Genomic DNA, 288,358 nt, shown 5'->3' with positions numbered 1-288,358 from the left:
TGTAACAAATGTTGGAGCTTTCCTTATTGTTCATGAGCTTTTCCTCTCCTACAGTTTATGGGTTCTTCAATCACTGCAGCTGTAAATTACCTTCTTAGTAAACCGCCCTAGATCTGGTTTGGGCAGAACCTCTGGGTCTGGCAGTAACTTTAGTTCAAACCATTCAGCAGTAGTATGACAGGCAAAGAAAAATAAAGAAATCATTACTGTGGCTTTGTTACAGTGATGGAAAGCTATGGATTTGGAGCATATCCCTCTGGTTTCTCCAGTGACATTAAGGGGTGTGTAAATAGGATACAACACTTCATGGTAGCTGCAGCTTAAAATCAAAGCATGAGCAGCTGGACAAACATGCCTTGTAGCCAGATAATTTACGGATAGCAGAGTGCTACATGAACATGTCCAACTTGGAGACATGGCAAGGTATTTTTATTTGAATTTAAAGTGTACATGAAGATACTCTTATATGCAAGCACTGGGACTACAGCCTCTATAGTCAAGCACCGGGATTGCAAATTATTAGAAGGTGGAAAAAACCCCAAAATTAATTCCTAGTAGAAATTCTCCAAACAGCTGCAGATAACATATAAAATAGGTGCTAGAGTAACTGTGTGATGCTGGTAGAGACCTTCAGGAAGATACTCTTTGTCTGTACCAAAATGAGAGAACAACGAAGCCCCTCTGTGACTAGATGAGAGAAAGTGTCTGAAGTGGGGTCTTGCCATTCATTCTACCTCATTACAGGTATCTGACTGATAGCAAGGCTGCATCTCAGTGCAGCAGCTCATTAGTAAGAGAAGACTCTGACATTAGTTCAGATGTTGATCGATGTGACTGGTAGTGTGAAGTCTGGATTGTGTTGTCAGATGGAGCTTTATCATCTGCATTGCAGCCTGGTGGTTTATAGTGGAGAATTAGTTTAGGAAGAGTGTGTTAAACTGTTTGCCAGGAGGTTTAATACCCACCAAGCCATTGTCTTATAGCATGTCATGGCTTCCTTTTCCTACTATGTCATAAAAGGCCAGGTGAAAAGATCATGAAAAGGCAAGGCACGTTTTCAGAGCTGCCTCCTAGAACCCAGGGCCTACTCAGTGACATGTGTTGTGTGACATGAGAGAGACTGGAAGTTAGATCATGGTAATGCGTGAGTAGGTGCCAAAACCATGCCCAGGTGTCGCTGTAGCATGTGTCAGCGCAGCTCTCTGGTGGGACTAATATTGCTGTTATTATCCACTCTTTTGACCTAATGCCACATGAGAGCAGGGAAAGGTCTTGTGTATCTCTGTTCTGTTGGAGCATTAATGGCAATTTGCAATTGTTCTGCATCAAAAGCTTATCAAGCACGATGTGGCCTTCTAGGGCTCTGTCCTTAGCATGCTCTGGATCACCCTGCCCACACACAGCTCTGCTTCCACCACTGCTAACAGGCTGCTGGGGGAACATACCATTTGACTTCATGCAATGTTTTCCTTGGTGAGATCTTCTTCCAGCTCGCCTGTTCTAAATAGTTGATGGCTTCCTGTAACCTTTTGGACCCACACTTCAGTTTCTTGTACGCTACAGTCGAGCTCCCTTGTCTTGCCTTGTTATGAGCCAGCACATGATGGGTAAGCCCCCAGCATGCCTTGAGGTACATCAAGATCAACAAAGAAGTAAAGACAGCAGATCTACTTCAGCAAATTAGCAGCAACAGCAGGCTCTGTTCAGGAAGTTCTTTGGTATGCCATCGTTTTAACTGTTCACTATGGAGTAGTTTCTAAAGGGCATTTATATTTAAGGCAGTTTATTATATTATTCCAGCCATATAAAAATGTACTACAAATTTACCAGCTCAGGCACAAAATCTACTCATCCACTCTTTTCCAAGGTGATGATAATGGACCTCCTCCCTTTTCCTGCCTTCTTCCCTCAAATTATTATATTCTGCTTGCCTATCAAAACAAATCACCCATCTTGGGTGAATAAAATTTTGCAAGGCTGCAGTATGCAGAATGACACAGTTGTAGGAGTTTTTTTACATTGTTTTGCCATTGCTCTTTGCAGAAGATTTCATGCTCCTTCCTTAATTTTTGTACGCAAACCATTTACCGAATTCTGACACATATCGCTTTGATGCAACTCTGACAATGCAACACCATTTTTCTTCTATGAAGAATACTTTTGACATTATTTTCTGATAATTTCTTTAATTAAATCAAAAAAGTAAACAGAAAAGGCATGGCTTAGATCAAGGGGTTTTTTTTGTGCCCCCAGTTTCAAAGTTCTTTCCCACATTCTTGCACTCAATGGAAATTTTAACCAAATAAAGCTGTTCCAAATGACATTTTATGGTGGTGTTTGTACACAGACCAGCATGTCCAGTACTGGGCACTGATGGGTGCCTGGTTTAAAAGGACCAAACTCTGCCTGATAAAAAAAGACTGATGGCAGCTGGACAGGATACCTCCTCTTCCTGTCCTCCTCTGGCCTTTAGGTACCTCAATCAACAAAAAGTACTTTACCATCACCCACTCATGCTGTGGCATGCGAGGGGATATGGATGTGGTCTCTTTCACTGATGTGTTTCAAAAGGAACAGCATGAAACGTGAGTTCCTGCCAACATTTCTGGGTGTCTTATGAGCCACCCACCCTACAGCTTTTCCTGCAGGAGGAATTTTTCTCCCCTTTGTGAAGCAGCTTATCGCAATAAACCTCCTTCCAACATTTGTCCCAAACCAAGGACTCAGTTATGCATTTTGCAAATGTGTTGTTTTGGGCACTTTACCTGCTTTCTTTTCTATTCAAAAGTCAATGTGACACTTGCAAAGCAGCTCTTTTCCCCACTTCCTTGCTACCTGCATTGTCAGAGATGCTAAAAATCAAAAATAAAGTAATCGGTTATTTTAAGCCAAAGCTTGAAAGAGTATTAATTCAACAGGATAAACTGCAGTTAAGTAACTTTTATCAAGCAAGCTGTGTTAGATGGTTAAAAGAAAGAAAAAAAACCCTCTAGAAAACATACAGTAGGTAGTAGCAGTTTATGTGTCAAGAAAACTGAGAGAAATTTTGACACTCTGATGTCTAGCAGATAGCACTTAAATCATTTTTCTCCAAACTTCAGTCATAAAACTTCAAAGAGTTTTAGCCATAATACAAATTTTTAGACTAAGAAGCGGTGTTTGAAGTTATTTTATAGGATTTTGCTGTAAGGGCTCCAATTGATTTGTAGTAAGATAAAAGAAGAAAACTTTATTTTCGAAGCTTTGTCGGAAAAAGCTTAGCTTCCATTGGCCGTTTTGCCAATATGCCTTGAGGGGATGATGATGTCGACACGGATATTATATGCCTATACGAACTGAACTGAGTTTACACCTCCTGCTGTTTGTGTTATGGTTAAAATCTGTCACAAAACTGGCAGTGATTTATTAAATGTTTAATGAAGTAAGACAAAAACTTCAAGAACTACAAACAGAAAAGTAGAACATCACATTAAAGTATAATAATATAGGTTACACTTCTGATTTTTTCATATTTCTTTTGCTAAAAATGTGAAAAACACAATTAGAAATCAAGGCAGTATCAAAAGATTATGGGGTGTCACAGATCAGTCTACCAAAGGTTGTGCTTCGCTTGTTCACTTTTTTCTTTCTAAACAGAGGAATGAAAAAAAGAATATGAAATAACAGTATGCTCACAAAACAAAACAACAAACCAACACAAAGCAAAACTCAAGCCAGCATTATAGAGTATCAAGTCTCAGCTGCAGAAAATTTTCCCTGTTAAGTTTTCAGACGAGCAATAACAAATGTGACTCAGTGCTATTTCACTATTGCTTCATGTCCCAGTTAGAAGAATATTCTGCTCCATGTTGCACATTTTAATGATGTTTTTCTAATAATTTTTAATATTATTTTTAATTACATTTTTAATTTTACCTAATGAACTCAATTGGAACTGTTATTTGTGTTAGAAAGTAATTTCTGAATGCAAATCTCAAATTTATCTTATTTTCCAATAGCTTCCAGAAATTCTCTTTACTCCTGATACAACTTTATGTTTTCCACATTATAATAAAAGACAATATTTGTATAAGTTTCCTGTATGTCAGTGCATGTGACTGTTAAAGCTTGGCAAGTGTACTCTTGCACTTTTTGGCAGAGGTTATTTACATTTCTTTGTATAACAGAGACTAAGTCTATATTTTAGGTTTAATTATTTTTCATTGTAAAATGTAATTCCTGTTGTTTGACTTGCCTGATTATTTATGTACATCCTGAACTAAAAATTCATTAAACACATTAGGAGGGGGTTTAAGATTATAAATTCATGTTTATTCTGTTATTTAACTCAAAGGACATCAGCCATCAATACATCCATACCAACACGCTAATGCACTCTGTGATTTATGGTGAACTTTGTGGTGCTGTTACGCCTCATGAGCCATTCTAACCCAGGTTGCTCCTCAGGTTCCTTCCTCCTGGTTCTCCCTTGTCCTCAGCAACATTTTCAAATCCAACATTTTCTGTCTCCAGGAAAGCCATCAGAGCAGCAAAAAGCAGAATTCCTATCCAAGTCCACGTCGTGCTCTGCCTTCCAGAAGTATTTGTCCTGGTCTGTTGTGATTTCATGCTTTCAGACTTCCAGGGTACCAGCGTAACCCCCAGCCAGCTGGCCCTGACCGAGCCAACCACCCAGCTCTGGGTCACTCGCTTTACATTTCTGTTCACCAAAGATGGGAAACATTAATTTGTTAAATAAAGAAGCTTTTCACACAGTGTAGATAAGCACAACAGCCAGTGTCATTGGCAGACCCCTCCTGCCATGAATGACTCGACCTTTTTTTCCCTTCCTGCCCTTTGTAGGGTTTGGCTCTGTTTGCAGGGGTTTTGGCTCTGCTGCTCTATTGAAGATCCCAGGTTTTAAACTGCTTTTTTTGTCTCTTTTGGTATATTGGTAAATCAAATTAACAGCAACAAACCCGTAAAGTTCCCCTTAAAAAAGTACTACTAATAAAAAACCCAAAATACAGTCCCCACTAGACAGTCCTTTAATTCTTCATCTGCTGCTGCTTGTTCCCTGCTCATCAGGTGAAGGGCTGGGTGGCAGTTTGCCTACAAGTGCTCAGCAGCCTGAGGGTGGTCACAGAGAAGAATTATGTTTTGAGCTACTTATCAGCGAAGTTTAGATGTGGGAAGAAAAGCTTTTGGTTGTTCATTTTTGCCCTCACTACAGGATGTCACTGCCTATGGCTAGGGCAGAAATATTCAAGGTTGCCATAACGGAGCACACCAAAAAAAGGCAAATGACATTGGAGATATCCTTAATCCCTGGCCTTATATAAACTAATCTGCTGGGGTTTTGAAACAGGTTTATTCTTTCAGCTAGTTTTTAATCAAGTGAGTCTCATATTCCCTGTAATATATAAATGATCACACAATAATTCATACCTCTTTTTTTTTTTTTGCTTAAAGAGCAAGACGTTAAGTACTAGATGAGTATTTTTACTGTCATGTCTCATTTTTTCAGCCAGATATGTATTGTCAGAGGTTTTCCTGCTCATAAAACAAGTTCATGGCAATTGGCTCCAGGTGACTATTCTCCTTTTTTTTTTTTTTTCACCCTTATGATGTGTGTTTGTGTAATATCAACTCGCTTGTTTCCCCAGTTTCAGTCCAGTATTTCTGGTAAGCAAGCTACCCCTGTCTCTCTGGGACTCTCCTTAAAGGGCCCTGGAAAAAAGTGCAGTGTTTCAGACTTTATTTTCATATTTTAAATGGATTTTAAAATATCCTTGTGAATTCTTCCTTTGCCTCCCCTGGTCTAAGCATTTAAAAAAAATATGTGTTTGTCAGTGTTAAAGAACATCACTATGAAAGAGGATTTCTGGACCCCTCATGTACCAGCAGAGATCTGCAGAAGCTAGTGCCAACTTCATGTTTTTTAACTATTGAACTGCCCCATTTTGTAACCCAGGACACCTGCAGACTACAACAGAAAATAAAAACTATCTTCAATTTGTTTTCAGTCTCTTAGAAATGAATACTGAGAGTTTTATATTCCTCTTGTAAAATAAAAATGTGACACCTGCTTCTATTAAAAACGTACGTCCTTAAAAAAAAAATAAAAGGACAAGCTTGGCCTCGGGGCAGGTAGTTCTGTGTGCTGGAGAGGTGGTGGAAACCTTAACCCCAGCCTGGTCTGACAGCAGGAGTGCTGTGTGTATGGCCGTGCCTTAAAATACGGGCTTGAAATTAAACTGAGCAGGATCTTTATAATTGTTTCTTTGCAAAGTGAAGGGTGCAGCGTGCTCCCGGCACAGCAGGCGTGATGCTGTGCTCCAGCCGTGGAGGTGACCCGCCTCCAGCCGTGGTTCCACACACTCAGTCGTTACTAAACTTGCAAACCCTCATGGTCAGGCTGTCGATGCAAATATAACGATCCTTCACTCCAGTTTAATCCATGGGACATCTAGTGGTGGGCTCCCAAATAGCACTGGGGGACCCGGCGCCTCCGGCCGCAGCGGGGCTGCCCGGCGGGGAGGCGCAGGATGGCCCCGGACCTGGGTGGGGCTCGATGGCCGCGCAGGGCAGGGGGGAATCAAGCCTCGGTATCTACCGGGCCGGATTCCTCGGCATTGCTCTCCTCCTCCTCACGCGTAAATGGAATTGGAGCTGGGATTCACAAGTGAGCCACCAAAAACAGGCATCTCGTCTACCCAGGCACTGATACAGCCTCTAAAATTACTGGGGATGAAGGCACACGAGTGTTGTTGGAAGTCTTGTTAGGCGGAAAATAACATCAGGAATATTTGAAAGAACATTAAAAATATATGTGATGTAAAAAACAAGGTCATTCGAGGATCTGGACTTTAACCTGAGCATATTCTTTAGGAGGATTTTTTTGGAGAGCAGTTATTTTACTGGGCTTGTTATGAAAAGCAAGCTCCACCACTAATGGGGGCAGCCACAGACATTCTGATAGTACCCTATCTGGCCTATTAATGACTTCAGTCCTGCTCTTTTATTCCATACTTCACATATTTATTTTTAAGGAACATAAATTCATAATGGGACGGGAGATATCATAGCCTTCCTATCCATGTAACCTTGCAGAAATTTCAAATAGGGGTATACTTTCCTAATCTATTCTGCAAGGGGGACCTCCACTGCTCTAGCCTACACTTCTTGTGTATCTCAAACTTCTAGTCACTCTGAGGTTTAGATATGCAAGGTGTTCAGTCCCAGCCTATCTTTATAAAATAAGAGCAAACTGACCCATCAGCATTCAGCTTTCCTCAAAATTTAGCTCCCCAAAAGAGCTCTTGCTTATTGGAAATGCATTTCAGAAATCTACAGAATTGCATTTCTCCCCTATAATTTTTGTATAATTACAGACATGAGTCCTGCAACATGTCCATTAGCAGGTTAATGAGGTAGCAACAATTAAAATTTCAAAGGTTATAATAGATTTGTTTCAGCATGAAATGAAGCTGAGTGTTAAAATGTGATCTCTCCATGACAGGATACTCGAGTGCACCATGTTAATTATTGCTAAAAGAGCTGGCCTGTGTCTCCTGATTAACAAACAGACAATTCCTCCAACAGAACAGCTTTCCTCTGGGAGGTGTTACTGCACGTGGCCACATGCAGCCCCAAAAACTGAGCTCAGTGGAGGCAGACCCAGCTCCGCGTGGGCTCCCAGAGCTCACTCCTCTGAAACGGGTGCTGATTTGGAAAGAGACACATCCCACATCATTTAAATTGAAATATTCAGAGCACTCTTTCCTTCAGGAGCTACATGATTTTACTTTGTAAGTGATTTTCATAGAAATCATCGTTTTGGCCCATTATAGTTACACTTCCTTGTGATATTATTCCACGACCTCAAGGGGACCTACTGAAAAAATCCCCCGAGGGTGCTACTGGAGCGGGCTTGAAAAAGACGGAACGTGGCTTCCCAGCCTCTACAGAAAGGGCACTAACACTGTGTGGAGGTTGTCATCTGCAGGATTGGCTTGTGAACCTTCTGCTGTTTCTCCTTGGCTGTCACTGCACCCTGTTCTACAGAGCACTCACCTCTGCACAGGTACCTGCGCCTCCTGTACTGGCATCACCCTTGAGGCCCCTCACTGCTGACTGTAGGTTAAAATGCTTCATAGAACTCCTTGCCTGAGCCACACGGGGAAAGGTGCCTCCCTTTTCCCCACATCAGTCCTGGCAAACTGTTTGCACCCAGAAAGATTTGGACTGGCACAAGAAAAACAGGATTTTTTAAGAATTAGCATCCACTACCAAAAAGATTGTCCCTACCTCAAATGTTCTTACTGCATATGCATACTGAAAATTACTGTTATAATGTAATTATAAGTACTTACATTCACATCCTTCTTTTCGCCCTTCCTGGAAAAGCCCCTCAAGCCTTCCATGAGCTGAGAGAGGACTGGCAAAGGTAGCCTCCAGCTTCAAAACTGTGCAAAAACTCTGTGTGTGTCAGATCTCTGAGACCTTCCTACCACTGCCCAGGCGGTACTCAGAGCCAGCACACTCCTTCTCGGACATGCTGGACCACAGCACCGCTCCACAGCTACCAAGGCACATACATACACCTCAAAATGTGTAATGGCGACTCCATCAGTTTCATTAAACTTTAGTTAATGCAATAACACAGAAGGGTTCATTTTTCTGCAGTTACAGATATTGATAAGAAGTTCTGAAACCTCAAATGCTTTCACAATGCACAACGTTCTTATTTCCAGCCAGCTGTAGTTACAATCCTGGTAACTATGTCAAAGCCACAGGCAGAGAGCATTGACTGATGATTTAAGTCAATATACATGACATTAATGAAGGTATTGTATAGGTTTTTCTCAGGGAAGCAGTGAATATTTCACATTTTGAATAGTTCTGATTAATCCTGTGCTTTCCCTGAATTCAGAGGCATCAGTTTGTAATGTCATAACTTGTAATAAACATATTCTACAGTGCCTCAAAAACTTACACAAGATGCATGTTTCTATGAAAAGTATTTTGTTCCTCCTGTAGGCTTTTATCTGGCTAAATCTGCTCAATATATTAATTAAATATAAACTTCAAAGCTGATCTTGCAGTGTTCATTGACTGATAATAGGTGATGCTCAAGTATCCTTCCTTAAATTCATTGTCCTGTTTCCTGTGTAGCATAATACATAACCAAAAGGGATTTGTAATCAATCTTCTTAGTATCATGCCTAATAACATTTGAGTTGAATTAATTTATCTGTTTATCATTTGTCTGTTTCAAACAAGTCATGCTTAAAATCACAACTTGTGTACAACTTACCCCCATGAAATCCAGATGGAAACATAGTCCTTTGGGGAGTTGCACAGTCCAAGACTGCATTTCTGCCTTCTTTTTGGGCAGCTCATTCATTGTTCACTGTCTCCATAAGCTGTTGTTCCTGCATTATGTTTCGGGGGTAAAGTTAATCTTGTATCAACAGCTCATTTACATCAGCCCAGAGAATCTGTGCAGCCAACTCTTGCTCCCACATCTTCGTGTTGGGACTGCCCCATTCAGTCATGGTTGTCTTTGATGTTCCTCCACTGTCAATAGGAAGAGACAGCTGCCTCAAGGCCGTTCCTTCAGGAGCTGGACAGGGGCTGTTGGGAAGAGGACATCAATAGCAGTGCACAAGAGGTTCAGTGCCGTGTCTTCCAGGTTAACCACAAAGCTGGGTATGTGCCTCAAAGGTGCCACCTCTGTGAAGGCACTGTGCATGTGATGGAGCATGTTAGGTTGACTGCATGCAGGCAGCTGGAATGCCCAGGACTTCCTAAAGACCTGTGATCAGAAGGGATAAAAATCCCACAAGGACAGGTCAGAGAAACCGGGAGGGGTATCTGTCTCCAGTGACTACTGAGGAAACCTTAATTGCTAATTTAGACCAAGTACCTGGTTGCAAGTGAGATGAATTCTCTCCCATATCATGAGCATGTGAGTGCTTTACAAGGCTGAGAGCTTGCAGAGAGTCAGCTCCTCTGCAGTAATTGCCTGCATCCATGCTTATACCCCTAGTAAATGCAAAGTACCTTACTCCTTTGTACACATGCAATTACTGCCACTGCACTGTAAAACTATCCCCTAGTTGTCTTGTGGTACCTTATTCAGGTACCTTTAATCTTACTCTCTCCTGGCTCCCAGTTTTGCTAATGCACTGCCTCTTTTGCCTGACGTAGTTCACTGAGGCTGTGTACAGGTGTTAGATCCACCTGCATGAACAGCCTGAGGCTTCGGTCTTATCAAGTACAGAAAAATCTGATCCCTGCCTGTGCAATTCTCCACTCTAAATTCCTGCTGGCAGTCACCTGGTCTCTTAACTTCCAGTTACAGGTCGAACTAAAGCCTGCTGAGGCTGTGGGAGCCCTTCCCTTGATTTTCACGAGCTTTGGATCACTATTTCCTGTCAACCCCATAAGTAGACAAATATCTGAACACCTTCACCTAAGTAGTTTAGATAATCAGAGTACTACTGCATTTATATATACATTAAAAAGAAAGACATTTAGAGAGATTATTTATTCTAATTCATGATTAAAAACAAACCAACCCTTCTATGTGATTGGAAAGGGCTCAGAAGACGTGTGTTTACCAATTTCCTCCTGGTAACATCACCTCCACAGAAATAACTAAATCACCTTCACATTCCTCCCGCTGAAGCCATTAAGCCTAGAAACATGCTGGTTTGGGCAATACAGAAATCAAAGTGGTAGCACAGCAGAGAAGATCTCTGTTAAAGAACAAAAATCCACAGGCTGCTTCAAATATCAACAAGGAACCCTGAAATTTTCTATCAATTTCTTTTCATGGCCTTGTGACATTTTCAACTAAAAACTATATTGCTTAACATCAAGGCACTTTGAGACAGCTTCAGTTGGAAAAGGTAATTTTTGAGTGAGACTCAGCAGAAAAAGGTAATTTTTCAGAGAGGTTCACTGGAAAAAGGTAATTTCAGAACCAATTGCTGCATTCTTTTGCTGTTATTTTGTCTCTTTTCTAAGTAGCCCTAATGTCATTCATGGGCACACTATGTCAATACATCAGTACCGGCTAAGTCGTTTGTGCAAAGTAAGTTTACAGAAACTGTAGCTTTAGGCTATGTTATTCCAGGACTGTGAAGATCAAACAATGCAATTTCACTTGGAAGTTTCATCAATTTTGCATCAATGTTGATGCCAGAGCAGGAGACCTGCTCACAGAATCATAATTTCATCCTGCTAAAACTTTTGTTTTTGATAGAGAATCTAATTTCATATGATAGGTTATGCAGTAATGCCATGTATCCGTAATACCAGTCTACCAGAGCCATATTGCTTTGCTATAAATTGAGGCGAAGCTAGAAAGGAATTTTTAATAGCTGATCTGAACCACATCAATTTATACTGTTTTGGGATATGAAGGGCAAAAACCCCCAGTTTTTGAATGCAGGTGCTATTATGTGTTATTTGTACAAGTGGAAGAACAAGAACAACAGAAAGCCCAGAGCTTTCATCTGCTTATTTTCTGAAAGCTTTGGAAAGGGAGTAATGTATTTCAGTTTTAATGGCTTGAAACAAAAATCTCTGAAAATTATTAGCCCCCTCATACATGTATCCTTTGATTGTAGCTCTACAGAGAAACGATGTAAGTCTTGCAATGAGAGACACAAAAGTTCAGGTGTGCATGAAGAAACATTACAAAGCCTCACATTTTTAAGTAAAATAGTAAGAATGATGGTCAAAGAGTTAATTCTACCCTTTCCATTATGCTTGCCTATATGTTGAATATCAGATTTTCATTCATTTCCTCTTTGCTATGTAAACACTCAGAAGAGAGTATCCAGTGTTCAGCAGTGGATTGGGCATTGTGCTGGGATCCTGCACACAGCACCCACCTTTGGCACCTCTGCAGTGAGATTTGCTGCAGCAGGAGCATGCTAACTTGAAGGACAGGAACTGTCTTTGGTTTTAAACTGCTGAGATTTCCAAAGCTCTGTATTGGCTTCCTGCAGAAACAGGCGCAGGTACATCCCTCAGCTCAAAAGCCTCACACAAGGCAGTAAACCACTCACTCATTGGTGAGGAGCTTTTCAGAACAGGGATGAGAGGGATAAATCCACTCCAAAGTCTCACACATCATTTAGAAATTACTGTTTCTATATCTCCTGCTATTTAGGTTCATATACAGCTGTCACAGCAGTTTCCTGGAAGCACACAAACAGGCTTCCTTACATGGGAAGCTGTCAGGATACAGTATTGTAGTGGTTCAAACCCATTTTTGGCAGTTCAGCCTAGCGAAAGGCCACATTCATGAAAAAGTTATGTAGCATTTATAGATTACTTTTTTTTTCTTAACTACCAGGAACATGTGGATGAACTTTTCAAAGTAAGTATACGCTTTTCCAATCCATTACACTCTTTTTTCCCCCGAGTGCAAGCAGCTACCTTTCTGCCATGCTCCCAAGGATGCACAGGGCAAAAAGGGGGCAGGAGTAATCTCAAAATCTATTCCCTCCTTCAAACACATAAGCTGTTTTACAATTATTAAAAGCAAACCTACTGAAAAGACAAGTCCATAGTGTAGCTGGTACAGGCCCGCTGCAGGTCATGCTCTGGGCACTTACAGTACCTAAGCACAGTGCAACTCTTCCCCTCTGCTGCTCTGGCAAGACAAATATATGCCCAACATGCCCCACATTGTCCCATTACCAAACACACACAGCAAAACTCAAGCCAGAAAGAAAGACAAGCACCTGAAACTCCACCCGTTGCTTAGGCAGAGATATGACTCTTCTGTGAGCATGCATAGAGGCTGTACATTAACTGGTTTTGGTGGCACTTTTCTGTTGTAGGGCTTGTTCCTTTCTGTGCAAACAGCTGTAATGCTGTGGTTCTCAGCACACAGTCTCTCCCTTCTACCCACACTTCTACTGTCCTCACATCAGAGCTTCAAGGGAAAGAATGGGATTGCTTAATTTTTCCAGGACTGTTGATATGTCAAAATAGGATGCACTCCAAGATGTTGGTTGATCCAGATTATGTACCTTTCTAATTTATTTTTAATTTGAAGGATGAGTATTCCTATCAGATCAGAAGGAAAAAAAAAATCAAACTAATAATTCCAAGGCAGAATTGAAAAATGCCCATTCAGAGTTCCAAATGGTCGTAATTTCACTTCAAAAAATTTGCTTTAAGATGCATGTCATAGGGCAGAATATTCACCCTTAAGATGTAGGAATGTCCTGTGACTTGTTGCTGCAACGCTGATGATCATGGCTGGTGACCACTCTGCCCAAGGTCCACTCTCAATAAATCCCATCAATAACATGAGTTTATTAAGAGAGCCTAACACAGCAGGGAGAGGTGCCACCAAATGTGGAGCATCCTCATGGCTCCTACTCTCCATCTCCACTCCCCTTGGAAAGGACAGGTTTTGTAGAGAAACATTTCACTGTAAAGAGAAACTTCCACTGAATGAAAGGAGAGGAAGGGTCTCTCTTAATGTTTGTCAGAGCTTAGGAAGACAAATCCTCTGTGCTGTAGGAGCAGCATTTCCTTGCTCTTTGGGTGGAAGAGCTGCACAACATCTTACTGCTGCTCTCACCCACATGGGCTGGGGCTATGCCGTGTATTGCTGGTCTCTCCACAGCCCATGCCCACACCAGTCGCTCGGTGGAGAGAACGAACACCAGGAGGACAATTGATTAGTGAGAGAGGGCAAAAGTCTGCTGCACAGACTTAAGGCATTTTATTTTTGCTTTCTGCCTTCTTCTTATCTCCTCTTTCTCATGTGGCTGGCTGGGCTCCCTTTATTCTGCAGCTGTGGTGCTGAATGCTGATGACAGTGTGGCATTCATTTTAGGGGCAGTACATGCAGGCTGTGAAAGTCTGACCTTTAGGAGAGAAAATGAGTGGAGACTGGGGTTTTATGGCTGAAAGATAATAATGCTTTACCTCTTGACGCTTATTTGGGTGAGGGATGTTGATATACATCTAGTCCTTATGTGTATATTTGAGTAGTACAAAGCAGGTGTCCAAAGGAGCGGTAGCAGTATCAGTCATTGATAGCTCCTTTGCGTTTTAATGTTGCCCTATTTTTAGGGGTTTTTCCTCAGATCCTCTTGCCAGTTCTAGGCTGCTGCTGACTTGATACTACTCAGTCTCAGATGTGATGCTATAAATATGATCCAAAGATGGGGTTGATCCCAGGATCAAAACTTTAGGTATTAGTGACAAGTGCCTATCAAGAGTATGTGCTGAAAATATCTCCAAGTGCCCAGTGCTGGAGGGCTCATCTCTTGGATCCCAGGGGTAGTCCCAGGCTTGGTTGTTCCTGAGGATATGTCATGTTGAATCATACAACAGGTTTCACACCATCTCAGCACAAAGCCAGCCTCTAGGGATGCCAGATATTAATATATTCCTGATCAACATGCATGCAAAAATGCAATGCAAGACTTTCAAGAATGGCAGTTCTGGGCCTGGGTCAGTATCTAGTCTTTGAGAGCCATTAACAGAGAGAACTTAGAGGAAGCCAACGTGCCAACATCAACGTGCCCAAAGAGGCTGATTTTGCAGAAGTGGTAAGCATGCAGACGTGGAACATCCAAACCTGCCTCACTTTTGAAATCTTAAAGATAAAAAGGTTGCAGTTTAGATCAAATTTAGAGGAAAATAATTTAATGGAATTTGAAATCTTATATTCTAATATTATGTGCAAATATATTTACTATAAATAATAGGTATATGTATGTGTACATTTACATATGTATGTATATGTGTGTGAATGTATACATATACATACATACATACATATATACATACACACACACACAGTCTCAATAAATCCCATCAATTACAGGGGTTTCTTAACAGAGCTGGATGCAGAGCAGGGAAAGATGCCTACAATATGTATATCTAATATACATATAAGATGCCTATAATTAAAAATATATATATATATATGTGGGGAGGGAGTGAGAGAGAGAAGGAGAGTGAGAGAGAGGTAATATTGGAAATGCAAACAGACCACCAGCCCAGGGGGTGAGAGATGCTCCCATTACTTATCCGAAATATGCTGATGGCCTCAGCCCAAGTCCTGACAGACATGTCTGCCACATCACTTCAGTGGCAAGGCTTGTCACAAATTGAGGGCACGTTTGCTTGCAGACAGCAAATAAAGCCAAAGATTGAATGGCTACAGAAGCATTCTTACCCTGGCTACTAATTTAGGGTTTCTGGTATGTCCTGAGTCCATTGGCAGTGAGGACTATCGAACTAGCATCTGTCAAACCACACACTAATTGCACTGAGACAAATGGAAAAATATAATTTGCAGGTTTTGTCACGTGGCAAAGTACAGTATGACAACCTGGCTGAGAAATACTTGCCTTTGGTCTCTGCTTCCCGTGGAAAGCACATTCTATTAACATTTATGTTTATAATTATCCTGCAATTTTATTTAGGTTCAGTTGAACAGAGGCAAAACATGGCAGTTTTCTCACAGATCCGAGCAGCTGATGGGCAAAGGTTAATTTGTCAGTACATGGACACATTAGCTTGTCACATCTGTTATTAATTGCAAACAGATATATTAGTCTAATTAAACATTGCAAAGGACTGACCTAAATTGTTCAATGGTCTGTAGCTACATATATTCTGCTATTAACACACTTCATGTTTCATGTTTAGCTTTTGCATACTGATGAGAAGTAGCATTCTTAATTGTAAAGCTAGTTATGTGTCTCGCAGTCACCACTTACTGCTGGTACAGTTAATGTGCTCCAAATGTAAAAATAAAACACATGTGACACAGCCATGTGAATTTTCTGTCAAATAGCAGCCATTCCTCCTCTCCCGTCTCCATTGCTCGCCTTTCTAAATGATTATTTTCCTTGGCAGCTGTCTAAGTGGCTTGTCGCAGTCTAATTTCAAACCTCATTATTAGGACAAACAGTTGCAGCGCATCAATAGCCCATCAGGATTAATTAAACTGGGAATCAGCAGCTGACTGTTAATCAGATCATTTGCAGTTGATCAGTGTAGGGACTATCATCAAGATATTACTGTAGTCATTTTTTATTATGTATCCGCAGCTTGTAACAAACCCAGTAATGGCTTGATACAAAATATTTGCCTTGCAAACAGCAGCTTCTTAGCAAGTGTTGGGCAGTGCAATTACTGCTTCAAACAAGATAAGCTCCAAACTGTACATTCATGACCTGATTCACTTTGTCCTGCTGGCTTTAGATGCTCCACTGCACAGGAATAAGCAAACCTCTCCTTTGGTGGAGGCACATCTGGTCTTAAAGTGCAGGATGCCCAGCACGTCATATCCTCTACTCTTGGTCTCACCTTTCTAAAGCACAGTTTCCTGAAAATATGTAGAAGGAATTTTTTTATTCTAACACTTATTTTTCTATCATAATTCTCCAGAAGAGAATAAATTTAAACTGCTGAAGGACTGTATCTGCACACATCATTTGTGGTCAATATAATCTGTTACAATGACATGCAAGACCTAGGGAATCTAAAAATCACTACTGAAAAAAGGCAACAGAGAGAAAGATGGTTCAAGTAATTTCCATAACACAGAATTTTGCTTCAAAAACAAAATTAGAAGATATGTTTCCTAAGTACATATTTTGCTTAAGTACTTTGCAGACAGGTAACTAACTTTTACCTTACTATGGCAATAATTTTTTAAAAGTTCATTTTTATATACAAACACTACAATCTGGCATGATTTGAAAGCTACCTTTAGCTTGTAGTGGCTTTTCACAAAGAGTGCTTCTGGGAATGGCTCCTTATTTACTCTCTGAAGCAAACTCAAACACAAATGGGAAGTTAGCAAAGGGCAGCCACACAGGGAAGTTTATTCCTGATGGAAATGTCAAAGTAGAGGGTTTCTATATTGTATTCTTCTGTTATGTGGACAGACAGAGAGGTGACCATAGCAGAAAGATATTCTGAAGGAGGAAAGAAAGAAAGAACATAATTCAAAGCAAGTCCCTATCTCAGAGGGTATAAAACAGAAGGAGGGAAACTTCATCATCACGTAGACAGAGTCAGAGTGGAAGTGATATATTTGCTCATCTTTGCACTCAGGGGAGGCAAGAAACAACTATATATTTATCTAATATATATATGGTTATTTATAATAAAAAAATAACAAAATGATGGTCTATGGGATTTGTGTGAGTCCATAGAAAAAGAAATTCAATCAAAGTGAATTTCCTGAACAAAGATAGTACCCCAGATACGGCAGGAGGAGGCATCATTTTTGATGCACGTCTACATGAAAACAAACAAGAAGGTACAAAAAGCTGCATGTCTATGTGCAGTATCCTCAGATGGTTTTCAAATAAGCAGTGTATCAATCAGCAAGCTTTCTTGTTCTTATCTCTGCAGCCCTCATGAAGTTGATGAGATATGCAAATTCCTCAGCACATTATTTTCAGTGACCAGTGGTTACTTTGAGGTGATGCCCTTGTGCCCTATAAATTCTCGAGGGCTCCAAAAAGGGACTTTGACTTTGCTTTTGGCCATGCTTACACTAATGTCAGTTGCCCAAGAAAAAGACAGAATGGCACAGAACAAACCTCTGTGGCTAACAAGTTTGCTAACAGTGAACACAGAGCCTGACAGGACCCTCAGGCCTCCTCCTCCCTGACAGCTGGTGGCTCACCATGTTTCCAGGGCTCCAGTGGCCCTTCTCAGCCTGTGCCCCATTGGGGTGGCCACCGACAGCACCTTATTGGGTTTCATTTCTTGTAGTAGCCAAGATGAGAGAACACCAAAAAATAATTATCAAAGTGCCCCCAGGGGCTTGAGGAAAGGGCAGCAGGGGCTTTCCCCAGAAAATGGTGCAATTTGAGCACGTTGTAGAGGCTCTGGCCATTTCCCATAAACTGTATTTCCGCACGTTAATGATAATTTTTCCAAACAAAGCCAGAGGAGAAGTCTACCCAGGACCCAAATGTCTACTCTGGGTAGTGATGCTAATTTTAATATGTGCCTGGTGGCTTCATTATCTGAGATTACAAAGATGGTTAAGTAAAATGACATACTTTATGTTGTTTAGCCAACATAAAATACCCCTTGGTGTGAGGAGTGTAAGGAACGTGTCATTCCTCAGTATATTATGGCAGAAAAAAGAAGCTGGTATTAGAAGAGGAAAAATCCCAGTTCTGTTGTTTCTTGCCACCCTATCAGCCTCGCTGCCCTAGGCAGGAGCCGTGTTTGCTCACACTGGAGGGCTGCCCCCAGACAAAGTACACGCAAGCAGTTGATAACACACACGCCCCAGGCACTGCGGTTTAGGTGACAATGAGGTCAACTCTTTACATTACAGATTTAAATAAGGCTCGATTTGTGACTTATCTTGCTGCACCAGAATTAGAGGTGTTTGCTATTAGGAAATATATCGGGAAATGTGTGTCTGCCTTTAAAGTATATGACATGCCTCTTCTCCTAGATGATAATCGCTGGAGGAGCTGTGGAGGCCATGGTGAGTAATGCTATGCCCATATGTTCTGGATGCAGCCAGTAGCACAATAATTTTTTTGTGGGCAATCTTTGATCAGCTTCTGACACTGATGAGATGGAAATTAAATTTTACATGCTCTAATGGCACTGTCTGGAGAGAGCATAGTGGAATTACAAAAAGAGACCCAGTGCAAGGAAACATACAGAATCTGCCTTTCTGCAGCCTGCTAGAGCTCACTGGCTGCTAAAATGCTTGTAAGGTGGAAAGGACAAACTTCTGCCCCTATTCCAGTCAACTACTCCAAATGTATTACAGACACTGACATATGAGAGAAATACGCAACAAAAAAGAGATATGGCCATATGGTTTACTTAATGATTGGCCATGTAAGTAATGTCCATCTGGATATAGAAAGCCATCAAATGCATGCTGGCTGTGTTGTTTCAGAAATAGCCATGTATTTTGCACTACTTCTGGATCTGCAGGTGTGCTTCAAGAATCTGTGTTGTCTCATACTGCTGCTATGAGACATGAACACCCATGTACAGCAACTCTTCTTCATGGAAAACTGTGTGGCATTGTGTTTCTTTGAGACAGAGGATGGTGTCTCAGTCAGCCAACTGGAGTCTGCTCTGAGAAGAAAACTTTGATCTGTGCAAACTTTCAGACTGTTTGCAGCATTTCTTCTGGATCTTACAGTTATTTGGTCTCTTTATCCCCTCCAGGCCTTAAGTGGACAGGATTCAGAAGACAACATCTTGATACTGCCATTGTACTGGTGTTCCTGCTTATGAGAACACCTGGCTGGCTACCAGAGCAACTAGCAGAAAACCACTTGCTCGTCAGCTATATGGCAGCTGTCTTCCTCACTCAGAAACACCCTGACTTGGTTATGTGATGCAGAGAAAATGATATTGAGTCCTAAAAATGTAAGGAAAGGAAAAATAGTAAGGAAATGTTAGGTCAGAAAATGTACAGAAAAGGAAAGTAGACCATCTTCTCTAACTTCTTGCATCAAGACAGGATCTCGTATATGTCTTTCTGTTTGGTGGTTATATTTAAGATATGCTTTGCCTTTAGTGAATGGCTTCATTTTGGAGAACAGCCAGGGATATCCAGGCCTCAGAGTAGGCCAATCATTCAGCATCTTCACCCTCCAAAACAAAGCAAATCCTGCCATACTCTGCTGTCATGTCTCGCCACGATGGAGTGTCATATTAGCCAGGTAATTCAGTTGGTGGTGGGTTTGAAAAATGGTGGTGGCTCCTCATGTACCAAGTCTTTTTAAATCAGCTTTATGAATAAAATCTACTTATTTAAACATACTGGCACACCAACATTAACAATGATACTTTACTGAAATCCAAAAGAATGCTAGCAAGCCAAATTTGAGGGAGATTGTGGGTGAGGCTATCATCTACTTCCCAGCCCGCAGGGACTGTTGGCAGTGTCCTGCAGAACAGACCACCCTGCCTGGGGTGTGGGACACCTGGTCCTGGTCTTCCATGTGCTGGAAGCAGATCACCTTGCAAATGCTCCTCCGTGCTGCCTCTCACCCTTCCACTCCCTTTTCCCAGAGGAGATCCATGTTCTGTGCAGAACATGATTTTTGTAATCCCACTGAGTTATGTCGTATAGGGAAACCTCTTCCCTTGCATCTAATCCAGCTGTACCAATTTCACCTCCCATGAGTGGCTAATAAAGATACCTTAGTAACAGTCACTTGTAAGAAACATGTAGGTTTTGACCTAAGCTCTATAATTGTAAGCATTTCCTAAAAGCAATTTTTGAAACTTCATTAAAGAGACCCAGCTTTTTAGGAGAAAATGCTTATGAGCACATAGTTGCAACCAAACAGGCTCTTCAAGAGAGGTACACACTCCTCTCTGGTGGTTGGCATCCCCTTGCAGCTTCTGGATTTCCTGGAGTTACCTGGTTTTCAGGCTCCTTGGGGGTCTCCACCAGATACCTGATATCACACTCATAAAGTCTTGCACAGTTATGGAGCCACAGCTGGATCCTCACCTGACACACAGTAACGTGCCACAGCAAAACCACGGGAGCAATGCCAGATGTCCTGGGTGAAGGTTTCCACACAATGCCTAACATCAAATGAAAACCTTAGGTGACTCTAAAATGGAAAAAAAATCTACTAAAAGTAATCACACTGCCAAACTCTTCCTTTTAGGCTATTTTCAGTCCGATTTTAAGTGTACTCCCACAATGTCTCCATTCCCAGCTGAAACAGTACCAAGGTGGGGATAGGGATTACTACAGATCCACAAACCAGAAAAGGATCATGGGCTGCAAAAATAAGACCCAGCCGACAGCCAAGAGAGAACACCATGGGTAGAGGACAGAGCAAATCAAACATCAAACATTCAGAGATCAATTGCGAGAGAAGCCAGACAGCTGGTAAATCTGCTCACCCCTGTGAGGCTATTGCTTCTGAATCAGTCGGGGAACTTGGCTTTAAATTATCAGGCAAGGTTTAACACTGGTGCTGTCTGCAGGGGGATGCCCTGTGCTGAGCTGCACTGGGGACTGAGGGGGAAAGCTCAGTGGCTGGTTGGCCAGTTGAATGGGTGCTCAGTGTGGCTGCTGCCAGCAATGCTTGGCCATGCTCTTGTGATTGCTTGGTAAGGCCTTGCCCAGATGATGGTACTGCCAAAGGGGAAGCTCAGAGAGGTGATGCCAAGCCAGATAAATGTTCTGCCTTGCCTGTGTGTGGGTAATGGAAGTTAAAGTGTAAAACCTGGTCTATTACCGACCTTTTTAAATGTCTCTCCTCTTCCAGCACAGCAGGTTGGTACCCCTCCACTGTGGAAGCCACATTTTTGTGACAGCTTTACAGTGTGGTTATGATCAGGCAAATAACTGAAAATTAAAAAAAAAAAAAAGCGGTACCTATTTACCTGTACATGTCCAACTCCTATGTACCTCAAATTATTCATTAATTGTGAGTGCTTAAGGAAAGATGATTGAGGACTTAATGCTCACACTGTGAGCCAATACAGCACAGTAACACAGTTGTGTTCTGCCTCATATGCTGTCGGTACAGGGCTGAGATGTTTCTGATTCTGAATATTTATAGCTGTTAATGAATAGTGTGCAAAGCTGAAAGAGCAGAGCATGATTTGCAGTTAACAGGGTGAGTAGGTGATGCTGGCACCCAGAAAAAACAAAGGTGAGACTTGCACACTGGACCGGCATGCTAGGGAAGGCAGAGATGCGCACCAATTATGTGAGCAAATGAAGTCATTTCTACAGAGGGGCTTCCCTAATTATACCTACGTTTTACGCCTGAATAGCCCTGCCAAAATGCAACTACACATCTTGGTCATCGTATTGTCCAAACAGAATTTTGGACTAGGTCACATTTTTAAAGAGGGAGAGAAATCTTTCTGTCATCACACATAAGGGAGTTACATTCATGGAAAGATTAAACTCTTGACTGTGAGTCCAAAAATACGCAAGATACAGTCCCTCTTTTATGCCCTCTCAAATGAAACGTGCTAATAACAGACATTAACAACTGAAGCCTTTTAAGATGAAAAGGACTCTATATTTGTTCTCTTCATGCTTGTTAAATGTTTTATGGTGACGCTTATTTACTGTCAAGAAAATATTTCCAGTGGAGGCAACGTACATAATGATAAAAATAAGCAAGCACTAAAACTATTTTTTTACTGACCAGAGCACCTTCCAGCACTTCCCCCTGGATTCTTTCACACAAAGAACATATTGTCATTGGGGCCATTATAGGGCTGTGCTGCTTTGCTAGACTCGGCAGGACTCAAGGGAAACGGCTATAGATTGCAGCAAAAAAGTCCATCAGACAGATCGCATCTGACCCCACTGTTTCTAGGAAAGAATGCACCAGAACACTCCGGCTGAATAGACAGATTTTCCAAATGTTTTAAATCAGTTTTGAGACAAAAAGAGAAGATGCTAAGGAATGGATTTGGCCTATAAACATTAAGCGATGTGATGCCCATTTCTCTAGAAAGCTGACATTAGGGGCTTTCTTGTTGATGGTGGACCTGAAGGAAAAAACCCACAACAATTAAGCAGCAATTGAAGAAAAGCAGGCAAGAAAAGATGGTTATGTATTAGTACAATAGCTTAGAGGCTTTTCATTTTAGGATACAAAGAGGGAGTAGAGAATGCTGTTTTCTTTTTAAAAACCTTTTAAAAATGGTAACTGCATCCTGCTCTTGTAGATGTATTACTTATGACATCCCAGTTTTCATCCGTTCATGATTTTACATTAGAGTTAAATCTCTGCAGCTTGAATCTCACGGCTGAGTTAGCCAGAGCCCATAAAATATTGAAACCTTTAGAGCCGCAGCCAGCCAGGTTGAGAGAAGTTCATGTCCAAAGCTGAGCTTTAGATTCTGAGACATCCCAATTGGAGTGTAGTACAGAAAAAAGCACTGATAAAATTTTCATAAAAATGAGCTAAGGATATTGCTAGCATGCTTCCCAGCATCTATATGAAAACTTAATCTGAGCTAATGGAAAGGATATGAAAGCCTTTCTCAATTCAAACACAGTCAGTGCATAATTCATAAATTATTGTCAGAGAAGTGATTCTGCTCTGAGATTTATTCTCTTTTGGATAGAAGCAACTGGAGGAAAAACTGGGTCTTTTTGACCTTTAATGCCAGGAAATTTTACAGTAGAGCTGTCAATATAACCAAGTAAACCGGTCATTTCTCCAAACAGCAACAAAGTGCCAGTATGCGCTCACTGCAGGCTAATATTAACACAGCCCTTTAGGTTACTTGCAAACCATTCAAAGCAACTGAACCTAAAACATTTAAGTGAAGATAGTTACAGAGAAGAGAATGAAATTTCCATGTTTTCCATGACAGACACAAAAAGGTTCATTATGTTAAGAAGAAAAATCACGCAAAAATATGCTTCACTTCCTAACTCTAGTCTTCAGCAATGATTACCTTTAAAAGCCTATTTTCCAATTAAAAACCTATGCAACATTCCAATAGAAAATGCATACTGACAGATTTTTTGTTCCTTATATATGCCTCACTTCTAAACAACATAGCATAAAGTATGAAAACATTTATCCACGGGTAGTGATTAAATATTTCAGCTCTGAGTGAGGTTGTTGCACAGTCAATGCACACAATCTGTAGTGAGTTAAAGGCAAATCTGACAGAAATAGTTGGAAATCTGAGGAAATTGTAAATGCAATTAAGTGCTATCAGTAGAAAAGGCAGAAGCTGGCTGATACATGGCAAGATTTCTCTTTCCTCTAGTTCTGAAATTGCTATTTCCTTTTCTCCAACGTAGCAGGCACTTAAAAGAAAATCAAGAATCAGAGACATTTACTAGTTGTGAATCCTGGCATGTTTTGAAGCTGTAAAAATATATTTCTGATTGGAGGCAAAGGCACTGCTAAAAATGACCGGCATAATCCCTCCAAAGAAAAACAAAAGCAACAAGCCAATAAATCAGTCTGATAGAGATATGAGGAACATTTCACCAGGAAAAAAGTGCACTGGAGTCTGAAAATGATAACATACGGGAAAACAGCCTGATACAGTGCCATGATCTATTTCTTTTTAAGTCTGTTTAAAAGTGATTACATGGTGTATGGTTGGGGGCAATTAATTACTTACAAGTGAGCGCTTTAAACACAAAGGTGACAACAGAGACTGACAGAAATAAAGGTTAGTTTGGGGCTTTTTTTTTTTTTTTTTAGATAATGGCATCAGAAAGCAAAGAGGCAGAGAGATGCACGGAAAAGCGGCTGGTAACATAAAGGTAAAGGGGAGAAAAAGAGATGAGAGCTGTGAGTGACTGAAGACAAATTCTTAGAACGTTACCTTGAATTCTCAGTATGGTTGTTGTCATTCTCCATGTGCAGCATCAGGTAGTACGTCATCATATCCCTCTCACTTCTTCCTCCTTACAGATCTCCAGATATGCTCGTTAATTGATAGGGCTTTAATGCTAGAGAGCTAATGAAACCAAACCCTACTGTAACAGATAGGCGCTCAGATTAAGGGGCTGATCTTGTGCCCTTTGCTTCAAACAAAGCTTATACTGGGCGATGTACTTACTGGCAGAGCACTCATCCTGCATCTATGAAGTGACAGACTGTATTGCCCTGGACCCAAAGTTACCATGTCCTTTGTATTGGTGTTTCACCTGTTGGGGGAGGACACTGCTGTGCCTCTTGCCACAGTAATTAGCTGCAGTTACATATCCTGCCTTCCGCCCAAGCAAACAGTGAATTGCTGTCCTTCAGCAGCTTCCTCCAACCTCTCACACAGCTGTGCTCCACACTGGTAATAAAGTCATATTTTTAAAAACCCTACATTGTCCTTCCCAAAACAAATTTTACTGAAATTCTGCTGAAGGAATGATGCTGGTACATGAATCTTGCAACTGATTTCCAGGCCACAATATTAGGTTTATAATGCTAATAGTTTTGAGCCAGTCATCTTCCTTGAGTGGTTTAGCTCACACTTGAAAGAAGAATCAATGATTCACAGTGCTGGAGAACACAGAAAATATTTCCTTTTCTCATATCTAACTAGTGTTATTTATGGTAGTTGAGTAAAATTGTGATTGCCTGGGAAAGTGCAACATTTAAATCTGAAATCTGAATTTTCCATGGACTCATCCACACCAGAGAAGAAAGCCAAAATAACAACTCCCAAGCTGTCTACAGGTACTGCTCCACTATACATATATATACATATAATCAGAATATTACCTTCTTCAATACTCACCACTGTCTTTACCAATGTCCCTCTTTTCACTTTATAGAAGGTGTTTTGTTTTGTTTTGTTTTTCTGGAGGAGAGATAAGGACAACATATGCGTTGCACATAAAAAATATAAAAGGTGGGAATTGTTGTTTCTCCAAAGCTAGCTTAGAACACAAGAATCACAATTAATCAAATTGATTACCGATAGATTGCAGACAAATAGGAGGTAAGAGGTCAATTTTTAAAATGGACTTTTTTTTTTTTAGTAAAGATGAACATCCAGAAGAGTCCAAAGTAATTAAGTACTACAATGCAGTAACTCCTCCAGTGTTTCAGCCTAAAGCTCTGGCAGGCTGGTGTCACCATACAGACACCAGTGTCTGTTCTGACAGATTTGGGTCCTATTGGTTCCCCAGCACTATATGGTGGATTGGGTCCTCCGTGCCGAGCAAAGTCTTGGGAGCAGGGCCGAGTCCTCAGTGTGGTAGGATCATGTTGTCTGCACTAAATCCCTTCTCACTCAAATATATACAGTTCATGTGTTTGTGCCTGTGCTAAAATATTTTCATCAAGACATGAGACTGGCATTGTAATTTTGCCTGTAAACCCTATATCCAAATTCTATTTGATTGATGAATACACATTACATGATCTCATACATCGAAGACATAAATGAAACTGCTTAAAAATAGAGTCTTTTTTTTCTTCCAGAGACTGATGATGTTCAGCCTCAGCCTGTATTAGTCACTGAGAACTACAAAGCACAACTGTAGTCAGATATCTTTGGAAGGCAAACTGATTTTCTTCTTTCCCCTACCAGTTTAGAGAAACAGAAATATCTAACTAACATATATTGGGTAGCACAGAGTTTTTTTAAGCTTCTTGTTCTTGCCTGTTGTTATTTAGCTTTCATGCAGCTGTAGCCCTGAGAATAATTCAAGTTTGATTTTATAAAACTTGATCTTCACCTCTTTCTTTGACTGCATTTAACTGTTGTGGAAATAAGGAGAGAAGGATGCCTACTGCAGCTGGAGAAGTTAACATACCTAAATGGCACTTCTTTTATAGAGGGAAGGTTGTAATAAGTCATGTGATTTAGAGTAAAGGCAGCAGTGTGCAATGGGAGCAATTTTCTGCCCCTCAAACAGCACTTCAGGTGATGTTGTTCATCTTTCTGTGACTCGCTGTGTCAAAGCATGCCCAGAGCAGAGGTGTTCAGGGACCTGACAAGCTGTAAGTGTCCAGCTGAAAAACCTGGGAGATATCCCAGGGCTCAAAGAATTCACTTTTTCAGTTGCTCTGATTTACTTCAGAATGCACCTTTAGGGAATTTATGTCTTCCATGCCTTTAGTTTCCCATTTCCTTTCTTGTCATCTTTAAAAATCCATTAAAGATCACAGAGACAGTTTCTCCAAGCTTCCATTTCTGAGGGGCTGTGGAGCTCCATAAAGCATGCAGTTCCAGAGGTGAACTGACTCTTTTACTCTCTGCACCTTGATGTTGTTAGGACGACATTTTAATTATAGGTGATGGTTACAGACTGAAAAAACATGCTGAATTCTCCAGGGAAACAAACAGTTTTCAGTCATAAGGACTTAATGACAACTAGCTAACCAGTCCCCTTCTGCTGAACAGGAGAACATTAAAATGCAAGATAAAATGGGGGGGGGGCTGGTTTCTCAGTGTTTGTTCAAGAGATTTAAAATTACAGTAGTCCTACATCTGCCAAAAGCAATCTTTAAGCTTTTCAGGTGTTGCTGAAATAAAATTAAGAAAAGTTAGATTTCTTAACAATAGGCAGCTGCAGTAGTTCAGCTTGCATTTGTATTTTTGAGACAAAACATTTTGTTAGCAACACATGATGACTCGTATTTCACCTAGTTTACAATATTCTTACAGGTTTCCCTACAGTAGAATAAGTTTACATTAAAATGCCACAAAAGCCTTGCTATGATTAATTTAGATTTGTCTATCACTGTGCATGCTTGCTGATTTGCCCTGGATATTATAATAACTATAGCCTGCTTGTCATTTCCCGCTAACATTGCCTCACCTGTAAAACTGAAGTAGCTCTATTTCAGCTTCCCCAGTTTCTGCCATCACCTTACTTATTACAGTACAATAAAAGAACATTTCTCAGGTGCATTCATAGATATTTTCATCATATTTCAAAAGCATTCAGAAAATTGCTGCATATTGGCACCAAAACAGATGAAATAATTCCCCACATCTCTTCATGTATGGAATGTTTCCTTCCACGTTCAAATGATGGCCAGTCTGTTATTTATGCAGAACTGGAAGGCAATGTTCCCACAGACATGCAGAGCTATTTGGTTTGTTGATATATATGCCATATCATATTCCTATGCATGACTATGTCTGTATTCATACATGTTTCTCTTTTTAAAAATATGAAGCACTATAATAGAAAACCTACAGTTTGAAGTGCAAAATTTAAAAAGAAATGACAGGTCAGGTCATTTGGATATAGGCTAATTTTAAGATCGCAGAAGCAGCATGTCATTAACACAAGACCTTAGTCACACACACTGTCCGTGACTGCAGCAATTACTCTAACTGGGCAAGAGTAGTCGGATCAACACGACTGCCAGTGAAAGTGGCTGCATGAATGGACCAGCCGTGGGGCACAATCTCTGCATGTTTTGGGGCTGTCAAGCTTTGCTGTTCTGTTACTTTGTAAGGAACAAAATCCTTCTGAAACATTTTTCTGTTGCTAGAAACCTGCAAGAGCAGATGCTGCAGTCAGAGCAATCTTATTCACATAAAAAAAGTCTGTTTCTAATAAATGTATCACTTGGTAGCAGGATGCTGAGAGGGGCTCACATCCTGCCCTGGCTCTGAGCAGAGCCTCATCAGTGGGTATCATGCCCGTTCCTACCAGAGAGAATTTGGCTCCCCTATAGCACTTGCAATCCAATCTAGGAGAAAATGCAATAAGTGAATTTATTAACCCATGAGAGGTGGGGAACAAGCAATGAAAACAATGAAAGACTATGTTTTAACCTATGTGCATACCTCGATGGCTCCAGGTTTAGTCGTATGTGCTAAATTAGACCATTAAACACTGTAAAGCAAATGGTGTACAGAAATGCTCTCACAGACTTGTAATTTATACTGTTACACAGAGTAGAGTAAGTTTCTTGTAGTAAATAGGGTCTCATTGGATGACTAGTCTCTAACAGCACATTTTCACATAATTAAAGTGGACACAGCTTAGAAAAATTAAAAGGCTAGAATATAAGGCTCAGCTGCAAATAATATTAAATGGCATTATCAATAACAGAGATCCCAGGGTTTGCATATTAATTGTAAGAAGGTGCTAATTTGAGTGTTTTAAGCTTGCATTCACAAGCTTGTTTACATGCTTTGTTCCACCTGGACCTGTTTGGAGGTTTGTCAAAAACCTAACAAGCAGAAAAAGATTGCATTTGAAAATACACATACATGTTTAATTAAGCCAGGGCCACCGAACATTCCTCAATATATTTAGCTGTTGAGATTTAAGCACCACCAGAGCATCAGGCATTATCACCTTTTGAAGTACTGCAGAATCTTTAATATTTAAAGCACAAAGCAGACTTTAATATAAAATTCTAGCAGACCACAGAAGATTAAAGACGCATTATAAATGTGACAGTTTGTAAATGGAACACCAGTATTAAAGGGAACCCCCCTGATATTTTATAGCATATTTTTCAGGTGTATACTAAATTATAAATACAATTAAATAGCAGTAATTATTCTCTGGAAGGGGATGGCAGTTTAACTATTCTAGAAAATAGTGATTAACTAGAATGTAGGAAAGTGGTAATATGTGTTTTACCACACTGTTCTTGCAGTCAAACTTCATGCAGGAGTCTTCAGCTAATTTAAAACCACCCTGGGGCCCTACATCCATGGGCACAATGTCTTTCCTTCCATGAGGCAGGGAGTGGGGAGGGCTGCTTTCTTGGTGTCCAAAACTCCTGGCTCTTGCTTAAACTATACAGCTGATCTCCATTACTGCAGATGCTGCTGCTGCGAATTGCAAGGGAGGGAGGGCAGCAGGGACACCACAGAGGACTTAAACTGATACCTCCCGAAGAATTTCAATCCTGAATTAAAATGGACCAATGCTGTCTCTTCAAGGTCATGTGGGAAATTTTGAAAGGAGCTACCAAATTAATTTGGCAATCATGTGTCTGCAGACCAACAAGACTCATTTAATAGGTTGTACCAATCCTTTAATTTGGTAAATAAACCCCATGGGACCAGAAATGCTCCATTCCTTTTACTCAGCTCTGTTTTTCCAGAGCTCCTGTGGGAGCGATGGCAACTATTAGAAGAGGGGAGGAACTCTTATGGACAAAATTTGGAGCAGACTTTCTGCTTGCCACCTCTTGTGGGGAGCTGAGTCAGGTCCCCGAAAATCAGAGCAAAGCTCTGCTGAAGGATGCAGGTTGATGGCAGTGGGCAGCATAGGGACCTGTATTCTCTATGGCTGCCAGGATTTTAGCACAGGCTGGACAGAAGGCCTCTCAAGGAATATGTCTTTCACAACTGAGAGCTGGGTCACATTTTTCTGTCCTTGTCTTTCTGCATTGCCCCTTGACCCCCTTCCCTTTAAGAAACAAACTGATGGAGGCAGCCCTTTTTATTTTCATCCCCAAAATATGTTGGGATTTTGTTTGAGGAGACTCTCAGACTATGATTAATAATATTTAGCAATTTGCATCTTTGAAGAGGAGTTTTCATTTTGAAGGCCCTATGCATCCAGACTCTTTCAGCCTCACTAGGGAGAAAATCCCTGAACACTGGACATTTTGGGAAGCTTTCTACAGCTTGAGATAAGGGCTCAAGACTACCAAGAGAGATACTTGCAGAAGCCATGGTTTTTGGATTGTGTTTGTCTGACCAGAAAATCTCTTACTCACCCCTTGCCCACCTGGGATTTTGCCTATTCCAGGCTGCAATAAGGTCCGTGCCCAGTAATCATTAAAACTGTCGGCAAAATGAGCGGCTCTGATGTTGGCAACAACAGCTTTAAGGGGGATAAAATCTGGATAGGATTGAAGAGGAGAAGAAATTTAAAACAAGATTTTGAAAGCACAGAAATCCAACAATTTAGCATGAATATTCAGGTCTTTGGTGTTGGGCCATACAACTCCAAGGTCTCAGTGCACAGCTAAAGCAGTTCTCAAATCTCTGGAGTGCCAGGCATATCACTGCATATAAGGGTGTTTTAATATGCATTCCAGTACAAAAGCTTAGCATATTGTTTTCACTTTTATTATCAAAAAAAGGAAAATATAGTGAATGTTATCCAACAGAGTGCTTTAAAACAGAATTTTCAAATAATAAGTATAAAGAGATCTTAGTTATATTATTCATTGCAGAAATAAAAAATAAATTATACATAGTCTCCTAATAGAGATTAAAATGGATAAATAATGAAAAGATTACAATAGCTATATTTCTCAGGGTCTAGTTTATATTGTTAACCTAAGTACTGTACACTATACATGATTAGGCACACTGCTTGTATGAAATATGCAGTGCATCTGCTATTCATAAAAGCAATACCCAGGTCATGTTTTCCATGAGACTTTGCAGAAGCTGGATTTCTCACATTCTGTGTTGGCACCAGACCATGCCTCATGTCTACAGGGGATTTTTTTTTATTCAAGGATGGCAAAGGAATTTTGGTTTTGCAAAAGTACTTATTTTTCTACTGTAGCAACACCTCCTCTTCACCACAGGTTGCAGCTTCTCTGAAAACAAGGATGCCTTTACCTGCTCCTGGAAGATTTTAAAGAATTAAAATAAAATAAATATTTTCATTTGGACTAAATACAAGATTTTTATGAGCTTAGCAAAATAAAGAAGCCCACAGGGCAAAAAACAGGCACACTGTCTATCAGGGATGCTGAGAGTCCCATTGGAATTCTCTCCCCTGGCATGTCTGCCATCTTTCACTTCAGCTCAGGAACTGCAACCTGGAAAAAAATGCAGCCTCACTCAAACCCAACAATTATTCCAAAGAATAATTAGCTTAAGCAAATCAGTGTTTTATAAATTCTCCATGTTTCCAGCGTTGCCTCCTGATTCCTGTTGTGGTGGAGCTAAGTGAGTGAGGAGCAGCCCTGTCTCCCAAGCCAGGGCAAGATTCCTGACTAGCCCAGCTAAGGAGCTCCCTTATCAGTCTCAGATCTGTGGATTCCCAGGGCAGTTTTGCTTATCCGAGCAATCGGCCCAGCTTCCCGCTGACCCAGCGCACCAATCTCATTTTGCCCCTCCATTAGCTTGTGCAGGGGTTTGAAACCATCGAACAAAACCAGCACCAGTGTAGATGTTACTGAGTGTATTCATGAACAAAAGTGAACATTATTGTCTTTAATGATGGAAATTATGATCTTAATCTGCTTGCTAAACCCATATTTAAATGGCTAGAATGTGTTTCATATTCTCCAGTGCAAGGGCCCAAATCTGTTGATATTACAAGTGTCATCAACATTCAGCAGCATGGCAGCTGTCACCAGGCAGTTCAGAAAGGCTGATTTAATTGATACTTTCCATTTCAAATACAATTTGCAGTCGGCATGTGGTGAGAAATGCATCTCACCATGCAGATTTTCCTGATGCTGGAGAAAAAAAAAAAAAAAAGGGTGCTGCTTTTCTTTTGCAAAAAAGCTTGAAATGTAGACTAGGAAGCAGAATATTCAACTCTATATGTGAAAGTTGCTTTCATTTAAATGAACTAAATCATATCAAATCCCAGATTATTTATTTCTATATATGAAACAGCACATGTGGCAAAATGTAAAAAGTAGCATACTATTTTTGGAAATGGGAAAGGAGGCCCTGTTCAGCTATAGGGTTTAAACTACAGTCTGCAATTGAAGCCTGAGCCCAGAATCTAATTCAGATTTGATGGCTCCAAAATTCTTCAAGCCTTTCTAAGAAGTTTGTTGGGGGTTTTTTTCTAAAATAACACAAGTCTCACAAAAATAGCTGATCTCACTCTTTCACCATTGAAGGTCAAGAGATTTTAGCAAACCCAACTCCTATGATTTTTTCTATATAGTTTAATTAATAGAACCTAAGGGTAGGCAGAACAATTTGACCATCTGAACTGACATCTGCATCACAGCCCATCACACCATACCCAGCTGCCCTGTACCAAGCCTAATAACTGGTGTTTGGCTAAGCCATAACACTTGTTTTCTTTCCTGTAAGAGACCTTTTCTCTGAACTGCACCTTTTTGTTTCTAAGGACTGTGCCTGCCTGCAGGGGCAAGTGCCACATTGCAAGACAGGGCTTTTCATAGAAACACACAGGCACAAGCACACAGTGCTCAGCTTACTGATGTGACTTTTTTTTTTTTGCTCTCCTTTTTTATCTATGCTAAAGAAAAAAAGCCTTTCAGATTTTAAAATATGAAGCTAATTTTTATGCCTGAGGAGGCATTACAGCCAGAGTTGGACCATTTCAGTGCTATTTCCCACCAGAACAGCTCATGGATCCCAGCAGTGCAGCCTTAGCTGTGGCTGCAGTGAGATCCCAAGCTGAACACAGCCTCCTCGGCCTCTGCTTGGATCCCCTCAGAGAGGGAATTTCTCCATAGCTCCAGCCTACTTAGCCTTGTGCCAGAGGGCAAGTAGCCCACCAAGGGCAGGACCTATCACGGGGCTGTGCCCATGGCACAGGAGTGCATTACCTGGGAGAATCAGTGGGACTTCCCACCTTTCAGCCTGGTTGTGAACCTACCCTTGCTTTACACCTCCATTTTCAGGAGGAGATTTAGAACAAGAGCTTAGACTGGAAACTCCTTACACATCTTTTCATGTATTTCATCGAACTGCTCAATCCAGCTGTTCTCATTCCTGTTTTAGCAGACAAAGCAGTGGCTGAAATCCTTTTTAATTCAAACATCGCTGAATGTTCTTCTCAAGACACATCAGAGTGCTCCTGGCCCCCTCCCCCTCCCCGTATCTTGGGTGAGCACATACTTAGATCCCCCAAGCACAGTGATAATTTCTCCTTACCAGCAGAGCCAGTCATTATTTATTATATCACTCTCTCACTTCTTCAGTCTCTCCTAGTGGGAACATTGCAGTGGCTGCTGGCTAGAAAATTAGCCAAGGGAACTTCTTCTGTTGGTCTCTTTCCTCATTATACTAGTAAAAAAAATTTAACTGTGACATTCTAGCTCTCTCTGTATATATATATCAATGCAGGTTGGAAGCACACTGTAGGGGCTAATAGTGAGTAATTTAACTGTGGCTTTCTCACACGTTTTACCTTCATTCTTTCTCCAGAGTAGCAGCAGCAGAACAGTATGTTCATGTATTGTTGCTCCACATTACAAGCAGACCTTGCAAGTTTATGTCTAATCTCACTGTTTTCACTACGTTGTGTTTTTTCATGGCAATGTGATGCAATTTCTTCCAGTGTCAAGGTGCTGCCATAAATTACACAGAGATTCAGGTAATCCTTAAAGAAAAGTTTACATTTTTCCATCTTAAAAACTACCTTTAAAAAAACATGTCTGACTGGAAAAAAGTTCTGCGTATGCACCCACTCTGTCTGTGGTATGCAGCTAAGGGCCATTATATTAATATGTGTCCAGAGAGGTAGTTCTCTTAATTTAGGTTTAGACTCATCTACACTGAGGGCAGAACTGGTGTTGTTCATTGCTCAAACAGGAGCCATGTGAAGCAAAAAGCACAGGAACACTTTTCGTCTCCACTCAGGTGTCCCACAGCATGGCTTAGGCCAATGATGGGATCTGGTTTCAGTTCAAGAAAATTAGTAGAAGGTGTGCTCAGCTGTTCAAAGAGCTCTGTGCATGTCCAGGTCACTGTTTTTATGTGTCGGGATATATCTGTGCCAAGTGCATGCATTCAGATCCATGGGGAGAACATTCACACTTTACCCAATGGATAAAGAAAAAGGATTGAGTAATTTTGTGTAATAATGATATATTTGGGAATGGTCACACTAAATCATATGACTCTTCCCCAGAATCCCTTCTTGAAACAAACACAAAGGGGAGCTGAACATGACAGCATCACAAATGTTCAAATGTCTTGAAAACTTTGGATTTTGATATCTCTGATTTTGACCCAGATCCATTACATATAAATACACATCCTTCTAGGAATATAGACAAAGTAAAATTTTGTGATTTACGGTAAGGTTTATAAAAATACAAATCTGCTTAAATATTTTGCAGAATGTGCAAAATGTTGAGGTTAGGGGTGAAAGAAGCTTGGAAACACATTCACTTTTTCTTTTCACCCCAACTAGTTTTCAGCAGTGAAGTGCTGCTGATTACAGGTGTGCAACTCTTCATCCAGAAGAGACGTATTCAAATCGTTATTTCCTCAATCAGTCTGCTGGTCCTGATGAGAGCTATCAGCAGCAGGAAGCAGTCCCTGCACCCTGCACTGCCCAGTGACTCTGAGTGTCCCCAGATGGCACTGGGGGCACCTCTTCTTTCCTGGCCCTCTCCTCCCCATTCCCTGTGCTCGCCTGGCGCGTGCAGCCGGCTCGCGTGTTGCAGCGGTGTGTAATTGGCTGGGTAACTCCATGCACCTAGCAACGCAGATGTCAGATGCTGGCTCTTGCCCAAAGGGAAGGAGGACGAGGACAGTAAACAAAGACCTTGGTGTCCTCCATTTTGGAGCGCCTGCTGTAAGTTTTACTCTCTTCACTTTGAATTATAGTGGCAGTGCTTTGAGCAACTACATCTGAAGTACTCCAGCAACATCACACTCTTTTTCCACCACCACTCTGATGACCACCAGTATAATTCAAAGAGAAAGAGTAAAAACTCACCTCTAGGTATAAAAAAAGAGAGAGAGTTTATTCCCTGCCAGAAGAAACAATACGACCAGAATTATAGCAGTTTCTACCCTGAACTGTAAAAGTAATGCTTTCTGTTAGCCAATGAATAAAACTGTCCTTTTTCAGGAAAACCATCTTTCACACTTATAATATTATCTTTTCACTAGATGCTGAATACAGTGGTTTATTATATCTAGCTATTTTTTTATCAAGGAAAAGGTAACAGAAGAGAAAAAGTAATGCTTTTTTTTTCTGCTTATGGAAAAGGAGGAAAGGAGAAGAATCTCTCTATATTTGCATTGCTAATTAGCAGAAAGCACACAGATAATACAGTGATCAGCACTGTACACACGTTTTGAGAGATGAACAAACATTGCGCTATATTTGAATATGCAAGTGTACCATTTGTGTAGTTTATGTTGCATCCAGGCTTTTCCACAGGGCTCCACAAAGGACACACTGAAAACCCCCGATGGCGGGCTGGGGGGGATGTTGGGGTATGATTTGTTTACCCTGGAAAGGGCAATGCAGGGGCACAGCTTGCTTTTCAATGTCATTTTGGTGTTTCTTCACCCCCAAACAAATTCACCAGCTGGGTTGACTGAGGAGAAGGAATTTAAGAGCCTTGTCCAAGGTCACCCTAAGGAATGAGCAAGTCAAGCCACTTACTCAAGGGCACTGAGTGCTTCAGTGGCCCAACGTACCTCCCACTAGCTTCAGGTTGTTTGTGCCAACCTCTGCCCCCCTCACTGCATAGCCTTCCCCACGCAAGCTGTACACTGTAAAGTTCACAGCAAAGCCAATGAAGCACCCTGCATCATCCATCCATATTCTCCATGAGATAAGAATAGTTCCTTAAACCTTTGTTCATGGCAGATGTTTTCCTGATCTGATGGTTTTTTTCTAAGTGTCAGCGTCTATCCACAAACTATATCTTGATGTACATCCCCATGCCTGGATATATGAATAGTTTTATGAGACGAACACAGTTTGAAAAACTGAGGTCAAACCTGAAGAAGGTTGAAGAAGCTGGGATAGCGCAAAACATATAGCTTGAAATAAACACTGGCTTATCTCATAGAGGTCATTTTATTAGGAAAATGCAGTAACTCTTGGAAAACACTAGCCGCATTATCAAGCTTGACAGAAACTTAGCTTCTGCCCATTCACATATGTGGCCTCAACAACAGCAAATACCTCATCCACAGGTATTCTTTCATTTAGGGTATGTCCATAAAACCAACTGCACAGCAATCTCTTTTCTGTCTAATTCCCTTAGCTTCTCTTACCCGAACACAAAGAGTGTACATTCAGCAATATTTTTTGAGAACTTAAACTAAAAAACCCACTGCTTATGCCCTAAACACCATTTCATTTGCCTGGCAAGTTGAGTATCTACATGAGAACAGAGTACTTATTTACATGGCATAATCTACAGGGGTTTGATCTCCAGGTTGACAAGTTCAAACTGTCAGGGACTCCCTCTCTACTCCTCCCTTTCCCTGGATAGGCAGGGTGTTTTACTGTAGGTCAAACCTACACAAAGTCATTTCCATGCAGGGAAAGCTCTTTGAGTACATGAGACCAGCTCTGGTGTCACCCGGGTTTAGCTTGATCTTCCACTGAGCTGACTCTGGTCTTCTGCTGGATTCAGTCATCAACATGGTAAGAGCTCCAGACACACGTGGGGGAAAACTCCCCAGCGCTTGTCTGGATCCATGTATTTGGAAAGTCATATCCCTAAGCACACCTCTAAATCCTTACCTACCAATTTCAGCTAGGATAGCTTACACATGATTTACCCATAAGAAGACGATTTTTATCGACTCCTGTTCTTCCCCCGAGTGTGGCTGTAAAGCTGTCTTTAAATCTGGACTCTGACATTTCACTGACAAAATGTTACTTACACTGGAGAGAGAAAATAACCAAGTTTTGCTGTTGGCAGGTCTGCTTGGATATTGTCACCTTGAACCCACATGTGCAATGAGCACTGTTTGGAGGCAGCTCACTGTACCTTGTAAGGTCCCAACAACTACCTCTATGCAAGTGAAGCACAGAGTGACAAACCCCCTCCAGCTACCCTGGCACCAGCGTGCAGATCTTGTCTGCATTCCAAGAGTTCAGTTGACAGCCCTGAGCCCTCTGCTGAGAGTCGGGGATGCTGTTTGTGTCCTTGCAGGTCTAGTGGTCAGCTTCAGTCAACTATCAGATTTTCATCCCAGTTATATTAATGGCCAGTGATGAACAGTATGAGCAGTAGTGCAATTTAAAGAACTAATTAATGTACTTTTAGAAAAGTGAAGGTATTATAAATACTGTCAGGTCCCGGTATGAAAAAGCAGTTTCAATATTTTCTTTTATAAATGTACTCTCTAATTCTAAGCAGATTCTTCTCACCAAAGCTCTCTATCTACTGAGGACAACAGAGGACAACTGTCATCTGAAGCCATTTCAAATATAGTCACAAACAAATACTTGTATTAATATTAAACATGTAGTTGTTTCAAGAGCATGTATTTTTTTTGTATAGAGATCACACTATTCTTTTGAAGAGCCAATAGGGCTTTTGTTTGCAGCTCCTTTTAAACAATCTGGATATTAACTTTTCTACTACTGCAAGCCTCTGAGCAACTTCCAGCAATATTCTCCAGACAGGTGTTTGCATGAAACGTGTCTTACAAAGACCTTGGGCAGACAGCTAAGGAGTTTTACCTTGTGCATATTAGCAGCCCAAGTGCTCGAATGCCACGAAGGGCCCTACAAGATCCTACGACTGGTTCCCTGGTGCTGCAGAGCCTGTTACTTTATTGGTAGTATGAACCAGAGAAATGTTATGTTTTTCAGAGAAAGAGTTATGAGCTTTGTGTGAGCGAACGTGAGAAGAATGGATAACAGCAAACCAGCCCATCCCAGCTCCCCACTTTCCCCTTGATGTCTCTGTGGTTGCAGACAAGTTTCTTCTGGTCCCCATGAGAATGGTGAGACAGTCTTTAGCAATTAGCCCAGGGAGGGAGAGGCTAATTGTACCAATTAGCAGTGGAGCACCAGGTGGGGAGACTTAGAGCCCAGTCAAGAGGGGACTAATAAAATGACTGCCGGGGTCAGTGAGGCAGCACAACTGGGGGGAGGAAGGAGAGATAGAACTGCTGATTGCATCTAATTGGACCTTTTGTTTCCACTTTGAAATAGCCTTTTCGAAGCACTTAAAAAGAATGGGAGGATCAGTCAGGTCTGTGGCTTGAGGAGTCCTTACAGGGGCAGCAGGGGAAGGAGAAGCCCAGGTACAGCCATCGACACCAGCCTTGCCAATTCCCTCACAGCTCATGTGGCTCAGAGCAGCCTTGTTCTTCCCCAGTACCCAGTGAAGCCTCTGTGGAGGCCCAGAGTTGTTGTGTAGCCACACTTTGCAATGTTCACCCACATTTTAAGCACTATAAGGTCCTCAAGGGGTCTCACTCAGAGAATAATATCTTGCCTTGCTCAGGTTTTCCTCCCTGTAGCTCAAGGTTCCTACATGGAAACAACTGTAAATGGAGGGCACCTCAATCCCCTTGTGCCCTGGATTCAAACTGTATTACAGTGACACGTGCTTAAGTGACAGAATAACACACCCGATCGCAGCAGATCACATTATAACAAGGTTGTTGCAAAACACTCATCAACGTCGTTTTTGCAACAGTCATTGGTCTCTCTGGGTTTCAGAGCAGTACTTAAACCAGTCTTGGGGATATTTTGAAGTGAGGCACACAGCTTCACACTTCAGGAGGACAAAGGCTGGCAGAGGCCCTCTCTATGAGCTACTCTTTCACTACTCCGCATCCATGGTCTTAATTTTCACTCCAAAACACACTGTAAGTACTTGCCAGTGTGCTCCAAAACCAGCCCAAAGCAACCACAGAAAAATCAAACAATTAAAACAATAAAAGCATTGAGTCATACAAACTACAAATACCCATAACGTCACAGCTTAACTACACAGCTACTTACTAAGACTTATTGGGTGGTGCTTTATACCAGATCATCTTGCTGAATGCTGGACTTGTGAGTCTGTCCCCTCTTCTGCCTGCAGTAACTTGAAGGCAGTTCAAGTTCAAGTTCTGCCGTTCTGCAGACCGTGGGCTATCCAGAGCAGGGCTGCATAAAGGCACATCTGAGTCTTTCCACCAAAGTCACTCCATTTTCTAGAAAATAAGACAAAGTTCAATTTACCAGATGCCAGGACCACGTACACTGCAGATGCTGTTTTACTTCCTTACCTAAAGGGAGGACACATCCTACAGTCCCAGCTCCATGGCTGCCACTGAACTAGTGCTTCACGTGAACAGCACAGACAGCGCCTGCAGCAGGAAGCAGAACTGAAGGGTAACACTGTTGGACATCCTCCAAAAGGGAAAAGTCATGCTACCCTTTCTCTTGGTGAGTGTTAGGGCTGTTCAAAGGCCTAACTGTTCACCTGTTGCATGGGGAGCACCAGCAAGAACCTCAGGGCTTTGAACTGTCAGGATGACGAAGGCATTACAATGGCAAGACACTTGTACCTAAGAGGTTGTCCTAGTTTTTGCATGAGACTGAGCCTTCTACCTGCATAACCAGGCAGTCAGTGGACTCAAGCAGTCTGGGCCACCCCCTCTCACAGAAACAGAAACTGGTCACTCGGCCAAACACTCACTTTCTGGAGCATAAACCTTTTGAAAACAAACAAAAAAACCCCTTGAGGCTCAGGAAAGACCAGCGAACCATACAGACCTAGTGAGATGGTCCAGGTCCAAATTAGCAGCACTGAACAGTGGTTCAACAGTGCAAAACCTTTCAGCTTTTTGCTATCAGTATCAGAAGAAAACCAGGGTGCATTTAAACTCCAGCACCTTGCCACAGTTTAACAGTAAATGGCCTATACTGAATAGCTGGCAACACATTCACTCTCCTTGTTTTCCTTCCTTGTTAAATGTTTCCTGGCATGGTGACAGGTAAAGCATAATACAGCTTGGCAATATGGCTTTTACATGGTGAAACAGCTCCTCCGTGCTACGCTAGAACACATATTACTGTGACAAGGGGCTTTATTCTGAATTATCTGCACATACTAAAAGCCAGTGGGAAATTGGAGGAGAGTTTAGTGAAAACTACATAAGATTTTGTTACTGCTGAGCGGAAAATTTTGGATGGAAATCACAGAGCGTGGGGCTTAATCACAGCTCCTTCTGCTCGGCACATTATGGAATGCAGCCCGAGCCATTAAAAATTCACTTGGGAAAGGTGGATGGTTATCCAGCATTAAGCATGTTTCTGTGGCACTGAATTCTTCAGATTGCTTACTGGACGTAAGTCATCCAGTTTTTAACCTGACAATGCTTGTTGATAAAAACAGTACTGAGAACTGGATGGAGCACTTACACAAAGCTGATAAATGAGATAGATGGAGAAGTTTTTTCCTGTGGCAGGGGAGCTGGTTAGGAATAAAGCTGTGCTGACTTCTAAGCATGGAGATGATCAGGTTATGCAATTATTTTTTAACATATATATGAGTGATAGAGAGCAGAAACCCATGCAAACCTGGCTCTGTGCTGCTCTTCCTTGGAAACAGTCTTCCCCAGAGCCACTGTTGTGCTGTTACAGAGGCATCTTCACTTGGCAGTTTTCTGAAATGTAGGAGCCATTTTGCATTTCAAATTCATGAGATATTTTGTATCAAGAAGCTGCTATTAAACAAAGCTCTTACTTGCTCTGTGGGCTGGGATAAAATGCTAAAGACATTCCGGCTGATACAAGTTGTTGAAAGTTTGAGCGGAAGAAAATGAGCAAGAGAAGAACAGAGACACTTCTGAGCCAGCAGGTTGTTCTATCTCATAGACTTATTTTTCATATTCAACATTTTCATATTGCTGCTTTGTTCAGCCTATGAGAGGTTTCATGCAATGGTCATAACTGGGGTGTTGGATGAGGTTTTTTCCCCTTGAAGATTGTTTCTATTTAATGTCAAAATGATGAGCTCACTTCGTATTTTCAGATTTTTTAAACTGGTTTGGAAAAATCAAGGCTCAGGCCATTTTCACCATCCCAGACCTACCAGAAGCCTCAGACAATGACCTGATAGCTTGAAGTTCAAGAGAATGTAAGTCAGACTGAATAGGGCCTAAAGCAAAAAAAGAGTCTGTGCTGGTATACCTCTTTTCATTAAATGAGAAGACTGGTATCTTTACTGTCTTGGTTATCTCAGCCATCAAGAACTCTCATAGGAAGACAGAAACCATCTCTCTGGTATCCTCTGTGTGGGAAGCACTATCAGAAATATCAAGTAAACAAGTGACTACAGTCTTCAGATGCTGCCTACCATTGGCCACACAGGGCATCCACCATGCAGGGCTGGATATCCACCAGGTAAGCTGGATAACCAGAAGTAAGTATTGGGGAGCAAGGATGAATAAAGGCAAAAATGTTCTTTGCCATTGTTGTTACAAGAACTCCTGGAGATTCACATTATATGGAGACATTCCAGAATAAATGTAACTGTGCAAAAAAAAAAAAAAAAAAGGGGGCAATGAGGGACCTAAGGTTACCTTGGCCATTTCTGTCAGATGTTTCTTATGACCTCCAAGTGACTAATGCAGTCCTCACCAGCTGAACAGCAGCCTTCATCTGTGCTCCATGCTACATGACAGGGAACTGACCATACTTTGAAGACAGGAGACAAGCCTCATAAGTAGTCTGTCAGCCGAATTATTTCTGAAGCCCTTGATTAATAATGTAGGAACTCAGTGATCTTGGAAAACTTTAACATCAGCACTGTTCTTGGCTGAACAGAACAGCTGTTGACATCCTTGTTGCTGTTTCTTGGCTGAAGACAGATGTTTGTGAGGTTAGATGGAAAAGGCAAGAGTGTATGAACAGTGGAAAACACTCACTGCTTCCTTATACTTACATGGGGACTCAATCTGTATTCTAGGAAGTCTTTTAGATTATAATTGCTCCATGAGTAAGTATGTGCCAATGGCATCTCTTAGGAGTTGAGACAAGGAGTACACTCCTGTTACTTGTATGATGATGTCTGAATAGTCCTCACATGGCAGAGAAAATACAAGTGCACTACGAAAGAGCAATAAATACCATTAACTGCTCTACTGGATTGGATTTTTGAAGGGTGCTCTGGTCTCAGATGTTAATGGAGTGGCTTAATTTTCCTTGAAATGGTCATAAACTCAGGAAAATGTAATTCAGGGATGAGGCATGATAACTTGTGTTGAAAAAAGGCTGGATGTTCTTAAGGCCTAAAGAAAGATTGTTCAGCAGTAGATCAGCTGTGTAAAAATGTGACCCCTCTAATGCTTTCAAGTTCAAAATGATTTGCTGGGAAAGTGTCATTTGAACAAGTTAAAGCTTCACAGTTTACTAAAGGATGTGTTTTGTATTCTGGTCCAAGTATGACTACACCAGAAAATGCTTTCCCTGCATCATCTGAAATACCAAATGTAAGGCAAAATTTTGCTTCAAACTTCCATGAAGAGCTAAAGCCTCTCTACCCCCAATAATATACAAACTACATAGTAAATCACCTTTCTGAAAACATTTCACCCACTTTGTACTTTCAGTCCAACTATTAAAGCCTTCTGTAAGTAAATCTCTTATTTCTTTAAGGGAATAAAACTGCCCTGAGCTTACAGACACTTTCACCTTGGGGATCCCATGAAGAAAACTGTCCTGGGGATGGAGAAGTAAGACCCTGTCTCAGGAGGTCCTGGGGCCCTGCTGGTCTCAGAGCTGTCCCATCAGCGAGTCCCCCTGAGAGAAACATCAAGCAAGAAGCAAGCTTCATCCTGCAGAGGGAAGACCTGTGCCGGAGGCGTGCTCAGGCACGATCAGACTATTTACAGGTATAGGAAATTTGCTGGGATCAGTCTTCATTCGCCTTTCTTCTTTCCAGATTTTTTTCTCAGGCTGGCAACGTTTTTCCTGCACAGGAGCTGCTTTCTATAGCCCTTAGACAAGACATTAGGAACTTCTTCTTTTCATGCTGTGGGAGCAGAGGCTTTAACCACACTGCCCCAATTATATGGACAGGTGAACTCAGGATTTTGAGCATTAATGTTATAAAGTTGAGAAGTGGGGCTAGAAAGAAGGTTGGTGAGGGGAATGGTCATGATTTACTCAAGATCTTGAGGTGAAGGATGGCATGAACTTGGAAGGAAGCCAGAACAAGTAGTCTCATCCATGGCTCTTGTGTTGAGAAATAATCCTAAGCAGAAAACAGATCGCTGTCCCCAGACTCCTGTGGTTCCTATACTGAAACCAGTAGGACCATTACAGCAAGGAAGGAGGTTAATAACCAACTCATTTCTCTGAGCCAGCAGATACAAGGCAGAAACTAGCTGGAGGGTACCCAGAGCGGCTCCTAGGCTATTGCCACAAAAAAAAAAAATCTCCTTTCCCTGCCACTGCAGATATGAGAGAGGTTTGAGGAGGTTTACAGCTGTAGGACTAATAGTTTTTAAGCACTGATTAGCTGATATAGGATTAAGCATGTATTATCCAGCCCATGTGCCATCTGACACACTTTCAGAAAAACACCCCACCAGAGGTGCTGTTTAAACACCAAGTGTAGGTGATGTTTGCTATTATGTAGGTGTTACTAAATGATTTGGGAATGAAAAAAGCATTTTTTAATTTAAATCTTATAAATTATTAGGTTTTTTCCAAAGTTAAGTAATTTATATTATTAAATCTGCTTTTGTGTTTTTCAGCATTGAACCAATAATTATACAATATAACACAACGAACAAAACAGGGTCCATCACACTCTATCATCTACTACTATTTATCTATGTTTGTATAACAATTTCATCATTTGATCAAATAATAGCAGATTCCACAATATGTCATTCACATATCCCCAGTTTATCTATAATGATTTTCCTCTTGTCAGCTCATTTCTTGAACCTTTGCTGAATCTGGTTTCAATAGTACTATAAACAATCATCATTGCATTGTAAAACTGGAAACTCTCCACTAAAATAGTGTTTTGATCTGGGTTGCCATAGTAATAAGTCTGTGCTCCCCTCTTTGGAGGCCTTGTTATATGAAGTATCTGTGATTTGCTCAGAATGGCCCCAGTTCATCTGTCAAAGTAGGTTTTTCCTTTTTTAAAATAATGATCTAGAAAATCCCACAGTGGCAACAAATATTTTACAACCATAACGAGAAACATTGTATCACTCAAGCTTTGTAAATCTATGCCATTATTGCATTAGAATAAATCACTTTCCTTAGGTATATTACTTAGAAATATGCAATTCTAATTTTAGAGCATGTATTCAATAGGGGGTATTTATTTTTTATGTAAAGAGAATTATTAACTTTGACTTCAAAAATACATCACATGTCAGATTGTGTTTAGAGGCCCTGCAGCAAAAAGAAAAAAAGCCTGAATTTTTTTCTTATTTCTATCAAAATACCGCAAATATCCAGTCAGTTTCAGATTTAGTTACTCTAGTCCATTCTTAAGTGCTGATTTTTATAATGAGATCAGATACTACCATAGATTTTACAACTGCACACCCAGATAAATGATATTCAGATTATATGCTTGCAAAAATTAGAAGTCCTGAAAATACATCAATGACACTATGAAAATATATCACTATACATTATTTTAAATAAAAATGCTCCAGTCAGTTACAGTAATTTGATACATGAACTATGATATTTCCTCTTGCAGGAATGAGAGTAAACAAACACTACATCAACACGCCAGTGACAGACTCCATGGAAAGAAGTAAGGATGGGGATCATATTTTATCTAAGACAAATGGTTAAGTTGGGTACTTCATGTAAGTCGCTACCAGCTACAGGATTACTTCATGTAACTCACTGTCAGCTACTGCCTCATAATACCTGACAGGGGAATATTAAAATCATCAGTGGGAGAAGGTACGGAAGGTATCTATCCCTTATTCAATGAATTCTAATTAAAAAGTAATTAGTGTACGGTGAGGATCTGCCAGCCTCAGGCTCCTCCCCGAACATAACGTTAGTTTACTCTTTGGCAAAGCAGGAGGTGAGCTGAGGTGCATATGCATATTTCCTTACATTTTGCCAGTTACTTAGTTCTAAGTAGTGCCAGACCATGGGAAGTCTTCGGAAATAGTTTTATATCATTTTGCTGAGTGGATCCCCAGAAGACGCTGTGGGGGCAGAGGTGCTACACATCTTCTGTTATAATTGACCTGGGCTTTGAGATTTCTCTGTCATGATGTATCCCAGAAAGGTGCATGATGGGAAGAAACTTGTTATTCCTCCAGCAGTGCCAAATGGACAAGATCAAGTAGGCCTGGGACTTGAAAAAAAGGAAGAAATATTGACAGATAAGTAACCACTCCAGTAAATGACAGGCAGGCACAGGAAGCTTGATTTCCTTGGGATTCAGAGGTAATCTATTAACCTTAAAACATCTCAGTGCAAATGTCATAGTTTTTTTTTAAAAATACAAAAATATAAGATGTTTAATTGAAATCATTAGGTCTATTTTGATTTCTTTACTCCTTGCAAGTTACCAGAGTGGGAACAAAAATCCACCCATGACTAAGAAAGCTAAACTCAGACTTAATTCAGCCCAAAATATTTATTCATCAGATTACCAGAAATGTATCTGTAATATAGCTCAAGAACTTTAAAGGTGTCCTCTGAGAAGGTGTCATTTTTTATGGCTCTGTGACTGGCATTGAAACATCTGATTTCAAATTCTTTGGATAGTAGCTCATCAACAGCCAGGAAAATGCTCGGACAAATTGACATCAATAAGGTGGATTGGACTAATTAAGAGCAGAATTTGTCTCTTGAGACTACTGTCTCATTTAGCGCATTCAGCGCCAGCCCAGCCCATACCGATGCATGTCCTGGGGCCCAGGAGAAGAGTTCTCCTGGCTGCTGTGTACACACACACCTGGTCTCATATCCCAGACTCAGGATGAAGTGCTAGTTCTCCATGCTGGCACGATCCACAACAAAAGAATTACAAGTACTCTGGATTTAGGCTCCATTATAGAAGATTTCTGTAATTTCTACTTTAAGATGCTCTCATCTTCCCACTGCTTGCAGCTGGGAATTCTCTTGCACTGAGGTATCCTCTTGACCAGAAGCAGCTCTGCTACCTTACCCAAAATTCTGTTGACATTTGGCTGAGGTTCCAGTTAAAAAAATCATTCCTGCTCTCCCCTGTGTGTCCCCCCTGTTGAATTCTTGTATCCTGTGAGGCTCTCTGGGTCAGCCACATCCAGACTCATGGCACAGCAATATTGCACATTGCCTCGGGCCCTGCAAAAGAGGTTGCTGGAACAGAGAGGGAAGTAGGATGAAGAGGCCAAATTCCCTCCACCTTGCAACTCTCTAGACAGCCTATATTCCTCCTACAACCCATTCACATAGTCTGTTGCAGGACCAGCATGAGGAAAAAGCTTCAAAACAATGGAACACAAAAGGAAAAAGGGGATGAATTGCCTTGACCTCACCATGCAGTCTACCTCCAATCATTCTTAATTGACATCTTCCTTGCTACAGTTTAAACAGATTACACTTTGATCTATCTACCCTTGAAAAGCGATTATTTATATGAATTGAACACACGGCACAATAATTCCCTCCTTCCTTTCCATAACTTTTTTCATATTTGTTGAAGTCTGTTACACTCCCTCAGTCTCTTTCTCCAGGTTAAATTACACCACTCACTCAATCTTCCCTAGTAGATTATGTTTTCCAAACCACTAGCTGTTTCTGTTCTTATCCTCTGGACATTTTCTTATTGATCATCCACTTCTGGAGATTTGTTTCTTGTTCTGCCATGACAGCAAGCCAAATAAGGTAACAGTTGGTCCTGGAAATTAGTTATGTTGAAGAAAGAGAGACATTTACTGCTCACTCAGCTTGGTAGAGACTCACAGGTCTCTAGAGATACAGGTTTGGTCCCACAGATCCATTTTACCAAGAATGGAGTTTAATTCTGGGTGGATTAAGACCCCAAGACATATGCTCACCATGATTTACAGGAGTAATCTGTTAAGCTTGAGGAGACACAATGTGTAATTCAAAATTACGTCTGCATCTTTACAGAAACAAATTTGCATCACCTACAATATACCTACAAAAAAATCCCCAAAATACTGCTTAATATTTTCAATAACTTAAAGTTTTAACTTTTTTTTCCTATTGTACTTATATGTTAATATAATTAAATTATATTCCCTTTTGATATCTTCTCCTCTTAGGTTACATGACACCTGTTTCTCATTTATACCAGGACTGCTTTTGGCTTGCTCTTGATAATAGCATGTAGATTGGATACAACAAAATATACTCCCAACTAAATGTCCCTCTACTCTGTCAGAGTGATGTAACATAGCATTAGTGTAAATGAATCCTAGACCTCAACTTTGTAGATCTATGTTGACTTTTTTAAGTTTGAGGTCTTAGTATGATGTAAAAGCAGGTGCAATTGTATTTTCAGTAAAGTATTATCATATTCTTAATGCCATAACATACATTTTCATAAAATAGTAATGTAGGTTTTCCAGTGCATAATTTGGTGGCTTTGGGAATATTAGAAGAGGGACTGTGTTGAATCTGGATTCTGAAATATGCCTTAATACCTACTTGCTAATTATTATCAGACCATCCGCAATGCTCTGCAGTCACTTTATGAGAGATCTCTCTTGACCTATCCCGTGTTTGTCCACTACACCCACCCTTTCCATCAGCTCAGCATGGACCCAGTATTACTCAGTTTTTTCATGCTGTGAGGGGTTAGGTGAGGCAAAGGCTTACACACCAGAGTCTTATTCTATCTCCTAACTCTTTTTCTGTCCACCTAAAGTCTCCTAATTGTAACTGTGAAGAACATAATGGGAAAAGCATATCGACTTGTTTAATTTAAAACAGGGTATGTGAACTATCTTTACAATAACTACTTGTTTCAATAATTTATAACTGTGATGCTATACCTGACAAAATGATTCAGATAACTAGAGCAATGTGCACTTTAAGTTTAAAGTCAAGGTCTTCCTTGCTCATTTTAATGACTTCTCTTGTGCACGAGATATTAATATTCCTGTGAGCAAACATAGCACTGACTCATTAATCAATAGGGGCTGGCTCCTCTACATAATAACAATAGCTGTACTAGATAATTAACTTTTGTTCCATTGGCTTTAGTTTGTACATAATTTCCAGTGGCTGACACTGGTTAATAAAAAGCTTCACAGATGACAGACACCTTTTAAAACTCTTTTTACTTGTTTTGGAAAATGATCCACACCTACTGACATAAGTAAAATACAGTGTTGGTGTCGGTGTGTGTCCATGCCATATTTAAAAGGAGGCAACTGACAATAAATAAAAGACCTAATAAATATTGTAAGGCTTCAGTGAGTCCTGCTGTTAAATTGTAGCATAGTGAAGGATTTGCATTTTCCTGTCATGTAGTTATAAGACTAGAGATAAAGGTATGTCTACAATTATATGAGTATTCTAGGCAACTGGCAGATTTCTTCAGTCCAGATTGGGATAAGAAACACATATGTTTCTGCACCAGCTTTTTTTCCACAAACACGTTTTTAATATTAGGGCGAGTTCACCAAAAGTGGCAACAGCAGAAACTCTACTGTAGCACTGAGAGAGTTATAGAGTGAGGTACAGCACTGTCTGTGCCAGAACACAAATGAAAAAGTAGCTTTAAATCCAAAATTTTGGTTACTCACTTTGCAAGATGGCTCCAGAGACAGCTGCAGCGGCATCTTCCAGGACTCACGGACTACGGACTACGGCACAGGGGCAGGCGTGTGCAGCACGGAAGAGGGAACTCCTAGGGCATGGCCACTCACAGACAGCCACCATGAGACACCAGGGATGGATGGCTCTTCGCCCAGCCTATCATTTCCTTTGCTTCCATCATTAAGGATTTTCAGTCAATGTTACTTATGCTTTCTTCCTTAAAAAAACCCCCCAAAACACAGGGGGAGACAACTTGATGTCATTAGCAGAGTAGCCTGGAGAGGGAGAAATACAGGACCTGGAGTCTTCAAAACCTACTTTTCTTCCAAAATGAAAGTAAATTTTTCTTTAGAAATAGAAGAAATCTTAAATCACTTAATGCTTTCTTTTGATGTATTACATGTTTAAATTGTCTTGTCATCTAGAGTATAACAGCATTAAATAAACCACACACATGAGAAATTTGAAAAGCAAAAATGGAAATACTGTATTTCATAAATATAGATCTGTCTGCCAAATATTGAGTTTCTGACACCCCTATATCTCTTTCTGACTGATATGGGTTGTTGGGGAAGTCAGTCTGGTATTCTTTCAGAGATGATGGAAGTGCATTTTCTGAAGAAAATAATGTCCCACTGACTTTTCGTTAGCTAGATATTTACCTGTAGATACCAGTTCTGAGATCAACTGTGCTTACAATCCACTGTAGAACAAGAAAGTTCAGTATAACATATGTTCCACAATTCTCATCTATGGCTGTATTCTCCTTTGTGATGTTGAGTGTTGCAGGATCCAGACATTCAGCCATGTAAATCACTGCAGCTCACGGACACCAACTGAGCTACCATGATTTGCCCAGATGAAAATCATCCCTTAGATCTGATGTTGATAAAGCATCCTCACAAATGTGAGCATAAACCATTTGTGAAATGTTTCTGCTTTCAGTTTCAAAGATGAAGATAGCTATCTCCCTTATTCATACAAAACACCCCACGCAGAGAATGCCTTGATTAAGCCTTAAATCAAAAGCTAAAGCATGTGAAACAAAGGAGCCTCACAGACCTGTTAGAAGAAAAATGCAGGCTGAGTACTTATTTGCATTATACAGTATGTTCTTCAGCAGGAATAAAATATACTGCAAGTCAATGGCCCGTCAGCTTCTATATAGAAGGGAAAACATTCTTGTGTTCAAAATTGTGGAAATATCAATATTTCAAAAGGTAGTTTTACGGTTCATTCAAGCACTGATAAGAAATCATTACACTTTTTAAGAATATTGATGATTACGGAGAGGCATTTAATGGAGGGAAAGCCTTTTTTTGCAGTTCGTTAGTTTGTGCATGTCTAATTGACTCTTCAAGACTCTTTTGCATGAGTCTAAACACAGTTTTAACCAGATTATTTTTATACCAGTTATATGCAAATGTCTCCACCTCACAGAAATTTCCTTTCCAGGTCTCCCGAATGAGTACTGTCAAGTTCTAGACAGAGTTCAATGCAGGAAATGCATGAAAAATCGGCAATTAAATCACCTATTTTTTCCTACAGCAATAGGCTACCCAAGAAGCTGATTTAGTAGATTAGATATTATATTTAGAAAATGTAGGTCCCTGGACAAAACAAGTTCACCTCTTTGTCTATCTAGATAGGCCATGAGGATTGCTTCTGCATCAGCTGTTAGATCCTGCTTGAATTGTCTGGGCAGTGGGAGCAGAAAAAAAAATAGTTGAAATGTGGTATGTAAAATCTCTACCAACTCCAGTGGCACAAAGCAATGCAAAGGTACCCACTGTCCTGCCTGAAAGATCCCATGTCTCCAGTGGGGTTGTGAGGACACTTCCTCATGAAGCTTCTCCTACTTAGAAGGCTATGGGCAATCTAGGGCATGAAGAGGATTATGGTACAGTTCAAAGCACATGGAGAGCTGAGCTGTGCATGTTGAAGGCACTGGCTGGGCTCTGCAAAACAGTGTCATTAAACATGACCTCCGAGGCTATTGCAAACTTCTGTGGTACACAATCAACTATTAAGTCAATGAAATCATTTGTATCAAAGACATTGTGACACTGTCTGAACATGGGAATGGAAAATAAAAAGACAGCCCTGCATGTACATATGGTCATGGTCCAGTGCAGTGAGTGTTACTGCTTGGTTTGCTGAAGCATACTGGACAAGCTTTAGAGCTTGTTATTTTTGCAAGAACTACACTGGGGAAAATATCTGATGTATGTTTCAGTAAAAAATACAAGCCAGAACCAAGGCAAATGTAAGGCAAATGTTTCACAATTTCAAAGTCAAGAATGAAACTCTATGCAAAGCTCCTGTGATTACAGAGAAATTTTTCCTCCTGTGAATACTATTTACCATTTTTATTCACCTAAGTTCTTGCTGCTGCCCCAGGAGACTGGAAGCAGAATTATGGGGCTCTGTGGAGAGATCCTATTCTCATGACATTTCTAGCCCTCATTTTGCTGAACCAACAGACGTGGATCATTGGGATAAGATTACTCTGACAAGCACTAGAACTTTTAGTTGCTTACTGGTTTCCATAGCCTTCGGGGATTTACTCAACATTAGTGAGAAAAGCTGTGCCAGCCTTATCAGCTGATGTGCACTAGTCCTCTTTGCTCCCAATTGGATCTGGAAGGCACCATTCACCCCCTGCTCCTGCTGGGCCAGACATGTCACAGCCAGGCAGAGGCAGCAGGACACTACTCACACAACAGCCAGCTCTGCCTCCTTGCCAGCTTCCAGGTGGACTCTACTGCACTGAGATCCCCTGTTGGTGGGGACCTGGCTGCAAACTCCATGGGGTTTGGTGCCACCTGGAGTAACCACATGGGACCCAACAGGTCATCAGACATTTTTCAAAAAGATCTTGGAGTCTAAAATTAACATGACTCCATAGCTGGCTATGCTAAGCTTTTGTCATACTTATCTTTTTCTAGTTCCTTATTATAACAATGTTACGTGAGATTGGCTAATAGCACCAGGCATTTGTCCCCATATTTAGCTTGAATAAGCATATTAATTAAAGCAAAAGAATACAGTATTCTTCCCCCCCACCTAAAAAAAAAAAAATAAAAATCAAAGGAATTACTCCATCTGTGGTATTATTACTCACTCATGGTATCTACCAGCTGGTAGCTCAGGCTGCAGAAAGGTTCCTTGTAAAGAATGGTAAAGTTACTTCACTGATCTTCAAACTCCTCTTTAAGAAACTCTACTTTGCCTATTAGAAAAAAAGAGGTAGAGATGTTTAGAGAGCTGGCATGCTTAAGACTGCAGGCTATGGCTCTCCTGTCCCATCAGAGCTGAGCACGTTTCCTTGCCCCCTTGCCCTCTTCATGTGCTGGCAGACGGGTGTAAGCTCTTTGGGGCCCAGAGTTTCATGGTCAGTGCCAAGCACAAGTTGGTCCCTGTCCATAAATGAGACATGAGTGCTATGTTAATATGAAGAGTGACTGGAAAGGTTTGGTGAACCAAGTGTGGGATCCTTGTCTCTTCCACTGCAACCTCATCACAGAGACACTTGCAAGTCATCCTGAACCAGGTAAGGAATTGGGCCAATGTTTCCTGATGGCAATGTTTGTATCGCATACATTGGCCTGCAGCTACCAACCCTGTAAATGCAAAAGCCTGAAGAAGCTGAACTTTTTTGCACTGCTACTAAAACCACCTCCATTATTGCTCAGATCCAGTGAAGCAGCACTCCGCTGATTTATGCAGAGGAAGTCCCACACTCAAGCAAAAGACGAATAATAGAAGAAACTAGATTTCTATTAATGTGCTGCATGAGTCCTCAAGGTACCTATTTACCAACAGATGAGGGGTATCTCTTTCCTCTGAAAAGCCAAATAGATGTGTGTATGTGCTGGGGGTGATCAAGGATTGCAGTCAGATTTCCTGCCCCCCTGGCTGGCTTTAAGGTATATTTGGTTAGATTCTTACTCTTATTCATACCCAGAAAAAAACATCTCTTTCTCACTTGATTGCTGATTTTTTTTTTTTAAAAAAGCCTCTTATCTTTAGACATGCAAGTTGGTGTCTCCAGAAGTGTCTGTGAAAAGATTGCTGTCACCTACAACCAGCTGCAGAAATGGTAAATGAAGTTGTATCTTTATCTATCTGTAGGTGCATTAGAACATAATGGTTGTTATGAAAATGTAGTGCCCTCATCAGGGGGTTTAATAGCAATTTTTACCTAGATAATCCACATCAGGGTTAGTGACATCACGAATTAAGGATTTGGCAGTGATGAATATGGGTTACTCTCATAGAGGACCATTATAAGAGACTGATCCCTAGACCTGCACATCTGCCACATCTTCATTAAAAATGTCCTGCTGAAAATGTTGTGCAATTCCTGCACACTCCAAAGAAAGTTTCAGCCTTAATATATTCTTATAGGAACTGTTTTGGGATATCGAGGCTACGTAAATCCATAAAGGGTTTTTCCTAACCTACAGATATTCACTGTCAGGAAACACATGCCCATGCTCTGTTGAGTTTGGATTGAGAAAAGCCCTTTTTGGGACATTCATCTGGGAAGTGTGCCAGGTAAGTAGAAGTTTACTGCCTTATTCTGACTCAGTCAATCCTTGCGGCAAGGTTGTATTTTAGGAATATGACATTGGAATCACACTGTGAATTTTGGAAGAAAGGATTGTCAGTGTGACAGTCTGTGTTTACCTCCTTTGTCCCAGAATAGTTGTCCATATCAAAACAGGTTAAATATATTTACTCCCTCTGTCACCAATTTTTCATCTGCTGTTCTGCAGGCCTCAAACACCTCCTGCAAAGAGGTAACACAACCACCATGTTCACACAGTGGTGAGATGCGTGGGATCCTCTGCTTCAAAACAAGGCATTCAGGAGGACACAAAGTGGGGTGGATATGTATCTCCTATGATTCCCTGTGCAACAGCTTGGAAGTTACCATTCCCTACATCAAAGTGAGACATTATCTTATTTTTTATATCTTTGAGCATGTACCAAGTGCAAGTTTTAGGTAGAATATGCTGAAACTGAGAAAAGTAGGCACATTTCAATTTTATTCTGACTAGTTCAGCTAATCCCTGCAAAACAGGAGGACTGCCAACAGTTTTTCATCCAGCTAACTCACATTGAACATATCATCAGTAGTTACTTAAAATTGAATCTGTTTTTAATAGAAAAACTGCTACTGGAATATGAAACATGAAGTAACACATAATTTTTCTGCAAAAGACTAAGCTTTTAAAGACAGTATTGTAGTCTGTAAACAGACTGAAAAAGGTAAAAGGTTATGACTGACATTAAGAGTAATCTACATGTTCACCAAAGCCTAGATGATCTCAAAGCTGTAATTATTCACTGACTGTAGATAGCCTTATTTTGATATCTGCCGTACGTTTATTATTCATCACAGCAGATTATCACAGCATTACTGCAACAAATTTTTCCTCTCAGTAAAATCTTATTTTCAGGTAATCTGGACTTTTTTTTGTCTCCCTTCACAAAATCTCCTTTCATCAGCCTCCAAGCCTGACTAATAGCCAGCTACTTCGGTTTTCACATGATTATCCCTTCTCACATTTTATACAAATGATATCTAAAAGCATACTTTTAAAGTTTGTAACCACCAAATGTGTGTGCATGAAAGCAAGAACGCTTGCCTCTCTTTCATACTACAGGGCAAACAGCCAGACATTAAAGGCTTTATAATTAGGGACTTTAGCAGATTGTAACAGAAGATGTATTTGCTTATTTTTGCTGTAAAGTCAATTATGAATATGCAAAATTCAAAGTGTGAGTGACCAGGCCACACTTAGCAGAAATAATAAGACTGCAGCCAATTAAAACAGAAAAAGGTTGAGTTCTCAGTTTTCTGCCCAGTGTGTTTCTGATGATGACACAACAACAGCTGTGAACTGCCAAAGTCATCCCAGAGAGGTGGCTCAGTCTAGCCCCTGCCAAAATGAAGGATTTGCCCTAAAAGCCTGATGTTCTTGCCACAATTTCCCACGTAGAGGAACTGACAAAATGGTTGCTCAGCATATGTGAATCCTTATACCAGAGAATCATTTCTTTATAGAAATATCAGTCCCTTGAAGATGCAGTTTAAATAGACAGGACAACAAGTAACTTTACAGCATTAAAATCCTAAAGTTTCTGCTTTAATCTTTCTAATAGGACAATCTGGGTATCTTTTTGTTAATTGAACACTTGAAAACTGTAATTGAAACAGTATAAACATTGTTTTTCTTCTTCTTCTCATAATATAATCATTACGTGAGAAACACTAAACTAGACATTTGACTTTATTGATCTTTTCATGGACTAACGGAACAGGGAGTCATTTTCTGCCTAGGCTAATTAATTGATAGACTAATTCATTGATCAGGTTCTCCATAGCATAGTTGGTATTGACAAACACTGAATCTTTCCATCAGTTGTATTAGTTTGCACCAATTACTTTGTCTGTTTCACTTAAGCAATTACGACAGCTCAAAAGCGACAATCAGATTCTCAGCTGGTGTAAATCAGGCTCTCTCTACTGAAGTCAGAGAGCTGTGCTGTTTTACTCAGTTCAGTTATTTGGTCCTTAAGATTTAATAGTGAGCTTTAAAATATCCAAAACAATAACATGGATATCTGAGGCAAAAATCATCACAGTAGTTGAAACATGTTCATCATAGCAATGAATAGCAGCCATGTTAAAGGCTTATGTATAGATGCATAACTTTGCTTGTAATTTATACACGGCCTTAGAACACTATCAGGTGCAAAATAAAGTACCTAATAGACACAGACAACCATTCTAAGTCACATAAAACTTAGGTGTTCAATAGACTCACGTTTTCCACGCATAGGTTATCTGGAAATCAGGCCCTATAAGAATATCCTGCTTGCAAACGGCCACTGCCTTCCAGATACATGGAACACAGCCATTTCACCATATGTGAAATCTGTGTTTAGACACCTGTGATTTTTTTAAAATACTCAACTTGCTGAAGGATTTTAGGAGAGTACAGTGGCTTGTGCAGAGCCTTCTTACTTCTGGATCACTATTGAAAGAATGTCCGGACATGGACACTGCTGCTTCACCTGTTGAGCAGAGCCAACAAAGACACAGGGTCACCAACATACTGACAGCGAAAGGAAAAGAACCACATGGGAAATTAATAATGTCTGTGAATTTTCAAAATAAAGACTAAGCAAAAATAAATAAATTGAATTGATTGTTCCCTGCATAGATTTTCCCTAACAAATTATTTTTCAGGTAACCAAGGCGGCCACCAAAGTACACGGATGTTACACAACAAGGAGAAACTGAACTGATTTTTCAGATAATGATGAAGAAAATTTCCTTTCAGAAACAGACCATCTCTATCAAATTGGTCAGTGTTGAAAAATGTGAGTCAATTTACACTTTCCATTCATCTCTGTTCTGCTGCTCCTAGAGCATTATGGAAAAAATGAGCCCGTGCAGGAAGTTGTCTTTGTGCTCTGAATCTACCTCCCAGCTCTGAATAACTGAGAATTCATTGAATATAGGCATTAGAGGTTAGTTCCTTTTTTAAAGTCTCCAATCAGTTTTTCTGATCTTTGCATGCAAAGATAAAAAATTATATACTCTCCAGAGACACCAGCAATAGCAAGAAGAAGTCATCATGACTAAGAAAATTTTGCTGAGGCAGTTTCCACATACTGATCTAAACCCAATTACTTCCTGTGCTCAACATGCTCATGGAAGCTTCCTCTTTGATGCATGGTATAGGGTAAAATAAAGTGCACAGTCTTCATTAAAATGAGTGTTACTCCCCGGCATGATTAAAAAGAAACTCTGACGTGTGCCCTGCCAATGATATTTGCCCCAAACCCATGTAAATGCCAACGTACAGGTCATATTTATAACGTTTTTGCTTAACAAAGGGTAACCAGAGTGCCACATCACTCTGCATATGAACTCCATGGGGAAAGGAGGCACATGCAGGAAAAAGTGGATATGGAGAACAGAGTCACAGAAGAGTATGATCTTTCTAAAATAATGTTTTGCACCCTTCACACATACAGAGTGAGCGATTTGCAACACAGAATTCAATGACTTGTAATTAAAATCAATTAAAAAATCAACATTACAAAACCAAAACAAATTAAAGCATAAATTTAATCTCTGTTTCTCATTCTGGCATTTTTAATGGAAGATTTGCTCTAAAACTATACTATAAGTAGGCTGATACATACTGGGTATGTCTTAAGGAATCTTTCTTAATGTAGTACAATTATCATTCCTTATATGGGAAAAGAGTTGATCTACCATCTTCTTGGCTGATTTGCAGCATAGAGTAACCTGTCCTGACTCTGATCACAGGCCAGTTTTACACAGACACTTTTACTTTATCATAGTGGCATTTATTCTTTATTAGTGTCCTAACAATTGAACAGTAAACAGCATGATTTCATGCAAGATCAGGTCCCGTGGACACAATGAGGCTCAGAACTCCGCAACTTTCCATTTTAAAGGTTTTGTTTTTTGTAAGAGATGTAGAATATGCGAAAGCAGAATAAATCTATTCTATTCTCATATTTTTCTATTTTTGATATGCTATTGTTTGTAGTAGTTATATATGCTGCAGGACAAAAAATTATTTTAAATGTTATTAAACTATATTTTTCTTATCTAAATTCATATTATCATGCCTCTGAATTCAATATTGTCAAACCTCTAAAATGCAGAACATCCAGGGAAAAGCCATCCTAATAGGGCTGTTTTTTCCTTCTGAACATCAGCTCACAATTTCATCTGACCCAGTTGTACACTGGACAACTCTCGTTTACATGTGAGATCAAAGGCCTTCCATTTATTACCCAGTTTATTACCCCAGACTTGAGGACCTAAAACATATGAGGCTGATACAGCCTTTAGTTACCAACAACTGGGTTATCCCATTGACTCAGTTGGCCAGGATAGATAGACTGACCTTGACACTGTCAACACCAAAACAACTGACTTCCAATTCAACTCCCTGCATTCTTCCAGACCAATGTTCCATTGCTGTTTGTCCTGGATGCAGTAAAATCTTGTAGAGCTGTCAGCATTTTCAAACTAGTCCATCTCACCTAGAGAATTACTGAAAATAATACCTTGACAGACAGACAGACAGACAGACAAGGTCTGGTTAATGTCAGATGCAGCATTTAGTAAATGAGGCATCGTTACCAATAAGCGTATTTGTGCATTTTGAGTCCTTCAACTGTGGTCTTTTACGAACTTATTTGGAAAACTAAAACAAAAAATAAAACAAACTAACAAACAAACAAAACAACCAGATATTTTTTTTTCACATTGAAATCATTCCACAACTGACAACTGATGGGCTCCTGAGCAACCTGATCCAGTAGGTGGCATCCCTACTTGTGTTGGGGGGGATTTGGAACTAGATGATCTTTAATGTCCCTTCCAACACAAGCCATTCTATATCTTAGTACTTGCAAATTGCAGATTTCTATTGAGCAGACTCTTTTGTGTTTTTCATGCTATGATCTCTTACCTCCTTTGAAACATTTGCTCTTGCCCCAGGTCAGAGTCAACACATGGCTGATGTAGGATGATTGCTTCTGTATTTCTAGGCTTTGGCCAGAAGGTTGCATCCTGACATGGACAGAAACGGCAACTACCTATGGCACCACACTGGCAAACCCAGGGTCACACATTAAAACTGACCCTTGCCAGTACCTGGATTACCCTACAGCAGACACTTGGATATACAGGACTGTGCTGCTGCTGACGCTAGAGAAAAATGCTGTATTGTATTGGAGATACTTCTGGAGGGAAGAGCCCAACTCTGCTCCTTTGGCTTCCTCCACCTCCTATGGAATGCAGGGCTGGGCTTCCACCTTTCCCCAAGCCCTCATTCTTGGGGTGACAATATTGAAGTTTGCTAGCCTTGATGAGGAGCCTTGAGCCAGCTTTGGCTGTCACAGTGTGCAACTCGTCATTTAGCCCATGGCTGTGAAGTGCAAGAGTCTAAGATTTAAAGAATGCCCTACAGAGGCACTGGGTGACTTAGGTTATATCTAGTTATTCTGCTATACCTTTTTTCAGGATCTCCACAGAACTACCTCATTTGCATTTACAGCAGCAGGTTTTCCTTTTACCCCAAGGAAATCTAAGGGTCCAGCTTTGTGCTCCTCACTTACAATCATTGTATTAGAAAACTTTTTTTCTTTTTCCTTTTTCTTTTCTCTGAAAAATTTCAAAACACTAAGTTTTCTTACAAACCAATAAATTAGCTATAGAATCTGAGATGAAATTCCAACCCTGTTTCACCACCAGTTGTTTCAGCAGAAATCACAGGCCACCAAAACCACCAAATGTTTAAATCAATTATATCTCAACATATAACAGTCCTCATGCTTCAAAACTATGCTCAGAAGCTGCCAGAAAAGCAACATGATTTGAATGTTTTATTTACTATTGCAGTTTTCACCATGAAAGTTCATTCTGTCTTCACAGTGACAGTAAGAAACAATTACTGAAAAGGGTACATAGTTCTCTAATTTAGTTTTCAATAGCTGATGAATGAAATGGGAAGCGTTGACCACACTAGGTCACAGAAAAGTCATTTTGGTAGACTTCTGCTCCCCTCTGACAACTAATACACTGAATAAGGATGGTCCTACGCAATGTCTGTTCATGCAAAAGCTTGGTTTCTTATTATTGTTGAACACAGCAGAAATCTGCCTCCTCAGTCTGAGCAACTGTTTCTCAATCAATAATTAAGTAACTTTAAGGTCTAGATCTATACAAAGATATTGATATTTTCACTGAAAATGAATCAATATGAACAGGGTAAAGCATCTGAGTAAGCCTTTTTAATGGCAGTGTTTTGGCTGTGAGAAGTAAATTAATTGATTAAATGAATGACAAATATTGGACAACCAAAGTAAATATTTTCACACTTTCACAAACCTTTAAAGTGACTTATTTCAATTCTTTTCTTTGTTTCCCATCCTTTTTCCAACTTTGTCTTTTTTATAGAATTTACAGGCCTTCCTGTGACTATGCAATGAGAGTTACATCTTTTTTATTTTACATTAATAAGTAGAGTTCAGGTGAATTGTAGCAAAAGAAAAGAGCAAGCTGAGACTTGTGGAAGGAAGGACACTTTCTAGGTGATAAACTGTAAGGGATCCTACTGGAAAGGCCACAGTAAGAGAAAGGAGATCTACTGGAAGACTGTAATGGAAAAATCTACTGAGAGATGGGAAACAATAAGGAAGAGGAAAATACATTCTCACCTTTGGTTTAGTGGACTAGAAATAGTTCTGGATAGGTCTTTTCTACCGTCTTCTTAAGAGACATATTTGTAGGAAGACCTGGACACACAAGCACAAAATTTTCTAGCAGTTCCCACAGAGATGCCTATACTTACAAAACCCTCAACTTGCTCCCACAAGCTTTCTGGGCTCACAGCACCACGGCAGGACCAGCGTGGACTCGTGTGAAGGCTGTGTTCACATGGGAAACCAGAAATGCCCTGTCTTCTGTGGGTGAATTTGTAGCAGTTTGCTGCAGGTTTGACCATAAGGCTCAGGCCAGAGCAGCGCTGATTCTCTCTGAAGCTCTGATATCTTACAGCTCTCTCTAGAAACAACAGCAGAAGCTGCTGGCCAGCAAGCCCACTCCAATGATTCAATGACACAGTACAGTCCCAGCAAACACTGGGGCTCCAGGGTTAGCTCTGCTTCTAGAGGTTTTGACAGTGAACATTATGCAGCTTCTTGAAGTAGGACTGTATGTCTGAAGGGCCACTGGTTTGAAAAACTCCCCAGTAGTGGGAAACCACTGCAGCCTGCAGACTATCAGTGGAGGTCACTGAGGCTGGGTGAGTCTTTCATGCCACTGAGGACAGAGAAGAAGGGGGCAACTGTGAAGAAGCCAAGAGAGAGAAAAGTGACTCCTTTCTTCCATTCACACTTTCTCATGTTTTAAGCTAACACATTCAGTTCAAGGCAATGCTATTTTAATTGCTGGGAGCAGGTACAGTACAGCCTCATCCAGAGCCTTCCCCAGCATGAGAAGGGAACAGACACCAAAGTTAGGGCACTGCTCTTCAGGTATTTACACATGTTTACTGTGCAAAGGGAGGGGAGAAATGTAAATGGATAAGTGGGACAGCAGAAATGTCATCCTTATTTGTCCGGACATCCTTCTACTGGAAAAGACAGTGAGCTTCCCTAAATTCCCTAGCCTTTTTCCATCCTTCTTCTCTTTTACCCTTTTCTCTGTTTTATTTGAGTTCATAGTTTTTTTACCATTAAACAACAATTTCTCTTATTGTAAAGAACCGGGTCAAAGAAACCTTGCACTAGCCCTTTGTTTGTATGCAGTTACCAAGTGGCAGCTTGATTCTTGGACCGTTACTTTTGTTGCTGGTCATAGAATAATTCTTCACAGCCCCATAGCTCCTGCAAGCTATTGTTGGGACTTCAATTTTCTGAAAATATTTTTTGAGTTGGGTAGGTTTTTTATTATTGTTAAATGGACAAACATTCTCATCTGTAAAGGTTGAAACTCCACTTTTTCCATCTCTGCCCCTTTTGGAATTGTATGTCCCCTGTGGTGTGCACCTCAGAAGTCTTCACTTATGTACTGGTAAGAAAAAAAATCCCCAAGAAATGTAAAGAATGAATGTGTGACAGAATGGAAAATATTGAACTACAATAATTATCTCAATATTGCACAAAGAATTTGCATGATACAGCAGACCCCACTCATAAATAAATATTAATTGCTTTGCATTTAAAATTGAAAATTAATGTTAGAGACGGTACACAATCCACTTTTCAGTGTAAAAATGTTTTCCCCTTTCTTTTTTTAGTCAACATTCACCACTTTGAAATCACATGTCCCATTTTAAGCACTTAAGATGTGACTGGTTTGGTTACTTTTAAAAAAATCTTATTTAATATTTATGCAACAAAATCTGATGATTCCTGATGTGTTTCAGTTTTAATCATAATCTAGTATCATGATTCCAGTAAAAAAGTGCACCTTTGTAGCTGTTCAACATGGCACAGAAAATGTGCCAGAGCAGATAGATATGACTTCCCCATCCCCAGAATGGTAAAAGTCGCATTGCCTGACACTGATAAAACTTCATTATTCTTACAGCACAACCTGTGAACTAATGAGCCAACATTTACAGCTCCCCAGACTCACTGGAATATTAATTCACAGACATCCAGATCTTCAAGAACAGCAGGAAAGAAAATAAAAATCAAAGCAGAAAGCAGAGGGAGAAAATCTAGATGTAATGTGAGATATTACTTCTTAATCCAGGGTGGGGAAATTTTGTCTTGCACAAGGTCTGTTCCCACCCTATGCATGTATCTAGATAGGGCAAGTGTGAAACCCTTTCTACTCACTTCCTAACAGAGCCCCAGCCTTCACTGCAGCGCTGAATTTGGAACAGAGGGATGTTGAGTGCAGCTTAGGTTCCCCTGCATTTTGACTTTCCTAGATCTATTTACATTCCTTCAGTAATATATGACATTAAGGGATTCTCCACCATGCAACTGGCATGTTTGAGAGTGAGACCATGTGCGGTACCCTTGCTCTACCACTTGGGTGATCCCCATCTCTTTGCAGCTGCTGCTGAAGGCCAATGCACTTTTGTAAATCTCCACACTGCCAGTTGTCTGGGGAACACAGAGATTACTCCCTCATGTTCTCCACAGCTAGGTCAAGCAGCTGAAATTGTTGGGGCAGCCAAAAGCACAGAGTTTGCAGTTTACCAAGTCCTTGCAACAGTAGTAGTTACCACCAGTAGAAATTGTACTGGTGACACATCATCTTGTCTTGATATGAGGCAAAAGGTGCAACTCCTCCAACCGCATTATCTCAGCTGGGGAGGCCATATATGTTGCAAGAAGCCTTCCAATGTGCTCTGTGGGTGCCTATACATCACTCCAGTGGGACAGCCCTGGCATCCCTGCAGAACCCTAAGGGCAGCCTGAACCCAGCCTGAACTCAGAGAGTTTTATCATCCCATCTCCTCTCTGAAGCAGGAAACAACTTCACCCTCCTAGGGACCCTGGCACTGCAAATGCAGCTAAAATGCTGGATGGAGGTAGCACAGGAAAACATGTGCTGGACAGTGCTCCTACATAACGTTTGCTTCTAAGCAAGGTGATAATGTGACACAACATGAGATAGCGAGTAAAGGGCAGTTGGATCCCTTCACTATCACAAAGCAGCAAGAAAGAAGGAATTTAAATAAAAGTAAAAAACACATTGAAGGGCATGAAAGAAAAAGTATTGCCCTGTATTCTATCTATATGTTCATAGACTTCCCTCCATGGGGGATTTCTGATCATCTCCGTTACAGCCTTCTCAATTGTATGCAGATCTTTCTCACCACCTGTCCCCCATCCTGTGTGTGAAGTGTACAAGCAACGACAAATGACTTATCTGATCATTTTTCCTGTTTTTCTTTGTGGAGAACAGAAAATAGCATGGTATGAGTGAAAAAACAATCTTTATAGTTGTTGTAAAATTCATTAAAACAATGTTTCTTCACTGTCCTTCAAACATGGTTCTCAGAGTTTATAAACAGCTTTTGTTATTAGTCAAACGAAATACTGTGCAGTAATACTTTAACTCTCTTTTGCCAGATTATCAGTTATTTCAAGCAAGTGTTAAAATCTCCATCACTGGCAAAATGAATTATGTTTTCTTTGTCAAACTTGCATCAACATGCCCATCAAGCTGAGCTGGAAAACACTCTTTAACAGCACAGCATAGGTGCTGCTGTTTGTGATTGCAAATGCACCTGAATCTAAATTTTGCAGCTACAGGGACCTCTTGCTCTGCAAGAGGTTTTTATTTTCAGACAGACTTTCAGATTAGTTTGCCACATTTCAATATATTTTTAGTCCTTTCTTCTAAGTTCTTTTAATTAGTAAGTCTGACTCTCCTGGACATTACTTTTATTTTATTTGATAAACATGAATCATCATATTTTTTTTCTTATCTACTCTCATTTATGTGGCTTTCAAAATACTCAAGCAATTGCAGCTACATAATAAAGGCTGGAACACAATAAGTAGAGTTCATTCTGTTTGGGGGAAGTAAGGTGGATTAGTTTATCTCTTCAGCTAACATTCATGAGTCATTCAGTTCTCATTCACAAAAATAAGTTTCCTCCATCATTTGTAAATATGCAATGAGACATTGACACAAAGTCCTGGTACACTAATAATTTCACACAGTATTTGAGAGACCACTCACATACAGTTTTCCACTTTGTAAGCAATGGAGGTTCATTACTTTATAGGCTGTAGCTGCTGTTTCAGATATGGGAATAGTATTCTAGAAAGACAGTTCTGCCTACAAATGAGAAAGACCAAATTTCAGTAAGATCACTTACATAGATTGGTGTTAATACTTGCTATAAGAATGTACTTACTTCAGTAGTCTGTAATGGGGGAAAGAAATGTGGCATTAAGATGTCTCATACATAGAGACATCAAAATCTGCTCAGTTCATTTCTGTCTAACCTAAAGAAATGGACAAGCTAATATATCACATAAATTTTACTGATGAATGTCAGGACTCTGATACAATGCAAACTCATAGAAAGCACTGTAAACAACATCAATCTTTCTAAAGGCAAGGCTGAGACAAAAATACTATTACCATATCCAAGGATGGAGACAGTTTGTGTGCCATCCCAAACCAATTTTACTGGGGAGTCAAAACTTCCTTAAACCTTTTTTTTTCAGGGTCTCTAAAGGAAATAAAACATCATTTATACACCCAAACAGTATTTGGCAAGAGAGAGTGTGCTGGCAATCTAGAGAAAAAGAAGACAGTTTTGGATGGCAGCTGGCCTGAGAAGCAGCTGCACATGACCAGTGCCTCTCAGAGCTTGAACACCTCGGCCATGCCCAGGGCAAAGTCCCCACCCACCACCAGTGGCAAACTTCAGATTCTCCATTCTCTTTGTGTCACGGCTATTATTTATCTGACTAAATAAAACACCAGTTCAGAACACCTAGTAATGCCTCATTTCTTAGTTATTGAAGAACAAGCAAATCTGATCAGGCACAGACACTGCTCCTGCAATCGCAGGCGACTCTGAATACTTCAGAACCATAGAAACTGACATTGAAACAAACGACAACACAAATAACCACGAGGTCTGAAAAGAAGGACCAAATCATGGGGAATGGTGCAGTGAAATCAGCGCTCTAGAGGCACTCCATGCTACAGAGGTACTAACTCTCTCACTTCAGTCACCATGTTCCTGAGAACATCCTGAACATGGATAAATCCAAAGGACTCAGAAATCCATCCCGAAAGATAGTACAAAACTACTAGACCGGATCACCTACTTATCTGCATCATAAAAGCACAGAGCTTTCACAGAACCAAGAAGCTTAGGTTCTGCCCTGAAATCACAGAATCATATAATGGCTTGGATGGAAGGAACCTGAAAGATCATCTAGTTCCAGTCCTCACGCCATGGGCAGAGACACCTTTCACGAGACCTGGTTGCTCAGTGCCCCTTCAAACCTGGCTTGGAACACTTCCAGGGAGGAGGCATCTACAACTTCTCTGGGAAACTCGTTCCACTGCCTCGCCACCCTCACAATAAATAATTTCTCCCTAATATCTAATCTAGAGCTACTCTCTTTCAATTTGAAGCCATTCCTCCTTGTCCTGTCACTACATGCTCTCGTAATGTGGATAGAGCCTTCCCAAATCTTCGTTCGCAAAGCCTAGCCATGAACATGCTCTCGTAAAAAGTCCCTCTCCGTCTTTCTTGTATGCTCCCTTCAGGTACTGGAAGGCTGCAATTAAGTCACCCCGAAGCCTTCTCTTTTCCAAGTCGAACAATCCCAATTCTCTCAGCCCTTCCTTGTAGGAGAGGTACTCCATCCCTCTAATCAACTTAGTGGCCCCTCCTCTGGAGTTGCTCTGACTGGTTGATGTCCTTCCTGTGATGGGGGCCCCAGACTTGGATGTAGTACTCCAGGTGGGCTCTCACCAGAGCAGAGCAGAGAGACAGAATCTCCTCCCTTGACCTGCTGCCCACGCTGCTTTTGACAAAACCTCTACTAAACCTCTATGCCTGCAAATAGGAAATTCTGCTTTTCAAATTCATAAAATCGAGCTCTTTAGTTTATAGCACAGATTTTAAACTAACATGCTGTTTGATTTCTCTTAACACGACTGGACCCATGAAGTGTGCATGCTTGTCGGTGTGTCCCCTCTTGTACCCATTTCTACTGCATTTCACATTTCTGTCAATAGAGCCTCCAATATTTGAATCCACTGATAGAACAGATGCAGTAATTGCAAACAGCTGTAAAGTATTACTCATCTTGCTAATCAAAATGACTTTCTGCTAAATAAACCATGAAAAAAGCTTTTCCACCATCAGTGAAGTGGAGTGGAAATGATACGGACTGTAAAGAGTCCACCATGAAAGTAAAATCAACAGATCAAGTGTTCCTACAGCAGTGATTCTACCTGCTAATGCACATTTCCAAAACTGTTATAGAAATTTCACTATGTTTAGGAAAATGAATTTGTGTAACAACACAAATGTTCCTCCAGGTATTTTACATGATACCTCCAGATACACAGAGCCTTGAAGAACTGCTTTATGCTTTCTCAAGATTCATAATCTGAGGGGAGATAATTGCCCCATATGGTTTTGCTAGATGTTCATTACATCCTATACTATCTTATTTAAAAAACCCAAACAACTCAGAGTACTATATATCCACATCAAATATGACAAAAGGACTATTTCTGAGCTTATGGGAAGCACAGAAGAGGCTGGTGAATCTCCTCCAAACAAGTTTGAGGAAAAAAAAAAATCACTCCTAAGTCAAACTCATGTCTGAGAACTCTAGTCTTTCATTAGTCTGTCCCCTAATGAAAAAGCTCCTTTTCTAGCTCATTGTGCTTCAGTTATCCTATTTTCTAAGTCATATTCTTTAATTCTTAAAAATGCTATTAGAAAAGATATCATCTCTGGTTATATACTCTTCCTCTATTCCCTTATGCCACTTAAGCACTTATTGCTGTGGGCCACTCCAGTATAAAACACTCCAGAGGAAACAACGTAGCCCTGAGTTATTTCTCTCACTTCTTTGGGTCACACTGAATTAGGAAGTAAGCAATCTTCTTCCACAGCTTTCTGGTACCATAAATGATTTGCTGGGAACCTCAGCTCTTCTATTATGAAAAGTAACTAGAATTTAAAAGGCATATAAATTACAGATGCGCTAATTTTGTGCAGCATGATGAACTTCCTACTACCAAGTCTATATATCTGCAGAGAGGGGAAGAAGAGGGAAGAGTAAATGAGACACATATCTGATTATAGCACAGGAGCAGAAAGAGTAAATCTACTTCCTCTCTGAAACACTTTGTATTCTCCAGCACTGGATGCAGTCTCCACCAAAGGACTAGGCAAGTTCTCTAGATCAGTTCCCTTTCTGCCCCAGTTTTTACTCTGTTTTTCTCTCCTCAGGTCTTTTCTTTGTCTTGAATCTTTTCTACTCTCACAGTCATCTATCCCCATTTAGTGCCATGGCTGCAGCAGTGTGACCTGCTGTCACACCCAAGAAACCCCAGGAGAAACACTGCACAACTTCAAACCACAGCATCTCTGCCACAAACAAAAGGAACCATAACAGGAGAGCTCAAGGTCACTGTCTAGGCTAACATAGTCTACAGAGTGACATAATCCTCTCTATTAAAAGGTCACTGTAAGACTGTGATAGAATAAACTGATTTCTCCCGTGATAATCCACTTCTTGAGGACCAGAGAAAGCCTTCACCAAATTACTCTGAGACACACTCATTTCTCCCTCCTGCTCTGCCCACTTTCCAGATAGTTCTTTGATTTTTGAACAAGAAATGAAAATGGAGAATCAGACACTGCTTTATCAAAAGCCGCATCCTTCTCATAGAGCACATAGTGTACGGAGGACATTTAAGGTATGTCAGCAGCAGTGAATGAGGCTCAGACACCTCCACATCTTCAATTCCCCTCAAACTCTTGGTAGCAGCATGAAGAATTTTCCCTTACACATGGACATTTCCATGCTACTTGCAGTTGCACCATTTGTGGTTTTCACAGTTAGTGAGTGCATCTTCTCACAATTCCTGGTAGTAGCAGTAGGCCTATTTTACAAATAAACAGAAGGCTACAAAGACCTTTCTGGGTGAGTGAATTGCATTGCAGTCACCATAAAATCCCTCTCAAAGAACTGAAACTGCACCTTAAATATATTAACTGCTTGCCCTTGATATCCCAGATGAACCCTTCCCATTCCAAGCCTACATTTATCCATGCTTTCTTTAGTCAAAGGCAACAAGACTTAGAATCATACAGCTTATTTTTCCAGGCAGTAACGCAGCAGAGCCAGGCCTGAATCTCAGCCTCTCAAGAAGCAGCAGGTTTCAGAGCTTTTTATCATCTGCCCTCATGCAGGTTTTCAAGAAAGCCACACACAACTCTCAAATGTCACTACACAGTTTCTAAGTCAATGTGCAGCAGTGTGGGGTAATTTCTTTTTACCAGTTTCTCTCCATCTACAACTCTCAAAAAAGGCACTGTGGCCCTTTTCTCTGCCCATTAAATTATACCTTTCACTCTGCAGCCTCTAAGCAGCCTCCTGTTGTTCTGAAAAAAAATTTGCAAACTCCATTTCTCACACCTTACAACTCCTTTCATGGTAATATCCCCACCACAGGGCCTCATTCAGGTGGTGTTCCAAATCCAGAAATTTCCTCCCTCAGAGTTTGGGCTTCTCCTACTAGAAGTTTTCAGAATGTAACATCCACCTCAAAGTGTGAGAATTGAAGGAATAAACTCAGACCACAGAGCAATGTGAGATGATAATTCTAAGAGAGGTTAAAAAGCAGGAGTGGAGCTTGTTCCTGAAACAGAAATAGGGAGCAGAAAAATGAAAGGAATTTCTGGGGAAGTATTTCCTTTGGGAAAAAAACCCAAAAGCTATAACACATTTCAAAGTGCTTTTGTCTCCTCTTACTGACACTGAGAGCCCAAAACAGACTGTAAGAAACACAAGGACAGTCAGAATAAGACTGTGGTGGTCTTCATTTAGGAAGAGTTTCCTTACTGTAGGAACCACCCCCCACCCCCCAACTTTCCTAAACTGAACAAGAAGCAAACCCTATACACTACCAGCGTAGCACCCAAGAAAAAAAGATTATACGATATGCCCTTGATAGTCCATTAGCAATATTTGTGCTCATTACCAGTGAGATGTGTTTCACTGAAAGAGCCACTTCGGCAGGAGGGGCACTTGAGGTAATTAAGAATGTATTTACATTTTATAGAGCCATTGATGCCTTTATGTCCAAGGAACCCACATTAGAAGTGTGCTCAGGGTATTTTCCTATCAATAAATATTAAAATGGTTAATCTGCACTTGGTCTGCTAGCTGCCTGCCATGGCTGCAAGCTGTTAGCAAGCAGTAAAAAGCAGACAAAAGAATCTGTCAGACAAGAAACCAATCTTCCAATCTATTTCTTTTTTCTGGGTAAGTTTCCATTTACTCACTGTCTTATTTTCATGGAAAGATAGAATAAAAAAATTGGCAAGAGTCTCAAATTTATAACTGTAAGAAATAAAATGAGCTCTTGATTTAAGTGCACTTTTAACTAAAAAAAATTAGTTTAGAGTGATCTTTTATTAATTGAGTTCTCAAACATTTCCCTGTTCTTCTGAAATCATCTTCAAGTGCAAAACAGATCCAATATTATGTGTCCATTTACTTAAGTTCTGCTTGTGTCTATTCTTCCTGCTGTCCCAGAGTGTTCCTGCTAGACACAAATCCAGAAACAGTAAACGGCAATCTAAACTCATCACAAAATCACCTTAAGAAATGCAGAAAGTAACAGGAATTAATCAGCTGAACAGGCAGTCTTCCATTGCAACCCTTGTTATTTAGACAAGTGTAGCTAATATACATAATGTAGCCATAAATAATTAAGTAAAATAAATTACAGCCCAACAAAGTCCACATTAAACAAGACAGGCCTCTCTGAAAGCCATGCGGGATTTACTATCTGAAGATCAGAGTAAAAAATGAAAGAGCATGGCTCACATGATCTGTCTGTTGCTCTAATTTTTAAAGATGATACCTAATCATTGTAGAAACTCGTGCCTAAGAGAGCTGGACTATGCTAGAACTGATCTGAGTCATAAAGCAGGATGAAAATGAAAAATGAAAAAGAAATGAGTGTGTACATTTTGCATCATGCTCATGTGGTAACTCTCATTGTCATGACTCACAAACCCAACAAAAAGAAGAAACTCCACCTAGAGCCGTAAATTCTAGTCAGCCTAATTATTTCACGTGTTGCAGACTGACTTAAGTTATTCAGAGGAGAGAAAGGCAGATCCCTGATGCACCCTTCCATAGTGCTGGACATGGTGAAAATAATAAATTGGTCATTGGGAAACACTATGTTTCCTGGATAAAGAACAGCATATTTCATACTCTTCTCTCATAGCTGCCTCTTGATGGCAGTAAATGGTTTTGCCATAGCTGTCATATCTCAGCAGAGAAGTCCTGCAAGAAGAGTCTACTTCCACTCACTTTAACAACACCTTTCCTCCACGGCCGCTGATGTCCCATACCCTCCTGGCTCGCAAGTTGCAACAAACAGCTTTATAATTTGTCAGTTTTTAAAGACCACTGCGAGCCTTTTGCTGAAAACCATCATGACACGTTGACCTAGACCTACAGGTAAGTCAGTAGTTTGGAAATTACTCTGTTTTCCCCAGATAATTGCCCTGGGTCCCAGGAGTGGAGATGTGGCATTTCCAGTGCATCGGAGTGACTTCCAGGGGAATTACATCAGGTTTTGGTGTTGCTCCCCCAAGCACTTCAAAATCTTAAAATTAAAAAAAAAAAAAGTACCTTTTGATGCTCCCATGTCTATTAAAATGAAAGCTCAGCAACATCTCAATTCCTCTATCCAGAATAGGTTTTGTGGCCAATGGAGTAGAGGAATAAATGTCTCTTCCTTTTTCCATAGTAAGATCAGACTCCCACATCCTACAGGTTTGGATTTTTTCCCTTCAATTAGTCTGTTGTAAAGAGAAGTGCAGCTCTTGCTGAAGTCAATGACTGAAAATCTGAGCCTTGATATCTCAGTGTCTTGAAAAGGACCTGCATGCAGAGAGGAAAGGAATAATGATTAACAAACTGCCTTCTAAATGTAGGAACTCTCACCCAAAAGTGGAGTATTGGTGCCTGCTTGAACTGCTGCCCAGCTCCTGTCCAGTTTATTTCCTATCTGGTTAGAGAGAAGAACACAATTAGTACAATGAACATGGTGCTTTGGAAAGATTTTTCATCCAAGTAAATGATCTTGCACTAATAACAAATGTTTGATAATAATTCAGGACTGCACTGGGCCAAGTAGGTTCATCCCACAGTAAGAGGCAATATGGAGATAACTCACCCCTAGCAAGAGGATGGAAAAACATTTCTGAGCACGCATTCATCATTACCCATTTTGGACAGATGCAGAAACAATTTTCTTGTATCTGCCAGTTCTGCTGGTCAGCAATGCTGCATGGATGCAGCAGGAACTTGACTACATCTAGCAGAAATCTTGGCACATTCCAAAGCTCCTGAAGTGCTCCTTGCTCTGTGGCCATGGGTAGTAGGAAAGCACTCCATACTGCACACATTTACTATGTGCATCAAGAGTCCTGCACTCAGGATTGAATGTGGAGTCTCCCCAAAGTTTAACTGAAGGAACCCTTCAGGCCTCTGAACCCACTGCCAGCAGCAAGCACAGCTGGATCAATACCCTGTCCAGTGCTTTACATGTCATGACAGTGGCTACTGAAAATTACTAACAAAAGAACAGTTATTTTGGAGGCTGGAGACTATTTGTCAAGGGGTAGTGATGAACTAGGGCTGAATTGGGTTGGGAGAGAACTAGTGGGTGAAGCAGCCACTTTTAGTATGAGTAACTCTTGCTATAATTTCTGAAGCTTCTGAAGCTTTCTGTCTTTATTCTATCTAATAAGTCATAGAATGGCATGGGTGAAGATTCTTACAGAATGTATTTTTCTAAGTACGGTAAAACTGTCAGACTATCTGCCAGAATTTATTTCTGATTTGTTACGAGGTTCAAGAAAACCTACCAACCAAAGATTCAAGACATAGCTCTGTCAAAAGACATTTACATTACCCATAAGCATTTCAATTATACACACCAGGTAGAACTGTAAATTGTAAGATATGCATAGATAAATCAGATAATATGTGGCAAAGAAGGCATACAGCAGCAATATTAGCTTGCATATCAGAATCTTAAAAAGCAGACACAATTAAGAGACAGGACAAAAAAATAAATACCTTGTGAACCTTTCAAAAGGCCAATCACATTGTCCTTATTTTAATATTGTTTAACAGTAACACTTAATAAGGGGAACATCATGATTGTGTGAACTAAATTTTCAGTCATAATGAATGCTACAAATTTAACCTCCCAAGTTTAAATAGGGTACAATGCCTTGGGAGAGATGCAAGAGAAATTATTTGATAAAGGTGATGGTTTTTCACACCTGAAAATAATGTTTTTCTTTCAGGCTCTCTTGATCAACAGTCTGTAGCCACACATTAAAGACAGAATCTCAAGATTTATGGTGTATACTTGTCACTACTTGCATAACTTACTATGGATAGAGGATCACAGAGATTTTGAACATAATTTCCTACACTCCAGGAGATTAAATAGACTACATTTGAAGAAGGCAAGAAGCAACTATGGTCCCTGGATAGCAGAAAGTAAACTTCAACCAGTTTCTGCATCGTTTATTCAAGAAGTATAGTCTTGTCTCCTACATTTAGGCATAAACATCCTGTGCTGGAAGCATGTGTATTTGATTTAAACAATTAATTGCATGGGAGTGGATTTCTGTTACAGCTTTCCTGGCACAAACTAAAATCATTACATAAATCAGCTGGAGAATGACAATTTTACCTATATAAATATTGATCGAACATTCACAGCTAGAGTTTGTTCTTTTCCCCATACTCATCAATATAGAAGCAGCTGTGATCTGAAAGCTTTTCTGGGGTAAAAGGCAACACTAAAGAGCATGCTGGAAGAAAACAATCACCATATCAGAGCTATTCCCCAGATCACTGTTCAGTTCTATAGTTCCTTCTTTATCCATCATGCTTTCTCTGATTGCTATTCATTTCCTTATTTAATGAATATTGTAATTAATACAACACACTTAAAGATGCACTGCAGATATTTTTTTTTTTAAATTATGCTTACCATGATATATCCTGAGAGGGAATATTAGCAGCTCTATTAAGTGATGCTCTCTTGTTACCATGATAAATGTGTATTCAGTGATAGATTTAATGTGAAACCCAGTGAACATAACTCACCAACAAACCTAAATCATGTATCATCTATTTGAAAACTGTCATCTTTTTCTAACAGATAGGAAGTGTTTTCCTGGGGAATCTGTTGCTTGTTATACTCTGCTCATCAGAGGTACTAGTGACATGGCAGCATTTCCTATAACAAAGGAAAAATATAGTCATATCCAAAATTCACCCAAAGAGGGAATATCTTTGTTGGCTTCAGTGGTCTTTAATGAAGACACTTGGACTGTATAAAGCCAAAGTATTTGTTAAAGCCCTGAATCTTATGCTGGTAAGTATAGGGTCAAGGGCACTGGTCCTACTGTAAGTGGCAGGCAAGCACTTGTTTTGAACAGTCAGTGGTATTTACAGATTGTCTGGTTTCTGTTCTGAAAAAAAAAACCCACAAAACACCAAAAACAAAACCCTGAAGGAATAAACAAGGAGTTTTATCCAGATCAAGAAATCTTCTGTTTGGAGTATCTAGAATGGTTATCTCTGAAATGGTTCTTGCATTTTCTTTTTTTTTTCAGTTGTTTTGGGTTTTTTTAGGTTTAGTATTTTTTAAGCCTGTATTTTAAAATTTGTTTTAAAAATGCCCTCCAACACTGGAATTTTTAGTTTTGAGAATATTGGAACAAAAATTTTTGATTATTGCCCTTACCCACGTTGAATACTATTCACATTCTTTCTTTCCCATATAAGATTTTGATTTGGCTGCTGTTTTCCAAAGAAATAGCAGGGGGAAAAAATTGTGCCCTGACTTAGTACAGACCAGCATGCCACTGGATCTTTTTTCAAGGAGGTTGGCGTTCTTAGAGGAACAGAAACTGGGGATTCTCCTGCCTATTTCCCCGATAAAGCATAGGTGACATATTTATTTTAAGATCTGGATCCCTCTCATAAGGTCATTTAAGCTCCCTGACAGCTTGCTCACTGGAGGTACAAAAAGAATGAACTGCCTGAAGCTGACCTGGAGTATAGGTTGATAAACATGTGTCTTTCTTTTCTCGCTGAGCACCTGTTCATGAGCACCATACAGCTCCCACAGCCACACTACAATTTGAAATACAAGGAATTCCTGGGATAACAAATTATGGAGTAGTATTGTGTTAACTTCACCAACCATACCAGTCCTATACCCTACTCTTTGCCTCGCACTGTAAGAAATAGCATATAATACCCACTGCCAGCAGTGTGGAAGAAGGGCTGAAAATGGATTTCTACGAGTTCAGGATTCAACAACTTCTGTCTGCTGAATTGCTGGAGTAGTGCTGTTCTGTGCATGGAGAGTCTGGGGATCTTTGGAGAGGTGCGTGTGAGGGATGGTATTGGGCTGGTTGGTGCCTTTGTTCCCAGACAGCAGATGAGAAGCAGATGTGTTCCTTCCCCAAACAACGAGCATTAGGAAGAAGCTCCTTGGCTTGCACAAAGGGAGAGATCTGACTCTTGAGAGTCTACTAGTGAATTTAAAAAGAGAGAAAATAATGACAGACTACAGTGTTGTGCTTTTAAACTCAGTCTTCAGTACTCCCTCTCCCAGTGCTTATATGTGTCAGACCCAGAGACAGTCTTGCTCAATAAATGTGTTAATAGTCTCTGTTCAAGACAGTCAATGCCAGATACGCTCCTGATTTAATTGAAGACTTAGATTACCAGGACATTTAATTTCCTTCTATAAGTGATAGTTAGTTCTTTTGGTCATTTTTAGTTCTTCAAGTGAAAGAAATAATGAGCCTGTGAGTAGATTTTATGTCTAGTCCTGAGGGTTTGACTCCAGCAGAGCTCTCGCTGTCCTTGATGACTGGAGGGTTGCTGTGCATGTAAGACCCTCAGAATCTGGATCAGTACACTTAAGAATGTGCAAAACTGGTACAACATGCCAGTTGATCACAAAAGGTGGATCAGAGCTATTTTTGTCATTAAGGAACAGGAGCTGCCCTATTTTAGTGCTTGTTATAAGAGCTATTTTTACATGTCAGAGTCTGGATAAGAAATATCTGAAAAATATGATTTTCAATCAGTGTGAAATACCTCCTTAAAATTCCTTAAGTTGGTGATGCACACCCTCCAGGCACCTTTGAAAATGTTGGGGAGAAATTTGCCTCTATTGAAGTCAGTGAGAGTTTTACTACTGAGCTCAATTGTGCTGCATCTTGCAGCTGTCTACTGACTTCAGTCACTCTGAGTTCTCTGGTTGGCTGGCTTATTTAAAAGGTGCAGGAGGAAAAAGACTGTCTAAAAACAATTTTTCCACCAACAAGATGATTACTGACTTATTTTCCATTGTAAACCATGCAAAAGTGTCACAACTCAGTAAAAGGAGTGTGTTCATACATTATTTCTAACATTCTTCATATTTATAATATATATACAACAGAACAGGTTTGCAATTTGACCTTTCTCTGATATTCTAGCGATTTTATCTCATTAAGGGGAAAGGATAAACATAATAAAAGATCTTTTGTACAGGACTGTGCCTGTAATATTCTACCTTAACAGCCCAAATCACCACACCTTGTAACAGTAGCATTACTGTGTCTAGGTTACATCTACTGCTGAACAAAGAACTGTACACGTGGTTTACATTTTCTTCTGGCTTCACTGAACATTTCTACAAGATTCATTTTAATACACTGAGAAATGGCAGTTCCGTAAATGTTTATCATTAATGTACCAAATGAATTAACTATAAAACAACTAAACTAAACGATATTTTGTAGATAACAGTCAGTCAAGGCCTGAAATGCTGACAAATAAGAGATCTAGTGACCATAAGTCTTTTTGACTCTGTCACACAAAATAATTGGTAAGTGTTATGCCTTCATGCTTGTAGAAGAAATAATATGAGGGGGAAAAAACCCCAACAGGTACAGGGTCAGTAATAGCAACCTCACAGAAATACTGTAACACTGTTGACATTAATAATTAAATGTACAAGAAATCTCAATAAATATTAAGTTATTTGCTAAAGAAATCTATGCCAGTGTCTTTTTGCATGTGCGTGAAGACAAACTGATTTATATCAGAGAAATGAGGAATCTATTTTAGTCGACCTTGCTTTTTTCTCCTCCGAGCTGCAGAATTATAAAGCACAAATCTGCTTAAGTTAGGCTTTTTTACATTTATAAAGGGCCACACTTGATTTAGCAATACTATTTTTATGTGTAATGACATGAAATCATTTATTATACATTCTGCTAATCTTCAGACTTACATTTTGACAGGATTAGGAATTTATACAATATGTAGACTTTAGGATGCACATTAAGACTGAGGTACTTCAATACATTTGGTTTTTTGCAAGCCAGGACCGAGTGTTTGAAACAATCATTTTGTGTTTCCTGCTCTCTGAACAACAAACCACAGTAATCCTTCTGATGGTAATCATATTATTTTCTGTTTAAGATTACATTTTGTTTGTACATTTTTAGTGTCACTTAAAACAAAATTCAGGAGGTTTTCTTTTTAGATATCTTTTAGGAGAAGTGAATATTTTAAGAAAATGACATAGAAACCGAGTTTTCTAAAAGGTATAAACTTCCCAGTATGTATTTTATAAATATTTAAATGAAAGATGATCAGAAATGTATAAATAATTGCGTTAACACTTTACAAACTGTTACTCTGTTCTACAGCTCAGTAATAAATTGATTTCCACACTGAGGGGATTAAAGGACCTAGATTTGATGAATGCAGAAACTGCTTGTTTTTTCTTTTCTTATACATCAAGTTGCATCACTGTTTTTGATACCCAGACCAGTTAAATATGATATTCTATTGAAGGTATATAATGGTAATTGACAAAATTATTTCCTTAGAATGTTAATGCAGAAATTTACAATGCTTCATTTTCAATCTGAGAGAAGCTTGTTATTCATTTGCATGAGAATGGCAATTTAGTGTGGCAATAGAAAGCTACAACTGCATCCCCGCACTTTATTGCCTTAGGTTTGCAAACTGCTTCAACAGCCATCAGCCAAGAAATGTACATGTCATCTGCAAATCACAAATCACAGATCTTGACTCGAGTGATTGCGCAGGGAGAAGTGCTGAAGGGTTCATAGTGGCCAGAACAAGACTTAAAAGTGATGTGAAATAGGGAGCAAAAAGGGCTGCAATTGCCTTGGAGCCTAAAATAGACTGAGCTTCAATGCCATGGAAAAAATCACCAGCTTCTCCATCATTTCTTTAAAGGTCAGAATTTTTGTAGGTGGATTGGGAGTGCAGTGGATTGCAGATGCGTTTAACAGCAGGGTATTTTCCGCTGCCATGACCAGTTAAGGAAGATTTTCAAAAACACATCTGCTGGTAAACAGTTTGGCCCTACTCTGGGTCATCTGCCTTATCTGTGCTCATTGCTGCATGAATTCTTACCTGGATAAAGTCCCAAACCTCACATCAGTCAAAGTTAGGCTTTCAGTACAGTCCATTACATTTTTTAGAGAGGTAACTCCGTGGCTTTCGGTTGGTTTTATGATGCAGGTCTGCTTCTTCACAAATGTATGAGGCACACTGGCAGTAGAGACAAAGCTTGCTCCTTCCCACTTCCTATTCACATTTCACTCGTCAGAAGGCACAGCACATCATGAAAGAATAAATGAAAGGAAAACAGATGACTAGAAGAATAACAAGGGCTCAAGGAGAGAATTTATCTGTGCTGCAAAAGGAGGCTGTGTTCCAATACCATTTTGCATCATTTCAGACCACTAATATTATGCAGAAATTGATTTAAGAGGAATTCAAACACAAATTGCCTGCAAACTGATGTGGAAGGCAGTAAATCCATTTTCCTTTTCAATCTCTCTCACTCTGCAGGTGACTAAATGCCCTTGGTTTAAGATTTCTCTTCTTCCACTCTGTTGTAATAGAATCTGAAGTTCTGTTTGGAACTGGAGAGGTTAAAAAAATAATCCTCTTTATTAAATGGGTGAACCAAAATGCAATTAAATAGACAAAGATCTTTGCAGGTTGGGTTTTATGCTGGAGAGTGTCTACACTTTACACATATTTGTATGATACTTAAATATCTCTAAGTAATTTAACTTTTCTAAATGTTTATTAGTCCATGGTGAGCGCACTGGATCCTCTTCTGGGATCAAGTTATGAATTTATAAGAAGTGTAAAGTATTTAGATAGTTTCAAACATATTTCAGAGCACTTGTAACATCTGGGGAATGAATTCTACTTGGCTATTCTACTGTTAACTTCAGAGAGAAATGTAGGCAGTTTAACCAGCTGAGATTCTTTGTACCAGTAATAGCTGAGCCTCTTTGGCTAATGGTTATTATGAAGAGGGTGTTGTTTCTTTTGGAGTTCCTTCCCTCCCAACTTACACCAGACAGAAACGAGCTTCTGGAAGAACTGAAAATTCTTCTTGACATACTCTCCTTTGAGCTGAGACGTTGGGAGAGCCTCAGAAAGCAAATTAACTAAGAGAGGCAGAGAAAAGATAACTTAATGAATGCACTCTTAATGAAATCCTCTGCCTTGGTTATGAAAAGACATTTTGCCAGGGCAGTCTACATCTATGCAATCACTACATCTAACTCAAGAGGCTTGTGGTTATGTCTTCCAAAATAGCTCTCAGAGTGCATCTGAAAGATTTGTCTGCACATTTATTATTTGAAGGTTATGGTGTTCACACCTTTGACTTGAATTTGCAGTTTAAAAAGAACAATGCCATATTTTTGTTCAGTTTTTTTCTCACCTTGTGTTCACCTCCAGTGGCAACTGCTTTTTCTACTGCAGCCCATCACCAGGGGGCTTATAACACCGATCAAAGTCAACAGGTACCCCAGAGAACCAAGCATTAGTTTTTAACATAACTGGGAAGCACTGCAGAAAAAGCAGAGGAAAGAGAGAAGGGAAGGAAACCAGAGCCACTGGTACTTCAGCACTTAGTAGGAAACTTTATCTGAATCTTCTGAATCTTTGCTTTCCTTCTCCCTCTCTTCCTCAATATCCTCCTGGCCCAGTAAGACAATTCCCCCTCAATATCTGTTAACAAGGAAAGGCAGTCCATTTCATGACTTCTTGTTCCTGATTTAAACTCAACAGTACCAAGGGGATAACAGTAACAACACCATTATCAGTGGTTGATTCCTCTGTGTTTGAACAGCATAGATGTCAGAGGGCAACCTATAAGAAGGTCTGCCATTGTTGGGAAAAAACAGATGGATGAAATATCTGAGTTGATGCTCTTTTCTTCTTTCCCTTCCAACAATTATCTAAGGCAGCTACTGAGACCTAACTACTAAGGATCCATGCAAATATCTCCTGTGCTTGTCTGATCAATGATTCAATAGGCAAAGAGGGGCCTTTTTTCCATGCTCATCTTTGATTTCTGCACAGAACTATGCTAAGCTTGTGTTTCTCAGATGAAAGCAAGTGGTACAGTTTATGCTAAAATGACAAAACAATTTGAAGGCGAATGTGTATAACGGAGAGAAGAACTTAAGCACATGGTTGACATTATTACGTTTATTTCTCAGTGAGACCTGTCTTTTCATGACACTAATCAAAAAACTGGGTCACCTCACAATGGTAATTTCCTAGGAATCTTGAAATTCATGAGTCAATTTGATCCCTTTTTAGCTGAACATTCACTAAGCACAGTGAGGCTGGTGGAGCTCAGCTAGCTCATCAGACTTGTCATCGACTATATGTGAAGAGTTTATATCCTTAATGGGATCAAAGGTTTTATCAGTGATCCTTCGTAAATGTAAACAGATGAAATATTTCTCTATCAGCATTGATTCCACACCTGACATTCCTTCTGTTGATCAGTTAACAGTTATTGTCCATTATCAAATCAGAGACAAGGAGGGTTTATTAATTTCTTAACAACCAAGAGCCATGCTAAAGAGCACTCCCCACTCTCCCCTTGTTTGAATCCATCTTGCAACAACTGAATATTAATAACATCATTTGCCATTGCCACGGACAGATTTAATATAATGCTAGTCTGGACATTATGAGGAACTTTTCAAAATATTGCATGGTTTTAAAATGCAGATCTCCCTTTAAAGTCAAATAGAAGTCAGTCAGCCAAAATCCAAGTCATTCTTCAGAAATTTAGAACTAGAAAGGTCTCCAGACAAGGATTTGTGAAATTAAAGCATCGGCAGGCAGTGCCATGCACTTAGCCTTTTTTGTCAACACAAAATTATGCTCTTCTTTAGTGTCCCCCTGCAGATCTGTGCAATTGAGAATATTCTTGGGAATATGACACATTTCTGAAACATGCTACAGCTATCAATGAATTAAGGCTCATCACATTCTTCAGCTGTGGGATATTACCCTTGTTTGGCATAAGGACAAACAAGGTGATGGAAGTGATTTGCCTATAGTATTACAAAATTACAGCAATGAAGAAAAACAATCCCATTTCAGTGAATTATTTTTAGGGGGGTGGAAGCTTACCAAAAGAAACATTTCTAGAAATAAATTATGCTGTAATAGGATGTAGTTAAATTATAATAAAAGAGAAAAATGTTTCAAACCCTATAAAACAAAGGAAAAATATCTGAAGTCAGACAGAATTTTTCATTCAACCTCAAATGAAAGGTTTTCTTAGGAAATTTTGATTCAGCAAAAATAAAAAATACATCTCTCTGAACTGCATAAATTACCTGCTGCAAGAGTGACCAAACCTGGAAACACGGCAAACAATATCAATTTAAAAAGAAGAAAGGACATTTCAACCTAGATAGAATCAGACCAGTTTCTCCGGGCAGAGCATGAGTAACTCAGTCAGGTTCATGCAAGTCAGTCAGAGCCACAAACGTAGAAGTGAGCCTCTGGGCTTAATATGCAAGAGTTGATCCCTTGTCCCTAAATCAGCATCAGCATTGACAGTTGGATCACCAGGAGTATGTCTGCACAGCACAGTGCGGGCTGGACAGAGATACCGCAAGAGCACTGACCCAGGACTGGGACGGTACCGGCTAAATCTCTCAGCTGACCGGGGGCAGCCTTATTCAGCTAGGCAGAGCAACAGCCATCCAGAGACTGCGGACCTGCAGCAAAAGCCATTCAGAGACAGCTGGTGGGTCTCTGCACAGGAAGATGTTTTGCTGTCCAGACCTTTCCAGCAGAAATAACCAGTAATTCTTTGGGTGGTATTCTACAGTTCGTGAGTCCTGTCATCACCGGGCTGATGTACAGAAGAGAAAAACAAAGCATAAATCAAAATGAGGCTGAGATCAACATATTATTAGAGATGAGATTATCATTGTTAAATTTGAATTCAGAGGAAGTTAACACTCACCTCACAGAGCCAATGTAAAGAAACTAGCTCTCCCCGAAATCTCCAGTAAAGATCTTCTACTGATGGCCTGACTGTACCAACACTTACTGCATGTACTGATGACTAATGCAGATAATATCTCTAAATACAGGGAGTGTTTCCCCATTTGATGAACAAATATGAACTATTGAAGGAACAGGTCTCAGCACTGCAAACCCCTCAGAGCAGACTCTGCGTTCTTCCTCAGGCACAGTACATCCTGATGGGTTTATGCATTAATAAGAATAAACAAGGAGAAAAGTTTCATGCTTCACCTTATCAGGTTGTTAATTGAACATATGTATCAACATTTCATCATTAACAAGTGTCCTTCTCATTCAATGCTTTGAAAGTAAAAGCCATAGCACAAAACCACTAAATGAACAATGTTTTTCTCACTTCTGCCTTGCAGATAATAATATAAAATAATATAAATAAATAATAACGTAAGTATATAACTGTCTTGCAATGCTTATGCTACACAACTCCAGCATGTGGCTTGTTCCACTGAAACTATTGTATCTTTGGTTACAAGCTGGGAAATTTGAATTACTACTTTGGGCACATTTTTGAAACAGTGAAACTTAATCTTAGGAGTTTCACTGGGGAATCTTTTTACTGAGAAGTCACTGGATATAAAAACCTGCCCTGCTTTCTTTCCTGTCCCACTAAGTAGACTAACTTCTGAGGTAGTGACACTCCTTCACTTGCTTTCCTTCTGACTCCATGTCTTTTCTATTCCAACAAACTCACATCTAAGGGGATGGCCGCTGCCATTTCTCTTGACTGCTATACAAGAAATGAACACCACTTTTACTCCCTCCTAAATCCATTTTCTGAGAAGGCATGCTTATCTAGCCACCTGCACTGGGAGGACTCCAGACTGTATACGCAGTATATGGAAGTGACTGATGGGAGCACAGGTCACGAAAATGCTCCAGCGCATTTCTCTGTGAGGTTCGTTACACTGCCATATTTCAGTGGCATGTTTGTGTTACAGTTATTCTGATTGCAAAAGTCTTAAGGGATAAGGATTATTTAATTATGCTCAAAAGTAGCTAAGGCTTTGATGAAGTCACTGGTCATATGCACTGCCTAGTTCTGATGAATACTTTTCAAGAAGAGTATCAAAAAGTTTGAAATTTTTCTCCTTCCTTAAAGGAGGAAAACATAGCTTCTATTGACACACTTTTGGACCATACTGTGTATATGTGTAGTTATTAAAAATGCATCAGGAGCTAGTAACAATCTAGAAAAATATATATATTCAAAATATAGCTCCTGAATATAAGTATCCAGAAAGAGATAGATGAATTCTGTTTTGAAAAAAGGTGCATATTTTAAACATTGAAGAACAATAGTTTACCATGGTGTTCTATGTTATGATGTCTTTGTCTAAGACATTAGACTAAGCCATTTTTTTGTCAAAAACAAATCTTTTTTTTTCCTTTTTTCCAAAGGGGTAACTCAGCAGACAGGCATCCAACCCACAAGTCATTTTGGTGGCCTTCTTTTTCCAAGGATACATTTTTTTATGCAGTTGTGCTACCTACAGATAAACCAGGTCTTCTGATAAACTCTGTGTCCACTGTGCATTCACACTGCAGTTGATCTTTGCATGGACTGACTGTAATGGCTATTTTTCTGGGAAAGGGCCAGACCAGAGTGTCACCCTTTGTGACTGGACTGATTGGTCTTTATAGCTCTGTCTCAAGATCAGTCTCTCAGGCACAGTGAGTCAAGGCAGTACTGGGAACCAAAAAATTCTATAGACACTTCTAAATACAAAAGTCCAGCATGAGATAAGGGTCACACTATCTATTCACCTCTCAGACATTAGGTTATTCAAGGATTAATTTTCCTGATTTAAGTTGTTTAATGAGACACAATAAATTACAGAATCCAAGAAAAACAGGCAAAATTCCACACTGAGTAATAAAGGACTGAAGTTTCATTTGCAGAAGATTATGTTTTAACCTTACAGCAAATGTGTTTGTACACACCTTTTTTCCAGTACTGCCTTTTCCATGGTATTATTCTTTCACTTTAACCTGTTCCTAAGCTGGGATGAAGTGTCCTTATGTGAGTCAGGAGCCATGGAGAACACTTATGTTTATGCAACTATGAAATTCCAGCCCAAACACAGGAGTCACCACTAACAGGAATGCCAGAATCCCCCAGCAATGGCAGCCATGTATTTACCATGCTCCATATCAGAAGAGGTAATGGTTATAGCACCACTGTTCTGAGTGACAGCAAGCACAGCATGTATTTTGTCTCACATACCTTATACCACATAGTTACCTCCAAGAGAGATGTTTTTGGGGATGCAGTAATACAGGACACAAGCAGGGGAATAGGGTTACCCTGGATGGTCTACTCAGCAGCTGAAAGTGAGGGTCATGTCTTGCAATGGCCAACGCGTCTGTGCAAGCGCCACTGATGGCAAAAGAACAGTGCAGGTCAGTGCCTGACTACGGGACTGAAAATCTATGAACCTTTGTAATGCTCTAGGGAGTTCTCAGACAAACTCTCCCTCAATATGTGTCCCTGTGCTGGCTGGAGAACAGTTAGTTCTGAAGCATCAGTTCGCCCAAGTGGTAGAGCTGTACTGTGGAGTTGAGAGAAAAGCAGTGTAAGCCTGCATACAAGTAGTGCTCACAGACACACCAGAGCCAATTCCAACACAGAGGAGAAATGACAGAAAGACTAATATGGGCTGGAGAAGAAGTGTAGAAACTTTGTAATATCTAATATGAGACTTGCAACCCTTGGCACTGCAAAGGAAGTGGGAGAGAAGTTGTCTGCAAGGCTAAGACTGCTGCAAATGAAAGAAGGTGTACCATTAGCAAAGTGATACCAGAATGTCAGTTTTGTAATGTAAGCTTTGAGTTCTGGGGACTTTCTATGTTTATTTCATTCAACTGTAATGTCCACGTCCCAAAAAATGGGGGGAAAAGTGCAATCTTGGGGGGAAAGCTAGGGAAAAGAACTTCTGCTATTTCTGTTTTTTCCTCCCTCAGCTTGGTTTCCTCAGTTTTGTAATGTCCAGTGAGATTAGGAGGTACATGTGCATATCAAGAAAAGGTTGTGTCAAGGGCAAAAAATTTAATGAATTGCCTAGTTACATACATTTAAACCTGCTAAATGAGGGAAGGAGTAAGATTAAGAGTGTCCTGATGAACAGAAAGATAGAGAGGTCATATAACATTCACAAAAGAGTGACAGTAATTTCATTAGAGCACTGGAAAAAATATATTGAAAAACAAGTAGACTGTTAAGCATACTCTATCCATTTCACATCAGCACTGACCTCAATAAATTCTTGCAACTCAACATGACTGTTTCTTTTGTGAAGTATAGTCATCATCTCTTGACCCTTTCTTTAACAAATTTATTTTTGAAGTAGATAAAAAATACAAAGATGTGCTTTCAAAAAGGCAAAATAAACACACTGCCAAATTGAGCACTGGAGACTTGATTGTTTCCTAGCTTAGTGCAAGGAAAGAATATGATTTACCAGGAAGTCGATAACACCAGAAATTAACTCCCGGAGAAAAGTTTTCTTAAAAAAAGAAAAAAGTATGTGCATATGCAAATCAACATCTTTATATTTGCATGGCATTCCACTTCAGTTCAGCTAAACACGTGACAGTGAGCAAAATAGTCTTATCCATGGCTCACTGCTTTGAATATCAAGCTGTAAATCACTCAAGAACATTTGCTTTCCATATTTCTGTCACAAGATTTCCAATTCTTTGATTGAGCTGGGGAAAAAATATTGCTAGAGAGGGCACATACACTTTTTCTTTTTTTTTTCCTACTTTCTCTTTCCCTTCTCTGCTGAAATCACAAGGTGTGGATATCACAAAAAAACCCAAAAAACCCCCCAAAAAACCCCTGCAGCCAAAAGAACAACAAACCAAAAAACCTAAAAGCAAGTAAGAATCATTAACAATTTTTTAATTTAAAACCTAAACTCCAGTTTCTCAAACCAGCAATTGGATTGGAAATTGGTTTATATTTAGACTGTAAGCCCAATGTTATGTAACTTTACCTGTCCCTATTTACCCTATGTTTTAGAAAACTTTCCATGATTAAATAGGCTACTTTGGCAAGACAAAAAAAAGAGTGAATAACCAAAATACACACATACTCACGAGCTTGGTAATGCCTAAGAATCTCACAGGTAATTGTGACTTGTTTTTTCTGAGACAGGAGCTACTTTTGTCCTCATAATGACACTGACTTTTCTGTGAAATTGTGTCTCACATAATCAGTATTTGGCTTTTTAGCCCATAGTGGCAACAGAGAATCTCAGAATTGCTACAGAAACACAATACTAAGGTATTTTGGTTATTTTACCACATAGTCCAAAGGAAAACAATTAGCAGACAGACATATAACACTTACTGACTTACACTCACAGAGTTTTCTGTGCAGCTCACTTTCCATAGCTCAGTCATGGCCACGCATGCAAGATAAAACTCACTTTCAGACAGGGCATGCCAGCTCTGTGCATTTTGGCAACCACTGGTGCAACACACAGAATAGATGGGCCCAGAAGAAGCATTTACTGGAACTTCAGAGACATAAAGACGTTTGGAAGGCAGCTGTCAGATTTTTTTATGTGCGTGGGATGTCAGGAAAAACTGGGTTTGTGTCAGTCAAATTATCTTGTTCATCAGTCTTTTAGGAAATACACTGAGAAGCCTAAAACAAGATGTTGAAAGAGATGGTGTTACTTCTTCTGTGAAATGAGGGGTTGTTTTATGTAGCAAATCTGACAATGAATTTCCAACATGAAAGAATCCGCTTACTACATCTTAGCTACTTTACTTGATCCAAGGTTTTAGAATAACCTGAGAGTGTCAATCAGGAAGAAAACAATATAAAAAGACTTGATAAAAACTCAGAAGTTCTATCAGGCAAAGTCAAATGAAAGCAACCAGAAGGATCAACACATCAAGTTGGTTTTTTCTTTCTTCTCCCATCACCTACTGCAGCTCTTCCTCGAAACTGGTGGTTCTAATTTGACAAGTAAAAAAAAAAAAAAGAAATCACTGTTGACTTTCAGATCATTTCAGAAACATACAGTCCAGCTGTGTCCACATAGAAACCAATTAAGTAAAAAAAGAGCATCAGAAGGGTAACTTCCTTCTCTTGGACAAAGTAGGAAGGAGGTAGGGATGAAAGGATGCTCCTTTCACCAGCAAGCATCACACTTGTCAACCTAACTTTTACTTCTCTCTCCTGAGCATGCTCATAAAAGAGCCATCCAGCCAAGGTATCAACATTTAAAAGGTGTATCATTCCTCTGCAGTAAGCAGTTTCATTTGTAGTAACATTTACATCTTTTCCTCTTGGTGTGAGCTGGCATCATATTTACCGTGCAGGTACAAATAATGCTTACAGCAAATGAGAGACCCTAAACACAGAAAATGGAGAATGATAGTTTTGACAGATAAAAATGGAGAACTTCCACACAGTATATGATGAAGCTGGTGAAGATATTGATATAACTTATGGCACTTAGAATAATGACAACAGTCTCAATAAAAAGCTAAAAGTCTAAAGAAATAACAGCAAGAACTTCATGATTTCTTGTTTAAATGCTCTGTTCTGCAACATGTCAGAAAATAGAACAAAAGGTTAACCCCGGCAACCATATTTCCCAGTAGTCCTATCAAGCTCCATAACCACCAGGAGCAATCTCTCTATTTCCCACTTACAAAAGGAAGTGATAACCAACATTTAGGCCACTCCTCATTTCAGCAAAACACTCTGGAGTTTATTAATATTTCCTGCCACCACCTAATTAGATTCTGTGCTTAAAAAGCTAGTTTCATCCGTATCAGTACAGAAAGAACACTTTAGGAAAGCTTTCCTGATGTGCATTTTCTCTTGGGTTCAGGAAAGAAGGAAACTTTATTTGTCGTCACGTACTGATCTCACTGTTCCAAAAAGTATTTTCATACGAGGACAGAGAGGCACTCAGGGAAACTTGGTGAAATGAGACAACTTTTCAATTCTTGTAGTGTACTTCATCCACAGTGAAACAGTAATAAATACTCATCAAAGAATGCTCATTTGTGTTCATATCAACAGATAAAAAATAGCAGTTGCTTTTAACTACTACAGATCCCTGGGTGACTCTTCAGTTTATTTACAGTCTCTCATGCATGCACTTTTCTTGTATGTCTCACATCCAAAACTTCAAGCACGACACAAAAAAATAAAGACAAATGTGCTCTTCTTGCTGGGTCTAGTATCCACCTATTCACATCAAACCTCACTTGCAATTGTCAGAGCAACTTTCAGAGCAAGGTGGGGGATGCTGGACTTGTGGTGGGACAGGAGCTCTCATGAATTGCTACTGGCAGCAAGCATGAAACAGGTAAGACTTTACTGGTGAGTTTAAACAGCTGGGATTCAGATATATTGTCACAGGATACTGGGAGGCTCCCTGGAAACAGCTTCCCTGTAAAGAATACAGCTGAGGACAACCTTTTTTCAAATACAGTAGTTCTACTACTTTTACAAAACACTTAAACTTTGATTCTTCAGGCCAAAGATTAATCTCTCTTCCAAGCTTTTCTTTGTATTTGTTGCCTTTAGGAAAGTAAAGCAAATGGCAATAAAAAGCACTTACTCAATTCAGTGATTCAGCCAGCAGGCCTTGGTCAATCTGAGTAAAGCCTCAACTAAGTTAACAGAGAAATCTGGGATCAGGGGCTTATACACCTGCTCTTGTTCTTAAATGGTATGTTTAATCTGCAACTTTCCTGTAATCTTCAGAATTATCTTAAATTGCCCATTAGAAAGGTTAATGTTTAAAAATTAAAATAACTATTAAATTCAAAAATCCACAAAAAAAAATCCTTCATCGTTCATTGGATAATAATTTTAACAAGTAATTAAACCACCATAATGCCACCATAATTATTCTCTTGTATTATTCAGCCTATACTCTTCTTTCAGTCCTTTTGTGCTGGCTAATGGTAATACAGTCTGTCATTCCCCTCATCTAATCCTTTTTTAATCTTCTTTTTTTTTTAACATATATCTTAACTTCCAAAATAAAGTATTATAAGAAAGAACTACTTAGTCTACTAATACAAAAATAAGCTTTTTCCTTTGAAAATTGCAGCATTTGTATCCACATACCTTGCAGAAAACCTAAAGTATAAAGTTTGGGAAAGCAGGTTTTCCAAGATCACAACATACCATTGGTTAAAAAAATAGTATACATGCCTATGAGTACATTAACAGCTGTGCCCACTTGCCAACCCATTTAAGGTTATACACAAAGAGAAACACAATCATGCTTTTTCACTTCACTGCAGCCTTAGAGTTTAGCTTTAAATGATTTCTGAGGAAAGGCTTCCTGCAGACTTTTCACTTAAGTAGTTGTAACTACAACTGCAAAACACTGTTGACTGGTGGACTCCAGAGACTTGTTCATTACCTGTCATTAAATGTTTTAAAGTTTGCATAATTGATCCAGCCAATAAGTCATCATTGATTTATAGGGGTCTGTGCTGAAGAGTTACTCATTAAAAATTCATAACACTGGTATGTGTCTTTACAATCCATTAGCTGTTTACGTATCCACAGTCCTAAGATTGATTGACCTTGGACTGAGATTCTCATGGACTCTGCTTTTTAAAAAAAAAAACTCTTTTTTTCCATATTTCTTACATAAGCCCACAGTACAGAAAAGCAATACTTCAGTCTTCTCCCTTGACAACTATACTTTGATTTTTCTCCTCTCCATCAAAATTGAAACTTTACTTGAAATAATGAATAAATAAAGCATACTCCATAAACAGCTTTCCACTATTATTTAAGCTTGCGAGCTGTGCTCTGTTAGTCTCCTTTCCCCACCATCAGATTCAAGTGTGTAAATGTTCTAAAAGGCTTTGAATGTTTTATGATGATTTCAGGGAATGATGGAGTAATAGCTGAAGAGCGAAGCTATTAGTTTTAATATTTATATTGAGTGCTCTGAAACATTAATGTGACAGGATGTAAGATCAGAGCAGCGGGACATATTTACTTCACAACCACTGCCACGTGGCAAAAATATTTATTTTCCGAAGCTGAGTCCAATCTTTTTTTTTTCCACAAAAATTTAAAGTTCAGATTGATCTACATATTAGCTTTTTCTGAACTTTGTATTTATTTTTTAGGAACTAAAGATTGATTACTCTTTTGGATATAACTTACTTCATTTAGGCAGAACTCAAGTGTAATGATGTTGGTGTTGGCGGTGCACCTCAATCTCTGTACAGAAGTTTTCTAAAGCTGTATTAGTTTACCAATTCATCTCTCTCCCTGACTGCTGTGTATTCTTCCCATGGAGCACCTTAGAGAAAACAAAAACAGTCATTTGTTAATAAAGTAATGGGATGGGCTCCAGAGCAGAATCATCGTTAAAAGGTTGTTTCATATTGTCTTCCAATATTTCATGCATGAAGTAAGCCAACCCTGTAAATGCCCTAAGTCATTGTGCTTGGTTCTTCTGTTCAAACTAGCAAACATATTAAGGTAAGTGATCTTAATTACCAAGGGTCAAACAGTGCTCACCCCACTTGTGTGGTTCTCATGGTCTTCAGTGAACAAGTAAAGGAAGTAGGATGAGATCCCCAGGGAGAAATCTTCCTCCCAGATTTGCAGAGTGGATCCTATATAAGTGGAACAAATGATGACTTATTGCTGCTACATTATGAAAATGTGATTTCTCCAGATGCCTCCACGCTGTGTGTAAGGACTCCACAGGCTGATACCACCGCCAGGAAGCAGTTCACAGATCTCCAGCTGAAGGAACAGTTGGGTCTATTCGGTACATTTTAGCCAGATGTAATGAACGTGGCCTTCAACTACATCGAGCAGGCTTCCAAGAACAGCAGCACTGGGCAGAAAATGAAGCATGCTCCTTAGTGAGGCATAAGTAGGTGATTACCTGAAAAAGTGAGGTTACCAGTATACCATTACATTGTCACCAGAGTCCTCTTTATGCACCCTACTATACAGTCATGGTGTGCAAGAGGCTTACAGGGACTGGAGAGCTGGGTTGGTGAGATGTGGAGATGCAGAAATTTATAAACACTCCATTGCAAAGTTGACTAGAATGGTTTGTTATGTCCTTTCCCAACCTTGCCTTTCCAGAAAGACAAAAAGAGGTCCCTAAAGGTCTCAATTATCTCTCAAACATTTCATTAGCTTAAATAACTTCTGACTTGGTGACCTCCTTTCCCAGCTACCTTCCAAACCATACCCACAACAGAAGCAGCCAACAGAAGTGTTCATCAGAGCATCCTGTAGTCAGTTCCAACAGGGCAGAACATTCAGCATTTTCTTCTGGGTGTATATTTCACTGACCTTCATGTCTAATGATACATAAATGTCAGTTTATCCTCCACCATTATTTTGAATATTCCACTAATTGCATCAATCCCCTATGCTTTACAGACATCTATAGTTACAAGTGATCATTGTTTGTCTTTCCCACATCTGCTTCTGTTCTTAACTTGCTTATGTTGTTAGGAGGCATTTCTAAACACAATTTTTTCATAATTAACCGAATCATACAATGCACAAACAGCTGAGAATTTTAAATATACTTAAGGGGAAAAATAAACATGCTATCTGCACCTGTGTACACAGCTACTCTACAATTTCTTGGCCCTCTCTGCATCCATTAGAGAAAATAATTTACAAGTGTCTACTTCTAGTTCTCTGCTTAGGAACAGTTTTTCAAGAATGTTAGAGAAGACTTTCTACAAGAAAAAAAATAGAAATGAGTGTAGCCAGCATAGAGAGAATTATTTACATAATTGAATATGTGAAAGTCACATTCTGACCCACGGCTGCCACAGCTTTTTGGAAAGGTAGAAGGAAAATGATGCAGTCTAGGTTTTTGCTGCCCTTGTAGAGCTCCATTAAAACACATTGTCCATCAAGGCAATTCTTCACCTTGTACCAGAGCAGATATCACCACCACACTGTACAAAAGGGCATAGAAAAGAGCAGGGGCTGCTATTTCAACACTGAGATCAAAGCAGAGAGCAAGAGAAAGGCAGGCTGTGATGAAATCAGCACCTTGTCTTCCACCAGGGATGTTCCTCTGGACCAGAGTATGGTACACCACAGTCTGTAGCAACAGCACCCACAGACTCAGTCTTCTCCTCACAAAATAAGACATTTCCAGCACGAAAGGATCTGACAGTCTTCTTTAGCAAGGGGTTTCCACACAAGTTCTGGAATCACAAATTATATTGTTTTCCCAGTGGGATGTTCACTGACAACTGACTCACAAATGCCAATTTTAATTTACAAACTTCATGTTCAGCAACATTTCACACATGGAACATGGTGAAAAGTGCTCATTGCCATATGAAGTCTGTGCCTGGGATGTTGGGGGAAATGAGTGCAATTTTACTTAAAAAGTGTCTAATTCATCCCTCTTATTACTCCACTGGTATTGTCTGAGTAATGGGGTCATTGTTAAAAAGTCTGCTTCAAGAACTTGCTTATTTGCCTTTTTTTCATACAGATAAACATTACACAGCCCACATCAGAAGTAATATTTTGTTATTTACTACAAGCTAGATAGCAGTGATGTACACAACTGAGTACAGGCATGTCCCTAATTATCAGGAATGTGAGTTGGTATATAGTCTGCGTGATATACAAATGGTGACAAGTTTGTTTTCAGAGTGTAAACTTTTAAAAACCACCATAAAGACCCCATAAAAATATGACTGACTAGAAAAAGATGTAAGCTGCATAATGCCTACATGGGTATTTTTCCTTAGAGATCAGGAGAAATATGACAAGTATGACTGCTATTATAGTTATATAGCATACTCCATTTAGCAGTGATATAGCAGAACTGTGAAAGCATATCCTAAGGTATTTTCACTTCATGCATTTGACATTGATATTAGTTATTGCACTTAAGATACATTGGGCTGTTTATTGCTGACTGTTTCCCCTAACTGAGAATGTTAACCACAGCAGAGCAATATTTGATGTTACAAATTATTTAGCTTGCTACTCTTCATTTTCCTTTTAGTATGCAATTATTTGTTTGGTTTCACTGAGCAAATGAAATTTCAAGGGCATTTCAAGGAAAATAAATAAAGTACAACCCAAAAGGGTTTTTTTTGTTTGTATTCCGTAACAGCACTGAATCATGCATATGTATGAATCAACAAAATAAGGTTAGCTAAGAAATTGGAAATTGCACTCCACACTAGAGCATTTTTCTTGCTCTAGAGATCTTTGCTATGGATTTGAAGGACTAATAAAAAATCAGCAGCATGACTGGAACAGATGTTTTTTATGGACTCAGCTTGTTAATAGTCTTTTTAGCTTCTCCTAAGGACTCAAAGCAAGTTCATCCCTTGTACTGAATATTTGAGATGATGTTAACATTGTCCAAAATGTACACTAACAAGCAGCAGTGAGAAGCTAAGGTCTTACATGTGGTTAGGAATAAAAATTCAAAACATTGCTGTGAATGTGATGAAACCCCAAAGTGGGCAATGTTACAAAAGAGAAAAACTAACTTATTGACCGTATCAAACCCACACAGTGTCATTCTCTTGAAGGGGAGATAGGCTGGTAAAATACTTCAATGCACTGTACTACATGTATTTCAAAAACAAGGAGTCATTACAACTGAAGAAATTCCCTTTATATTTAAGCCATGGTTCACTTCTGTATACAATGAGAACTGAAACAACATGGGCCAGATCCACAACCAGTGTAAAGCATCCAGGCTTTATTGGCTCCAGTGGCACCGTGTCAATTTGTATTTGCCATACAGGCTTTGCGTTCTCATTCTAGCTAGTGAATTTCTGCAGGTAGAAAACAGAAATGAGAATACTTGGGAAAATTAGAAATCAGTCTTTGTCACAGATGTTTCACTGGTCACATAGTATTTTGTATACTTTGTTGCTGGATTATTCATTCATTTTTCTGCCATTTCCTATGTTCCCCACAAATTCATATCTACCAGATATTGTATGTGTTGTTCATTACACTAGGCTCTGAGAAGGCAGGAATCACCCTAGGATTTGCCATTTTATCCCACATTTTATCTAAGACTCCAGAACAATGGTGCTAAACAGTAACACCCAGACACAGGACTGGTCCCTCCAAAACCCAATCACTGGATTAAGAAACTGCAGAGGTATAATTTACTTCTCAGTCTTAGAGAAAGAAGAGAAAGGGAAGCTTTGTAACACTTAGGGAGCATTTGACTAAATGGTACTTGAAAAATTTCAGAATTCCAGCTTATGGCTTTTTTTTTTTTAAACGCAGAAGCACTAAACCATTACAGGTATTGGACATTGAGTATTCTAATGTCATTGCTCTGTCAGATAAAAAAATACACCTTCATTCACTTCAGCCAAGTGATGCTTCAGCTCAAATACATGGGATTTCTTTCAGTAAGGGAGGATTGCATTTCCTCTACACGTAAAGCACTCTTTGACAAACCTAAGGGGGAGAGAAAAACAGCTTTCTCCTTGACACGTGACTTAAACTCACATATGAAAAAAGAACTACTATGTCCACTCTCTTTTATTGTGAATGTTGTTCATATTCTTCTCTTGGAAGTGTTCTTGACAATCCTGGGAGTATTCCCACAGGAAGGATTGGAAATTGGCCTTGTTCTTTTCTCACTGAATTATCCTAAAACTTGTGGTGGACATGTGCACTCAGTGGGCTCTACTGAGGTATGTCTTTTGGCCCACTTATATGAGTAGCTGAGGTGAAATTCAAAAGTGGAAATCTTGCTATTATGCATATATATTGTATGTCTTTGCTTGTTGCCACTGTCATCTATTTATTTAAAACATCTGGCTTTGGTACGTGAGAACTTTGGTTTATAAATAGTTTGAATTTGGAATATTTGATGAAAGACTTTCCACAAACGCCTGCATAAAGATCTGAAAAAACACCAATTACTGCCAAAAAGATCAAGTCTGATTCAGTAAACTCAAAGTAACCTCATGGACTATAATGAAATTCTCTCCCAGATGTATGCAATTTGACACAAGAATTCGAGCTCACTCATCCCAGGGTATGGAATCTTTCCACACAAAAAGCAATGAAAAAAGGAGAAAATGCCCTCATTCAAATTCTACACATTAATTGTCTACTTGCAGGTTCTTTGATACATAATAATCTACTGCTTCTATTATCTGCTGACTTGGAACTGCTTAAGTCAGCAGGCTTAATGTTCTAGTATAACTCACTAAAAAAAAATAAAAATCATTCAATCCAGACAAGACGAAAAGCAATGGAGAAACAGGTATGACGAATACAAGACATCTGAAGGTATGACATTTACAAGAAAGAGTGGGAGCTGAATTTTTCACAAGTGACACACACAAATACTCACTGAAGGGAACCATCTACTACCAAAAGGCAGAAGGTTTTAGGGAAGCTGTTCTGTAACTTACCCTGCAACATAACATCTGTGCTGCCTTTGGACTCCCAGCTCTTGGGTTTTGGAAAGAAGTAAGCATCCTTAGTTCTGATTGTTTAATCAAAAGGAAACTATCCTACAGAACAGAAGCCCTCTCATTTAACTTAAGAAAAATATAAAATAATTTCTAGTTCGTGGATTATAACATGAATTTTTTTGGCAGCATCTTCTTTACTTCACCACTACCCTTATGTTGCTTCACTTTTCTCAGATTGCGGTTCAAAACAACAATCTTTGGCTTAGTCTGCTCTACCCTGGTTTTCTTCCTGATACTACAGCAAATCTAGACAGTTGTGGCAGCTTCTTTCATTGTTAATGTGGCATATGGAAAAACAGCCTTGACTGTTCTGGAATAATCCCTTGCTAAGATTTTATACCAGACAAAACTGATATTTATTTCATTTAAATAATGATAAAAAAAATCCTCTGTTGTGTTATAGCTGACCACAAGAGACCCCAGAACATATTTTTCTTTCGTAACATTGAAAGTAAGTGTTAGCAAGACCTGCTGATTATCTGATAAGAACACAATTAATTTGTGCCCAGACTCATTAATCTTTCTTAATACATGTCAGCCCATTACATTTGATCCATGACCTCTGTCCCCAGTCTTGCATAAAAATCTCTCAGGATCAGAATCACATGATGATTTGGCATGGAGCCACCAGCTCCGGCAGTTGCCTGCAAAATGCTTCAAAGCCATCAGCAATGGCAGCTGCTGCATTTATGTGCACATGCCTGAATGATAAGTTCACAGCTCCTCTAAGGCAGACTGAAAGAAGTTGGCCGTTGGAAAGCCTGAATCCTGCTAGAAATACAGCTGTGTCCCTATTTAGATCAAATCATTACTCATCTTTACTCTCACTTCTGTTCCCACAGACACAAGTGTCATTTGGGGTGCTGGGACAATCCAAGCAAATACTTTCCCCATGGCTTTTGCAAATAATATTTAACAGCAAAAAATGTGCAGCAGTATTGGAAACCAATTGCCCTTTCACATATGGACATTCATGGATGGAGAATCTAGTAAAAAAAGCACTCATTGCAGAACCCCCGGGTCCTTCCTGTTTTAACAGTTACCTCAAGACACAGAGGTGTAATTTTTTTGTAAAAATTCAGGCATTTAGATCAATGAAATCACCTGGCTTGCTAGTGGACATGAACACAGGCCTTTCAGTGCTTTTTGTCAGCCATCAAGTTACTTCCCCATCCATAATTAACAAGGAAAGTCCAAAGGCTCACATTATTATTGCTCCTAGAAAAAAATATGTGCCTAAGAACAAGCAGCAAGTCTGTGACGGCGCATCCACAACCTCCTCATCATCATTTATGCAATATTTTTTAATTAAAGCAAGCATTTCTAAGCTGAACTCCTCATGCAGCCCAGACTCTGCTTTGTCATCAGTCAATATTCACTGGTAGAAGAGAAGTAGGCACTGAATCTAAAAATGACAGAAGGTAAATAATGACAAAAACAACGCTAAGCAATATTTTAAATGCAATTTTTTATGCCAAATGACAAAGTTTTAGTTAATATGAATTTAATTAAACTATTCTTTCCCAGCTATGTCTAACTCATTTTTGTCATCAATAGTTTGTGAGAAATATGTAAGCATTCGCTATATGACAGTGGTCCAAATTGCACCACTCAAAAGGAATAGTGTACCTTTTCCTGGTTATCCTGGTTAGCTGTTGATGTTAGGTTTGGTGCTTATCACGTGAGAGACACAATGCTGCCAAAATAATAATATAGGCAGCCAATGGCTTTAATGGGGGTTCTTTTAAGGGATTTTCTGTGACTCTCAGCTTTGTGCATGGCTTTTTACCTTCTCTTATCTTTCTTCAACGCGTGAAAATGGATAGAAAACCTTGCAATATAACTGCCAGAGACAGTTCACAAAGTATGCAGTATTTCAAATACAAGTAACATTTTCAAAAGTTTCAACGAGCAGCTTATATTATACTATGTATTGATTTATCTGCAACCACAGTATTTCCTGATCATGTACTAACAAGCAAATGCTTGTTTTATTCTTATTAAAATGTCAAACAGGATCTTAATCCTATCAAAGTGATTATACTGCAGCTTTGAATTACTCTGCAAAAAACCACATTCATTCATTCATTAATCACTCACTCATGCAACGAATAAGAAGTTGAGATTGTCAGAAACTTACCATGCCTGATGGGCTAATTGTGAAGGGACACAGCTCAGCTGCTTGCCAGCTGCCCAGAATGGTAACTCTCAAGGGGAAGGAAGGTAAGAAAAGTTCTCATCTCTGCTCTTCCCCAACAACAGCCTTTTCACATTTTCTGAAGCCATGTAATCTGTGGAGAAGCAGACTAAGCTGATACCTTCCCACCTCTCTAGCACGAGGATGATCAGAGCTGCATCTCCTCCTTCCCTCTGTCTACAGACATCAGATTGTGGTCCATCATCTTTAGATGCTTGTTTCTAAGGAAAGAATAAAGCTTGAGAGAATACATGTGGTTATCTTTCCAAGCTTCACTGCAGACACTGTGGAAAAATTACCCATTCCTCTTTTGGGATCTTTCTCCAGCTTTAAACAGATTCCTACCATACAAACTGCCAGGCAAGGATCATGAGGAAATCTGGTTTTTAAAAGAGCAGGACTCATGCAGCGATTGTCACAAATGCCACAGAATAAGCAAATTTGGTCTCAACTGTCAACCTTATTGCCAGACTGTCAGAAGATCTGAATCCAGAGAATAATTTAAATGTCAAATCAAGACACTGCAAGCGCAAATTCCTGTGATTTGCCATGTTGCTGAGAGATAACATGACCTAAGGGTAAGAGAAGAGCTGGCTGAAAAAAGTCTCTTTTTCAGGGGGTTATGAAACTTTTTGTTGTAAATTCACCAAAGAAATTGGAACATATATGTTTTTTCTCTGGCAAAATCACAATGGTACTATGACAGAGAGTTCTCCAAAGGGCTTTGAACATTGTCCAGATATACTTGTCTTGACAGTATTTGCTACTGTAAGAATTACTAAACTAAACCTACTTGTGGGAAGTGCTCTAAAATCCTAAGGAAGGAGAAGATCAAAATGCTGATTATTTATTGTTATTTTTAAATTAAATGTTTTACATGGAACTACAGACTTATCATAATGCTGCTGGTATTAATGTGGACCATCCCAGCATTTTTGATAAAACTTGCACTGGAAATGTAGAAACTAGAAGGTAAATATATACTTATAATGTTAAGCGTTTTGCATTGGCTATCGTGTTGCAATTCATGACTTCAGGGAGGATTTTGTCTGAATAAGGACTGCAGAATAATGCCCATATTGAGAAAAGCGTATGAATTGAACTGGAAAGAAAAAAAAAATCAGGTTACAAGATGTCATTCTGAAACTCATTTTCCCCACCATGAAGATGAACCCTTATTACCTGTGAATATGGGATTCAAATACTATTTTCAAGTTTTAAATGTAGGTAACACTTTACATTATGTGTCAGTATGGTACCAATTACAGCATAACTCTGATATTGTAAATCTATTGAGAGAGGGCTGAGCCAAGAAGTTTTGTAGTAGCCCAAACTTCAAGCAAAGTTCAAAAATACTTCAATTTTCTCTTCTTATACAAGCCCATGTTCAATATCCTGGGACCTGCAATGCCTTGGAAATAAACACATTATGTTTTTAATGCAATACACTGAAACGTCTTACACTTCTTTTTTCTTCCTCATCTATTTTATGGGTAAAAATGAGATCATCACTTTCCCACCTTAGTAGCTAAAGCATAATTTTCTTTACCCCTAATAAGGAAAGTCTGCACTCCCTGTGACTGTGTTCATAGTCTGGGCAAAGGGAAGTTGAATGCTGTCCTGGATCCACATCCTAACTCTCTTCCATTGCTGTATTTGAAGCCAGCTCTTTCCCTGGCTGATCTACAGTGCTGTAGCTACAGTGACAGCTCTTCGCTAGCCCACTCTTGATTAGGCTAGTATCTAGCCCTCAAAAGAGGAAAAAAACAGATATGATGGATTCAGGGAAGCTGCCTTAAAGGAAAAAAGCAAGGCTGTGCCTTAATCCTTGAGAGAAAATCTTACAGGATTTAATACAGAAGTACAACATTGCTGTAAGTATCTAACTAGTGTTTAGTGGTAAGATATACCACTAATTTAGAAGCTGATAGAAACAAGAGCCACACCCTTCCACTAAAACAGGTAGATTTTTATAGTCTTCAGAGTATCAATTAGGACGTAAAACCACTCCAGTGCTCAGTGAGGGCAGTAGAGAAATTCTGACACTGGACCACTGAGGTGCTACTCCTTCCCTTACTGAAAGCCCAGGTATAGACCCTGGACCTTGCCTGTAGGGCAACAGGGTCCCATGCCTGAGCTGCTGCTTTACTCTGAAAATTCAACACACAAATAGGTTTAAGCTCTTGAACCATACAAGCTATACTGTACTTGAAGGAAGGAATCAAACAATCTACATTTAAACAATCAAATGAAGTCTATTTTACTATGTCATATTTCAGCTAGATGTGCAATCTTGGAGTCTGTTTGCTGGACTGTGCTTTTAACCAGAATACTAAATCCCAGTGTATAGGAAATACTTCTATGCAAGTGATTTGGTATTAGTTAATTAGGTGCACTAGACTATTTTCCTCCCAGTGAATGGAGCTTGTATACTGGTATCTGCCATTAACACTAAATTGGGCTTACACATGCAAAATCCCTCCGGCACTGAGAGAGAAAAAAATCCTTTCAGTTTCATAAATAATGGATCTGTAGCAAAATTAGCATTTCATGAAAAATTTGAAAAACCAGAATGAAAATATAACACAATTTCTATTTTATATGTCCCAGTTTGCCAGTACATTGTGTGATTCAACACATAGGTCATCTCTTGTACATCTACTACATAATCACATCAAAAATTTTCTCAGTTATTTGCAAACTCACCTACTCACCTATGACCAATGTCCTCTATGGCATTAGGAAAGTAAAAGCACCCATATTCTACAAGAGCACTGTGGCACTGGGTTAATTTTTTGTTGTATGAATATTTCTGTGAATTTCTTTTTATTGAATTGTAATAAACACCATAACTTTTCTACCATGAGGTGTTTGTTTTTCTGTATATGTTATGTGACATGCTTATACACAAATAAAGAATGGTTTCTCTGCAGGTACAAATATAAGAAATTCTTCCCTATTCTATTTCAATAAACATTCATATGGAAAAAGCTATAAGCCTAGGTTATTAAGCATGCACACTGCAGACTGTGTATAGGATACTAAGTAAATATACACCTATTCATGACATCAAACATTTTTACCTCGTAGTCTGCTTTCCATGGTGACCAAGATACGCAGCAATTGCCAGCCATTTTAGCTGTACTCTTACACTAAACCTGGCTGCATTTAAATCACTCCGAGTTCCGCCATGAACCTTGGTGGATCAAGGATTGCAGCTAGTTTCTTTCGGAACACGATCCTGAAGATCTCACCTAAGCCAAAACTTCCCTATGAATTTGCCCACTGCAATTAGGAATAGAGCAAGGAATAGCCCTGCAGACTCCCACGAAAATCTCCAGACATGGTCCATGCTTGGTAGTGTGATATAAAAGGGCAAGAAATCACTCACATGTTAAGACAAGTGGGAAATGATTTTAGTAGTCCCGTCCACAAATGATAAGACATTGCATTTCCCTTCTTTTCAGGATTCACTATCTCAATCTCAAGGCTTCAAAATCTTAAAGCAAAACCTATTAATACGTGGTTTGTGTTTCCAATGGAACAGGAGTTGTAATACCAGCAGGAAAACAAATTCCAAGAGTCATATTTTGGGGTTGTTCCATATTCTGAGCCTAAATTGTGAAATAGTTTTTCCTTTTTTAATTCCTTGGTGAGCAAATCCACATTTAGAGCAGATGGATGCAAATTCTGCAGCCAGGCATATTTACAAACCAGTATTTTTGATCAAGAAGAAAACAAGTGACTTATCAATTTATAAGCATAAACTCATCAAACACATTGAGACAGAAAGAAAAAGTTACAAAAACATTAACCCATGCTCTTATTCCATAACTCCTACCATTAGGAATTTCACTCAACTATTCTTTTGGAGGACATATTTAAAGAAATTTTTTAATTCTCCCTTTTTAAATTGTACTTTATTCTATGGTTTTGGTGTTTATAAGCTATAAAGTTTGCTATCAAACAGGGGTCAAGATTATATTTTTTGATTCTTGATGCCATTATTTGGCTTCTATTTAAAATGAAAAAATTATTACTGTTTTCCCAATGGATCAAACAAACAAGTGGGGAAGTCAAAGGAGAACAATAACATCCTCCCTGTGGTTGAGCAATGTGATTCATGTTTCTTCCTTCCAGCTTTCTGCCTATGGGAGCACCTGCCAAGGCTGAGTCAGCGCCTTCCCAGGAAAAACTCATAAACATGTTAGAAGACATTCCATTTTGTCGTCTACCTAGGCACACTGGACTAGTATGCAAATAAGACAGCACAAGAACAGGACCACAGCAGCAGTGCTAATGCTCTAAGTGATCTTCCAGTGTAATTAGAATTTGTTTCATCACACTAATTTGACATGGCAAATTAGTGAAGCTAAGATAAGGGGGTTTAGTAGAGCCAGGGCACTGGTATGTACACAGGAACTTGTCAGTAAGTCCATTTGCACATGGGAGTTGTGTAACATTGCAGAGAAGTGACAATTAGTAAAAGCTCTGGAAAATATCAGTTTGTTTTATTTTTAATCTGGGAACTTGATAGGTTATATTTTCTTCTGCTACTATTTTATAATAGTGGTTTAGAGATCTTGGCCTCTCTGCTGTTGAGAAAATCTTTCAAGATTTAGGATAAGCTAACATGGTACTACAATTATACAAGTTTAGTCAAGTCTGGCCCAGTGGTACACAGCAACACGCTGTGTTAACACATGGGAATTCAAGGGGCAACTGTGATTTCTGTTTCCCAGAATGAGCTAGCCGAAAGCCATTCCATGGTGACAGCAAAACTCAGGACAGTGGCTGGTTTCTTTTCTGCACCCTCCTGCCCCAGCCTATGCAAGCTCGAGAGGGGTCTTGAACCAGAAATGAAAACTGCTCCCTATTGCTGCAAAGTAGTCCTGAAACGCAGAAAATTTTAAGGATGTCTGAAGCAGGCAAAAGTCTGACAGAGGTTTGAGGAAAGGCCTAGTTAAGGAAGAAGACTTGGTCAGCTTACAGCATTAATGAATCTTTAACTTCCTGATTAAAATGAAGATTTGGGATTGTTCTCAGTTTTCTGAAATAATTCATCTGTAATATTAGGGTAACTAAGATATCTGACCTTTGATGCTACAGACAGATCTTTTGGACCTGTTGAGATCATCAGCCAATTGAGAGCATATGGCTAGAGATGTGATGACACTCTCTCAGCTGAATCACGAACCCACACACCATCCCTGAAAGATCATACAATCATAGAATCAACCGCGCTGGAAAAGACCTCCGAGATCATCAAGTCCAACCCTTGATCCAACACCGCTGTGATTACAAGACCATGGTACTAAGCAGCTTCCTTTTGCATCTCACACTCCTGGAAAAAAAAAAGGCGAAAAGGAGGCCTGCCCTGAAATGCAGTCTAAAAATCTGAGACAGAATTTATATTCTGTGCTCCACTGTGTTTTAACTGATTCAGAATAACGCTTGTGGATATAATAATGTCAATTGCATACCAAATTTGCATCATATTATGAGATGCTAAGACAGAGTTTATTACTTTGGAACTTTTAAGAATAATGTAGTAGAGAAAGATGTATCTAAATAGGCATATTTAATCTGATTATTCGTTCACTGATAGGATAGTGACCTATTCTTTCAGTTATATGCTTTGGATTGCTTCTATAATTTGACACAGTCCTGAGGATAATTTAAGTTGCCTTTAGGAAATGCTGAAGAAGCCAGTCTATTCGATGTTTAAAAGGAAAAAAAAAGGTACTGATAACCCAAGCAAGTTTCAAGACAGTGTAGAAATCCTCACTATGGAGCCTGAATAGAATTCAGAAGGGAAGAAGCAGAATAGCTAAAAATGTAAGCTGCCCTTCAAACAAGGAGACATGCATTGGTATCTTCAAGTTTCACACATCTCAAAGTGGTAACATCCAAAGAACCAAAACAGAACCGATGTTAGGCAAAGTCAACCAAGTCACCCCAGAGACTATGGATATTAATCTTTTCTTTCCTTTTCAGATTAGGAGTGGTATCTTTGGGAGAAATACCTGACAAGAGCACCAAATCCTTACCAAAAAAACCCAGGGTTTTTTTGGGCACAGTTAAAAGGTTACCTGTAAGTACACTCCAGGAAGAAGGCAATGGAATTCCACTAGAGAGAAAATTCATTTCTTCTCTTGGAATCACCTTTTGGAACTTTTTTTGGCTGAAAAATGGGTCTCATGCTCTATAAATCTGAAAATTGTAGCATGGAGAGTTCCCTAAAACCTGCACAGTAGAATTGCAGCCCTGAGGTACAGCCAAGTGGAATAGAATTGAGAAAGAAAGGTGCTTTTGTGTTCACTCACACTCAGAAAACCTTCTTTGGGCTACCTATAATTTTATATGAATTTTCAAGGCCTATTTTGTTCGTTGTTTTTTTAACAGTCTCTTCCCATTATAGGAATCACTTGGTAAGGAAACAAAACAGCATAGTGATTCTTCATTCCCAGACATGCTTGACCAGACAGGTACTCACACACAGAAGCAGACAGCATCTTTATTATTTATGATACAAATAAGCTAACATCACCTGCTTCTGAAGGTAATCAGATATTGCTCATATTTCAAAGCTCAAAAAGTTAATACTAATGCCTGTTCTGAAGATTTTTAAAGGAAATCCAATTACAACTAGAAGTTGAGGAGAGATTATGGCAGAAAACAGTCATCATAATACAAGCCATTAAAATGCCTTTTTTAAAGAAGGAGGAAAGGCCATGAGATACTGTAGGGAATATCTCATGGCTAGTGGGAGGGTTAAATAAACAAATGATAATAACACCAATCAGACCTCTTTGCTTAAAGCCTGCAGAGTCAATCTGCTTCTGACTGTGGAGCTACCAACCAGCAAAGGCAAACTAATTAGACACAGTCAAACACTTAGGCAATCACACCTTGTGAATGTAAGCGTCTTCCTGTCATTTGGCAAGTCTCTCAGCTGCCTCTGAGCGTGAGACAACAAATCCCCTGCAAACAAGTTCCTCACTCTCCCTGTTAGTGAGATCTAACAGAGCACAATGGCTGGAGGTGAAAGGTGGCAGTCTAGTCAGGTAATGACATCGTCTTGAACAGCCCACATTAAAATAGCGGCACTTGTTTAGACTAGCCTATTTGCACCTACCTGCAGAGGGCCTTTTTAATGTAATTATTAGCCTCTGCAGCCCTGCTTAGGATTTGAAAATATCATTCATTTTCATCTTGCTTCAACTACCGCTGCTATCTCCTATTCAATCTCAGTCACCTCATCTCCCCACAAGTAAGTGTAGAAACAGAAGCAGATGAGTTGAATTAACAAGAAACAAGTTGGCAGGTGAGCTGTGTGACACAACAATAAAAAAAAAGCTAAAAGATTTGACAATATATTCTAACCACTACCTGACTGTAGCAGAGCTGCAGGCATTGAAATAGCTTCCCAGGGAAAAGAGAAAAGACAGCAGGAGAATGGTCTAAAACCCAAGGGTAGGAACCAATCCTTATGAGCCTTAGAAGAAATACGTAATTACTGTCTTTCAAAATAGCCTTATTTTTGGGGGATTTAACTACTCACTATTGACACAATATGACAAGACATACAGCCTAAGGAATCCGCTAAGTAACCACCACCCAGTTCCAGCCTGAGATACACACACACACAGCTGACTGCAGAAGCCCATAGGAAGGAATTGTGTAGCCACAGGCCAAAGTCTTAATTCCATTTTCCAACGAGAATACACGTTGAACTGGAGAGGTGAAGTGAGTTATCTTACCTCTCTGTGTCCTCATTCACGAAAGGTCCAGCAGAAGCTTTCTCAGGGTACCTCAGAATATAAACATAGCACTTGCCAGGTAAGTGGGGCAGGATGTGTTTGGAGAGTACTCCAGCAGCACGTGGCCACTGACATAAAAGCTGGCGAAAAGAGGGACTGGTCCAAGTAGAGAGGCTGTAATATCCACTTCCTCTCGCCAGGGAAGCACAGACCTGTGAAGCATGAGATCACTGCTCTGGGGAAGTTCTACAAAAACAAAAACTGGATGAAAAATACATGGAGGAGGAAAAAAAAGAATTTCTGCTTCCTTTGTCAAGAGTGTAATTGCAACTTGTTTTAAGTTGACATCCACAAGGAATAAATATTTAGTTCTTGCCTTATGTGGCAACAGTCTCCTCAAAGAAAAGACATCTTGTTTACAATATCAGTGCTAATTTCTGATAAAGAGAAGGCTCTCAAACAGTCTATATGGAAGGTTTGCTCAGTGTGATGTTTTGACTTTTGGTACAATTACTTTGGGCTCTACTCTTTACCTTGCAAATATATCACAAGTAGTAACAACGAAGAAAATTCTCTATCTTTGTGTTGACGAGGTATTCATATTAATTTCTCCAGCATACAGCAGTTTCACAGAAGAGTGTTGTAGAGTAGGTTACCATCTTAATTGGTGCCACTGCCCAGCTTCCTGTGCTGAAGGAGTGCCAGAGCATCACAGTATGTCCCAAGCATTGCTGATACCTACTTTGTTTGTTTGTAGTTTTTTTCCTCCATCTGGCTATGATGGATGAGGGTCCTTTAGCTACACTTGTTCTGTAAACTGATATTATGCATCTGACCTAAAATGACAGCTGGAATCAGGGCCACACTTAGAGATAATCATGCCCAACACAAAAATATAAGCGAGTTCTGGAGGGTGCCAGCCCTGGGTCAGTCTCAGCTTATTTGTCAATCTGCCAGTTCACTGCTCCTCAGTGCTCTCTTCCCTGACTAGCAGAAGGCACTGCTTTCAGGGGTAGTAAATGCAGCATGTTGAGAGACAAGCAGTTGGCAGGAGTCCTTATGACAGGGGTGGGAAAAGCAAGACAGGTAGCCAGATGGATCTGGTGCAGCCCAAGGCAAGCACTGGAGCAAAGGGGTGAATTCGAATCAAAGGGTAACTATACCATGATGGGAGTCTCTGATTATAGTGACACTACATAGGCAAACTATGTACACTGCAAGCTCTTATCTCTGCTCTGATCCTACTGCAGTGTGTTGGGCAAATCTTGTTCTGCAGTGACATTCTAAGTCTTTTTATATTGCTACTATTATTGCTGCTCATGTCAGCTTGTCTCTGATCAGTCCATCCTTCGTTTTCCACTTGGTCTCACTTTGGTACTTGGGAGGGTTATTAGTATTCACTGATCCTCTGGGCTCTGTATTAATTTGCTCTTAAACATTTATACCACTTCCATCAGAAATTAGGACCTACAGAAACTAAATTTATTGGTTAGTAAAGCAGCATGTTTTGCAAACAGGAGTATAATCTCTCATCAGACTATCTGATCTAAGTGGGGAAAATGGGGAGGCTCTCCAGCCATCATACCCTTTAGCTAGTTAGGATACCCTGACACACCACAGCTACCGTTACTGCAACATGCCTATTGAAAAAAAAGAAAATTTTAAATGAATTTGAGGAGTTCAGTTTGAAATTTTCAAGATTAAGATGCTGAAAATAATTCATTTGCTCTGGATAAATTATTCAGTGCTATTGCACCACTAATACTTGTTTATTTATACTTATTTATATCCACATATATGCAAACACGCCCACCCCAACACAGTTACTTAGCTTAATATTTTAATTTATAAAATATTAAGTGATGAATACAGTATTATCTTGCATATAATATGACCTTATTTTTCAGGCAAAGGTGACAGGGTATTGAAACATCAGTCTGTGTGTGAATCTCTGTAATGACATGCCACATCACGAGAAGCAGCTGCCTCACAGTATTGAAGCAGCCTTTGCTCATACAAGCCTGTCAAAATTAGGATGTGACTGATCCCTGTACCTGTAACTATATTCCTCTTGCTACTGTATCTCATTTTTCAGCACATTTCATACTGCAACTAGAGGGTCCTTACTTGCAGGTTCAGGATTTAGAGGACAGGTTAAAGAACACCTGCCCTTTTGGAAGGCCAACGACAAAAGCATGAAACCACTATTATCTGTAAAATGGAAGAGACACTGTTCATTGCTTTGGCCACAGACCTGAAGCAGGAGTACTGGAGAAAATCATGGAACCGGGATTTTGTCACATTTGTTCATCCAGGCTCTTCCCACATGACCCTTCAGCCATCAGACCTGAATAAAAACAGAAGGGTTGCTCATAGAGCAACTAACTTCCTCAGATGACAGACATCTCTTGGACCTGGTACAAGCTGTAAGGATGCCCAAACAACAACATTTGTTCTCTTTCCTTTTCTTTCAAATAGTATTTTAAAGAAAACCACTTTCAAAGAAGAAAACATTTCCACAGAAAGGAGCAACCAAGGAGATGGCTTAAAAGAGACCTGAGGCAAATTAAAGCCCAATTTAACTTTTGTTCAATAACTTCACTTTATTTGGATGAATCATTTATGTGGTAAAAAACTTCAGCTTACTACACTAGGAAACTCAATTAATAGCCAAAGTGCTGAGAGAATAGGGAAGGGGAAGCATGGAGGTAAAACTCCAGCTACCAAGTTAAGAAGCAGAAATAAAAGCCTTTTTACACAGAGCATTAGAAACATTGAAGAGGAAATGGGAACAGTTCCTCCCCGCCAGTCCACGGCAGGAATAATGCTTGCACAGGGGAGTTGATGAATCGTAAGAGAAAATAAATCCAGGTGCAGGACTCAGGAATTACTTGTATCACACTATGCCATTGCAGGTGGGCCCCAAATGACCAGCCAAAGGCCATAGGGCAAGCCTGAAGTGGAGCAGGGATAGGACTGTCAGTGCCCCAGCTGCCTCACTAGCACTGTCATGACCTTCACTGCCTCCAGTGACAGGTCAGAAAGAGGGTTTCCCTGACTGCTCCTTGGATTAGGAAAAGGTATTTATTTTGGCTTGGAGACACACTTTCCCAATTGCTCAGTCCCTTGTGACTGGACATGCTTCTTAGGGGCTGCTCTGCCTCTGCTCTCTAGTCAGAAGGTATCAAGAGAACCGAGAACAAAGGGAAATCACAGCTTTGCCTTTATCACCAAGACATGAGAAGACAGAAACAACCTCAAGCCTTTTTCACATCACCCACTGTTTTTCATTTGGATCTGTAACAACACAAATAGCTCTTAAATACACAAGAAAGTATTTAAGCACAGCATCAGACAACTTTTTCTCAATCATGAAGAATCCATTCCGTGGAAGTGTGAGAAGCCAGTTGCGGGGCAGGGAAGTTTGTGAATTACAGCTTTTTTTCAAAAAGGAACAGAGGGAATGAGCACTTCTGTTCTCCAGCAAACTTTAACTTAGCAGCAGAAAACAAGTTCTTAACTAAATTTTTTTGCTGGCGTCCTTTTTTCCTTAAATGTAGAGGAAGGAATATTATGTTCAAGTAGTAGACACAGAAAAGGGAAAATTTAGTAGCTGAAACTGAATGATAGCTTGACTGCTATGGTCTCTCAGGTTTTATCACATTAGAATATGTTTAACCCTTCAAAATCTGGTCATTTCTCATCTATGGTAGGAAAACTGCTTTGTTACAAAGAGAAAGAGAAAAATGCACTGGTACATATGGTATACCATTAGTAAGTCTCACACCCCATAATAGGAACATTTGTACATAAATGTGTTTTTTGGGATCTAGCCAAGGGCAGAGCACCCAAGTGAATCATAATGCACAGCTAATGAGCTATCTTTGGTAAATTTGGCACTCAGAGTTAATAGAACCAATTTGTCCCCAAAAAGCTAAATCACTTATCGCTTCTTTGGAGGTGCTAAGTGGATCTAGAACTTCAGGATGCTGTCAACAAAAATGACAGAAACTCAAAGCTGCCTGTTAATTTGTGCTCCTCTCTACTTCTGTTTAGAACAAAGGTAAGAAGTGTGAGATCCTCTGACAGGCAGGCAAGTTCGTTACAGGAAGCAACAGTGCAATTTAACTGTGCTCCAGGGCTGAGCCTGTTGTCTGAGGTGGGTGACCACAAAGAAAATAGACTATTATTTTTGGGAAATATCCAATTAAGACAGCTAGACCCAAAGTGCAAAGCCCTGAAAAGATGTTGAATTGCCCATATCCTAAGCATTAGGAGATGTGGAGTTCTGGATCAACCTGCTACAGACTGCTTATAAATTCAGATCTGGAATTATATTTCACATCCTTATAAAACAGAAAGGTATTCAATTCAAATTGAAATTGAAGGGGAGGCTGGGAGGTTAATATGAGGTTTTTGTTTGGGAATGTCTCTGGTGGCAGAAAAAAGTCTAATTATTTTCCATTTAGAGAGTACATCTCCAACTCAGAAAGTCATTGTCACAGCTGTATTTCCTATGGGAAATTCCCCTTAACTCCTCCCTTTCAGGTGTAAGTTGCCATTAATGCCCTTCCTATGTTGAGCAAAGGAGCTGCATATGGATGTGCAAAAGATATCCACTGAAGTTTCCACTTTAATATCCAATGAAAAATGTATTTGGGTAGGGAACTCTAGTTTTGAGTGTATAGCAATTGTCTGCATTAACCAACCAGCCTAAGTGGAGTGCACTGAATAGGAAATGAGAGTAAAGCAAAAGTTAGAGCTATGCCAAACTACCTGAGTGTAATGTGGATAGCAGTGAACTGTGACTCATGTCATGTTGTGTTATGTAGCGTCAAATCATTGTACAGTGTGACACAACGTAAGCAACATGAGTGGCGTGAATGTGACACAGCACAGCCTTTTTTCCTCTCTCCTTCTCTTTTCTTTTTTTTTTTTTTAAGAGCATTTTACTTTTAATCAGATAGCTGCTGTCAATTCAGATAACAGCTGCCTGACCCAAATTTTCAGCTGACTGAAGTGGACGAATATTGAAGTATGGACTTTCTATTACAAAAAGTTAACATTCCAGACTAACATCTCTCCACTAAAAACACTCCTGTCTCATTCTCTTCCTCCCTTCCTACTTTTTTCTCCCCTAACACTAGTTATGTTTTCTTACTGATACTGAATCAATAATTTCATTTCTATATTACAAATCTTAAAACAATACTGGCAAAAAAAGTATACTAGAATTTTACTTACTGATGTTTAATTATTAATGTAGGCTTCTTTAAACATATTTGGCTCTCTGAAACAGCTCTTTAGAGCTGTGTTCCATTTCTTATTGCTTACCTATTCTGTTTGTTCTCTGCCTCCCTGATCCTTTTCGATTTTCTGCAGGTTAGCAAGTGCTGCATTGTCTGCTTTTGAAATGTGTCTTTAGGCATGCTTTTGTTTGACAAGGAATGCCAAGGCTGAGCTGACAAAGTCTGTTTGAAAATCTTTTTCCAGGTATACAAGATCAGTAAGTCTGTTCAATGTATTCTGTGATTAGTATTTTTCTTCAGATATTTATATCAACATTTCAGGTTTAGTGAAAGATGTTTTCTGAGCATACCTGTCAGTGAGAAACCTACTAAAGGTAAGTAACAGTATCATTTATATATTCAAATGTATAAATATATTTATGGTAAATAGTTGACATCTCTCTCCATATAACTTAAAAGAAAATATACCTTTAACAAGCAGTCAGCCACTGTTCTTTTCACAGGTTGAAACAAATATCAACTTACGAAAGCTGTCTTTAGGTATTTTGGCTCTAGCTCTTTACAACCAGGATAATTTTAAACATAATATTTAGATTTCTGCACCCTTTCCCCTGCAGGGGCAGGGGCACTGGGGATAATGTTTGTCCTATAAGGCAAACTTTCAGGTGAAAAAAGTCTTTATATATTCAGACATTGCACACTCATGAATTCCAAATAGGATTTGATGTTGATTGTTTCTGGGTTTTTTTTTAACTCAAGACACATCTTTTGCCTTTTACCTCCCTAGTTGCAACAGAGATCACATCCTTGACAAAACAATTTGGTGAAAGCTGTACCCAAAGCCTGCCTAAAAGAGGCAAATTGAACAAAGGTAGCACAATTAAAACACGTAGATCCCTCTTTTAGCAACACATCTCCTCTTTGCTATGGGATAAAATGGCCTCAAGAGGCAGCATTCCACACTAGTGACCACAAAGAATTTTGTGAATCCTTGGGAAAAAAGTACAACAGCCCCAAAATCTTCACCATTTATTCCTATCCTCCATAGAGCTGCCATCACGTAATTCTGTTGTCACTGACTGTCCTCTGATTAAGGCTGGAGCCTGATACACTCTGCCTTTTCATGGGGACATGGGAGCAAATGACTTTCATATACTAGGCAGTGCTGGGATTTACCAGTGGTGCTGGGATTCCAGGAACTTCCCTCTGATCTGGAAATGAAAGTCTATGTAGAGGATTTGACACTATATGTCAATGAGTTAGCATGGATATGAACTGCAGGTAGAACACAGACCTAGCTGAGGAACAGAAATTTTAATGTAGAACCGAATTTTCCTTCTGATGACCATAACAAATGCTTGCTGGAAAGCAGAAGGCAAATAAGGGATTTGTGAATCTCTCCTATGGTGAGATTAGGTCCACTCTCATCTAAAAGGCTGATGAAATTCTCCAACAAGAAAGAATTCTCATTTTCTTGTGACCAAAACTCCAGGTACTGGAAGTGTCAAATCTTTAATTGTAAAATAAGCTACACTTTTTATTTAGGTTTATTTTTTGTTTGTTTGTTTTGGTTTGTATCTTTGTTTTTCATAAAGGACTAAACCAAATACCTGAATTTTAACAAGACAGAACCAAAATCAAGACTCCAGTTTTGTCACTTGAACCTAAAACTGCTTCTCTGTAATTGAAAGATTCTCTTCTCCATTAATGAAGTTCACATTACACGCCCTGTATCTCCATTAGGTTTAAGAAACATGGAGCCATCTCTGGTCAGCAATAAGCAAAGAGATTCCTACATCAACTAGGTTTATTAAAACTCCACTGTCCCCTCTCTTTTTTTCCACATACCACTAAATTTTAAAACAACATCAAGATGATAATAATAGGCAGTCCAATCCTACCAAGGCATGACCTTGTCAAATCATGATCAAAAGAGATGAGCATGCACACTCCATATTTTTTCCCAAAGGGTATGGTACAGAGCTGAGAAAGACCATCGGAGCTAAGATTGGAAACTATAAAATACGTGTCACTTCAAAAATATATTTTATTTTCCCTTCATTTCAATTATATTAATGCTAATCACAAAAAAAATCCATGCATGTAAGAATCCACTGCGCATTCCTTGCTCAAAGAAAGAAATAATAGAAAATGTTTGGGTTTATATAAAAATAAAAACCATAAATATTCTAACAGTTTTCTGATACAGCAAAAATACTAATCTAGTGCATTTGAAACTGGAAAAGGAGAACAATTGATCTTAACTTTGAAACATGCAAAAGTAATTTCCTTATGATCTTTTGCCATAGGAAATGAAACCAGTCAATTCAAATGTAGAGAAGTTGATCTTGTTTAAAAGGTGCTTGGCTCTCTAATTACATGAGAAGTACCTTTCTTTAATAATTCATTAGAAATATGGGGGGGGTAATATAAAGTCTAAAAATACACACCATGTAAACTACTGTTGAACGGCTCTCTTAAAATTAAAAGCTGAAATTCTTTGACTGTCTCGTTTTCTAGCAGAACACAAGAAAGGAATATTTTAGTTGGTTCTCACCCTCCAGGCAAAGTAGTATAAAACCTCTGGCCTGATTCCAACCCCATTATCAAAGGACCACTCACCTAATCTAAAAAAGCAGCTCTTCATCAATTTATCATTAACAAGAGCATTACAATATAATGTAGGAAAACGGCTTTTCACCAGGGATTCAGTTAATGGGAGTCTAGAGCCACATAACAAGCATGGCAGAAGATGTTCCACAGTAGGTGAAGATAATATACATATATTCTACACAAAGAATACTGCAAATAACTCCTCTGTTGTTGATGAGCTCTCTCAAATACTTTTTTTTAATTTTAAAAGTTGAAGTTTCTTTTAATTCTACAGCAGCATACATGAATGTAAAGTAATTAGCTGCTCACTCCCTATGAAAATATTTTATAAAATATATTTGGCATCAGTGAAAGTGTGATTCTGGTAGGTTTTGTGGAATTTTGCTAGTGTTTATTCCTGTTCACTCTCTATCCCACTACTTCTAAACTCAGGAATTCAAAAATCACAAGCCAAGCATCCAAAATTCAGGTTAGTTAAGATATCAAAAAAACTATGTAAGAGATTTTTGACTTTTTATCCTCCTTCTGAGGATTACAAATTTTCTTCTCAATCTAAATCCACAGTCCATGGGGTGAACAGGCTATTTTATAATGTTTAAGCAGAAGCTGAATTTGGACATACTTCTATGAATTCTGCGGCTGAAACTTTAAAAAAAATGTTGATATTGTAAGGCAGGCCACAAACTCACAACCGATGAGTCTCACATCAGTACTTAGGCTGTTGTGCCACCCTTGGTCACTAATGTCATGTCATTGCTCTATCACATCCCCCAGCAGGAAAAATTCAAGCCAGACTAGGGCAGGTAAGTAACTTTCTTATGCAGCTCACCAAAGGCTGCAATACAGAGTTGGTAACGCATTTTTGAGCTGAGATCAGCTTGGAGACAAAAGACGGTATCTGTTCTAGCCTAAAACTTGGCCAATGTAAAGTTAACCCACCAACGATGCTTGAAGGAAGTGGAACAGCAGAATGAGCTTGTATCAGATCAGCACTTTGCATCATGAGGCTGCTGCTTTTTGGGGACCTTCGCAGGAGTCATGAAGCTAACTGTATCACATGGCCTCATCTGAACTCAAAAGAATAAGGAATACTTTATGGATAGAGCATGTTGGAGTTTCACAACAAAACCAAAAAGAGAGTCTCACACCATTAGTATTTCTAAAATAATTTCATTTTAAGAGAGACAGACATTGGTATACTCCTAATATGATGTTTCCCTAGCATATAGGTTTACTCAACTGTAATATTCTAAGATACTTAAAAACTTAAGTATTTTGGACTTATCTGATGGAAATGAACTATTTTCCAACAGCTCTAAGAAATTAATCCATTACAGGCCATACAAAAAATTCTTGGGCCTAAGTGAAGACAAAATAAATTAGGGGGAGAAAAAAGCCACAAAATTCACTTACCTTTGGTAAATGAATAGATCTGATGAAATAGTGACCTGCGTGGCATTTACATCACTTTGACTCAGATCTAGGAGTGAAGTATATATCTTGAAAAATATACCAAGTGTTGCTATACGTAACAGTTCATCTGATCAGCAATGCAGGTCACAGCAAACACTTCACCCCAGTGCTCAGCTTACTGTGCGGGCTCCCCGCAGAGTGGAGATGAGTTCAAGGTTACTACCCTGAAATTTGAAGTGCACTGCAGGACTGGCTCCAGCTACCTGTGAGACCTCCTTCCCCTTCTCTGATCATGACCTCCCATGACAGCTGGGTTCCTTCAAACAGTGAATCCGCCAGCCAAACAGGCAAGATGCTCCTGAGAGGAGGAGATGACTTTTGGAGGAGCTGGATGTGGACTATGGACCTTCTTCCCTGAGGAGAGAAAAATAAACTCACTTGCAAACTTCGTTGTAAACCTCATTCTTCCAACTGAACATCCCTCAATAATTTCTTCAAACAAAGCAAAATTCTATAAAATAATCAAACTCTTTTCCTGACAGGCTGAGAAGAGACAGAGGGGAGTGCTTCATACACAAAGATGCATTCACACACACACACAAACACACACTGCTCTTAGTAACAAAGTATTTTGATATTACACTGCATGAGGGTACACAAGAGCATACTGAGACCAAACAACACAGCTACAGTGATATTTCAGAAACAGGATTAGGAGAATTACTACACTGAATGAAATATGTAATTAAGTACTCACACAGATATTTGATGTTCTTGCTGTTGGCCTCTATGCGTTGCCAAAAGCAACTGGTATCCTGATACACAGCTTAAACACAAAAGCAACATTCTTTCTTAAAATACTTTGAGCATCATCGGACTGGGGATACTCACTTCCTTCCAAAGTGGCTGGTGGTCTCTGCTTACAAGTTTTGTTTGACAATAGCTTCATATAACATGGCAGATCCTTTGCTTTTGACTATTTCCCTTCAAATGAGGAAGAACAAGACCAGAATGGGGACGTGTCCCCAAAGCCATGTCCTGTCAATATTTTCAGGATTTCCCCCTTCCTTTGTATGACCTGACACAAAGAGGTAAAACTGAAAAAAAGGACACAAGAGTCAGGCACACCAAAGTGAATTATGTCAGTAGAAACTCTCCACTTTGATAATTTCAAAATATTTCATTTTTATTTCAATTTTTAAAAGGCATTTTGTAGTCCTATTCACGAGATATTTAAAACTAGACAAGTGACTGTGTTCTGTTTCAGACTCATCAAATCAGTACGCTTAAAACCCCCAGGAAGCATCTTCCAAGAATTTACTGGCATTTATTTATTCCTATTAACTGCTTTAGTTTCAAGGAACTGACATCTTCCAGGGGAAAAAAACTTTCCCAGAAAATTCCTAGCCAAACCCAACAAAGAACATCCTTCTGCAAGGTCTCAAGAAAAAGTTTGGAGTGGTTTTCCCTGAGGGATTGTGCTATTAATGGTGGACATTAATTTCCATGTGTAACAAAGTCAGGTCAAACCCATCAAGAAGACACACAGTTGACTTCCCTCCACACACCACCACCATGGAACCCCCAGACTGCATCCCACCCCAGGAAGGTGTGAGGGAACACACAGATTGCAGCACCTTCACAGGAAAAGCCTGATTTCAGAAAACACAGCACCTGCACCACTTAGATATCTGACCAGGAAAACCACAACAGCAGCAGCAAAGGAGGAGAACTAGGCTGAGAAGCTGTAGGAGCAGCAGTAGGAGATAGGGATAAAGGTTACTGAAGGTCAAGTACAGCTGGCGCATTGCTGCTGGCACGAAATTGCTGCTGCATTCCAGGAAATCATTCCCTCTCATCTTCCTGAGCCTGTCACATCCTATTTCACTTACTGGTTCCTTTTCAAGGTGTTCGTCTTATTTGTCTCCTTGGGTTTGCTGTTTATCTCCATTTATTCTCAGCATAATTTGAGGCTCATTGTTTGAATTCTGTGACTGGTGGGCAGGTGGGGGAGAGTTAACCTGTGTAATGATTTGGAGAATCTATGTGGGAAGGAAAGAGAACAAGATTAGTAGAAGTGATTACAGCGGGAGTTGTGATGGGAATATCATTTCACCAGAGTGAGCAGTGGGGAACCAGCTGGCCTGTGTCTTGTCATTTTTGCAGAGAAAACCGAACGAGCCACGTTACTCCGTGTGAGCCATGTCTGGGAGCTATAAAATTACCTACTGATGAATAAGCTGGAAAGTTGCCTGAAATAAAGTTCAGGAAGCACTAACATACCTCACACAATTCCAGCTATATGGTAATGTATGTTAGATAATTAGCACCAATGGGTAAGAGGCATGAATACTCATCCATCGAAAGTAAAGCATTAGCATATATTTAGGAGGTTACAGTTAAATTTATCATGAGCTACCTGCCTCTGCTGGAACAGTTCTTACAGCAGGAATCTTGGTCTTCTTTGGAAAAAGGTATTAGGACTTTACATTTGGCTTGCAGGGGGTTCTTCTGAAGAAACCAAAGCTCACTAGTCACAAATGAACTGAGGAAACCGCCCCCCATAACCAGCCTGGGCCTGCAGAGCCAGTGGAGTTTTGGGATGGCCACGGGGAGGAATGGCTAGGGCTGCCCCATGCCAGGCAGAGATGGTCCCAGCCGGCACCAATTAACGCTCTGCAGGGCATGGCTGAGCCCCCCAGACATGCATGGGGCAACTCTGGGAAAACATATCAAAAGGAAGGGCAGAAAATGCCAGGTGGAGAAAAGAGGAAGGAACAGCAAGGTCAGAGGAAGAGGTGTTCCACAGCAGAGTAGACACTGCAGCCCGTGGTGGACCCCACACTAGCGCAGACACTCCTGATAGGAATGCAGCTCCTAGAGCCCGCTCTGAAGCAGAGGAAAGGTGCATAGAAGAAGGAGAAGCAGAGAACTGTGATGGACTGATAGCAACTCCCAGCCCCGCTGCACCATTCAGGGTGGGTGTAGAGGAACCTGGAGTGAAGCTGAACCTGGGTAAGGGGGAAGGAAAGGTGTTTTAACATTTGGTTTTCTGTTTTTCACTACCCAAGTTAATAATTAAATGTTTATTTTAACTAGCGATAAATTAAACTAATTTTTCCCCAAGCTGAGTTGAATATTTGAGGGAGACTGGCTCCTAGCTCCTTCTGAGCTTAGGAATCAACATCTACATTTTCACTTTAGGACAAGTGCAGATGGATTTGGAGCAACTTGCTTTCTCCAGAGGCAAGACACAAAGTCAGATCATCAGCTGTGCCTTGCAGGCAACAGGACCTAAACTTCTTTTGAATTACAATCAGCCATGTCTTGAATTCATGACACAGCTTCTGCCTCCTCCTGACATCGAGCCCGGGATGAAGAATTATCTTCTCTGGCCCTAGTCATGATTATAATATATTTTAATTTTAGCACTGCAGTATGTTGATATTTGCACTGTGCAGGTTTTTAATCCTGTTGCTAATAGTTTACGAGTTAACTGAGTAAAAGATATTTTGTGCTCTGAATCTCCTGGGTAAACGACAGTTACGTTAAACTTGTTTCCTGGATGTCTCATCCACTATTATGTTTGTAAAGCAATTCACATTAAGAATGCTCTGTTTTTACATTCTTGCCCAGGCATGATTTTTTTTTTAATTTTTTCATCTGTTTCTTTTGGGAAGTTTAAGAAAATACCTATAAGTTACTGTTGAACTAAGGAGAAAATAATCCTTACTTGTTCAAAGGAGAAAAGCCCAGAACCTCACTTTTTCATCTACACAGTCCTAGAAATAATGCTGAGGTTTTATCATTTCATGTATATTGCAAAGCCTAAGTAAAAACCACTTGCATCTTCTGAGAACAAAAATGAGAAGGAATAAGATGAATAAGAAATGCTACCAGGAAAAGACAGAAAACTAAGTGTAAATGGAGGTAAGCTACAGCTAAAGTGGCTGTAACGTTACTCACGGATGGAATACTTGCACACGCTCTGATATATAAAATCTGCAATTAAATTTTAAAAGAAATTCCTAAACCAAGGAATTGGTTCATTAAAGAAGGATAAAAATGTTGAGATTTGAGGGCTCTACTGTTGTCTTGGAATTCTTTTTTTCTTCAGGAGTCATTGAAATTTCTGTCTTTGATAAAGGCAGAGCTGCTTCATACACTGACCTAATGGTGCTCACGCAAGACTATTTGCAGATTGTATTTTAAAAAGGACATATAAAGAAAAGCATTTTTGAGGGACAAATCTTGTTTCTGTTCGCATACCCAGACTCAGACTAAGCAGTTCTCTTATTCAGAGTGCAGAAGTAGAAACCTAAATTTAAAACAAGAAGTCAGTATTTCTTTGTGACATAGTTGGGATATACCACCAGAAGTTAGGAAATTGAAGAGGTCATGTGTCTGACACTCAGAAGCACATCTGCACCTGCTTAAAACTTACACACTGGTCATAACAGGATCTTGCAGAAATGAACTAATCAGGATCAGAGGCAAAAAAGGAGGTTCTGGATAAATCCAGACCGAACGGCCATCTGAGAATACCCTCTTTCCAAGTTGCTCAGAAAGCACAAGAATAAAGTTGAAGCTTGTGTTTTCATATAGATTTAACTACATAAAGCCAAGCAACCCAGTGATGAAGACTGGCAGAGAGATTCATTCCAGAGTAACCAACAGACTGGAGATTAAAAAACTAACATGAGACATGGAAGAGGCCCTGATGTTGATCTGGCAAAATAGCTTTTTTCCTCCTCTTCATTTTTTAAGGTTCTGGGACATCTGAAGGGAGATCAGGAAATGCATTTGCTATTCAGCTCTTCACACTACCAGGAGTAAGAGAGCAAGAGCTGTAGAAACACCTAGCGGAGGTGCCTCGGAGAGAAGGAAAAGGCTGCAGACAGCCTTTGGAGAAAAATGGTTGGAGAAAAAAAGAAAGGATACTTACATTCATTTTACAATTTTCACCCCTCACCCTCAGAAACAGGGAAATACAAGCAAAGCAACATAAAGAGTAACAACATGTTTTCTGTGTCATTTAGAATACTCTGAATACAGAAATTGAAATATTCTTTTCTTTCTTTGATTTATCCAGTTGCAACTGTTTAGATAGAGAGGAAAATCAAACCAAACATGAGCATTCACTCTTATTTGCATGACTGTCAGTGTGAGCTGAGAAAATTCAGCTCTTTTGAGAGGATATCTGCCCCTTGTTTTTCCTGATCACTGTGCATTACTGTGCATAACCATTGTTATGCTCAGAACTGCTGAGGACACTGCTGAAACAATATTAGCTTCTTTCCAGAGCAGAGAGGTTTGCCTGAAGTCCATGTAAATTGACTTTCTGAACACTAGAGTGATATACATAATTTTGGTGTTTATAAGTATATCCTATTTTGTTTGTTTTTATAATTTTTATCACAATATAAAATTACTACAGATTTACAGAATGGTTTTTTCAAACACTGTCAGTACCTACATGAACTGAATTTTTTTACTTAGAAACAAGAACACTAGATATTCTTTAAGAGCTACAACAGACACATACAATTACAAATAACTGTATATGCAGGAAGTCCTGGGGACAGTGGTTAGGCAAGGTTTGAGTATTAGATATGTCACCAAACAGAAAAGGGATTCAAATTACAGGCTTGGTACCAGGAAAATCTAAGTAAGCACAACTTTGCAAAAGAATAGAAACTTGCTTGCTTCAGAATAAATGGTCTCTACGTGAAGCTTCTGGAGAACAATAACCATGGAAAAGCTAAGCCCAGTTTACTTCAGATTTAAAGAGACTTTTATAGAATCATTCCTGACATCTGTTTAGTTATGTTTCAGGTTTGGCCGTGGAAGTTTTGCAGAACCTTAAAAAAACCCAACCAAATAAACCACATCACCCTCTCTCCAATCTACATTTTATAATGGAACACAGCCTTTACAGATTCAATAAATTATTCATGGAGAAGGCAATATTACTATTAGACCCTGGGGTCTTGGGCTCCCTGCATGTAAAAGATCTAACTCTACACAATCAATCCAGCAGGATAACTGTTATACTCTACTTAACCCAGATTGCCTAACAGGGTTTGAAAATGGATTAGTGGATGATGAGCTTGTTTTAAAAGCAATATTATCTCCCTGAAAAGCAGAGGATAATTCCTACTAGCTGTTTTAAGAAATAAAATGATCCTAGGTTGGAAAGAAACTTTTCACGTGTTCTCTTAACTACCTAGACATTGACACATACAATGACTGGAGACATGGGAGGAGAAGCTAAGCATCAAAACAGGCATAAGTCAGAAACATGACCACTACACAATATTTGTCTTAGACTCTTAGAAAGAATCTAGACTGACAAGAGGGTATCGAAACTGGCTTACCATTGCAAATTCTCTGAACATCCTCTTTGAAGGGGCAAGCAAGATTTCTGGAATGGCTGCAACTCTTCACCATTACAGCAACTCCCACAAGTAATACTGATATACAGAGGATACTCTAACATGTTTGTAATTAGAGAGAGAGGTGTAAAGGTGAAAGCATTCTAGAGATCAAATGGTTCATTGCTCTCTATTTTTAGTGACTAACTGAACATCCAAAATAAACCAGCAGAACTTACTGCCTATAACAATGGGTGCAATTTTTATTTTTCACAGAAATGTCTGCTTGCTATCAAAGCACTATGCTATGGTCATTTTTTATTTTGCACTTGTCAAGATAGCTCTGTTTTTCTTGCATGCATGCATTTTGTTTGTTCATAATATTCCCCTGAAACAGAGAAAATGGCTAAAAATAGCTCCAGGTTGGAGTGGACATAGAAAAGGAAAAGCATAGGGAGACTTACCTCTACATGAAGACATGTTGGGAGTCCATCAAGTAGATCAGAGATGTGCTCTTCTGGAAGGTCTATGGGGAAGCCCTGTTCTCATTAACATGCTAGCAGCCATCAAGCCTCAACAATGCCAAAGTTGGAGTCAGGAGTATTCTGCAGAAGACAACTTCCTGCTTAAACTGAGAAATATACTGAGAAATTATTATTTATTATTATATTGAGAAATATTCTAGACCTGTATTATGACAGTATCTCACCAAAGGGTAGTGTTGAAAGAATACAATAGAACATCCATTGAATAGGAGTTTTAATTTTAGAACTGAGAGTGTGTCTCAATATCCAATGCCAACATTTACAAGATTCCAGACAGAGAATAGAGACATATTATGAACTACCTGTAGAATCATAGCATTGTTTAGGTTGGAAAAGACCTTCAAGGACATTGAGTCCAACCATTAACCCAGCACTGCCAAGTTCACCACTAAAACACGTCCCTAAGTTCACATCGTTTAAATACCTTCCAGGATGGTGATTCCACCACTTCCCTGGGCAGCCTGTTCCAATGCTCAACAGCCTTCCTTTGAAGAAATTTTTCCTAATATGCATCTACTGAAAACAGTTCATATTCTGAATATCAAATCTTCACAGCAAACTGTTCATAGGCAAGCCCTAGGCTGAAAGATGTTCGCATAAAACATTAGTTGAATAAATTCGAACTAACATATTTCTGGATCCAGTAGAGCAATTTGTAAGAACATTATCTACCACTGGCATACATGGTCACTCCAGGATTCTGTGAAAGCAGACAGAACTCCAGAACCCACAACATTTTTCACTGTTGTAAATATATCTCTCTTGTTAACAAAATGGCAGCATGACAAATATAACACAGGAGCACTGCTAGACCCCCTTTGCTTAGCACATTTTCTCTCCTTTTATTCTTCAGAACTTTTTCTCCCAACATGTTTTTTGTTTTCTGTGCAGCTACCTGGCTCTTCCTTTTCAGACAGGCTCTTCTTGACAGTTATCGGGGTTTAACATACTGTACTAGGAGGCTCGTGAATATTGCTCTTTGATTTTTAGTGCTTTATGATGAATGGCTAGAAATCATTGCTGTAGAAAAAAAAAGGGAAAGAAAAATAGTTTCTAAAAACCTTTGTGCTATTGAATTCTGTCTACAAATTCTCCAGCATTGATTTGCTTTGCTACAGGACTGTCACTTTGCATGCTAGATGTCATACACCTTTCCCCCCCTGCACCCCAAGACAACAAGATATAAAGTGGGAAAATAAGAATATGAACCCTAAGTGTAATTAGGATGAGTCCTTTCTTACATTTTTCCTTCTTGATTTTTTATTCCTTTGTTTTTAAAGTCTTTCCAGATTTGTTTAAATTTGAGGTACTTTGTGTTTTGAAGCCTTTGTCACTTCATAACAGACCCCCAGGTCTTTTTTCATTACCTAAATAAAATCAGGGAAGCAAGAATTAAAGTGGTGGGAGGCCCAAGATGGAGTAGGGTCCTGCCAGAGACCTGCAGCCCATGGAGAGGGAAGCCCACGCTGGAGCAGCTCATTCATGAAGGACTGCACCCCATGGAGGAGTGACCCACAGGACAGCAGTTTGGGAAGAACTGCTGCCCAAGGGACGGACTCACGCCGGAGAGGGAGAACATGGAAGGAAGGAGGGGGGGGGGAGAGTGTTTTTAAGATTGTTTTATTTCTCACTCTTTGGATCTTATCCTGTTAGTAATAAATTTAAGTAATATCCCCACTTTGAGTCTGTTTTGCCCGTGAAGGTAATCAGTAAGTGACCTCTCCCAGCTCTTAACTCATGAATCCTTAGTTTGGTTTTTTTTTTTTTCTCCTCTGTCCAGTTGCAGAGGGAGAGTGAGAGAATGGCTTTAGTGGGTACCTGGTATCTGGCTAAGGTCAACCCACTACAGTTTTTTTGGTGGCCTGTATGGTGAAGTCATGAGGATTTTGAGATAAGGATAGTAACTGGGAGAGGTAACGGGCAAAACAAGTACTGAACAATGTTAGAGAATTAAATGATCGTAGGAAATTTTTGCTGTAATTGTGGTAAAGGTCCTTGTTTTCCTCCAGAAAAACAAGCTTCCTCTTCTCATTGCTTAGCGGGAAAATAGTCCAAAGTTGTGAACACAAATATATACAGCAAAGTTTATGTTCTGTATTTTTAATTCTTTTTAAGACAATAAGTCAAAGTATATACCAGTCCAGGACATACTGCTAGTTCAAATACAAAAGCAATTTCCTAAGAACATATATACCCAAGGTCTGTCAAGCACTGCTGATGTCAGGGAAGCAACTAAACTAATTTCCACCATCTGAAGTCTGTGTTCTTGGAATTGGATCTCAGTCTTCTCTATTGTTCCCATGAACTTAAAAATACATTTTTGGCTTTGATCTTTCTCCTTCTGTTTCTAAGTGCCATAATTTCCCAGTCTGGATTAATGAAACACACCGAAGCTGGTGGTCCCTGCCACAGAGGGCCAACAGCCTACAAGCAGTAACAAAGAGCACAGTGCAACTATCAACAAGGGAAGGAAAAGACACATTTCTCGGTGAACTCACATCTGGATTAAAAAGTTCAAATTTATCACTTTCACTTTGCTATCCTTGTGTGAATGATAAGCTTCAACTGCAGAATAGTTCAGCAGTTCCCCCTTTCAGAATTCATGTGCTTAAAGCACACACAGCAGTGACTTTACAACATTCAACTTTACCAAACTTCTTCAGCATGATGGAAAAACCACAGAAGAATACATTTCATAGTATGGCACAAGTGGCATCTTGCAATTCTTGGTCTATGATTTCAACATGTTTCTATACCTTTCTTACTAACTGGTTGCAACATGGAAGAACTCATGTATGAGTTCATGCATGCCCAAGAACAAGGAAAGGCTATGACTTAATCTTGAAGATATACATGCTAAAAACATTTAAAAACAGAATAAAAAAAGCAAACACTTTTTTACTTTAATAACCATAGCTAATGCTGCCAAGAGGACCTAGGTATGGATCAAATGCGTACACACAAGAGGGAAGAGGAAGGTAATATGGGAGACATAATCAGCTTGTTTGAACACCACACTATAGTTACACGATGTGGTTGTGACCACGTGTCTGTGCCTGTCTACATTCAGACCAGAGGTTGCACAACAAGATGAGTATCACTTCCCACATTGAAACTTGGCAATTTCCCAGGGAGGCTTGTAGGAAGCAGACCCGTGGGCCTTGCAAATCATGCTGCTTGTCCCCATGGCCTTACACAGCTGAGGCTTCCCTAAGGCTGAGTAGAGAACCAACTGCAGCCATGTCAGCCCATATTCCTCACTGCTATTTGTTGCTCTGTGAAATGCATCAAACTCTTCAGTGAAGAGGTTCTTTGCATTTCACCTGTACCTTCTAACATTACACAGGTAGCCAGATCCTGTCCTCTCATCTGCTGGCTAACAAGCGGAGAAAACTCTCAAAATTAAACAGAAAACCAGCATTCTGTCTTGCACGAGCACGGAGTGGGCACTCAGAACACCCATCAGTATAGTACTAGGATCATGTGTGTAATTGTGCTTTCACCAAAGCTAACTGATAAAGAACAAAAGTTAGCTGGAAGACACATCAGTACTCTCTAGTCCTTAGTAACTGGTGCGTTAAAAGGTTCCACATGACATGTGTCATTTCACTAAGCAGCCATTTTGCCCTGTGAAATTAGAGTGCCAGGGTCTCAGATGAATATGTGGCTCTTGGCTTTAAGGTCACAATTTCTTCCTTGCTAAGCCTAACTTCTTTTCTCTGTTGCACCAGATCAGTCTGATGGATTTAACGGGATTCGTGGGATTTCCTTTTCCTGATAGTCTACTATATTTAAAGGCAAGAAACACTGTTTTGCTTTTTTTTTCCCCCAACAGTTCCATAAAATAGCTCCATCTTCTAGGGGTCTACATTAAATTTTTTAATACTACAGAGAATCCTTGATTTGCAAAGGAATATTCAGAGTAGAAGAGGCTTCCTTTGCAACAACACCTCTATTCTTCAACTTTTGTAAAGTTCTCTTCACAAAGTTCCAAAACAGTGTTTTAGAGGCAGAGCACTGAGAAAGCATAACATTAAGTTAAACTTTTTTTCTTTTGTTCTGGAGTGTGCATTTTGGGGCAGGGTTGTTAAGCAAGGAAAATAACAAAAGTTCCTCTCCTGAAAAGGTCATTTTCTGGCAGGAGTTTCAGTATTAAATGCTCACATGGAGCTGAGTGTATCGTTTGTTTATGTTAAAACTAGAAACAAGATTCAGTTCCACATTCAGAATTTGTATGTCGTGTTTCAGCCTGGAGCATATTTTTACCATTAAGATATAAACCCTTAAATTAAGAATTTATCATAAAAATACACAACTCTCTCGGAACACACAGTGCAAACATCACCACTATGACGATAAAAATGATTAAATGCTATCATTCTGTTCAAGACATTGCCAACAGATTTTGTGTTAACTGCCTGCAATTAAAGGTCTGTCTCTTAATAACATATTAATATGAATTCTGCCACTACTTTTGTAGCTTCCAAAATATTATTAAAATAAATAAGTTCAGGACGAGAAAGAGTAACACAAACAGGAAAACAGACTGTTTCAGAATTATAAAAACGCTAGGCAAGAGAGAGTTCAGTTTTAATATAAACCTGAATTTCCTAATACAGGTTACCCAGAGTAGGAGTCAAGTTCTGTACTAATCTGATTTAACATGCCTGCCTGAGAGTACTGAGCACTCAAAACATTGTACTCTGTAACCTCCGGGAGCATCCTAATGAACTGGGGGAGCAAGATTAAACTGAAATAAATTTGTTTTTTTTTAAAGTATGGCAGAAGGCCAGCAAGAAGATTCGTACATTGCATATTTTTTTCAGTCTCTTTACTAGTCATTACAAATAAGTTAGCTAATTGCTAAATAACAAAAAAAAAAAAAAAGACCTAATTAGAGTAATTAGAGTAGTGGCTTAGACAACTGTGTGCATTCAAAGTTAAAACTTAATTAGGAGTTAAAACTATGTTGTTTTATTGATGTGTACTTAGCATTTTTAGCCTTTTAAACATTAAATGGAGGTTCACTTAGGAAGGGATATTACAATGAAACATTTAAATACATTGCTAATTTTCTACTCCAGTTAGTGATACTAGCCTTTCTCCTGACACAGTCACTAGCAAAAAAAGAGCAAAATGAGAAACCTGCCAAACACGAGCAAATATTTTCACCTTTTTCCTAGAGTAAATGATTGCCTCTGAATTGCCACTCTTCTTATTCCAGTTTTATTCTTTTCATTTGTCGGCAAGGGAATTCATATGCTTCAGCTCCCCTCCTTCCTCCCAACAATGATACTCTGCTAATAAACTCTTACTGCTTTTTCCTATCTATCAAAACCACTGCATAAATCGCTGCCTCACCACTCAGCCACACATACCGCTGACCTCCCTTGGGAACAGTGAGCAGAACCCTGTGCCAATCAGCAATTATAAGATAATGGTACTAAAAAGCCTGAACCTGGGAGTTATTCAGTTGCTCTGCCAACCCTTGCAGGACTCTTTTATGTGCCTGGGAATTAAGTAATTAACAGACTAATTTATTGTTCACTATAAAGGACCTCTCTCTCTAGTCAGGTTTGACATCATCAAAATTCACCACCACATCAGAACATGTCAATTCTTCATCCTCATTTCCAGAAGAGAAAGAAATCTATGAAAACATTGCTTCATAGCTCAAGTTTGCTTTGAAAAAAAAATCAACCCAAACGATAAAAAAAAATCACTGTCACAATTTGAGTATTGTCCTCCAATACAAACACACATGGCTTAAATAAAGGGAGTCCTAAACTGACAAGACCTGGAGAAGCCAAAGCGATAATTCAAGTAGGTTGTGGATACACTGGTGTTCCTCACTCTGCAAAGCAAAGGATGACTGTTTTTAACCATTGTGTGGACTGCATGGCATGGCCTAGAACATTTTGCCTACGGAAGCCAGGTCAGTGATATAAAGGACAACCTTTAACTACTGATGGCAATGAACGTTTCTGCTTTAGCTTACAGTGAAAACCATAGCCAAGAGACGAGTGTTTAAGCACAGTATTATAATCTGTTTTCTAGCTGATACACAGTATTAAGGCTTCACCTGCATTACAAATACATGTTGTGTTTAAACATAAGTAGGAGAGGTTACATTAGTGGAACTGATGACTGCAATGTTATAGTAGTCATCATGGTCAAGGGGAAATTGTGTTCAACTTCATGGCTTAAACACTAGTGGAGAACAACTTTCTGTTGTTCTCTTCTGTGCTCTAGGTCTTTTCTTCCAGCACAGAGGAAGTCTTTGCAGAATCTGAAGGAAGGAATCAGCCAGATTTGCAATGTAGAAAAGAAAAAAAATCCAACTAAGATTAGGAAATAAAGAATGTGTATTAGAGATGTCAAATCTCCTTTACTGAAGATTTTTTAAGAATAAATACCTGTTGGAAATAATCAAAGTATTGTAATTCCTTTCTCAGTTCAGGGTTACTAATCAACTGTTCTCTCAAGACTGCTCCAGCTAGGATATTTTCAGGATTTTAATACTTGCAAAGTTGTTCCTGCATCCCTTCTGATCCAGTTACATCACTCCAGTCTCATCGGTCAAAGTATAAAACATTATAAAATGATCCCATGACTCCAGGTTATGACAGAGCAGAAGAAACAACCAAAAGAAAACTGTTGGGACTGAGAGGGCTGAGCAGCCTGCAGGGTGGCAAGGAAGGTGTATTTACCAAAAAAAAATCACAGAATTCTGGTAGGACTGGAAGAGATCACAATGGGTCATCTGGTCCATCTTCCCTGCTCAGGCAGAGTCGTCCTAGAACATATTGCAGAGGATTTTGTTCAGACAGGTCTGGAATATCTCCAGGGAGGGAAACTCCACAACCCCTCTGGGCAATGTTCCAGTGCAAAGTCACTCACACAGTAAAGAAGTTCTGCCTCGTGTTCAGGTGGAACTTCCTGTGCATCAGTTTCTGACAGTTGCCTCTTGCTTTATTGCTTGAAACCACTGAGAAGATCCTGATCCATCCTCCTGACGCCCTTCCTCCAGATACTTATAGACATTGATGGGGTCCCCTCTCAGTTCTCTCTTCTCAACACTGACCAGGCCCAACTCTCTCATCCTCTCCCCATAAGAGGATCTCATCATCTTTGTTGCCCTCCACCAGACCTGCTCCAGGAGCTCCATGTCTCTCTTGTCCTGAAGAGCCCAGACCTGGACACAGCACTCCAGATGCGACCTCACTAGGGGTGAGTAGAGGGGCAGGATCGCCTCCCTCAACCTGTTGTCAATGCTCTTCTTAATGCACCTCAGGATACTACTGGCCTTCTTGGCCACAAGGACACCCTGCTGGCTCATGGAAAGCTTTCTGCACACCAAGACACCCAGGTCCTTCTCCACAGAGCTGCTTTCCAGCAGGTCACCCCCAGCCTGTACTGGCGCAGGAGGTTATTCTTCCCCATGTGCAGGACCCTGAATTTGCCTTTTTTTCAGACAGTTCTTCTCTGTGCATGTCTCCAACATGTCGAGGTCCTTCCAAAGGGCTGCACAGCCCTCTGGGGTATCAGCCACTCCTCCAGCTTTGTGTCATCAGTGAACTTGCTAAGGAGGCTTCTGCCCCTTCATCCAAGTAATTCATGAATCAGTTCAAAAATACTGGGCCCAGTTTTCAACCCTGGGGGACACTACTAGTGACAGGCCTTCAATTTTGCACTGTAGAAGCAATTGCAGAACCTTCCCAAGAGAGTCTCTGAAGACTAAGTCATGCTTTCCTGGCTTGGATGGAAGAAAACTTCCTTAATACTTCTTGGTAAAGGAGGCAAAAAGGAGCCTAAAGAATGGTGAGTTTTTTAAATCTAAAAAGAAAAGTTATTAAAGGAAAAGTGAAAATGCAGAACATCTTATCACTAATAAAAACCTAGCTGAAAAGTTGTATTGAAGGATAGCACAATGAAAAATCAGGATATCAACTCATAATACATCATGCAAGTATTTTTAATGAACTTTTTTTAGTCCATAGCTCAAATCCTGACATTTATTATTTCAATGCTTTCAGATGCTCTTTCCAGGATTTCTGTGAGAAAAAGAAACCATTTTCAAACCTTGAAACAAATTGGCTCCTATATGTAAGTTTAAATTATCCATCACCCGCAGGAGGATTCAAGCAAAATCGAAGGCCATCTTGATGAATAATCAAGGTAAATTTGTCACATTTTTTACCATGCTGCATACTTTCAGAGTTTCATAAAAAGATCCACATAATTAGTTTAGCTTACCAGGAAAAAAAAAAGTTGAATGACAAGGTCAGGCTCTTGCCCTTTCAGTAAATTAGAGAAGATTGCCATAAATTGCATAATATAATGAAACACCAATTTGCATATTTGCTGCTATATTAAAAGGGATCAGTTTTAGCTCGCAAAGCAGAACAAATAAAAACATGCATTTTAATAACTCAAATTACTCCCAGGAAGTGACCCTCAGCAGAAAGCCTGATTATCACTACTTAATTAGAAGCCTTGGAAATCTAAATCCTCCTTTAAATCCTATTCTGTGTACAGTGAAAGATGAAGCCGTGAGTTTTGTCTTAGATTCAATATTTACTCTTTACTAATATGTTTGCAGGGGAGACTTTCCAAGCATTATGAAGACATGCAAAAAAATTAATATTCAAAGAAAGAGTGCATAAAACCTGTGTTGGCTTGCAGGTGCAAAGCAATTAACAAGCTGGCATTTGCAGTACTTTTAATTAATTAATTAAAAATTCAAAGCTGACTTTCATTTCTTTAAATGTTTGAACATTTTATCCATCAATAATGAACCACTACTTACTGCTGTGCTACAACAGCTGGTAAATGAAAAACTTAGTCCAACACTGTAAGAAAGTACACAGGAATTTCACATTTTGCTTTCTCCTTGCAATTTAAAAATGCACTAGATTTTGAAACTCTGGATGAATCTTGGAGGTGAATCTTGTGTGTCTGCCTGGCTGTAAAAATCAACTGCATTCTGTATTACAGTTCAATCTAGAACAGGAATTAAAAATCAAAATTTCAGCATATAATGTATTTGGGTTTAATTTTTAATTTAACTTGAAAAATTTAATTCTGTCTGCTTTGGGAAGTCAAGGGATTTTTCTTAAGAATAAAGTGTTCTGCCCTGATCTTTAAAGATTAAAATTATACTATAAAATAAGATTTGGAGTAATTTCTAAATGGTTGCAAATAATAAATAGTCAGAGAAAGGTGCTGTGATTAAGTTTACAAGTTGGTATCACTTGAATGATAAATGTATTGTTTTCAGCAGAAGGAATTGGTCAGTATGTATTTAAAAGACACTATCATTAATATACTTTAATTAAAACATAAATACTACATTGCTACCTCACTAGGCATTCAGTCAGCTGGAACTAACTGTATTTGCTTAATCTACAATTTTAGATGTATTAGCAAAAATAAATGTTGGTGAATGTAAGAGCCTGATTACATATCTTGGGTAAATTGGTGATAATGAGTCAAGAGACTTTGTGTTCATTCACATATATTAGAATAAGAATCATTATGAAATTAAAGCTAAGATTAATCCTGCTAATGACACCATGGAGCATCTGGGAATAAGATAACCCAGATGTCAAATTCACTGTGATACTGTGCTGCTATTTGATAGAGTAACCCCTTGAAGTGTTCTTCTAAGGCAGCTAGCTGGTACCCCACAGTCCCAGCACTTGAAATGCAAATGAGTGACAAGATAGACTAATAATGAGAGCAGATTCTAGCAGTAAGGAAAATGAATTAATTAAAAAAAAAATCTGAACCACTGATAAGAACAAGCAGCAGGCAACCCAATGTCCTCAATTAGGGTGGATGACATCTGCAGTGTATTTCTCTCTAATAAAGCCCTCACTCTGTATTCCAAAGCACACGATTCTAACACTGTTAACATTTTAATGTCTTGGGCGTGCATGGTAACATTAATTACAAGATGATTTGGATGACTTCTGAATCTCTTTTATGTCTTCCACTGAGTAAAAATCTGAGTTGCAGCTTTGATATCATAAATAAAATGTACAGACCTGCCAAGCATTAAAGCTCTCCTGAAGTAACTCAGATCTGCTAAGTTACATTAAACCTTTATAGCTAAGTAAAGAGCATTCCCTGCGAATTTAAAGAGGGTCAGTGTCTATACATTTTAATGGCAAAGCTTTACAGATCTCCAGCATTTTTCTTTAGACTGCAGCTGTTGTTGTTTTTAATTACTAATGAATTTAATCTAATGTTTTGTTGAGCTCAATTTACCTTCTCCATAGCATTTGTTTCGAAACTCACACCAGCATTAAGAGACTTGCTTCTTAGTACCCCAAGCCCTCAGTATTCTCTTCCTGCTAACTGCTCTGCTCCTTCCCTGGGAAGAGTAATTGTTAGCAAAAACACTCCCAAACCAAGACAAAGATTATTGCCAACTGAAAAAAAGCTACACTTTTTAATTGTGGCACAAGCCTCAATGAGCAAACCAAGAGCAATCCAGGATCCCTGTGGGCTTTTCTGATTCACACTGAAACACAGTGGCACTTCATCTTCATTGCAGTCGTTAGGCACGCCAACCACCCACTGCACTGCCATCATCAACTGTGTAGACACACCCAGTGCAGTGGGGAAAAAAATTAACAAGAAACAGCTTTTGTGGAGGGACACACAGCATCCCTGGTTCTGTACTGTCCTGAATTTTCTCTAAGTCAGTACAGTAAAAGTAAGGAGAAAGCTTTTCACATAGTTTCATAGCCCACTTCATGTTAGTGTAAACGCAAGGACCAAAGGCATGCAGAATCAAGCTTTTATTTTCTAAATGAATGCCTGAAGCAGACAATGAACTTTCACTAATGTTTGGAACAGGACAAGGATCTATCTTGCTTTCTTGGCACCGCTGCCAGCAGTGTTAGAAAACAGTCCTGTTTTCAAAACTCTCCCTGGGGGTGGCTGAGGCAAGATACTCAAGCTTCTTGCAACTTCACTTGCAAAACTTCCCATAAAACTTCACTCCTCCACAGGTTATGACACATAGTTCAGTAAGAGCTTTATGAGAAACACCAGTATAAGAAAGGCTTATATACATTGAAAACTACCATTTCTTTGGGGCAAATGAGCAAATGTAAATATCCTGATCTCTTCTTTTACACTGGGACACAAGTTGATCAGAGTCTTTGGCGTAAGACCAAAACTGAGTCATTTCCACGCATCATTCACAAGAAAAAAAATAGCAATGATCCACAGTTAAGATTTGTGGTCATGCGATTTGCGATGAGAAGCCACTCAAGCCATTTCACACTGTTATAAACCTCTTCCCTCAGAATCTCCCATCTGTGCCCTTTTCTGATGACATTTCTGGGACACCACCACTATTCTGTCTGCTGCTTTTCTGGGGTTCCACAGCACATACACTCCTCTCTGTCACGCTCAGATATGTATGTACTCACACACACCTTTTTCATGTTCTGTCCCCCTATGCCCCAAATATATTGATAAGAGACATTTAGTGGTCCAACTCAATTTTTCACAGGTCTGAGAAAAAATAACTGAAGAGAAATTAAGAGGAAAGCAAACTGGCCTTGGGATTTATGCCTTCAACTACATATTTGGTGCATTTTAGAAGGCAATTTATACAAACTCTCATTTAATGCAGATATTCTTTCATTTTTCAACTTTCACAGCCTCAAAAATTAATGAAGCACTGAGAAATTTCAGAGAATATCTCAATGTTAATAATTTTAAACCCTTCCTCTGAGAAGCAAGGACAATTATTTCTACTGTTATTTTGTTGCAGTAGATCTTGTCATCCAGGTAGAGCCAACCACTGGCACAGTTGCACTCCCTCTTTATGCCAGAAACTGGGGGGAGGGGAGGGGCAGGATTTACTATCCAAAATTTAAAATAGTTTTGTTGATATAATAAAAAAGTGTACTCTTTTAGATACATCAATCCATGATTTGCTCAGTCAGGAAAGTAATTCACATAAAGTTTCATAAAAGGTAAAGTCTCTTTCGCCTGAACAAAGATTTGACGGTACTCACTTCTTCAGTCTTTTATTGACATCCATGGCCCTGGTTTTTAGTTTGTATTGGTTGTTCTCCTCTCAGGTCCTTTATATCATCTGTACATGAAAAGGACTTGTCAAGATGGAACAATATCCTCAGCCATCCACAGAACTGAAAATTTTGCTCAAGTACCCTCAAAATTAAATTCAAACAAGGAGTTCAGCATGTCTAAAAGTAAATCTGTACAATCAGCTCTAGCTATTGGAATGTATGTGCAACTAGAAGCATGGCTTGTTCAAAAAATATCTTATTTTACTGTAGGTTCACAAGGTGAAAGCACAAGCTGCAAATCATCCTCATCTGCTGTCCTTGATATACATGTCATGTCTTTGTTGGTGGCCTTTGCCAAGACATAAAAACTGACCTTGTCCCAGGCTACATCACTTATCCTATTAATCAGCATCTTAATGACCATTCCAAGTGGCTTTTGAGCAGAAGTGACCACTGTCTAGGGTGCCTTCCCATTTTCCGGAGAAGCTGGTCTCTTCCCAAGAATGGCTTCGCACCGCCCTCTGCCTTACTGCTTCACTCTGCTCACCACTGCAATCACCTGGCAGTGAGCTGGAGGCACAAAGCTCTCCTTCGTTTTCATTCCTTGGAGTTGGCTTGCTAGGGTGCCTTCACAGAGCCCTGCATGCCTGCAGTGGTTTCACCTTAATCTGCCCTAAATCCAAGATTTCAGCAGTTTTAAAATCCCATAGCCTGTATCTCTCCTCTGAAAATACTAGCAGATTTGTTACTTTGATTTTTTTTCTATTAGGAGATAGCATGATGCACCTCCTTGCAAGAACATGGAGTAATTGTATAACCACTGAAGCTTTTTAAAATTTATAAAAGAGGCTTCATTATAGGGAAAAAAACCAAACCTGAATAAAATGTGGCTTTTTTAATAGCTCAAACGCTTGTAACGTAACCACAGTACAAACCAGAGACTCAGAGGGGAAAGACCATAGAAGAGGTAATAAAACTATCCCTTAAAAAGGTAACTGTATCATGTACACACCACCATTTTCACCAGGTAGGTTTAGCTAATTGCAAGCCAGCAGGTTCCAAGAACAGCTATACAGGGAATTTTCAAGACAAAAGTTTAAGTCACAGTTACACAGGTCTTGTCTTTCCTTGTGCTTGGGCAAAATTGCCATTAATATTAATGGCAGACAGGCATGCATGTAAAGGAGAGAAACCCCTAATTAGTGTCGTAGCACATGCAACATTCCTAACAGGGAAACCATTTTGTATGCCCTAATTGCACAAAATTGGCAACAAGTTACCGTATGCATCTGTATCAAAGGCTACAGAAGCTCATGAATTCTCCAGTGGTAAGAAAACGTGCCCATACTGCAGAGTTTGGGTGACAAAAGAAGTCTGTATATGTGTTATTCTTGCAACCTCTGCCACCTAGCAAAGGTAGCCCTCCAGGGTTTCTTCATAGACCACTGTTCCTGCTGCACCCCTAATGTCTCAGAGGGTAAGCACAAGCACCTGTGTTTTCTAATAAGGTAGAGATATTTTTCAGCATTTTTTACTTAAACAGATCTGACTGATCAATCTCTGCTGAGATCGCAAAAATGCACCAAAACCATATTGTAGCATTGCAAAAATATCAGAACTACACTGACCATGTTAGAGAGTACAGTCTTCTCCTTCTCATTTACAGGAAATTTCTTCATATAATGCACTGCTACAAAACACAAGAAAGTCTGTTTGGCTGCAGAAAGATGTTCAAGGTCCCAGTCGTGCACACCATGATTTCCACCAAATAGAAAGCATTATAATTTCTCCAAAAATATTTCAGAACTCTTCTCAGTTTTAAGTCAAAGTCAGTATTTTTTTCTGAAGTAAAACAATAAACCAATTTTATCAGCAAGTAAAGGTAAGCAGTTAAGTGGAATTATATGAGTAGCAATTATGATAGTATGTTTTTACAGAGCAAACCTCTGCATTCTTATAACATCTACCTTTTTAGATTTTTAAATCTTTAAATATACATTACTTATGCATCCATGTTTTCCTCTCCTAAAAACATCAGCACAAGCAATTCCTCAAGTAACTCAGTTGACTTCTCACTGATGCAACAGACTACAGTTTTGCTCCAGAGATTCAGAGACAGAAAAATATCTTATTCAACGTTTTTTAATTTTTAAACTGGAGAAAGGAAATACTGTGCAAAACATTTTCACCTAAATACTTAATTGGAAGTCAACATAAATAGAAGACTGGCATCAACCTACTTAACAAGGAACATGACTGGCTTACTCAATATTTTCTTCACTAAACATAGAAGCTTCTTTCAAAAAAACAAATTCTTTCCTAGACTTTTTTTTTAAGCAGTAGTCTTCATTATTCTAAAACCAAAATATGGAACTGACCAAAGCAAAGTCTAAGAATGAAAACATTTAATCATTTAGGAGCTCAGGTAGCAACAGCATATCCATTTCACCAGTTACAGCAAGACAAATCTGTATTTGTGGATGGACTATTTGGACACCAATACTCAGCTTGGACGATTTTAATGTTTCCCTGACTGGTCTACTGTCATGCCCATCTGTCAGAGTGGCATACAGCCCATTCACAAGGTAGAATGCCAGTTTCAACCAGAGTATGGATACTAACCAAAGACCAGTTTAGGAGGAAAGCCTATTGGATGCAGCTAATGACACCTTATTTACAGAGATCCTCCTGGTGTCAAGCAGTGCCAAATTAAGAACACATGCTACATTACAAGGATCACATCTGTTAACAAATATTGGCACTTTGTCACTGGCATCTGCCTCTCTTGTTAATCCGCTTTGGTAGTGAAAAGGCTGCCTCAGAAGAGGTGTTCAGGCCTTGTCATACCAGTATAATCACAGATTTACTCACCAAGAATTTCCCAGTAACAGGCCAAAGTTTGACAGCATTACTTCTGTACACATCTCTTCCCAGCAGTTGGTTATGTGCTGTAAAAAGCTGTGAAATTATAGAATTACAATATCTATTTAAATGAGCTTTTTCATGTGTTTGAGGGTTTATTAAACCTATTGTCATCTTGTCAGCAACAAGAAGAACATGATTGCAGAAAACAGAGTGACAAGCAATAAAAAGTAGAGAAATGACTGTTATATATTCTTAGCACAGCTGAGTTTGCAATCTAAGTAAAAGACTGAACACCTCAGCCCAAAAACTAAAAAACAAAACCAGACACCATCAAACATGATGTTCAACTTGATGTTTTGGGGGGCTCCTCTGCACTCGTATTTAAGGGTTTGGGGTTTTTTTCAGCTTTTTTTTCGTTTTTTGGGGTTTTTTTTAACTGAACAGTATGGATGTATTAAGGCATGGACAGTAGGGGCCGCTACAAAAAGACCTCTGTGCTGAAGGCATGTGACTACTGCAATTTCCATTTTAAGATCATTTCCAGTTTCCACCATAACAATAGTGAGCAGTTTGCCATGAGTCATGCCACAGATAGTAAGTCCAGAAGCTGCCAGTCCTTGCCAGCTGTGTCAGCAGTGCTCTACGTGGGAGGGGACGCAGATCGGCTCTCCATCCAAGCAAGTGGGAATATCAGCAGTAGGGACTTCTACCTTTTGGGAGCTGTTGCATACATCCTGTTTTGCTGGTTAGATGTCAAGGGGATCTGCACTCCTAGCCTCTCATTTCCCCTTAGTTCAGGAGAGCGAAAGAAAGGCATAAAGGATGCCACATGAGGCTGAGACTGAGGGAATGCTACTGCTTCCTGCCTTCTAGTGTAGAGAGGTAATCAGTTACAGGGATCATCACTAATCAAGGCTGGTGTAAAGGGACAATGGTAGATATAGCAGAAGCAGGACACTTGTACTCACCTCCTTTCAGGTACCTCACCTTGGTGAACAGACCAGGACTCTATTCTCTTTGCTTCGTTGATGAGATACAATTGCCTGGCTGACCATATTGCAGCACTGTGCATCACTGTGGGTACTTTACAATAGGATGGGAAGCTCTTGGACTGAATTAATTGATAACAAGCTACTTTCACCAGAGGCACCTCAAAGGACTAGCTGAATTTTCTAGAACAGACAAGAACAGCATCAGTCCTGAAGAATCTGTTTTCTGTTGGCTCTGGAAAGAAGAAACTACATTTAGACCCTTCTAGGACACCAAAGGTCTGGAAACAGGATAATGCTATTGGGAATAAAATGAAGTGTTTTCTCTCCTTAGTCAGATGCAGCTATTGTACAATAGATCTCTGCCCAAGAAGGACCACTAAGTATTAACTATATAGTTCACGTGACCTTTGGTACCAAGAAATCTGGCTCTGGCTCTTTTCACTGCGAAGAGTTTTCTTTGGCTACCCCTTTCAGTTACACCAATCAACCATGCTAGGATCAGTACTGTGAGCTGGCTGTATTTTAGTACAGTTCACAGAGTAAGCATAGTATTCTTCAGGAACCACTGGCATAAAACTTCAGTCTTTACTAGTGGAACAGCTCTGCCCCATGCCTCATCAGTAAGCAATGACCTTTCTGAAGGCTAAATTGCAGGCTTCAGAGTGAGCTGGCTAGATGAACTATTTAAAACAAAATGAAGACACAGGGTTGAGTGCCTGTACCTTTGGTGTATGTGATGTCCTAGCACCCTGTCCTAGCACCATGAGACAGACATCTCTTGTATGCTCTTACCATGACTAAAACGTAAAGCAAATTGTTTTCTTTCTACTACTGGATGAAGACCACTCAAGCATCAGTTGACATTACTCTCCAGTGGCACGCAGTGTTTCACTTGCCAGACAGCAACAGTTTAACCAGTCAAGATATACAAAAGTAGACTGAAGATTCTGTTGAATGGTCTCAGGAAGTTACAGTTATCAGGGCTGTTGGATGGTTCCTTCCTCTTCTTTTATTGTGGCATGTCTTGAGCATAGGCATCACTTACCCAGATAGAACCATGCAATGAGGACCGAAGAAGCAGATATCTTACACTACATGTAAATAAGTTCTCCAAACATCTCTAAATCAGTTGTCAGCCCACACACCTGCAAAGCATCCAGACAAACAGGTACACAATGAGAGGTATTTAACAACAATTAAAAAAAAAAAAAAAAAAAAAAAAAACCCAACCAAAAAAACCCCCCAAACATACTGATTGGTTTGTCTTGGAGGGCTGAATAAAGTCTAGCTTTTGACAATCTATTCCAGCAAAAAATAACATATATATGATGATACAAACATCACTGTCCAGCTTGGCTGGTGGATTTATTTTGCTCAAATAGTCTTGAAGCATCAAATGACATTTGTGATAATGTCATAGGGGAAAAATGTTTAACTGCCTCTTGGATTTACCTGTCATGTAAAAGATATAATTCCAAAGATAACGATAATGATATTCCATTTATACATCTCCTGTCATTCAAATTAATTCTTCTGTTTTGCTAACTACACAGGAATATCTATAATGATAAAGTTACAGTCAGTACTGGAGACTAACAGCTTAAAATAGGAAACAAGAATTTCACCCACTTGGCAGCCAGTGTCTGAACCACAAGAGGTGCAATGTGATTAACCACAGCTCAGCTTCTGAGCCAGGAGTGTCCTTGGCACATTTGTTGCAGGCTGCATACATGTATCCTCAGGATCAGGTTTCCACCTTGGCCATGCAGACAGAATCCCAGCAAAGATGTCATTTACAAAGAGTTCACCTAAGCCAAGGCCATTTAACCTGGTAAGAAAGGGAAGTCTCAAACCACCAGAGCTTTTGCCAGCACACATAATGGTCCCAGTACAAACTCTGGTCATAAATGCTTCTTGTTCACCAGGGAAATGCATTGGCATCACATGTGGCTGTGGAGTCCAGGTTACACTACTGCATTTTAGACACATACAAATTAGATGTCTTATCACTCAATTTCTTTCTCTAGAGGATGCACATCTCCAGAAGGCATTTCAAGTCTTAGGTCAGTTAAACTGCCCTTTTTAACAATCTCTCCCTCCCCCACAACTAGAAAGCCAAGGGTGATGTAGTCTCCTCAAATAGATCCCTAATGCTTGGTGGCAGAAGTCACTTTTCATTTGATGCCCGTAGTTCAGAGAAGCAAAATGGCACTTCTTGGCTAGTGATGAATCAGAAAATACCTGTTTATCTAACCTTAAATGCCAAATCACACTTCTTCAAGGGTTCCTGTCTGATCAGTCACTCCAGGTAGGCTGCCTCCTGGCCATCTGCATCCCTGGCCCCAGGGAGGCTGCATGGAGCTGTTAGCCTGCTCTAGATGGCTGGAAGCCCTGGCAAAGCCTTGCAAACTGCCTACCATTGAGGAACCAACACCAGCACAGGAAAAGGTTTTGCCTCTAGTACCATGATGGGACTCCACAGGTGCCCAACCATGCAGGTCTGCTGAGACTCTGCAGTAACAAGAGGTTTTTGCCAAATAAAGTAATAATGCTGAGATGACTGCTTAAAAATCAGTAGTAATTAAAAAAAAATAATAAAAGGGAAGGGCTAATAGACAAGTGAACCTATTCATGTCTTACTCTTTTGCAATAATATAGAATTTAAAATATTAATTTATGTACATTTAAAAGGCTAAGGATAGAAGATAGAAGATGCAGAGTGCAATTTCTGCGAACCTGAAATAATATAACCATCTCAAACCAATTCATATTTATTAGTGGAATAAATCCTTAAATTTCTTTCAAAAATTCTCATCGAGCCAACATTGTTCCAGGTTCCAGCCCAACAAAGAGATCTGAAAACTTATGTCAGAGAACACTGTTAAAAGTGTTATTAAAGTGATCTGCATGTATTTTCCTCACTTCTGTGGAAAAACGCCTGCTTTTAAACATTTTATCAAATGCTGCCCTCTAGTGAACAGATGGCTTCCAGAGTGAACACACACAGACTGAAACACTTGTATGGTCTAAATGAGAAACTCAATAACCGAAGTGCACACCAATCGAGACAAAGGAGTCAAATGAGATGTCAGAATCATTAGTAGAAATTCTTACATTGTTATATTATTGCCAGTCATTTTTTCCCACTACTATTTTATAAGCATCTGAATTCAGTGCATTTAGCCATTACCACGTATTCTGAATCCTTCGCATCTCCAGCATCTTTCCGTCAGATATTTGTATTTTGCATGTCAAGTTTTAAAGATATGTTTCACCACTGTTGAGACTCTCCATCTTCATACAAGTAGCCTGTTTGGAATTAAATTCTGAACCTTAAATTAGCCTGCAAGATAACAGAGTTCAATGGCATTGTATCAAAACCCCAAAGTGTGCAGTGAAAAATGTCTACCACCATGTTTGACTCATATCATTTTTTCTCATGAAAGGGCTATCTCCCATGCTTCACTGCCCTACACAAAATTTAAGTTTCTGCTTCTTCCCAATTGATGAAAAGAACTGCACTGACAAAGTGACTCAGAAAAAAAGAATGGAAATTCTCATAAACCATAATTAAAAAAAAAACACAAACACAAACTGAGCCTCTCTAGCTCCCACAATAACACACATTTAATAGATTCCAACCTGTTAACATTTGCACTAGCTCAATACTTTAATAGTATTGGTTTTATTTCTCCATCAAGTAGTAATTTCACCCATTAAGGTAGAATTAGTTGCCTTATAGTTTATGAGGAGCATTTAAGTAGAGGAGTTTGTTTTTCATGGGATAATTTTCTTGTAAGTGCACACTGGTAATATGCTCTAAGGCTCAGCTTTTCTCCTTTTGCATATTGCATATGCTTAATAAGTTCTTTCAGCAATAAAAGAATAACCCACCACTTATCACTGCAGCCCAAAAGACTGTGTGTAATAGGGTCATATGGAAACATTTCTTTAAGGCTGTGCCTTCCAGTGTTTTCCTGCAAAATAAAACACTTGTGTTTTATTGAAGGTACATGAAATAAAACATGTAACATTAAAAATTACTTTTACAGTCACAGCTACCAAATAGATACTCTGCCCACTACAGTGGATAGGCAGTCATATGAATTAGTTTGAAGCCTCATCCTTCAATCCATCTTAGGAACATATTGATTCATAAGATGGGAGGTATCAGCATTCTATGCATGGGAAATAGCCAGATCTTGGCAGCTGCTTGAATTTTTTTTTTCTTCCACAATACCAACATGCTGAGGATTTTCACTGCAAAGGAAAACAATGCCAAAGAATGGCAAGTCTTCAGAAGAGCTGGCAAATCTAAGGGCATCCTGTTCTGAGTGGTTACCTCATACAGCTTTGAGAGGTCTGCCTTTTAGAAGATGCTTGGCACTTAACTCTTGAAAAATAGTCTTCTTTCAAGCTTCTCAAATGAAATACTAGCCAATAGAGATGCATGAAGGCAGGGCAAATTTTGGAAACTACTGGTGTGACACCTTTGATTTTATCCTTCTATCTGCGACTGAAAAAAGCCATAAATGGTGGAAAAAAGCAACCAACAACAAAATCAACAAACTAGGAGAAACAGGGAGAAAATTCTATGTATGAAAATGGAAAATTTAAGTTTCTGTTCAGATTATTTCCTGCAGAATATAAATCACTATCACGTAAAATAGTCTGCTAGGTGCAGATCCAGGCTTTGTATCATGCAAATAACTGCTGAAGGTGAGGCACAGAAACACTGCACTGACAATGACTGTTCATTCACAACCTCCACGGGCCACTCAGTCCTTAGACCTCTGACATGACTCTGCTGAAGGGATTTTTCATGAGGGTATGCAAGAACACAGCTGCATGACTGGAATTAAAGCTAGCAGGACACAAAAACCAAAGACAGACCAAAATACTATCTAAATACATGAAGTTTCAATAACCTATTTTACGTTTCTGTAAGAGTGCAAAGCAAGTACGGGAATCACTTTCAGTTTTGACAGAAGACTGCATTTTCCTTTCTTTCATCCTGCCTTCTAGGCAACAAAAGAGTTCTCAGTAACGCTCCTTCCCCAGAACAACAGTTTGTTTGCTCTCCAGTGAATGTGTATATGACCAGGATTCAGGGACAAAGATGGCTGGCTGGATCATTAGCTGTTCTTGGTAAAGACCTAGTACTGGCAGGGAAATCAAGATAAAAAATGATCCATTGCTCCCCCAACACCCACTAAAAGGAATCCATAGACTGCACTGTAGACTTAAACAGACTTCATTATAGCATATGGAGATTAATGAACTCCATAATTTGTATAATGTGGAAAGTACCGGCATTCTGCACAATGAAGCAAACCTGAATAAACAGAACTTTGCTCTTGCAGAAAGACTCCCAACACCGTGGGATAGAATGCAACAAACCTTGGCTGCATCTTACCCACCTAAGTGGCTGGGTACAACTTGAGCAACACAATATGCAAGGCAACTAATCCCTAGTGCCAGTCCTTGTGATTTTATTCCAAATTACATCAGTTTTAGATAATTTCTAGCCTGTAGTTCTCTGTCAGCACAGAGAGGTCTTATGGAGACTGAGTCAGTACCAAAACGAGGGCTGTGCTGGAAATGATTCTGCCCAGTCTGTGAAGCAGTTCGTTAAAATCTGCCTCCAGTGAGCTACAGCCCCCTCCCCACCACTGCTCTCTTGATAACCAAGCTGTGTCACTTACACGTAACTTCTGCTATTCCCTCCTGCTGAGTCAGGCATGGATCTGCCCTGCCCATGAAACTTAGTGTCATCAGTTTGACAGGGGGGCCCTGGGCAGAACCATGCACCCAACTCCAATGTTCACCCTCCTCCTGGAGTGTGGGGCACTGCAGAAAGAGCTGCAGAGCAAGGGCTCCTAATTCCTCTGCTATTTTCTACACATTCTCTTATGTGTAGAAAATTTTCTTATCTGACCAGCACAAAAGTTAACAACCCAGTTTGTGCTGGGCTTCTGTGCTAGCCAGACACCTGCTGATTCTGTAAGTTCCCCATCCATGGAAACTTCACTGCAATTAGATTGTTCTTTCCTGAATGGCACCAATTACAAGTTATGTCACTGCTCACAGAAACACTGATTAGAGTTCCTATCCCACACCAAGCATTCAGATACTTTTCATGTTTCAAAGGAGCATATCATAACAGCACTGGATGCAATTTAACTAATCTGGCCTAGATTCACACCAGCAGCCATAAAGTAGATTAATTTTTCTAAATATTTCCTTGAGAATAGTGTCAAATGGAACATTTCTCCACCTATACAAAGACAGTTTCCATCCTGACAGCTCTGGAGCATGACCCAAATGAGGTTGAGAGAACTGTCTTCCTCCAAGACCTACTGTGCACTGAAATTGCACATCCCCGGCCTTTCTTTTCAAGTTTTACATTTACTCAAGACTCCTTAACTAACCTGTTTATCCCTGTAAACACTGGAGATAGAACTTCCTAATCCATATGAATCTGAGAAAAGAGAAGCCAATTCAGGGGTTAAATTCTATCTCCCGAATGTTTTGGTCAGAGATCCAAAGTACAGCAAAAGTTACTTTTTGCATACCATTTCGAAAGTTTATTTGTAAAAAACCTCTAACATTATGCCATTAGCTAGTCAAAAAACTTCACCATCCTTCCTCATATAAGGTGGATTTTCAGTAATGGTGGATGTAGTCAGGCACCTTACACAATTCATTGCTGACCTTATGCTTTCACATCTGCTCAGCTGCTGTCTGTTGCTTACTGTTTACAATGAGAATCCATGGTACATCTTACAACTGGCAGGATTCTAGCAGGCATGATACATTCTTGGCATAGTTAGGAGCACAGTTCCTCCCATGAGTTAGGGTCATATGCTCTTCTTCTTCTTAAGTTACATAAGTAGTTGGTTTAATTCTATTCAGACACAGCTTTAGGTTGCAAAGATGAAATCTATTTGTAAGTATGCGCATGCATGTTTATAACACACAGCTATTAAAATCATATAAAAATTCTGCAGGAAGTCTTTTTCTCCTGCAAAATAATATCTAAATAATAGTCATGCAAATATCTATTTAGATAAAGACTAAGATAGTAAAATCATCACTGTAAAATAGCTACCAAATAGAGTACTGTATCCTACTTCCCCTTCAAAGAGTGACAGAACTCCCTTTGACTTCAGTAGAAGAAATTCCAACATCTAAAGAGCTACTACCTGCCAAATATGTTGTTAATATCCTGCAAATAAAAAAAAGAAAATAATACAAAACCAGCAATTAAATCTTATTACAGACTCTTCTTGGCTTTGCTTATTAGTCTCCATTGTCTTCTGAGACCTTTCATGAAAATGACATATAGTCATATGTTGACTGTTGTCCCACTTTTATCAAAGACAAATACAGATCTGTTTGAAAATTTACTTAAGAAAATGCTCCCAGGTTAAGACCTTGTATGCCAAGCTTCAGCCCAGAGTGAATTTTTATGGCCGAGTTATAAACCCTTGAAAATAAGAAACTAATACTGCAAGGATTTAAAATAATAGAAAATGTTTCACATAATATAAATCTATAAGCAGAGTATTATATTTAAGTCTTAATATCTACATAGTTGGATTATCTTATATCTTGACAATCATACTAAGTAATCTTGCCTCCTTTCCCCTTCTTCTGATTCAGTGTTTCATTCTTATGCATTAACAATGCTCTGGGCCATAAAATACTGTATTAATATTAGTTTGTCACAGTAGACTAAATTTAGAACAACTCATTAATATGGGAGAGTAAAAGGCATTCTGCCAGGAGTGTGAGTGACTCTACAAGCTCTTAAGGCTATAAGTTATGCAGATATGCCACTTGAACTAGAGAGCTAGCAATTCCTTTTGTTATTAATAAGAGATTCTATTAGCAGAAGCCGTTTCTATTTCTAATTAAGAAATGTGGAAAAAGGCAATTTTACCATTGGATGTATCTCTGATGTGTAGCCAGAATAAGCCATCTTTCTCTGCTTTCTGGTCGGATAGGATTAGTGGCACATGCACAGAATGAATTTTCCCCTGCAGTACACAGGGAAAAAAAATCTACTACAGTATTTTCTTTGGTACAATCATAATCTGTGCATCAGGAAGAAAGTCCCACAACCAGAGCTGTTTTGAAACAGATCTCATAATGTTTAAAACTGCCCCAGTGAAGAAAGTTTCCATTTTTCACAAATACAGTCTTTCATTCGTATGGTTTCATGCCAGTAATGCCTTCTCAAAGGTTGTCAAATATTAATTTTTTTAAATTTAGTCCCTTGCTAAGCTACAAATATTCATGTTTAACACCAAGTAGCAGTTCAGGGGCTGACAACAGTATGTACCTTTTGAATGATGCATAGAAAGCAGCAGTTAGCACAAAGACAAAGCCACCAGATTGGTCTCAGGGAAACCCAGTGTCTGAATTTTTCATGATTCCTCCAGCACTTAAAGAATAAGAAACTGGCTACTACTGTTGGGAGATCAGTGCTGTGAAGGTCAGAGCCCAAAAACATGCAAGTGAATCAGGTTTTGCCTGGGGAAAGTGAAAAGGGATTTAAGCTGCTTAAGAGAATTATAAAGATTTTTTTAATGCATTTTACAAACACTGTAGTAGCTAAACAATAGCTATAAAAATGAGGAGAATCATATCCACCTACCATTCATTGCCTTTAAGTCTCAAAAGACAGAGAAAAGACCTTTTCTTTATGTCCGAATGCTTAAAACTTCCAGACATCACTCTTTTTCTTACAGACTTTCCCTTACCCTTCTTTTGCCTTTTAAGAACTGCAACTACTTCAGAAGAAAACTGATAAATAGGAAGAGTAAAATAAATTCAGTAATTTCTCTATGCCTAAAAAAATGCAACTGCAGTAAAGTGATGTCTTCATTACTCCACAGACCAGTGTCTTGTGTATGTGTTTATTTTCCATAGCAGACAAACTTTACTTGATCTCATAATTATTTCTAGAAAGTATAAATTGATTCCAGAGGGGAAAAAAAAAAAGAAAAATAACAGAAACTGCTTAGAAAAACATTACACTGTTTAAGCAACTGATGGCTTCACCTGTCATCATCTAGTTAAGCTCTTAATGAGTTATTTTCTATTCTTGGTCACATCTGATTTTTTTTTTTAATACAAGTCCCTTTGAACAGCTGGGAGTTACAGCATCCTTTGATCACAGTATTCTGAATTTTCAGTCAAAATGAGGACATTTTTGTCCTTACTTGGACTATTTTTACAAGCGTATTTCTTCAAGTACGTTTTTGGACATTACATTGCAGGCATACAAGGAAGCAGAACAATTAATGTATACATTTTTACATAAATGTTTATAAATTTAGTAAAGGGAAAAAGCTTTGCCACAAGAAACCTCAGCTGTTTTGAAGGCAGTTTTCTAATGATGACCCTTGGCATGCTAGCCCACATGGGATTCCTCTGAGAAGAGTCTGATGAAAATTAGTCTATTCTCATTTCAAACAGAATTTTGCTGAAGTCCTGATCAGAGCATCAGCATGGAGTCCAGGGAGACAACACACGCTACTTGATTCACTCCGCAGCCTCCCTCTCCTGGTAATTGTTGCAGGAACACATAGTGACAAGACTATAGGATGTGAGGGGTCTGGATGTACTCAGGCTGTTACTCTCTGTTTAAAGATTTAAACCATCAGGGTATGATAAGGCTTTTTGATGTTCATTGAACATGGAGCTTGGGTACAGAAGAAGGGGAAAGGGCTTCACCGGAAGGCAATCATCTTTCAGAGCCACAGTAAGACTGAGAGAGGTGGGAAAATCTCAGTCTCAGCATAGACATGGAACAAAGGGAGATGAAAGGGCTAGGGTGAAGAAGGGGCCAGATCTGGCTGTGAGGCAGAACTTGCACTAAAAGATAGTTCGATGCCTTAAAAAGCAGAAAAAACATTTAGTGTTCTTGCTCCATTAACATACACTTTTGGCTAAAATTTAACTATTCTGCACATTTTTTACAGTTTATGTTGACACTACGTTTAAACAATGCCTCTGGCTTATTTTGAAATTATTTAATGAATGTACTTTGTCAGATGAACATCATTTCCTAATTATACAGAAAAGCATTAAATGATGAGCTATTTTAAAGAGTGGATACAATCTTTTCTTTCCTAAGGGACAAACCAAAACCAGGCTGGTGCCATACATTGCTGTATAATGTGTATGACTGGGGCGGGGGGTGCAGACACATAAATTTTCCTTCTCTTGACAAAGCAAGGCGTCTTAAGACAAACATGAAGGGGCATTACCGTCACCAGGTAAGGCTGAAACACCACCGTTTCATCATCCAGAAGAGAATGACTATTTCCAAGGATAATGAAGGGCCTAATCCTGCACCATGAATGATGATGAGCACTTTTGACTCTCATTAGCTTTAAAGGGAGATGAGAGGAATCAGTGGGTCACAGGATCAGGCTCTAAAATGAAAGAGAGATTTGAAGGAGTCATCTACACAATTTCATAGACTAGGAGGAGGAGAAAGACAGTTTGATCTGAGCATCACTTGTATGCTCTGGGAGTTTCACAGCACCTCTGCTGTACAGCACTGTAATTTTGTAGGTCCAACAGGCATTTGCCAGCATTAGCTGCTCTGAAATAAGAAAGAAGGTAAAGGATTCACACAGAAAGCTGAGTGTTAAGCTGATCAAAGTTAGAGATACAGAGATTTATATGCACCTTTCTAGCTAAGAAACACTATCTGCTTTTTTATACCAATCTCAGTGGGCCAAATTTATCCTGATGCAACTCAGAGCGTATCAGAAGAATTACAGCAGAGATAAAGCGGACCCACTCTCCCTGTGATGTTATTTATAATCTGTATATTTTGCTCTAAAAGAGCATATATACTTAGAGAGTTGCCTGACTGCAGTCACTTACAAGGGTGCAAAAGTCTATTGACTTCAGCAAAGTTAAGTCTGAGTTTGATGAAGGAGATTCACATCAAAGTAGTAACAAGGGCTATTCCTAAAAATCATTCCTATATATGCACTGATGTTCTTAACTTGGCATTAAGAGCTCCATTAATACTTACATTAGGGTGTGCAGTCCCCTTCAAATCTGAAGTCTGACACCCTTTTTCTAACAGCTAAATGCCTTCTATGCATCTGTTGTGAAACTTGGTCCTGCAGAGTGTATTGTGACTGGTCTGCTTCTGTGCAAGTGCTTAGCACACATTTGGTTGGCTTTCAAATCCAAGGCTGGCATTTTCAGAAGCATTTAAGAGACTTAGGCATGTAAGTCCTACTGAAAGTCAATGAGATTTGTCTTCCTAAGTCAGTTAGGTTTTCTGAACATTAGATCCTATAGCATTTCAGTGAGAGTTGGCTGCCTCTCAGCTAAGGCTTTGAAAAATCTAGGCAAAGTAACACTGCCACAAAATCAACACAAATAATAGACACAAGTTGTGTAAATTGAGTCCTTCCATGATCAGCCTACTTAGAAAATGGTAAGATACCTCAAAAACTATTACTTTGTATCCAGGACCCTCTCTAGATTTCATATGAGAAAAGGGATGCACTAGTTAATGCACAGATGCTCTGTGTGACTGTCCAGACAAGGCCCACTGTACTGGCCACCATCCCGGCCAACTTCCACTCAGAAAGGAATGAGACATTCTTTGCTGCCATTATCCAAAGCGGCACATGTCCAAATCTGTCCATCATCTTCCATGAGGATTTGGTATGAAGATTTTGGTTCATTCCAAAAAAGAAAGGACATGTGTTCATCTTCTGTCATTATTTTGAGCAGTGTGAAATGGACAGTAAACCTAAAAGCCTTGCAGAAAGCTACATATAAGACCAGAAGATGTGCCATTCAAGTCTCTGTAGGCGTATTTGATGTGGTGTTTACATAATAGCAGTTGCAGGAAACAGAAGTTGAAGAACACTTTTTTTGGTGGGCTTGTTTTTTAAAGGAAAATGTATTTCCTTTCTTTCATTTCCTTTAGTTGCTGCCATACAACATATTCATCTGCAGCCATCAAAGAAATTATGCACAGTGCGGTAGCTCACCCAACCCCCTGTGGCTTCAGCCGACACTTTAGAAGCTGGGATTCGAAGCGCAATCCTAGACCATGGATATCCTAGTTCTGCCATACAGCATTCCTTCCTCAGACAAGTTAAAAATGCAACTTTGTATGAACTGACAACCAACAGCGCTGAAAAGGGCCAAAGTTTGCATGATTCATTGCAGTCAGCACAAGTACAAAATTTATAGGAACCAAAAAAAGCCACAGTGAGATTCACAACTTCAGCTCAGGCTAAAAGAAGAAATTTCTGGAAATACAAATTTAACCTGAATTTTTGTGACACAGTCAATTGTTGAATAAATGGTATAACAGACACCTACTGCAACAAGAACAAAAATTGCACCAGCTGCTTTTATGTTGTTAATATTTCTGGGTGCTCTCACAAAAACTTTCCCCAGAAAAGTCACTAAAGCAGATTGTGCCCAGCAGTCACCCATTACAGAATTAAATCCATACCCCAACACAAAACAATGAAGAAAACAAAACTAACAAGGGATCCATTTGGCTTTGTTTGACTTTGCCTGCCAGAGAATGAGAATGCAAGGCTGGGTGTAATTTAATGCAAACCTTGGCCTATCCTGGTCATGCATATGACTGACCCTCAGTGCAAGACCATCAATTTTCTATTAAAGATCAGAGAGTTGACATATCAAAGTCAACATCTAGCTGAATAACTGCAGTAACTTGATAATAATTCTTTTGTGGATTTCAGAGTGGCTTTTCGGTAAAGTATCAGAAAGGTAGCAGTTTTCAATCCTGACCCAACAAGATCTGAATATGAAATAAAGGATTTGAGCTTGATCTCCCCATGATGTGAGGATGAATGTTCTGGTAAATGTTAACTTAGTGCTCTGAATAGCTCAGTAATAGATGGGTTTAGGCGGTAATAGGTTTAAAATGTCAACTTATTGAATAATAATTTCATGTTGTACAAATACTACGTGTAAGAAGGGATTTGTTTTGCAAATTTTGAAATAAAGGAATGGATTTCTGATGTCCTTCACTGTTCTGTTCAAAATGTTATACAAGAACAAAAATTAGTTTTGCTTCAAGAATATCCCTCATTGTTTCCCTACATTATTCTGAGTATGTGTCCTAACTCACAAGTGTTGTTTACTCCTTACCCTTAAGTAGCTTGATGTGTGTTTTGGTCCCCTGACAAGAATCATAATTATTCATTGTACAAATTAATAATAATATGCAAAAGAGAAACCTTAACAGATTTTTCTTAAAATTCTGCTATCCAAACCAAGGACAGTGTTAAAACACCTTTACTTCACTTACATCTGAACAATTCCTATTGAACTCTTACTGAAGAAAGTTCCAACACAACCATCACATTTCAAAGCAATCCAACACTGCCTGACTGCCAACACATGGATGGAAGCATTCAAGCTGCTCCCTTTTTCACATCATGCTATTTCAGCCATTGCCTCCTGTCTGGGCACTGATGTTAAGCAACCTGTAGAGTATTGCTAGCATACTTGGGAAGATGATGCCAAGCAATTGACCATATGGCATTTTGGAACAGAATAGCATTCTGGGGGCCTTTTTAATTTTTAATTATGTTTTTCTTTACTTATTCTCAGCTTGCTTCCATCTATGTACACTTTCGCACTTACGTAAGTGATTCTCATTTTAGCTTACGTAAGTTTCAATCCACTATACTTAAACTGATACCAAATTACCTGTGGTTGAATCCTAGCAGTTCCATTTTTCTGACTGACTCTGAAACCGTTAGTTGATGTTTAACTTATTAATCAAGAACCAAAGATATAAACTGAGCCAAAACTGTTCAGAAACTCATTCTTTATAAATCAGGAAGACATGGGATAATGAGGAGGGTTAGCTAAGCTTAGTTATTCCTTGTACTTTCTTTTGATAAGTGCCAATACAAAGAACCCATGCAGCTCGAAGCCCTGTCTTCCAGACCTGCTGGAAAACTGGCAGTTGTACCTGCTGTACTCAATTATTCCATGGCCTATTTTGCACAAATAGCTTCATGCATTCAGATTTATTTAAATCTTCCAAAGAAGCACAGGACTTTACATCACTGGCAAATAACACTGTCCTAATTTCAGGTAGTGAACCAGACTTCAGATAGTCAAGAGATCAGTGCACACCTCAGTTAATCATGATACTGTTCTTTGCTTCTTGATCCCAAACTGTTGAGTAGTGTGGCCACAAGGATAAATAAGTTTTGTGGTATAGCCCAGAATAAGCAGTAGTTTGGGCAAAGTGATTCTATCTAAACTGTCCTATGCTGAAAGGACTAAGAGCCTAAATTCCTGAGGAAACATGCCCCAAGTATTCATTTGTGAAAGTGGCAGCTTAAAAGGTAGACCCTGCTGGAAGACGTAAAACTTGGGAGCATCCAGCCATTTCTATGGAACTGGCTGTGATACCATAAAACAAAAGGTGATGACTGCTGTACAAGATCAGACATAAAGAAGAGAGGAGAGGCTGAGCCATGGAAAGCAATTCTTCATTCTCATACAAATATCTTAAAGAACAATATAGGGATTACAGGAAATCATAAGCCAAGTAAACTGCTTTTTGGATAAGTATTTTCCGCTTACAAGGCTGCCCCAAGGCAAAAGTTGCTCTTTAAACAGAATTTGATTTTAAGGGCAAATTTACAATTATAATTAGCTGCAACAAGCAGACAAACCCAGAGGGAGGGTTGCATTCAGGTCCTAAGTACAGTTCCTCATGGTCTGGCAGCGTGATCAAGAGCCCCCCGCCTTGTCGCGTGCCCCCAAGTAACGCCCTCCAGACAGCTTGGGGGCCATGCTGACAGAGGGACTCCTGCCCTCCTAGAAAGAAAAGAGATGAGCTGGGGACACTGGTTGGAAATAAGTACATAAATAAATTAAGCATTTTAAAGCTGATCACAGAGGGAACTTAAGCTCTTGAAGGAACTAACAGAACAGGGTAACTTGAAAAGTTATCAGGCCGAATCCCCAACTCTTGCTTCAGCTTTGCCTGAAGTGTCCTTAAGTCAATGCATATGTATAGCACTTCAAACTCAGGAAAAGAAGGAAGCAGGCAGCAAAACATAACCAAAAACCCAAACAGCAAAATACAATAAAGCAGCCCCAAGAGACTCACAGAGGGGTCAGTTCTGAGAAGACAACCCAATTTTAGTCCAACATATGAAAAGCTATACCTTCAATTATCATCTTGCAGAGAACATCAAGATAGTAACAAAGCCCCATAAGTATCTCCAGCACAAATCAAAGGTGGAAAGAAGCTTGAATAATTGATGCCACTGGTTCCAGGAACTTCAGCACCAGGATAACTCAAAGGAGATATAGTCATCTCAGTGAGTAAATTTTTACTTGGTTATTACTCTGGTATCACCCGCTTCCCAAAATATTGCACCTTGTTTCTGCTTCTTGGTTACATTAAATGCTAAAATGAAGATGGTAAAAAAAAAAGTCTCCTCCTGTAAGCTATATATTGGAGACTTATTCAGGACTGTAGCAAGATAACAGGGGTAAACTGAACAGTTTGAGCCCATCCCAAGCTTGGAGGGCTCAAATGGTAAGCACATATTCCACCCACACAACAGTTTACATCGCACAGACAGCATATAATATGTAGGTTAGGAGACACTATATATGAATCCAGTCACCATAACAGCCAAAAACACTAATGGTGTATGGCAAACTGGAATGACAGACAAGCAAGTAAAAATTCTTTGTGCTAGTGGTTCTGAGAACTTCAGTCATCCCTGGCTGCCCACTGACTTTATTAACCACTGTGAGCACAAATAAGCTTAAATTTTATCCAAAATGATTATATATACAGTAGAAGTTCCAAAAAAGGAAAATTCAGAATACAGAAGCAAAAAGACCTCTTCTCAAAATCTCTACCTCCCTAATTTGATCAAAAACTGTGATGGTTATACATTTCTTTGGAGTTTACAGATGGAAATAGAGAGATCTCTCCTAACAGTACCATCAGTGAAACCTGTTCTCCAGACTGCCTGTTTTAAGGGAGAAGTTTGGTCAGGGATCATAATTTGGCTTCCAGAAGCCATCACCATCCTTCATGTAAAAACATAACCTGTAAGAGCACACAGTTTCCCTCAGGTCACTGGCTTGCAGGTAATGCCCTTCCTGCCCACATGTTCAGATGAACACTTCCTCCCCCACTCTACAAAAGAAAATACAAAGGTTCAGATCTTCCACAGAAAGAGAGTCAAGCTGGTATTACTGGTGGAAATAAAGTAAAAGTTTCTCCTTCTTTCCTTAAATGTATGAAAGTCAAGCTTCTAGACAGAGAATATCACTGAAGAATCAGGCTAGTGGAAATAGTATGCCACAAGAAGCTAAATAGCTGAACTTGGAGCAGCTGGTGGGTGAACCTTGGGGCAGGGGTGGCAAACGAACATGACTGTGACACTATCTGGAGTGGTCACATTAACCTCTCAAAAAGCCCTAACAGGCTTTGAATTTGGAAAGAACTTGTGCTCTAGCCAGTGCTTTCTGAGAGTCCAAGCAAAAGGCTTGTATTTAATTCAAGTACAAAGACTAAATGACCTGAAGCTTTCTCTATCAGGATGAAAGTAGGCATGAAGGAGGTATCTGGGTGCTAACAGTACATCCCAAGTGCTTTGCAGGAATACGCTCCCTGAAGTCAGAGACTGCTCTCGGAACTAACACTAGAGCTTGCACTATCTACAGAAAAGGCAATCTTAAGGCACGACGTAATGTCACTTCCCAAAGATCAATACTGCTCAAACAATTTTCAGCCAAACTTACAAAAGCCTACCCGCTCCCACTGACAAAAACATCTGGATAGTAGGATGTGCTTGGAATAGAATCTTTTACATGGCAGTTCAGCTAGTGTACAAAAAAACATACACCCTAGAAAGAAAATCAAATTCACATCATCATCATCAAGTCACAGCATCAACTCTTGTATAGAATAGTTTTATTTTTTTTCCCCACGGTTCTGACTTAATTTTTTCATGTCAAAATGTTATTTTTATCCTGCTGGCAAACACTTAATTTTCCAAAGACTAGAAATTACACTCATCATATGAGAAAATATTCAAAACAAAGCCTTTTAAAAAAGTAGAGAAAAGACTGTCTATGTAAGACAGTTAGCCCCAACAGCTCCGTGAGGCAGACAACATCCTCTGAGAATGGAAAATTTGGACCATGCAAGCTTCCCTGGTCACATTCTACAACCTCCACAAACAGGCCTGTTTTGTTACAGAGCAGCCTGCCACTGGAAGGTTAGTTGGTATCCAGAGGCCTCCCTATATTGTTCATTTTGCATATGCAAGTCCCCTCCTTTGGCAGAATCTAACCTTTATTTTTTTCTACTCTTGAAAATAAAGCTCATGTCAAGAGGGCAAGGCCTGCAGTGTCATCTTCCTCCTCTCTGCCTACCATATGCAGAGCCTAGGGGAGCACTGGGAAGAGTCAAGGATTTGCCCTTACAATGCAAAGCACCAAAAAGCTACAAGGGCAGCCCCAAGGAAGCACATGTGTTGTTACAAGTGCAAGTTTGGGTACATCTGCTTCAGCTCTTGCTCAGTGAAGCTCCAAGGCTAGCATTTAGTCTGTTTCTTTAAACAATCCACAGACATTAAACAGCAGCCTTGATGGCATATGAAAAGCAGGTACCAAGTAAAGCAGAATTTATATAGGATGCCACACAGCTACCAAAAGAGCATTCAAAATACAGAGGAACATAAATTGCACAGCTGAAATCATCAAGCCATATTTTTAGCTGCAAACTTGTTAAACCCACATTCATATGCCTCCACCAAAATATTTCATTCTCTTTGATTAACAAATCTTTCTTAAATGAGGTTCAGTCCTACACAAATGTAAAATGGATGTGTGTTTTTTAAAGCACTGAAACTGATTTGCATTTCAGCACATCGATGTATCTATAGAAAAACTTTAATAAAAAGGCTCAGCTCTTTCGGATTATTTGGTCTATGTGTTTGTTTTGCTGGTGCATATAAAATTATCTTTAAAAATGAAGGCGAACCAGGGATCCATAGGTAATCTAAGGAGCACAACATTCATGCTTGTTTATATCTGTATTTTCAGCTAGTACATATCCATGATTTATTTGCAAACAAATTAATTAATGTTTCAGCAGCTGTTTGCAGCCAGTCTGTGATCTAGTTTAAACAGAGATGACACTTTTTTTTATTCCACAGGGGCAATTTCAAGTACTCATAGATTATATTCTTACTATCAGTCCAAATGATGAAAGAGTAGTGAATCCTGAAACAGCATAGCTGACTTTATAAGATCACTGTGCTTCCACATATCCAGTTATTCCCTAATGCCATCTTTCCTGTGTTATCTTTTAATTAAGGCTGCATAATGCCAGTTTATAAACAAATCTCTAAGTAAGATCAAAAACTGACATATTTTAAATGTTTTTCATTCTCTAGTTTGTGGTCTCCTGGGGGTGTTATTCTAAAATGTACATCCCTGTATGAAATTACTTTTTTATCACATTGTGTATAATGAAATGTTTGAATATTGTTCTGTAACCTGACAATGAACAAACAAATGAAAGAACAAATGCTGGGTAGCGTAAAAGATAAGCATAGTATACAGTAGGTAGATAACTGCAGAAAACATTACTATACTTTGTGATTTTATTTCTCTTGTTAAAAAAAAAAAAAAGAAAATTACAAGACAAAATCCCCAAAGCCTCACTAGGCTAAATTTCCTCCTTCTTCTTTGAACAGACTACACAGATTTTGTTGACTAATTGAGATCAATCCCAGTTGTAAATCGCCTTGCTATCCTACAGCTTTAATTAAGCTACCAGAGGGAGTTGTTTATCAATTAACACTTGTTACAAATTATTAGTAATTATATGGACTTTGCTTACACACTTCAGCCAGTAAAGACTAAGCCATACTTCCTGGTGATAGAAATTAATTCAGATATAGTGTATAATATTTTTCTTATAAAAAACCCCAATCAGCACAAAAACATATGGAAATTAGACTGGCATAGGAAGACCTAAAGAATCCACAACTACTTTAAACTAAATGCAACAAATTTTAATGTATCTTGTGCATAAATGTGGGCAATTACACTAAGTAAATTATGTTAGTCAAACTTTTTAAACAATGACAGTGTTCTTTAATGGGTTGCATGAGTTTCCATTTTGAGTAACAAACATCTTAAATAAGGAACATTAGGTAAAAGTTGATAATATATTCAAACATTAAAGCTACCTATTGCTCTGTGCACTACATTCTGTGATAATTTTAATTGGCTTAATTGAGATGCACAAGTCTGATTAATGTTTAATTCCTTTATATTAAAAAAAGAAAGAGTCAAGTAGTTAGACATTTCTTCAATTATGTTAGATCTTTCTCGACTTCAAAGGAATGTTACAGTAGACAGTCAGATACTGGATGAACTGATTAAAGAATAAAGACTGCTCATTATAATCTAAGAGTACAAAATTGGTTTGTGTAGCCTTTGAAAGTTGAAATTAAGAGCTGTTGAGCTAAAACTCAAGCTACAGTAATTAACCCAATTTATAGCCATCTTCACTTACCTGGTTGACTAAGATTAGTCATTTGAAACGATCCACTAGATTCTCTGGTTCATTTATTATTCATTCCATGACCAGTGAGATACAATTTCATCCTGATGAAACCTTCATTTATGAGACAGAGATTTAGTGCCTCTACTTAATTTGTTTTTAATTACTTAGGAGAGAACCTTCCTCATTCACATTAGAGACTAACGACCTCTTCAAAACCTGCTGCGGTGGTTTTCGGTTAATTTTTTTTTTTTTTCGTTTTTTTACTATGTAAGAAGTAAAAGATTACAAAATCTTTCAGAATAATACAAGTATTGCACTATAAAAATAAGTACATTACAGTACATTTTATATCAGTGCCACAGTTGCTCTTTGGTAATACAGTTTACTGTCAAGCAGAAAGGGCTAGTCTCCTCCTGTAGGTGTATGGGTAATGCAAAACTATTGGGCATGAAAAGCATAACTGAGCTTCTACTGTAATATTAGAGATGGAGGCATTGAAGTTTTTTTAAAACTAGCCTGTGTTGGCAAGAGTTTTAGAGTTTGTCTCTATTGGCAATAAACACTGAACCAATTGATTCTAAAAAGTCTTTGTCTTTTGACCAAAACAACAACCTGAGATGCAACCACACTGCACTCGACTGAAGAGAGATTCACATAGGTCTCAGTTACTTACTACCTTCAAATCTTCAAAAAGAGAAGAAAACAATCAAACAACTTTTATAATAATAAACGGGCTTATGAATAGAACTACACTACTAAATTATTCACAGAATGGAGTCAAAAAAGCAAGTGGATAGCCTGTTTCACCAAATGAAATCAGCTGTATTACAGAGCATATCTGATCATCACCATAATGATTTGACCAAGACTTTTCTACAGCTGGGCTTACATGGGAGCCCTACATCCAGCAACAGGCATATGAACTAAACGAAAACACTCCCCTAACTAACCAACTTAAAGGTCTGCAAAACCAAAAATGATAGTTGAGGAAAAGAAGCTTTTCAAATGGAAGCAATACAGTGGCCAAGGGCATACTGCAATGCAATGCCAAAAACCTTTGAATATAGAATTTTTTGAAAATATCTATTAACTGTAACTTTTGACAATACCTACTAACTGTAACTGAACAAAAAAGAGAAATTATCAGATGTTGCTATCATCTGATGAAAACTCTCATAGTTCTGGTGACACTAGGTGGGGTAAAAATAATTTTTGCATTCTTAGAAAATACGCCCAGCAGTTCGTAGCTTTGTACCAGTACTTAGTTACATTCCAGTTTTAATTGTAGAGAAGTGTTGCCTTGCAATTATCTATTCACCACAGGCAACAGGGATTTTGCCTATTCCCCTTTTCCATACTAAACCAGAAGCTATTGTTCATAGACTGAAGTGGCCTCTTTCTGTAACATACGAGGTCCCTTTCTCTGCACTATCAGATTTATAGCTGATTAAGGAAAAGTAAATGCAAAAAATTACAGCATCAAACGTGGAACCATCCATCCCGCCATACTTACTTAATTTTGTACAGAAATGCAAAAGTCAGGTAATATAACTCTTAAAAAGAAGGCTACCTTCATTTCTGAAGGAAAATGAATCAATACTGAGGCAGACTGACAGCCTCGAATCTCAACTGTTGTAATAAAAATGCTACAGGACATGATTACTTAAACCAAATGATGTCTACAACAGAGAAGAAGGAAATATTTTTGACAAACAAATTATTTCAGGTAAAGTTTCTCCAACCTCTGGAAAAAAATCAGACTGAAAATTACTAGAAAATTACTGGAACCTCATCTTGCCTGCAGCAATCTGTGGCAGCACTGAACAAGGAAACCAGCACAACAAGGAACTAGCTGTTTTTGCTGGAACAGTGTTCACCATACAACTGCACGCCACTTGAATCTTTGCCTGCAAAGTCCCACAGCCACCCATTCAAGTTTCTGCTGCCTCTCACAGCAACAGCAGATACCACCTAAGATACAATTCCACAGTGCAATGTTATGATAGCACCCACTTTTTCTGCTATCAGAGAAAATGTGCTCATTGTCACCCTATTTAGAGCTCTTCTCACACATTAGGATAACCTGAGATTTCCTGCCCTCTTCAATAACACCGCTATTTCAGCCCCTCACTCGGGAGACTATCCCCAAGCTCCCTGTATCGACTGATAGTTTCCGGATATAAAAGTAGTGGTCAGGTGGTAACCTGGAACAGAAAGACTTCTCTTAGACAGTTATGCTTTAACCCTGCACTGTGTAGTTCTACAAATGGAAGCCAGGAAGGCTCTGAAAACCTTTTTCCCTAATGCTCTTCCTACATATGCAATAAAAACATTCTTATATACATTTTAATGACATGTTCCTATAGCATTAATAGTATCTTATTAAATTACACAATAATGGCAGGGTTTACATTTTTCCATAATAATCTTCTTTCTCGCATGAAAGATACCACCATTTATCCTAGAGGCAGTTACATTTTATTGACGGGTAATACCAAATCCAGTAGTTTTAAAAGCACTGGGTATCCCTTGGCAAGTAAGATACTATTTGATAAGTTCATCAGCATCTACCCTTATTTTGTCACTGCCTGATCTGCCAGATTACATGCTGCAGCAATGAAAGGAGCAGACAAACTCACACCACCTTCCCACCTATCTTGTATGTTCAGCAGATAATGGAAAGCTCTTATAGCCTTAGGAATGCTCACCTGAATATACGGCAGAGAAGGAGCAGCCTAGGTTACGGGTTCTGCTCTCATCCACCCGCAGCAGAGAGCTCTAACAGATTTCACATCTAATCGTGAAGTTTCTTTATCTGCTCAAAAATGTTCCTGAACTACAGAGTACCTTTGAATTTTCATTGTTGGCTGAATCTGACAAAACTCTTGGTATCATATCTTTCTCTCACTCATCTTGAGCAGATCTTGTTAGTGCAGATTAGAACTTGTTAAAGATTAATTCTTAAAGCATCCTCAAGCTTTCTTTTCCAACAAAGGAAACATCAATTATAGGCTCACACATAAACTTTGCCCCTATCTTGAATACTTGCTGCCCTTTATAAATCTTAGATTTCTTCCCCTTGTGTGTGTTCAAAGGAGAGATTTTATTGCCTCCAGGGGTTGTTAAACTGATTGCAATACCACGTATTTAGAGCAGTTCAGTGGGAATTAAGCTGGTTCAATGCTGTCAGACCTAGAATATAGCTGTCAAATAGCATTACAAGTAAAACACCCTTGATAAGAAATAATGACCAAATGTCAATCTGTTTTTTACCAGCAGTACCACAGACATAGCCTTGCCAATGAAAAATGCAATATTTTGCACATTATAGTAGCTACGCTTTTGTGATGCTACATAGTAAAGGGTGTTTCACTCTTTCAATTTAGCTTATTTTTAGATTATATGATTTGATTAAAAAAATATGTGTCTCAGACCTACCCTGTCTTCAAAGCAGCAATTCTTGAAGTCTGGCTTTTACCCTCTTCACACTTTTCTGTTAAAAAAAAATGCACAAAAAACACAACAATAACAGCAAAAAAAAATCACGCATTAAAAATTCATTAATCATATTTCCTAAACATTAGCCATGCAGAAATTAAAACAGCTTAGAGCTGCTTGCTCCTAAAGCATAAAAGTTCATTTTTCAAATATCTGTAGCTTCACATTACAATGCAACCCATTAGCTAATGTTATTTTTCTGATTTATAGATTGTTGATTTTTAATGACTGCATTATGTACAAAATTACTACATTTCTTATGGGTTTTTTTGCAGATCCAAATATTTGTCACTTATATGAAGAATTAACATGCAATAAATATTTTAATACTTAAATACTCACTGTTCCTAATCCAATACTTAAATACTTCCTACTCCAATACGGCATTTACAAACATGTATTCATTTTTGATAACGCTAAGACTTATATGAAATTGTTACCAAAAATAAACAATGAGACTTTAAAACCCAAAATAAAACCATTGCTGAGACACAACTTAAGGCTCATTTATCCCGACATGATAGAGTTCAAAACAACATGTCTGAAAATTTGGTGTAGATAAAGCAGGAGATATTTCAAATACCTGCAATAATTTGGAATCAGTTTTAGCCAGAATAAACACTTCAAGATTTTGTCTGGGAGAGATACAAAAGAAGGACAAGGAAAATCTAATGTGACGTCCTTCAAAAAGACATTTTAAAACTAAGTACAATATAGAGTTCCCCAGGAGTCACTGATGAATGAACAAACAGAAGGAAAACAAAACATGATGCAAACTCGAAAGCACAAGACTAAGAATGTAAAAGCCAAATTGTGCTTTCTATGGCATTCAAAGAGGGCACCTGTTGACAGCAGTGAAAGTCCCAGTACATGAGATAAAATTAATGCAAAATGTTTAAAACAATGCTAGTACTTCATCAGAAACCTCCCAGAAATAATAATTTAAAAAAAATAAATCAAGAGTAGTATTAATACTGTCTCACAATTAAAACCTCAAAAATACTTTCCGTCTCTTAAATATGCAGTCAAAGTAGAAACAGCATCTTTGGGTTTACAGTCTTCAAACTAAGAATTCTTCCATTTTGTAAAGACTGAGGAACTACCCCTAATCTGACAGCTTTAATCAGACTGTATAAAATCTGAACATTTCAGACCTGGTGAGCCACTACAAGTCCTTACATACCTGCCGTCAGTCAATCTACATGATATGAAAGTTAACTCTGAAATGACTCAGAACATTTGAACAGAGGTTCAGGGTTTTGTTTTGGGGTTTTTTTGCAGATATATTTCAGAATAGGAAGCAAGTCACAGTAAAGTGTGACTGTTGCCAGCTTTTGACCCCAATCTTCCTTATCAGTCCAGGGCTTTGAGCTCAAACTCACTACATACTCATTGTACAGTAACAAGCAATACTAGTACCATGCAACAGTACCAGTTAAACAGTACAACAGCATAATCACTCTAAAAGATAATATATACGTTCCAATTATTTAACGAAGTAAATGTTACTTTCTGCATTAATGATCAACATTCATTATTAATGGCTAAAGTACTACACGGGGTATTCCTTTTGGGTGAATTCATGAGAATTCACTTCCACTTGCAGTTTAATGTTTTTCCTGTTCCTCTTGTGAAATGTTTACAGCTCACACAGTGATGCTAGAGGAGTAACTGATTTCAAACTCAGTGCATCGTTTCATAACCGTACTGAAGGAATCACAGGGGAATAGAGTGTCACCGCTGAGGAATATGAATAATTTCACATTGTGAGATAAATGAGGCAAAGATGGGGCATTTATCCAAAAATCAATCCACAGCCACATGCAAGATTCCCTTTCATTTATTCTTAAGTGATGTAGGAGATATCTGTGGGTGATGTCATTTGGTTTCCAATTATACAATTCAGCATGCAGTCTGTAATTATAGATTTTGGCACAAACCAGCACAAGTTTCTCAGTATGATTTTAAAAAGCCATCCTTTAATTGGTCTTGCAAATGATTTTTTCCTTTATTGTAGCTATTTCACAACCAGTTAAGTTGTACTGTAGGCAACAGTTTTACATTTATTTGTATTTTAGTAAATACTTCAATTGAAAATTTTATATTTATTTTGAATCAGAAAAGCATCAAACAATGCATCAAACTGAGAATCGTTATTTATCTGATAAAAACCACTTCAATTAAAAAATGGTTTGAACTTTACTTAAAAAAATAGAACTTTGCTGCCCTCTACCTGTCAATTCTCAGATTGTGGGAGAAGATAGAAAAATAAGAACTAGGTCCTAAGTCCCAGACTTTTCACAGAATTCTAAAAAGACGTCAGAATTCAGCTACAATTACATGATCTATCTTGACCAAGCAGAAAATCAAAGTCACAATTATTATCCCCATTTATTGAGTTTAAATGAGGGAGTAGAATCATAGCATGGTTTGTGTTGGAAGGGACCTGGAAGATCACAGAATCACGCAATCACCAAATGGTTAAGGTTGGAAGGGACCACAGCGAGGTCATCTAGTCCAACCTCCCCGCTCAAACAGACTCTTCTTAGAGCACATTGCACAGGATTGCATCCAGAAAATATCTCCAGTGAAGAAGACTAAGGTCATACAGCTACAGCACCCTTGCCATGGGCAGGGAAACCTTCCAACAAAATACGTTGCCCAAAGACCCATCCGGTCTGGCCTGAACACTTCCTTGGATGAGGCATCCAAAGCTTCTCTGGGCAAGCCATTCCAGTGCCTCACCACCCTCACAGTAAAGAATTGCTTCCTAATATTCAATATAAACCTACCTTTTTTCAGTTTAAAGCCATCCCACCTTGTCCTATCACTACCTGACTTTGTAAAAAGTCCCCCTTCAGCTCTATTGGTGCCCCTTTAAGGTTGGAAGGTGCTCTAAGGTCTCCCCAGAGCCTTCTCTTCTCCAGGCTGAACAACTACAATTCTCTCTGCCTGTCTGCATAGGAGATTGCTCATTGCCCACAACTAGATTCATCCAAACAGATCCACGTCTTATGTTAGGGATCCCAGACCTGGACACAGGACTCCATGTGGAATCTCATCACAGCAGAGTAGAGGGGGAAAGTCATACTCCTTTTGATGCAGCCCAGGATTGGCTTTCTGGACTGCGAGCGCACGTTGCCGGGTCGTGTTGAGCTTCCTGTCAACCAACACCCCCAAGTCCTTCTCCTCAGAGCTGCTCCAATCCATTCTCTGCCCAGCCTGTGTTAGTGCTTGGGATTGCCCTGACCCAGATGCAGGACCTTGCACTTGGCCGTGTTGAACTTCATTAGGTTCGCACAGGCCACCTCTCAAGCCTGTCCAGGTCCCTCTGGTGGCCGCCCTTCCCTCCAGCGCCTCGGCCACACCACAGAGCTCAGTGTCACCATCAAACTGGCTGAGGGTGCACTCGATCCCACTGTCCACCCTGCTGACAAAAATGTTAAACAGCCAGTCCCAATACTGACCCCTGAGGAACACCACTTGTCACTGGTCTCCAACTGGACATCAAGCTGTTGACCACAACTCTTTGAGTGCGACCACTCAGCCAATTCCTTATCTGCTGAGTAGTCCATCCATCAAATCAGTGCCTGTCCAGTTTAGAGACAAGGATGTTGTGTGAGGCAGTGTCAAATGCTTTGCACAAGTCCAGGTAGATGACCTCACTTGCTCTTCCCTCATCCACCAATACTGTAATTCTATTATAGAAGGCTCAAAATTCGTCAGGTATGATTTTCCCTTAGTGGAGCCATTTTGGCTGTCACCAATCACCTAATTTTCCATCTCCCTTTGCACAGTTTCCAGGAGGATCTGCTCCAAGATCCTTCCAGGCACTGAGATGAGACTGACCGGCCTGTCATGTTATAAATGCTATATTAATGCTATAAAACTATTTGGGAAACATGAAAAAAAAACCAACAACCAACCAGCTTATGATTAAACATGGAGTGCCATATGAAGTACCACTGAAGGAATGATTGCTAAATGCTTTTAATTATATTCAGCTGTAAGACACATTGTCCCAAAATCACTCATTTAATCATCCATTACTGAGCCTACCAGCATGTTTCCCTGAGCCAAAGAAACTCCATTTCAGTGCATGAAGGACAACAGTAATGTTTCTACCTCTGTTTCTCTCACAGTCCCTTTCCTTTTTTAGGCTATATTCCTCAAAAATTCTGGGTTTGTTTTGCTTCTTTATAAAAGGGAAGACCTGCAAAAGAAAGTAGGAATCAGTCTGTTTCATCAGTTTTTCTTTTTGTTGCACTAAAAAGTGCTGAACATCTATGACTGAAACCACTGAAACAAAAGAAAACCCCTCTTCTTCATTACTCTCCTTCTTTCATGAGAAAAGCAAGTTGCATTTGTGCTAAACACTCGTGACCAGAGAATTAAGACAATCATTATTGCACTCAAACACTGTTAATTTAGATGCCAACAGTTTTACTCTCCCTTTTTAAATCTGTACTTTGTTCCCTGGTTTCTCTTATTACCCACTTAATTAAAACGCTAGGAAAAAAACCCCTCCTCTGAATCTCCAGTATCCCATCCATCCTTCTCTCGCTGAAGAGTGGTAAGACCTTCCAATAAATATTTCCCATGGCCCCAGCTGGTTCTATGAAACAGAGAGACTGATACGATGTCCTTAATAGCACAATGGTTAAAAACAAATAGAATAAATCAACATTTGCTTATATGAAATTAAAAGCTAAGGAGACACTTTCCACCCCCTGCCACCTCACCTTTTGTTAAGCGAAGCCATCAGCCAAAAGTAGGCATACATGGAATACAATGAACATCCACTGCATTTTAATGAAATCCTACATTAAGACAGATCACTCAGGCTACATGTATCGCACACTACAGCACACCAGGTCAAACAACCAGAGTATGTCATTAACTTTAAAACATAATGAAGTGTTTGCATCTAGGGAGTATAAACACACAGGCTAGATCCACTTTGTTAATTCTACTTCCTGAAAGCCAGTATGAAGTAAAACAAAGTGAGCATACCTTTTTAGACATGCTCTTGATTTACTCCAGAGAAAAGCCCTTCTTCACACAGAAGGAGACCCCATCAGTCGTTGTTCCAACATGTTTTATTCCAGTAATATTAGCAACCTTTCAGATCTGACTGTTACTAAAATCAAGGAATCGGGATGGAGAGAAAAAGTTACTTTTTGTTAGGGCTAACAGCAAAACTTCTGAGACAGCGCCTGCTCTGTAAAGCTTGTAAAGATGTAAGGAGAGCGTGTACCATCCAGAGAGTGAGAGGGATTGAAAAGACCTTTTCTCGGTCATGGTCTAGGTTCCACTCTCTGACAAAGCTAACAAATCAACACTGATCATCTCAGGATTACACCAGGCTCTGCTGTCTACCACCGCAGAGGATAAAAAGCCTCCAAGTTCACTTGGGATCTCATTTTATTAACCACACTGCTGCACAGAAACTACACCAGTGGGCTCTATTATAAAATCTAAAGACAGATAGCCAGACAGACTCAGCAATTCAGACTTTGTTGGGGTTTCTTTTTAATCTTGAGTTTGTTTTAAAGAACAACAAACCAACTGTTTTTTGTGAACTAAGAAAAAAAAAAAGAAAAAAAAGAAAGAAAAAGAGGCAAGTCTTTCAAAAGGACCTGAAAACCTAATGAGTTTCAAATGAGAAAAATAACAATTTTTTTTAATGGAAACCATGGAGAGCTACTTTGGAAATGAAAGCATCTTCTTCAAGAAAAGAACACAGAGGTCCTGGGGTTACTAAGTCATAGCAGCAACAAAAACATGTGATTCTGTGCTAGACTCTCTCTCAGAATATCAAAATATTTTCAGCTGCTTTACTAACTTTTATAATTTCCTTATCCAAGTGAGAAGATTAACTATTACCAAATGAATTTCCACAAGACATCAGAAGTCTGTGCAAGAGCTAAATGCGAGCAGAGATCTCCCAACTCTTAGTTACTTCTAAAGCAATGCTTCACTGTCATATCATCACTCATTCAAAAAACATTTTTGGTATTTAGTTTGGGGATTTCTTGTTTGGTTCAGGGGTTTGCTGTTTGGTTTGGTTTTGTTAACTACCAGCACTCCCAAATAGAAGCCAAACAAATAAGAAACTAGAAGGGCCACAACAAAAACTCTTCAAAGCAATTCTTTCCCCACCCATAAAAGCCCTCAAAATTCAGAGGTCAATGTAAAGGACTATGACTTTAAGAAAGTAGTTTATCTCCACTGATAGAATTGGAGCAACCTGAAGTCTGTTCTCCTGTGAATGGTATTCTGTTTTCTGACCCACTCAGAGGAAAGGAACAAATACAAGAAATTTTATGGGGACAGTTAAGGATTTTATAGTAGTACCATCACAACTGTACTCCATCATGCAAGTTCAACAAAACTAAAAGTAGAAATGTAATATTGCTATTCTTGTTCTGCATTTTGAGTGTCTTAGTCCTTTAAAATCTCAGGCACTTTAGTTTTGAAATATGAAAGGTACACTGAAGTTAGATCTGTGTGAATTTAAGTGTTCAGTATCATAACTGCATCTGGATTTAAATATAGTTGCTACTATAAAAATATAGTAAACAAATATACAAAAGCAGTTATCCATTTTTCAGTATGTTCTTTCAACATACAGACAGACTTGCCAGTCTGTCCATACTTATGATTCCAGCAACATTTATCATTGATTCAAAGGAAGAAATAGTGAATGAACAACGGGGGAAGGGGAGAAGAAGAAATCAGTCCCCTGTGAAACATCCTTACCACTTCGATGACAAATTAGAGACCATGAGTGGAAAAAACGATGTGATAGGGGAAGGAGGAATCAAGAGACAAAGAGGGGAAAATAAGTCATTCTTGATTTACAACACTGACATCAACCTAAGTAATAACATTTGTTTAACATAGCTAATATGCAGAAAGAACTATTACCACAACTGGGTACTCTGCCACATTATGGTATCCTCCCCAGGCTTGAATCATAAAAGATTCTGAATAGAGCAAAAGACACTAAGAGAGCAGAAGAGTAAATGAAAAGATAATATACTAACAAATATGTAGGATTTAGTTGCCTCCGATTTAGTAAGCCTCAGCTTACTTCCATGGAATTTAAATATATATTTATTATATGGATGAAAAGAAGTAAAGGTTACAGCATCCAGAAAAACAGCAGGCAAAATTCACATTCTGAGGGGCACAACTTCTGTAAAGCAGGAAGCTGGTCACTTTTTGTTTGAAATAATGCCTTTTTGTAAGAATAAAACTTTCACCAAAAATCCCACTGCATTTAAAACTTCCCAAGCTGCTATCTTCTACATTTGACATATCACACTTTGAAACACTTTTTTACTTTCTTGAAAACCATTCTCAACCATAAAGAAAAATGTTTCAAACACTGTTAAGTAGTTCAAGTCTTTATGAGCATTTTTTTGTAAGAAATAAAATGAAAATCTGATTTTTTGAAAAATCTTTGAAATGGAAGCAACCTAGTTCTTTTCACTGAAGGTCTTTCCTTATTTTGGCCATATTTAATGTCCAAAAAATCATGTTGCCATGAACCTCCAGATAAAATGAACCTCCTGAGAGCAGCAAGGATAAATCAAATACATGTTAATGTTGATGCAAAGTTCATTTTAGCTAACCAAGACTACATTAATTACATAATACATTTACATATATATTGTAAATCTACTAATGTCCACCTTCTCAAGAAGTACAGCGCTTGGCTCTCATGTAAAAGTAATTAAGAAACCACAGTGCTTTCGCACAGAACTTTGAGTGCTCTTAACATGTACAAGTTTCTTGTACATGTTCTTACATTCACAAGGATTTTGTCCCTACCAAGTGTTGCTGCAGTTAAGTAAGACTAAAGAGATAATGATTATTTTACATTTACTTTCAGAGCTTGAAATATCTTTTATTTAGATCGTCTGAAAACAGACGCTATCTCAGTTCAAATAGCCTACTGCAGTTCAATTATATCTAACTTAGTATAAATCCAAGTTTATTAGGGATGAACGTATATGCTTTGATATTTAACTTGGGAAACTGAACCCCTTGTTTAAAATAAAGGTTTAAATAGAATTTTCTCTCAGCCTTCCTGAATTCCCATCTGAAGAAGGACAGGTCAAGGACCAGAAATGCAGAGTTATCTGTACAAAGGAGACTGAAATACAAGTAAAATATGACTCATGGTTTGTCCTCTGTAAGCTGTTCTTATTCCTTCTAACAGAACAGTGGCACATTACCTTTCTGGAGGAGTTGGAGAGAAGACTATCAGTTCTTAAAAATATGCATAAGAAAGTAATAGGTCACTATAGATGAAAAATAAAACAGTAAAAGATTTCATCTTTTCTTTATGGATTAGCTTTCACAGAGCTCGTATGGAATTGTATTTCCCTAATACGAGAAGAACCATCACTTTTCTAAGAGTAGCATTGATGAGGTGTCCAACACAATCTTACTGGGACAGGCTGGGTGCTGCCCTGGCTGTGTTGCTGTCATTGGCCTTGATGCACAGGGGCCTTCGCACAGAGCATACTACTTCTATCAAACATGTGATTACTTTCCATACACTGAATATATTTTTCTGGCAAATAGCAAATCACTAAACTGAAGTAGTTTAATCTCCTTTAAAGCTGCTGCAGAAAATAAAATCAGTCTGACAATTTTGTCAGCATTAAAGCGGCTTGGATACGTCAAGTGTAATCAAAGACTGACACCATGCGCGTAACACCTTGCATTTAAAAATAGCCCTTTACACTTCATTAATCTCAACGTTTAAGCAGATGATGGAGGTTTATGAAAGAATGAGTACTAGTTTTTCAAGCAGATCTGTTCTAAATAATTTATAGTTAAAATACATGTCGATGCTGCTACACAGGCATGACAGTTGCAAAAATCATATAGGTGAAGTGAATACAGCTAGAGATTACAAGGAGGTTGCAACAGCTGTAGGGCAAGGATCATCTTCTGTCTCTACTCTGAAATGCCTGCCAGGCTTTTAGGTGGTGTGAAAACAGAGTATAAAGTAACATTTTCATGAGGCATATGTAGCATAAAGGTCAATCAATCACATTTTTTAAACTATGTCTCTCTTTCTTACAACATGAATGTTGCTATTTCCAAGAGTATTTAAAAACAGCTGTTATTTTAAAAACTCGATGCTGTATTCTCATCAAACCAGTAAAATACCCAGGAAATCCCTGGAATTAGAAAACCTATACAGCTGTCCTCCTTACCTCTTATCCATGTGACATAGAAATGCAGATTGTGACTGCATTGTGCAGATCTGAGCGGTGAATGCAGCCTTACAAGGTGCTTAGACTGAGTCTATTTCTTCTCACTTAAAGTTACATTATGCTAGACTTAAGGCATGCTTTATTTACATGCATTCAATCTCTAGTGGGAGTTTATATACTGTGCACTGGATAATTCTCTAAGTGAACAACAGTCCAGCATCAAGAAGAGTTTCATACAGAATACTAATAGAAAGCATTAGACAACTACCTCCCAGGGACAGTGAGTTCCCCAGGCTTACGTTGGGGATGAGGATTGGTCGATCTGTTCACCCTCCGGGGTTGTCTGGAATTATAGATCAGGGACCTTATTGTCATACCCCAGCTGCTGCACAAAGCCACTAGAAGAAAGGAGATTTACGAGTATTTCAGCAGCACTGAACAAGGGATACAGAAGCTATACAACTGGGAGTACAGTGGCTCTAAATCTGTAGGCATTATGCAAAAAGAAAATGCAGAGTTCGGCATCAAGGGAGCTCTCCCAGAGCAATAGGACATCTTTGTAAATTCTCTAAAGAATAAATTTAACAGTTATTAAAGAACAACACCCTGTTATTGCAGTCACTGAACTTTACAACACAAGGAAAGATGCAAGGGATTTTCAGAAAGACATCTGTCATTTAACAGTGACAGTGACCTCAGCACTGACAAGCAATTCAAATCCCCAGTGATGGAAACAAATTAACTCTTTGGTACACAGTGAGTTGAGAACTCCAGCATTAGGACTGATGTGCACTGTAACAGTAACAGGCTGCACAAGGTTTTACCTTCAGACAAGCAATAGATAGAATTAGGTATATTCTATAGATTATAATTTCTGTACATAAAAACCCACTTACGACATTATTTAAAAATATGCTACTGACAGTCTTAGAATCACAGAATCATTTAGTCTAACACTATCAAGTCCACCACAAAACCATGTCCCTAAGTGCCACATCTACATATCCTTTACATACCTCCAGGAATGGTGATTCAGTCAGTTCCCCAGGCAGACTGTTCCAAAGCTTGACAAACCTTTCAGTGAAGAAATTTTTCCTAATATCCAATCTAAACCTTCCCTGATGCAACTTGAGGCTACTTCCTCTTGTCCTATTGCTTGTTACCCAGGAGAAGAGACTGATCCCCACCTCACTACTTCTTTCAGGTAGTTGTAGAGAGTGATAAGGTTCCCTTCAAGCCTCCTTTTCTCCACACTAAACACCGCCAGCTGCCTCAGTTGCTCCCTGTAAGACTTGTACTCCAGACCCTTCACCAGTTCCATTGAGCTTCTCTGGAACTGCTGCAACGTTGACCTGCAACCTGACCTGACCTCAACTCCTGGACGTAGTTCTAAGGAAATTCAGGGAGAAATACAAAATCTGATCTCATGTTCCAGACACTCAGCAGATGTCTGCAGGGCAACAAGAGGGACAGGCTAGAGATTACTCCATCCCAATGACTCTAGTAGTCCCTATGATACCTATGGAGAGTAGGACCAGATAGGAAACTCTAATGAGTAATACTATAAGACATTCAGCACTGCTTGACTCCAACTCTGATGTTAAGACAACTGTTAACTGTCCACTCCCATATGAGTAGCAGCTAAACAGCTTATCTTAGCTATGTTCTACGAAACTCAAACAGGCTCCAATGTGTTTCAGTCCCCTCAGTGTGGAAAGAGGAAGACTGATTTACAGGTACATTTGAAGGAAGCTTAATGATTGATGGTTTAATAAGACAGCAACCTTACAAACTGACAACAAAAGAAAAAAAAAGGATGTGGACCACAGTGTTATTAGCTGGTGATGAAGGACATCTGTCTTATGACCTGTCTGAAGTGAGAAGATTGAAACGGATTGTACATTAACCAAGATGCTCTTCTTTACATGGGGCACATCGACACTTGTGGCTCTTTTCCTAAGTCAATACAGCTGTTCAGCTCTTAAAAATATTTGACAAATATTCACTTAAATACACAGTAGGTTGTGCTTATTCACAATATATGCATTCCTCCTGCCACCATATTATCCATCCTTAGCTTTTTTGGTGATTCCCAAAAGCTCCTAACACTCTTGACTTACCTTCATAACTTTGGGTTTATAAAGAACTCTACAAAAACAGCAACAGTTTGGAATACGTATTACAGAGTCCACAAGAAAGATGTCCAGGGTAAACAGGAATGAAGTTGGTAAGTCTCCATAAAAAGAACAGGTACATTTGGTGTAAATACTTAAATCTTTCACCTGTAGGGGACCAAAAAGGTAAGCAGATTATTTATTCCTTGTTCTCCCATAACATTTGGTAATCTTCAATCATGAAAAAAAAAAGATCCAAACAGACCAAAAAAACCCAATCACATTTCTGCATACAGGAAGGACTTTCTTTGAAATCAGAATCACAGGATAGCAGGGGGTTGTGGGGCCTTCTTAAGAAATCCTCTCTTTTGCTTTTGCCCCAGCAGATTTTGATGCTCAAATTTACCCTCCGGGTATTTATTCCTTTTCCTGTAAACATCAGCTTTGAAGTACCAAAGGATGGGATGAGGAAAGCTTAGATTTGGAGAATAAAATCAGAAACTCTTTTGTATTACATGTTGGACTTCAGTCTATACACAATTTTACTTATACAGAAAGCCTTATTATTATTCATTGGCTAACTGTACTTTAAACCAGTCAAAACTGTTTAAAGACAGCTGAATTGAGCTGTAGGACTTATTTTAAAAGGAAGTACAAGATTGTAAGCCTAAAAACTTGACACAAGTTTAGAAATTAATTTAAAAACAAATTAAACAGATGATATGTTATTTATTTTTATACTTAAATCAGAATAAACATTCACTGCTAACAAACTGGATATAGAATTTTTATCCTCTCACATGATTTGAGGAACTTCATTGCAGGCTTTAGACTCAAGAGTATGTGGGACTTACCAAGTCTTTCCTTCATATAAGATGGGAAGAAGACTCTAGGAGAGACCCAACTCTCTGATGGCTATGGGCATTCCTTACAATAAAGTTTCTCCCTACAGTCTTAAAAGCTGAGTGGGTAAGGACTTCAGTTAGTGGAAGGATAACCAATTGAAGCAAAATTCTGGATCCTTTATTTTAGGGCTACTTAAAAAGAGTAGGAAACATTCTAGCAGCTGAAAAAAACATTTAAAGAAAAGCTTTTTTTGTAAAAGTCTGTTGACAGATGAGAGCAAGAAAATGTAAAACTACTATTCAGCAAGCTAAAAACTGATTTAACTCTTAACTGTAAGTAATACAGGAGGAGCCAAAGCAAGAGAATCTACATGCTTGTTTAAAGATTTCAGTCCTTCACACAGCATGAAAACAAGCAGAGCATTGCACAGGTGTGATGCTAATTATTCTACAATTATACTGTGTATACAAAAAGCCCAGTGCATTTGGGCTGCAATACACACAGGAGTACACATATAGGGCAGTCATTCACTATGTGTAAGTTTCAAGGATTAGTGCCCATATTACTGTACTGGCTACCTTGCAAGTCCAACCCTAAACAAAACAAAAAATGCAAACAAAACCCCACATAATATTTGTCAACATTTCTCAGAGCAAAAAGATTTAAGTTCTAGCTCCAGAAAGAGGTAGTTAGAATGTGAGTTGCATGTATTCTTCAGCACAACTATAAACCAAGAACACCATTCGGTACTCCTATAGAAGATTAAAAACACATCAGGATGTTTCCAACAGAAATAAAAATAGCATTAGCATCATTGTGCAAGTCAAATCCTGCAATTCTTTTGCAAATTCTCACCTGAAACATTCCATGCAGTTTTCACTACTCAGATCAGCCATACCACACCTTCTCTGTTGATTCTACTCAAGACACTAAAAAGTTATGCAGCCCATGCACTGAAACAGGATTAGAGAGATCTTGCCTGTAATGTAAGGAAGCCATTTTTATTCCCAAAAGATGTTTTTAAACATCCTGAAATACTTTTCCCTCAGTGTCACTTTACCATCTGCAAAATTTTTTCAACCCTCTCAATACTGCTTCCAGCATAAGATCTACCATAAACTCCCTCCAACTGCTTTTCCCTAATCAGCTGACTCTCCAAGAAACACCATTAGCAATTATCATCTGGAGTGTGAAGCATCACCAACTACATTTTAAGTCCAGTTTTTCACTCATCTTTCATTTAAAGTGGTCTTTAGGTATGGGGGATACAAACATGCTCTCAAATTTTTTGTGGTTTTATAAATGGTTTTCACTTGGTGTACTCAACATTCCAAGAAAGTTATTCAGAAAACCATCTAGGGAAAGGTATATCCTACTGCAACCAACACTTATAAAGAGTGAGGCAGTTGACAGCACATAGCTGGTCTTTGGGGAATTCAAAGGAAACTGTTAAAGGTCTTTAAGCAGAGATGTGTAAATCAGCAGGCACCTTTCTCCAGAACTGCATAAAATCGTAGTCTTTACTTCTGAGATTCTGAACCAAACAAACGCTATCTTCACTCAGTTTGGAACGAGAGGGTGTGTGTCTGTCTTGCCAATGGTGTCACCTGAACAGGCAGCCATCACTCCCTCTGAAATTATGTCCATACTTCACTCATCTAGGAAAATTAATTTCATAAAATGTTAGCTACAAAAGGGACCCAGGGACTCCATTAGAAGTTCCTTCTAAGCCTATGGAAAAGGGTAATTTTGTCCATTATAACCAGCAGTTGTTCCCTCCACCCCCCAAAATCTGTCATCCAAGTATAAGCTATCATTTAACACACTTCATACATGAGAACTATTACTATAAAGAAGTAATAAATTACCTGTTTTAGGTAACAATCAAATCACGAATGCTCTGAATTCAAAGATCCTGATGCCATCCCATATGGATAAAATGACTGCAGCAATGGAAATAAAAAGTACTGAGATCCTGAGTAGAAGGGCTTATCTTAGCTGAGTAGAAGCAATTTCATTCTCTCCGACTAATAAAAGAACCATAGACAAAGAGAAAAAAACTCACCACTTGCAGAAATTTGGGCAGCATCTCAATTCTCTTAACTACTGCAAACAAGTTCTCATGCTAAAGCTCTCTCCAATTTCTAGAACACTGATACACTTCCTGTTAACTTGTCTGGGAAGAGATTACAAGATGCATCTTTCTCTTGTAAGGCAAGAGACCTACAAGTAGAACACAAATAGCTGAGTGACCAGCTTGTAAGGCAGAAGGGGAGTTACACCTTAAAAGTAATGCAAATATCAATCTCAATCCTAGCCTTAAGACTGAGAACAGGAGAATGAGTATTTAGAGGTCTAGGGAGCCTTTTTGTTATTATAAGCTTGCACAGCTAAAAGAGATACTGTTCAAACAGCTGCAGGCTTAACACATCTTTCAACCAACCCATGTAGCTTCTGGTTCCAAGCTGACACTTACAGGTACAACAATGTAGTCTACATCATGCTGATTTTTTAAAATAGAAATAAAAAAATATATAGCCATAAATAGGAGGTCAAGACACCAAACTCAGCTCCCTCTCTTTCCTCATGGTGTTGTATCTTCTACTCTCAAAGTTACACTAAAAGGCAACAGCTAAATGACTGCGATGCACAGCATTCTTCAGAGATGATTGCTACTAGGCTGTTAGGTGGCCTAATATCTAAGTCAAGTACTCCCCCATAACACTTGCACACTTCCCCTCATTGTAAAATTCATCACTGAAAAAGCAAATTGGTTTACAGGTGAGGTTAGAAGTATTGTAATACCACCTCTATACAGTGATGACTATTAATTAACAAAAGGGTTCTCCAACAGAAATGTGCAACATTATACGTATGATCAGATTTTTAAAAAACAATCCCCATAAAGACCACCAGAGATTGTACAGTTACTTCTGTTACATTACCACATCTAGGGAAAAATAATGCAAGTTACTTTGCTGCACTTAAAAACCGTTAAATCAGACATTTCACTTCTCATTAGTCAAAAGCTAGATTAGCAGGAACTGCAGAAAAATCACAGGTGTACTTAAAAGTAATTTCTAAGATAGACAAGAGTATACCACATGTAAATATACAGAAAACACACTTCCCCAAGATATGCTATGAAGGCTCAAGTCCTTATCTCTCTTTAGGTGGAGTCTGAATATATCAAAAATCAGCAATAAATAACACAAGTCACTAAGATGCAACTACAAATTTTAAATAATTTCAATGACAATATCAATCAATATCTAATTGGAAACCAATTTAGTAGTCAGCATAGGGAAATTCTTGAAATACTTAATTACAGACACTTTAAACAGTAACATTTCTTAAGTGTTTTATTGCTACAAACTGGTACATCTTATCACAAAAAGCTACAAGGCATTATAAACACATACTCTATTATACAGAGTGCAATGCAGTTCCCCAAACAGCCACACTCAACAGCACAATTTTTGAAGTTACTCATTCTGTACTAAGAGGTAAATATTATAAGCTTACACGATAAAGCTTTTAATGTATTTACCCCAGAGACCCACCTTTCTTTTCAACTGATTAGACCAAAAATTATTATTATATCCAACTTTCAATACACACACCAAAAAAATAGGATGCTTAAAAAAATATACAACACAATGTTCTGATCAGCTTTAATAGTCAGTTTTCTATAAAAAGCTCAACTAAAATAGTCTTAATTTTATTTTAAACAAAATCAGAAACACAGAGGAATTATATAAACAAGTTCTCCATGGAATGGAATGCATGCAAATGGTGGGGAATCTTCAACTTCATTTGAGACTATTAAAAAGTCTCAGCCACTTTAGAGCAGAAATAAAAAGCTGGCTTCTCCCCCCCAATGTATTTTTATTTTCTTGCACTTAGTTATCTTCAGTATGGTCTAAAGTGAAGTCAGTTTGTTCTTCAGTTTCTTCCTCCTCTTCTTCCTCCTCTTCCTCACCCTCGGCTGGCTCATCAGCTTTGTCCTCTTCCTCTGTCTGCTGCTCTTGAGCCTGATCATTAATTTCAAAAGGATTTTCACCCTGAAGCAGAAGGTTGAAAACAAACACTTTGATATTTATTTCAAGCACAAAATAAAATAATACTCTTTTTCAGTGAATGAAAGGGGCAGCCACTAAGAAATGCTACAGTATTTTATACAGGTTTTTAATAGTTGGGGTTTTTAGCAAGAAAATCAAGAGGCTTGATTTAAAATTAGCAATACCACATTTTTAGGCACATAGGAAACTGGGATCCCAATAAAATCTTTTAATGCAAGTAGAAATGGCATTGAGAAAAAGCCAAAGCATGCCACACACAAACTTCAGTTTAACTTCCACTTTCAGAAATTAAAATTACATGGTTAAGTTTCAAAATGCTTTTAGTAAGAACTACAGCTGCTACCTTCTTCTCCCCAATTACAACCAAATTGGAACTGAACAGTTTTGTTCTGCTTTGCCTTATGTACAGTCTCTATTCACTCTGAATAATTCTATCAAAAAAGACAAACTCTTCAGTAAATGAAACCTAGAAATAATTACATTGAGTAGCCTGAACTTTATTCCATTGTTGATCTACAAAGATTATCAAATAGTTTTCTCAGTACCTCAAATACACTGGCATTCTAGATTCACATTTTCTTCATTTCATTCAGTACAAGACATACCTCAGCTTTCACTTGTTTCAGATGTTTAAGAACTATGAATAATCGATAAACAATGAAGAATAACAATAAAAAGCATTAGGAGTTTCTTGGCTAAAGTTCCTTTCATATTCAAACATGACAGAGCAAGTCTGATCTTAACATACGACAGCAACCACTAATTGCACCAAGACTAGGATTTTAAAAGTATCATTTAGAAGATACAAAAGAAAATTTGGGGCTAGGCCCCTTGTCCTTTTGTTTTTTCACTTCAGTTACATTTTTAAGGCAGAATCTTTCAGGTGGCCACTGAAAAATTAAAAAAACTATAAAAATATTTAGCAAATGCCACTAAACAAAAGCTTGGTATCAGTGTTATTCTAAAAATCAAGACAAATCCTAAATTCAGATTCAAATTCGGATTTAACCCAATGAAAGCAGAAGTCTTTGAGACCATGTTATTCCAAGTCCCTGGATAATTCTATGCACGCACTTTGTAATGGCCAGCCTAGAGTATTCAGATAGTAATGTCTGTTGAGCCCAATCAACTCGTAGCATAAACAAAGACATAGCTTCCACATATAAATGGTAACATTTAAACTTCAAGAATAAGGTAGCATTTAAACTTCAAGATACTAAGTTTGGCTTTTTTGAAATTAGATTGTCATACATAGATTGTCAAGTACATAGAAAGCTGTATCAGATATCAGAATTTACCTGAGCCCTACGGAAAAACAACAAACCAAACCCTCAGGTAAAGCTCACACCACTTTTAGATGATCCACTACTACTGACAAGCACCATCAGGCTATGGAACACCAAGGGGTATTTCACTACTTCAGGTAACAGTGCCCAACACCGAAATACCAAAAATACTGGCTCAGGACATTGTTTCATGAAAAAAAAACCCATACAGCAAAGCAAGTGCCCAAATGAATTTAATTCCAACATCTATGGAAAGCATTGTGAAACAAAAAGACTGAGGATCCAAACCTTAATTCAATTAGGATTAGTGTAACTCTCCAGAATTGCATTCGTCTACCTTCCTTTTTGGACAAAAGCTAAATTACTGAGTTAAGAATACTTCACCTAGTTAGCTTCAAACACATGCTTACCGGGAGACCTTACAGAGAGAAAAAAGGTGTATTAAGAGTTTCATATGTCCTAACAGAGAGCATTGTTTCCTCAAAAAAGAAAAAAGGTGGCCTTTCTCTGTAAATGACTCACAAGGATACTGGAAGCCCTTTAACAGGTCTGACACAAAAGTAAAGATTTAAATCCTCTTATATCTAGGCTAGGCATAATGACAAATGGTAGCTAAAGAATGCACTCTGAAAGGACTACTTCCTCACTCCTGCAGACAACTTCTGACTGTCCCTGTCTATTGGGGACAAGCTACAGAAAACTGTTACACTTCCTTCCTGCGGAGACTGTACGTTGCTGCTGGCTAGCCTAGCAGAACTGGATTTAGCACACTACTTCTGGTTGAACAGATCTCCACACAATAGTAACAATGACAACAAAGTTGCCTTCTCCAACTGTTTTTTTAGAGAAAAATGCACTTTTCGAGTTCTCAAGCTAAGGAAAAAGTTACTGCCATCAAGGGGAAGATCCTAATGACTACACTCTTTTCCAGTGATGTAGCATTAGAGGCATCCAGCACAGTATGCAGAGCCAATTCTAATGCTAGTTGATTTTGACAGTCACACTGGTCCCAGGTAGCTTAAAAAAAAAAAAAAAGGCACAAAAAACCCCCGGAAAACAAGAACACAGGCACAGTACTGAACTGTTGCAGAAAGACTTTATGATGTATTGAAAGTACAAAATACACCAGTAAGTAGTTTAGTCCCAAGAGATGTATTTTTGGGGCTTCTTGTCTCTAGCATATTTAAATTGCACAGAAAGCTTAAGACTATGAATTAGCATTTACAACCAAAGCTCTAGGATTTCCATGTCCCCAGAAACCAATCTAATTACAAGAGGTCTCTCCAACCTGATCCAAAAAGATACCGAAGTCTGCCCAACTAACCAGTAAACATTAAAATGCCTTCACTGTGATCAAACAGTCCTGGGACATAGTGATAAAAAATGTCAAACTCTATGATGGTTCTCTTGTGTAATATCCAAGCAGTTTTTAATCACAGACATCGTTCTGTCTAGGAAATTCTAAATGGGCCAAAATTAGATAGTCATGACTTCACCAAGCGATAACTGTTTGCCTGGAGAAACAAGATGGTCTTTTTTTCCTCCTTATTATAAAGGGACTTACTACACATTCACAAACTTTTAAGAGGATTGTTTCAGAGTAGCCAGAAAGTGGGTCATGGTGGATTTCTCCCCTTCACATTATGGATGCAGAAGAATAAGGAGAAGTGAAAATCTTCAAAAAAGCACACAAAGAGCATATTGGAAGCATAAAGGGGTACCACACAAAAACAGCACCAGGGAAACAGGGTTCTTCAAAAGGTTGCCCAAGGTAAAAAACAATCCTTCCAAGGTTCTTTGATTAAAGTATCTATGATGAAAATATCAAACAAGAAATTAAAAAGTTCCTTGCACATGGCCACCAGAACCAACAGGATCATAAAGATCTCATGCAAGTTTTGACTGCTGGAAACCTCAGTGCTGGTACAGTAGTTTTCTGGAAACTGAATATATTGACAAATTTCCAACAAGGCAGACACCAGCACCAAAGCAGCAGCACAGAGAACAGAAGAAGCATTAGAAGACATGTTAGAAAACTGAGGAAGGTAAAACTTGCAAGACTGTCTTCACAAGGAGACCACTGACATTTGCAGAATGACTAGCGCTGGTATTTTCTGGGATGGGTTGAATACACTTTCACCAGGACCTGCTCAGTGAGATGTATCTGGCTTCTGGTTATGCAAATCCCTTTCATCCTTATCCAAATGTATAATCAACCGCAGAGTGCAGTTTTATTATACAGCATGTGATGGAGCAGAGCACACACGCGTTTGGAGCTTGCCATCTTCCAGAAGATCCTTGTTAACCACTGAAAACAGCTTGTTTTAGATGTAGGGCAGACTGTATGGGGAAACACTTCTCCCCACCCTCCAACCAAAAAAGCCCAAAACTCAAACAAAACCAAACAAAAATCCCCAAACTCAACATGCTTTTGCAAAGTGTTGTTTACTCTGCATATGCAGTGCGGAGGGAGAAAATTCAGAGCGGGCAAGACCTGCAAAGCTGCCTAGTTTTGTACCGAGTGGCAAAAGCGGCTCATTAGTATCACAAATGCCTTTGACAAAAGTAGAACAAAATTTCAGGTCAGCAACTCCTGAGGTTTATGTATCCCTATTGATACATTTTAACATTAGCAGAAAAGGTAAAAGATTTTTTTCTTTCTTATTACACAACTTGGTTTCTCTGTGCATACTGGGAAGTTTGTTCTTTTAATGTGTGCCCTGGAAGAGGTACATATCTCAAATAAAGTTGAATTAGGAAAAGCTCATTTTCTGTTGAGACTAGTACTTCCTGCTAGAACTACACCCTGCTGAGACTAGTAGTCATCCAACTCTTTACCACAACTAGTATTTGAGACCCACCTTGCCCCGTTGTGGTTTCCTGTGAAAAATTCTGTTTAGGTAATTTTGATTGCCCCCTGTCGACCTGATGAATGGCAAATTTCCATTCTCCCTTCTACCAGTCTCCCACTAGGGGGCTGTATGGGACAACACATGCCAGGCACAAGGAACACCACCAGAAGAGGTGGCTGGAAATACAGACAGATATTCCAGGCTCTGGTATTTGGACATTTGCAACCTTCTCATAACAGATACAGAACAGTTGTCTGAAACTGATTCACATGCTCATCCCTACATCATTTTGCAGCACACAGCTAATCTAACATTTTAAATCACATTTAACTTGGGCACTGGCTCATACCTTGCCATATTTACTCAAGAAAGTATTGCTTTGTCTTAAAGAGTCTATTGTTTGGCACAGGCAAAATCATAAATCAATTAAAAGTAATACCAGAAACAGCTAACAATAGTACTACAGAAAGAGTCATTTAGCAAAGTGGCCCAGTAGAAAAAACCCTGTATTTTGCTAAAATGAATTTACCTGTTTCTCAGGCCACGTATCTGCAACACAAGCTGCCATGCCTTTTGAATTCTCTGATCTCATCAACTACTGTTGTAAGCTTTCATTTTTGTATGCTGCCATCAACCCTAGAAATTCTATGGAATAAAAAGGAGCTGAGTCGTGTGTGTGTTATACTTCAGTACAAAGCCACATGATGGAACTCTTGCTTCTAAATGTAAAGACAGACTCAATTGTAAAGTCATTTGTGCTCTACCGTGAGCATTATGAATAAAGACACTGCTGATGCTTTCCTAAAGGTTGACTTTCCTTTCTAGGAGCATCTAATTAAAAATTAAAATACAAAGAAGTGCTAAATAACAACCAAAAGCTGGTAAATCTGGAGGTGGTAATTTTTGCTGCAAATAAATTTATCCAAGACAATGATTTTAGACCAGCAGAGTGCATTAAAAGCATAATCAATCTGTGAGCTACCTAACAGACAGAGCACAGAGGTTAAACTCCATCAACGTGGAGAAAATGGTGGCATAGCAAACATTACAAATTACTTTCTTTCTATTTGCATCTTACCTTCACATACAGCTCGTATCGTGCCTTGACTATAGGATTATTCAATATACTGGTGGCAGTGAGAACACTCTCCCTTTTTATTTGTTCTCTGTAGGCCTAGGAAACAAATTTTACAGTGAATAATTATCACATACCTCTTACAATTGCCACATAAATTTGAATTCACGGTCAGTTTCTATAAGTAAAATAATGAACATATTGCAGCATGATCTGTTTGTTCTTAGCACTTAAGTCCAAATTACATAATAAGTTCAATTAAGTTTAGTAGTGTTTATAGTTTGTTGCTTTAGCTTGACCAAAATATATTCCCATATCTTGATAAATAATGAACTGCAACCAGAGTTATCTGTTCTCATCTACAGACAACACACAGGCTTTTCCATCACGGCCTAGCATACTGTTGAAGACGACCCTGCTCATTTGCAGGGTCCCTTCCAACCCAACACGTTCTGTGATACTCCACAATCACAGAGGCTCATATATAAACAAAACATTACCTTGGCAATCTTGCTTACTATGATGCTCATGCTTCTCTTTCAACCCTTCTACCAGTCTTAAAAGTATATCATTATAAATTATAACAGCGACAAATACCCCACTACTGCTAGTTCTAACCTGGTCTCGCTTTTCTTCAAATTAAAAAGATAACAGACAAGAAAAAAAGAGGTACCATGTTTGTCATCTTGCTAGAAACACATGTATTATGTTTTGCAATTTGAATAATTTTTCCAACAGTTAAGCTCAGTAAAACAAATTCCCATAAAATAAAAAAGTCATTCCTAGTAACTTTTCCATGACTTGCTACTGTCAGCTCTTAAGCACACCAACATTTCATTAACCGAGGGATCCTAAGCACTGGCTACTTCATGAGATCTCATGCTTACAAAGTGAAATAAGGACATTCCAGCTTTCAAGAGGATAAGTCACATCAGCGAGAACTTAGAAATTACTCGTACCAAGAACCAAACACTTTTCACCTACTATTAGATTATGCTAGCCCTTTTGTTCTTAACAATGTCATATCTTACCTGTTTTCCTTTTATGTGATCAGGAGATTTTAAGTGTTGCTGAACAGAACTGTGCAATGCAGGAACGTACACACTGCAAGCACTGCAGTGAACAGTCTCAACTTTCATCATATGGTCATCAGCAGTAACCCCTGACAAAGAAGATGCAACAGATCATTAACACAAAATGTGTTACTCTAGGCAAGTGGAAAAATGGATTATTTATTTTATACTCAAAAATTAGAGCTCTCAGTTGTTAGACATGTGAAACTGAACCACAGGGGCTCCCTAAGGGTAATACTGAAGGAGGAAGTTTTTCACTCAAATTCTCCAACTCCACTTCTCCACAGACTATACATGAGATCCAGGCAATGTACAGAAAGGCCATCTATTTAAAATCAACAATAGCTAATATCCTTAACAATACACATTTTGATATAACAAACAAACAAAGCTTGACCAAAGCAGTTGCATTTACTTTACCTCTTATAAGAACAACTAATTTATTTCCTTGCCTCCCTTCACCATCAGGAAGAAGCACATGAACCCAATTCCTCTTGCACTTTTACATATTAGCTTGCTAATAAAACAAACATTCTCTTCACAAAGGCAAACAGGCCCTCCAGTACTCAAGGAAAGTACACAAGAAGAATTTGTGAGATTGTTAAGATGCTGGCTATATCCATTTTAAAATAGCCTTTAGTATTTTAATTTAAATCAAAGTAGCATTCAAATAAAGTTATTGCTTAAAATAACAGTACTCAAAAGATGTCTCCTCTGGCTCTAGCACATATTTTCAAATCCCTCAAGAAAAGAACAGGGTGGGAGAATATGGCACAGCAAGGTGGGCACGCATGAAATGCTCTAGAAAACTGCCTGTACAGCAGCCAATGGGAAAAATACTCAGGCTGAGACGCATCTTGGGTAGCCAAGAAAGTGCTCAAACTTTTGTCACTGTCCCTCAAAACCACAGCAACTCTCCTATTTACATTATCCAAACCCTTGCCATCATATTTGACCATCACCACCTTACTGCTTTATTACACTTTTTCAATCTACCTGCAACCACTCCTCTTGCCTTCTACTGAATAAGACTGTGGCAAAGCCCACATAATTATGTTTGTCAAGTACCTAACACAATGTTATCACACCTTCTGACAAGGCTACCTGGATAGCAAACATAAATAAGGTTTGCTATCTCCTGCTGTGCTTACATTCCACATTGTGTCAGAAATGAAGAAAGGTATCCCAACCAGGTACAGAAAAGGTGGGAAAACTGACTATTTTAATCCATTTTATTAAATTTGAAGACGAATGAAAGGATAAAAAGACAAGGAAAGCCCCACAGTATGCATTTTCACACAAAGCACATCGCTCACCTTCCATTATATCTTTTTCAGCAGCCTGAGCATTTTCCGTTTGGTTACTTGTCTGCTGCTTACGCATAGCTGTCTTCTTGAATTTATTCACCATACACTCCTGCAGAGGATCACAAGAAGAAACTGTAAGGCATCTGATCTACAACTGTCTATATTCCAATAGGAATTCAGAAGAGCTCTGTAACAAACAGCGATTAATTGCTGTCACTTCTTAAGGCACTACTTTCACTTTTTACTGTAAAAGTAACAGTATTTCATGGACTCTGAATTCACTTGTGCTGCAACAAGAGCCATCTGCAAAAGGAGTAACAATGATAAGTTAAGCATATTTTGGAAATACATGGTAAATTGTAACTATATTCTCATACAGAAGTATTATATAGATCAAAAACAGCTGTCTTACATGAAGAAATTCCATAACTACTTTGTCAAATTTGGTTTGCTTCTGGATATGATCCAGTGTCTCCTGGTGAGCTGCACTCTCCAGATGTGCCTCAATTTCTTTTTCTTCAAACGTTCGAAACTTGCAAAATGAGCAAGTAAATGCCATTCTATTAAGAGAAATACATTAAATATTACTATTAAAAGTAAAACTCATCAAGACTATGTGGACCTGACACTTTTTTCAGTGAAAAAGAAAAGAAAAAATCTTGTATTTTTCCATTATAAAGGATAAGTGCTATAAGAATCAAATATAAATCAGGCCAGTGCCAGAGCAATTAATTATCTATGCAGAAGATAAAAACTGCTGAAATCAGAAGCCAGGCATTTAAAAGCCACATTATTCTGTGAGTCTGCCTATCACAGCTCTCTAGTTCATGTCACCTTTTGTAATACTTCTCACAGGCAAAGAATCATAGTCCAGTCAGGTCATGGTTTCCTAATTACAAGTAGTAAGAAGAATTCATTTAAAGCTCATTTTCCATACAAAAACTATATAATCTTTATAAAAAAATAAAACCTCCTCAGTACAATGAGGAAAAGACAGTAATGTTATGATATATACAGCACTGACATGGAACATTTTGTACAGTGCAGCCCACTGGGCTGAGGCAAAATTAAGAAAAGTTACAAAACTACGTACTTATTTTTGCCACAAAACAGTTGACCATATATACATATGTATATTTATACACACATATAAAACCAGAATAAAGTCAACTTCTGACAGCTTCTTAAGTCAGCATGAACAAATACTTCAAAAGGAATACCATTCTAAGCGACTTCTCAAGTGGGCACTTCTGAGGGAGGAGTGAGTAAATTGTGCATTTTCTGATACAACAGTGGTCCCATGAAATGAATTTGGGTGCCAGGTTTTGGCTTGAGGGGGTTTTTTTCCTTATTTGGGTTAGATTTTTCGTTTTGTTGGGGAGTGGGGGAAGCTAGGGGGTGGAAGGAGGTGGGGGTTTTTTTCCTCGTTTCTTTGTTGCATTTTATTTTCCTAAATCAGTCCAAAAGGGCTTCCAGGAAAGAATATGAGGCATAAAGGAGAAGTAAAACACTGCACACGACATAGAAGTTACAGCACAAACCTGTATCCATCACCATATTTTTCACTGTTTTTTTCCCTTCTACGCCTTTGCTTCTCTCTTCTGGCCTCGATTCGCCGCTTTTCTTCTTCCTCACTTTTAACTTCTCCTCCTTTGCCATCTTAACATGCAATACAAAGATTAATAAACAAACCCAAACCAAATAAACAACAACAGTAAAAGTATCTGTCTACCTTGTCTCCTCCACAAACACCTCAAAATGCAGAGAAAGACTATATACTGACATGGTTCAATGGTTCACTTAAATGTCCTGAAATTATGCTGTGTTTTCCTCCTCTAAAGACAACCAAGTTAAACATTTGCTTCAGCAATGTCCACTTAGTAGCTAAGGGTTTACATTCTAGGTTACAGTCATAAAAGCAAGGAAATTCAGAGTTAGAACAAACCCTTCCTTGTTGTGCCTAGTTATTAGAGGCCTCTTCAAGTGACCAGGAAAGGGTGACTGCTGGAACACAGGGAGAAACACATTGTTTAAAACTCTCCCATGTTTTGAGAGAACCATTGCTACAATCCCCTTACATAAAAAGAAACTATATAACAGACTCTTCTGCCAAGAATGCAGTTTACAAAACCAAAAGCAAAAGTTCTCATAAAGGAGAAAAGACAGTGTATCTCCAACATACAGTACCAAAAATGAACTCCAACAACTTTATTATTTTTCCCCACTAGACTTCACTTATTTCACAGAAAAACATTCCAAAGATTTTCAGCTAAAGAAACAAATCAGTTAATGAGGCAGGGCGGGATAGACAAGGACAGACAGACTCACCACACAACAAAAAAACCAACCAAACCTTCAGAGAACCTGATTAAATTACCACCTGGCATGTAAGTGTGAACAAATAAATGAATAGAAATTAGTTTTTCAACATTAAAGACTTCCAAGGACACTGACTTTCTGCGTAAGTGCACTTATGTTTGCCTTTCCTAGGTTTGCTTTAAAACTCCACGGACAAATGGAAACACAGTATTATTCGGTGAGTAGGTTTAGAGCAAGAAAAAGAGGAACACTTTGCTCTCTTTTGCAGTTCAACCTTAGAACAGAGGTCAGCCTCCAGGAAATCTACCTCCATCCAACCAGCAACGGAAAGGAACATACAGCAGCATAATGCAGAAAACACCAAGACTTGCAAAACACACTGTGGCTGTACAAGTGTCACTGAGTACTGAAAACATTTTCACTGACTAACAGCTTACACTTCACTCCTGATTATCCCAAGGTTTTTCATTCTGTAGTGAAGAGTTTCAAAATGTACAGTGATCCAGAGAGGGCAAAAACTCCATCCATAAAATTAAAAATTCAAATTGAAAACAACAAACAATCATCTACTCACAGAGGCAATTCCCATACTGATCTCAGGATTTAAATTTCACTTCATGTCCTACCACCAACCCTGGAAATGTGCAAACGGTCACTTGTTTTACTGCTGTAAAAATCATCTGGTATGACATTCTGTGGAGTGAAATGGCCTCTATCTTCTCCCTCAAACTTCCAAATTCAAGTGCCTGTCCTGTTAGAAGCTGAGGAATGGAAGCCTGAATCTACATATAAACTAAGATTCCCACTTTCTGAAACTTTGCTTATGCAAAGTTTTAAAAAGAAAGAAAACCTGCACAATTTAAAAATAAACTAAAAAATATTTACTATTATTTCAAGAAAAGAAACACTCATCACCTGGCTGCAAATTTCCAGCACTCCTTACTACCAGATTAGACTGCATATGCAACAGGACAGCATACACAAGGAAAAGGAGACCAAAAAGAGTTTCAGCCTTAACACTGGATTTCTTTATGTATGTGTCTGAAATTACCACAGTTAATATACACTTTAACTGATTTTATGTAAACTAATAATAAACCTGTTTCATTAAGACTGTACATGAAACAGATCCCACATTCTTAAGAGCAGCTCTCTGAGTTAACTGAATCCACTTTTATAAAAGTGACTCACCTAGGGTTTAAGGGTGAGGTTGATCAGCTAGTGGGATAAATAATAGGATATGGGTGAGGAACCAGTGGGATTAACAACATTCAAGCAACAGAATGGCAGTTAAGTATAAGACCATTTACATTAGTTTCACAAAAATTAAAACAGGTCAAACAACAACATACAGAGATGATCAGAGAGCATAAACAGTAAGCATGAGAAAAAACAAGTGATGGATGGATGATAGAAACAATCATCTTTTCCACAGCCTAAATTTACAAATGCTTAAAAAACAAACAAGCAGAAATAGTCATGCTACTGAATAACTATAAGAGATCATACATACAGGCTTACTATATCTATTCACTCAAAGACTTACAAATACTATACCTACAATACCTTACCTGACAAAGTAAACTGACTTACCTCCAAAAGTCTGATATCCAAGATCATAAGCATCTCTTGTAAAGTCTTCATATATAACGACTGCACCACTTGTATCAACTTCAATTTCCTAATAAAGTCAAATCCATAAATTAAAAAAAAACCAAAACAAAAACACCCCCCCAAACAATGTCACTCTAAATCCAGAAAGGCAGCATAAATTACTTAATTTTCAATAATCTGTTACTTCCTATTTCTATCAAACATGGCAACGAAAGAAAGTGAATTGAGTATCTTCTTGGACTCGGTGAACAAAAACTTCTAGCTCTGCATTTCTCCTTAATGCCTTATAGCCTTAGTGAATTCGTTTCACAGTCAAAATTGTCTTCTACATAAATATTCTGACTTCCAATCCAGACTTCTACTTAGTTGAGAACATGTTAATACCTCCACTCAGAAAGAAGGAAAACACCATTCCAGTATTTCAACATTAAACCAGGAGATACATATCTGTATACACACACATACACATGCTTAGCTTTCTAACACATTCTTATACAGTGTTGCAACTGTAGTGGAGACTAACCTTTGTACCCTGTCAGAGAACAACTTTTAACACTGGTTCTTCTATTTACCCTCTCTCCTTGATGTGTCTTATGTCTTATCCATTCCTCCTCACTTCTGTTTAGCAATCTCCTTTGTATTTAATTTCTCAACCCACCCAGGCAGATCATAGGTGTATGAGTTCAAGCTGTCTACCTGTGGCAACCTGAGAAGCATTCAAATGAGAGCTTCTCTGTGCATTATGAGAATAGGGAGGGTCTAAAAATACACTTTAAAATTTATTTTCCAGGCTATCTGCACTAGCTGTATCTTGTCACTCAAAATCAGTAAGGCTTTCAGACTGGCATCAAAATAAGACAATTTTAGACAAAGTGAAGAAAAAAAGTGTGTTTAGAAAAGCTTATATAATTTAACGTTCAACTTCATAACTCTAGCTTAGCAATTATTTGCCTTAAGGCATACTATGCAAAGTTCTCAAAGGATCACAAACATTTTTCAATTCTGAGAATCTTTACCTCTATAGTAGAATCCTGGAAAGACGTCTTCATGTCTATTAACATAAAATGAGAAAGAATTCAAAAGCACTGTCACTGCCAATTCATTTTAAGACAATAAGATATTTAGGAAAAAAACCATAATCCTTGTTATGCAGGTAGGATGGTCTACATTTACAATTTATCATAGTTTAATAATACTACTAAACGTAAAATCAATTATCCTTAGAAATATAAATTAAACACTTTTAGAAGCAGTCACCTATATTTAACTCCAAAAAAGAAAATCAAGACTGAAAGGACAATATAATTTTGAGATATATTTTCATACATACATTGTATACCAATTGCATCATATCTTCTGTTAGTTGCCACCTACTTTTTAGTTTTCAACTACATGATACGGTTTAGGGCGTCTTTCAGTTCAAGTTTCAGAAACTGTGTTAAACCACTCAACAGTTTCTTCCCCCTAATCTCAGAGCCTGCATTCTAGCAGGTGCTATCTGTTCTACTTCTTAAAGTAACTTCAATATTATGTAGTATATTGGTCCTTGGATTGTGGAAATCAGTGAAGGGGATCAGATAATAAACTAGAAGTGTTCTGTCTGAACACATCTTAGAAAAGGAGAATGTACAAAAGTACTGGAAGAACTCAGATGCATATTCTACATTTAATCATAACAAAACTAAATAAGACCACCAATAACATTACCTATACAAAAGGCAGAGAAATACGTTCTATACACCCAGTGCCTGAAATCTGTACAGTATTCTGGAAGTTACCGTTAAGGGAACAGTTTTGTAATAAACAGTAATATATCCAGAACTACAAAATCAAAACTAAAATTTACACATGGAAGTTTCTGCCAAGTCTGTGCATTTACCTTGCCAGCTGTGAGCTACAGTAACTTTAAGCTATTTTCAGATGTGATTTGAAACCAAGCTATATAAAACACTGTAGATCCAAATTACTAGGAAATTACAAGCACAAAAAACTAAAATCTGACCGCTGTACGCACGGATCATAATATTTAATACTCAAGTTTACATTCCCTCAAAGCAAGTAATTTATTTGAACCTCATTAGTGACTTTTTTCTCCAACTCTGCCTGCACTATCAAAGTTATTAGAGTTGTAGGACATCTTTATGGAAGAAACCAAGCATCACTAATACAATTTGAAATTTATATTTACAGTTTGTCTATCACATTTAAGAGTTCTTGTCATTTACAGCATTTCATTTGCAAGTGGGAGCAAACTCTTTCTGCCTTTCATAAATTATTCTATAACAATGTTCAGTGTTTTCTCAGTTTGCCTCCCTTTCCCCCTCCTCTTGACCCACGCCTTACGTCTTTATTGCAGCTGGTGCACTACTTTTAATAGCCAAAGAATTTGGACAGTGGCGCCCAGGCTCATGCAAGAGCACATTTTAATATCTGTCAGGCATTGTCACTTAAGACAACCTGAAATTTCAGAGACCTGAAATTATTTTCAGTAGTGAAAATTTGCCTCCAGGAAGTATCATTATGAAGTCTCAATGAGACAGTCTTCAACAGTACATATCTGAACACATCAAAATATTCAATGTCATTCAGCAAATTACTGTTGCAGTAGAAAAGTTAGATGAGTATATTCACAGAATCTGTTGTGGACTACTTTAAAGGTGGAAAATAAAGAATTACAAAACAGCAGACAGCCCTCTTTCTAAATATTAAAGCTAAGTCATTTCTAATGAATAAAAACATTAGTAATCTAAATTTAAGAATTCTGGTACTTATTACTTACTAGGCGATTTTTTCTGGCTCAGCTTCAAAATAGGTTTTGTCATTTTGGGTTTCTTGATGAAAGTCCCACCAGGTTTGTTATACGGCTGTGGTATCATTTTTCTTTTTATTCCTCTTGCAGCAACTGCTGCAGGACTGGGTTTGTTATGATAGTCAACGACAATCCCAGGTCTGTGCATTCCTCCAAAGTCTCCCATATGCTGAAAATTTGCAAAATCAAGAGGAAGGTATTAGTATATGAAATCAATATAAATAAAACAACTACTTGGTACAACACAACTGTGAATGTAAGTAAAATCTGCGTTCTACAGCAAAATGCAGGAGAAACTTAAGCTCCTGGTCTGATGTTCTGTTGTGCAATGGCTTTGTGGGTGTTTGTCCAGTAGAACGAATATGTCTGTATAAACTGTGTTTCTGCTTATTCAGAACCATTGTCCAGGCAATGAACATATCTATCAAAGTTCATATCTCTGCCTACTATCTTGGCTACTCTCTTCAGATTCTCTAGATGATGAAAGACATCTCCCTCTGGAAAAAAAACAGAGCTAAACGACTCCGTTTTCAACACTAAAAAGGAAAAAAAAGCTTCTTTGCTCTGCATCTTATGCCAAATGATATATCAGTTATTTGAAAACTGAGTTAAAGAAGGTTGTACAGTGTGGAAAAGAGATTAACTGTAAGAAGATCATTCTTTCTTTTACTTATCTTTCCACTGAATTCAATAAAATCAAAATTTTTAAGTTGGGCCTGGAGAGAGTGATACAAAAACACGGCACCAATAGGAATGAAAATTCAGCTGAAAGACTAAACCTTTCTAATATTTCTAAAATTATGTACACTCATTTGTGGACACTTGTATATGTAAGTTACCTCTCTGAAAACATGGAATAAATGAGTAATCTGAAGAGGGAAATTTTAAAAAGTGCTAACATATTTCTTAATATTAACTCAATTATTTGATTAATAAAGGACAGAAGAAAGCCCACTGACTGGATGGGTGACTTGGATAAGCAGAAATATTTGTATTTCCATGAGAAGATAATTAATATTACACTGTCAAAAGAATATTAAAAATAACTTCAAAATACTTGTGAAAAGTATGACTTTTTTAAAGCAAATTTTAAATGACAGATAGAATCTACCAAAGCCAGCACTTTTCTTTATCAGAAATCCATGCACAAGATCTCCATGTTAACTTATTTAGTTGAGATAGCTATAAACTACCTAGCATGTACATTTACACTGGTCACATCAATTTGACATGAAGTACGCACTTGGATCATTTCAAGTTCAGGTTTTTTTTAAACAGACAATCTACCTATTAAAGGTGCAATGCATTTTACATATGGTAAGTAGTTTAGCCCTTACATTTTCCTTTATTACATAAAAGACTAAAAGGATAAATTTCAAAAGCAAAGTAAAAAAGAACTCAGTTGTAACTGCACAAAGCTTTCGGATCTAAATGAATTCTGAAAGGATGGAACTGAGGCTTAAGAACATAACACTTTCAGCGTCACAAGTAGAGAAACAAAGATTAGAATCTATTTCTCATACCATGCTACATGCTACCTAACAGCCATGTGCAAATCTGAGCTAAAATTTGAATATGGCAACTACAATACTCAAGGATGCTGCAAAGAAGACGTTCTGGAACAAAACCACCACACAAATAGGCATTTAGAAGACCCAGTAAAAAAACAATCTTCCTCTAAGTTTCAAACTACAATAAGTTGTATGGTTTAAAATTAAAGAATCCCTTCCCAAAGAAATATAGCACACTTAGAAATTTTAAAAGATAAGTTACACCTACAGGCACAGGCAGAAAAGTGTTCACTGAACTCTTCGTACTTTAAAAAACAGCCAGAACTGGTATTATAAAACCAAGACAAAGGGACACCATCAACTTAAAGTTAGTACTTCTGTCAGGTTGGTGAGTTTTTTTATCCTCTTCTACTGTTTTTTTTTCCCCCCAACTCACTTAACATCAAGCATTACTTCTTCAAACTGCGATCCGCTGTTTTGCATACAGTTAATCATGCTGTTCCTTGGACACAGTTTTTACATCCTACACTGGAACGGAATCCACTGAAAAGGAGTTATAACATAAATCTTCAAATCAAATTAATACAAGTAATAGGTCTAGGTACACTATGTGGAAACTGATTTCAATTCTGTGAAAGGACCTGATTTCAAATTGATGATGTCCCTTTAACCATGCTTTAATTTTGAGAAAGAATCACTGTAACTGCTAACCACTCACCTTTGCCATTTTCTCCCCATCACCCTTCCAATATACAAGTCAGAGCAAGAGTTAAATTTAAAAGAAGACTTGATGTTTAATAAAACATGTATTCAACACACTTAAGTATTAGCTAAACTTTGGCCTTTACAGAAAACAAAAACTACCCTAGCATTCACAACCTGGGTTTTATTTTTTGCTTATACATTGCACCTTTAACCTACTCAAAACTTCAAAAGACTTTGAATTCAACTTTTACAATATTCGAGAATTTCCCCACCAGCATCAGAGATGCTAGTGTTTACAAGGAAAAATGAAAGTCCTTTTAATCCCTTTTAGACCAAACCTACTACTTTTATCTTCATCTTTCAAGCAAAAGGAGAGATTTAACAAACCTTATCAACTAGTCTTCTAGAAAGAGGGACTGGGTTCTACTTGAAGACAGCTTCAAAGGGATAAACAACATTGTCAACCATGATAGTTTGCTTGGACAAAACCCCCACACACTGTACTGAACAGTGCATTCATTTTAAAGCAGTGGTCTTGAAAGGGTTTAAAAGAGTGTCTAGTGAAAAGAATCTGAAAAGATTCTGTACTTACTCCTCGGCCTCGGCCTCTGCCTGTTGATGGTCCTCCAAAAGCATCATAGTTTCTGCTTCCAAATCCACTTTCAGGATAAGCAGGCGTTCCTCTCCCCCGAGAGCCTACAGGTGCAGGCTTCATATGGGGTGAAGAAAAACTGCTGTAGGAAGAGTAACTCTCTCTTCCTCTGTCCTCCATAAACCCAGGCCTCAATTTTGAACGGGAGTAAGGTGCTTCCCAGCTAGACCCGCCCTGGTTTCTACCTCCGAAAGAGTCAAGGCTATTCCGGTAGGAGTTGTCAAATCGACCACCATAACTACCTCCGAAGCGGCTTTGTTCGGGTTCATTATAACCATAGCCAGATCTGTACAGATCTCGCCCACCCAGAGAAGACCCGGAGTCGTAAGACTCATAAGGTCCAAACCTGGAAAAGTTGCACAGTGAGGAGAAAAAAAAGTAAGCTTACTAATGTTACACATTACAAAAGACAAGTTATCAGTTGACATTTATCAACTAAAATCAATTTATTACTATACTGGTCCGTACAGTCGTGTTATTGTTTAATCTTGATTAGGGCTGGGCAATTCACACTATGACCAGACAGAAAGCTATCTGAGCCATTTTTGCTACAAACAATTCTAAAGTTCAGTATACCTGAACTTTGTTTACTTAAAAATTTTCAGCAACATGTATTTACTAAAACATTATTAGAGCCCAGCCCTAGTCTCACAAAAATAATCACCTGCAGACATTCATAGGCTAGTCAAACTCTCCTTTCTTCGAAATCATACCCTCACAGTCTAACAGTTAAACAGCAGTTAAAAGGCGGCCAAGTTCTGAACTGAGAAAAAAAAAAAATCTTTTGTTTTTTTAGTGGTACAGTTGTGAGTCTTAAGTACCCCACAGTTCTCATTTTAAAGGAAAAATACAAGTGCTCTTCCATTCACATTTGTAGGTTTTGGAAATTTTCTTCCCTGTAAAATTCAGTCTCCCAGTCAAAAGAGTTCACGGTCTTCAGTATATCCAGCTTTCACTTGCAGACCATTAAGTCTAGCAACTCAGGATTTTCGAAGTCTACCCAGTGCATGCACAGTGGACACAAACAGTCCTTGGAATTTTAGAGTAAAGTAACAAGGAGCTGAAATCTTTAATTATGCCTGGGGTGGGAGCAGTGTCAGGCTCGAAATCATCAATATTTGTAACCACTTGGAAGGGAAACACATTAGTGTCCCTGCTGGGTTATAACAGGGTGATTCAGAAGGCTCTGGGAAAGACAATCCCTTGACTGATACAATGTAAACTAGGAGAGACTCAACTTATTAACTGTATCTATAGTAAACTGAATGCCTTAATTTTAAAATATGTTAGAAGACCCAAAGCTACACAGAAAATGACACTAGAAAATGACCATGCACAATAGTAACATAACATGGCAAGAGACATTTTGGTGTTCAAGTAGTCATTGGACCTCAATCATATGCAGATTACTATATGGTAGGTACAACTCATTCCTGAATCTGCTCAGAATTTTCAGTCAGCCTCAACGTTCATTATTGAACAAATTATACTTAACTAAAATGCTTAACAGAACCAAGAAGCAAAACACAATACTTCTCCAGCCTCCCTATTTTAGTACTGTCCTTTTCCAGTGGCACCACAGTGACTACAGACAAGAATCATACAGTAGTCTGGCTACAGCCAGATAAAAATTCAAGGGCGCTCACAAGAAAACCATCGTATTATCTAAGTTTTCTTTTCATTCTATCCCCTCCAAGATCGGATCACTACTCTGAAAAGCATGCTTCTTTGAATACAATATTAAGACCTAAATCAAATCAGCTGCTCCCTACTGAAAGAGCAACAGTAATAGAATCCTAGCATGAAATACACAACTTTAAGACCACTGCATCAGAATTTTTAGTTTTAGACCAATCCATCTTAAAAAGCAGCCCAGAACATGCACACAGTTTCGAGTGTAATCAGTACCTGCCAATGAAATAATCTGGACATGACTTTCAGATTCAATACCAAGATCATTTGAGCACTCCACATTCAAACCAAAGAACACATACCCTAAATGTTCCTTGAAAACGGAATGTTGATAGATTCAGTCTAAGGCACTAAACCAGTCAGGTCTAGTCTGCTATGTCAAATATGGTATGACAGGCCAATCAGCTACAAGTTGCTAGTCATTACTGAAAAACAGAACTTTTGCTATTTTCATTCAAAGACGCATTGTTTCACTGTCAAACTTTTCCACAAAAATGCTGATTATTACCAGAATCCAGCTCTTACAGTCTAGTATTTGCCAGTATTTATCAGACATGAAGACTCAGAATGGAAGTGTTTGTACAAAATCGTAACAACATGCCTCAGGAACACTTAAGTTAGAAGACAGAATGATTTTAACCTAAATTGGATTTGATCAATTCTTGGGACAACTGAAGGATTATTTTACCTGTTACCACCACCACCACCTCCTCCGCCTCCACCTCCATGACTCTCCATCCCATAGGATTGGTTAAGGTAAGAGTCCATGGATCGTGGGCCACCATAGCCTCCATGCCCATAATCACGGTCCATGTCTAAAAAAAGAGCAGAAAAATGTTTATAAAGAAAGCAAGTGAGAAGTCTTATTAAGTAATCTAGTTTAAATTCTTAAGTAAAAGGTTTACTCTTTGCCATGGTGCTTACAAACAAAATACAAAATTGCCAATTGCAAAACAATTTTGACACTGTGCTTAGAGAAGCCATGTGTCTCTGTTATCATCTGAGCACATCACAATTGGAATCAAGTTCGTATTTTTTTCCCAGTAGCAAGTAACCCAGGATTATTGTTCCATCAGCTGGAATCAACACAAGTTAAATTAAGAGAATAAAATGGAGACACCTGATGTAGAATATGACAGAAGTTTGTGGAGAATTAAGACCGCTTATGACCCTTTAAAAATACACACAACTCACAGGCATCTGTTTTCTCTATCCAAGACCATAGAAAACCTTCACTCACACTGACAGAGACCTTGGGTCAAGGTTACAAGCTGTCTTGCTGCAGTGCAGACTCTGTATATAGGTTACAGTCAAACAAATTAATTTTCTCCCAACTTATTCCTCAGCACTGGAAGTCCTATGTAAAAGTAAAACTCATAAATTCAAAGCACTAAAACAGTGTCACAAATCTGCATAATAAGTATGATCCGCTGTCTTTCTGGAACATACACAATTTGTGCTTCACTAGCATTCTAGAGGCCAAAACTGTTTTCCAGTACCAACCAACACTAACTTTTGGATAATACAAAGAAAACCTGGCAAGTCAAGACTCACACAAAAAGCAACACAGAGAAGGAAAATGGAATGAACACAGAAAAGACAAAAATAAGTTTACTCTGACAAGAGAGAGTATTTTATACATTTCTCCACATGTAAAACACTGACTTTTCAGGACAATTAGCTCACTTGAAGTCATAAGAAATTGTCATATTGAAAGAAACACAGTAATTCTGTGTGCATATCATTTCATGAAACTAACTGTAGTGCTGAAAATACCTATATAAACTATATCCCATTTGTACCTGCTTTTTATTAGCACCATGTCACTCTAACTTACTTTCTCATGTCTGTCAACAAAAATTCTGCACGTGGCATTGAGCTGACTGTATCACTTTTACACAGATATTATTAGCATACCTGAATAAAGACTCCAACAAATAAAGACCTCCTGTTGATTTTTTTTTTATTCTAATGATCATAGGTACTTTATAAAAAATTAAAAGATGATACTTCTGGAAAAAAAAACAACTTTAAACATGGAAGTCACACTGCACCTTTTCATAAGCTGAACGTACAATAAAGATTCAAAAATCAAAGCACAAAAAAAGCTTTTCAAAATAGTAATCGTAGCACAACACATCATCAACTTGAACTGCAAAAAGAAATGGCTGAGGCTTCTAATAAAAGCAACTTATGTTTCTCTCTGGTATGACTGAATGATCTGCCACCTAATCCAGTACAATACCCTCAAGACCCTATACATAAAGATGCAGGCCAGCAAAAAGAGGAAGGTAGTCAACAAAACAAACTCAGATTCCCAGAAATTAAGTTTAGATGATCCCATGGTCAATCTCAGATTCAGGCTGCTAGTATTTTTAATACAGTATAACTAATCACTGACATTCTGAAAACTGATATACCTGACCTGAAAGCACCCAATAATTTATCTCAGCTTCACCTGCTCCCTATTATCAGCAGGCTCTAAGAGGGCACAAAACCAATGAGGCTGAGTTGCAGAGGTGAACCTAATCATCCAACAAGGAAGAACACAACATTCTGTCAAGATCCCTCCCATTGCAATGCAATTCTACTACAGTGTAGTAAGGTAGGGACCAGTGTTGTCCATATGTCAGAAGTTCTGTATTGGAAAAACACAAAACCATTCACAGGCAAAGAACTCTTCCAAAAAATGGTTCGAAGCATAGTTTTGAAATAAATTTTTAGTCTAAAATGTTTAGCATCAAAGCAAATACTTAAATCCATTCTACAGTCACTTCTGACATCCACATAAGCTCAACACTCTCCTTACTCGTCCACAGTCCATGTTATATAACAGCAGCAGTCTTGCTGTAGAGCTATGCCAGTCCCTAAATCCTCAAATCACTGCCTTTAGGACATCACCATCTCCTCCCTAACAGCGAACAACTTTCTCATCCTTTCCAGACTCAGTGTACTGCATTTACCTACATTATAATACATTCATATTTGAAAATGGTTAACAGGGATACAAAAGTACAAACGTGAAGAGAAATAATCACTTGAATGATTTACTATAAGAAACTGGAGGTAGCAAATGAAACTTACAAGTAACAAGCTAAAGAGCTAATTAGATCCTTTTTCACAAAACATATATACAAGTACTGGAACTGAGTAACAAGAAGTTACTAAAAATTTATATAGATTTAACACAGAAATTGGATAAATCAACTGACAAGAAATTCAAAGTATGTCAAACACAAACACTACGTCTCTAGCTCAGAAAGTCGCCAAGCTACAAACCAGTGAAGGCATATAAACATCCTAAAGGAGTACTTGTACCACTTGTTCCACACCCCCAAACACAGTGACATACGGGATATTGGTGAGGTGGGACAGACACATCTTTGATCTGATGTAATGAAGGCGACCTTGTGATCTCCTTCTGACTATTTCATGCACTATTCCACACTGCTGAGCAGTTAACCTATCATTCCAACCAGAGGCCTCCTGGTTCAGCCATCCTGTCATCTGCAAACTTCACCAAAGATTTCTAGACTTTATACTTCATGTCCAGAGCCTGACAAAGATACTGCATTCAAATTAACAAGCACAGTATTTCTTCAGGTATTAAACTTTTCTTTACTTTGAAAGTCTGTTCTCCAGATAGGCTTTACCCTAAAAAGGGAGAAAACATACAAGACGACAGTAAATATTCACTTAGATGAACCAAAATTAAAAGGACTTTAATTTTTGAATATAGTAACTAAACAATAATCAGTCACCACCAGTAGAGATATGCAAAAGTTCCCTGTCCATGCAAATTATTCAGACTAAATGTGAAATTGCTTCACATGCTAAGAGAACATGTGTCTAAGCACTAAAGAAAAAAGTTCATTTTATTTTAAATAGTAACTGTTTATCAAAGAAATTGTTGAAGAAATATTATATCTGTGTATCTATGAATAAAAAATATGAAAAAACAGTGGTCCATATTCTAAAGTTTAAAAATAGAGTGAATCTCTGAACTGATGAAGGCACTGTCAAAGTATCTTAAACAAAGAATTTATTAAAGGACTAAATTGGGTTTTGGTATCTGCAGCCTCTTGTATAAATACAGTGCAGATGAATGAAGTGTTGAACTGAAGTACAGAAATAGAACTTGCAAGAAGAACTATCTCGTTTTTAGTTTCTATATCATACTTAAAAGTCTACTGATATAGACAAGAGAGAAGAGTTATGTCAAAGGTGAAAAAAATATTACCTCTAAAAAAAAAAAGAATGGGACACTAAAAGATAAGTTTAATTTACAAATTAAGATGTTAATGTACAAGTATTCCTTCAGATTAATTAAAAAAAAAAAAAAAGAAGCCATATCTGGTGGAGAAATCATTTAAAATAGCTGTGAAATAAATCTCAATAGCCAATAAAGAAAAATCAAAATTTCCTTATAAAAAGAAGTAAGAAGTTAAAGACATAGTAGATAACACTCAGAATCTCTTGGCACAACGACTCTATTTAAAAAAAAAGTTTAAGATCAGAGAAAATTGAAATCATATTTACAGTAAAAAGAGAAGATATCATTTTCAACAGTGTTCTCCATGTGAAGTATATGAAAAGGCTAGGAAAATGAGAAAGGAGAAAGATCTTTCAGCAATAAATAATAAATTTAAGAAGCTAAATTTCACTATATTTTAAATTCATAATCCACAATGACTGCAACAACCTTAAGGATCCACTGTGCAATAAGAAGCGATATTTTTTCCAGGCACATTACATTTTCATAACACTATGTCTATATTAGGATCACAACCTTCTCATTAGGCCATTTCCCCTTCCAGATTAGAAGGACAGTAGTTGCAGTAACTAAAATATTAACATGAACAGTTAATATTTCTGATAATAATATTTACAGAATTTATACTGCAGAGCGTGTCAACCCTGTCTCAGAGTCGTCAGCAAGGGACAATAGTGAAATTACAGAAGTCATCAGATATCCAACTAAAAGTGCTTCTCACTGGCTAAAAGTTTCCAACAGTAGGAACCTTGCCAAAAGCTCAAATGAAAACCGGACAAAGATGAGAATTCCCAACATCCATCCTATGTTGCCATCTACTGGACCCCCACAAAACAGCCTTCAGCTCCCTGTGCAGAACTGGGGTAAGACTCTTTTTGCATGCCTTGCTCATGTACACACAGTGCATAAACAGTCATTGTAAAAGTCTCAAACCACATACATCATAATTAAAATTTTTTAATAAATACAAATAATAGCTTAATTATCATAATGAAAACTCATATTACAGAGGTACATAAAAGGAACATGCTAACTGTACAACACACATTTGATTAGTTACTTTCCATAGGATGAGCCTGGATTCACTTTAATACTACTGTCATTAGATCTCAGAAAAGCAGGTTCTGATTAACGGTTACAGTGAATATCCCAAGAAGACATTTAAGCTGCCACTTAATAATAACTTTTTATAATAAAAATCAGAAGGACATTCAATTAAGAATCAATATAGAAAATGAAAAAACAGGGCCATAGATTTAATTTATTTATTTTACTATAATGAAAGATAAATGCAAAATAATATCATTGGGGGAAAAAAAAGTTAAGACTCAAGAAATGTATCACAAAAATGATTATACTGCAATCAAAGATGCCTCTGTAATCCGATGTGTCATTTCCATCCAACAGCCAGCAAGAGCATCAAGAGATCCAACAGCAAGCGCTTATTTGCCGGCATCTGTAAATGAAGCTTGGGTACAGTTTACAGTAAAGGTTTTATATTAACATCCTTTTAGTACTTGATTGCATGCTAGCAAGAGATGTCAAATCATTTCTTGAGTCTTACTAAACTCACAAACTTAATCATCTTACAAAAATAAGTGCATTCCTTTTTGTTTATCTGTTTGGTACTTTTGACAGTGCAAAAACAAGAGCTAGCTTTTGGTGTTTCACATTTACTTTATATGCTTCCTATATTCCTTCCCAAACTGTTAGTTAAGGTAAACTTTATGAAAAAAAGTAAATAAATAAAACTCAAGTAGTTACAGATTCTGGGGTTTTTTCCATGTTTGTATAAAAGAAGGGGAATATCCTTTCTTTTCAACAGAAGTAGTAAGAATCAAATACAGTACTTTGTAAGAAAATAGTTATGCAAAAAATCATCATCATAAGAAAAGTCTGTATTTCCCCCCGCCACCCCCATCCCCATTCCTTGATCTCACAATTTTGATTTGGAACGTGCAGGAGTTCATGTTGACATGCCCAAGATGAAAATCGAGTCTCACTCCCAGACAGTTATAACTCCTCCAGAAAACAACATGTGCACTTAAACCATGTTATGCACTTCTAACAACCCGTTTGCTTTTCGTTTTTGTCAACACTGACTGTTCAGCCCCAACTCTTTTTACAGGTTAGACGTATTTATAGCTCATACCTGAGACTGACCCACTGGGCATGTTCACACCACAATGCATGGGGGTATCTGGGAATCTCCAATCTCTGTCTTCAGCTGGAGAGGATGGGTCAGTGAGAATGACTTAGTGCTTAGCAAGAGCTGGAGGGGAGAGACAGGGAGCCGCAACAAGAGGCAGCTCTCTCTCCTGTCGGATCTCCAGGCTCCTGACACGACCCCCTCACAGAGCTCGCCCCGAGCTCCCCCGGCTCTGCCCGCGCCCCCCGCCCGCCGCCACCGCCCCCTCGCCCCCCGCTCTCCCCGCGCCCCAGGGCGCCTCGCCCCGCGGGGCACCGCCCCCGCCCGCGCCCCCCGCCGCCCGCGCCCCTCCCCGGGAGGGCCCTCCTCCCGCGCAGCCCTCCCGCCGCCGGCCGCCGCCGCAGCTTCCCCCAGCCCGGCAGTGGCGGCGCGGAGGAGGACGAGGAGGTGGGTGAGGGGAGCTCCGTCCTGCGCGTAACAAAGCGGCCGCTGCCATTTTGAGCCGCGGCGGGGCCCCGCAGCGGCAGCAGCGGCGGCGGCCAGGCCCTGCCCTTGCAGCGGGGGCGCGCCCTCACCTTCCCCGTAGTCCATGGCGGCGGCGGCGGCGAGCGCTGCTCCCGCGGCTCCGGCGGCTCCAATGGCGCCTTCCACCACAACGCGGCGAGGCGGGCCCGACGCGCGGCACGCACGGCCACGGCGTGCGCCGATTGGCCCGGCTATGCGTCATGTGAGCAGGGGCCGGGGACGGCCGCGCACAGCGCTGCGCGCGGCTCCTGGACCAGCCGGGTCACGAGGGAGGCTGCGCGGCGGCCATTTTAAGCCCTGGCATCCGCCATTTTGTGTTCTGGCGAAGGGCTCTGTCTCGCTTGAGGCCGCTGCAGGACGAGGAGTGGCAGAACATCCACACCTTCAGCCTCCCACACACATGCCCGCGGGCCCTGTTGAAGTGGCCGCTGTAAAAAACGCTCCCTTGAGGTCAGGCAGTGCCTGGCGGGAGTGAGCCCTCAGCGGCATCCCTGCAGCTGCACAGCCTCAGGCATGAGGTGCCCTGCCAGCTCCCAGTGTGCGCTGCTGCGGTGTTGCAAACCAAGTGGCTTTACAAAATAAACCGTTTATTTCAGCAATGACTCTCCCGTGATGCTTCTCCTTCAATGAACATAACAATATCAGTTTAAGGAAGAAAGTCTTTACTGTGAGGGTGGTGAGGCACTGGAACAAGTTGCCTATGGACGTGGTGGATGTCCCATCCCTGGCAGTGCTCAAGGCCAGAACATGTAAGGCCTTGAGCAACCTTGTCTAGTGGGGGATGTCCATGCCCATGGCAGGGGGAGCTGGGACAGGATGATCTTTAAGGTCCCTTTTGTGAGAAATATCTCTACTTAAAATTTAGAAGATGGCCAAATAAAGTGAAACAAAGAACTTTATTAACAGCGCGCTGGCTGCATCAAACTCATGACCAGGTTTGAGCACACCTGACTGGGAGGGACGAGCCCCTTTAAGACCCTTCGATTTGCACAACCACTCCCTCGCTCCTCCCATGCTAGGCCTCGCTCTTTTCTTTCTTAAAAGGCAATCTTCACTTTCTGGTGCAGCCCGTTGGTTGTCTTCATCCACCTACCAGGTTGTGTCCCTGCCGCAGGCCGCATGGTTCCCTGGCAGTGAGCCCAGGCTGGTCTCACCACCTTACATTCTTCCCTGCTCACCTTCGAACTGTAAAGCAAACAGAACAATAAGTAACAATAAGTAGCAGTAAGCAGGCAGAACTATAAGCAGAGCAATAGGCAACCCCAAGCAGAACTGTATGTAGCAGCAAGTAGGCAGCAGCAATAAGCAACTTCAAGCAGAATCATAAGCAGTCCACTAGTCCCTGACCACAAAATAGTTCCCCAGTCCTTTAAACAAAATGGCTCCCAAGTGCCCCAGCACGAGGCAGCCATGGAAACCCCTGCTTGTAATAAAACCGTCCTATTTATTTCCTACACTTTCAATCCCTCAACATTCAATGATTCCATGATTCTATGATCCACCAATCCTGAGATAAAGTATTCTGGCATCTGTAACAGGCTGCACTGAAAGAAACAGGCTAACATTAAACATAGACTTTCATTTTAGGTTAGTCGTAAGGTAACACTTTTATTCCTCTATGCAAACAAAAATTTGAAGAAGAAAACGACTTTGCCCAGATACATGATCATGCAAAAAAACCCCAACGACCTATGTGAAGATCACATGCGGAGAAGTATTTCATTCCCTATTGTTTCTTAATGTTTTATAAAACCCTGACAAAAAGAAACAAAAAGAGAGAGGAAAAAAATTATATGGCAATGAGCAGATCTGGTACAGAAAACCTGGGAATATGACTGTGAGGACAGGCTGTGGGTGAACTTTCAGGCTGCACGAGTAGGCAAAGCCGCTATCTCCCGAGGTTTGATTTTGCCCGGGAAATAGGGCTTCCTTGAGTCTTGGGTGGCTGGCAGGATGGCATCAAAAAATTACAGTTTCTCCCCATCCAAAAAGTAATAAAAACCCCATTGCAGGAAAGCAAAAAAAACCACAACAATTCACCGAGGTCAAGAGTCCAAGTTTTGCAACAGACTCAACCCTGAGCCTGGCAGAGCAGTTTCGCCCCCCGAGCTCTGGATGGCAGTAGTTGCGAACGAATGTGAACCGCAGCTCCCGGCTCCCTTCTCACCCCAGCATCGGAGGAGACATACATGCGGAGACAGTGGTTATTCCCTGCCAAAGGGAACCTTTCCTTCGGCTTTACCACCAACTTGTCCAATGATACGTTATGCTTGGGCAGAGCAATGATTTAAATGTTCAAAAACCAAATACCCCTCACACAGACCTGTTTGTGTACCCATCCCTCTACACCCACACCCTCGTGCAGACCAGACAAGTTTCTTGCACTGAACATGAGATTCGTGCAGTAGACATTTTCCTGAATGTCCAAGGCTGTGCGTCTCGTGTTTGCAACATAGCACCCTCTTTTCTGCAGCCTTTTGTGCAGTAGTTGTTCGGCACTGCACAGCCTGATCTGCAGACTTGTGCTTGTGAACAGGCACAAGGACCAGATCCCACTGCCTTGCAGATGGGCTCAGACCTGTATGGAGCAGCATCCTGCTGCCCTGGAGACAGGCGCAGGCCCACCTGTGAGTTGTACAGCTGGAGGGGCTCCTGCTGGGCATCTGCCTGGGCCAGCCTGTGAGGGCCTGGTCACCACTGCACCATAACCTGCACAGATGTTGTCACTTCTCAAGAAAAAAAGAAGAAAAAAATACAACATATTTGAAGATTTTTCCCAGGCAAGAAAACACACAGGCACAGCTCTATATGAAATAAAAAACCTGATGGATTAAACCATAGCATATACCTGTACAGAATCCGAAGGCTATCCTCAGTAGCAAGTCAGTACCAAGCCTGTGTTCTCAGATGCCCTAAAAAACACAGCAGTCAAAACTGTAAAGTATAATCTCTGCTTGAGGACTCAATGCATGCTGCAGGGTGGGTTGCTGTGGAATGCACTAAGTGGATTCTCACCCTATTCCGATTCATCTGGTTGGGCCAAATGAGATTTTTAATGATAATGGTATTGAATAAGCAGCTCTGAAGGGAGTAAATAATGCAGAATAGATAGATTTGTGATCAGTGTAGCTAATGGTTATTCAAAATAAACACAAAAATCCAGAAAACTGGGTTCATCTGAGTCAATTGTCCCTAAGACTACCAAAGCTGTTTCCCTGATGCAAAACCTACTGAGAAATTCAACAATCGAAACTCTCTGGTAGGCTGTACAACCTAAGGGGACTATTGCATAAAGGAGAGCAGGATTTACAAGAAAGTGTCTGAGAGGGAAACACTGTGATTGATTAGGAGACTATTACAATGATACAGGATTATTATAAGATGTTTAGGGAAAAGGCCAAAGACAAGGAAGGGAGGCACAAAGGCAGATCAGGGAAGAGCTAAAAAGATTGAGGTGTGTTGGAGCAAGGATATAAAAAAAGGCCATCTGCATGTAAGCAGGCTGCTGGGCAGTATGTTTGTGTGACTGAGCCCCATGGCTAATTGCCACTGTCTGTCCTATCCTCTTTTTAAATTCCGTTTTTAACTACCTTCCGTGTGATTGTGTTCTCTATTCTATGTCTGTGCATCTGATCTGGTAATGAACTCCAAACCAGACCAGCTGGTGAGTCAAATGAGCAGTCTGGGAGACAGGTATTGGGTGACCCTTGAAGGGCTTTTATCCTGAGCATGCATTCTTAGGAGCTGGATGGGACTATGCCTGCGTGTGTGTTGTGGGTGTCTGTAAAGACCCAGGCTGAGAACAGATAGAAGCATGTCCAAGGCACCGAACACTCCCCATTCATAGGATAATGATGCCAAGACATATTTTTTGTGAATCTCTCCACTATTTTCCTGAAGCATATTTGTTCTACAACTAAGCATATTGACTCATTAGAGCATACTAGACTACCAAGAGCCACAGGGTTAAGCCTCTGTAGTTTGTCATGTTAAAAACCTGAATTCAAAAGGTCAGAAGCAGCCCCTGAAGAGATGAATGGTTGTTGAAATCAGCAGAGTTTCATACAGACTTCAGGAAGCTCTGAATTGGGTCCAAGCACATCACGGCAAGATTACTTAAAATTTTTATGCAACCTCCCAGTGTTACTATGAGAACTACCGCCATCCTGTGTGCCATTTCATGATCTGAGGAAGTTATTGACAACAGAGATGGTTGTTATGGGGACAGCTGTCTGTCAAAGAAAAGAGAGTACATGACAAAGACAACATCTGATTATGATCGATTTGTTCTTATACAGAACATGCAGCCCTGAAAACACACAGGTTTATTTAGGCTTTTAAAGCTATTGCCCCAGAACCAGAAGCTCAGGAACAAGCAACTGAATCTGGGGGCAGACCAAGACTACAGCAGGTATAACATAAAATTTTTTGGATTCAATACAAACAGGTCAGCAAAAGCGTATTATTTTAGACTTAATTATGATCAATGGGCCACTGTTGGTCTCAGACTTTTTAAAACAAAGGCTCCTTTTTCCTCCCTGCAGGACTCCAAAAAGGAAAAAAAATCTAAGCTAAGGAAAGTAAAACAAAACGGAGACATAAGAATAGAAAGGGAACAGACCGGTATTGTACTTCATTTGTTCTCAATGATCCAAAGCATGAATGTTTCAGTTCGGTGTAGAATCTCCTTGTGCAATCACATTCTGCTCTTGAATTCACGTTCCACTGCTTCCTTGAATTTGTTTTCTTAATGGTTTCTTTTGTAGATTCTTCAGAGCAGTACAGGGATAAGAGAACAATAAGTGATTTTTCCAAGAACAAACAGCAGCACAGTTACTATGAAATACAGCTCTTCTGCAGTTCAGTACTGTAACTACCCACACCCTCTCCTCGTTTTTCCAAGTGCTGTGTTTTCCTCTATGTTTTCATTTAAAGCATTTTTTAAAACCTAAAGAAATTCTGTAGAATAACTATCAACTGCTGCTAACAGTGGGTAACAACCAGGTACTGACAATTGTGAAGGCCTAACACTAACACTGTTTAATTGCAGTGGAGTTGATCTAAATTGGGAGGGGTTCGTCTGGCCTTTGATGAAAGCTGTCTGCCTCTTAACCCTGTGATTGACATAGTAGGTGTGATTGACATAGTATTTAAATCTACAGGAGCACCTGTCTGCAACAGCACATCTCTCCAGTGCCATTAAAACAGTATTCACAGCAGTGGAAAAAAATATATATTTTAATTTTTAACATACATCTCCACTAACACTTGACATTTAGCTTTCTTTGCATTTTAGGATGATGGGGAGTGAGGTAGGAACATGAAAATTACATTGATTCTTTATAAACCATGAATTCCAATTCCCTTTGTTTCTTCTTAGATATTAACATAGAAGCAGATCCTTCCATCTGAGGCTCAGAGAAGAACCATGGTAACCATCCAGAGCCACACTGATTTCAGTGGGCTCTTATGTCTGTCATCACAGCATAAATCAGAGCCATAACATGGGATTTCCAAAGGTCAAATATTATGGCCTCTGTAGGTATATATTGAGAATACAAGCATAAAAGATGCCCTAAAATTCAAAAGGAGGGAGTGGAAGCATCCTAATACAGAAACACACTAATCACGTTATCCTTTACTACAGGGAAAAAACCCACTTAGAATATAGATCAAAAGTCAACCAAACTTAACAAACTTCTTCATATAGCTCTTTACAGAAAAGACTAGAAGCTTTCAGATATGCCATAGCACAAACCTGCTGGAGCTTGCATCCTGCTGTGGCCCTGCTGGAGCTTCGGTAGCATCCCACAAGAAGCAGTGGGTACTTGCCAAAGAGAGCCATTGCCATAACTCTTGGGTCACAGTAGAACACTGAAGTACAGGTAATAGAAAACCCATTTCGGGTTTTGGTTTGGTTTTTGGCATGATTGCCAGTAGCTGGTTGGTTGGATATAGAGAGAAGATATCAGCTTCATTATGACACAGAAATTATCTTTGCAGAGCAACTTTCTAGTAATCACTAAATTATCAGTGAAGTACTTTACTTTCCTTGCATTGCTCTTTCCCTTTAAAATAAAAGCCACCATTAACTAGAATTCTGTTACTCTGACTGAAGACAAGAAAGCCAAACGAGAGGTTGTGAAAAAGCACCTTCTAGGGAAAAAATACAGCTCAGGTGGCTGAAGACTTCACAAGCAGTTCCACCTCAACATTAAGAACTTCTTTATTTTGAGGGTGGCAGAGGGATAGAACAGGCTGCCCAGGGAGGTCATGGAGTCTCCCTCTCTGGAGACATTCCAAACCCACGTGGACACATTCCTGTATAACCTGCTCGCTTTAAAAGTTTTTCCAGGCTCTAATTCCCACACTAGGCAGGCAGGGGGTTGGACTAGATGATCTCCAGAGGTCCCTTGCAACCCTAATGATTCTGTGGTTCTAAGACCAAAGATCTTGGTCTCTAGTCCTCTTATGGCTATGGTTTGTAGAGACAAGTCCTTGGGCTTGCTACAGAAAGAAAAAGAGAAGTCTGAAGAGGAGCACCCCAGATGGGAAGGGACCTACTCCAGGCAATACACCATGAGGGGGGTTCTTCAGAAACAGAAAACTCATCCCTGCCACAGAAGCAGAAGAAAACATACAGCAGGCTGCTGTGTACACTCTGACATTTTCTCTCTGTACAGTTAGTGGGACATGGTAAAGTATTTGTTACTGCTTTTGTAGGGAAATGGGTAGAAGAGGGCATGCCTCCTTTTCTTTCATGCTGCAGTAAGCTTGGATATGGGTTTCCTACAGGATCTGGTCACAGAGGTATGAGGCTGCCCATGCTCCTGTGCCTTCTGCCTCAAAACTGCCGTGAAGTCACACAGAGTTTGAAAATAAGTTTAAAAAGAGAGGAGGAAAAAAAAAAGGTTGAGGGTATATATATTTGCACTTGGAGGCCACTTTTTCTGAGTCTTTGCTCTTGTGCTTTATTTTTACACTTTTCAGTGTGATTGAGCAATATTTTTCTCATTTTTAATTTATTGTTTTTATTGTTACTTATAGCTCAGGTTTCCAGGCTCTCTAGAATCAAACTGCAGAGGTGTACAGCAAACCCTGTTACAAGACTCGTGACAGAATCACCAGAATGTCAACATATGATTTGACATAACATTTCACATATTTTTTTCTGTGTTTCCAAAGTAGTTCATTCCAGGAAAAATTTCCACGTGGCCCAATATATCCTGCCATGAGAGTGCTCAGCATTTTGTTCCTTAAGTTGTGCTATGTTGGTGAGTATTACTGAAGAAGCTAGTCTGCAGAAGAAATTTTCCCAATGTGCAGGAAGGGAAAATTGCCATGTGTTTTTGTTGTGTTTATGATACAATGTGTACATCATGGAACACAGTCAAACTTTCATGTCACAGTTTGTTTCCAGGTTACTGACATTTTATAGGGGAATCACTGCATAGTTTTATGAAAACAAGGAACATATACAAAACCCTTTAAAATGTGTAAGAGAAGAAAACAGATACAGCTTCTTTCTCACTGCATGCATGCTACTTCCCATGCACTTCAAGAATGATAGAAATTTCAGCAAACTCTTTACTGTTCAAGGCTCATAAAACCTACATATGCTGCACATGTTTCTGAATCAAGTTTTTGCATGTAGTGTGATCTGAAAATTTAATGCTGAAAATAATTATTCTCTGTGCTTTCCACTTGTTGTGCTTTGACTTAATCTGCAATGAGGAGCCTCCAAACATTCTGATTTCTGTGAAACATCTGATGATTACACACTCTGTTAGCTCAATAATTGTGCTGGTAAACTCACTTTGGAGCCTTGGTCTGGAGACCACGTAAGCTTAGTAACTGCAAAAGGTGGGTGCTGTGCCACCCCCCACACCCTCCCACATGTGTCAGCCATCAGGGCAGCAGCTCCAGGGTATCAGGGAGATTCGTGCCTTGACAGTGATGCCCCCAGCTCTGCCCTGGGAAAGAAACTTCACTCTGTGGTCTGAAAAATGACTTGTGCCCTGGTAACTCTGCCTGCTCCGCTCCACAGAGCAGCTCTGCCTGCCTGGGGACAGCTTCTTCCGCTGAGGCCAAAGCAGCTCATCCAGAAAATGACAGAAAGCATCTGCCCACTATCAGCTTTTCCTTCCTCCTCCTCTTGTATTGCACTTGTTATGCTGGGTCTCAAGTCCTGGCACAAATGTAGAGATGCTCAGTGCAGCCTGAGCATATTCATCAGTGTGAGTATTGCAGTATCTGTCAACATTTCCTCCACAATACTTGAGAGCACTTTGAAAACAGTGCTGGCTGCCTCTCAAAAATCCTAGTGAAACATGGCTTTCACTCAGCTCTGTGCTCCAAGGTCATATACTTCTTGGGCACGTGATTCCAGCAAGCCTCATCATCTGTGGTCCCAATCCAGAAGCACTTTAAGTGCAGATAACCTCATCTAAGCACAACTATAGATCTTAATATGGATGCACAACATGTGTTTTCTGCACAGGTTCACAACCCCTCCCTTTTTGAGGGCTTTTCAAAATCTCATTCTTTCATCCAGTTTATGTGCAGCCACACAAACAGCTGAATCAGCTCTCCTGAAAGGAACTTCTGAGAAAGGGCAGGAGTGAGTATTGTGGTGATGGGGGATTCAAAGGCAGGTTTTTTTCACCTTTTTTTGCTACCAAGGGACATGTAACCTCAACTTCTACAAGGTTATTAGATTCACCCCCTTCACCACTGCACAAATCCCAAAAGTATTTTAGGTAGCTCTGGGAGTGAGTCACGAAGACTTGTATTTTAACCTTCTAAGTGATGTATGTTATGCAATCTGGGACAGAAAGGGCAAATCACGATTCAAACAAAAAGGAAATGCATACATTTCCCCCTCCTGTCAACAATTTCCACCCAGCCCAGTTACCTCGAGCTATGGGTACTGGTGAACTGAGTTTATTCTGGGCTCTGACCCAGATCTGCCCTGTGGCTGAGATACACCTCTCCCTTTTTCCTTGTCCCTTCCCAGTTATGACTACAACAACTACAGGCAAACTAACAGAAAGCTACAGAGTGAGAGATATCTACTTATGTATTTTTCATGAGAGGCAATAATAAATGCAAACATATACATCTAGCATAATGTTAGGCCCAGAGACCCAGGCCACCAGGACTAACATTCCACAAAGCAATCAGCTTGCCTTGCCCCCTGCCACATTCCTGCACGCAAAATACCAGGCTTTGGAAAAGGATATACTGGAGGCAAAGCCTCACACTGGCACCAAGCACTCTGGTTGCCCAGCTCACACATGCATACAAAAGCCAGTTCCAGCTAGGTGCGGGTCAGAGACCACGTGTAAGTTGGCTGCCCTGGGAACAGACATGGGCTAGACTGGCTCCAGCTTTAGCCTCGTATGATGTACAAGAAATTTTTCCTGCGTTGCTCTTGTTCAGTGGAATTCATGTGCGGAGCCAAAGATTGCTCCACAACCACCTCAGAAAACTGTGATTCATCAGATGGCATTTGAAAGGGGCCATCCCAGTGCCTGTCCCCTAAAAAACCCCCAGCTATGCCAGCAAAACTCTCTGGTGGCAGTGCTTGTACAGGTGGAATCCCATTCAGGTGGGTGTTCCTAGCAGACACTTGTACACTTACATTGTCTCTTCAGTGTATTACTACAAACACTTTTAATTTAGTCATCTAGAACAGGATTTCAGTACTACAGAAAAAAATTGGTTTCCATGTTATTTCTGGAAGCTTATATAATTTTTCCACTTTCTCCTTTCCTCTGGGCACCACCTCCCCTTTGCATAATTTCATTAAGATGTATAAACTCTCCAAGATATATATCAGGGGAAGGAGAGTAAAAGCAGCAGTCACAGAAAAAACACTGAAATACCATTTTCCATCCAAGTTACACAAAAAAAATTGCAAAATCCCTTGGCACGAAAAGCATAGGGAATCAGAGCCACCTACCAGCAACTGAAGGTGGGGTTCCTGTGTGTGCAGTCAGGGCTGTGCCAGCAACATTAGGAAAGGTATTTTTACAAACATTTGAAGTCGAGAGTCTCAAGACCTCTTGCTGACATCCATGACACTGCTGGTCAGACCAGCCAAATTAAAGGCAGCACTGCAACACCACCCTCCACTGCCTTTGCATATATGTTTAACTCAAGTGAAAAGGTCGGAGACCTCCATGTATTTTTTTAAAATACAGAAACCAAATTAACTTGCTGTTAAATGTGGGACACGGTCACCTAAGACATCAACTGTAGGATGTGGAGTTTTGAATCAAAGCTTCACATCTTCTTCACCTGAGGATCTGAGTCAGGATAGGGAAAGAGAAAATTAAAGTTGTTTATGAAGCCCTATAGCCCTGTAAGGCCCGATTCCTTCAGCAAATTAAAGAAATTTGTAGGCTGACCACAACAACCAAAGTAATGTCCCATCTGCCCAGGATCCATCCAGCCTCATGAGGGCTGTGCCAGAGCACCCATGTCTCCATGAACCTTCACCAGTTCCTTCCTGGAAGAAGACACAAAAGCTGTTCATTTAAAGCCACTTCCCAAATGCTCTAAGTCACAAGGAAAGCAAAGCTATATATCAGCAAGCATGGATATGGCGTTGTCAATTCTAACCCTTGGATTAAATCAATACTCTCACCATTCATGGGAAATGAAAATGAATTGATGGTGTTGGATCTTTTCCCAGCAGGCTAGTGTCCGCTGCTCAGTGCCACTGGAATGAATATCACCGTCTGGCTCTCCTCTTGAGGCTTCAGCAAAATACACAGAGCAGACAAAAGGAGTGACCTGCTTCCTCAGCCATATGTCTGCTCCCTGCCCAATTCTGGATCCAGGTACCAAGGCACGGCTGACCAGCCAGGCACTCACTGCTATTTCCTTGGCTGAACCAGATCAGCAAATACAGAGACAACATAAAGCTTGGAAACTTTTTTTCAGCCAGGAGCATGTTTCTTTGTCTGTAAGTCATGTCTTTGTAAACATTTATCCCCAAATGGCATCTGAAGATCCTCATTTGGTGTATGTATTTTCTTTTGGCATGCCTGGGACAGTGAAAATCAATAAAGGCAGTTTCACTTGCAGGAGTTTGAAGCCATGGTGTTTGCCCAATAAACATCTCACACACACAGTCCTTCATTGCTAAAGAGAACTGCAATGAAGTAAAAATATTGCAGGCACTTCTGATCTTAGAGCTTGTAAAAGGATATTCTCACACAAGGTGAAGGGCTGGATTGTGCAACTTTTGCAGTACTGAGCGCTTACCTGAGCACAACCAGCCCATTGAAAAGGTCTGGCACAGAATTGTTCCCCACAAGTTTGTGGTTTCAATAAAACAGCAAATTAGTTAATGTAGGACAGCAGCATCTCCAAAATGGCCCTGAATTTTAGAGGGTGCTTTTTTTCTGATGAAGTTAGCATAAAGGCACAGTAAAATCTTTTCAGGATGAAAACAGTCTCCACATACTGATAGGGTGCTGCAGTAGAATCCTTCAGATGAACGGAGGTTTTGCACTAGATTTTATTAGGGAGGAAAGATTTACGCAGAATTTTTTCTGTTCCAAACTGGCAGCAAAAAAGAAGGAAGTGTTTACCTGAGTGATTAATTTCAGAAGCTCCAGGACAGTGTGTAGTTTCTTCCAGGGAAATAATTTAGATTCAGAAATGTATAAAAGACCACTCCAAATGGAGTGAGCAGTTTTCAAAAGAAGCATCTGGAAAAAACAAGTTTTTAATCATTTTGGATGTGAAGCCAAAAGAATTCACAACAAACATTTTGGTAACAGAAAAACATTCTTTAAGGGGGATTAGGGCAGGAGCAGTTCATCTCTACCCCAGCTAGTGATCAAGCTCTGAGCAACAACCAGAGTTTTTTAGAGGATTGTTTCACTGGAGCTCATTTAACCATACTCTTTTTAACGACAGAGCTTCAGGAGGTGAGCGGTGAAGAGGCAGAACAGCCCTGTGAACAGTCAGCACATTGAACTGCAGGATTTCTTTGCTTTTTGTGATGCGTTAGGACCCGTTCCAAACTCCTCATAATCATCGCATTAATCTCCCAAGCTGTGCCTCACTTCGACTCTGCAATACTAGAAGCAGGAAATTTCCACCACCTCGGCCTTTGACAGCCACTTAGTGACTGTTTTTGTGTGAGACCTCATAGAAGGAAACAAACCTGCATTTCCAAATGTGGTGACTGCTCCAGGAGACAGCAAGGGTCTTGCTCTATGTACTCAGTCTGAAAAAAAGCTTTGCATTTATAAGTCAGCTCCAAAGAGCTCCAAAATGCTTGGCTTGCCCTGCCCCGAAATCAGCACATCCCCCAGCAACTCCTAGCATGCAGAGGAAGTGGAAGAGCCCCATCAGGGTCCTCTTTTGGACAGTGCTTTGGAGAGACACAAAATCCAGCAAAAGTCAAGCACCAGACATCCATCCCTTCCTCTCCTCCACGTGTCAGACCAGAGGTACATGCCTGTCTTTAGCACAAATCAGGGAGGATGGTGGTATCTGGCAGTCCCTTCTCCCCCTGTGTGAGCAGGAGTGGGACTCAAGTATCCTCTGCCAGCAGTGCCTGAAGCCCCATCCTTGTCTTCTGCACAAGGGCTGTACAAGGAGCCACAAGGCTGTACAAGCTCAGACCACTCAGGAACTAGCAAACGACGGGGCATCCTGCACATGGCAGGAAGGAGAGGGGTCGCTGCCAGTGAGAAGCCCCTAAAGAGGGCAAAGATGAGTGGCTGGGGCACATACCATGATTTGGGTCTGTTTGTGTGACACAATCAAAGAAATATCTATCAAAGGCTATAGCTTACACCAAGGAGTAATGCCTGTCCCCTTTGAGCAGATGGTGCCTCTGTGCCCAGACAACAATGCAGGTCTGCCTGGAAAAACGAAGTGGGCATGTGCTCTGAAGGACGAATAAAAACAAGGCAGAGAAGGACAGAGAATTTGGTTTTTCTGTCACAGAAAGTTATCCCAAGCAGTCTGTAATAAAGGTGCCCTATGGAGGAAGTGAAGCCATGCCCAAGGCTAGCAGCCATGCTGTGTGCTCTGGGGCGTCAGCAGGTGCTGTGGTTGTGGTGCCTCCTGAGGGGAGGAGGGAGGCTTGCACAGCACATAGCGGCCGTTTGCTCTCCACCAGGGCATTTTGTGGGAGAACATTCCTTCTTCACGGCAGCCAAAGGAGGTGCTGCAGATCATAGGAAAATCAGGACAAAAGCCAGGGCCATACCACAGAAGAAGTAGTTTCCTTGTATTTGCTAATTCTCCCTGATCTTCTCTCCCATGAACTCCCTTTGCATCCTCTTCAGATTATGAAAACTAACAGCATCCCCAATATCCTGTAGCAAGGAGTTTCACAGCTGCAAACTTCCTAAACTGCACCACACCAAAATACTTTTGGACTGAAACAAGTGTTTAGAGTTGTTTTTCTCCTGCAAAATTGTCCTTCACAGCTACTGACAGGAACAGAGCCAGCCCTGCAGGCAGTGACTTCTTTACCCCAAGTCCTTGTAAACCTGCCCACCCCACTGCACATCTCAGCATGGGGAACCCCTCCTGGGCACCCAGCCTGCTCCACCTTCATACACTGAGGAGCAGCAGCTCACACTGCAGCCCATTAGCTGTTAAGCACTAGAAATGCTGTGGCCAGCAGGATAACAAGTGGAGAATCAGCATCTACACACCTTTTTCCACATCACATAGAACTGGTATAGTTTTATAATATCCAGTGCCTAGTCCAGTTTGCATCTGTCTATTCATCCTTTAAGCTTCTTTAAACTCAAGTCTTGCACAGAGCTAATCACCCCACCAACACTGTGCTAATAATAGCAGCAGCCGTTCAGTCTGTCAGGAGCATTGATTGCCACATAACAAAACCACAGTGATACTAGATCTCTAAGGTCTCCTCCATGCCAGCCCTTTCTCAGTCTGGTGAGGAGAGAGCAGCAGAACGTAAAGCTAAAATGCTCATTTTCAGACCCTGTGTCCCATCCAGGCTGTTCACCAGTGTTTCACAACCCATGCTGTCTGCTGCCGAGCTCCTCTGGGGGACTCAACAACTAGAGGCCCCATAAAAAATGTTAAAAGCATTTAATTAAACAAATATATTCAGAGTTAAACATGTTGCTAGGGATGATCAGTGCAAGAACAAACATAAACAAAGCTCCAGAGGCACAAGGACCTTTACCTGGGACAGTAACCCTGACTGCCTTCCTCTGAAGATATGCTTACCTTGCGCAGCGGGTGTAATTCTTCTGTGGGGCAACTCCTACAGAGACCCCCTGGCTAGGAACATAACTGCTGTGCCGGGATAGGGGTGGCCAAGATTCTCTTGATTTCCTGATGGGGAGGAGAAAGTCAGGTTTCAAACTATGGTGCAGCACTGCTATCTATATGATGATTTTACAGTCATTTAATTACTTCAGAAAAATTACTTAATTAAGGCCTCTTCTGTAGAGTTCTAGTTCAAAATTGCAGCCTGTCAGCTTTACTGGTCCTAAACTGAAAGAAGAGAAGGTCCCCATGAGAGGACATGCTAAGGCTCCTTTGTGCAGTGCCTGTGTGGACTCCTGGAGCTGACCTCTGTCTGGCAGAGATGGCACTAGATCACTGGGATTTCAGATCACCAGCACCTGGGGTAAACACCCATGCTCTGGGTGAAGGCTGAAATTTGTGGTGAGAGGGACATGTCCTCAGCCATAAACACCTCTGCAGGTCTGAGGAATATTCCCAAGTACCCAGTGAATTATTCAACCACACTAGTACTGACTTGCAGGGACAGCGCTTCCACACACAATTTTAAAGCCAATTTACTTAACAAGATTTTAATACAAAGACAGCTAGAAACCTATTTCATTCTCCTGGGTCAGATCATGCTGGCATTTTCTTAGGTCTCAAATACACAAACCAGTATTGACAGTGATCAATTTACAATCCAGCTGGTCTTTCCCTTTTGTTAAACACATTTCACAATTTCAATAGGTTAAAACCCGAGGCCCTGAAGGGCATTCGGTTTCCAGCTCTGTCGTGCATTACAGCCCTACAGACCTGGGTACATACTCAGAGTCTCCACTTGCCTGGCATTTTACATCCACAAGACATCCTTGCAGCAGTGCAGAAGTCCAGAATAAAACTCTCAGGATAGCTAAGAGACTGGAGGGCTTGGAGACCAATCACCAAACTTGGTAAACTGAAAGGATTGAGAAGAGAGTAACAAGAGTTACGGGGATAATAAACACACCCAAACAACACGTGGTGAAAGGCTGAAGGAAGGGGTTTAACCCAAGGCAGAGAAAAAAATGAAAGGGGTGGAGAAGCAGCACCCACTGCAGAAGGCAGCTGTGACAATCATCAGGTGTTCTCTGCATCCTCTGTGAACAGGGTAAAAAACACACAACCCAATTTACAACAAAGATAGGGAAGGCTCTTAGGACACAGAACTACAGGAGCCATGAGGATGCCTATGGAAATTACAACTTAAGGACGTTATGGAAACCCTTTCCCTGGAGGGCTGCAGGAAAAATATGGTTTCATCAGGATGTGCGAGAGCTGAAAGTGGGCAGGACCCCACTAGCCCCAGCATTTTCAGGCAGCTGGAAGGGAACTTCAAGCCTCCCTGTGCTGGCTGATACCCACTTGGGTATCACCTGCCAGCCAGAGGAGGGAGAATCCCTTCACAAGGGGAAGCTGCAGTTCCAAGATTAGACTCCAGCCCTCGACAGTGCCCAGGCTTTCTCTGCAGAGCACTGTCGGGCATGCAGCCAGAGCAGGGGTGCAGTTCCAGGTATGGCTGTGCTGGGATAAGTGTTAATAGTTCTGCAGGGATGAGCTATCATGGATACTTGCACAGGAGCAAGAGGGGAAGGAGAGCATGTAAGCAGCAGCTGCACAGGCACCCTAAGGCCCTCTCTGAGAAGCAAAGGGGACAAAAGTAAAGAAAAAAAAAAAGGAAAAGCCGAGCTCAAAAGGCCAAGGTTCAAACCTGAAGGTTTGAACTTGGCTCTAGTCAGAAGCACACGTAACTTACACTCCAGATTTTACACTATCGTCCTAAAACTTCTGAAATTTCTACCTCCCCTCAGGTCCATTTATTACCTTTTTTTTCTCTACCTCCCCTCAGGTCCATTTATTACCTTTTTTTTCTCTGATTCTGCATTTCCTCCTATTATCACGATCCCCACCTTTCAGACACATGACATGGCAATAGGTTTCATTCAACAGTATTACCTTTATTTTGTGGTCCAGGACACACTCTTGTATGGTATCTCCCATAGATGATGCCTCAGGAGGAGCGAAAGAATTCTGGCTTCCTCAGAAGAGGGGAGCCTCCAGCCTCCGTGAGGTGCTGGCATAGCTGCCAGACCTTCTCCCACCCCAGCTTTGCCAGGACAGCTCCAGCAACACCCTCTGGGGTAAGCCAGCCTGCCCCAGGCCCGCAACATTGGGTCTAGAGACGATGCAGGATGGTGTCAGGGAAAAGGGTCTTAAAATCCATTTTTACAAACCATGTAAAGCAGCAAAACTACCCAGAACTGGTTAGCTGAACAGCAACATTTCATGCATTTATTACTAATGGTCTACACAACCCAGTCCCAACTTGAGATTTTATTGTTTATGGGCACAACATGTTCATTTTATGGGAACAGACCTGCTCTGTGCTGGGAGACTTCCTGCAAGCAACTGTGGTGTTAATTTAGAAGATGGCATTCTTCCCAAACAGCCATTATTAAACCAATAACCCTATATTACCTCCAGCATCAAGGGGCAATGTGCTGTTGGAGGCAAGACAGAACAAAGGTCCTAGCGATAGTAATTGCAAAAGGGCTTAGGGGCTGTTCTCTTCAGGGAACAGAGGGAGATGCAGCCTGGCCCAACTCCAGAGTGTGTGGTTTTAAAGATCCTCACTTAAGTTGTATTGTGTTGATGTGCAGCCTTAAAGAGCTGCCACTTCTGCACCCATGCCTGGCTGAGTTACAGATGCTGAACTATTTTCAGCATCTCTGCCAGAAATGACATCTCTCATGACTTTTATCATGGAATGGGTGCGTGTTTGTAATCAGCTTGGAAAATCTGTTTCTGAGCTTAATTCTAAAGCTCATCTTTGCTAACAGAAACAACTGTACTCGGTAACACAGGCTACCCGTCCTTCAGAAGCATGGGGAACGATTTGCTGTCCTGGAAAATTGGTCACAGCATAAGCCCACAGGGTTTTGCAACCTCACTGATGCCTTTGGTTTAAGTGCTGAACACACTGTACAAGCACAAATAGGCAGCCTGAACTGGGAGGTCTTCTACAGTGCTAAAATGCCAACCATTTGGATAACCCTGTACTCTAATCAGTAGTTCGTGCAGTAATTTTATCAATTCACAGTGGGAGGCAAGAGGTTAATGCCAAGGTCAAAAACACTACAGAATTCATCTCAATTCTTTCAGTTCTGGCAATCTTAAGGATCAACTTGCATGTTCCTACAGCAAACTTGCTCAAGAAACATCTTATTTAAATGCCTTTGCAAAGTGTCTTTGTGAACAAACCAACCATATAAGCTTTGCAAGGGCAAGGATGTCAGCCACCAGCCTAAGATGGGGCAGACCAGTCATAAATCCATTGCACAGTGGCTGCAGATAGCCTTGCCATCACTGGGGAATGCAACTGTTTACAGATACAGTGCAACCAAACTGATGCAAGCTGTTCCTCGGGGCTTTTTTCAAAGGAATCCCAAAATTTGGTCCTCCCAAGGTGCTTGGAATGCAACATATCCATATAGCAGTCTATCTCAGTCTGTACTTCTGCAAGCAAATGGGTTAATACATTTCCAGTCATTTGGTTTGGCCTAAACAGAGTATCAGCAGTTTTTGTCTAGCTGTGTTTCTTCAACAGGAAGATCATTAAGTAAACAGTTTGCCTAGAGAGGCTGGAATTTCCATCACTGTCTAACCCATTCCTACATCTTGCCAAACATCTGGCAGGAATGAGTTAGGGAACCTTACTTTTCCATGAGGCAGGGTGGCAGGCTTAAACACATCTTGAGGTATCTTCTAGTCCTGCCTCTGATAGTTTGCTGTCTAAATCAAACTGTTTTGGGATCACACATTAGAAACGCATTGATAGGGCTCTGCCATGCAGCTAATAACAAGACTGCCTAAGCCCCTTGAATCTTTCTACATGACATAATTTCTGCATGATTTGTGTATTTCACAATCATGAAGGCATTTTGCCTCCATTAAAGAATCCACAGCTTACAGACAGGAAATTGAAATTTTTTTAATATCCTTTACCCCAGGTGAGAAGGCTGTACCAAACCCCAAAATAGGTCTCAAGTCACCAGGCTTAGCCTCCCTCCTTGCTTTGGACTGAAGAGCAGTGCCCCACTCCACGATATCTTCGAGGCCAGTTGTTTCACAGACAATGATCCCATCACAGACAGCTGCCCAGATAAGCGACCCTCAGCCCACTGCCACTGTGCCCTATGGCTCTGCCAGCAACACTGGGATCCCTCAGCAAATCGGAGGTTTTTGTTCTCATCTTTAGCACCCTCATGGGTTCCCAACCCGAAGACCCAACAGAAGCCTCGTTTTTCATGTTCACAACAAGCTGCAGAAGAGTTATACTTGGGACTGTGAGGTTTCCTGCCCAACTCCCAGTCTTAAGAATCGAGAAGTCTGAAAGCCAAAACCTGTTCCTGCAAGCAATGAGAATGACAGTCAACATCACAGCTGTAGGAGCACCTCGTTTGTTGAACTTGACTTCAAGTGCAGGAATCACAGTCTAGCCCATTGCCTTCACATAACCATACACCACCAATTGCTGTGCACATCCCTGGAAATACAATATACAGAACAGCTATTTCTGTAAGATTTTTATTAAAAATACAGTCCACAAAGCAGATGCCCCATTCTCAGACATGACTGGCAGTGTCTGGGCATCCTGCTTTGCTACCAGAGGGGGCAGCTCAGGACTGCAAAGCCATTTATTTAGCAGCAGAAAGCCTTTCACAAGTGTCAGCATCCTGCCTTATACCAAGAGGCCTGATACCTGCTCAGGACAGCCACAGCTCTGTTGCATCACTGGAAGCAGCTTCCAAAAGGTCAATTTATTGGAAAACTAAAGGATCTTCAGAGAAAGGAGTTACAGTGGCAGGAGCAAACAAAATGGGCAATTTCTTACTTCCTCTTGTTTGAACAAACACGGAAGTCTTTCTTCCGGGGCCATACATACGTTCTGAAAACTCCATTAGCCAAATTAAAACAGTGGTAGATCATGTAGATTGAACATATGGAAAAAAAAGAGAAAAATTATGCTGAAGTACTGTATCTTAGTTAGAAACCATACCTGCAGGATTTACTAGGAGCAGTAACTCATACCTTTTCCTTCTTAGATTACAGGCACCACAGAACGAATTCAGCATAAGGTACAGAGCTTTTACTATGCAAACACACTTCTCACCCATTAAAAAAATAGATTAGAGGAAGATATAAACATCTTATTTATTAAATCAAATAGAAATGCAAAATATATTTTACATGCCTTACATGGAAAAGAGATGAACTTCCAAGACTGTAAAAGCAAGACTGTGTCAGTTGACACGCAGGAAATAGGAACATTATAAACAGTCACAGAGAGGAGGAAGGACTGGGGGGAGGTAACATGGGGATTATGGGCAGTTCCTCCCCCCTCTGAGAAAGATTCCCTAAAAACAATAATGGAGTTTATGCTGAGCAAGCATTAGAAGCCTGAAATTAACTTTAACATACACTTATTTTGGAGGAACTTGTCTAAAGAAGTACAGTTGGCTAATAACTAGTCAAAACAATGGTCTAAATTATGTATAACATATTCATTAAGTGGACACAGGTTTATTTTTTGAGTATACCATACTCATATGAAAGACACAGGTTTATTTTCTGAACATCAACAGGGTCAGCAGGAGAATCAGAAACACCAAAAAAAGCTTTTAAAAGCTAGATCGATACACAGCCACATTCTGCGTGACTCTTCTATTTCAGAAAAGGAAAAACGGATGATAAATAGAACTATTTTTCTAAATATTTTAATTATTTTGCCATCCTCCAACTCCTCCTCCCTCCTACACACAATTTCTTGGAAGCTGAAATTACACTCAACAACAAATACAAAGCATACACCAATAGTATATTCCACAGTTTTTCTAAAGAGTCAATAGTCCAGCAATTTTAAAGTGATCTATGTGCAAAAAATAAACAAATTAAAGAGTTTCTTAAAAAAAAATAACCCATTGCAGCCTTAACTTCTACTTAAAAAAAAAATATATGAGGATTAGCACTAAGTTTCTCAGGGGAGGACAGATCAGTAACTGCAAGTATTCTGCCTAACCTGTGACTTGGTGTTGTAAAACTGTCAACATCCCAAGTTTACTACCTGCTGGCAAGTGGAAAACAGACCATATCCCCATGAGAAGTAGGAAAACCACTATTCATAAACTGGTCTTCTGATATACATAAACATACGGTGCAGGTATGTATTCAGAGACTGCTACCTACAGCTGAGAACAGTCCTCCCAGCATGACTAACAGTAAATTATTAACAATAAAATGTGCAAGACTCCTAAGAGCAGTATTTGAAATGTTCCTGCCTGCTCAATGCCTCTAGGCCTAAACTATCCCCTCATTAATAGTGGTGTGAGTCAGGGCAGCTCTGGTGAAGTTACAGTAGAAATCACTGTGCATGAGGATTTCTGTGAGAAGAACAGTCCCTTAAACTACAGACTAGTTCAGTCCTGACCACACTACAATAGGGAATTGTGTTTAAACCATGAGTAATCATGCAATCATCTCCCAGCATAGTACTTCTTTTCTGCACACATGGAATGTAAATGACCGAGATTTACAACTGATGATTTTGCAGATTTAATGGATTATATTTCTCTAATGGTTCTGGCAATGCAAACTCAAGTTAAAAAAACAACATTTAAAAAAAAAAACAAAACAAAAAAAAACCCAACAACAAAAATCCCACACTCACTGCTGTTTTTTTCTTTATTTGATGACTGATCTGGCACACAGTTAGGGTTTGCTAACAGTGTGTAAGTGTTCAAAGACATCGAATTACTTGGGCTGGGGTGGGGAGAAGGGTGCTCTTATGGTAAAGTCCAGGTGTGGAAGACACCACAACAGGTGATAAAACTTAATCATGTTTGAGTAAATCAAAAATCTTATGTCTGTCATTAGTCCAGTAAATGAAACAGACACCCCAGGTCCTAATCAAGGGCTATGAAAAAAAACCAATCAACTCATAAAACACCTCGAGTTTCCCAGATGAAAACTCAGAGGAGCAAAATATGAGCACCAAAGTCACTTGGTGTTTAATGACTTTCCAAGTCACCTTGCAATAAACAGTTCAACTCTCAAAACTATCCACAACTTGAATGCCAAGTGGCTGTATTCTCCCTTTTACCACCCACTGCTGCATAGGACAGAGGAGTTATGGAATCTGAGGGGGAGATCAGTTGCAGGAAGGTGACCAGTCTTTGTTTGAGTAAAGGAGCAACACACCAGACCACAGAAGGAATCTCACCCAACAACATGAGGCCTTGAGGATGAAGAATGACACAAACCATTGAGGTACTGGAGCATGTCCAGAGAAGGGCCATGGAGCTGCTGAAGGGTCTGGAGCACAGGTCTTATGAGGAGCAGCCGAGGGAGCTGGGGTATTTAGTCTGGAGAAAATGAGGCTTGGAAGGGATTTTATTGCTCCCTACAACTACCTGAAAGGAGGTTGGAGTGAGGTGGGGGTCAGTCTTTTCTCCCAGAAGCAACAGGCCAGGAGGACACAGGCTCAAGTTGTGCCAGGGAAGGTTTAGATTATTAGGAAAAATTTCTCCACTGAAAGAGTGGTCAAGCATTGGAACAGGTTGCCCAGAGAAGAGGTGGAATCACCAGCCCCAGAAGCATTCAAAAAAAGCACAGACGTGGGTTTTAGGGACATGGTTTAGTGGTGGATTTGGCAGTGTTAGGTTAATGGTTGAACCTGATGAACTTAAAAGTCTTCGCCAACCTAAACAATTCTATAATTCTATGAAACCACATACCTTAATGGAGGGAAATGGTGGTTCCGGTGCAGTTCAAATCACAGCCAAACTGTTTTTATTTGCCAAGGATGGCTAAACACTAACAACACAATTCAGTGTGTGCTTCAAGTGCTGTTAGACACATACCATATACAACATTTAGCCTTGGTTTTCCTCCCCATAATGCACTAAAATAAAACCAGACCTTAAGGAATAACTTGCATAGTAAGAAAAGGTCATCAATTTAATCATTAACTTTAAGCAGGCAAGCAAATTTGTAAACATTCAAAAGCGGCAGCATCCAAGTTACAAACAATTTAAGGAAAAAAGAATTGAGATTATTAAGGTTCTTTATCCTCTCAAAAATTTTGGAAATGATCTTTTGAAACACTGCAAACATTGAACACTCAGTTATACCTCTTCTAATCCTGCTAGCAGTCCTGCCTTCCAACAAATTCTGCTTTCTAAAACACATGTCTCACAACTGCTGTACTTTTTAGCATCTGCCATTTGGAAGTCAGCTATCAGAGCACTTCACCTCCGTCTAAATCCCATTAGCAAAGGGAATGCTTGTGTCTTGATTCAACACCTCCTTAACTTCTGAGGGCAAAGCATCAAAGAGGTGATCTTCCACTACGAGCCCACTTTTCCTGAGAAGCTGACACTGCCCCAGCGTAACTGGCAGACGGTCCAAGCAGTTTCCCTTCAGTTCCAGGTAAGTCAGCTGCAACAGCTGACTTACTTTATCTGGGATTGAGGTAATACAGTTTTGTCCCAGACTCAAAGTCCTCAATTTAACACATTTAAACAACTGTTTTGGCAAAACGTCGACTTTGTTTCCTGTGATGTGAAAATGCTGAAGATTTTGAAGCAAACCTATTTCCACTGGAATCACCGCAATTGAGTTGAAGCTTACATCTAAACACCTAAGTTTCTGTAAACTGAACACTGCGGCAGGTAAGGTTTCGAGTTTGTTATTTGAGAGATAAAGAGACTCCAAATTCTTTATGTGGGTAATGGAGGAAGGAATGCTAACTATTTTATTGTGCCACAGCTTTAAACAAGTCAGTCTTTTTAAATGCTGGAAACTGATGATTTCTTCAATTGTGCGTATGCTATTTGACTTTAAATCCAGCTCCTGTAAGTTAGAAAGACTGAAGATGGCATGGGGAATTCTCTCCAGTTCACAGTTCTGCAGTTCCAACTCCGCAACATTAGTCATTTTCTTAAGGCTATTGAGTACCACAAGCTTAGTGCCATCATTATGAATGACTAGTTTTGTCAGATGTGGTGCTACATCTGTGATATTGGGGGGAATTTTGGTCAAATTGCTCTTCACATGGAGAATTTTAAGGTGTCTCAACTCTCTAAGAGATTCAAGCCCTATCATTTTATTGTTTTCAGAGTTCAAGTTGCCTATCAAGTACAATTCACGGAGGGTTTTGAGCAAATACACCCACGCAGGAATTTCTGCAACATCTGTGAACTTCACATGAAGGCATCTCAAGTGGTCCCGGAGGAAGCTGAAGGCCGTCTGCTCGACCTTTGCAGGGCAGTGGTACAGATGAAGCTCCTGAAGATTTGTCATCTGGGAAATTTTGGCTGTAATTTTTGCTTCAGGAATCAGCTCCAGTTTCAACACATCCAGATCCGTCAGATCAAACACTGCATCCGGGACCCCCGACAGCATGAAGAGGTGCAGCTCCTGCTTGTCCTGGGCATTGCGGGAAACATGTTGCCGAAGCTTTTCGTAAGTCCATTCATGGTTTAAACTAATGCCGCGTAGTTTGTTCTCGCTCACCTCTGACAAAAAGACACCAAATCGCTTAGAATACAGCTGGTCATACTGATCTACCATATGCAAGAGAAATGCAAAATCATTTTTGACATCAGGGATATCACTGAAGCTACTCTCTTCTCTGACCTTTTCAAAAGAATATTCTTTTAAAGGTATTCGGACCAGCCAGAAAAGCGTGTAGAGGCAGATAAAACCATACACACAAATGAGGGAAATATAGCTGATAAGCAGCTTCTTCAACATATAAGCCATATTGTGTGTACATTCAAACTGTGTGTAGCCAATCAGATGTTCCACTTTCGGGTTGCAAATGTGTTCAAAACTAATGGTGTTGACAAAGTTCGCAGTATAGCAGAGTATAAATATGAACTTGACAGTCTTGATGACAGTCTGGCCAACATAGAGCTTATAAATCAGATCACTGTCTTCCACGTGAGCCCGGAACTTACGGACTTTCTCAAACAGTGCTTTGGCTTGTTCTCCATCTTTCTTATCTAAAATCGTGACGCTGGGAATCTCAATCATCGGCTTGTCAGCTGAAAATTTGAAGCCAGATTTGGTTATCATGGGAGTGCTAGCACTTGGGCTTCCTTCATCACTGCTAGTGGAAACATACTTGGGCAGGGACTGGGCACCAGTTAACCTCTGTTTGTTCTCCTCGGAGTCCTCACATGCCGTTTCGGACAATGCTTTTGTAGTCCAAGGGGACTCAAAACACTTCCCCAATATAGACACAAAATGCTCAATTTTTGAGCAAGTCTTGGGATACTTGAACCAAAAATTGCTACTGACTATCAAAATGATAGTATGGATGAGAACAAGATAGGGAAAATACTTTGAGTACCACGGAAGAGCCAAATGATAGCACATCTGGTTAATAAATATGTACTGCTGAAAATCCAAATTTGTTTTACGGCCTGAGGAATCTTTCTGCTCCTTCTTCAGCTCCTGACCTGATTCAGTGGATTGATACTGAGAAGAGGTAGCTCCGCTCAGAAAAATGTCAGGTCTTACAGTAGTACTTTCAAAGGAAACAGTTCTCATTGATGCTTCTTCTCCTTGACCAGTGGTTGTTTCAACAGTGGTAAAGTCAGCCTTTCCTGATGTATCAGGCTGCACTTTTGAATTTACAGTAGACTGCAAAACTGGCAAGCAGACCACCTGGTCTTTTGTCAGCTGCATGGTTCCAGCAAAAATGGCAACCATTAACATAACAACAGCAAGATAATCCATAAATACATCCCACCATGGTTTCAAGATACGGTAAGTTGGCTGGATGTCATTGAGCGATGCAACTTCTGCAAGGGTAAACATTCCTACAAGAGAACAAAGACAAAATCAGCATTGTCGACTGGTGAGATTATAGTATGTGAAAAGTAAAATGCTGTAGCTGATATGTATTAATAACAAGAAATGCAATGACAGACTATGCTGCACAAAATTCAGTTCTGTAAAAATGGCTACTTGAGTAGCATACTTGAGTTGGATGGAGCCCTGAACAACCTGATCTAGTGAGTGACATCCCTGCCCATGCCTGGAGCGTTGGAACTAGATCATCTTAAGGTCCCTTCCAATCCAAACCATTCTATGATTCTATGATTGCATCAAATGGTACTGTATGCATTTTTCTCCTCCAATTAAATTCAACCCAGCTAACCAGGAAAAAAAAACCCACAACTTTCTCTTAACATAATGGGGAAAACATTTTTTCAGATTATCATCACAGCCCAGTGATCATAGGAAGCTGGTTAGTGCAGGTAGCACAGGAGCAGACTGCAAGGCTTTCACTTTATGTTAAACATATGCACTGTGAGTCAAAGCAGCAAACTGATCATGTGAGAATCCAAACATCTTTGCAGCTTTAAATTGATTGCTTTGCTTTTTGTTTTGACAAAATATAAGAGAACTTAACTAATCAGCTTTTTTAAAAAATAAGCTTCCTGTGCAAGCAGGATGTGGTAAAATCATCATTTTAACTGCTGAACTTATGACCCAAATTTGTCACTTCTAAAGAAAAATATCTAGCTTATGTACACACATGCAACAGGGAAGAAGACAGGATGTACATTATCAAAGAGTCCAGCCCCCTTTGCTTGGGAGAAGAAGGGCTTAGCAGAGCACAAGGAGATCAAAGCAGGCAGTACTAAGATGTATTAGATTTATTATTTTTAACTTGTAGCATACCAGTTCATACAGAGCTGCACCTTACACACCCTAAAAGACAGTGTCACAGGCAATGTACATACAACATGATAATTATTTCTAGAAACCAGACATTTCTATATGCAGAACCCAAATATCAGCCTCCACCTATATGGCCAAAGGCATGCATGAACACCCCTCCTTCCCACACCAGTGCAAGCAGCTCCTCGTCTGTGGGAAAGGCCAGCGGTCCTCCTTACTGGCATGGAGCTCACGATGAAAGCATCTCCTCCAACACAGAGAAGGATCCTGGCCCCAGCCACCCACACTCTGCTCCCAGAAGCTTTTACCACTTTTGCATACCAAGCCTGGGATCTGGTGAAAGCAGCCAGATAGGAGAGGGCTTTATCTCACTGCAGCACTCATCTCCGTTGGTGCTCTTGGCGCAGTTGCCAAAACTTAGAAGTTAGGGCTCAGTTTCTCAGGGAACCAGCAGAAGGAGCTTCCAGCTCTCACTTTACTTTCCAGTGGGGAAATGAATGGCAAATACTCCTCCCTCATCAGTAATACAAGCTGTCGAGGTCTTACAGTTCTCCCAGCTCCACAAGAGCCTCCTCCCAGCAGCATGGTTCCTGAGCCTTTTCCCACACACCTCCCCAGGGCTGTAGTTGCTGTAGAAAGTGCTGAAGCACAGACCAGTAACACACCCTACAGCTATCAAAGCCTTGCAGTGCCTTACTTGGGAGTTAGCTACAAACTCCCAACTCCTTTAATGTCTCCCAGTGCTTACCTACACTGAGTCACAGCATGACTGCTTGCCCTAGAATTGTTATCTTCAACATTTAAATAACAGTGTGCAAATGAACAGCATTAGTCATTTGTGCTAGTGTGAACAGATAGATATAAAGGATCCTCCAAACTCCTAAGGCCCAGTTGTCACCTGCTCAGGACAGGAGAACCACAAAACAGCAGCAGAGGTGACTTTTTTCCCTGCATGGATTTTTTTTCCTAGGAAGCTCTTTGGAAGGGATAGTCTCAGTCTCCAGACTGTTTTCGCTGTGGTCTCACCTACACTGGCTGCCACAAGAACTTCTCACCCACTGGTTACTAGTGCAGTAGTTCAGCAGGAGAGCAAAAAGCCAAATGCATAACAAGGGCAAGTCCTGCACACACCCAGCTGCTCACACAGCTATGCCATGTCCAGGGAGAGGACAAGCAGGATGGGAAGGAGGAATGAGTTGACTGCTCTAACAAAATAGGTAGCTGCTACTGCATGTTCCTCTGGGGCTAGCCTTTCCCTCAACTTTGCACTAGCTAATTATGTGGGAAGTTACTTTGCGGTTTGGGGCACAGCCTGCAGAATTCCTTTCACAGAATAAAGGTGATTTTTTTGCTTCTGCCATGAGAACACATGGATAAAGCACTGAAACCCAAGCAGTGCAGACACAGCCGCTCTAAACAAGTGAAATAATGGACAGAAATAACAAAGCACAAAGTGGTTCCAGCTAAAGACTTAGAAAGAACAATAAAAAAAAAAAATCTAAAGCTTAAAATCGCCTCTACCAGACCTCTGTCTTTCACAAACAAAATGATTTCCAAAAAGGTTAGGAGACACAACAGAGCCTGTGTGATCCTCTTTGTAAGGCAGTAGGCAGCATGGTGTAACAGGAGCTTTACACCAAGAAGTACCACATTCAATGTTCTCAACATGTCTTTTCTTTCAAGTTACTGATACTCACAGAAGAGCTGCTGTTTTGGCAGAGATTAGCAATTATAAAACACAAAAACCTCCTCTGTGGCATTACTAACACTGTGTTTCATAAAAGACAGGCAGACCTTTCTCTAGCTGGCAAAAATCAATTCCAGGAGCTGAAAACAGGTTTCTGTCTTCACATGTCTAAAATGTTTAAATGCTCTGAGTCTTTAAAACCAAAATGAAAAACTATAAACCTACACACAGTATAAGACACATTCTGACAGGCTGCAAATAAATCTGATATCTTCTCTCTTAAATCCATCATTACATGTAGTGGTGTTTGATTTTATTAAACTAATAACCATATAAGTTAACTTTTATTATATTTCTGCACATGCTTAAAAATCAAACTATTAAGAGGTACTCAGAGCAATGGGTCTGTACTGTATCATAATGGGTTTGGGTTTTCTTTATTCCACAGCTGAATTTAAACTATTCAAAGCTTTTTAAACCTGCTTTTAAACCCTGATGTCCGGAATATTCCTTGGAGTAGGTAGATCGTATTTTCATCACAAATTCTCAACTCTTATTTTAGAAGTGCCAGACTGGGGTTTGGGTTTCATTATGAGCTGCAATGATAACACAGAAGTAAGGAAAAAAGAAAGAAAAAAAGGATGCAAATGCCAGTCTGTGTCTGGCAGGCAGAGCCTGCAACACCCTGCCACAGGTGGCCCCTCCAAGACTAGTGCGTGGTCTACTCCCAACCCTGATACAGAAGAACTCTGTAAGCAGGTAGCTCAAACTGAAATGTTAAAATTTCTGATGTCTCATGGTGAAAACATGCATTTATTTCAGCCCTTTTCAGGGCTTGCAAGGCACCAAATGGACCCTGAGGCTCAGCAGAACATGGGGTCTTGACAAACCAAAATCCCAAGAGACTCAAACTAGAAAACTGTGGTTCTTGAAGAGAAATATTTTTTAATTCCCAACATGGACTTTAAGGATAGCCTCCTTTTTAAAATACTATATTTAGTTTAGTTTTAATAAGCACAGATTTTAATTCAAGCCTATTGCAGCCTATGATCCTTAGGGCTGCACAGCTACACAAGGACTTTTAATTTTAACAAATAATCTTTTCCTCCCAACCCCTTTGTCTCCAGTTCTGTAACTTGGATGATGTTCTAGCATAACATTAACTTCTCCAAGCTCCATCCATTAACTTTCTATCTACTGGGTGTATGCTCTCTCCTGAACAAAAAGCAACAAAAAAAAAATCTCTAGCCTAAATAAATGCAACTGTTCTAAGCACAGCTGTTTCTTGCTACCTTCTAAGATTTCAGGTGGAAAGACTTGAAATTCTAAAAGCAGTGTGGTAGTTTGACCTGGACTTGTAGAATTAAACCCACTTTGTTCATTTTGCAGTTATACAAGTTACAGTGCGAATGGAATGTCAAGAGGAAAAAATTACAATGACAATAAAATTGTTACATGCTCATGTTAAATCAGCAAGGGTAGCAACTAATTTCATAAATCATTCCTAAAAATTGTAATAATTTCATTAGTTTGAAAGGAAAATTACAATAGAAAGAGCTCGGAATGTGATTAGCTTGGTGAATTTCTGACATATTTCAGGCTATAAATGCTGAAATACAAAATGGACATATTGGGGATATTTCCTAAGAAACTGTTCTAGCTTAAATACAGAAGTTAGCGGAAAAGGAAGCAGCGGACTGGTATGTCACTAATGTTTATTTACATCCTACTTCTTCCTGTACTCACAGATAAAAACTGTCTGTCCTGTAAGTCACTGGCCCTCCTGTCTTAAAAGCATATTTAAAGTTAAAGCAAATTCAAAGTCAAAACAAACAAATAAAACAAGAACTGTAGCATATGATCCACTCAATTTACTCTCAGGTTCCCAAGACTCCGAACAAGTCCACTTTGTTTCAGGAAACAAAAAGATTCCTGAATTCGCCCTGTCACTGCAACTGGTAAAGAATTTTCTAAAAAAACCTCAACATTTCTAGCTGAAAACAAAAAGTGCTACCATGAACAAAATTGTTTTCTCCCTTCCCACAGGAAATTAAGTTTTCCCATAACTAAAAGGCTGTGCTAGCTTGCTTTTGATCATGTGACCATAGGTTTAAATTTATTTTCACTGTATATTTTGTTGTCTCTTTCCACCAACTGTTTCTATTTCCCTTTTCTACCTCTGAAGGCAGACTATTAGACATTAATGAGATAAGAATGGATTATGAGATTCCTGTTAGCCAGGACCCTGCAAATATCAGTTGTTCCACACACAATCTGCACAGGTCAAAATGATGGCATTATCTTTTTTTTCTTTTCTTCTCCAAAGAATCAAGTGTAAGGAGCCCCAGAACCCCTGTGAAATTATGCATAAAGACATACAGAAAAGCCTACGAATGAATTTATGCATTCTGAGCATGCTGACACATTCATTTTCATAGTGTTTCTCTACCATATGAAGTGTTTTGCTACTTCTTCAGTGAGGAAAAGTACTGCAGAACATTAACACCAGAAAGCAAGGCTGAGAGTGGCTTATGTTATCAGATACTTCCTGATTGGTGCTTTTGTCTCTGAAAAATCAGAAATAGACTGAACATAAAAAGCTTCATAGAAAAAGATTTTCATTATATTTTTCCACCAAATTAGAATCATAAGAATTCCCTCTCACTGTTTCTTCCCTAAACATCTGACTGCAACCAAATCTACTCATTTTAAAATCAATCTGAAAGATCTAGGTTGATTTATTTTTGTTTGGCTATCCCATAATGGATGATAACTGAAGAAGGAAAAAGGAACGAACACAAAGCTGAAAGGAGATTTCCTATAGAAAAACATTTCAAGTAAGTTCTCCAACAGCTTTTATTTATAATTAAATCTCATTAGATAAATATATATGGAAACATATGATGCTGTTATTTGATAACACACTTAAATGATTAAGGAGGAATCATTAGCACTACTCATACACTCATCATTTGAGAAACAAAATCAATGTAACAAAAAACTCCCACATCATCCATATCCCCAGTTCCCCCATCCCACTGCCCAAATTGCACAGCTATAATTTTGGACTTTCCCTTAAAGGGAACATATAATCTCTGATATAGTCTGCAAATACATTCTCCAATTAAAGAATCAACACCTTCATGAGCAACACAAACCTCTCTGACAGTAACTTGCTAAATGAAAAATTATCAGAATCTAATTTCTCTCAGACTGCATACAGAAATATTAGGCTTCAGTAAGATGGAGACAAAAAATAAGTTTCTTTACCTAATCAATGTCAAATTGGTACCACTTACAAAAATGAAATCTACAAAAAAACTTTTTTCTTTTTTTAAAATCTTCAAAAATTCTGCCCTTCAAAGCTGGGCTTTTTCAGGTTGTATAACACTCTAACTTACTTTTGGATGCTGCTATTTAAGTGTTTACATTGAATCTTCCTTGTTTACCAGCTCTTTGAAGGTCTAGTGCTACACATCACTCCTACACAGATGGTTTTGTAATCAATGTGATATTTAAAAAGCAGTATTAGCAGCCATTATTTCCCTAACAATAAACTGTCAAATCTTACCTCATTCTTGCCTTGCTGTAAATGACCAGAGAGGTCTGTTTAAGGATGATTTCCCAAACAGGAGCCCAATGTTATATTTCTGAGTAGCTCCCCAAAATACTCAAGGATTATTAACACTATTAAAGCTCCCCAAATCCCCCCGAAGATTATTATCACAATTAACTGTGTATTTGCCACATCAAACTCTGTGTCTACAGAGCATAGAAAATTAGCAATTTCCCACTCTGCCTACTGCAGTACTCCTGAGATGCTCTTACAAGACAGCTGCTTTGACCAAAAGTCCAAGCTTCAGTTTTCACTGACATTTATTCCCAGGCTTCAGAGTGCAGTGAAGGCACCAAGGATCTTTCAGAATACAACTTATTGGTTTTTGACCTTGAAAACCTCAGAGAGGCCCTAAGCTGAACATTCAGCAACACCTCTCCATCTTTACTTCTCACAGGTTAGCAGCAGAGACCAGAAAGAGCATGAAAGAAGAGATGGGAGAAGGAAATAAGTCTGGAGGGAGGTCCATGAGCATCCCTTCTCGTGGGTCCCTATAGCTGGTAAAGAGATCAGTATTATATGTGTTACAATTGAAGTCAGTTAATCACATGTGATTTATAGTTATAAAACAAACCTCCCAGCAAGGCAACACGCAAGAAACCAAAAGAGATGGTTAATGAGGCTAAACCCCAGCAGGGTAAATACTGAACTTATATGCTTTCCCTACCTGTACCCACGAACACCCAGGCATTTGAGGGGCACAACTGCCAGAACAGAAATCCTCCAGCAGAGTAGCAAAGACCTTGCAGGTGAAGGCAAAGAACACACCTCAGTGTACCCCGGCACATGCGCTCCCAACCTTACACTGCTGTTACAACCACTGTTACTTATGCAATGCCAATTCATCCTTCTTTTATCTGAGGCAGCACATCCCCAGCAATCAAAGTCACACCACCAAGGCTGAGTGATCAAATTTCCAACAGCATTTTCTGTTTTACCTAGAGCAAGAACAGTGAGAGGACATTTTGGATCTCATTGCACAGAATTCCCAAAACACCCAGACCAGGAATACCGAAAAGACAGCCTAACCTGTGTGTGTAAGACTCCCAGTTTAACACCAAGAATTTCTATTCAAGTGTAGACACACCTGAAAGCTACTGCAGTTGATTCAACCTGTGTTGCCATGGACGTACAATGCAATTAAAAGTTACACTGTACAGTTGCTTGCGCTCAAGTGTAAACATTTAATCTCGTTGCCATTTCTAAATCTGCTGTTCCCCTATCTTTTAGGCAGTGAGGTTTCTGCAGTGTTTTCACGACCACTATCAGAAGTACAAGAACACACAGTAAACATCTGGCACTTCTAACCAGAGCACTTTGGGAATTTATCCAGTTGCAAAAGCAAGCTGCACCAAAACAAAAGCACATCTGGTAACTCTAGTCCCTAGAGGCTGCTTTTTATCACTAAAAAACTCTAGCAATACAATTAAAAAAATAAATTAAAAAGACTGGAAGAGAAAAAGGCAAAAAATATAACAAACTTATTTCCATTTTAGTTTAGAAATCTGAAAAACAGAACAGTTAAAAATGGTTTAGATCCTGAGCTATTTATGTAAAAGCAAATTTAAACAGTAAGTCCACATGGCTATAAAGCTTGTTACATGCAATTGTTTTATCTCAGATAGAGATGATACTCAGCGACTCATGCAATTCCTCTGAAAAATTCTCCTTTCTGATCCACAACCACACACTGCCAGTCTCTGTCTCATCTTGTTCTGGATTCACTTGGAACCAGAGCAACTTCAAAGTGGTAAGAAATTGAACTTGGCATACACAGAGCTGATAGTTTGGTGATTTTAAGCCACAGAATGTAAAGATACAAATCTTATTACAGGATATATTTGTAGCTCCAACTACACACCCTAAACATACCTAAAGAATAGGAAGGAGTGCCTGTCACAGAGAAAGAAATGTGTTGCTGAAGTCCACTTTGCTGTAGATTTTCATAGCCCCTCTTAAGGGCAAAATGACCTCTCCACCAGAAGTCTAGGTTTACTTAATTTCTAAACTGCATTCCCATCTGAATGGAAGCAGGTTTACCAGGTAACTAAAGTAAATTATTTTCAATTAATACTTTCCCCTTCTTTTTATTCTGAATGGACATTGTCAGCAACCTTGCATTGGAACATTTACAGCATCCTCATGGAGATCTAGAGCCAAAAGTAGACAAAAAGTTCCTTTAACTAAAGAACAGACTCTGTTGTTCCCTGTGTGAGCTGGTTTATCTCTTCAGCCAGCAAACACGGTGACTTGCACTGGGTTACACACTGAACAGAAGTTTCATACGAGATTTGCACACATAGGAGCTACTGTATTTTCCAGTATCTGCAGTGACACTGACTACATCCACTAGTTAAAAGCAACCTAGGAAAGGTCACATAAATTAAAAAATTAAAACAACAAAAGCAAATTAAACAAGTATATACACACAAAAAAAGCCCCCAGTGACACAACAAGCAACATGTAAACAGGAGCCTCCTACTCGCACATCAGAGTTCCTCTGCTTCTGCCAAGATCTTTTCTGTAGCAAGAGCAGTGGGAAGGTGCATCAAGTGCAGCTGAGAATCAGGATATGAAAAAATATGCTTTAATTCCACCTTTCCTTTTACCCACTATGCTGGTTTGATAAAAAAATAAAAAGGCTAGCTTATAGCTCAATAAATAAGCTGCACCCTCAGTTTTTCAAATACACACTCTCTCCAACTCTTTATGGGACAACAGTCAAACTGTGTTCCTACTTAAATGTCACACAGCTTCTTTTCTCCCCAGAGAGAAGGGGATACTTCCTCACTCAAGCCAAGGGCTAGCTGTCAAGCCACATCACAGAAACTACTCTTGGTAACAGTTAAGCAGCCTCTGACACCCCCCGCTTCTGTCTCCCCCCACCCTGGGCACACACCACACAACTGAGAGCCTGCTCCCAACCCTACCTGCTCTTTATCAAGCAGAGATCTCCTACGCTTCAGACATCCTGCCAGATGGGTAACAACGATGACTTCTCATGTAAAACTCTGATCAGCAGATGAAGGATGACTTATTAATATTACCGCACTCCTGCCAAGCTTTCAATAGCTGAATCTCCAGTGGTTTCATGCCAGGAAAAATGCCTGCAGCTGAAGCATTTATCCTCAAAGGGATTTATTTAAGTTTACTATACTTCTTTTTCCTCTTCTAAACTTAAGCTGCTTTCTGTAAGAGGTAAGCTATTTGCTTAGTCCATCTAGTCCCATAATTGGTTCAGGGTGTGTACTTCAGTACTTAAACATAAGAAGGAATTGCACTACAACACATATTTTGGAGGCTGTTGTTTTGAAATTTTGCTGATGAGTTCAGGTCACCTCCATTTTTATGCTTTATTTTCTCAAAACTCCATTCAAAATGTTGCCTTAAGGATAGAAAGAACGTTCCAAAAGACTTGCTGTCCTCACTGAGATTGCAGCATTCCTGCTCTAACAAGAAAACTTTCAGCTCTGCAAAAAGGTTCAGTAAGGCTCTGTTGTGTTGCTTGCTGCCATTCACCAGCACTGACAGATCCATACAGCCTCTAATTTAAATATTTACTATTAGTAAATTTATATTACTATTTGACCCAAACGCTCCAGTTGCAATTTAACCTCTGCACTGAGGGCTCTCCAGCAGGGAGTGGGCAGACAACCCTTGCCCCTGAAGGCTCACAATCTAAAACTGATTATTTGTTAGGCAATGATAAGCGTGTTTGTGGCTGTAAAATTCAAAGCAAGAAGCCAAAACTCCTCAGGCTTCCAGAAGAAGACAGAAACAAGGGGGATAACAGCATGATTTAACATTTTAATGCACTACTATCTTTGAGAAGGCTTAACATTATGTCCAGATAAATCCATTTACAGTTACAGCATTGCTATATACTTAACCTTACTCCTTCCCACTGGTTTGAGGATGGTGCTATCTCAAAAATAAGGCACTAAACACAGCAGATCTTGAAATGTACCTTTCCAGTGAAACAGACAGTGAAGCTTTCCCTTCCAGTCAAATCTGTTTTAAAACAGATAATGAAGCTTTCGAGTATACACTTCAACTCAAACAAAATAAAGATACAGAAAAGTATACATTTCACTCAATCTCATCTACAGACAGATACCACTCCTGCTTCAGCACTTACGACCTTTCCATGATTACTATAGCCTTCCCCACACACCCACAATAAAGTTTTTGGCAGCCACCTTCACAGACATGCAGCCATGTACCATGTCTGTCTGACTTTTACAGCCAATGTGCTATCTGCTTGAATGGCCAAATCAGAAAATCAGTGCAGAGGCAGCTTCCCCTTACTGCAAGTGCTTGCCATTTGAACTTGTTTTAGCAAGTTTCACATCACTTAAGGGTAGCACAATAGCCGCTCCCCAGCTGCTACAGAAATAAATGCAGAGTTGCCCTCTAACTGGAAGAAAACAAAAGAGGTTTTGTTGTTGCCATTGTTTAAGTACGCAGCCAAATCAGGTAATTTTCACATCCTTCAGCAGGCCCCAGGCAGGTCCCCAGGACTCTGTGCAAGAGTGAGGAACCAGCAAGGCAAGTTCAGGACACAGCACTAACATCATAAAGACCTGGCAGAAGAAGGGTCCTTGCCTTCTTCTAAATCACCTTCTAGCCCTTCCATCAGCATGCCAAGATATCAAAAAACAGGGGATATGAGAAGTCTGAGCTTGTGCAAGTACACCACCACTGATTTCAGCACCTTGGCTCTCACTGTGACTTCCATCAAGCACAAGGCAAGGCCTTCAGAAAAAGGTGCAATCCAGCCTCCCTTGCTGCCCTGGTGTCCTGACTCAGGACTTGTCCTAAGGCAATTTCTTCTTGAATATCACTTCTGGCAGTATTTATATAGGCATGTGTGATGCACAGGGTATCACCTATTCAGACACACAAAGCAGGAACAACGGAGAAAATGCTGCTTTTATCTTGTAATACCACCAGAAAACAGCAGTTCCAGTGCAGTGGTGCTGCTGAGAGACCAGACAACTACAATGTTCCCCTCCCACAGGCATGAAGAGACCTCCGTGCACTCCCCAGTGATCAGGTGGCACAGCCCTACAGGCCTCAAACACCTTCTCCTAGAACAGGGCAGTCTGGAAGCATCCTACAACTATCAGGGGACAGCAGCGTTTACTTGAGCTTTCGGTTTGCATTTCAAGTTGTTGACTCAACACAAAACAAAACACAACACAGCCACAAATTTCCTACACAGTGACCTGTATCGCGTCACAGCTGAATGCAAGTCATCAGTGATACAGCAGATCTATTCCTAAGTTTGACCGGCATTATTTTAACAAGGTTTTACTCAAGAACATTAGGACAACTAGCCAACCACTTTATTTATATGTTCCTGTTATCTCATCTGCACACTTGGGCTACTGCCTGTGGGGGGGGGGTGTACAGCAATAATATACATATGACTACATACCCATAAGCCATCAGTCAAGAGTTTAGGATTTGTCATGGCCAGACCAAAATGTGAACACAACCATCCACTTAATTTAAGATAAAGTTTTGTAACAGCCTGTCTTTCACTAATAATTTTGCCTGCCAAATTGTGCCTCAAGTACATTTTTTCTAAATAAGAAAAATTTTATCAAGGTCTAGAACTCTATAATAGTTTTTGCTCCCTTTTAGACTAAACAGCAATTCTAATCTCTGTTTCAAGTTCCTCAAAGGCTAAAACAAAAACCCTTTCTCTTAGATATAAAACCACCAAGCGACTTTGGATTAACAGAGTTTAAGTAAATTATTCCTTTAAGTCTTCACGGGTTTCAGTTTCCCAAGAACAGACTTGCTTTAGGAAGCCAAAGTGAAGGACTATTCTGTACCCCCATCACAAAGCTTGGGACATCCACACACAACACCAACTGACTCGGCAGGAAAGACCCGAAATGGTGACCTTAAGAAGGCAGGTGATGTGCTACTGTTGTAAGCTCTCAATTCTTGCAAAAGGACACAGCCATCTCAGTGTTGACTGTGAAGAAGCCCCGGTTCAGAAGGCCTTTACAGAAATACCACACATAAGCATGCATGAGATGATTGTTATCTAGGATTTGAAGGCAAGAAAGAGTAGAGCCAGTACAACAGTCAGCTGGCAGGCAGACAGACAGAATTCTTTAGGCTTGATGGAAAGTTGCAGCCTTCTCCCGAAACATGGGTAATGGCTTATTGTGCTGCTTGTTCTGTTACAAGCGGCAGAGCTACTGTTCGGTTAAAACATTCTGTACATGACAGACCATTATGGCAATCCTGCTCCTGATTCAGTAGGGGCATCCTGTCTCTATCTCATCATGCCATGCATCAGATGCTACCACCTTCCACAATACTTGAATTCTATGCTCTATGCTCCTTGCGTCTCCAGCTCCTGGATCTTGGTCAGAGTTTCTTCACACTGAAACAAAAAAGTTATTTTTGAACAAAGAACTAGACTCTGCTAGCACTTGAGACTTATATTGCATAAAAAGTTCAATTTCCTACTCTATATCAAAGCCTTACTGCATTATACATTGTGTAATCCTGTCTCAAAAGGATTATGGGCCAAAAATTCAGTTGAATTGCATCAGATTTCATACTGTATAACACAGCAGTGTTTGAGGAAGGCAAAGTTTCAAGTTTGACCAGTTACAAAATGGAAGAACCTTTAAGTCTCTGCTGTGGGCTAGAAACTGGAATAAATGTTTTATCTTCTACATTAGCTAAACTTTGACCACAGGAGAAATCACAAAGTGAAGTCATACTAAAAAGAGTTTGCAAGTATTAACAGTGTATTGAAATTATTCCTTAATATGTGACTATTCTGAAAACTGATTTAATAATTATATCTTCCTCAGGGAGTGTAACTGAGTTTTCAACATATAGTCAATCTGGATACAGCACTTAGTGCTCTGCATAGACTTACTTGTTGAAACTGGCCATATTCACTGAAACTTGCTTCGTCAAATTAAGAGAAGCAAGTTGTAATAAAGCTTTACTTCCACTCCTAAAGAAAGAAGGAACGACTGGCTGGATATGTACAGGAAACAAACAAAATGAGTAATCATGAAGTGGCTTTAAAACAGAAACAAAGTCCCCACCAAAAATTCAAACAGTCATAGAGGTAAAGGCCAACAGAATTAGACTACAAGATCTCCAGTTATATAAATAAGAGCAATAATGCTAGTGTGACTCATTTATTAGGAAATCTTTACTGCCTTCAGTTAACAAAAAAATAATGTGATGATGGCACGCTTGAAATTATCAAGTTACATAAAATGATTTCTTGCCTCTGAGTTGCTGTTTGTGAATAGCTGCAATTTGAACAGAAACACAAATAAAGATCCTTCTATTCACTCCCTCACTGTAACACGGACTCAAAACTTAAGTTTTTTAGCAATGAGCAAAAGTATAATCAGATTAACATAGAGTATTCAAATTTGCCCTGTGAGACTTGCACTTAAGCTTTTTATTTATGAGATCTACAACTCTATCATCCAAGGCAAGGGTCAGTAAGAAATTATCAACCAGGTAATGTCACCACAGACAGCTACTATAGTCTTCTGCAGTCCTCTGTGACATTTTTCACTGTCAAAGCCACAACAGACTACAGGTCTGATCCTCCAACTCCTAGACAAGGTCTCCCTGACAACTGTAACACCATCTCACCAACCACTGCATGACAAACTATTTCTTCTTAGTAATTTTAAGTCACTGAAAACCCACAGGACATAAAATTATAAGTTACCACAACCATGCCAAAACCCAGCACAGCCAAAACATTGCAGAAAAGCGCAGCTATTTCTCTAGAGATGAAAGCTAAGGGATTTCTAGTGTTTTGTTTCCTCTAATGCACAAAACCAAAATGCCAGCAGCATGCTCCTTGGTAGAAGCCCAAAGACCACTTAAAAGTCTCCATTTTCAAGATGTCTTAGACTACATAACTTATTTCATTACTTTATCCCACCTCAAACAGAGTACAAAAGCAGCTTCAGTTTCCTCTACGATCCGCTCTGACTCTTGGAACTCCTGTGGGCAGACAAGAACACCACGAGTTATGAATGCACTTTGGCATTCACTGAACATCTTTAATTTATGATTTACAATTACATTACAAGATGCACATACACACAAATGTGTCTTGCAGATCAAGCCATCTTTCCACAGTTAGCAAATGATGCAATTTATTCAGTCATCACAGTCCAGATCAGACCAGTGACACTGTAAGACACCACACAAGCAATACAATAGCATGTACTGAAGAACTACTGAAACTCATTTAACAAATAAAACTCATCTCGTAAAAAAATCCCATGGGAGTCTTTCGCTACAGTATATCATCTGTGTTTCAGACTCAACATTCCAAAATATTTAGCTTTTTCTACAACAAAGAATTTAACTTGTGTTGGAATGACTACATGCAGGGAAAAATATGGCATTCATACAAAAGCCACAAAATATCACACTTTACTGTGTTTCTTCATGCAGCTCTTAGGAGCTAATTCATAGCATCTACGAACATCGTATTTTCCTCTGTTCAGAGTCCAGTATCCCTACGTGATGCTTTGCCAGATTAGTGCTAGATTAAGCTAGAAAGGCAGCCCAGGGAGGTAGGACCAATCTGTTCCTTTGACAGCCGTGCAGAGTTTCAAAGAAAGACCCCACCTTTGGACCACAAATGGCATGACAACAAAATAACCATTCCCACCTACAAGGGCAGAGATGCTAAAATGCTTCATTTTTTTTGCACCTGCTCAAGTTTTAAAACTTTTATATTGCATCACCATTTTTCTGATGTTCTTGTTCTAAGGCTTCCCTCTCCTCGCAATTCTGCTGATTCCTTTGCACCTAGACTCGGGCAGTGCACAGATGTGGGTCACAAGACACATCTGTGAGATGACTGGTTCCAGCACACACATGTGTTTCAGTGTGGACACAGTAACAAACACAGAAGAGCTCTCTGCTCTTCACCTGACATCTCAGGAGCATCCTGAGGCAGACATACTGAGGAGATCATGAAAGGGAAGCAGCAGAGAAACAATCCTCACAGCCATTATGCCTGTACCTACACTTCCCCATCAATACTTCCTGTGCACCAGGTGCAATTGTCACACACAAATACAGTTGTGGGTGTGCCTGCTGGGCCTACATGCAACCTTGGGAGCAGAAAAAAGAAAAAAAGTGATGAAAATTGCAACATTTGTAACTCTCAATTTAAGAACAAAGAGCAGCTTTATCCAAAACAAGCGTGAAGAGGTAGTCGTAAATGAAATTCAAGACTTTCGCTTGAAAGAAGCAGGCTTCTTTCCACAACTTAAATCTCCTTGGCTCTGTTCTATTTCTCCTCTTCTGATGGTATCAATCTTAAAATAAAGACTGTGCACTTTCCCTGTAGATCAATTACTTTAAATACAACAGAGGAACACTGCGTAAGTATCATCGCCGAAAAGCTGAATGCTCAAAACCAGTTTGTTACTCCGATCCGTGTATATTCTGTTTGTAGATCAGCATGTATGCCCTGCAATCAGAGGCACAACGACACATTTTAGCATGCAGGGTGCGTCCTCCCTTTATCATCACCTCCCCTTCGTACACACACCCTCAGTGTTCCTTCAGCCCGAACTACGCTCCTTCTCATATTAAATTTAGAAACAGAACTCTGAATCACCAGTTCCTGTTGTTGCAAGTAGCTAGAAAGAGATGAAGCAAAAGAAGTTTCCTAGTAAATAGTTATAGAATAACCTGCCCACCTCATTGTTACAAAGTGCTTTATAAGCCTAGAACAAGAGATTGCATAGATTTATATGAAACTAAATAATTTCATTTCCTGGGTGTCTAATTCTTCCTAGAATCTTATCAATTCTTACGCATAACAGTACCGTGCAGCAACAAGAGATTAACTGTCCACTATAACACAGAAAAAAAACCCTCCCAAAAAAAACACTCAAAAATATTGCTTATAAACTCATTGCTTGTGAGCCTCGTGCTGCACTTGCTCCATTCCATCCTACTTTTCCTTGACCCTTTTTTAGATGCACTTCTTGACTTCTTCTTTAGAAGAACAGAAAACTCTGAGTTGCTACTTTGCAAGAGAAGAGCAGCACAAAGACTCCAAAACTGGTTATATGCAAGAAAGATCAGTTCCAGAAAAAAGGAGAGCAGAGTTCGGACAGCATTACACACAAGCTAATCTACGCTGCAGAGAGGAATGGCTTCCTAGCACAAGGAGAGTGGAAATGTACCCATGTTTCCCAGTTTGAGTCCATGAGGAACCGTATGCATGGTTAGGAAACTCTTGACCACCACTTGTAAACTCCAGTTTCTTCCACTGCTCTTGAAATGGCTCTCTCACCATTACAAATGTGTGTCTTATTTCCAATTGCCCGACTGCAGCTCCCAGCCATCACTTCTGTGTCATGCCTGTTTCTGTGAGCGTTTTCGCCTCCAGCACGCTCTCCCTCAGAAGGTGCTCTCCACCAATTATCAACTCACTCCATTTTTATCTATCAAGAAACAAGAGATCCAGACACAGAAGGAGCTTTTCAAGCTCTCCTTGTGGTACCAGAACACCAATCAGCTTTCAAGTATCTCCTCTGACTCTTATCTGAATGCACTCTCGTTTTCAACAGGCTGCCCATGACCCCAGAATCACACACGATTCACCTTCGTTTGCCCATTGTCCCTCCTACACCCAAAGTTATACCCCCTTGCTGCCCTGCAAGAGGGCAGTGACATCCAGTTGTTCACTCACTGTACCCCCAAGGAGTCTTCTCCTCAAACGCCTAGTCTGTCACTACGCTGAAGTAAAACACCTGCAGGCCCCGTGATATTACAGATTATTGTAATCTTGATTGATACAGCTCACCAGGCTGCCCAAATTACTCCGTGCAAGCTGCCTCGTCCTCATTTACCACGCTGCCTAGCATGATACGGCCTGCCAACTGTATCAGTACAGATTCTGTCCTTGTCTCTAGGTACTTGATGAAAAGGTTCAATGGAATCTGGGCTCACCTCAATCCTTAAAACAAGATTTCCAGAAGCATTCCCATTTGATAATGATTCACCGTAAATGACTAACTTCTAAACATCAGTTAGTCAGCTCTTAATTCACTTACTTTTGCAATATCACATAGCAGGAACGTGTCAGGACAGGAGTTCCAAAGGGGCATAGCAGTCCTAACTGACTGCCTCTGCTGTTGCTGAGAAAGCAAACCATAGACAGGACTGAGAAGGACCTGGAGAGTGGCAGAGGACTGCAGGGGTTGGACTGTCTCCCTGCCCTTGCATCAGATGACTTTTGAAGACACAGCTTTACTACATCACCTACAGTCCTCGTTGCTTTAACTTTTCCTATATTTTGTGACTATTAGAGTCAAGCTAGCTGGAATATGATTAAGTCAGTCATCCACCCTTCCCTTGTTTACTCTGATACAGTTAATTTTAGGAACCTCAATACCAACAGTTATTAAAAATTGTTTCCAGGTCTACAGAATTTTCAGCAAGGTCTTTAAAACAATCAAGTCACAGCACTGCTAATTCACATATGTGCATCCCTAGAAGGAATCTTTATTCATTAAGACAGATTTAATTCTCTGTTGGAATTGCATTGATGGCATCACATTCTACACCTTCCCAAATACAGAACAGTATTAACAAATATTTCTACTTTTCTTGCACAAGCTACATTTATTATTTCTGTCTAGTAATTGGAACTATTTCTAGCATACTTCAGCTGCATAAAACATGCAGTTAATTCTCTAACTTACTTCCTAACTTCTAACTTGCGGTAATTTTCATGTATCCATTGTCCCCTTAATTACTGTTTTTACTTTGAAATTTCGAGATGTGTCCTGAAGCCAGATGGCTGTTAGTGTAGATGTCTTTTTTCTTTAAACCAGAATTTCAGCCTTTGGTATATTTAGTATCTTCTTACAGAGATCACTGTTTTCCATTCACATTTTTTCCCTACAATAACATCAAGTTCTCTGTGATGACAAAAGATGCTCTTTTGAAGCATTAAGTATAATTTCTTTGGGGCTGTTCTCTGTTTGTCTATCCTTTACATAACTGGGTCACACTCGATGGTCCCATGGCAACCACCAACTTCCAGCTGTGTGATACCAAAGTCCACAGTAGCTGTCTCAGCTGAAGAGCTGAAACAAGAACTGACCTGCAATGGGCTGAATTTCCAAGGCACTGAACACCTTCCCATGATGCCAACAGGATGTTCAGCACTTTGGAATCAACAAAACTAAACGGAGTGCATAAAGGGAAACAAACCTGGAGGTTTGCTGATCGGCCATTTCGGACATCTCCAAAAAAGCATTTAAAAAAAGACGTATATTAGTTTCTCCTATTCCTTTGACTGTAAAGGTAAGGTATGTACCAAGTAACCAACTTGGTATGTCAACCAGACTGGACAACATACACATTCAGGCTCCTCCTCATCAGCCTGACCCTCACTCAGGTTAACTGCTTCTGCATACTTCAGCCATCTGCTGTTTGTTTGAGGAACAAGGCAAAATGAACCAACCTCAGTCCGATCCCAGCGGGACACTGCCACAGAAACTGCACTGCTCCTTGGCAAAGAAAGGCAGTGCAAAGCACATGCACTTGGAGTGTAGATACGGCATCCCTTATGTGCCCAAGATGAAGGCATCTATGCTCTACCTAGATTTGCACTGCAGTCAATTAAACTTTAGTACAGAATCAGTCCTTAGCCTCTAGGAGCAAGTCTTTCACAGGGCAGTAAATCAAAGTATGCAGCAAGAAGACCACAGCATTTGGCTTTGTAATTGCCTGAACAGCAAGAAAAATATTTGGAACCTTTCATTTTCACAACGTCATTAAAATAATATGCTAACTATTCATACACAGCAATCTGTTAGATGTTCTAGAAGCACAGCAGCAGCAGAGTCTGCAGATGGAATTCCGCAGCTCAACATACATGATGGACTTTTCCACATAATCCCACATGGCTGCTGAAGTACATACTTGCATACATTTAGTTAAAGTAGAAATTCCTTACGATGTTTCACAAGTCTAAATTCAGTAGCTGAAAAGGAAATAACCTGGGTTCTGGCTGTACATCAGCCACTGCAACTTATTTTGCACAACTGAAAATGACTAAGGAAAAACACCTACAGTGGTTCAGTCATTAAAACAGTGTAACAGTCCATTAAAAAGCAAAATGGAGAGCTGTGCCCATACCTTCTCCAACAAATTCCTCCTGAATTATGCAGCAAATATTCAAAACCGACAGGCTGCAGAGACAGTTCAGCCTGAAGTGCACAATCCCTGTGCTGGACTCCTCTGTCCCCTCCTCTCAGGCTTGAGGTAAACATAACTATGCAGGTTGCCAAAAGCATCAGATAACAAAACATTCAGCTTTTTTCTACTACCCAGATTTCGCTAAAGTTCCCTGCTACATACACATATCTAAAAAAAATTTTGTATGGGATGGGAAGAATTGCAGTTGGGGTGGAAGTCCACAATTTGCTGGGAGGGCTTGTGTTCCTCTAACTTCCTTTATCCTCCTGCCATGAGCTTAGAAAACCTCAGAGTCAATCAGCAGCTTTATCCATTTAAGAAGTGCATTCCATTCACTATAAAAGATTAAATATGTGAACTAGAAGTTTCTACTGTAACTTTCAGTCATCACACAGTTAATGACAGCTTTAAGATGCCATTAACAGCATTTCAAAGGCCTACTGCAAAGGCTGGAGTCAGTTCACATCCTCTCCTAACTTCTGCTTAAGGTTAACAGAGTCTGAAGGACTTACTTGAATATTAAATTCAGATGAAAGTAGAGAATGACTTTAAAATACAAGTGCTATTCCTGACTAGTAACACATCTGCATCCACATAAACCCTCGCAAATCCTTAAGAAGAGCCTTCCCATATAACATAATCCACTTTGAGGCTTTGTCTGCGTAAGGCACTTCGGATTACTTAAGACAAAAACCATGCAAATTAAAAAACTGATTGATCAAACTGCTTGAGAACCTCTTCAAATGCTCCTTTCCAGATCAGAGTGATTCTCAATTATTCTGTCTCAAACATGTAGGGCAGTTGAAGAGATTCACTTCAAATTCACACCTTTGGCTGAGTTGAATAATTTCTTAATGGCATGTGAAGACAAGCCCTTAACTTCAGAACCACACACAGAATTTACTTGGGAGTAATTGTCCAAAATATCTCCCCTGGGAGACAGGCCCAGACAACACAACACATCAGGATGCTGGTTCAACACCAAACCATTCTAAGAAGAATGCAAGAAGCCACACAATCAGAAGAGCTTGAATTCTGGTAAATGAATTTCTGACTCTGTATTTGCCAGGTTTGTTTTAGAGAAGCATTTCCAGCAAGCACCTAGCTTTAGTTTGAAAAGTCTCTTATTCTGACACAATTATCCATGACTCCATCCCTTCCCTCCCCTTTCTCCACAAGCTGCATCCCCCAGCTGCTCTTTCCCAAACCCCAGCCTGTTGCCCCGACAGCTGACACATGGGGCACAATCTAACACAAAACAGCCCCTTGTTGAAAGATTTCAAGCATCACCTGAATATAATGCAAATCAGCTTGGAACAGAAATTGCAGGTTCAGATCCAGCAGAGAAGTGCCTTGACTTCAGAGGCTCCCTCCCCCACAGCTAGGCTCTCGTTGTTTTTTTCCTGGGGATACATTTTCAGATCAGAGCCACAGCCTGCTGCAGATATAGATCAGCTTTGCTCATCCCACCATTCTCAGTCACCGACAAAAAATAGCTCTAGAGGGAGGAGGAAGAGGTTTTCAGCTGTTTTCTTCTCCAGTCCTCTCTAGCCTCCCTTGCAATGAGGGAGAAGCCATTTTCTTATGTTCATGGCCTGGTGTCAGAGTAACTGTTTTCTTACTCTACGGAGCCAGTAAATCTCCAGATGTGCCTGTAAAAGAAATTTAATAGTAGCCACAACGTTCCGGCAGCACCCTCAGCAACACAATCACCGCACTTTTCATGGAAGAGCTGAAAGAAGCTGGCTGGCACATTACTTGTTTCCTTAGCAAAGGCAGGGCAGAGAAGCGGCTGGAGAGGTCCAGATAGATGCTTCTCCTAGGCACACTGATACTCTACAGGGTTCAAAAAATACCACAGAAGAGGGACATTTTCCTAGACAGGATCAAAAATAGATGGCTGGAAAATATGTAATATACTATTCTTCAATTTTCTCATAAACAGTAACTTTATTCTTCTTGAAACATTGATTGACATTTGATCCTGTTATGAACAACTCTAAGGCCTCCCCCACAGAGCATCTAAACTGCATCACATTAAAGCTGTTCCTTTCTCCTTGCCTCTAGCATATTCCTAACATGTAAACAACTCTGCTGTGCACACAAGCAAAGGCACAGCTAGTTAGTGAAAGCTGCAGCACTAAGGGCACCACAGGAACCCATCCAATCTTAATAATCCATTAATTTCACAGGGCACTGTATTTATTAACTAGAAGCCAAATGCTATTAATTTAAATGTACATGTGAAAAACTGTCCCATTAGAAAAGCTGAAAGAATTATTACAGACTTATTTTTCATGGATGGTCATGTTTCACAGGCTTTGTTACCCCCATAACCCAAAAAAACATGAAGAGTCAGCCTGAATGCTGGAAGAATTGTGACAGAACAGGAGAAAGGCAAGTGTCAGGAAATCCAGCAGGCTTACTGTCTGAGGATTTCAGTTGATGTGACACCACATGATAAGTACCGTTCTTGTGGCCAAGCCTCAAAACCCATAGGGACTATTTCCATTTCAGCTTAAGAAAAGAAAAAAAAAAAAAACAAACAATCTCACTTCTTACCTATTCAACAGTGAGGTAATTAGCAGGAGACACACAAAATATGTATTTAGGCAATCCTTCTGCATTTAACTTTGGTAACTTTTGTAACAGTGTATCTTAACTCTCGCTTTACAGGCTCTGGACCAAGAGACTCAGGCGAGCTGCCCTGGGGCAAGTTTCAACAGCCAGATTCATCCGCTCTGTCATGGAAGCCTCTTACAGCACCATTGCTCAACTCGCAAATCTCTCCTCCGGCAAGTCTGCTATGGTCTGGAGGAAACACAGGCCATCTGACCACTATCTCATCCGTCCAGGAGTTCTGCAGTGATCCCACAGGAAAAGCAAATGTAACTGCAACTACTTCTCTTCAGGGACTTATCTGCATTAGAAGGTTTCCAATGGCAGGAATCCAGAGCAAAGTGGCTCTGGAGTTGTGAACTGAATACAGCTGCATTGCCAGGCTCCAAGATCAGGATCTAGAGCAGGCCACGGTGCCTTGGGTGACCATTGCATTTGCACAGTTTTTTGCCTCTTTGGCTGAAACAAAACCTGGTGATTTCTTGCTGTCCTTCTGTCCACACCTACTCTGCAAACTGGCGCAAATCAGTCATGTCCCAACGCCCACTAGCTTCCTTGGGCTTATTTCACACATTCAAAAATGTTAAACTATGAATTCCAGACCCTGCTTCCTCCTTCCACAACATAAAGTATCACCCTTGTCACATATCCTTCTCCCCTCCCACTTCTTGTCAAATTTCACTGCCCATACTGACACCAGAGTAAGTTTATCTACTTCAAGCCGTGAAATCATCCACTTCTTCCCAGCACCCTTCAAGAGCAAACTGCTTTCCTGTCCTCCTCTCTCTACAACCCAGCAGGTGAACACCCACTCACTCCTGCACATGACGTTTACCAAAGGAGGTTTTACTGGAGTAAAACAAGCACTCAAGGAGGTCTAGTTTTATAAATAAAATTGCATACCCTTCCCTGCAGCCAAAATCTCATCATCTCCACATTTTCCATTTTCAGTCCTTTTGACACAAATTAAATTAAAAAAAGGCCTTCTCCTTCCATATTTTGTGCCCAGGTAAATTGTGGGTTCATTACAAAGGTCAAACAATCTCGTTTTACAAAACTAACTGGAGTTTAATGCTATCCTTTCAAAGCCTAAAAACCCTACTCACAGCAACTCTTGCACTACACAATAAATGTTATACAGAATTCATAAAGCAGTGCAACTAAATCTTAACTTTTGACTACAGTAAATTAAGGTTCACAATTAAAGGAGGCCAAAGTGTATCGCTATCCGCAAGGTGGAAAATCTGGACAGATCTCCAGACTCAAGCCTTGAAGAGTGCAAGGCTCAGCAGCTGCAGCACCCTGCATATCTTACAAAATGCAACGTCACAAACTAACAGCAGAAGGTTGTAGCTACATCTCAGTGCCAAATACCTGGCAGCCTTCTCCATTCTAGAGAAGCCTGATCAGAGACTATAGTCGAGCCATAGTTCACGATTTAATGATTAAGGGCATGACCACTGCACTGAAAATGTGAAGCGTTTCAGGTTTAAATTATGAATGACAGTGACAGCTCGAGTTAAAATTATTACATGTTTTCATTCACCTTTCAGGCTTATAAATAAATAAAAAAGAAAGTAAAGTTGGAGAGTGGCTTTTTGTACACTGTCAGCAAACAAATGCCTTGATGCATGTTCATCATGCACTAAACAGTCGAGATTCAGTACCAAAAATGCCCAGGACTGCACATAGCTGCTTTTAATTAACAAAAAAGACAAACTCAGTTTATTACCTCTTCTAGGATCAGAATGGCAAGATCTACCTTGTCTCAAAGATCTGCCCCAGTCAGGAGCACTCGGCCAGTATCAATTTACACCTTAAAGGATTTCAAAAGGCTGCTGAAGCTTCTGTGCCTTTCATGAATTGGTTTTGATTGACCCTGCATCTCTGACCTACTGCTGTTGAAACACCCCTCAAACAGAGAATATTTATGCTAATTTAACTGGATTCAAAGGGCCCATTTGGAGTCATCCCTTCAGGGTCACACTGCAGTCTGCAGCATTCTTCACTTTTACCACTATCCCAGCATAAAGGCAGAAAAGCACCGTGGACCTAGGGCTTCCCATTCGACACTCAGCTCAAAGGCAAACATGCAGAAATACAAGTCCTTGACTGACAAACGCCTATTGAAGAAAAGCAAACAAACCTTTATGCAAGAGCACTGAAACACTGAGAATCAGGAATGGCATTACCCATGAAGCAGGCTAGTATACCAGTGCACCTCAAAAAGGTTATGAAGCAAGTATAACCCTAAGACATCAAAATAATGGGAACATTTGGCTCCTTCAAAGTGCTGTAACCTCATCAAAACACTCGAACCTAATTTGACATTTATATCTCTATAAACAATCTGTAAGCAAAAGCAAAGAAAAAACAACATTTGCAGTTCAGGGAAAGACATCAAAACAAACATGTCCATAGTACTCAAATGTTAAACTACATGTGGGAATCTGATGATCTTTTGAATGGCTGAAAGCTAGGACAGAGGAGAGGGCATCTTGTTTTTCAATTAATTATTAATCAATCTTTTCAGCCATCAAATCCCTGCAATGACTCATCCACTTGCTTTACCAAAGTCTAAATTGTTATGGAAAGACTGAAATTCCACCGGAACATTACCCTCCTGAGTGCAACACTTAACCCTGCATATGAAAAAGGATTTTAGTAGATTCATTCCTCTCTCCCACAAAAAGATCAAATTTCCATTAAACCTGGAAAGAAAGATCACACACACGCACAAAAAAAGAAGAGAGAAAAGGCAAAACAGTATGTAGAATTTTACATTGAGAGGAACAAGAGAAGTTAGTCCCTCTCAGTTATTCATTTCAAAGCCAGTATTCTTCCAGTGACAGCATATGCTGCAAGCAATAAGAGAATTTACATCATCAGAAATTCTCAATAATCATGCCATTAAACAATACAATTCTTTTACACTCATTCAGATAGTTCCTACTGTCGGCAAAGGAATTTAGTTTTATAGAATCATGGCTTGATAGGAGTTATCTTTTAAGCTTACAAAATTACGAACTTGATCCTACACCCCACATCCATGAAAACCTCTTTTCAAAGTTTAAAAGCTCTACTAAATAAACTAAGCTGCAAGACTGAGCTCAGTGGGTGATACCTATGTACAGAGCTTGCTCTTTTCCTGTGCTAAAATTATATCAGAACATTGCAACACATTTGCATACCTCCCACACGTAACTTTTTGCCAGCAGTAACAAGACGACATCAAGACTCAGAAAACGTACCAGACAGAGATAGGAGAGGATGGAGTTTCCTGCAGGAACACCCAGGCTGAAGTCCAGCAGTTCACAGGGAAGGTGCTGCCTTCGTATCATGCTCCCACTTACCAGTGTCAAATGTGAAACTCCACCCAGGAAACAAAAAGCTTCCTACTGTTTCTTTCCTCTACACAGCCTCCTGGCTACTATCAGAAAAACTGGTATCACTCCACCCTTTTTCCATAAGAATGGAACATTTTTCCCCTTCACATGTTCAGCCTTGGAGCTACCATGGAATAGGAGGAGGAGAAAAAAGAAGCCTCTGCTGGGTCATCTCCCCTAGTCTCTCTTGTATGGTTTTTCTGGAAGTATTTCTAGTGGCAGTCCACAGTGCTGCTGTTGATTTTAATCATGCAGAAGTAACATGAAATTCACATGACTATTGTCAGTTTTCCAGCCACACAAGTTTTGCAAAAACATCAATTAAAACAATCTGATCTTCCAGCTTTTACCTAGCAAAGCTATTAAAAAAAAAAATCACAGACCTTTTGGACACATTGGTGCACCATTATTTTCAGAAAAGCTTTTTGTTAAAAAACAAAAACGCTGACAGTACTGAAGATTTCTGGCACCTTACTTCCTCATAAGATGCCAGTATAAAAAAAAAATTTAAAAAATTTCATTGAGCCAAGTAAAAGGAAGTAATAGAAAATTACTATCAATCACAGGAAAATACCTGATCCGCCATGAATAAAGTGTTACTAAGGTGTGAGAAAGAATTTTAGAGATTTTAGAAGTCATTAATAGAATCCAATGTTATCCACAAGGTGTGCTACACACTAGAAATTCCAGTGCTCAAATTGTATGGAGCCATGGTCTTCCCTTTGATTCTTTCCGGTGGCCCATTTTTACCAGTCTCACCCTACCATGACATCCCAATAGCAAAGCTCAGTTAAAATGCAAGTAGAACAAGACAATCTGAAACTCAGGGAAGTCTTAAATATTGTGCAGGAAAACTTGAAAATGAGCCCATACAAGTGAGATAGTGTAACAATAACTAAGAGTAAATACAATAACCCCAAAATCATTAACACACGTTTATTAATTAACATGTTAGCTGCAGGGAAAGTGCCTTTGTAACATAATTTGATGAAGACCCAACTGGAAATAAATGAAACAACCAAAAATTATTTTTGTTAGTATTAAATTAGGCCAAGTACACCCCACATACATGGGGATAAGGCACTACTCTAGGAAGCAGGCTTTTAGACACCAGCACACTTAAGATCTAAATTACCATGGACTATGAAATGGAAAAATGCAGAACCACATGAAAGGAAGGCAAACCCTGCTTACAAAATAGCAGTGAGTCAGCTCCTGAGGACTGGCCTATGACTGCTTTGAAAACAAGACGCACACTCCTTATGTGCCCTCCAGTTGTACTGAATGAAAACGAGCCCATCCCCTAAATATGCTGTTAATATGGTAGATGACACTGCAGAAAAGATGTCAAGAAACATCAGTAACACCACTTAACCCACTGGAACTTCAGAAAACATTTTCAAACAGTGCTGATCCACACAGCCTTTTAACCCTACACACACCTATTCATGCTTGGTGCATTTAATAAGCACGAAACACTCATTTCCCTGGCCTCAGATCAATCCGTAACAGCTTATCTTGGGGACACCTCCAATTCTATAAGGTCCTTGAGATATTTTCTTACAGAAACTTTTTCTAAAATGCCATGACCCTTTAGCCTGTCGAGTTCCATCATCTGTAATCAGACTATCTAGAAAGCCAAGAATAAAATTCAAGGCTTTGTGACAAGCTGTGAAGCTATTACTATTAATAAGCCATTTAATATCATATGGAACAATAAGTACTATGACTACACCAAGCATTTATTTGGAGAACACAACTATATTTGCTTTCACTCAAAAATCAAAGATAAATTGTGGGCTTTCATAACCCATTTCTCTTAGCAAGTGCCCTTGGCTACAAGCAGTTCTCTCCTTGACCACATTATAGCTCATTTCGTTGTTATTGTTTAGGGACTATTTGGGGGCTTTCTGGTTGTCTGCCCTTTTCTGCTGTTTACAGATGTTATTGGTGACTGGGGCTTTTCATGGTATATTGATTACTTCTGAGAGGAAAAAAATATATACAGTCAAAGAATTAATGCAGCACACATGCACAGAAAAAAAAAAGTCCAGTAACTCAGCTCTATCAATATTACTTTGTTGACAAGTATTAAGGTGCTGACCACTGAATATCATACCAGCATACTCTGAATGGAAGCACCCTGTCCAACTCCTCTGAAAGAACAGAAACCTTGAAACCAGCTCATTTCAGGGAAAGGATTAAAGGTTGTTTTTTCAGGTGTCCTTCTTGCACACTGAATCCCTCTGCCAGACATTGCAGTTTATCACTGCTAAACACTTACACTGCACAAGTACCTAGAGGCCTCAAGTAGGTCAGGGCCTCAGCATGCAAAGTACAGAACTGATGCATAATACTTGACAGCCCTTGCCTCATCATATTTTTCTATTTCAAGCATTCATCTTCCCACAGCTATTTGAACAACCCACACAAGCAAAAGAAACTCAATGACACTGCAAAAAAAAAAAAAAAAAAAATCACCCAAGTTCCACCACCAATGTATGTAAGTGCTATCCAACAGAAAAGGAAAACAGATGTAGCTCTGCCCCTCATTAGAGTATTACACATAAGGATCTAGCTAAAAGTCAAAGCAAAGCAGGTTTGGGGCTTTTTAGGTTGGCATAGCTCCAACTATTCTAAGAAAGACAGAAGTGGATATTGAAACAAAATTTGGTAAATATTTATGGATGAGAGCTCCAATTCTCCTTTTCCCATCCCCTATATCCTAGACATACTCTTTTAGTGAAAGAAAGTTTCCCAGTTGTTGTCTTCAGACTGAATCCTGATTGAGACAGAGCAGGGGTGCAAAACCAAATGCAAAGAAAATTTACATAAGCTGCAGGGAGTGGAACTACAGCAGGGTTTGCATACCTTGAATTAGCTCCATTAAAGATGAAAAAAATATGCAATAAATCTGAAATGAAGCTTAACAAGATAATGGAGTTCTTGGCAACCTGATTATTTTAACAAGTTAACAGCCAGTTATCACAGATTGTTTCAGTCTAAACACACATACCAGGACAGCACAGTCCAGAGGAGTAGGCCAATATACTCCTATAAGATTAGTTGTGCTTTATGCTCCATGCTCTCCCTTCTCATACCTCCCTGCTTCATCACCGCCCACCTCTGTCTTCCCAAATATTCATCCAGATCCTGCAGAGCTTACCTGCAGCTTCCCATCCCGTTCCCTCAGCTGAAAGGGAAAAACTGGCATTGCTGTGGACTTGACTGCAAGTCACCACCAATTAGCTGCTGCCCAGGGACTAGGGAGCACAGAGACTTGGGAAAAAACAGCCACTACTCATTAACTAAAAGGTGGTGTCTTGACAGGGGATTGCCTGGTTCTATCACAGCCCATTCCTTCTTGCATCTAAAGAAAAACCCATCGAACACCCTTATTTCAACAGCCTTCTCCATCTCATCCATGCCACAGGAATGCCTGCTTGCTCCCAACCTTTGGCAGCACTACCAGCATCCCAGCCCAGCATCATGGGAGGCAGCAAGTCACCACAACATACAACCTGCCAGAAAGGCAAAGCATGTGGGGCTGCCACATCCAACTGCAAATTGAACAGCTGGACCCCAGAGTGCAGCTCTGGTGCCAACAGCAATCTGGTTGGGAGGGTGGGATGGCAGTTGAGCTTTGCCTCTAGAGCCTCAAACCACAATGCTTCCTCCATAGGAAAGAGTGAAACAGAAAAAACCCAAACCTGGGCAGTGCTTAACTACCGCAGAACTCCAAAACAGCACATGATGGGATAGGAGGGAAGGGGCTGCACGGGGTTTTCCTTTTTTACAAAATTTCTTCTCATGGAATTTTATTCCCCCCCAGTGTTTCAAACATCAGTAATGTTAACAATCACTAAATTCCTTACATAATTACTTGAACTGCCCATAAAAATTATTTTGCAGTCTGCCTGAAAAAACCATTTTATTTCAAAAGGTAGCAGAATCAGTTTATAAGCAGAAAAAAAATCACTTTTTTTTTCCCGGCTCCTGCAGAACATAAGAGTTAATGGAATGGAAAAGAGACTTATGCCTTATTGATTAAAACAATTCTAATTATGCACAGAAGACCATTCCATGTTTCCAATAATACACTGACCAAAATGCACGAAATGCATAGTCAGATAAGCACAAAGTTTGGAGTTCATTGCTCAACATTGCTGCAACAAATGCCAGAATTTTATATATCCAATCACTGGAGGCGGTGGAATGTTATTATAACTACAAGCATATTCTAGGACGTGAAATAATAAATAAAACTAGAGAAATGTATTATTTATTTAAATTTAAAATTTTTCTAAAAGAGGCCCATGAAAAGCTGTGGACAGAGTAACACAATACTACAGCCAAACCACAGCAGCACTAAAATAATTGAGCAACAAAGAACAGTTTGTTCATTTTTTTCCCTTGCAAATCTCTCTCCCCCATCATTACTGTCTGAGGTGCCAGGCAATAATGTCACCAGTATCTTACAGTATGTCCTTTTTACCATCAAGTGCAAATACAGCATTACTAGACAACTTGTTAGGTGTTGGAAAGGCCAACTTTTCCCCAGCCCAATCTCTTCTGTGGTTTCTCAGTTGTTGGAAGTGTTTCACCTCTCTCTGAAAACAAATTAGGTGCAGAGAAGGACAGACAGACCTTACTCTTTGATGCTGAACCTCACCATGCTGACTTAGGGCTCCAGTGTTCATAGTCAGCCTCCAAGAGAGCATGCACTCTGTGATGGTGCTCCCTTATCCAAGAGAATATCACCTACCAAAGACAATGGATGAAGCTTGAGGGAGGAATGTGATGAATCTCTTCCCATCTATCCAAAAGACACCTCCTCAGATTCCAGACAATAACTGAGAGCAGGCAGATATTTCAAAACAACATCATATTGTGTCAAAACACACGGCTAAGATTACTGCTGCCTACCAAACTTGATACACATCCAGTAGGAAACAGGTCTATACACATGAAAACAGGCAACAAGGCATTACTCCACTGAAGGTTTAAAGAGAGCACTGCTGCATTTTGACCCTGCTCAGCTTTTTCTCTGCAATAGCAAGTTCGCCGACAAACACCCGTGAGCGCCGTCTCCTTCCTCCCCCGCGCTGGTGCCGCCGCCCGCGGCCAGGCGGGGTTCAGGCTCGCAGAAGGACAAGCTGGCTGGAAGCAGCTCAGCTCACTGACACATGGCTGTGGGGACTGTCTTTTGCTATCAGTAACGGACAACTCTCCTGTCTAGGCAAAGAAATATGAGAGCAAAAACACTGAAAAGGACATCAAAGTAGGGCTATTTTCCAGTTTCTGTAACTAAGGATAACATTGAAAATTCTACTGGGAGGACAGGAAGAAAGAAAAGATAATCTGACATGAAAATTGTAACACTGGAGCAAGATACACAAAAGTTCTTTTCATTGCAAAGAAGCAGTCAAAATGACATCTATATCTACACCTAAGGAAAACGTTGCTTTTGCCTTGAGGTGGCCTTGGCAATACACTGTTGCAAGCAAAAAGCAGTTTATCATTTTGGAGGAAATTCAAATCAATTTAATTTATTTGTCAATAAACTAATTTCTGCTTCTGATTTTGAAGACACACAGAGGGGAAACAGCCCTTGCCCTCCACTCCCCTCACCATACCTGCTCCTGGAAGTGGGGCAACAGGGACAGCACTTGGTGCTTCCTCTGCTGGTCACAGTCCCTGGAGAGCCTTCTGGCTCCCTTATGGCACACAGCAGACATTGTGTTGGTTGGGGAGATGGATGGAGCCTGTGAGGGGCAGCCCTGCCCTCCCTCCCTCAGCCCTTGCGAGCCCTTTGCCAACCACGGCCGACAGCAGCATCAGCACAAGTCGATACGTGAGCAGGCAGAGCTGCAGGGAGCCCCTAAACATGGCAGGAGCATGCCTCAGTATTGGATTAGAAGTTATCTGTGCATAAACACCCAGGAAAGTCTACCCTTTGAATACATCTGGAAGCTTCACACCCCAGCCCAGGACACACCCCCAGCTGGGGGACACTTTAAAACACACAGCTCTTCAGGATATCCACCTTTTGTCTGCCCTTTGGTAGCCATTGTCAAAAGCTGATTTTCATAAGTGAGCTACACCAGGTCTCACCCTGTGACACAAGCTCACACAGCTTAAACACACAAAATACAAAGGACCATCAGCACAAGCTACACCTGGCACTCACTCCACGAACAGATCAGAGCAAGCTGACAGGTTACCTCCTAATATTGACTTTGGTAACAATATATTTCTGTAATTAACTCATGGAGAGCTGATATACAGCAATTAAATCCATCAGATTTGCCTACCTCTTATATTGCACGGAGGAATTACATGCCAGAATGCCATTAAGGCAGGACACAAATTAACTAAGTAAATCCACCCTTCCTTGGGTCCCTTCATTCCTGCTTCCAGAAGAAGGGTCGGCACTGCTGCTTATTATGTGCATATAGTAAACAAATAGCTTATACAGACAAGTTGTTCTTAAAACAAATCAAAAGCACATCAAGTGAAACATGATCTAAAATAAGTCAGCAATATTTTAGGATATCACTGTTTCCCCTGGCACTTGAGGATGCTGCAGCTGCAGAAATTCCTCTAAAAAAATTCAAAAGAGCTTAAAGCTTATGCTTCCACAAAAAGAGGTTTTCAGACACAAATATACACACACACTCCATCACAGTAACCAGACCAGAACACTAGCACAGGAAAGCCCCTAGCCATACTTTAACATTTTGTTCATTTAACTGTATCAGCCAATATTTTTTTCTTGCTTCCCAACTATACCAGCAAAAACCCTACTGCAGAAGCCCTTCTAGTGGCTGCAAAATTTTTCTGCCTGTGTAAGGTTCTTTCACAGGACCTGGTTTAAGCAGCACCACCTAAAAATTCCTCTTGTACCCATAGAGGCACCTCTGGAGGAAGTGGTGAGATCAGGTAATGAAAGCATGCAGGTGGGAAGTGTGAAAGCAAAGGAGAGCATTGCATCAATCGAGCTTACATCTGCAGAAGAAGGGAGGAAGCAGTAACTGCCATCACACCACGTTAGTGCCAGCAGAAACTAAACTGCAAAGTCACAACACTTCTACAAGAAGTAACAGCAAGAAAACACTGCAGCAGGTCAGATTGACCAACTTTACTTTGATAGAGGTAACATTTTGTTTTCTATTTGGATTTTTGTCTCATGTTTTGTGTAATGTATAATCTTGAGAAACAAATGTTGCCTGAAAACATAAGTGTAAGCCATTCCATTTATGTCAAGTAGATACTAATGCTATTCCCCCCAAGAGATAAAGTGTCAGTTGTGTTAACTATTTCACTACTGATAAGATGCTTAGCACCATTTCTTTGCTAAAACCTACCTCAACTCCAAACCATCTGTAAAAGCCTCTTATAAGCAAAATCATCCATGTATTCTCCATCCAGTAAACAACTTTTCCACTCTTCCTAATGAGCATCCTTATAATACAGACTCATCCTGACTACATGAGAAGTACTCAATACTAAGAATAGAGAAGTGGGGGTTAGAAAACAACAAGAAAATTTAAGACAGATTCAGTACACTTCTAAAGATGTGCTTGTCTGTGTTTCCACTCAAATATAAGTCTTTTTTGTACTCCCTCCCTTTGTTTTTTTAAACCCCAGATCTGCTGCAGGTTATCCAGCCTGGCACATCACATCAACACAGAAACCAGTAAGGCCTGGCTGCAGAATTTAGGTCAGCTTGTCTGTAGAGTACATAAGGTCTTGCACACAGCCATGAATTTCCTAGTAATGCTTCAATAATCCCTCTTCATCCTGCTATGCAGCTATTTCACTAGTAGCTGCTAGCTTTCCTCTAACTCCCCAACAAAGACTCTCCACAGGAGGGATGTTTGCAGGCAAATGAGCCACTATCTCTTCCTTGGGAAGCAGGAAGCTGGTTGTTGAATCAAATAAATGCTGGTTCTTATTTCCCAAGACAAAAAAAAAAAAAAAAAAAAAAAATAAAGCGAAGTATCCCAATGCCTGCTAGAAAAAGACTCCCTTTTTTTAACCACACAAAGAAAGATATAGTCAGATAGAGATGGAAATTACCGCTAGAACATTAGGAATAATTTTCTTAACAGATTATTTAAACAAATCCTCACTGCTTCCACTTGGGCCAGTAAATAAAAAAATAACAAAAATGTGACTAATAAATTCAGACAGTCTAAGCACAGATGCTGGTATTTCTGGAGAGAAAGTATCACTCAAGGTAAAGAAATACGACCTCTTCAAAGAATTCTTCCCTCTAAAAGTGAATTGCATGCCACTGCCAACCCAAGTCCACATAAGCAGTAGCCCGGTTCTTAAGGGATTTCTAAGGGTACGTAAAAATATGCAAAATATCTTCAGAACATGGTCCTCAGAGCAGAAGTTCCATATAAACTGGAAGATAAAGTTACATAAGAAAAAAAAACACAAAAACAAATCAAATACAATAAATCAAAACCTTTAACTTCTCTGTCTTCATACAAGATGAGCCAAACTAAATCTTCTTAAGTATGACAATATGAAAGATATGAATGCAAGAAAAAATACCAATTTCCATGAACAGTTATGGAAATCTCAACAAATAAAAACACGTTAGCAAGCTGACAGTCAGTTTTGTCTAAAACCCATCAGGGCTGATACCTCTCTGTGCTCCATGGTTCCCACATAACATTGTGCTCCTCAAAAGCTGGCGCTTAAGCCTCCCTACTAGAAGAAAGAATAAAGCTGAGGAAAAAAACTCTTCCCCCTCAATTGCTCTTCAGCATTCAAACATTTTTTAAGAGCATTCCTAGTCCATTCTTTCCAACTCACATGAAGCCTAGAAACAGGTGTTTGCAAACACGTACTGAGGTGTACTGCACATTAGATGTGTAAATCAAATACCCCAGAAAACATTTCTTTATGTTTACCTCAGATCTGTTACAGAACTCGGACGTATAATATGCACCCGTGCTAGGCCCACAGATGATATGGTTGTCCTTACTGGGCCACTATTGCATCACACGTTAGCAAGACCTTTAAGGAACTATTTTTATAACTAATGATCATCCATAACTTCAGCTTGGCATCAGACAACTTTTGCCATTACTAGCTCAGTACCTGATCAGGCTGTGCTTCTCCACCTTCCTCCTCTGGCTTCAGCTGGGCTGAGTGCTGGCTCCTGAAGGCTCCAGTGACAGGAATACCAAGCCAGGCTCTGAAGGTCACTCTCTCATTTTGACAAGCGCCAGAGACTCTTCCTGTATAAAAACAAACTGCTGTTAGTAAAACTGGCCAAATAAAGTATTTATGGTAGCAGGGTGTCAAGAAGAATGCCACTCTGCAACATAGAAGCAAATGTTAGTCATACTTCTGCTGACAGCATTTCATCTCTGGGGAAGACTTAACACATCCTTATTTTAATAATTTCAGAACTACTCTAAATGAGTTGTCCTGTTCTTGAAGAGCATAGATCCCAAACCAGCAATCTGTCATTTCCCACATATTTTCTTAAACATATCGGCTTATCCTAACTTAACCAAGAACACTGCTATTTCTACATCATCACTTCCCTATACCACCACAAAAGCCAGACCCAAACCCAATGATGTGGTAGCTGCACCCCGTATGTGCTACACACAACCACTTTGATCACACTTGAAGTGCTGCATTACAGCAGCACGTCAGGCAAGCAGACCATCTTGAGCCAATGAGCTGCTTGGAAAAACCTCAGAAAAACACCTCTATCCTCCAGGACAAACAAAACAGAAAAGGAATGGAATTCTGCCCCTCCCTCTTCAGCCCAAAACTTCCACCAGCCAAGACCCAGCATGGCTGCCTCCACCTCCAGACATCCAGAGGCTCCAGAGCTCTGCAGAGCCTGCAGATGGAAAGCGACAACTCAGCAAAACGAACAGCCAGCCTCCAGCAGGTAATTCATGAATATTTATTTTAGTTTGTTGCTTATTAAGTACACCTTGTTATAAATCAAGTATTTTACAGTAATTGCCTCCAATCAACAAACACAGGGAAAGCTGCTATGTAAACCAAATCTGCTCCATATCCAAAATGAGTCCCCTAGCAACAGGCAGGATGCTACAGGACTCTCAGTGCACAGCCAGCTGCCTTGCTGCCCTTCTTGTGTCTCTCCTGCCCTGGCTGCACCCCAAGGCCTTCCGAGCACAGCACGCTGTGCCAGGGTGCAAACACAAGCACAGCAGGTGCTCGCTGCAAGGCTAGCAAGCCCCAGGCACACCGTACGGAGGCAGCCCCCAGTGTGGAGGATGCTCCACAGCCAAGGCTCAAAGGCAGGGACAACCAGCTGCATCCCCTGCTTCAGCCCCCAGCCCAGCAGCAGCCGCAGCAGAGCACAGGTCTGCGCCCAGCACCAAGTGCAGTGCACTCACCCACCCGAGCTGCTCCCTAATCACTGCAGCAAATAACGAAAACCAACCTCCTCCACACACATCTCACTCTTAAATTTTTTCTGAAGCTTTTTCAGGGCTGGCACCCACTGGCACTCAGGAACAAACCCCGTGTCAGGCTTTCCACTGAGAGCATTTTAAAGGTCAGCAGGAACCTGCTGTTCCAGGTTTCTTCTTAGCAGTGGAGACCCAGGATGGGGAAGATACTGTCAAATCCTCAAATAAAATATGCCTCTTATAGAATTTCCTTCTTCAAAAGGGTCGGGGTGGTCAAGTGGTCTCAGGAGAAGTAAATCCCTTTATGCAGCATTCATGACCAAAACTGGAGTTTTCAAAGACCGTTGGTTTTTAAATACTTGGAAGAAAAAAGCTGTGACTAGATAATTTCCAGTCTATTGCAAGTCGGCTTCAGAACAGACCTCTGGATGTTACTTGAGGTCTAACAGAAAATGCTCTCGTAGCCACAGGGTCATTCACCTTGCCTGTTCCTACAGCTTTTTTTTCACAAGGTCAGAGACCTACCTAGTAAGGGCCTAAACAAAGCTGACCACACCTTCCAGTCCCTCCTCAGCAGCCACCCCAAAGGCAACAAACAGTTTCTGAAAACAAGTCAAAGGCATTCCCACTTCCAAAGTAGGAGGGCTGTGTTTTTTGACAATGTATCAGCATTAAGAAAAGGTGTCAGGAGAGGCTAAACAGCACCACCATCACACTTGGTAAGGCATGGACGAACAGGAGAGCTTGTCTTCAAGAGGAGTCACAATCTGAAAGACTGCTGAGGTCCAACACCACCACCCTCCCCCTCCCAGAGTAGGCTGAGCACATGGGATGGATCACACCTGGTGGAGATGGAGGGAAATAAATGACAAAACACTTATAAAATTTGGTCTACAACAAAACAAAACAAAAACCAAACCAAAAACCAGCCTAAAGCAGAAATTCTTACATAAATCATAGCCAAGACCAGTAAGGGAGTCTCCCCCGCAATTCTTGCCACAAAAATTCTCATGGATTTTGTTCCCAATCCCATTTGACATATTCTCACTTTATGCTACTTCTTTCACCTCCCTCTCCCTCAATTTATTAAAACAAAGCAATATCTTTCTTACAGGAACCTCTGCTCTGATACAAGAATACACACAAACACACACTGGTCTAGTCAGTATGTGGAACAGTGGCTATGAAGGAGATAAAAGAGAAGTGATACATGCGCTCCTTATTTAAACCTAGTACCCTTTGGCACTCCTTCCCTTCAATACTTTTCTTTCAGGGCCCTACAGTATAGGGAAAGACTTAAACCCCATTCACACTGGGGTGCTGGCATCAACCAGTGCCAGTTTTATCTGCATCACGGCCAGGCACTTGGCACTTCAGGCATAACACGTGCAACCTCCAAATGCCACGTCCTATATACTGTAGCCTACATGAGGCTGCCTTCATTTGCACAGTCACTTGATCAAACATCTTTTCCACTAAGGAAAACAATACTTCCGATGCATTTAACAGGGATTGCATTTAACAGAGAAACAATCATTGCTAACAGAGTGAAAAAAACAAACCATGCACTTAGAGCAAATTATTATGAATTCTGTAAAGAAAGAAGAAGGGAAATCACAGCATTTTGGAGAAGTAGAGATTTAGGGGGAAAAAAACAAAAACAACCTCAGCTAATTAAATAAGTGAAGCAGTTCCAGTCATTACAGGTTTAATTTCAGCACAACGGAGTATTCTACATGTATCTCCAAATACCTAGACAACAGCAGACATTTGACAATCACTTCAGTTAAAACACCATCTTCCTCCTTTGCTACTCCATAAGAAAAACAACAAACCACCACACAGGAAAAGTGTCATGCCATCAAGAGAGAAGAAAAACCCCAGCACAGATATCTACTGTAGAAGTATTGTCAAAAGTAACCTAACCAGATAAATGTCAGATTTTGTTGCTATCTCTGAGTGAAGTTTTGCAGTCAGCTGAAGCTGATCTGTGGCCACCCTGGTACTTAACATTCCCACTCTCTCCCCTGCTGTGTGCCCTCGAGAGGTGTCTTGCCCAAAGCTGAACTTCCACTTTCAACAGTAGCACAAGCTCAAATTTGCTCCAGCTGGTCTTGAAACTACACTCCCTTTGGAAAGCACCTTAGGCATTGCTCCTACTCCAGAGGAGCCTACAGGATCTTCCGAGTTCATTGCCCACTCTACGGCCTCACTGCAGCTTTTCACATGACACCCAACACCCCCTCTCTTTCAGGAGCTCCCCGTAATTCTTTCCTTCTCTTTGTAGCCACCTCCTCTTCAGGAGCTGTGTGCAAACTTCTCCCTGCTTCCTCTCTTCTGCTGCAGAAGGCAGGAATATAACCAAGACATCAACAAATCAAACCTTGCTGGTCAAGGAAGCAAAACTTCTACACGTAACTTGGTGTTTGACCCACAGGCAATAAGAGAAGGGGCTACTGCTGGTAGCTCTGGTATTACATTCTTTAGCAGACAGCAAGCCAGATCTAAGATCTTACAAGTTCAGACAGCAGGCAGGTAAATAATCAGACACTGAAGAGGTCTTAACACGGATGAGGTGACAGAAATCAGCAGCTATCAGAGTGCAGAAGGCCGTCATCCTCTCTTCATTCACGAAAGAGCAGAGGAGCAGCACTCTGCTCCTTGCACTGACCAGCTGCACACCGGTTGTGCCCAGGCTGCTCCGGGCCACTGTCACATGGACAGACCACAATTTTACAATACAAATCAGGCACCGCAAGTCAAAACCAGGCTTATACCAATTCAACCCATAAGCTTTAAGTACCCATCACATTTGCTGTAATGAACACAGGGGTCTGCATTATTTTGCAACGGGCTTTCAAACTGAGTGCAAACTGGGAGAACCTGGCCATTCCACTCTGAGCATGAAAGCGGCGTTTCTAGGATGAGACGCTCTCAGTCAAACAAACAGAGTTCATACACGTTCCACATGCAGAACAGTACACAGAACCTCATGCTTTATGATTTTTACATTTTCTCACACTTACCTAAACAATTTTATTATCTCCTTTTCTTTGCCACACTGTTACTATTTTCTTTTGTATTTTTGCATGCCTCTCATGTTTTTATTTTCAGGCTTTACTATCTTTGTTCTCCTGTAACTCTGGCCCTAGTGTTTCTTTCTTTAAAATCTGGTTGGGTTAAACTGATCAATGACAATAAAGACACTCTTAAATTCACCTTTAAATCTAGGTACATCCTAAATCAACTTACATTAAAAATAAACATAGTGTAAACACAGATTTTAAACACTGGAAATAGAATCTTGTCCAAACCAGTGTATTTTTCATCTTCCTGATTTATTATTTATATTATTTTGTCTCTCACTCAGTCCACTCCCTTTTCCAAGAGCCACTTTTCCTCTATTATTCTTCTGTTAGATACTTTCTTATCTACTTTCCATTGGAACACCAGCACTGATTAAACTCACATTTTCTGCAGCACCAACAAGCATTTATGTCTCCGCATTCCTCTACTTTCTTTTTTGCAGAGCCTACAGATTTGTTGTCAGGATAGGAAAGGAGAGGAGCAGAACTATCAAGCCGGTCTTCCCTTGCCAAGGAGGTAAAACTGTGAAGAAATTTACTAAGGGTTATAAAATGGCAAACATTACTTTAAAAACTCAAGTGCAAAGTTTCATTTCCCTTTTGTTAGTTCCTCTTCTAAGCTAGGTGCATTAGGCTTTATTTCTTAATTTAATTAGCCAGAAAGCAAGTACATAAAAGTTTCTGGATGGCAGCCATTGAGAGGAACCCTGTACGTAGACTTCTCAGTTTGTATTTTTAAACACCAGTCAGATTAACCGTGAAGTCTGGTTCCTCTGAGCATCTCTGATGAAGGCAATTGCTAATGCATGTGGAAAGTGTGTAACCATAGTGGTGCTTGGAAACAAAGCAAGCTACTGCACTATCTCTAACACTTCTCACTCAAGTTTCAGTGCAAACACTGTCAGACCAAAGTAATTCCTACCCTCCCTTTCCATGATCTGTACACAAACTACCATTTACAAATATTCAATATGGACTTCTTTTTTAATTATTCACTGACATTTGCATTGGTTTAGTGAACAAATTTATACTGAACAATCCAAATGACATCAGCTTAACAATGTGTTCCTCTGTGCAGGACTGCAAAGGCAACAAAATGTCTATTACATAACACTTCTGTATAAAATATTAATATTAGCAGAGGAAGCTTTTGAACTGAAAGGTCATTTTAAATGATTAACAAATCAGTGTTGTATAAGCTTGATTATTTAAATCAGTGTATTTGAGACAAACAACGAACCATACATTTTATTGACAAAATATGACAAAATCAACTTTCTATGTGCACATATCAAAATATATCCATCTCTAGCACACACACCTTCAGCAAGCCTGTACTAGAGTAACTGCAGGCATCAGTGTTTTTTATACAACTTGTCACACCAGCTGAAAGGGTGTAAGTTTCCTTTCCTTCCTATCCTGCAACAGCTGAAGAACAAATATTCAAACTCATATTCATAAACGCATACACACTTGTCTTCTTAGAGCTATAATCCCAGGTTGGAAAAATCACAACAGCAAGAGTAAAGTGCTTCAAACGAAGTCCACATAAAAAACCCCATTGTTTTTAGCAATCATGATGGTATCTGTGGCATTGGCCAGACCTGAAAACACTAGAGGTGTGGCAGCCCTGGCTTCTGTAGGACTCGAAGGCAATCAGGAATACCTTTTATAGAGAAACTTGTCTCAGTGCTGACTTGTAAAGAATGAAGTTCAAAGGAGGAAAAAAAGACAACCCTACATCTTGGCTGAGGCTTTGTAGCCATCAGGTTACATGGGGACAGGTAGGAGCCTGCTTTATCACAAGGGCTACAAAGAGCCTTCATGTTTGGCTTTCTCCTTTCTCTGTGTATCTTTACATAATGAATCCAGGGACAGGGTTCATCTAGAGTATCACTGGTCTCCAGTAGATGGTCTCATTGTATTTATAAGTTCCATGTGAGTGTCACAGGTGAGACATCTAATAAAGCAACAGACATCTGTATTTAGTCGGCCGCATCCACGGTCTAATCATTCAGTGGAAATCATCAGGAGATGTGACTTAGACAGAAAAATCCTGAGCAAGTGAACAGAGAGATTTTAAAACTCCAGTTAGGGAATTGTGCAATTTTTTTTTCACATTTATATGCACAGCAAACAGTTTGAAGGGATATTTGATTGGAAAAAGGTAACAACAGCACCTGATGATCTGTTATGCCCACCCCTTGGGTCTGAGAAATCTTCCATTGCAACTTTCTGTTCTTCAAAGGAGACCTTCATAAGACAGAACACCTGAGATGACTAACTTTTGACAAAAAGACCATATACACAGAGGGTGTTTTTTTTCAACACTAACAAGAAGCAAGGCAGATCACAAGAATCAGATCATTTCTTCTTCTATTGATCACACAATACAAAATGGAAGACCACGATGAATAAAGGCAAATACTATCCTCACCCACTACTGATTGCCACATGCTTTCAGCCGGGTTATTTTTTTCTGCTTCTTAATCCGAGTTACCTTCAACTAAAAAAGACTCTCTGAAAAGAAAAAAATCTCAGCAACAACTATCTTTCCTCTGCCTCTAAGGGTGGGTGTATTTTACACCATGATTGCTTTTCAAGTCTCGAATATCACAACTACTTCAATCTCAGGACAAATCACTTCCGAGGAAAGAGCTCAAGGGGAAAGAAGGAAAATTGGTTTTGAGGCTACATGAACAATGTGTTTTTGTATCCTGACTTATACTTGAAGAGGAGGAAGAAGAAAAATGAAGGTGTTTCTTCTTAAATGGTTCCAACAAATGACTCCTTGGTGCAGCCATACTTTCTTCCCATGCTACTGCTTTCTTCCAAGTGTTGGGCAAAAGTGGCATTTTGCTGGCTTGATTCCAAGAAAACAAACTTTCTCCTTCCAAAGATATCTCCCTGAACACTCTGGCAGCTGCTACATGAATGTCTTTTAGCTTCTCTTCCTATCCATCTCCTGAAGGAGGAGAGGAACCTGTTCTTGCAAGACTGGAAAAATACAACTGAAAGCAACATAGAAATAAGTGAAAAGAGCTTCAATTCTTTTAATTAAATAAATTTGCGGTGAGAGAAAGATTGAAGCAGTGTCAGTTCAAATTAACAATGTGGAAATTAGTACTACTGATGGTATTAGTGAGTGCCAACTTGACTTGTGACGCACTTTTCTTTTTAACATGCCAAACCCAAGATGATTCTCAAGAAGTTAAACACTAGAAATACTGGCTTTGTTATGTCCTAAATTTGTTTGGAATCTCTGAGGGGAAAAAAATCATTTGGCAACCAATCAGTACCTATTCTTTATTATACAGTTAAAAGAAAATTGCATTCAATTCGCTCAGACCAAAAGATCTTGAGCCAAATCCATCCCCAATGCAAGCAAGTCAAACTTTTAAAAAATATAGCTCAAAGTGTTCTCAAGGTGAGAGGTACAGAATAACTTTGAAATACTAATTACAATCTCTTCTACAAAATATAATGCTGCTAACTGCTAGAAAACTGTATTTCACAAACAACCTTCTTCATATCTCAGCCCTGTGTAGGCCCACAGCACCTCAACATCACGGCCAACAATAAACACTTTCAAGATCAAACAACTTTACTGCAACCTTATGCATGTGTGTGTACCCATGAAACTATACATATGTGGAAAATAAGCATGGACATAAGTCTCTGCATGGTGAAGTCCACAGACTTTTCACTGCTCGTTATGAAAAAAAAAATGTTTAAAATGTCAGTTATGCAAAAGCACAGACAAGTCTTTATATAAATGTAAGGTTTCTGCAGAAAAATATTCCCGTGTTTCTTAAATCATCAATAGCTTTTTATTTTTATGTTGGCTAGGATATAATCTTCCCACCAGCAAGAGACGTAAATTAATAAATAAAACAGAAAGAAAAAAAAGAAAACAAAAGGAGAACTCTGCAGCCTCATTTCAATGCTAGCAAGAAATGGAGAAATTTAAGCAGCAGAAACTGAAATGTTTTGTTCTTTACACTTTATGTTACATATGTAACATTTCAGTATAACATAAATACTGTTAATTGTGTTTTATGAATATTTAGGGATCTACAGCAACTTTATGAATTAATTGGAAGATAAAGACTGCTTTTTTGAAAAGAAATTAAAAACCTTCAGAGTTCATTATTTTGTAAAATACTAACTCTGAAACTCCCTTTTTTTTTTCCACTCAGTTGAGAAACTTGTTTACTGAGTTCTATCATGTTCCTCCATTTGTGACTCAAGCTACTTCTCAGCAAAACAGCCGTGAACAGCTACACACTGATAAAATGCTTTAAACCTCAGAACACAAATTCATCCTCAGTGATCACAGTATCCATGTACCTGTATCAAAACACTTCTCTAGCTCTTAGAGGTGCAAAGGGAGACCCTGCGCTGATGTGCTGAGTCAGCACTCTGCCGGTAAGGCATCCCAAGCCAACTCACAAGTACACCACAAAAGCAGGACCTGACACAGCAGCTGGTGCTATAAGAAAACACACCGGGGGAAAGAAACTCAGGCAGTCATACAGGGCCTGATTCAAAAGCCACTTACTCCCACTGGCTTTAGCAGACTTTGAATGGGACCTCAATACACAGAAGGAATGGGAAGACCTAGAGAATTTAAAAGAACCAACTTCAATGTAGGAAATTTCAATACAGTCACTTCTAAAAAACTGCACCAAGCCACAACACACACAGCTGCAAGCGCTTCCTCCCTATCCAAGCATGCAGTCATGAAAAGTGTCCATACATAGGAGGCACAGTTGTCATACCCCTGTAGCACCACTTACGTATTGCTACACAAGAGAAGGAGGCTTGTCTGAGGCAACAGGCACACAGGGCTAAGAAAAAACTGGATTACAAGAACGATATTTCATGTGTATAGCTATGCGTCAGTGCAATGTACACTAGTTAATCTTTCCCGAGTGCTTTCACTCTCTTTGCATTGTTATTATACAGGTTGGGTCCTATTAATAATTACCTTCCTGTGACGGCAGCGTGCAGACTTTCTCCGTTGCTGGTACTGCTGCTTTAGAATTCTTTCTCCAGGTCTGAACACACTGGACAGACTACTGTCCCCTCAAGGATGTCAGGACTGGGATGGATATCTATGTGCATACCTGGATCTTACAAAACAAATGACAGCTTAATGCTGCTCCTCTCCTCACATTATCTCACCTAGCCATCGTAAACTTTGAATCTTTGCATCAAAGTAATCACAATTGCAAATAACGGCATCTATTTATTATTCCCTGCTGTTATGTGCAACACACAGCAAAAAACAGACAAGTGTTTTTTCACACTAGGCAAGATACAGGTTTACTATAAGGAGTATACTATAAATGCAATGCTTGCCTAGAGACACAGGAGAAAATTGTGTATAGTAAAGAAAATATAGCCATGGTAGCATATTCCTGGGTCAGGACCTCATAAATCAGTTTCAACTAACAATAAAAGGCTTATAGGGCATTTGTAAGGCACAAAGAATGAATAGGATCCTGGCCTCTGAGTAAGACTTGGTGAATTAATTTGACAATCAAGAGCCAATAACACAACACTAACCTTCTATAATACCAATCTTTACCCTAAGTTTGAAGAAAGGGGGTTTCCTTTGCCTGCAGGAAGAGGGGAGGAGAAAAAAAACCACTACCACCAATAAAAACAACAAACAAAACAAAACAGAAATAAAAAAGGAAGAAAATAAACCAACACAGAGAAAGCTACTTAGCTACACCATCTGGGAAGAGAGTGCTTTTTTGATAGCTCAGAGCTGTGGGTTTAAAATCTCAGCATCGTTTCTGCAAATTAAGCCCTCTCTCACGAACAAGGGGGCACAGCCATTCCCCACCTTCAGTTTTAGAGGCAGAAAAGATGATCCTTTCCTATCATGGCTGACAGACATAATGCTGAAAAAACCCAATATGTTTCTCTAGTTTTGGGGGTTTTGTAAAGCTGTAACTGACTTATAAGTAGCAGGTACCCCAAAGTGCTCTCTGCACCAGCAGCTAAGTCAAGTAAACATCACTTTCAGCACCACCATTACAGGAAGTACTGCTAAGACTTATTCCACCAAACAACAGGCTGGTTACCACTACCGTCCTCCATTTTCAAGTCTGAGTAACCTACCTCATGGCTCTTACACACTGGGAGCGTCCAGATGAGAAACTGCCACGGGCTGCTGGCGTACAGTACACGTAGAGCCTGCATCCCCCCAGTGACCGCAGACCAGCTTCCCTAAAGGATGCTGGGCAAGTCACAAGCCTTCTGCGCCTGAATTCGTATTTGTTTAAGAGCACTGGCAGCACTTGTAACGGGGACGGGGGAGAAATGGAGGCTGCAAGACAGGAGCTGTCGTGCCAGGCTCAGGGATCCTAAAGGAGCAGGAGTCGGTATTGCCACGTACTGGGGAGCAGGGGGAAGGGAGGAGACGCGCCTCGACGAAACAGAGATGGCTATCTGACAAGGGCTGGTTTTGTCCTGAAGATGTGCTTTATTGACTGGCTTGGGCCGTTTAATCTGCGTGTGCTGCAACACCAAGCACAGCTGACCCCACACAAAAGCCCCACAGCTGTTGGCCCCCACACGGGTCGGATCCCACCCCAATGGTCTCGAAAGGGGCTCGCTGTTCCAGCCACATTCCCCAGCAGCACGCTGTACTCCCAGACCCGCAGCCGGGCCGGCCCCGCTGTCGCCACTCGCCCCCCGCACATGCGGGCACATCCTGCGTGGATGCGCATCCCGCGGGAAGCACCGCGACGAGCCGCAGCCGCCCCTCGGCGTCCCACCGGCAGCTGCGTCCCTGAGCTACACCGGCGCTGGCAGCAACACCAGCGAACCAGCCCAGGCCGGTCTGCACGCAGGGAAAAAAAAAAAAAAAGGAAAAAAGGAAAAGAGAAGCGTGACGGAAAGCGCGGGGAGGGAGCGGTGCGGCTGCCGATGCCGCCCCCTCCCCGCGGCCCCTCCGCCGCCTGCCCGCTCGCCCCCCGCGCCCGCCTCACCTCAGGGACGGCTCCGCGGGCTGCGGACCCCGAGAGCCGCCCGGCCGAGCCGAGCCGTGCGCACGGCGGGCGCGCAGACCTTCTCCGCGCGGTCACTGCCGCGGCGCTGCCATGCGGGCGGCGGCGGGCGGGCAGAGCAGGGGGCGGCGGGGCGGGCTGGGCTCCGGGCAGCTCCTACCAGCGCCCTACAACGCGCACCCGCATGGCTCGGCGAGCGGACAGCACCGGCTGCCGGCGGCGGCGGGGCCAGGCGGGCGAGCGGCGGCCAATGGCTCCCGCGGCGCCGCGCATGTGAGGGCCGGGCCGGGCCGGCCCCGCCCGCCCCTCGCCCCCCGCGCAGCCGCCGCGCTCAGGTGGCCGCGGGCCCCGCGCCCCCAGGGACGGGGCGAGCGGTGGGCGAGTCCCCGTGGGGGGACGCCGAGAGGTGGCCGCGGGGCGCAACGGGAGCGAAAACGCCTGGTGGCAAAGCCAGGCGTTTGTTTTCGTTGTGCAGGTAAATGAAACCTAGTGCGTGAGGTGAATAAAAGAGCGACAAATTGAAATTGCGTGGTTTAATTACTAAAATATTACCTGGGGGGAGAAAAAAGTTAATTTTCTTGCGTCTGCCTTGAGCCCTTGAGGGAACCAGAAAGTCGAAGGCGGTGTTAGCCCGGGCGGGGGGCGGCACCGCTGGGATTGCAGGGACGGATTCCTCCCCGGCGGCTCCAGAGGCTGAGCACAGCGGGCTGAGGAAGAAGCCGAACTGACCCTGATTCTCACCTCAAAATCCATTAGAAACTTTTTTCCTCCTTTAACTGAAAAAAACCCACCGATATCCTGAAGTACTTGTGGAACACTGACCCGACAACTGACCAGACCTGCATGTCTTTTTAACTAGAACTGGATGTAATCTATTATGTTTAAAACTACACTGGTCTTGACCAAGAATGGAATTAAAAAAAAAAAAAACCTAAAACTCGTCTTTTCCAAATTTTATTTCCTTACCATGATTTCTAGGAACTGGAGGAGACGAGAACTGATCCTTTGGTGCTTGTTCAGAATAGTTTTATGGCCCTTTAAAGATTGAGAATCTCCTCTTTATAATTTTAGATGCATTTTTAATCAGACCTTCCAGTCTAAATGACTGTTAGACGTATCTAAGGTTACAAATAAAAGCACTTCTTAGCAGCAATTCACTTCTGAGACCAGAGAAAATCAGGCCAGCTTGTCCTGCTCTCAGCTGTTCAGCACTATTTTCATACCAGAGTTTTCATCTGGTGAAGAATTTTAGCAGAGCTCAAATTTAGTCTAATGAGCTGTCAATTATTTTCAGCTTTGATTTTTAATATCTTCATTTGGCCTTTTGGTTATTTTCTTCCCTGAGATCATCATCACTTACGTTATTTTTGGCCAGCATTTTAGACCTCACTGTTTCTTCAATAAGGTGAATTTATTATCTATTTATTTACTTCTGCTCTGACCCAGTGGCCAAGCCACATAGGGTGTGTAATCCTGGGGCTCCACAGTGAGGGAGAGTTTACAGAGATAAAAGCAGTCCAATCTGGTAAACATCAAGGCAAGTGAAAACAGATAATAACAAGAGCTGCTGGCTGGGAAATCCTGACTCAAAGGCAGCTGGCAGAGAAATTCAAGCGGAAGAAAAAGGATTTTTTCAGATGCCAGAGCTGGTCAGAGCTGGCTGAATCTACATTCACTTAGCAATCAAGACACTTTGCCAAGCTGAGGCACACCAGCAAAACAAACAAATAACTCTGGGGAGTTGAGAGAGAAGACACCTGGAACTGGGCAGATACAGATCCAATTAAGATTCCCTTTCTGACTGGGCAAGCACAAGTGTGAAGAACTAACCTCCTACAGAACATATGCTGGGTTACTTGTTTGTTTTGGTTTCTTTTTTACTTGTTTTGATATGTATTTAAAGGTAATGCAAAGGAGTTTTAATTTAAAACTCTTTACATTCCTCCCTTTCAAACTTCTCTAGCAAAGACCTCTCCCACTGTCTCGGGTTTGGTCTTCTCCGGGCTCAAGTCTGAGTGCTTTTGGGCAGCTCTTTCTCGATTGCTGTTTCTGGCTCTGATCACCTCAGACATGCTGAGGTGGGACAGAAGAGAGAGGAGGGGAGTTAAAAACCTGAAAGAGCTCCACTTAGGACAAATATACATCCCAGCTGTTCTGTTATCCTGCTATAGTCTATAGGGTTGTTTCAGCAGAAGTACAAATCAGCCAGCTCCAAGTTACTTCATGTGATAAAAGAGATGCCAGAAAAACAGAGGCAGTGGGGGGGAAATGGCTTCTTTCTGCTTGCACGGTTTTGACGTTGGCCCTTTACAATTAAAATAAACTAATATTGTTATTTTGATCTATGGCTCAGAGGACTGAATTAGTGATTACATCAAGAAGCAACAGCAATGCAGCCATATGCCTCACAGGATAAATTAATCCTGTTTGTTTTTACAACTGCATTTTAGTTTCAATTTTTCAAATTCCATAACCTTGACTAGCCAAATATGTCATATTTTTCAACCTTATTATTGTCCCCATTTGCATATAATTAAAAAATTTCAGAAAAATCAGCCCTCCAGCAGAGTTACGGCTTTGGCCAGGCTGAAAGCTGATAATTTATTCTGACATGATTTCCAGTTCTTTCCTTTTTCACCCAAACAGCTGTCCTTTGCATCTCAGATATGCCTGCTTGACAGTGTCCAGTGGGTGTCCAAGTTCAGTCCAAGGGAGCCAGGTGTAAAAGGGACACCAGCAGAAGGTGAACATAAGGAAGAGATAGTGCCAAAAATAGAGAGTGCCAGCAGTTTCTCGGAAAACAGTGCGGAAATTCCATACTAGGAAGTATTTCAGTCCTGGCTTCAAGTGGGCTGATAAATTTTTCTCCCAAGCAAATTTAAAATGAAGGGGAATCTTAATATTGTAGATTGGACAAGATGACCTTTAAAGGTCCCTTCCAACCCAAACTATTCTATGATTCTATGATTAAGAAGTAAATGAGGTAGTTACTTGGGAAGAAGTGTGGATGGCTACATAGAAGAGAGAGACAGTCAGGGAACCGGCTTTCCCCTCTCCAGAAACAGGGCAATTTGGCTTCATGCAATGGGCAAAGCTTGAAGGGGAAGACTCCAGTTTAAATGAGGAGGAGGATGCATGAGTCATTTCACTTGGCTACTGGCCACCTGTTCTCAAGAAAAGGGTTTCTAAGTGCTGAACAGTTCAACCTGTGGTGTTCACCTAGGACATAGGCAGGGAGATGGGGCTGGGGCTGCAGTCAGACTTGTCAGCCCCGATCTGCCACTTCCCATCCACTCACCCACCCATTAGTGCCCCCTCTGCACTACGCACCCTGCCACAGCAGCACTGAGGCTGACTTTCCAGGCAAAATTAGGCAATGTGTTGGCAGCTGTTTCATTGCCCTGCAGTCAGATGATGCTGGCAAGGGCCGCCTTTGCGTTTGCCCACAGCTGGCTGTGGAGAGCCTGTTGCATGGAGAGTCAACCATGGGGTGAGGGGTTCAGGGCCTCTGCTCTTCCAGAGAGGAGAAGAAAGCCTGTCACCTGAGGGCTGTGATGCTGCACTGCAAGACTGCTGCAGCTCAGTCTGCCCCATCACCAGGATACAATGTCAAAGCTTTCAAAAGTCCAACTCAGTTATGTCAGACAATCCTCCTTTAACTACCATTTTACTATTAAAGATGCTGAAGCAAAAAAGCATGTTTTTCTACTATAAAAAGCATTGCAAAACTTTGTCCCTACCATGCTGTGTTATCACTTTTCCTGAAGACACTTCGCTGTTATGCTTATTTTCAAACATCTGGCACAGCAGCCTCTGTGTTACAAGCACAGTGACCTTTGGAGGCCTTGTGAGCCAGCGTGTTCTGCTCCAGAGCTAGGACTCTCCCAGCTTCTGAACTTCCTGGCTGGAAAAAAGTCACTCCTTACCTTGTCTTTGTGCTGAAAAGAGAAGGGGTCTCTATATCTTAATCATCATCAGAATGGCTGTTTTAGATAAACAGCAGTTTCTTCCCCCTTTTAATTATGTCCAGAACTCCACAGTGTGCTCACGAGTTCTTATTTAATTTGTGATGATACAAATGCAGTCACCAATGTGCAGTATGCCTGTCTGAACACGGAACAGAGATTTGGGGGATGAGGCCTTATTCTTAGCAAGTACCTTTGTATTTTTAAACGAGAGCAGCAGCCGTGATGATGTTTGTTGTAAGCAGCACGTGTCATCACGCTGCAGCTCACCAAAGGAACAACACATGCTGGCTGCTTCTGATTACACAGAAGACCTAGTTTTCACGAGTTCTCACATTTCATCCAATGGATATATCAACAGATGGCAAATCTGTTTCATTCTGTACTTATCAATAAAGGACTATAAATTCACAAAACACACAGCATCATATGAGATGGAAGGGAGGCATGGCAGGAAGGCAGGAAGCTGTGCTGCAGGCAAACCTGCCCTTCACCCCTGCAGCTTGCCTGAGCAGGACTTTAATTTGGCAGAAGCAGGAATAAGATTGTGCATTGCTTGATCAACCCAAATAGAGCCTGTGTCAGTCAAATGTAGTGCCTGCTAACACAGCATCTTCATACTCAGATCCCAGCTCAGTAGTGCACCAGGGAAGAACCACCACTGAAGTGTTGAGTACCTTCAGATCTTTAGAGCCAGTGGGCTGGGAGGGGGGGGTTAGTTTGTGTTAGTCCACTTAATCTACTTAGCTCTTCCTATTTTCCTAATTTTGCACTTTACTACTTCTGTTATCTCTACCTCTTTTGCTCACCATGGTTTCCACAAACACTAAAAAAGCATGAAGACTGAATAGGAAATAAAAATTAAAAACCTGTCATAATCAGAATTAGCAGGGTAAGACCAAAAGAAGCTTTCAGCTGTCAGTTTGTCCAGCCCTGCTCACCAGAACAATTTCCCTGCCTCCACCGGGACATATCAGTCTGTTATTTCTTTCTTCAAATCATGCCTGAAAGCTATTCTTCCCCCTTCAGATCTCAAGTGGTTTTCTCAGTGAAATGGCTGTGGCTCCATGTGCAAATGGCTTGACACAAACCCTAAGTGCCCTACCTGGATCTAGGACAATGGTGGTCTTTAAAGAAATGGCAAAACAGTTATCTTCAGAGTGCTGAGCTATACCTGTGCTAGCACTTAACCTTTACTTCCCAATCACACAGGTACAATACTTAGAGCTTGCTGATTTTGTTACTCCTTTAGAAGAAGTTTTCTTAAAATAGCCTAGCCACAAGGGCGTAATGAGGTGCACAGCTGGACAAAGATTTCTGAGCAGCAGGAGGAAAAAGAAGGAACGTACGTGGGACCAAAATGCTCAGAGCCTGCAAATGACTGATCTCCAGTCATTCAAATGGCTGAAGATTAAGGACTCACCCAGCTAGATCATAGAAAAACTCCACCAAAAGTTGAGGAAGACTAGGCAAAAACAGCAGAAAAAAAGGGATAAGGGAATAATACATTATTAATTTCTTACATGCTGAATCTTCTCTCTGCCCTCCTGTTTTGCCATGGAGCAAAGAAACCACCATTCACTCTGTAGAAGAAGAGCATAGAACTCTTATTTTAAAATGGAGCTCCTTAATCAGGGACCCAGAGGGACTTGGAGCTCTTTTCTCACCTCAAGAACTGCAAAAGGGCTGCTTCTTTTTGTGCCTGGGAGCCTACAGAACCCAGGCTTGCCAGCACAGCACTAAAAGAAGTTGATTTTGCTTGAAATTATATTAATCTTTTCACATTAACTGCAGCATATTCTGCTAGTTATGTGTACAAATTTTAGATCAAACAAAATCAATCGCTCCATTCTAGAGATTCTACCCAAGGGAAAACATAACAACAACATGATATAACTTCACCTCTGAAATCCTCTTCTCGATACTTTTCCAAATACAATGACAGTAAACCAAAGTATTCCAGTCGCTAAAGCTTCTACAATTAAATATCCACTGTCAATCTAGCATCACACTATCCACTCTAACATTACACACCTTAAAGATTCCAAGTATTCCTGTGATTCCTATCCACAGCCACTGTGGCAGTCAGCACACTTATTTAAAACCTGCCTCATCTCCTGTTCCAAAGACTTATATAAGGGAAGAGTATTGGACACATGCAGTGACAGGGAAGAAGGTTACTGTGATGTCCAAATCATTCTGTTTCTCTGTGTTTACCTTGAATACAAATTAATTGGGGAAAGCACCGGTAATATTTTTATGTATTACAGGACACTGCCAAAATCGTATAGCCACCACAAAACATATATCTCCCCCAGCCTCAAATACCTTCAAGTTTTTTTATCACCATTTGGAAATAGGTAGAGAGAGAAGGAAGGTCTGATCACGCCTTAACCCAAAATAACATTTTGCTTTGTCAGGTTAATTATACGTTCTGACATCAAAAACTGAAATTAGCAGGCAGTTTTCCCCTGGGTTGCCCGGAGACTGTAGAATGAATCATGCCCATTCTTGTGCTGCACCCAGGACCACGGGGAACAAGGGATGAGAAGACCAGAATATTTATTTTCTTGCTCAGACTCTGTGGCTAGAGAATCATATCCACGCTCTGGCTTTGTAGGGGCTGTGATGTGGCTGGTTGGTATTGCTGTCATCCCCAGTGTGACAGAAATGGCCATCGACTTCCAACGGGTGCATTTACACTGCCACAAAGGCATATTCAATGCTTTGCTTTGATGCTGGTGTGAATTCATGGCACTAGAGTTTCTCAAAATGTCACTGAAACTTTCTGAAATTAATTCGACTTGAGAACTGTGTTCAACACGGGGTATTCTCCTCGGGAAAAAAATGGAGCCAGACCTTTTTAGCATTTAGATACCCTGAAAACACTCTCCAAGTAACTAAGATACGCTCCTCCTCCTAACAGCTATTTAGCACCAGATACCCTGAAGTTAGCCTAAGTCTTAAATCTTACAAGAGAAAGAGCACCCAGACACTTCTTTTTCGTGTCTCCTTCTTGTCTTCTTATACCTACAGATTTTCTGGCATTTCGTTTCCATGGTGGCTGCTTTCCAACTACTCCCTCTCTCAGGCCCCGTTCCCCCTCATCCCTTTATGCTGTTAAAAGCTCCTTACCTAGTGCAGCAAAGCCGTCTGCAGTTATCTCTGCTCAAGCCCTGCCGGTCTCCCTCCTTCCCGGGGCTGCTCCTGCCGGGCTTAGCCTGCTCCTCTTCCTTTCCCGGAGCTCCCTCTGCTGTCGGATGCAGCTGCACTGCCAAGCGCGGCTGGCAGATCTGCGCAGACAGGCGGCTCCTGGAGTGGGAGCAGCCCGGACAGCATGGCCTGTCAGGGTCAGCCTCCTCCTAACAGCTGTCTCCTCGTAAAGGGAAAAGGAGCAGCATCCTTGCTCGACACACTGCAGGGATGGTCTCTCTGTCAGCGCGTTAGGAGACGACTTCCTTGAACAGAAGAATTGGCCTTTGTCTCCAGCTGTTTAGCGTAGCACATGAGCATAATGCTGCAGAGTAGCTGCAGACCCAAAGCAATTAAATACAGGAGATACTATAGGAGAGGAAGGGAAAATTCTGCCAAAAATTAATGACACACAATGATAAGGCCCCAGCCTATGAAAAACACATGCTTTTTCTGCCTGGTGTAAGGAGGGCTGGCCTCGTAGTATGACAGCCCCGCACACTGCAGGTGCCTGGAGGTTATGTGCCAGTTGCCCCAGGCCACGGTGAGCCAGGGCATGGGGGATTTAAGCCCCCAGCCCCGTGGCACATGGGCACAAGGGATGGGAGGGAGGATGCCCGCTCCTCCATCGCCCCCTGCGGAGGCCCCATGCTGCAGAGCTGCCCCCTCATAGCATGCACAGACCCTGCTGCTGGCAATATGCTCAGCAGCTCTCCCTCTGTTGGGCTTTGAGATGCCTAGGATTGAGGAAACAGAGCACAAGACATCCATTTCTCAGCAGTGAGGGTGCCTGGCCTCAAAACATGATAGTAACTTGTGCTGGTTTCTGCAGGGGCTGAAGGCTGAGCTCTGCTGCCTTGGTACCCGGGGATGGTGCATGGCTCCACTCCCACCCTGAGGAGCATGACATGGAAATGAACTGAGCAGCCCCCTGCTAACGCTGCCACTTTGCTACACTTGTTGCATTAAACTTCGTGTGTTTCCATAGGAACAGCAGCCCCAGCATCTGTTCCTGCTGCTCCCTGCCAGCTGCCTCTGCCCCCCCACTGGGCTCAGCCCCCCTCTGCTCCTCTGCCAGCCTGATCATACCACCCTCTCGCTCACAGACTCCCTGCCTCATCCTCTTTCTTTGGGTGACAATTCAGTTACTGCTGTAGCAGCTAATTCTTGCATTAGTTATAATTTGCCTATTCATTTGTCTCTCCCCTTCCCTCCCACCTTGGAATAATTCCATCTCTCCATCCTTTCCACCCTCACACTAACTCTGCTTTCTGACTCCCACCCACTTTTCTCTTGCACTCCTCAGCCACACAAAGCTTTGTTGCACTGCTGTACCCTTTCCCTCCTCTATCTTCCTACCAGTGACATCTTCTGTGCTCTTCCCTAGCGCCTCTTGCTCCATCTTCTCTCCCAGTTCTCCTCCTGTGTCTGAGCCAGTCTTGCCCCTCTCCTGCACCCTCCCTGGCTCTTACACAGTCAACAGCATTTCCCATTCTCTGCTCTTGATTATCCAAATACCTCAGAAACTGTGTCTCCTCCTACCTCCTAAGAGTTTGTTCCTTTAGCCATACTCAATCCTTTACCTCTCCAAAATCTCACTTTCATTCAGGCCCCTTCATCAAGCCCTCCAAGGTAAGCACATTATAACCAATCCTTGTCCCCAAATCTCACCTTTCCCCACCTTTCTTCTTGTCCTCTGAATGGGAGATTCCAGCCAGCACCACAGCTAACTCCACCCTCAGCCTAACAACCCTGGTCTGTACCTTTATCCCAGTGCTTGCACCGGTAAGTTTCACAGCCTCTCACTTCTCCGTCCCCATCCTCCTGGCTGTCTCACTACTTCTGATGCCATTTACTGCAAATTCCCTTTGAAGTCGTATTCCTTCCTGTCTCATGGAATTGCTTTTCCTCTCTGCCACCACTTTTCTTTCCACACGTACCCATGGAGCAGGATGCTGGTGTCCCAGTGTGCCCATCCCAGGCACACTGTTCATCCTTCTTTGCTACATCTGTGGCCGGCCCTCTCCACATGGGAGTCTCCACCACCTCTGTCTACTCCTTCCTCCCATGTGAAGGACACAAATGTCTCCTGGGCGACCTTCTGGAGACCATGTCCTCTGCCAAAAGGCTTCACATCTACAGTGTGCTGGTCCCCACTCCTGATGGGTGTTTCTCCACCTTGCATCTCAGCCAACTCCTACCCTTTCCTATATAAACTGCTAACACCATCTTCACTGACCCCCTTGCTTTTCCTTGCAAGTCCCTTGCGTGTCCAAGGGACTCTGTTTTCCTTTTTGGAATATCACTCTTTCTTGCTCCGTTTCTTCTGCCTCCACTTCTCCAGCCTTGTCTCACCACCACAAAATCACCCGTGGTCACAAAATTGTAACATTTAAAACTGTCACTGCAGGAGTGCAGGAGGTGTGCACATGAGAGAGCACATAAGGATGCTATAAAGGCAAAAAATTTTCCACTTGTATTATATTTTTATGCATACTGCAGACCATCTGCGGAAAGCTGTCAAATGACTAGTTGGAAACATATTATAAAATCATGTTATTTTACTTCAAACATTAATGTAACAGACTCAGATCTGAGAACTCAGCAAAACGTTAACAGTTTTCTTGTGCTTCCCGATTTTGCTCATCTCTTAACAAGAAGGTCTCATAGCTTAATGGAGTCTTCCCCTACCCTCTGTGACTTTTGAGCCCACATTTGGCTGCTAGGTTGGCATGTGTTATACATTTCTATAGTCTCAGGTCCACACATGCTTGTTAATGCAGCCTGGAGTAATTTGCATGTGTGTTCTCAAGTTAGGAAAAGTGAGGTGACACTTCATTATTTTGTAGTGACACCTCTGGACTCAGAGATCAATACATTACCAAGTCTTTTTTAAGCTTGTTTGCAGTGTTTTTTCATGTGCTTTTTGCACACTGTGCTATCCTGTTATCCATACATTTGGACTCCAGATTTCCAGCTCTGTAACCTCCTGTCCATTTGAACAGCATCCTGAATACATTTGAAGCTAGTTTTGTGACCATCTCTTTCCTGATTCCCAGTATTTGAGAAAGCTTCTCATATCTATCTAGTTTCCAAACAGCATTTTGTAGCAATACTGGCCTAGAGGAGACTGGCACCTCTATATTACTGGTTTTCCCTATACCAAGTTTCTCTCCTTTAGTTCCAAACCTCAGGAAAAAAACCTTGTCTCTGTGCTGTTACCCTCGACTCCCCACCCCCCCACACTTTCCCCCACTCCCCTATACAGAACAGTTTGTCTTGCCTGTGTTTACTGCAGAATGTCTTCTTCCCATCTAAATGTGTTGTTGAACCTGTCCTTAAACTCTTCTTGCCCACCCTTTCTAGTGTGTTTGTGCCTTTGTCCTTGTGCTATCAACAGGTTCTTTTGTCTTTACACTTCAAAAACAACCATACGTATCTTTTTTGTATGAGTTCCACTGCAAAACAAGTTCAAGTTAGTGCAACAGAGGGTGAGAGACAGGTACTCTCCCTTTCAAATTACACAACCCTATGCTTGGAGCTGTTGTGGCATGAGCTCTGCTGGTACTCATATACATTGTCCTCCTTAGCTGCAATAGCTTCCATTGCAAACCCCTTTGCTTGGATGACTAACTAGTAAAGCTGAATATATATAAAATAACAATGAAATGTTACTAAATCTATAATAAATCCACTGAAAACAGCCTGACAGACCAGTGACCATGCCACTTTTTGTAGGTTTCCTGCACTGACAGTGGTCCATCACAATACTTCCCAGACACAACCTCCACATACACCAAGTTTCTACACATTAGTTGTGGTGAGAGTAGCAAGCCTCAGCAGGCAACATTTTCCATCCAGAGCTTGTTTGCATAACCAAAAATTAACCTCCTCGGGTTTAAGACAGTCCCACAGCCTCATGCCCAACCCCAGGGAATCCACTTGGCGTAGATTTTTCTCTTCTTTTATAACTAGCTTTCATTTCACAAATAGACAGGAACTCTTTTGATAACAAGAAGCAGCTGCACAGAATAGTTGCAGCTTGTGTCTGGACTAGGATGTTTCTGGTGCAAGAGGGAAGACCCAAAATGCAGCTAAGGAAAAACTCCCTGAAGGATTAGAAGGTTGGTGTCTTGGGTTTAAATTGTACTCCACATCAGGACTACTCAAATGGGAACAGCTGTCTATTTCTGGAAGTCTGGATGACACGATGGGATTGGGAATAGAAAACAAGGAATGACTAGGGGAGGTGCTGTGACTAGTACCCTGGCCTAGCTGAGCCCCAAAGCCTTTCAGCTGTAGAGGTACTACTGTGCTGAAAAAGGCTGATTTCAGCCAGAGTTGGACCATATGTCAGGGAGCAGATAGGCACTGAGAAGCACAAGTCCTATTCCATTTTCCCATTAAATTTTCCATCATAAGTCCAATATTCTTATGTGCACTGGCCAGCTCTTTGTGGTAACATCAGACATCAGGCAAATGTTTCCTTCTATTGTCTTTGTGTCTCCCAAAGGACCTTTGGTTTGAGTGTCTTTGCCAACAAATAAGCAGCAAAAGCAGTTGACAGACTGAATCAGTGATGATGGTAGAAACAAGCTGACCATGTCAGTGGTTGCTGTTTATTCTTCTCTGAACAAAAGTACAACCAGTTTTCCCAGCACTGCATGAACAAGAAGGAAGAGCTGATCTCTGCTTTAAGCATGTAATGAACTGAGATGAAGTCTCAACTTGAGAAACTGAGGATGGGGAAAGGTGAAGATCCCTTAAATTCAGACCCGTTGTGCTCTTTTTGTGTTACTTATTCCTCTGTCAATTTCCTAAATCTAGGTGAGTAGAAAGTGTCTGAGAAATATTGCCTGGTTTGCTGGGTTTGGAGAGGGGGAAGGACAAGATGAACTCCACACTGCTGGTTTCCAGGCTGTGGCAGACACAAGCAAAACAGGATGCTCTCCTCCCCTTTCACTTGCCTGCATACAGGAGGTAGGCTGTGCCCTCACCTCCTTTTTGGTCCTAGAAAGAACAGGAGGAGCAGAAGCAGAGCAGAGGTGGTCTTTCCACTCATTTGGCAGAGCCATTAAGTACAGCCAAATCTCCAAATCATTAAGCTCACATCAGTGCAAGACCCTTATATTTTCCTTTCCTAGAGCTGGATCATTTGGAAAAGAGCTACAAGTCACTATACCCATGGACAAGCTTGTTCTGTTCTCAGGAGCAAATCCATGGCCATACTGTAGTTTGCAGTTTGTCTCAAAGCTAATACAAAATCTGCTGTTGAAGTGCAGTGCACGTTACAGTGGTGTGGTACATGGGCCCCTGGGATGCCAACCTGCCAGATCTCACCTGGTTTGGACACCACAGCTGGATCTTTGCTCAGAGTGGTACAAAAATTTTTAGAACATGGTATCAGTAGTGTATGGAAAGGGTAGACTGGATCAGACATACACATTTGCTGGATCTCCACTTTGCTCTTTCAAGACTTTTTGACCAGTTCATTCACTTGAGTTTTGTGGATGTTTTCTTCCTGTTCCAATTCAAGTGTGTACAGGCTTGAAAAATGCTGACGCAGGTCTTTGAAAGCACGGAATGCAACCGATGGACAGGATTGAACTCTCCCACCTGTGCAGGCAGGTTTGTGTGTTGACACCTGCAGACCAAAGCTTATGAATTTGTTTTCTGTCTTCAGGAGTTTTAAGGTAGGATGCAGCATTTTACTGGATCGCTGATAAATCAGTGCCTGGCACAGCTTCACAAAGGACAAGGATCAGCAGCCCAAAGGGCTTGCAGATGTGACACAGGACCACGAGACACATCTCTTCTGCTGGAATAACATCTGAAGGTGAAGCAGGATATTGTCAACAGCAAGACTCTGTGGAAGTGGAGCAGACCTTCAGTTGCTCTGAAAACATCCCATGACACTGTTGTTTATGAACTACTCTTGCAGAAGCTCTACCTTTAAGAAACACAATGATACTTTTATTACTAACCTGGAAAGCCCCATGCCTTGAAGGAATAGCTTCTATTATGTCAAGAAAGCAGAGAGATTTTTACTTCACTCAGGGGGTAGCTGTATGCAAAAGAACCACAGAAAACTGCATGGGTACATGATCCAGATAGATCACAGAAGGAGAGCACTGAAGGGAAATATAGGCCTCCTTTTCTTCCCATCATTGTGTTTGGAATATGTTTCCAATTGCACCAGTCACAAAGCAATCAAAGAAACTTGTCTACAGTGGTAAACTGAAGATGTCCTATCAGACCACATTACAGGGTGCTACACAGTATTGAATCCTTAGTCATAACAGAAAACCCAACATCCACATGACTGCAGCCCACAATACAGCCAATTTCCATATGCCTTAACAGAAAAGAGAGAACAGATCTTCAAAGCAAATGAAATATGTCTTTGGAAGATGCTCACTAACATGTTCCTTTTCCCCCCCTTACATCCTTACCCAGCATCCTACCTTCTCTTGCAGGAAATGGGGAAGGAAGGAGGCCACCCCCTGCAGCACACGTGAGGCAGGGAGCTCATCCAGCCAGGGAACCTTGGTCCTTCCCAGACTCCCCAGCAAGCTCTAGGCCCTGCACCCCATCCTTTATCATCCATCACCTGCGCTAGTAGGCTGTTCCCAAGGTGTGAGGATAAACAAGCGCTTTGCTCATATGATTTTGAGGGTGCCATGTTTAGCATTCCCGGTCTTGTTCTGCTCACTTGGCTAACTGCTGGTTTTAACAGCTCTGCAAAAGAAGACAAAAGCAAAATTATTAAACAGTGCAGTCACGGCCTCATGGTAACACAACAGCTGGGGCTGGCCACCACCACAGGGAGCAGCCTGGCCGAAATGGGCTCAGGACCTGCCATGGGAGCCGTGGTTATGAATAACTTATCTGGAAGAACAAAGGGAACTAGTAACAGACTTTCTGTCATGCTCTGAAATCTGCCAGAGATGACTGCAGCCTTTCACTGGTGTCTTCCAATACTTTTCATAAAACGGCTGCTACCTAGCCCTAAGAAAATATTCTTTTTTTCATGAGGTCACTCTTGCATCATGAGTGAAGTAAAAACTGCAAAGGAGAAATATTTCCTTTCTATTACTGCAAAGATACTTTGAAGATGATCAGGCTTGGGAAGTGAACTCTCCTCAGGCTACAGCTGTTCTCTGACCTGGGTCAGGGCTCCATGCACACCACCCCAGTGAGTGCTGCACAGCCGCCTGCTGTGCCTGCAGGAAGGTGTTTCTGCAGGCGTTCGTCCTTTCGCTTAACGGGCCAGGTCCTCAGGCAGGCAGAATCCCGCTGGAACGAAGGCATCAGGTTCGCAATCCTGATCCCACCAGCGGGTCATGGGTCGAGTGCAACAAACGGTCCCCGTCGCTGGCAAACGGCGTTTAAACCACGGACTGCCCGGGGTGGCGGCGCTGCCCGGCCCTGGCAGCAGGTGCCACTGCGGGACGGCGGGACACCCTCCGGACACCGCCCGGACACTGCCCGGACACCGCCTGGACACCCTCCGGACACCGCCCGGCCACCGCCCGGCCCCGGCGGAGCGCACTGCGGGGACACGACCCGAGCGGGCGCTGGGAGGCCACGGCCACCAGGTCGCGCGTGGGGATGGACCCTTGGGAAGGGCCCTGGGAGCGGCCGGTCGGCAGGAGGCACCCGGGTGCTG

The 288,358-nt window shown here is 40.1% G+C and overlaps 2 protein-coding genes and 3 long non-coding RNA genes across 11 annotated transcripts; all 5 read right to left on the bottom strand.

Moving 5' to 3' along the window:
- Window positions 1-46,226: 46,226 nt before the first annotated feature.
- Window positions 46,227-52,043, bottom strand: LOC113983466. The gene is made up of 3 exons (XR_005564198.1): window positions 51,951-52,043; window positions 48,814-49,101; window positions 46,227-46,393 (listed from the first exon to the last, which is right to left on the bottom strand). It is a non-coding gene; the product is annotated as an uncharacterized LOC113983466 (long non-coding RNA).
- A 123,773-nt stretch (window positions 52,044-175,816) lies between these two features.
- ZNF326 (zinc finger protein 326) lies at window positions 175,817-202,550 on the bottom strand. 3 transcript variants are annotated; one of them, XM_027712483.2, is made up of 13 exons: window positions 202,452-202,544; window positions 201,880-201,954; window positions 196,143-196,269; window positions 193,703-194,108; window positions 190,865-191,063; window positions 189,102-189,136; window positions 188,065-188,152; window positions 185,694-185,811; window positions 184,565-184,712; window positions 184,162-184,261; window positions 182,804-182,934; window positions 181,776-181,871; window positions 175,817-176,541 (listed from the first exon to the last, which is right to left on the bottom strand). In XM_027712483.2, the coding sequence occupies exons 1-13, from the start codon at window positions 202,465-202,467 to the stop codon at window positions 176,380-176,382; spliced, it is 1,701 nt and encodes a 566-aa protein (XP_027568284.1). In that variant the 5' UTR covers window positions 202,468-202,544; the 3' UTR covers window positions 175,817-176,379. The 3 variants fall into 3 exon arrangements, with proteins under 3 accessions (XP_027568284.1, XP_027568292.1, XP_039238891.1); XM_039382957.1 differs by lacking the exon at window positions 175,817-176,541 and adding an exon at window positions 181,212-181,342; XM_027712491.2 differs by lacking the exon at window positions 201,880-201,954 and having other exon boundaries at window positions 202,452-202,550.
- A 728-nt stretch (window positions 202,551-203,278) lies between these two features.
- On the bottom strand, window positions 203,279-216,859 carry LOC120322456. Of its 2 annotated transcripts, XR_003539060.2 has the most exons (4): window positions 216,643-216,859; window positions 207,023-214,124; window positions 205,250-205,313; window positions 203,279-203,586 (listed from the first exon to the last, which is right to left on the bottom strand). It is a non-coding gene; the product is annotated as an uncharacterized LOC120322456 (long non-coding RNA). The 2 variants fall into 2 exon arrangements; XR_003539059.2 differs by having other exon boundaries at window positions 205,250-214,124.
- Window positions 216,860-224,501: 7,642 nt separating this feature from the next.
- Window positions 224,502-280,809, bottom strand: LRRC8D (leucine rich repeat containing 8 VRAC subunit D). 4 transcript variants are annotated; one of them, XM_027712357.2, is made up of 4 exons: window positions 273,515-273,741; window positions 262,121-262,260; window positions 241,693-241,754; window positions 224,502-227,567 (listed from the first exon to the last, which is right to left on the bottom strand). In XM_027712357.2, the coding sequence occupies exon 4, from the start codon at window positions 227,563-227,565 to the stop codon at window positions 224,998-225,000; it is 2,568 nt and encodes an 855-aa protein (XP_027568158.1). In that variant the 5' UTR covers window positions 227,566-227,567; window positions 241,693-241,754; window positions 262,121-262,260; window positions 273,515-273,741; the 3' UTR covers window positions 224,502-224,997. The 4 variants fall into 4 exon arrangements, with proteins under 4 accessions (XP_027568158.1, XP_027568163.1, XP_027568148.1 ...); XM_027712362.2 differs by lacking the exons at window positions 241,693-241,754; window positions 273,515-273,741 and adding an exon at window positions 280,633-280,809; XM_027712347.2 differs by lacking the exon at window positions 241,693-241,754.
- A 6,544-nt stretch (window positions 280,810-287,353) lies between these two features.
- On the bottom strand, window positions 287,354-287,975 carry LOC113983305. Its single transcript, XR_003539050.2, has 2 exons — window positions 287,855-287,975; window positions 287,354-287,427 (listed from the first exon to the last, which is right to left on the bottom strand). It is a non-coding gene; the product is annotated as an uncharacterized LOC113983305 (long non-coding RNA).
- Between the last annotated feature and the right edge of the window lie 383 nt (window positions 287,976-288,358).

The sequence above is a fragment of the Pipra filicauda genome, unplaced genomic scaffold (genome assembly GCF_003945595.2).
Source record: "Pipra filicauda isolate LSUMZ 115617 unplaced genomic scaffold, ASM394559v2 scaffold112_size3218982_pilon, whole genome shotgun sequence".
Classification (NCBI taxonomy): Eukaryota; Metazoa; Chordata; class Aves; order Passeriformes; family Pipridae; genus Pipra; species Pipra filicauda.
Note: the sequence above shows the minus strand (reverse complement) of the source record. Positions and strands in the feature narration are given on the sequence as shown.

Bases quoted from the DNA above. Each gene is read 5' to 3' on its own strand.
- ZNF326 (XM_027712483.2), bottom strand. The intron at 196,270-201,879 runs GTATGAGCTATA...CTCTTTTTTTAG, and splicing joins GCCCAGTGGGTCAGTCTCAG to ACATGGACCGTGATTATGGG. The intron at 185,812-188,064 runs GTAAGTCAGTTT...TTGCATGTTAAG, and splicing joins TGGATATCAGACTTTTGGAG to ATGGCAAAGGAGGAGAAGTT.
- LRRC8D (XM_027712362.2), bottom strand. From the start codon at position 227,565: ATGTTTACCCTTGCAGAAGTTGCATCGCTCAATGACATCCAGCCAACT.